General features: G+C 42.1%; 4 protein-coding genes across 8 annotated transcripts; 3 read left to right on the top strand and 1 right to left on the bottom strand.

Annotated features, from left to right (window-relative positions):
* Window positions 1-77457: 77457 nt before the first annotated feature.
* Window positions 77458-192805, top strand: FNDC3A (fibronectin type III domain containing 3A). Of its 4 annotated transcripts, none has more exons than XM_084297986.1 (26): window positions 77458-77598; window positions 93465-93593; window positions 117259-117334; window positions 142746-142822; window positions 147063-147300; window positions 149856-150128; window positions 151487-151545; window positions 158584-158741; window positions 159985-160044; window positions 162195-162333; window positions 162932-162985; window positions 163604-163728; window positions 167622-167796; window positions 168477-168563; window positions 171409-171547; window positions 173259-173327; window positions 174663-174781; window positions 176394-176499; window positions 176587-176762; window positions 177830-177943; window positions 180294-180443; window positions 180539-180822; window positions 182799-183008; window positions 183920-184086; window positions 184713-184840; window positions 190173-192805. In XM_084297986.1, exons 2-26 carry the CDS (start codon window positions 93492-93494, stop codon window positions 190485-190487), a joined length of 3600 nt encoding a protein of 1199 aa, XP_084154112.1. In that variant the 5' UTR covers window positions 77458-77598; window positions 93465-93491; the 3' UTR covers window positions 190488-192805. The 4 variants fall into 4 exon arrangements, with proteins under 4 accessions (XP_084154112.1, XP_084154111.1, XP_084154113.1 ...); XM_084297985.1 differs by having other exon boundaries at window positions 77461-77636; XM_084297987.1 differs by lacking the exon at window positions 77458-77598 and adding an exon at window positions 77740-77773.
* An 89-nt stretch (window positions 192806-192894) lies between these two features.
* Window positions 192895-195949, top strand: MLNR (motilin receptor; the record flags this gene model as incomplete). The annotated part of the gene is made up of 2 exons (XM_084284539.1): window positions 192895-193672; window positions 195651-195949. The coding sequence occupies 2 exons, from the start codon at window positions 192895-192897 to the stop codon at window positions 195947-195949; spliced, it is 1077 nt and encodes a 358-aa protein (XP_084140665.1).
* A 10723-nt stretch (window positions 195950-206672) lies between these two features.
* On the top strand, window positions 206673-222245 carry CDADC1 (cytidine and dCMP deaminase domain containing 1; the record flags this gene model as incomplete). 2 transcript variants are annotated; one of them, XM_084300782.1, is made up of 9 exons in its annotated part: window positions 206673-206799; window positions 209698-209792; window positions 211338-211515; window positions 212331-212909; window positions 214963-215012; window positions 216101-216270; window positions 216818-217007; window positions 217634-217694; window positions 218951-222245. In XM_084300782.1, 9 exons carry the CDS (start codon window positions 206673-206675, stop codon window positions 219022-219024), a joined length of 1524 nt encoding a protein of 507 aa, XP_084156908.1. In that variant the 3' UTR covers window positions 219025-222245. The 2 variants fall into 2 exon arrangements, with proteins under 2 accessions (XP_084156908.1, XP_084156909.1); XM_084300783.1 differs by lacking the exon at window positions 206673-206799 and having other exon boundaries at window positions 209691-209792.
* Window positions 222246-226028: 3783 nt separating this feature from the next.
* Window positions 226029-272957, bottom strand: CAB39L (calcium binding protein 39 like). Its single transcript, XM_084281608.1, has 9 exons — window positions 272615-272957; window positions 263775-263923; window positions 252182-252346; window positions 247356-247474; window positions 241806-241974; window positions 237485-237544; window positions 235957-236022; window positions 235145-235288; window positions 226029-227918 (listed from the first exon to the last, which is right to left on the bottom strand). The coding sequence occupies exons 2-9, from the start codon at window positions 263874-263876 to the stop codon at window positions 227739-227741; spliced, it is 1005 nt and encodes a 334-aa protein (XP_084137734.1). The 5' UTR covers window positions 263877-263923; window positions 272615-272957; the 3' UTR covers window positions 226029-227738.
* Window positions 272958-288358: the final 15401 nt, after the last annotated feature.

Below are 288358 nucleotides of genomic sequence, written 5' to 3'. Positions count from 1 at the left end.
TGACCACGTTGACTTTAATAGCAGCTCAGGGTGATTCTCTCAGCCTTTTTTTTTTTTTTTTCTTCTATTTTATAGATTGGTATTCTTGAGCAAGACAAATCCCATCTTAAATCTCTCAGTTCTTGCTCATGAAAACCACAGGGACGCAGCACTGGAAGAGATCTCCTGGGAAATGGTGCTGCTCTGCTGCCAGCAACAACAACACCATATGTCCAGGTACACAAAGCAATCAGAGGCACCTGAAAAGCACTTAAACGACCAAAATAAAACGTTTCTTTGAAAACCTTTTTCCAGATGATGGCATGAAACACATTTCCAGTTTCCTTTCTAAATGCAATCATAGAGGCTTTGTTCAAGCATTGACACTCTCCTGTATCTTCCACAGTTGTTTTTTTTTTTTTTTTTTTTTTTTTTTTTAAATTATTTTTTCCCACCTGGGATTTATTTGCAAGGCATATTATTGAGGGGAGACATTTTTGTTTTGGTTTATTGGTAAGATAAGCATGTCACATACTCTATGTCACATACTCATGCCATTCTTCTGTGCACCCACTTGAGGCTGAATGCTTCTTCCTGCACATACCTGTTCAGGACTGCACACAGTGTTTCAGCCCAAGCAAAATAATTTGTTGTTTCCAACAGAGGAGGGCCACATATCTGCTGTTGTTATGAATGTTTACAGCAGTGCCTATGCTGATGGATAAAAGAGGCCAAGCAGTCTGGATGAGCTCACACCCATGTTAACATTCAGAACAACCTGGAGAGAGCCAGCTGGAGCCCTCCAAAATGGAGCTGGGACTGATATAACAGACTCTCTGAGAAGCAGATAATCAACTTTTTGGCTTGGCCTGGCTCCCTTTTATCTAGCACTACTCAAAGATTCAATGGTCTCACATTTTGCACTTCTGATGTTGCTCCTGTTATAGACTTCCCACGGGCTTTTCAACATGATGCAGGAGTCCTTTGCTTTTAATTTGTTACCACATGCTCACTTTTGGTGGCAGTATTGTCAATAATAAGGTAAAAGGGGATGGGTTTCAGGTCTGATTATGGAGGACCCACAATATAAAGTTCCCTAAAGCTTCCAGCTCCTTCTTCCTGAACTACCTGCTGTGATCTTTTTTTAGAGAAGGATAACTGACGTGTTATCCTCATGTATGTGCATCTCTTTTTCTTCCTCTTCAATAGCAGTACTAACCAAGAGCTGGTCAGTCCGCGACCCCCAGCTTGAAGGACTTACTAAAAATGTTTGCTCTTCAGTCTGCAACACCATTTACTCTAGATTTCTCTCAGTTTGGAGAAAGAGGCTGAGTATTGTGATGCAAGGACTGGACCAGAGCAAATCACGGTTCCTATAAATGAGTCATCTCTGAATCTACTGACTATCCAAAGACTGCTGTTTTATATTAACTTGGTGAATTGCTGAAACTGTAAGAAACAATGTCATGAGAGAGAAGCAGGGAAAGGAAGCAAGACTGGGAAAACCAGTAGTAAGAAAAAGGGGAAATAGGGAAGAAATTAGAAACAGAAACTTTTTTATGGGATAACTCATCGCAGCATGAGCCAGCTTTTGACGCCAATCTGAGACTTCTCCTGTGGGACAACTTTCTTTTCACATTTCTGACTGATGAGAAAGTGGAGGTCACTGATCCCACTGCTGAACACCACAGCTTGCAAATGGCCTGACCTACCATGGAAAGGGACATGGAGTTGGCCAGGCAGACCCTGGTTCTTCACGGCTACCATTGGGAGCAAAGATCCAGCCTGGGTGAGGAGGACCAGGGCAGGGTGACGTTGATAAAATTATGACCTTGGTGAGTAACATCTTTGTATGGGAATGGATGCTGAAAGCTGGATGCTCTTTCTAGGGATATGGTTATAATCGTGTTTTGGTGCTGATTGCTGGCTTCATGTATACTTCTCACTTCTCCAGTCACAGAAAACTGGGGAGAGAGCATAGATCCAAGGAATGAAGGAGGGGAACAAAGTTAAGGGAAAAAAACAAAACAAAACAAAACAAAACACACACACACACACATACTGGAGTGGAAAAAAAAAAGAGAGAAAGAGAAAGAGAGAGAGAAACGGGAGTTGGCAAAGTCTTGAGCACAAGGAAAGAAAGGGGACGAGAGAGAGAGAGAAAGGGAGACAGAGAAAAGAACTTATTGCAGAAATCCAGGAATCAGAGCCATGCAGTGGCAGAGAGGAAGATGCATGCTACATTTAGAGAAGCTGTATAGAAAGTTTAATTTATGTCAGTCTCACTATGACTGGCTTACACTCAAGGGGAAGTGTTGCATGTTAAAGAGGTAGAGAGGGCAGCAGAGTCCAAGAGACACTAGTCTAAAAGTTTTGCCCAAATATTAGTTCTTGTCATGATGCTTTGTTTAGAGCTGTGGGATGTTAACAATTTAAAGAGTCATCAGCACCGAGCCCGTCTGAATATTTTCCCAAGGCATATTGTGCATATGACACAGTAAGACAAATGAGTAATAGCTGACAAGAAGACTGAAACGAGTGATATGAAGCAGCTCCTTCTACAGTTGATATTCTGCAGATATTAGTGGGGGTCCTGCACTGAGGTCTCAACAACCCCCTGATTTAACCCAAATGTCCAGAAGCCTCCTGTTTCTGCTTTCAGTAGGGTAAAACCTACATGCAGCCTAGTAAAGGGAAATGCAGGTTCCAGAATGACAGAAACTGTTGTTTTTCTCCCTTGTTCTCCATCACTCAGAAATGAATCAACAGTAGCATGTATGATTCATGAGGAAAACTCTGAGGAAAACGCCGAGACAAAGGATCACTTTTGTCCTTTTTACAGACAGATTGCTTTTATGTTCCTAACTCTCTAGCATGGGAACCCTGCTCCTTCTCTGCTTGAGGTACAAGGAGTCATACACTTTGCGGGTGGGGACTCCCTTATCCCAAGTATTTTCTGCTTCTCTCCCTTAAGCTAAAAAGATTTGGGGAAATCTAAGAAGAGAGGAAAATAGGCTTTGAACTTCCTGGCTTTGTCTGTTCTGACAGCTAAAGGTGGTGAGGCTGAGGACACCAGCACATTCATACTGCCAGACTGCTGCTTCCTGGCAGGTTTTGGTCCATGTTGACAATTTCAGGCAACACCCAAGTTCAGGGCACTGCATGGGCTGGCCAGGAGGGGGTTTGGCTGCAACCACATGGACTTGTAGCAGGAATCATAGAATAGATTGGGTTGGAAGGGACCTTATAGATCATCTTCTTCCAAGCCCCTGCCGTGGGCAAGGAAACCTTCCACCAGATGAGGTTGTTCAAAGCCCCATCCAGCCTGGCCTTGAACATCTTCAGGGGTGGGGCATCCACAGCTTCTCTGGGCAGCCTGTGCCAGGGCCTCACCACCCTCTGAATTTCTTCCTAAACTCTAACCTAAATCTCCCCTCTTTTAGTGCTTAATCACTCCTTGTGGAAGAGTGATTAAACATGAACCATGTTGCACCACTTGGTCTCAGCGTGAAGTAAGAGGCCCCGAATAGTTGTAGCCAGTGACATCTAGGGAAGGTTTGGGTTAAAGTACTGATTACAACGTAAATGTCTAAAGGAGAGGTGAGGATGCCCTGGTGTACTCTCAGCCTACTTTGGACAATCCTTGTTGCTATTCTGCGCTGTGAAAACTCTCCACCACCTCTCTTGTGCAACTCTGAGCCACAATGAATAGCTGTATTACTTACAGCAGCAGCAGTAACAGTAATAGCCACATTCCTAATCTGCTGGTGTCTTTTATTAGTCTTTGGAGGCTTCCAGCTCGAAGAAAGGTCCTGCAAGTATGAATAATTTTGCCTCGGTGCACCTATATAAACTCAGCGTAGCTCCACAGAGGTCAATGACTGCTTCAGATATTTACAGGTGGAACTGAACATGAAATATGAGAAGCTTTGCAGAATTGCAAAGAAAAATGAAGCAAATCCTGCTTCATCACTTAGGCATTTAAATAGCCTTTATACAGTTAACCACAGTATGCAGTTTGGTGTTTCTAAATATGATATTTCAATAAAGCAATGCAAGTTTTAAAATGCAGCTGTCACACAGCAGCAGACAGAGTGAGCTCATAAAAGTAAATCCCTCAGTACAGATGACATCACCGAGCTCTTTAAATGATAAACTTTCACCTCCCTGAGCCAATACAAAAGAAGCCTATCTTCTTGCTAAAAATACAGCGTACCAGCAAATCGCATACACTCAAACTGCACATTAAAATGCAGAGAGAGCCCTCTGGGATTTGTGAACAAATATGGTCCTGTGCCAGCTCTGTCTGATTTAAGGCTGTTAAAGCGATGCTCTCAAACAATTAAAACTATCTGCCAGTCTTGTCAGAAGGCTGCCGGGCTCTTGCAGCTCCTGCAGTGTTAGAGTAATTCCATGGTGATGGGATGATGTTGATGCATAGTGACATCTGAGAGTGGAGGTCTGAGCTCTTACATTTCTACTCCCTGGCACTCCAGTGAAAGGATAAGTGGAGAGGTGGTTGCTGTCAATCAGAGACCTTGCACAATGCAAGGCTTGGAAATGTCAATGCACCCAGAAAGATAAAGAGAAATTAAATTCTCAGCAAGGACTCAAAACTCACACCACTTTTCAAGAAGGTTGGTCCGTCAGGATGACCATCAGTGTCGAGTATCACACTCTCCCGGGACAGCATTAGCAGGTATTGGCCTGGCTTTATAAGCGCCTTCTTTCAGAAAATTATCCCAGATAAGTTCTCAGTGAATGGGGACTCTGTCCAGAGATGCCCTGAAAAAAGCTTTTGTGCAACAACAGATAGGTGGGAAGGTATGATATCAACCAGCCAAAACAGTCAGAGCTTACCCTGCTGTGTCTGCCACGTGCTACAGGTTTTGGACCCAAGGTCTAAATTTCCAGCAGTGATGATTCAAGGCTCAATTTAGCCACCCCCACATGGCTCCCTAATGCCATTTAGAGGCCCTTCAACATTGGCATGAGGCCGATAGACATGGCCATGGGATACACAAGGGCATCCCAATTGTCACTAGGTATGTTGGATACAAGGAGAGGCCTCCATCTGTATCAACATGGAGCTGGTTTTGGTTGTCCCTACATCCCTATCGAGTCATTTGTGGTGTCAACCTGGTGTCATTTTAGATGGTGGGGGATATTATGCCCAGTTTACCAGGATATGTGTCTGTGTAATTTCTGTGTCATAGCTGCATAGGTGTCACAGTCTGCATAGGTGTTGTGGGACCAAATGGCACGAGGTAACTCCTGCACAGGGCTGTCTATGTAGAGGAGTCCTAAGCTAAATCTGGACCCCAACATAAATGTTTAAATCACAAAGAAATTTGTAAACTATGACTTCTGCCTCTCAGTTTCCAGTAGAGTTTAACAGATATCAGCAGGACCTCAAATCAACCCAGAAGACACTTGGTCATGTGCTTTTTTACTTGCTTTCTTCTTAAATTGAAATCTACCAGATTGGTAAATTAAGCTATTACCCCATAAAATGAAGACCAAATGGAGTTTTGGCACCCTACTATCCATGATCTTTCCCTAGTCATTTTATAAGATGAGCATGTAACAGCAATATTGTCATAGTTTAGATACCAGTCACTGAAACAAATCACTGATATTATGTCTTTATAGGTAATTGCTTACTTTAATATTGATGAGTACAACTTATACCTTTCTGCCTGTACAAAGCTCTTTTGATGTTTACCCATATTTTGTTCCAGGTAATCAAATAAATAAATCTTAAAAATCCAAATTAATTTTTGCAATGCTAGCCCTGTCATCCTGGAGGTTGCTGCTAACTCTGCAATATTTGTTATTAAGCCTAATATTGGCTGCACAGTAATACGTTGTTAAGGTTTTATGCCGTTAAGAGCCTTAAGCTTTGTGCTGACATTTAGTCCCAGCTCTTTGTGCTAGTTACCTTGCTCCACAATTACCACCCAACATCTGGGATTAGTTCAGTATTTCAGCTTCTGACACATGCCCATCGGGCATCTTTGCTCCTCTCTGTGTTCAGCACAGTCAAAATCTGGTGGGAGATCTTTACGCATACCTCAGTTCCTGGCAAAATAGCTTTTCTACAGTGACTTTCCATATGGCTGAGATACGACTGACAACCTTACATGGCAAATCCATTCCTGTCCTGTCAGGAAGCCTGTAAGTCCTTAGGAGCCCCCAAGCACTGGAGAGACCACTTGGAACAGGCCTCAGTGGCCAAGCAAAACTCCCTAAATGTGTCTTTTATATGAGATATGACTAAAGTCTGGGGGGGGGCAAGAAGTACCACAGGCTGATTTGTGTAAGGGCAAACAAAAGCTTGCCTATAGCTGCCTCTGTGACCATTCCTCAGAGCCCTTCAAAGTCCTTTGGATGGGCTAAAGAATTAACATAGGAATTTGAAGCAGTGGGATAATTAAAATGTGTTTTTTTTTTTCCCTTTGGATAAATAAAGAATAAATTAAAACAATACAAAGGTTGTTTTTTATTATTTTTTTTAATATGAACTTATATAAAATATAAGTTTAGATGTGAAAACTGGGGTTTACACTATCCTGCCACATGGACATAGAGCCATGTCACCAACCAGGAGGTGACAGTGAGAATCATAGACTCATAGAATGTCTTGGATTGGAAGGGACCTTAGAGATCACCTAACTCAAAGCCCCCTGTCATAGACAGGGATGCCACCCACCAGCCCAGGTTGCCCAAAGCCCCATTCAGCCTGGCCTTGAACACCTCCAGGGATGGGGCATCCACAGCTTCTCTGGGCAACGTGTTCCAGTGCCTCACCACCCTCTGAATTTCCTCCTAACCTCTAACCTAAATCTCCTCTCTTTTAGTTTAAGACCATTCCCCCTTGCCCTATTATTATTTAACCACCTAGAGAGTCCTTCTCCATCCTTTCTATAAGGTAACTTTAAGTACTGAAAGGCCGAAATGAGGTGTCCCCAGAGCCTTCTCTTCTCCGGGCTGAACATCCCCAGCTCTCTCAGCCTTTCTTCTTAGGAAAGGTGCTCCAGCCCTCTGATCATCCTCATGACCTTCCTCTGGACCCACTCTAACAGGCCCACATCTTCCTTGTGCTGGGGGCCCTTGCAGTGATTGCTGCCCATTGCAGGCTCCAAGACGATGGCTTCCCATTGCGTCTTCCTTGTCAAAAGCTGAGCTGCTTTAAAACAGGAAACAACCATGCAGCCCACAGGAAGCAGAAATAACCAACTACCTTTTCTCACTACACAGCACAGAGGAGGATGTGGTTTTCGTTTTTCACATGGGACTTGCCACAGTTATCTTTTCCATTGCCTCCCAGTGTGTGGGTGCGATCTCATGACAATTTCTGTTAGCCCAGGATTTATCTCCATGGCTGAGTAGTACTGTTTCCCAACTGATGCCTTCACATTTGTTGCCTAAAAAGGGGCCTAATTCCTGCTGGACTGAGAGGTACATTTTAACTAGCTGTATTGTTGTTCTTGTTTGTTTGTTTGTTTGTTTGTTTGTTTATTTATTTATTTATTGTTTTTAACTCTGGCCCTTTATTATTGTTCTTTGTTTCTCATAGCTTCCCTAGTTGAGTTACATCTCCACAGCTAAGAAACATTCAAAGTGAAGACATTGTCAAATCTTCCAAATTTCTAGTGTAGAAAAGAAAACACCACATTCTTTCTTCTCCTCCTTTAATGGCTGTACTATCCTGTCTCCACCCATGTTTACACATTTTTCTTACCTCCCGATTTCCCTCTCGTATTTTCTCCTCTCATATATTATCTAATTCTCTAGTGGCAACTATACATCATCCCAGAGTTTGAACCATAGAATCACAGAATGGTTTTGACTGGAAGGGACCTTAAAGATTACCTAGTTCCAATCCCCTGCCATGGGCAGGGACACCTCCCACTAGATCAGGTTGCTTGAACACCTCCAGGGATGAGACATCCACAGCTTCTCTGGGCAACCTGTTCCACTGCCTCACCACCCTCATGGTAAATAATTTCTTCTTTATAACTAACATAAATCTCCCCTCTTTTAGTTTAAAGCCATTCCCCCTTGTCCTATCCCTACACCCCCTGACAAAGAGTCCCTCCCCAGCTTTCCTGTAGGCCCCTTTAGGCACTGGAAGGCCACTGCAAGGTCTCCCCAGAGCCTTCTCTTCTCCAGACTGAACAACCCCAACTCCCTCAGCCTGTTTTGTAGGAGAAGTGCTCCAGCCCTCTGATCATCCTCATGGCCTTCCCCTGGACTTGCTCGAATATGTCCATGTCCTCCTTGTGCTGGGACCACCAGAGCTGATAGCAGCACTCCAGGTGGGGTCTCACAAGAGTAGAGCAGAGGGGGACAATCACCTCCCTCACCCTGCTGGCCACACTTCTTTTCATGCAGCCCAGGATATGGTTGGTTTCTGGGCTGCAGGCACACACTGTCTGCTCATGTTGAGTTTCTCATCAACCCACACCCCCAGATCCTTCTCCTCAGGGCTGCTCTCAATCGTTCTCTGCCCAGCCTGTGTTTGTGTTTGGGATTGCTCCAACCAAGACGCAGGACCTTGCACTTGGCCTTGTTGAATCTCATGGGGTTCACACAGGCCCAGGTCCCTCTGGATGGCATCCCTTCCCTCCAGTGTGCCAACCGCACCACTCAGCTTGGTGTCATCAGCAACTCGGTGAGGGTACACACATGTCACCAACAAAGATGTCAACTAGTGCCAGCCCCAATACTGACCCCTGGGGAACACCACTCATCACGGCTGGACAGATGCCCAGGTGGAGATCAGAAAAAATCTGCAAGAAAAGAAAAAACAGTGATGAAGACCTCGATACCCTGAGAATCATTCCTCTGCTCCTCAGAGGACATCACTGTGGAAATGGCAATGCTGATTGCAGTTCAGAGGAAAGTAATAATTATATCCTGTGTTTTCATGCTAGCAGGTATCACAACGATGAAATGTAAGCTCATTGATTCCTGCTACACTGATGGTGTGAGATACCATCTTATCTTTTATACGCGTTAGTAAACATGGTTAAAAAACATTGTATCTTCAAAACATCCTTTCTGTCAGGTTATTATTCAGTTCCAGCAAAGCCAAGAGCAAATCATGCTAACATGACCAGATTACTAGGAGTCTTAAATCTTTTCTTTGGTGTAGCAGCTCATCCTTAGGGTGTATGAGCCAGCAGCAGATCTACTGTCCTGCCAGGAGTGGGTTTGATCTTTTTATTTGATTAAGGATCTTCTAGCTACACTGAAATATATACATATAAAATAAAATAAATAAATATTGTACATTCTTGTATCTACCCTGTGTGTTCTTTGCAATATATTAATTGTGAGCATATATTAGTATTCAGAAGTGTCTTAACTGGGCCATATAAGATCTAGAAAGTGACCATTTCTATAACTTTTTGAGAGATTCTGACAAATGTGTGTTAACTACTGTCATGGGGAAATTTGAAACCCCCTTTTCTCATTGCTTGGGGAATGTGTATGCCTGGTCAAAGGGACATCCCCAGCTAGAGGTTTCGACGAGATATCAGCTCTTCAATGGTTCTCATAGGTCTTCTAGATACAGCATCCTTACCTGGGTGTGAGCAACTCATGTCATCCACCTGGACTTGGGCAAAGCATTTGGTACTGTCCTGCACTACATCTCTGTTTCTAAAGGGGAGAGACATGGACCGGACAGACAGACCACTCAGTGGGTAAGGAATTGGCAGGATGGTCTTATATAAAGCCCTGCAGTCGACAGCTCAGTGTCCAATATTCTGGGCTGCAAGTGCACCTGCAACAGAGATGCTGTTTGTCTGGCTGAGCCACAAACCCAGCTCATCTTCTCCTTCTCAGCTTTGCATTTCATTACTTTGACATTGGCTTATGCATGCCATCCGCTACCCCAATGCAAGCTCTTTAAGATGAAACCCAGATCTTTTCCCTTTGGCCTTTTCTGCATCATCTATCACTGTGGACAACCCCATTTTCTTTCCTCTGCCTTGTAGTCTGGACTCTTTTCTCTCCTTCAGCCACACTAAATCTTGTCTCATTAAATCTTGTCATTTCTTCTTTAATATAATCAAGATCGGTCTTTTCATTGCTATCTTCAGTCTTAAAACCTGATTCATCTTCTGTTCTCATGGCAATAAATTCCTGCAAGAGATGGATAGCTGGAATGCCACTAGAATATTTCAATAAGGGAATAAATCCTGTTTGTCTGCATTCTTTGTTCAATCTCAATGATTTGTTGCTCCACTATAAACTGACTTCACTTCACGGACAAAGCAAAGTCCAGGTGTAGGCCTGTTCTGCGTGCTGTTAATTGTCTGGCCAGTACCACTTTTGATCCGAGCTTTTACTGACCAGAATTTCACATGGCATCTTGAACTTCCCTTGCTACTCCACTGCAGGTTCATCTGATCTGTTTTCCACTCTACAGTAATTATTTAATGCCACTCATTATAAGTGAACAAATTAATTCAGTTTATAAGTTCTGACTCTTCCCCTCTAAATACTTTCTCCAATGGACTGCTTTCAGCTTGTCTTCTTCTCTGAGCCACCAATGGGACATGCCTACACTGGATGTCATGGAGAGAAAGGTCTTCTTTCTTTAGTTACACGAAGATTTGGTGCTGGCCTCACTCAAACAGGAAAGATGGAAAATCCTCTCTGTGAGTTTTTTCTTTGAATTCTTTTGTTTGCACTGCTTTCTTTCCTCTCTCTCTTTCTCATGTACTTTGTGCATTGCTAGTTTAAACCTTTACTTATCTGAAACTGTACTGCTCATGCTCGGAGCATGTGCAACCTGTTCATTAAAAGCCACCTGGAAGATGCACCAGTCATCACAAGCATCCTTACTTCTCAGTCACATCAGTCACAACCCACATTTTTAGAACCCTTCAGCTCTTAGGAACCCAAAGATATCCGAATATCGTACGTTTACATGCATGTGATGTTATATTCTATAGGAAACTGGTAGGGATCTTTCTCTGTAGGTGGTTTAGGTCCTCCTCATTGCAAAGAAAATTCCTTTTTAGAAGTACTGGGATGGATTTACTCTTTCATACAGCTTGGTCATGTGGGAAATTCCAGTGTCAACAAGGATGGAAGATGCATGCTCCTGCACATAGGCATGCATAAATTATTTATATGTACGAGTATATATACACACGTTTACCATTGCCAGAGGCATCTCCATCACATGTCAGCAACACAGGACCCGTGACACAAAGCTGAATGTACGTGATTCCTCCCAGCAGAGGTCAGTGGTAACTTAGTCACCAAAACTGCTCCGTGCCTAAGGCTCAGTGTGCACACACCATGGGGAAACGCGCACTGCAGAGGGTTAACTCGGGCAAGTTTCTATACCCAGAGTAGGGAAATTTCATAGTGATTTCTCAGTTTAGGGTTATAGGTACGTTGCAGATCCAGTGCTGCATTGGCTTTTTCCTGAGAGGTGTATTGGACTTCTCATTTTGATAAACAACATTAGTGGCTCACAGCAGAACTACTTCTTCTTGTTCTTTCTCTCTTTTTCTTTTTCTTTTTCTTTTTCTTTTTCTTTTTCTTTTTCTTTTTCTTTTTCTTTTTCTTTTTCTTTTTCTTTTTCTTTTTCTTTTTCTTTCAGTTTCTTTTTCATTTTTTTCTGTTTCTCTTTCTTTCATTTTCTTTTTCCTTTTTTTCTGTTTGTTTCTGTTTCTTTGACTTTTTGTTTTTGTTTCCGTTTCTGTTTCTTTTTTGTTTTGTTTTGTTTTTCTTTTTGTTTCCCCTTCCCTTCCCTTCCCTTCCCTTCCCTTCCCTTCCCTTCCCTTCCCTTCCCTTCCCTTCCCTTCCCTTCCCTTCCCTTCCCTTCCCTTCCCTTCCCTTCCCTTCCCTTCCCTTCCCTTCCCTTCCCTTCCCTTCCCTTCCCTTCCCTTCCCTTCCCTTCTCTTCCCTTCCTTTTTTTCCTGTTTAGTTTTGTTTCATTTTTCACCTTTGAATCTTTCTGTAAATGATACTTTGGCTATTATTTTAAAATAAAGTTAAGAATTCTCAGAACAGTTTGCCTTGCCATTTACAGTGTATAATCTATTAAAACCTAATTCATTTCATGTTTTATTTTCTCTCTTGCTGGAAATGAGAACTATGTAAAAATACACTCCCTTTCACTGTTTTTCTCCTATTTTTATGCCTCACCCCCCTTCATGCTGCCAATATGAAGCATATCTCAGATATAAGAGGCTACAGACCATGTTTAATAAATTGCACTGCAGAAAATAATTGTGTATTGTATTTTCCAGCACCTCTTCCCTAACTATAAAAAGCAATGCAAACTTTCTTTCATGATTGCTTTCAAGTCAGCCCAGCCTCCAGCTTTGCAACAGAAACAGCAAAGTACAGGTGAAGAGGAACAAACTTGTAATTAGTGCTCCACTTGCCTCCATTAATTTATTTCAGATTTACCAACCTTATGCTGCTTGATATATAGCAATGCCACTCTTGTAATTCACGGTTGCTCATCATTTAAACAGCAATAAAAGAGACATGGAGCATTTCATAGAGATGAATGACCTCCTAGAGACCTGCTGACCTAAGGCCAAGGCCCGATAACCCCGATTGACCGTAAATTCCCAAACTACTTTGGCCACAGTTCATCATTGCTATTGCAAGCTGAAAGGCATGGAATGAAATGCAAAATGTCTGTTGTTTCCTGACTACCAGGTTTCGTGATGTGTATGCCGTAGGTTACCCTGGAAATGCTGGGAATTGCCAGGGAACTAACTTTCTTTGTCTTAGCTCCCTGTATTCCTTTTCTATATCCTATCTTCCCTTTTCTCCTAATTTAGAGAATAAATTGCAGTCCCCTGTAAGATTATTTCATCCACAGTGGCAACATAAGTCACATGTCTTGAAATGTGCTACGATCTTAATATTATAACCAAAGAGACTGAAGTCTATTCACATATGGGTTTTTCTTCTTTCCTTCCTGTGTATATTCATGTGGTGTCAGAGCTTCGATATATGAGCTGTCCTCCCTAAACTAGTGAGAAGGCCCAAGCCAGAGCATCCCAAGAAATATAACGCTTCCTTGTAATGGAGATGTCAATAACTCAATGGCTTTGTTTTATCAGGAATAAATCATGGAAATTATCCCAGGTCACCATTAGGACAAGGGAGCAGCACAAGCCCAGGGTTTTATTGTGGCTTGTCCCCATGTTGATTTTGGTCCCCATTAGGTCTGATTGAAAAAGGTAGAAGATCCTACCTATTGGGGCTTACACCTGAAAATGTTTCTGTGCTTGGAAGGGCCAAGAACCTTCCAGCAGAGGTTTCAGAGAAACTGATGAAAGCAAATTCCCAGCAGCAAGCCCCCTCACCTGCTGTTTATTGCACACCTCCTCTCAGTTTCTGCTGGATCCCAGGCAGAAGCAGCAACAACCCAACGGAAAGAGGCTTCCAGCACTGCGTGAAGGAACTGGAGAGATGCTGGAACTGCAGGGAGGTGGCAAAAGGTGCAAAGTCCTGATGAGGGTATTTAATGCCATTACATTTTAGTCATAATTTTGGAGGAAGTCAGCTTAAGAAATGATGCACACAGGAAGGTAGGGAAGACAGTGAAAAATGCTGCAAGAACAGACTGTTTATTTATTTACTGTGATAATCAATTATTAGATATCAAGCATTCTTGGAGTATCCTTTATTTTATTGCAACCAGACAAGCAAAAGTAAATGTGGCTCAAGCAGCAAGAAGAGATGTATCTTTAATATCTTCACAGCAAGATCTACTGAACTGTGGTGTCAACACCACATGAAGTAGTCAGTGGACAGAGTCTTATTTAAAAGCTCCTCCTTGGATATATTCATTTGCCAGACTTAGATCACTGAAGCTGCAGCTGGAAGATTTAACCAGATAATCCACCTGAGCATTAATGCAGAGATCTTCCCTCCAGTATTTGCTCACACAATATTTATCCTAATGACACAAATCCTGAGGAAAATACATCCCAAGTGATAGATCTTATCTTCAGGATACTCTTTTCTATCACTCAGGCCACATTTTCATCTTCTTCACTGTTACAAGCTTGAATAAAATAAAAAATCAGTAAAAATATTTGAGAACCCAACAAATTTCAGTAACAATGGAAGAGCCTAGACTGCTGGACAGAGCCATCTCCTTTCCAAACTGTATGCTTCAAGGTGGTCCAGTGGTACCAAAGGGAAGATAAGGCCACGAGCTGAATGGAGAAGAAGAACACTTCTCCAAAAAAGATGGGCTGAGGGAGTTGTGTTTTTTTCAGCCAAGAGAAGAGAAGACTCTGGGGAGATCTTACAGTGGCCTTCCAGTGCCTAAAGGAGGCCTTCAAGAAAGCTGGGGAGGGGCTCTTTGTCAGGGAGTGGGGTGGTAGGACAAGGGGTAGCAATTTTAAACTGAAAGAGGATAGATTGAGATTAGATATAAGGAAGAGATTCTTTACTCTGAGGGTGGTGAGGCACTGGAACAGATTGTCCAGAGAAGCTGTGGATGCCCCATCCCTGGAGGTGCTCAAGGCCAGGCTGGATGGGGCTTTGGGCAACCTGGGCTGGTGGGAGGTGTCCCTGTGTATGGCAGGGGGGAGGGAACTGGATGGTCTTTAAGGTCCCTTCCAACCCAAACCATTCTGTGATTCTGTGATTCTAAGGTTCAAAAGACAATCTATATATACATCTTCCCCATATACTGAATTAGTGTCCTACACATACAAGCCTAAAAGTGGAATAGTCTTCCTGGGGAAAGTTCAGGCTCTTTCAGCTGCAGTCACCAGGCTGTAAGAGCACTGAAAAGACTACTCGTTTATTCATGGACAATAACTTTATCTTAAAGCACTTAGGTTTCTTAGCTGCATGACTTATGTTAGAAAGCTGTTGCTGAACTCTCTTCCTGTCATTTAATACACCTGCTTGGAAAAGTACACCAGATGAAAGATTTCAGCAGAAGTCCTCTCCAAGTTATTCTTTTTGACTGTTTCTTAATATTTCAGAAGGTAAACAGCAGCACCAAGACAAACTGCATTCTGTAAACTACTCAGCCAACAACAGTTTTCTACATATAGTTCTCCTATCATAAACACACTGGCAGTACAGCATAAATCAGAGAGTGATATGTTGTCAAAAAATCTAAAAATAGTGTTCTCTATTACTTAGAGTTTATTACAGTTGAAACTGTGCCCCATTTTGTTTGGCTTTTTTTTTTTTTTTTTTTTCCTTTTCAAATATTGTTATGGGGTTTTCTACTTGTGTGGATGGGTGAGTAGTTGGATGGATCAGTAGACAGATGTCTGGAGAGGAAATTTTATTCAGGCAAATGGGAATCAGCATGTGAACAAGTATATTCATGCCAGAATTGCTTTCTCATCTGTCATGGATAGAGATAGAAATAAATATAGGTATATATGCTGTTATTGGCAGAAATGAGAGAGAAAAGTGAAGGGAGTGTCTTTCAGAAAACTAAATGACTGATAGCATTTCTCCTCTGTTGGAGGGAAAACAGCTATTTAAAAACTGGGATCCACATGCCAGGGTAACATAATAGCCTTTATTGTGGGAAAAAAAAAAAAAAAAAGAAAAGTATAAAACCAAAACAGCAAACAAACCCATGATGAAAACATTGTTAAATGCTTTGATTTTCCCTAGGTTTATTTTTCAGCACTTTTTGCTTTTTCCATGGTCTGTGTCCAAAGTGGTGGTTGTAAGTGCTTGCCCAGCAAACAAAATATACATGGCGATACAGATACATCTAAAGCCATGTATTTTGTGGTAAGGGAGTTTGGATTTGCCGTGCTTAGCCATCTCCTGACCTCAAATCTAGGGAAAGCAGGCCTGGGGCTGGTCCCTACTGAAGCCGGGTACAGCCAGAGCATGCCTTAGGGATGTGGGGCTGTGGGGGCTCTGCTGCTGCTGTGGGACAGCCGGTGGGGCTGGGTGTGCCTTGGGACTACAACTACAGCCACAGCAGCTTGGCCCCATCAGCTCTTTGCTGCGGGGTTCACACCTTGATGGGATGCCCACCAGAGATGGCACCAGGGTTGATCCCGATGGAAAGACCTTGCATGTGGAGGAGTTGGTGATGCAAATAAGGATGTGCCTATGTATATGGTTTGTCTTCAGGGCTGTGCCATGCTGCACATCTCCCACAGCTTCAGGACAGCTGGGTCATTGCATCACAGGAACCTGTGAGCAGCTCCCACACGGTACCAGTGTTTGCACTATCCCTGTCACCTTGCCTTTATCTTACAGGACAGCAACAAACTCTCATGTGAACACCCTAGAAATGATGAACAGAGATGTTTTCCTGTAAGAAAATCCTCTAATAGCTTGAAAAACAGATATGGGGTAAACCTTTCTGGAAGGGGCGTGCAGGCTGATGGGAGGCCAGTTTGATGCTGCACAACTTGGAGTTCCCTTCATCTAAAGGGACGTTAGATTACCTGACATCTCTTCATGACTCATCTTTCTAGTAATCTCTCTTTCTTTACAGTATTAGGCATAATAAATAGCACTTTAAAACCAGGGCTGTGATGATTGCTTTGCCAGTGCTGGTAAGGCCTTGTCTCACTTTTTTTTTTTTTTTTCTTTTCTTCTCATCTATTCCATAGGACATACTTTTTAGATTGGTTCACATTTGCTTCATCTCCATGGGATGCCTCCTCAAGGGTTGGAGCCAGAGAGCACGTGATGCTCACTCAGCAGGGAACATGGGCTGTGTTGGGAATTTCGATCTAAGGTGCTATTCCCTTTCCCCGTTGTGATAAGCATGGTAATGATAACCACAAAAACAGCCTGAGGATTTACGGAGGGAGGGGATGCAAGCAGATCAAGGAGATCAGGGAATTTTAGAAAAATGTAAACCTTTCCTTCACTATGTCTAGCAGACCTTTACTGCATTTCATCAAAAAATTGTGTTTTTTTTTTTTTTTTTTTTTTTTTTTTTTATCTCTTCAATGAATTTCTCTTAGTTTGAACCACAGCTTTATCCAGCCCCATTCCCCTATGGTAAATCTTTGGCTGCAGGCATGCATCAGAAGCAATGGTGAAACAGTCAGACATCGTCTGGCTTTTGCTGCTATTTTTTATATTGTTCTGTCATACCTTGTTGGAAATATTCTGAGATCGCTGTCTTGGCTGCACCCAGCAAAGTCCGAGACCGTCAGCGCAGCTGGGGGTGATACCAGCACATCCACCTTAACTCCATCCCTTGAAATGTTCATGGATGCAGAATAGATAAGGATCGAAAACACATTTTGACTGTAGAGGTATACAATTGCATTATTCCCTCAGCTTCCATACACAACCTGAGCACAGTGAAGAGCTCCTCAACATACAGATTTCATGAGCAGAGACCCAACAACAAAGAAACAACTACAAAGTACAAGCGCATTGGGCCCAACTCAAAGTGCAAATGTAGCAGCGACCGTGAAGCATTTTAAACAAGTTGTTCTGGCCTGGGGGGATTCACAGCTTGACAAAACAGGCAAATGTACAAAATCTTCAGTAAATAAGGAGAAAAGGGAGGAATGAAAGGGCACACTGCAGCTCAGGACCAGCACTTTTCCTCCGTGCTCATATACTATGAAAACACCTATTCCTACCCTTTTTCTTCTACTGGGGAATGCATTTTCACAGCAGCAAAACTGCCTGCACACTCTCAAAGCCCAGAGTGATAGTGGGGTTCAATTTTTCTTAACCTGCCACGAGTTTTTCCTCAAACCCAGGCAGAGGCCATCCTGGACAGATAAAAGAGCAGCTGCTGATGCAGTCTCTGTCCAAGCTCATGTCAAATCTGTTTCTTTTGATCGCAGGGTTTAAACACCGTGGGTACTAGAGCAAGCCAAGATCTGAGAATTGCTGCAATTATTCTTTTTTTCTTTAACATCACATGAAGACCAGCAAGGAGACATTTCGGGTTTTGGGATCATTTGGAAAGCATACTGAGGCTAAGTGGCACAGTGTAATTATTGGTAACAATGCTGCTGGCTTTGGAGGGGGCTCTGTTGGGTTTTGGAGGATACATCCAACGCTGCACATTTATTAAAAACAAACAATAACAGCAAAAAAAAATGAATCCCAGGACATCTTATTCTGCATACTGATCTTAAAATTGTTCCTAAACAATACACAGATTTGCTCAATGAGGTCTTGCACTTGCCTTGCGAGTGCATATTTCAGGTCTATTGGGACAGCCCCACTCACAGCCTTCATGCTGGACTTGCCAGGTAAAGACGTTTGGGGTCTCTGTTGTGTTACCCTGCTAAGCCTGGAGGTGCAGCCTGGTATGGCAGTCGTAATTCCTCTAGCTCTGCTGGAAAAAAAACACAACAACAACAACACCACCACCACCAACAACAAAACAGCTTCATAAAGCCAGCTGATGCCCACAGGGCTGTGGTTCCCAAGGTATTTGGTGCTGGGGTGTTTTGCTACACAATGCAGTGCAGCACAGGAGCAGAGAGGGGGTGCTTTGCTCCAGGGAAAATAATAACACTAATTAATTTCATACAATCTTTTTGTGTCCAAGTGCCCCTTCCATATATCTCATAGTGCTTTACACATACAGGGAGACAACATCTAATAATTTCTCTGCCAGGAAAGGCCTTTTTATTCTTGTTTTACAAGCTGGGGCTCAATATGTTTGAGATGCCCCAATGAACCAGATCTACCTCTAGTTGCTGCCTTATCTGCCATCCCAAGCAAACGTCTCAGGCACTTTGGGCATTGAAAATGGGACTGAGTGTCTGTGCTTAAATACTGAGGCACTGATCTTTGGGCATCCTAAAAAGCAGAGCTCCTCAGACTGCTGATCCCAAAGGAGGCAGGGGCTATGCTGGGGCACCAGGCGATCTCCAACAGAGACAAATCTTCTCCCAAGCCATGGCAGCAAGGATATCACACCTGCCTCCCCAGGCAAGCTCACTTCATCTGCCTCCTTTGGACAGCAAAATTCAATTTTGTGCAGACGGCCACAAAGCCTGGAGCCAGCTCTGGAAGACGACCCTAGATGTACCATGTGAAGGAACAAGAGCTCACAGCAACCAGCAGCTTTGGCCTTCCATCTGCTCTGATTAAACATGGTTGTGACAAACTGGCTGCATGGTCCTCCAGGAAAAAAAGAAAAAAGAAAAAAAAAAGTCTAGAATTGAAATAAAACCAGAAATGACTTGTCAAAGCTGTTTGAGAAGTTTTGAAGCTGGGAGTTCAAAGCCCCATCTTTCTGAGGACGAAGTCCTTTTCCTCCCCAGTTTCTCCCCTCTCCCCTCTGTTACATTTTATGTGAGGGCGAAATTATCATGGGAAATGAAACTGTCCTGTTCCTTTTCAAATAGACCCAGGGTATGGTGATATTCTAATCTTTAAAGGAGTGCATTTTGATGGCAAGGCAGGCAGATCCTGCCAGAAAGGTACAAAAAGGGACAGCCATGCTGTTGCTCTGCAAGGGCTCAGGCTTATGAGGAGGAACAGCATTACCCACGGCAAACCCTCTGAACCTTAGGGACACCATATATGAGGCACCAGGTAGGAAATGAACATTATTGATTGTTTCTAAACCAGGCCTCCCCTGGGAGCGCTGCTCACCCGCTGCGATATCCCAGCCCCGATGTGGCACCAGCCTACATCCACCCCAGGGGCTGCTGGATGCCACCGGGCTTCGTTATGAGCTCCGGGCCCCCCTTTGGTGATCGAAAGCTGCCTGGAAATTGCTAGTCAAGGTCTCTGCCACGGAGGAGAGGCTGCTCCTCCAGCTTTCCTCTGTGGTTTCCAGCAGCCTCTGGTTCTGAATGTCAAATCGGCGTGTTTCACATGAAAAGAGCTAACAAAGCCTTCACGAGGGCTGTTTGTTATTCAGCTGATTTTTACAAGATTTTCTGCTGCCCTTTTGAACAGATTAAGAAGCCCTCGGATGCTGGTACCTGAGGGACAGCCCGGAGGCTCAGCCTACATGCGAATCTGGGATGTTTGTAATTCAGGCTGTGTTGATTAGGTACAGTAAATAAGTATTGATTCTGACTAGATGGTTTATGTAACTAAGCAGCGCAGCAGGAATGAAACATTACAACTATTACAGCTGCATGTGCAAATTACAGAGCCCTCATTTATTGGAATAGTCGAAACGAACCGCTCCTGCTGTGCTGATTAGTTAAATAAGCCATCAAATCAGTGAACATAGCCATGTGCCACAGCACCGTACGATCTGGAATTATGTATTGGACTGTAACATTTGTGATTCATCCCAGCTAGTCATCTGTCTCACCAACTCAAGGCAAGGAGCGATTTTTCTTATCCAAAACACATAATGTGATATTTGCTCTCCCCAAATATTTAAATGCAGTGTTAGCCTATGGTGACTGGCAAGGGCTTCCATGTGTTTGTGAGCATGAGCTGTACGGACATTAAACTTTAGCAGAGAGCACACAGGAAAGATCTGTGAGCAGGAGCCACATCTAAATTCCATGCAGGATGGGCTGTGACCCTCATCAGAGCTGAGCACCGTCTACCAGCTCATTGGCAAAGCCGCTCACATTCACCAGGTGTGGCTTGTCCCCTCGCCCAGCTGCTCCCCCAGGGGAGAATTACATTAACAACACAATATTTATATATATTTTTTTCTCTTTTCTTTCTTTCTTTTTCTTCTTTTTTTTTCAAAGGGTTTACTTTCAGCATTTTTTTCAGCTTTAGTGTTTACACCTACATGGTGGCATGTTAGAAAAATTCAGGAGTGCAATTGGCACACAGGGGAATGATGACTTGTGATTATTCTTATTTTTTTTGTTGTTGTTCTTATTTGCCTATTAAATGCAATAGGCTAGCTGTGGCCTCCAGCCAAGCTGCTTCTGCTTTTTGGAATCTGCATGAGGGCCAGGGGTGCTTTCATCCCACTCGTGTTTTACACTTTTTCCTATGTGTCAGGAGATCATTGGAAGTCCTGCTTGGATGGACCTTTGCCCTGCTATGGCTGTCTTCATTTTCTTATCTCTTGGACTATCCCCTCTTAAATCAGTCCTCCACCTCTCACAAAATGTCCAAATAAGAAAATGTGGAGAAAAGATACAGGGTGCTGTAGAGCTTTGAGTGGTCTTTTTGGGTGGAGCTGTGCTGAGGACTGTGGGCTACCTGAGGAACCAGGAATGAGTGTGAGTTGATATTCTAGTGAAAGTTGATGTAAAAGAAAAAAAAAAAAAAAAAAAAGAAGAAAAAAAAAGAGAAAGAGAGAGACCTCAAGGGCTGTGCAGCAGTCCTAAGAGATGCTGTGGGGTTTGAGTGGAAGTCTGGTGCACCGAAGGCTTCCAGGTGTGTTGCAGTAGGGTCTCAGCACTGTAGGCTTTTCAGCACTGACTTAGCTGTTTACATTAAAGTCTACAGAAAAACTCCCATCAATGGGCTGCCCAGGGAAGTGGTTGAGTCACCATCCCTGGAGGTCTTTAAAAGACGTTTAGATGTAGAGCTGAGTGATATGGTTTAATGGAGGACTTGTTAGTGTTAGGTCAGGGGTTGGACTCGGTGATCTTGGAGGTCTCTTCCAACCTAGAAATTCTGTGATTCTGTGATCTACACAGAGGTGGCTCACCCTCAGGAGATTTCTCTTCCTCTTCATTTTCAGTCCTTGCAGGGTGTATGTGAAGAAGGGGTGGTGATGCAGAGCTGGGTAGCACCACACAGTCAGCCCCAACAGTGAAACCAGGAGGCACCCTTTAACAGGCTGGGTCTGATTTTGCAAAATCTGCCCAGACCTTTGGCTGAAGCCTTGCAGAGGTGTGATGCGGGCTGAATATCAAGTGGAGCCGAGTTTTGTAATGTTTTACAGTGACTGGTGAGATAGATGGCCTGGAAAATGGGATTTGGCACCACTGCCTGTGATGGATGAGCGTGCTGCCACGGTGTGCAGGTATCGGGACATCACTTGGCCGGGATGGGTCCTGGCTGGGGTTTGCTCCTTCCTTACACTGATGTACCTCCAAATGTCAAAATCACCTCCTGACCGTGCTTGGGTGTTTTCCCACTTACTTTCTGTAACCATCCTCCTTGGTATCTCCCAGTGGCCTGGGGAAGGGGATGGTCTGCACCCACACCGAGTCTGTGGGTGGCTCTGAACCTGGTACGGGGATGCGCTTCCCAGCCCCAGTGCTTCTTCATGTCAGTAATGTTGTGCTTGCTGTGCAAAATCAGAGTTCAGGTTTTGCAAGGCAAATCACTCCTGTCCTAATTGGAAGTCCAGATTACCACAGTGTAGGTGAAGCTTTGCTTCTGAGAGTCCCTGGGCAATTCTCGCTTTTGCCTCCTGATCCAAGGAAACAAATTAATGCAGCGCTACCATGGGCCTGCATCTTGGAGCTGATGAGGATGTTACCTCCTGATTTGCACTGCCAGAAGCAGAAGCAGCATCACACTCTTGGTCAAACTTCATGGACTATGTCTGAGTAATTGTATTTATTTAGCTTTCTCTCAGATAAAACACTCGTACAATGCTTTGAAACAACACTCCAGTGCAAATACCAACTCTTGGATTAAAAAACAGAAGAACAAATAAATGACAGAAGAGACCAAGATGGGCGGAAGGGCTTGTAAAGGGCTCAGCACTTTTCTCCTTGGTAGATGTTGAAATGACAGTGAATTTCTGTTGTTTGCCCGCAGTTCACCTGAGCAACTTGAAAACGCACACAAAAATCCTAAAATGACACATTTTGCAGTACCCTTCAGGGTGAGCTTTGACATGATCCCATCTGTACAAGGAAGCTGTTACAGGAGCACGGAAAGTTGGAAGCAGACAGGCCATCATAATTAACATGTAATTATTGCAATAAGTAAATAAATGTTACAAAAAAAAAAAAAAAGTTAAAAGTTTTCAACCTAAAAACATCCTTCATTTCCTTTTGGCTGCCAAAGTGTATTACAATCAAGAAAATAAGGATGTAAAGGAGGAAAGCCAAATTGGACCCTACGGAGAGCTCCCTCTCCTTGGGATGCTCTGTCGAGGCAACCGCAGAGCCTGTTTGAGCTGAACCAAAGCCAACATTTCCCAGAAAGCGTGCACAAGGGTCCAGTCATGTTTACTTCTAGGAAAAAATAATAAAAAAAAGAGTGGTTTTAGGAGTGAACTCTTCACTGCAGCTAAAAGTAGAAGCAGCAGCTTGCTGAGGGGGGTTACACAAGGGCAGAGGTACTGAGCTGGGCCAGGAGAGGCGAGGAAGACCCTTACAGCTCTCTCTGTTTTGGGGAGATTTGCACTGAACTGCTTCTTGTGCCTAGGCTGCTTCCCACTTGGGGGAGCACAGAGGGAAGATGTGATTCAGCTGCCCTCCTGTCACACATCAGGACATCCATGTTATCCCCCAAGGATGGCCCTAGGGGACAGTAGTTTCAGAAATACATCCGGAGCAAACCCCAGCAACCTGCTTACGACTCAATGCACACCCACCCAGTACCGTGGTTCCTGCTCAGCTCTGCCAAAACATGCCACGGAGTCTCTGGGTGATGTCTACAAAAAAAGGGAGCATGAGGCTGTGGAACAGCCAGGGATGTGATGCGAGAGGAACACGGAAAGGAAAGGGGGCTCTAGAAGCATTAAACTCTGGTCCCTATGTCCTGTTGTAACAGCGTGTTACAAGACACTGCATTTAACCCCCACAAAAAGAAAATGAAATAGAAAACTGAGCCTAATGTAAGTGCATGAATTCCTCCAGAGGAGGGTGATGATCATTTTAGCTTTACTAGCATTGGAGTCACTTGCTGGCTCTATTCAGAAAGTGGTGGGGGGTTCCCTTCCCTCCTTCGCTATTCATATTACCTGAGCATTTCCCACAGAGCAGACGCAGCTTTGCAATTTCATTTTACTTTTCATTTTTCTCCCTCGGCCCACTGGGAAATCACTGCAGAGTGCACATGGCTGCCCATGTGCACACCCCAGAGCAGATCATGGCAGAGGGTTGGTGCCAGCCTTGCCCCGGGGCTGGGGACACGAGCATCACAGCACCCAGGGCACTGCATCCCCTAATGAACCTGGGCACAGGGGTTTGCACCAGAGGCTCTGTCTTCCCCCAAAACAAAAAGGCTCGGAAGCAAATTAAATTTTAAGCCAGGATGTGTTGCTTAAGACCTCAAACTGTGTCCAGATCTCTGTGCCTTTTGGAGGAGATTTGTGGATCATCCTCCCCAAAGAGAAGGAGGAACGGTGTCTCTTGGCTTCACAGGCCAGCTGTGATCTCCAGAAAGAGCAGCTCATCCTGGATCGTGGCATCACTCGCAGGACCATCCATCCTGCAACACGTTTTCACCTGCCCTGAGCATGGCAGTGCAGCCCAGCTTGGCCACAGCACCAGAAATCCCTGGTTCTGATGGCCTGCCTACAGCATGGCTCTGGGGAGATGAGAAGGATTTGTGGGTTGCTGTGGGATCCTCTGAACATTGGAGAGGGTCTGGAGAGCCACCAGGTAGCAGGGCAGTGAGGGCACTATCAGCAGGTCCACATCCAGCCAGGTCCCTCAGGTATTTTTCCACGGTATTTTTGGACATTACCTCCAACATTTTTGGTGGAGCACACAGCGTCCGTGTTTTCCAGCCTGACACCGTGCACACAGCTGCAAGCGAGTCTGGTTTTGCACAGCTCCATATGGACACCAAAGCCCCAAAAGCCAGGGCTGGCAGCTCCTGACAACACCTCACACTCCAGATCCATATCTGCTGGCTTTTATTGACTCTTCCAGCACTGTTTATGGGGCCCAAGGAACAATAACCAGAAGTTGTCTGTGAGCAGACATCAGCATGTGGACCTATGAAGAAAAACATTAAAAACGCAGGCCAAAAATAACAAGTCCAGGATATTTCTCCCAGCATGTAGGAAGGAGCCAGATCTGTGTGGAGGCTCATGGAAATTCGTGGTGGAAACACGCAGCTGGCAGAGGTGGCCTTGCTGCAGGCAGCATTGGGTGGAACAGGGTCCCAGAGCCACCAGCATGCCTGAGGTGACTCCTCTGGTGAGGAAGGTCTGTGTGACACATGGGCAGCAGGTAACTGGGCTCAAACACTGGGGTTGCAGCCTGCAAAGGGACTTAAAGTGATGAGGGTAGGCATGGAGGAGGCAGGAGATATCCTTACTGGGGGATGACTGGATCCCCATCCCCTGGGCTGTCACCCACCAAGGCTGAGAAGCCTTAAGGAAGGAAATGAATGCAATTTTCATTTTTACCTTGCTAGAGAGGCATTTCAGTCTTCCACCTTGCTATTTACAGCCCACTCCTTGGTTGGGAGCAGTGCGAGCAATGTCAACTTCAGTATATGTACTTTGGGGGACTTCAGGCAAAGTCTGACCCTGGTACTGTGAGGACCCAACCAGGTACATGGAGTGAAGCCAACGCTGCATGCTTGTCGTGGCTCCAGGGGTTTCTGCGGCTGTTGAACAGTCTGGGTGAAGGACATGTGGGTGGGTGGAGGAGGACAAAGCTGATGGTTTCTCCAGGGACAGCATTTTCTAACTGCCGGCAGCCATCGTGCTGGGCAAGAAGATGTGGGGACATGTTATCACCAGCCTACACAAGTGCCCTGTGGAAGCACGGGAGCACATCGGGCTTCCCTTGGTACCTCCAGGTGGCTTTTGAACCATGATGGACACGGCACCCGTTCCAGCTGCTGGGTACTGAGGTGGCTCTTGAAAACAAAGTTAGCCCAAGTGAACCACTTTGTAGAGCCACAGTCCTTGCTCCAGTGTCATCTGTGCCCTTGCATGTAGGTACCACATTCAGGTACAAAACCACGCACCTTTGCTGCTCTGATTTTTCTTATTTATAATTAATTATAATTGCAAGTGGATGTCTAGTTAATTACTCTCATTACATGATTGCCTTTTTCCCACAGACTGCAGGACATCTACTGAGTTGCCCTCTCCCCATTCCTGCCTGCATGAAGTGATGAGATTTTCCCTCCATGCACTTTCCAGGATTTCACTGGCTTCTGGCACATGGTTTATTCTCAAGGCAAGTCTTCTTTAGGGCCATGCTGCCTTTAAGTGGGTAACTGTTACCAAAACTTTCCTTCTCCCCTTTGGTGGAAGCTGATTGCAATGCAGGGCACCCTGACTTTCAAATAATAAGGTAACTTGCATCATCACCTAATCAGTTGCCTTAGTAACAGATTTCCTAAATTTCCCTGTTGCATTTGCATGTTCATAAGTATGAAAATAAGAAATTGAAGAAGGGAAGAAAACAAAAGAAAACCCAAAGCTTTGTAGGATCTGCTCTGCGAGCATATGGCACCCGTAACAGCATTTGTTGATCAGCCTGGGCGTTGTTTGCTTACCTTTATTATTTCAGTGGCCCCCTCAGTGACACAGCAGCAGTCGTTGTAGGCTGAATGTGTGGGGGCAAGCCTGGAAAATTACTGGCATCCTCCCTGCAGGGGTTGGTAGCACAGAGAGAAATAGATCAGGGACAAATCTTTGTGTTGGTAACTGTCGGGAGAGAGCTAAGGCAGGGCTGGAAACCCAACAGATACCGAATGAAATACAAGTTTAGAGCTTTGAGAAAGTTTGGGGTAAGTTAATCATACGCAGGATGTGGGGATGCTGCTTATTCAATGATGCTGAGCAGAGGTAATTTCCCTGAAATTTGCAGCAAACTTTCCAGGTCACCTCCCTGGCCAGCCCAGATGCAGCTGGCCCCTCTTGTGCCATCAGAGGAGGCTCTGGGGGTGATGCTGCTTTTTTTTTCAAGGGGTTTTCCCCTAGCAGATCCACTGCAACCTGGTAAATAGCAGCCTCAGATCTACCACTGAGCCTCAACAAGTAGCTTCAGCACTGGGTGCGCACAGCACCAGCATCCTGACCATCCATGGCCATCCTGTCATGGGGAGGGGGTGGCAGGCTTCGTCCTGACCTGGTCACCCACAGATCCTGCTGGGAAAACCCAGCAGACAGCTGGCTGGAGTGATTTGGCTGCTGTACCAGGAGTCGTGTTTTCAATTTCCACGTTCAGTCTCAGATTGAGTAATGTGCATGTGAAAATTAAAGCCCGTCTCGCTAAAAGGTGAATGTTGAATACAATGAATTAAGAAAACACGGTATACGGAGAGCGCTGTAATTATACAATCAGGGAATATCATGTACACTGTGCAGCACCGTGATTCATGTTGTTGCAAGTAAATAACAGGAGATTAAAAAGTGTTCTTGGGTTCTCATCTGTAACGTAGCCCAGTTTAAGGTTATACTTATCAAAATTATCAGTGGAAAAATACTGTCTTTCAGAGCTGAGTCACAGGCGGCTGTACTGAGTCAGAGAGGAGGGTCCTGCTGAGCACTGAGACCAAGAGCAAAGTTCTGGGTATTCCCAGGGACTTCCAGGGATGAAAATGTGGGGGAAAGCATTACCAGGTCTTTCAGATGCACAGGCTCGCTGTGCCCAGCTGGGAGGTACCACCGCGTGACTGGTGTTCCTGCAAACATTAAAAGCATTCACCTCTTGCTCTCTACCATCACCAGGAGGCGAGATTATCCCCATTTTACAGATCACTTGCTTGAGAAGCAATTTGTCAAGGGAATGTTGCAAGAGAAAAGAGCCAGGCGGGGCAAATCCCCGGCCCCCTGCTCGGGGTGGCACCGCGCGATGCCTTTGGCATGGTCCCACGCGCTTGAGAGTGCAGCCCCATCTCTCACAGCACTGCTAATCCAACGCGATTCTCTTTTTACAGCAGGCAGGAGAGAGTTTTCTGTGTGCTGTGGTGTTAAGAGAGGCTGCAGCAAACATTCAGTGTCAAGTAGCAGGAGCCGTCAGCCCCCGGAGTTGCTTTGGTAACTCGGGCTTGTGCGCGGGGAGGGTGCGTTGCGAAAGGGCAGGGGTGGGAGGCAGAGCCCTGAACCTGCTCACCTGCTTCAGCTCCCATCGCTGGAAATTGGAAGAGCTCATTTCGGTGATACAGCCACAGACTTGCCGTGTAAAAAAGGCAAAGTGCAGATGTAGGAAGCTTTGGTGGTATGGGACAGGATTTCCCTGTGTATGAAGCTGGAGGAGAAGGATGCTGTGTGTGCGGTGATTAATTTCTGAAATAAGGCCAGGAATAGATCCGAGTGTAAACAAAGGGAATATTAGTACTGGATGTTTAAAGAACTAAATGTTCATATGAATTTTCACAGCTAATTTGAGATGGGAAAAAGAAAAAAACAGATCCCTGTTGTCTTCCATTATAACAGGGCACGCTATTGAGCAGGGGAGGCAGGGAGCTGGCACACAGGTGGGCTGCTGATCTCTGGAGCACCTGCAAGGAGCCTGACGAGGAGCAGTACCAGCAGGAATGCAAGTACAACTGAGCTCTTTGAAGAAATATTTACAGGGATTAGAGACCACCATGCGTGCTGTGGCACCATCCCTGTGGTCACTGCAGGGTGGCATTGCCCTACAGCAGCCATGCAGTAGGGCAGACATGGTGAAAGAGGACCTGTTTCCAGGGCTGCCAACATGCAGATTTAGACATCTGGTTAAGAGTTTTCTTACTGCCAGAGGTGCTGGCTGCCTACCAATACCCATCAGGCCATTTAATAGCACCTTTAATAAACCCAAACCCTTGTATGGATGCATGGTGCTTAGTGGCACTGCTGGGCCACTAAAGTGATCTCCCTCAGCTGCAAATCTGGCCATGGATCGCTGGATCCCTGCCCACTTGGGCTGAGGTCTAGTGGAGGTGAACAAGAAATTCAGGAGGGTTTTGAGCAGGTCCCATCATTGCTCTTGCGAACACGAGGGGCAGATATTAAGCCAGCGAGGTGAGATGGGGAAGACGGTGCCCTTCCAGCCAGCAGGTCTGGGGCCAGGCAAGCGGGGAGGAGGGGACAAAAGCATTTTTGGTTCCTTCCAGATCTGTAGGAGGAAGTTCCCCAGTGCCACTGGCTTCGTGATCAAACAAGGATGGGGGATGCTGCCCCAGCAGTACTGGTAGAGGTGCACGGCTGGGAGCATGTGGCCAGAGAGCAGAGCAGTGTGGTCCGAGGAAAACCTCCCTGCCTTCCCCCTTGCTCCCTGCTCCCACCCTCACCTACCTGTGGGATTGTGCAGGTATCAGGTATGAAGCCCAGTAAGGCCCCTGGTATTATACTGGAATCCAGGTGAGCTAATGGCATGGCACAGAGGTCAGTAGAGGTGGCTTTTAATTCAGGTTTTGCCTTCAGACACTTCTCAAAGTCTTGCTCCAGCTCTCTCTGTTGATAAGAAAGGACTCGGGGCCAGCCAGCGCTGCCAAGTGAGCTCTGAAAGACGTCGTTATTTGGCTGCCGCCGACCCGAGGCTCTGCTCCAGCTCTGTATTATCTCACCACAACCCAGTCATGCATCTGAGGCAAATCCTACTCACCAGAAACCCACCAAATAATGCACTGAAAACATAAAAGTGTTTGTGCTTCATGCTATTGCACAGTTTGGGAAAAATCTTTTTCTTTTTTTTGGACTCAAAGCAATTCATAGCTGCTACATTAAATCTGAAAATGAAACAAGAGCTTGGTTACTGAAGTCATTTCCAAAGCCTTTTATTGTTTTATATGCAACAAAGAGATTACCGTAAAACCAATGCTAATGTGGAAGCAAAACCAGAAAGGAATGTCTCCCTCTCAGTTGTTGAGGAATGGCAGGGGTGAATGGGCTGTTTGGAGGTGTCCCACACCTTCACCATCACCCAGATGTGGTTTTGGGGAAGAGACACTGGGAAGTGTCATAAGTGACATATGCTCCTTGCTAGACCCCAGTAATCCAAAGTGATTTCTGGCCAATCATCCCCTGCCCCACTCCCCCCAGGCCCATCACCAGAGCCATCAGCGGTGGCCGTCAGAGCCATCAAAGGGCCATCTCTACTCACAAAGGGAGCCCAGAGGCACCACAGCAGTTGGGGGAGCCCCAGGAACCCCTGGGAGACACCAACCCTAAAACAGCCCCCCAAGGTGAACCTCATCCCCATGGGCTAGGTGAAGGATGCCCATCATCAGCAGTCCATGGGAGAAGCTCTCTGTGTCACCCCAGGCCATGGGGCACACTGTGGGGTGCAGGGGAAGGGTGTTTGGGGACTGCATGACACTTATTTTGGGATGTTTATGAGAAGAATCAAAGGTGGGGATAGCGGGATCAAGGTCACCTGGGGAGGAACAAGCATGGGAAAATAGATGGATAAGGGGATAAAAGGGTCTGTGTGCACACAAACCAGGGCTGGTCACTATGTCTGGCCATTCCCTGCCCTGATCAGCATGAACTGTCCTATTTCTTCATTAAAAGCCATTTTTAATTATTCTCCCAGTTGATGGACCCTGTTCATGGTCCATGGATGTGTGTGCGGCGTCTGAGTGCAGCAGCTGGAGCAGGATTAGGGGCAGAGGGACGTGTCCCTGGGGTGCCACCACAGGAGGGACCCAAGCATGCAGGTCAGTGGGCAGGCTGGGACACAGGGAAACTGCAAAACAGCTTCTCAATTCCACGCCACACAGACACGAAGGGACTCTTGAGCAAAGGGTCCTTCCACTTTCCCCTGACTTTCCAGTGCTTTCTCCTCATTTTTATTACCTAAAATAAAACTCCTCTTGGGGAGGAAAACAGTGCATGTACTATGCCTCATAAACCAGGCCTCCTGCGCTGTTCTGAGCCGTGATTAAAGCTGGGCTGGGTATTTTATTCATAACAAGCACGTCAGGCTTGCTTTTTCTGCGGTGTTTGTGCTGCTCCCTCCTGAGGCCCTCCCCTCGCAGGGAACTGATGTCGGTAATGATTCCCTCCCTGCAGGAGCAGAGTTCACAGCTGGAATAAACACGCGATTTAGCCAAGGGTGAATTCATGGCTGCAATTCGTATTCTGACACGGGGGAAGCCTTTTGCTCATGGACGAACAGATCGTGTGGCTGCAATTGAAATTTAGGCAACAAAACGCTGTGCGTGGTATTTGCAGAGCAGGATCCTGATAGAAGTGGAGAAAACCTTGAAAATGAGGAGAGGGGCTCCTTCAGCAGCTGCCAGTCACTGAAGGGGTGTCTTGGGAGCACCTGGGTGGGATTACATCCTTTTGTACCTACAAAACGGTGTGTGTGATGCGGTGCGGAGAGACCTGGGAGGGAAGGAAATGCCCTGCAGGAAAGGAAATGTATCTGTGTCCTGATCATTCAGCTCACAGGTAAGGCAGCCTTGGAAGCATTCAGAGCTGTGAGACCATGGCACGGAGCAGGTTCATGCCTGCAAAGCAGAATTTCTCATTCCTGTTACAGGCTGGGCAGCCCCAGCAGACAAACCTAAGCACGCGTTTCTATTCCTGGCCAGGCTGCAGCGTTTGCCTGCATGCTCCAGCACTGCCTCGGCAGTGTGGGAAGGTGGCCAAAGGATCAAACCATGAAATCTGAGGTTGGGACTGATCACTCAGTGCTCCTGGGCTGGTCCCCAAAGACCTTGCTGTCCTTTCATGCATGGGTAGGAGTGCGGTATACATACGGACACGCACAGCTCCAGTAGCCACATCAAACCCACGTCTGAAGCAGCTCACATCAGGAGGCAGCTAACTGGCAAAATGCCGACAAAATCCTTCACTGGGAGAGCTACCTAGGATTATGAATGCAGATGATGCTCGCTGAGCTGCAGAGCTGGAGTTTGCAGAGTTGGTTTTCCACAGAAACATCCCCTTACCATTGCATGGCAATACCCCAGCCACCCCATGTCTTTTGGGGCATTCTCTTGCAGGTGAGAACACTTTCTGCTTCAGGTTTCACATTTCCCATGTCCCCAGGAACATCTCCATGGTGTGTGTAGGATCGCTCACCAGACTGGGCTGAAAGAGGCCAGAAAGTTTTGGGAGGAGGGACAACAAGCAGACAGGCAGCCTCATCACATCAGCCTTGTTTCTTCAGCAAAGCAAGCTAAAAATAATAACAGCAGAATTACAGACGTTTGAGAAGCTGAAAATAAGGAACAAATGTTATGTGAATCACAGGGCCTCAAAGGACGTCTGGGCTATCTCAGGCAACCACGTTATTTTATTCCTTCCATGCACTGTCCTCGAGGGTGGTTTGCTCTTTCGCACCACCTCCTCAGTGGAAAGCCTGAGTTATTCTTTGTTCACCTGGTCACCAAACACCTCCTCCTAACTTCCAGCCTTGGCTTGTGTTATTTCTTAGATGACTACACTGAAACCAGAATTGAGACAGAGAGCAATGAACTTTAAGTTAAAAGCAAAAGTATGAAGTCAGGAAAAAATATGCCAGACAGAGAAGAGCTGAGACTGAAGTGGGGGAAATGCCTGATGGTCTACCTGTGTGTGAGTGATGCTCCTCGTGTTTGTGTAACACCTCTTGGGTCATGAGCTGAGAAAATCATGGCTGGACTCTCACCACCCTTTTGAACAACACGGCTGATGTGTTAGTGCTGCATAATGGTCCCGATATCACTGTCCAGAGGAGGAATCCCCATAATAAGACCACATGCAGTGAGAAGATGCCTACTGCTGCATTTCAGATGTTCACACAGTAAGAGGAGCTCACAAGCTGCACCAGACAGTGTTTTGGTGTGCATCAAGTAAGGCACCTCTGGGCCACATGGACCTTGCTGTCCCCTTTCAGCTCAGCAGCAGCTTGCTTTGTAGCAGCCCCCAGGGTCAGCATCAGGCTGAAGTAGCTTCTGTAGAGGCTGCTTTGAAAACACAAATAAAAATAAAGTCTGTAGTGGGAAACACTCAGCAGTTAGCATGTCAGGACACTACAAATGGATGATGTATATACCAAGGAGATGGTATAGGAACAGGAGCAGAGGGATAAATTTACTCTATTTAAAGCATCTGGAGGTTGGATGTCTGAGCTGGTCACCATAAATTCAACTTATAATCAATGAGGCGAAATACATCCCTCCGGAGTACAGCCTTAAGGTATGACATACAACATGTCACATTAAACACTCTCTAGACAGACCTGTTGATACCAGCCAGCTCTAAAAGGCAGACTCTCAGCTGCCTGAATTGGGTGTGATGAACTGCATCTGAGAAGCCAGACATATTAGTGGAGGGCACAGTGTGGTGGTTTTGGCCTTCTGGGATTTGGGGTGCATCACTTTTTAAACAAATGCACGAACAAAGGACCTCATGGTCCCATGACATATTCCTGGTCTGGTGTTTAGGCCTGATGAGTAGGTGCTCTATTAGTCAAGGACTTTCCCAGGGTGGAGCAGATCCACCTGAGGAGATGAACAGAAGAGGATGTGCCATGAAGGAGAACATGGTGGGGGGAAGCATCTTGAACTCATGCCCACATCAGCAATAAAGGACCTGCCACCTTTATATATGGCAGTGGACAAAAACCCAGATTTGTCCAAAGTCTGAAATTTTGACCTAAATTCTCTTCTAGTTAATAAAGTATCCAGGACTGAAGAACAAATCCCTCCTAAACCCACAAAGAGTATTTGCAGTCAGGAAGCTGCCAAGAATTTCCACACGTTTTCCAGAAATCAGTGGTCCCCATCAGAAACAAAGACACACTATTTTGTTTCAACATCTCCGAGGTGTGTGTGGGGAGCAGTGGTGGTGGCAGGAGGCTGGGCAGAGAGGGCAGCCAAGCACAGTTCCTATGGAGAAACCCAAGAAACTTGTGACCTTTCCCAGACTGACTTTTGTTTGCATACTGGGATGGAGGCCACAGGGAGAGGCCACAGTGACGTGTGGGTTTATTGCCTCCTGGGTGTGAAGGGCCCTTGGAGTGGTCAACAAGGTGCTTTGCCAGTAAAGGCAGGTTAATATCTGGGTTGAATGATGTTTTGTAGCCCATTGGCACTGTTGTCCTTCTTTTGCTAGGCAATATGCAAGGGAAAGGCTGCTTCACCCCAAATCAGCACACAACCCAATGGGCAGGACCTGGTTCTCTCCCTGAGCAAACAGGGCATAGGGTGGTCGCCTCCAGCTCTCCTGAGAGCCAGGCAGCACTTTTGGGAGGGAATGGTTCTGAAATTATTTAGCTGGTTACCTTAGGATGAGAGGACCCATGGCCTACAAGTGCATTTTTGCTGAATATGAAGGGAGCTGATGGGCAGATCCTACCCAGGGTGGGTGCAAGGATAGAGGAGGCCCCATCCGTGGGCATCAGCAGTGTCCCCTGCCACCACCCACCCTCACCACACCATCCCCAGCAGCTGTGCTGCCCCAGTGATGCCCCATGACCCCCACACTTCTTCTCCCAGATCTGCACAAACCACAAACACTTACACTCAAGGAGCCCAGAGAGCCTTCAGCTGGGATCTTTCATTTCAGCATCATCCGATTGAGGGATGGGAGCATGGAGTGACCTACGCTGCACAGTTCAGTAAGGGAAGGGGAAAAAATGTTCTCTGTGTTAGAGAGACTCCATTCTTCTGTGAACAGAAAAATGCAAATGTCTCCCAAAGGCCTTTCTTTGGTCAAAAGGCTGCCATTCCAATAAAAGTTGATACTGCAAGTTCCCGAGTTTCTCCTTTTTTTTCTATATTATTATTTTAAGACATATAGTCAGTTCACTTAGATGTAAATTGGATTTACAGAGGAGCAAGAGAAAGCTTTTTCTTTTTTTTTTTTTCTTTCTTGATGGTTCCTGCATATTTTTATGTCTCATTGTACGGATGCTTCTGCTCCAGCAGCAGCTATCAAAGGAGATGAAGCCAGAAGTACAGCAGCATGGTGCTTTGTCAGTTCTGTAACTCTAGTTAACCTCAGACGAGAAGGACACTATTGCTGAAATATAATAACAAACCACTGGGCAACACGATCCTCTGCTTCTCAAGTGATCAAACAAATTATTCATCTTTCTAGCCTGAACGTAAACTGACAGCAACCTTTTCATTTAAAGTAAATTAAGGACCTTAGACTATCTAACATGAATGATAATTTTTTGTTGTGTCCCCCTCTCCCTTAATTAAATGAAAGCAAGTTTTGTAATTTAAACATTCCTACACTCTGTTGAAGGAATGCAAATTTTTCCCCATGATTATTCATGCGGCAGAGCAGCAGAGTGAAACCAGCAGTGTTAATTCCCTGCTGAGGTTGATTCCTTCTGAATGTATAAGGTGCAGAGGGTTACAGGAGCTCCTGGGAACCCACCAGGGAGGACCCCACTGTGGGACCTCATTGTCACACACAGAGTAATAGGAAGTGGCAGTGTTTGCTCCAGAGTTTCCACTCTAAACCTGAGGTTTAATGTGATGGAGGCTCTGGGAGTGACAAGCGTCCTTCCCCTGCAGTGTGTGCCTGGTAGCATTTGGTCACAGCCTCGGTGGACATGGCCACCTCCCAGGTAGCCCCAAGGTGTCTCCCACCTTGAGTTTACCACAATGCCACACCAGATTTTCAGATCCTAGCATTTCCGTCTCTGCCCATGCAGAAACAACCTGCTTTGTCTTTGCTTATGGCTCTGGAGCATCCCAGCCAGGGTTCCTCTGCCAGCAAGGACAGCCAGCATCTCCCTGCTCTGCCCACCAGCTCCTCTTCCCTGTGCGTTACAGGCAATGCCCAGCTCAGCCCCCAGTTGTCTTACTAATGCTGCCAGGAGCCCACTCTCCAAAGTCCATCACTGTGGGAAGCAGAGATCCCAAAACACAAGCAAAAATGCATAACTCTGCCTTCCTCAAAGGCAGGTGCCCCAAGAATGACAGTGGTAAGCAGGGAAGAGACAGGAAGAACAGCAGGTGCGGTGCATTTACAAGTGACCTTCTTGGTGCCTTCTGCTAGAAGAGGGGGACTTGGCAAGCAAGAGATTGTATCTCCAATACCTTGCTTAATGATCAGTCAGATCTGATTTGTTCAGTCTGGCTTCAATCTCCCTAGGGTTTCCACCTTCACAATTACCACAGCAACCAGTTCCAAAATTTTAAGTACTCTGTGAAAAAATAATGATAAAAAAAATAATAATAATATTTTGTTTGTGCCAAACCTGCTGATTACTGGAGCTCCTCTAGCTCTTGTAATGTGAGAAATAGTGAATAACTTCTACTTTACTGACCTTCTTTATGGCACTCCAAACTCAGCAGACCCCAGTGGGATATACAGGTCTCTACAGACTTTCTACTGGCTATTTTCCTAAATGAAGACTCCTGGTCCACTTTGTTTCTCTTAGTCATTAAACCAGTTTACGCTCCTGGTTGTCCTTTCCACCCTTCTCTGTTTGTCTTCTTCCTCTGAGATGGGGGGACCATTACTCCATCCTGCATTCACAGTTACGCTACCCATTACTTAGTCACATAACGTCATTTTCTGTCCTCCTCTTGATTCATTTCCTAACATTTACCTTTAAAAATCTTAAAGACGTTTTGCAATAGCATTGCCTTATTTCTTCTCAACCAGTTTCCAACTGCATTGGCTAATATTAAACCTCTTAATCCACAAGAAACTGAGTAACCTGACTGTTCAGTGCTTCCCACAATTCCCATTGAAGTTGTTCCACTCAAATTACCCCTGAAGTGCAATCAGATAAAGATACATCCATTCCCTTATGGAATTAACCTACATATTTCTTGTGAGCAAACAAACATCTGTCTCTATTTGATTCATGCACATTCCAGAACATGCTTGACTAAACCCTGGGGATGCCCACATCTCCCCTGTGAAGGTCCTGAACACTGAGTATCACCACATTGAAGATGGAGCACTATGTTACCCCACAGACCCCTGTTGACTTCAATAAACATAATTCAGACTCTAGGAGTCCAATACATTCTAAAGCATTAATGTAATTAGATAAATGTATTGATTTATTAAGAAAAAGGTAGATGTTCAAGTAAATGCATCACAAGTTAGAAATGGGCTTAACTGTAGTTGTAACCCCAGGTGACTGACACATCTGACATCCCTGGACCCTTCAGGGCCAGAGCTTTCTGTGTCCATGTCCATCCCTGAGTGCTCTGATAAGCCTTCAGAAAAGATAAATCCTATGTTTCTCTGGACTTCAGTAGCTGAACACTTCTGATTCTTCCCTATCCAACTGCAGGAAACCTTGTTTCTGCCTTCCTGGGTAGAGAACAGAGTCACGGGGATGCACTGGAAGGCTCTCGGTGTTCTCTGGTGAAATATTTCTTTTTCAGCACTAGAAATCTTGGATCTTTCCAGTATGAGGTCAATGTCTTGTCTCTGGGAAGGGCTGTCATGGACTTCAGATGAAGGAACATGAAATTGCATCAGGCAGTTGTGGAAATACTCCATCTAACAGAAACGGCTCCTCCACTCCTGTTTATTTGGAGCACAAACATACCTCTTATTAAGGAACCTCAACCTTTCCAGAATGCACAAAGTCTTTATTTATCTTGTAGTCCTTGCTACTAAAACAAGATTTTCCCATTATTATGAAAAATATTGAGTCTTTTTCTGATTCATACTAAGCTTTTGACCAGGGTGATGTATTGTAATAGAAAGTTTCTAGAATAATGCAGCACAAATGTTGAAATTTGCTTTGGGGCAGAGTTTTGTACCAGGGACCTGCTTCACACAAACATTCACGGAAAGCTTATGTAAAACAACATCTGACTCTTATGCAGCACTCGCCCATAGATCTCAAAAGCATTTGCAAAGAGCATCCATCTCAATTCACTTTTCTTTAAAACTGAAGTGACTCGGTCTCCCCTCATAAATAAGGAACTTTTGGTCTTACTCCGGGGATCTATGATAACCTACGCAGTCTTCCACAAACTGGATGAAATTATGGACTGTGTGAACATATACAGAAGTCCTAATATGTCTCCAGGTCACCTTAGCACTATGCAGCCATGCTATGCATTTACAGTACCCATGTCACGTCATTGCTCATAGGTAGCATCTGTCCGTGTGGCAAAGCCCAAACGAACACTGGGCCGAGTTAGCAAGTGTCACCTGCACATCAAGGGAACTGATCACTGTCCTCTACTCAACACTTGTGGTACCACCTCTGGACCATATGCTGTGTCTGATTTTGGGTTCCCCTATACAGAAGGGCATGGGCATACTGGAGCAATCCCAGTGGAGGGCCTCCACTGTGCTCCAGGGACTGAAGCACATCATGGACCAGGAGAAGCTGAGAAAGCTGGGCTCATTCAGCTTGGACAAGACTCATTTCTTTTCCTACAGCTCCACGATTTTGAGCACTGAAGACCCTAGGAACCGCACCAGTTCAGCAGTCGGTAAGAAACCCCTGGGGATGTGCTCTGTTTAACAGTCAGACAAACATCTGAGAAGCCTTTAAGATGAGAGTCGCAACATAAATTTAAGACAGTTATCAAGAACTATTGAAGTCAGCTGCAATGAGAGTTTCACGATTTTCCCAGGTCCTCTCTGTTAAAGATAATAACTTCCATGCTGAACTGAGGGGCACGCAAAATACTTCATAATTTAGGCAAGGTGCCTGATGCCAGATATAGTTCATCACTTTAAAGGGAACTTGAGCCCAATCTATCTTTTATATAACCCAGCATACTAACTTGCAGCTCCCAAAAGGTGGAATAAGGCTACTAGAATCAGCTGATACTAAGTGAAAATGTGAGTAATGCTTGAATGTTTCAGAAAATATATATTTTTTTCTCCATAGTTGGCAGTGTATGAGTCATTCAGGCTCCCTAGCTACTGCACTGCATGAATGACTCAAAACTCCACCGAGAATGGAGGCACAAGCAGTTCTCTCTTTGTGCCAGATTTTCTCCTTTTAAATCACCCTTGCTGTATCTCACCCACTTCAAAAAGGAGAATCTCTTTCCCTATTACTTCCTTTTCCCCATCCCCATGCAAGCCCAGATAAGACATCGTGCGCAAGGATGGTCAGTGCTCATTGTGACTGAAAAAAAGTAGAGGATATGATGCATTAAATTGAGATCAGGGAACCATTTTTTTAAAAGTGACAACGTATGTAAACTAGTTGCTTTTCTGAGTTCCTCTGAAATTCTCTGAAGAGCAAGGACACTGCACCTCTAAACAGATTGGGCCACAATGCCCTCTATGGAATTTTCCTGTGCAGCAAAGGAAATTTCCTGGAAATTTTAGTCAATCATTTGTTCGGGGGAAAGTTTTGAATTGAGTTCATTGTGGATCCTGAAACATCTCAGTCCCTGGTCATCTGTATTGTACAAACTAGTAATCCCTGCCTATCTCAAATATGATAAATCACTGCTGAGAGGATCCACGTTAATTTGTACCAGGTATCTGCATGTGAACAACTTGCACACAACCCTGTCTTGAGTGATTCCTGGCCATCTGCCTGAACCCAGGTTCCTCCTGCAGAGCTCTGAGCCACCCTTTGGAGTCCCAGGTAAATCTGTCTTTGGTGCCACATTCCCACCATCCTGTGTTATCACATATGTCACTTTCCAGGGACTGAAAGATCAAGAGGGAGAAACCATAGTCTGTATATTAGTTGTCCCTTTAAGAAAATACCCTGCATAGTCTGGCTATTGCCTAACCCCATTACCTCACCTCTAGGCGGATCACCATCCCCTTGTTCCTTGGATCTGCAGCAGCTCTGTTGCAATGACCATGGGGTATTTTGTTCAGTGACCATTTCCTCATTTCAAAATCCTTCTACCATAAAAGCAGTCTGGTCACATAACAGAAAAAAAGTGTACATAGTCATTAGTTAGAACAGATCTCTGTAAGGCAAGCCACTGATTTCAGTTCTGCAGTTTGTTTTCTATTTATGAGAAAATTATCATGTTCAAAAGGAATTACTGTGATTTGTTTTCCTATTCCATTCTTCCCATTACATATTTTTATTCAGCTTTTTCAGAAGTTACTTGAGTTTAATTCTCTTTGATGCCACTAGTCGTCAACCATCACATACCTTGTGGTCCCTTCCTACCAAAAGCTGCTTAGTACCTCACCATAGTCCAAGGAACTTGTGTTGTCATTGGAAAAGAAAGGTCCTTAGGGTTGAAGGTGCAGCTTTCTGAGTACAACATCTGTAGATGGAAAAAACAGCTGTCCAAGAGTCACAAACTTAGTGCTATTAGCACAAAGCCTCTTTCCTAGAATTTCTTTTTCAGGTTAACCATTGCACCACTGGCTATCTCGACTCTCTGGAACCAACCAAATGATCCAAGAGTGTGGAATTACACTAGAGACTAGGCAGAAGCCTTCTATGCCAGACAAATCTAGTTTGAATGAATCCCTTCAGAGTGATCAAAGTTGTCTCTTCTGTTGCTACCATGAAGCATAGCATACTTCTGGGTCAGTTTTTGTTGTTGTTGTTGTTGTTGTTAATGTTTTATTTTTTACCATAGGACTTATGAAACTCTTTTTGATCAGAAGCCTCAAATTATGGACAAAGACCATCAACCTTCTCCTCTCTTTGGGTGACTTGGAATCAGAAGGATTCCCTCTCTCTTGGATGACTCAGATTCACTCCAGCTGAGTTTATACAGTGCAAGTTATGTTATAGTCAACTGAGAAAGCAAACATTCAAAAGAAGCACACAGACACAAGGATAGTGGCAGGGAAAGCCAGATTTGTTCTGTCTGAAGAAAGGAAGACTTGGAGGATCTCACTGCTGACCACAGATACGTAATGGTAAGATGCAGAGAAGACAGCCAAACTCTTCTCAGAGGGGTATAGCAATAGGACAAGAGGCTATGGACACAAATTGCAAAAATAGAAATTCCAGACAGGTTTAGGAAACATTCCTTTCACCATGAGGATGGTCAAATACTGGAACAGCTATCGGAGAGGTAGTGACATCAGGATTTCTGGAGATACTCAAAACTCAGCTTGACAAGGCCCTGAACAACAAGCTATAATTGTATGTGCTTTGAGTGAAGAGTTGGACAAGAGGACTTCCAGAGACGCCCTTCCAACCCAAATTACCCTATGGCTCAATAGTTCTATGGTTTTTCAGGACATGTTAAATATTGACCCAAAAGTCAAAACACCCTCTTATGCTGTCTTTCACTGTGTAGTTTAAGCAGATTTCACAGAATCACAGAATTGCAGAATCATCTAGGTTGGAAGAGACCTCCAAGATCATCAAGTCCAACCTCTGACCTAACACTAACAAGTCCTCCACTAAACTGCATCACTCAGCTCTACATCTAAACATCTTTTAAAGACCTCCAGGGATGGTGACTCCACCACTTCCATGGGCAGCCCATTCCAATGCCTGAAAATCCTTTCGATAAAGTTTTTCCTAATATCCAACCTAAACCTCCCCTGGCACAACTTTAGCCCATTTCCCCCTTGTCCTCTCACCAGGCACATGGGAGAATAGACCAACCTCAACCTCGCTACAGCCTCCTTCAAGGTACCTTTAGAGTGTGATCAAGTCACCTTTGAGCCTCCTTTTCTTCAGGCTGAACAATCCCAGCTCCCTCATCCACTCCTCATAAGACTTGTTCTCCAGACCCCTCACAAATTTCATGATGGTAGTTTCCATAACACTAATAAGAAGTCCTTCTGTATTAATTAACTGAAGTTTAATTTTGCTTCAGGTGAGGACCTATTCAGAGTATAATAAAAGTACTTTAGTCATGACTTCAACAGAAGTCTTTTGGACATCATCTAAACCTACTAATTTCTTTATTTCTTTTTAGCTCCATTTAGTCGGTCTCATTTTTCCTTGCTCATCATTTTACCAGCTGAATTATTTCCATATATAATCTCTTCCATTCATTAACTTCTTCTTGCCTGTTGGCAGCAAAGATATTTGGCATTGAAAATTGACAGAATATATCAGCATGTGTGGCCTTTTAACGTGATTAATTAGTATATGGAAAGAACTTTGTAATCAGTCAAGGAAAAAAACTGCAAAGCTGTGAGGGTTAACAAAGAGGTCCTTTACTTTTTGCTTGATTTGTTTTATAAACAGTGATACAAGCAAATATATCAGGGCCCAAATTGGAAAGCCACTTCTCACTGTGTTGAATTAAAGGAACAGAAGACCAGTGGAATGATTTTCCTTGCTTTTTGTGAGAGACTACAGCTCTGGCTTGCTCTATACATTTGCAGGCAGCTTTGCTCTCCATCAGCCTGTATTTAGTCAGTTAAATGCTTATCTGGAAACCTTGCCCAGTAATCTTACCAAATGATGGCTTTCTCACTACTGTCGCTTTCAAAGCAAAAAACTCACACAACCTTGTTTGGCATGTTATCTCCTATCAGCTCTTATTCAATTGTGAAAAATGGCTTGAAAAACAACAGGAAACCCAAGAAAATGTGATAACAAACAGCAGTGTGTCAGGATTTAGGAAAGTGTGATTACAAGCACCATGGAGACCATTGTCAGGTCAGATCTGTCTTTTTTAATTAACTGAAATAGAGGGAAAATAGCATGCTAACAAGATTAACAAATGAAATTACAAAATTGTAGGTGTTAATACCAGTAGGTATCATACACCATGTTATCTCAGAAGATGTCAGCCCAGGAAATAATTCTCTTTTCATTTTTAATATCTATGTTTCTCACTTTGTTCCCCCCATTTCATCTCACTGAGGTTTGAAAACATTCTCTGAGAGCCTCCCGAGGACTAGACTGGAATTGGCCTTCTTGTACACTAACTCGGAGATCAAACTCTTTTGCAGGGAAGAAAAGCAGTGCTTTTGGCTATTCCCTTTTATTTCTAATGTACAAACTTAAGATGTCCATACTAATTTATTTAGGTCTCTGGAGGAAAATTCTAGGCCATGACATGAAGCTTCTCTTTTTCCTTTTGATGTTTTCAGAATCAGATCCTCAATAATTAAGTTAAGGCTAGGATTAATAAGTATGTTTGTATCCCATTGTAAAGCTCCTTAGGATCTTCCCCCAGAAAGACAGAAAAGAAACAATATTGGAGAGAGAGCACAGATGCACATTACTCTGAAAAGAGCAAGGATTCTTGCAGAATCTTTACCAGCAATTTGGAGATACCTAAAATCAATGTTGGCAAAAATCGTGACTAAATCAAGCACTGACTAACAGGTAAGTAATGAGGAAGAGAAAGCTTGCCATAGAGACCAATCTGGATATGTCAGGACCATTAAAACACAGTTTGTAATACACCACAATGAAACCAAATGTAAGTGTTTATAATTCAGGAAGAAGACAGATAAATCTCTGTATACTGAAAAGTTCTTCAGTCACTACATATTAACTGGAAAATGTCATGCTTGTAATGAAAAGAAAATCTAAAAGATGCCACTTGTAACACTGTCAAAGACTTGTTCCCACTGCAGTCCTGCCAACATTTATATGAGACAGTGCTGAAACACCAAAAACCAAAGAGAAGGAAAGTCTCCTGCCCCTTTGATGTCTGTGCAGCCTCGGCCACTTCCTTCACCACATGTTTTCATGGGACTCTGTAGTCACAAGCAGCAATTCTTCTATAGTCTCCCCCACCCGGCTGATTCCTTTATCCCAAATAGAAATGACTGGAAATTCATAACATCCTAGAAAACTTTGGCCATGTCCATGCAGATGTTAGTAACTGCTCCTTCCCACATACAGTCCTCTTCCAAATACTCTCCGATAAAAATTGCCTTTCCCTGCGCTTTTTATAGTGCACCTCAAGAGGGCTTATGCAAAGAAAAAGGAAACAACTACGACTATAAATCACACAATTCCCCTAAACCAAACCTCTTTTCTTCTATCTGGTTTCCTAGGACAAAGGTATGTAGCAAGCTGTTCTCAATAACAACAAGTTAAATGCCTCCCTCCATCATGCCACTCTCCCAGACCTCTGTGTAAGAGAGACCTGCCTTGTAGAGACACATGATGAATACAAATCCAGCACTCAGACCATTTCTCTTGAAGTCACTGTTAATATAGGGAGTGCATATTCCCTCCTAGTGTTCCAATATTTTTCAGAGTGCTTGCAAATGCTACAGCAACAGCAATGCCTGCCCGGTGCCAAAAGATTACAGAAGTGTTCTCGTAGCTGGAGGAGCAATAAAAGGCACCTCCTTCAGACAGATTCAGTGGCTAGCAAATGCAACTCCGAGCCTTTTCCAAGCACTAAACCTCAGCATAAACAATGCAAAACACATTTTCACACTATCTTCCGTGACACGAGTGGGCTTAGAGTAGGGTTCCCATGCCAGGAAGAAGATCCAGACGCATTCATCTTGCTGGACCAACAGAAATTAAGAAGCCTTCAGTACAATCTCAGCTTTACTCTCCATATCACATGACAACTTACGCAAACAGAGAACACCGCACACAAAGCTTCATCTCTTCCACTTCCACACATGGCTGAAATTTCTATTTACATTCCTGACAATTTACTTTTCATCCTACTTATTGTGTTTTCCTTTTTAATTCCAGCTCTGCAGCCACTTGGCATGGGAGTTCCCTCTTCATCCTTAGTTTCACAGTAAATATGAGTTGCAGATGTTCACCAGATTGCCTGGGGAGACCACATGCTCCGGGGGTAATTCAGGGCATTGGGTCCATGCCAGGGTCACTCTATACCATATGAAAGAGATATAACACAAGAAATACAAGAGCGTGGAGTGTATGGAAACTTCAGGAGCAGTGCGTACAAGTTATGTCAATAACTGTGAGTGCAGTCATCTCTTTCAGGGTACCAGCACTACAACCATGAACAAGCACACCCAGCTGGCTCCCGGGTGCTGCTGAAAGAGTTTTCCATACTGGAACTACCCAAGACATAAGAAGTTTAGGCGGGGATTCACAGAAAATCCAGGAGGGCAATGCACTCAGCTCCACACCGCCCTGCAAACCATTGGCTTGGTGCAAGGCACTTACATGTGGACACATGCAAAGCATTTGAACGAGCTGAGAAGACACTCCCAACAAAGTTTTCAAGCTCAAGCTCACAGCATCCAGGGGAATGGCAGAGGAAGAAGACGTCTCCCAGCAGTCCAGCTACCCAAACAGCAAGTTGCTTTTCACATGTGCATGATTTTAAGATAGCAGATGAAGCTTGCCATTCAATTTTTTTCTAGATGAGTCTTGTCTGCTACTTAATCTGACTCTTCACAGACTCCCACAGCATCTCTTCTACAATTTGATCTGAGTTTGTCAGCAGTATGTTTTTTCTTAGTTTCAATCCATTGTCCTCATCTTCTCAGTTATTGTTGCCCTGGGACTGTCACTGGCTTAACTCTCATCCAGCGCTACAAAGGCACCAGCTCTTGTTGTGGTTCTGTGGAAACGAAAATGACCTACAGCTGCTTCCTTTGAGGCATTTTTGCTTTATGCAGGCTGGGAAAAATATCTGAGACAAGTGCTCATTTCTTTAGTAATAAGTCAGCCTGTAAGTGAAATGCTCCCACCAGAAGTTGTCTTCTCGTTTCATAAAAGAGGTTTTTAACTTTGAGAATAAAAACCCATGAACAAAGCACTATTTTGGAAGCCTCATCTAGACACAGTCATCTCACAGTATAGCTTCATTAAAAAATAAAAATAAAAAAATTAAATAGGACCATGTTGTTCTCAGTTCCATGCTTTACCACTGCCATTAAAACTAATGAGAATTATGCATATACATACCTGAGGAAAAAATGTGACTGGTAGGTCTTAGAAATGAAAGAGGAATGAATTAAAAATGGATTTGGATTAAAAATATCAGAGGGATCAGCTGACTCTGTGCTATAGAAAGGAAAAGAGCTGACTTAGCCTTAGGAATCAGGGTTATCACAGGATTTCTGCCAAGACATTTATCTATAGTGGTAGATTCTGCTATTTTGACTTGCAAACTGTTAGAGAAATATAAACTGCTTTATTCCCTTGTCCCAGTTAGATTAGTCAAGTACTTAAGCACTTTATCTTTTAATTAATTGTATCAGCTAAGTGTGTACTTAAAAATTGAATTTCTGCACAGAAATCCCCAACATGTTCATCATTTCTCGTATACCCCCCTTATCCACAGCCTGCCAAGCTCTGAGTCATATTTCCATTTTACTCTATTCTTTCTACTGCTGCACAGCAATTATACAATGTATGAGAGAATGATATTTGTTGTTTAATCATCAGGGGGATTGGCCATTCATGAGAGAAGACGACAGCAGCCCGTGCAGAAAGAGGATGACTTAAGTGGGGGAGCTGGAGGACGTGATCTCGTTAAAAGTCAACTGAAGTTAGTAAATGGAAGCTTTGGAAGAGGTGGTGGAAGGTCATCCCTTCTGGCAGTCCATTTTAAAACAAAAATCATAAAGAAATAAAACAGCGCTCGGTTTCATGCTCATCGTGCCAACCTGTAAATTTTTTATCTTTCAAAACTTTACTAATCTGGAAGAAACAGAAACTGCACATGACCATTATTGTGGGCTTGGATTGTAAAACAAAGCTCAAAGTAAGGCTGTCCTAACTTCTTTTCAGCTTATGGGTCCATCGTGGATAGGGCCATACCACTTGTTAAACACGGGGACCATTCCAGTTGAGTGACTTCTCAGCCTCATCCATGCCAGTGTTGGTTTGTAGCAGCTGTGCTTTTCCATGTAACCCTGAACTTATCCCTAGTTAGTACTGCAAGGCAATCCCTCTTTCCTGAGGGCTTGCACAGAAACAAAAAGGGTCATGGGAAAAGGTTGGCTGTGCAAGTTTCTCCAAATGCTGGAAACAAAAAGCCCAATTTCAAAAGCTCCAAGCTTGGACAAATGATATCACAACGCTTGTCTACCTCAAAATTGTGGGTTGCCTTGATGAAAGCATGGGGTTTCAGGTTAAATATCACAGACATAAACATCAACTTGTCCTGAAATGGTTCGTGACTATAGAATTCAAATGTCCTCAGGTAATGACCCAAAGCAACAGCCATTCTGCCAGGCTGTGCGAACAAGTGTTGTGTCTCTCAGGGCATGTGGGGTTGTGCTAAGGGAATACCTGGTCCATCGTGAAGCGTAGTAGGAGGACTGTAAAAGAAAAATAGGTAAAATCTTAATCTGGAAATTCCAGTGAATGTAGTATTTGGGATGGGGCTGCTCTCCTCACACCAGCACTTGCAGTTGGCAGTGAGTTTGCCAGGCCTTCACTTCTACAGTCTTGTCATCCAGGAATGCCCTGGGATCATGCTGGTCTATTATATTAGAGGTCACAGTGTTATGGTTGGTTTCTGAAAGCACCAGATCAGGACCGGGGTCAGTTCAAACCAAAAAGGAGGCATCAGGTCATAGAGTAAAGGTCTTGCAGCCAGGATCTTGCAGTCACAGTGTTAAGCCAAGCTCCTGACTCATGCTGGATGTGTGAACATGAGCAATGCAGCTGGCTTCTTGCTACCTACATCAGCTAAGCTGGAAGATTGAGTCATGCCTGGACCTCCCAGAACCCAGATACGACGTCTGAAGTGACCTTTCTAGAATAAATAAGTACAAGGCACAGCATGTAAGTGTTAGACTGTGCTAGAGAGCCGACAGCAACGAGGCTGTGGATGGGGGAGAGGATGACATAAGCTCCCTCTTCTTCGGCACACTGAGGAGCTTCTTATGGAAATGAATGGGACCTATTCTCTCTTATGCTCTGGGAATGCTACTTTCCAAGGCCTTTGCACTCAGCTTGCCTGAATATACACTGATCCATAACACAGAGTACATGAGTGAGTCCAAAATATTTGAAAGAGGAAAAAAAATCATATACTCATAGAAGAACTTGGTCTGAAAGGGCCTCCTGAGGTCAGCTAGGCTAACCTCTTCTCTTCTCAACCCCAGAGCTCTCTTCAAAGTTGGATCAGCTTGCTCAGGACCTCACCTAGTCAAGTTTTGAGTGTCTCCAGACACAGAGATTTTGTGAGCTTTCTGAGTAACCCGGTTTAGTGTTTGACCATCCTCACTGATTATTTTTCCTTAAGCCTAATCAGAATTTCCTTTGCATCATCTCATCATTTTCCATCCATCTCCATGTACCCAGGGAACTGTCTGGCTCCATCTTCTGTGTAATTCCTTCCGGATTAGGAAAAAAGCAACTAGATCCTGCCTTATCCTCCTCTTGTCCTGTTTAATCCCATCCTGCTCCTATGCACTGTGCTCCAGCCTGCTGCCTCTCTTAATGGCACTCAGCAGGACTTGCTCCAGCTTTTCAATGTCTTTCTTGCCCTGGGGGCCCTTAAATTGGATACAGTAATCAATAAGCAATGTCACCAGTGCCAAGTAGAGGGGACCGGTCTCTGTGCAGGCTATGCTCTTCTGCTATGCAGTTCAACGAGCTGCCCTGCAAAGGGATCCCAGTGACATATTCCACTTGAAGTCCCCTAGGACCCCAGCTCCTCTTCTGAAGAGCTGCTATCTAGCCAGTCAACCCTCATTTTGAACAGTCACATGAGTTATTCCGTCCAGGTGCAAACACATGTGGAGTAAATCCATGCGAATCAATACACCTATTGCATTGGTCAGGGGTGGGCCACAGAGCAAGCTTTTGAAGAGCCAAAAAAAACAACTGTCCAGGGCAGCAAACTGCAGGGAGTAGCAAACAGTCATAATCCTGCTGTCCTTTTTGCTTTTACTAGTAAAGCACTGGAAAAACAGACTTGCTGTTCCTGAAGTGTAAAGAGGTATGTGCAGGTGTGAGGTTATTGCTAGGTGATATGGGATGCCTACAGAGCTATCACTGCTACCTCTTCTCCCATATGGCTGGTGGTAGCAGAAAGAATAAATCCAGTTCTCCAGTTCCTCAGAGTCCATCCCAGCTCAGCCTCTCCCCCCTGACAAGGGGGACTCATTCTCCCCTAGGGTTAGACAACCCCAGGCAAGTTCCCTCTACTTTTTCCAGTTGCATTACTGAGGTTTTTCGCATGTAAAAGCTGTTCAGCAAACTATCGTGAATTAAATTATTATCATCAAGCATCACAATAACACACATGGATTCAGAGGAAATATATAATCCAGGTTTAAAGGCAGTTCTTCTATATGTGTATTAAACAGCCATCTCAGAAGTGCTGAACTTTGTAAGCCTGATAACCTTTAAACTGATAACCTTTAGAAGTGCTGCATATGCTCAGCTCTCTAGCTAAGCTGTGATATTTGCTGAACTGTATATAGAGCAAAGCACATCATGATGGGGCCTGGATCTGCACATGGAAGGTGGAGATGCTCAGGGATGCTCCTCTCTGCCATTAGTAGGCAGGACACGGGGACTGGCATACAAGGCTTGGTCTGGAAAGTCTGGAAGACATATTTGAGCCATAAGCTGTCACAGTCCTTCCAAGAAAAGGAACAACAGGTCAGCTGGATGAAAGATTTTCTGTTTTACTGGTCCTGATGACTCCTCACTCTGGGTGGTTTCCTGGGAACTGTTCTGTGACCAAGTGTGGCTGAAGCTGCTCCTGGACAGTGGGAGGGAAAGTCTGGGTACCAATGTCTACCTGCTCCCCCGCAAGCTGAGATCCATGGTGGTTGTTTTATCCATCCAAAAATGAAACAGCAAGTGTGTTGGAAGTGGAAGAAATTTCTAATTACTTCTGTGACATATTACAAACCTCTGACTATGTGTCCTATAATGATTCAGCTGTAGAGGCGGAACAGAGGTTTGACACCTCGCCTGTGGGCATCCTAAGTGGCTACAGATCTCAGGATATGGCTTCTGCTGAAGGATATGCAGGAAACAAGTGGGCATTCAAAGACCCAGTGCTACCACGCATTTCTCTCCGAATTATAGCTGGCTTTCAGCACCCTGGTGACCTTTAAAATAGAAAGGGAAGTTGTAGCTGGAGCAACACAGGAATTAATTTCTGCTGCAAAACCTGGTGAACACCAGGTCAGAGACAACTTGAAAAGAGGGCTCTGCGCTGCCCATGGAGTGTGAGGTAATGTGAAGAAGCTGCTTCTCCCTGCTGCACACTGTGAAGGAAGCAGTATGCTATATTCTACCACAGCAAATTCATCCCCAGATTGCTGCATTTGACTCTGTGTTACAAAATCAGTGACTTTACATACGTGTGCCTCAATGTACAGTGGCTTGTGCATGGAGCCCTTTCCTTCTCTTCCTGCATGCTCAGCTCAGTGCCAGTGGCCATGCTACCCAGATAGCTGGCACACTTTGTTTCTTACACTATAATGGCCTCCTGTCACCTCCTTGACATCTTCCCCTGAGTATCTAGTGGAAATCAATGTTATTCTCCTGCCACGTCCTTTGAGGGTCACAGCAATTATACCCAAGCTAGATTATGAGAGCCTGGGGCAAATTCATGAGCCATGTTACTGATGTGAAGTCAATTAAAATCAAGTAACACAAGGAACACATCTGGTCCTAGGTGGTCATGATAATAAAGAAACCCCATTATGCTACTTATTACAATTTCTAAATTAGCCATACAATTACTAAATAGCGATTCTTGAGATCACAATGTCAGAAAGTAGCCCGAACCACAAAACTGAGACATTTGTTTAAAGGTGGATATCAAGCCTTTAGGGTGTGTAGACAAATAGTCTCCATTTTCTGTTCAGCTTATTAAAAAAAACAAAACAGGATCTCAAACACAGCATTAAGCCTCACAGTCATTTCCACACTTTCAACATCTTCTGCCCACCAACTCTCCAACTCTACCAGAAACCAACACAAAAAAAAAAAAAAAAAAAAGGCATCTATGGTTCTGGTTTGGAAGAAGGACATCATTAGGAGCATGCAGAAGGCTTAATAATGGGATACACCAATTCAGAAACATGGAGCAAAACATCAACATCTTAGTGATATGGAGTAGCTAGCTGGGTCTGGTTCTTGTGAATTTAACTTAATTTGCTCACTTTAGGCCTTTTTTTTTTTTCTCTCTCTTTTTCTTTTTTTTTCCCCTGTAGCACCTATGAATCATTGTGCTGTCCAGAATGCTTCCTTGGCTCAGAGATAACAGAGCCCCATGCTTAGTCAGAAAAATGACTGAGGAAAATCAATACCTTTGTTTTGGTTACAAAATAAATTTAAAAATAACAATGGGAGTGCTAAACATTTAGGATGCCAGCAAAGGGGAGTTTCAGGTCTCTGCCCCTTCATACCAAGGGTCCGCCTGACAGCAATTAGATAAACGTTCTTCTCAGCAACAACAAATCTCAAAATAAATCCTATAGTCACCATTTTATCACTAATGTCCAAACCCATTAAGAAGTTCCTGTGTCAAAAAAGTGTCCCACGTACCCTTGCCTTGAACACCCTAATTCAGGGCTGTAGCTGGGCTTGGCCTAGATCTCCAGACCAGAAGATCTCAATAGAAAAAAAGTCGTTAACTTCCAAAACTCAGACATCTAAAGAGTTGAATGTAAGCGGTGATAATGTTTTAGGCTGAGGCACAGCTCAGATATACTGAGAAATATTTCCCAGCGTCAAAGCATTGTGAGATCAAGGTGGTGAGCTAAGTCTCAATGAAGCTTTGGAAAATACTTGCTGTGGACAGAAGCTGCAGAAGCACCCATGACAGAGCAAATCATGAAGCATTCAACAAAGACATAAGTTTTCCCACAGGTTAAAGCAAAATCTATCATTTTAAAGTTGGTTATATTTCTAAGGAAAGACAAATTCCAAACTTACGCAACAAAATACGTCTCTCTGTGGTCTGAGTCATCTGGTACAGTGCTGGTACAGATGCTGGAAAGGCCTGTGTTTCCCAGTGCTTCACATCTCTGATGCAAGAGTCCAAATGGCCCACTCAATCCTGAATGGGGCAGAAGCAGGACACAAACTCATCCTTGTGCAGTCGCTGGTCCTTCCCTGCCCAATGTAAGCCATTCAGAAGTGGCTTTTTCTTCTCATTGCTTTGCCTGAGTGCAGCACGCACAGAAGGCACTGGATACCATCATCTCCTGGTCTTGTTTTAATATTGGCAGCAAATATTTCCATCAGGTTGCTCTGGCAGGCTACCTGCAGCTCTTACTTGGAGGACTCACTCCAGAAGATACATCCACCTCCACTGTAGCTCACTTTATCGAGGCCAACTGTGGCATTGCCTTTAGCCGCGAGGTCGCTAGCATTTCAACTGAATCACCTACGCTCTTTTAACACAAGTCACTGAGCAACCATGGCTTGGTAAAACGTTCAGTCACAACAGATGTAGGCAGGGTTTGGATTAGTCACGTAGGTTGAAAAGGCTTTGTCAGCCGCTCACCCTTAGAAATGGCACTTCAATACAAAGTAAATCCAATTTAAAAAGCAATTGATTTGCTATATATGAAGGAAAGCCTCCTTCTAACTCAACCTCTTTTCAATGTGTGTGTCAGTGAAGCCTTTATTGAAAAACAGAGTGCTTCACTACCAGAGCAGCAAACACCTATCTTTGAGAAGCCTTCTGACACCATGTAGACATCTTCTTCCACTGGGAAACACATGGGAGAGGTGAAGGAAGAAGAACAGCTTCATTTCTCTGACCATAACCCCCCAAAACCTGCCACCTCAGGGAAGCAACAGCTGGATTAGTGGAGGTATGTAATGTTATGTTATGCACTCATTGCTCTGGAGGAAGGTCAGTATAACATGCTGAGGCTTCCTGAGGACACAAGGTTTCTTTGGAGGAAAGGTAGGACCCAAGTAAAACAGAAACAAGCCCGAACAATCAACCAAACACCCTTACACCTTGATGTCCAGGTTCGTGCATGACTGGAAATGGACAACAGCACCATTGGGTTCAGAAATGGGTGAAATAACAAAATGAAGAAACAAAACAAACAAACAAACAAAAACCCCACAAAGCAAAACAAAATAAATACAATTAACAAACAAAAATAGTAATAATTAAAAACAAACAAACAAACAAACAAACCCAAGAAGTTCCAGATGAAGTCTTTATTGAAGTAGTGGCCATCTGCTCACCAAATTCTGGAATAATTGCTCCTTGCGGGAGTTGGTCACCAAGCTCCATCTGCATGACTTTTCTAGGTGATGACCATGAGCTGGATAGTGCAAAGTATTTACTGGGCACAGGTGGACATCTTTGAAGAAGAGTCCTGGCTGGGCCCTCGTTCTCAGTGACCCAAATATTCAGCTAAAATGTTTCAGCTGAAAAAAGTTAGCTGTCTTGTAGTCATTGGTCCGCTGTGGATTGAGCAGAATTTCCAGTGGGAAAAAGAAGCTTATTAAACAGATGTTATAGAATCCAGCAATATGGGGCAGAAAGGGAAAATGTTATTATGAAATTACTTCTGTCTCAGATACCCCGTACGTTTTTCATTAAAGTCAACAGAAATTGGGCACACAGCTCCCGGAGCAGGCACGGCTCATCAACAGAGCATTAAAGCACAAGCTATGGGGAAAATTGAAAGGCTTGAACTCTGTGATAGCTAAATAACCATGGGCCTCGCTGCTTTTTACGAACAGTAAGACTCACAGAAATTATGTGTGCAAAAACATGAGTTAGAAATCACATCAGAAGATGAATTTTGCACCATTTCCTATGTAGAGAGGGGCTGCAAACACATGCCAGGCAGCATCAGGCTGAGGAAGTAGTTTGGCACTTCCTCCCCTGATGGAGAAGCAGAAGTGACCATGTAGATGCAGGAAAGCAATAAATAAAGCTTGATGAGATTTTTGCACCCCAAACAGGGAGGATTTATGCTTCACGTAGTGGTATTAGATTGTTTTATGGGCTTTCTTGTGTGCGTGGTGTTTTTTTTCCCAGACCAGGTGAAATATGAAGGGTGCTTTTGAATTTAAGCACCCATTGACCATGCCAGATGACTGGTTTGCAGTACGTAGCCATCACGCATGGTAAAAAACTCCATAGTGCTTCGTAAGCTGGCAGATAAGCTGCACAAAGAGACCCTCTCACTCACCGCCGAAACGCAGAGCCCTCTTGAATTTCAGCTGGTGAAGAGTGCGAGCAACATTTCACTGCCATCTCGGGCAAGAAACGAAGCACACTTCTGTAAATCTGACAGAGCCCAGCACGCAGCAGAGCTGCCTGCAGCTCCCCACGCCACGGCGCAGCGGGTGAGCCCTCAGACCGCTGCATGCCCCTCGCCCACCCCCATGGCAAGTAATGCCACCTAGCTGCCTTCTTCCCAAAGGCTGCCACATTAAGTCATAAAACATCATAGTTCAGGCTGACAGACTAAAATCACACATATAGCTATGCATATAGAGGACATCAGTGAAGTCATCGTACATCAGCCAGGTGCCTGGTGGCTAGCCTACCTCCAGGTGCCTGCAGAGGAGCATGAGGAGGAGTAATACACGCTGCTCCATCCCTTTCCTCTGCCCCAGATAACTATTCAGGATCTGCTGGTGAGGAACAGCAGCCAAAGGTCCCATCCCAGTGAAAATGGTTGGGGGTGAGCAGTGCTGCCTCTCAGCCAGAGGAGCTAAGGCGACCCATGGCAGAGGTGTAGGACTTCAGCAGGTGTCTTCCCTTTCTGCAGCATGTAGGGAGGGAGCCTTGATTCGGGGTCTTGGTTAGATAACTGAAGACCCACATTTCAGCTCTGCAGTGAAACACTGGCACAGTGAAAGGCCTGGGAAAGAGGCAGGTAGTGAGATGCCTCTCCTCCACACCAAAATCTGGAGCAGTCCTAAGCTTTCCACACTGCCAAGTGACTCCATGAGTCACTCAGTGCTCCCTTTCAGGGACTCTCACCTATTTATGCAATGAAAATCAAACAGAAATTCTCGTTATTGGTTTAATGATGTCATTGCACAGCTAATTTGTTTGCTGCAAATCCTTGCAGGCTTTAAATTTGCAGTCTAGAGTTCATACAAGGTTTGTAATTTATGCTGTTGAAAGGCAGCACCAACTCACACTGGTCAGCTGAGTGTTTCCCAGATGGAGGTCACCAGACATTTAACAAAGAAAAAAATGTCATTAAAACAAGAAACCAATTGCTATGGGATTTCTTGACTTTGGCCTAAAAAGCTTCTGCATTGGAAGGGTGGTGCAGCACTGGAGTAAGGACTTAGAGATACTAGGGCATCTCCAGCATTGAAGATTTTCAGGGCTGTGCTGTACAAAGCCATGGGTGATGTGACCCAGCATTGATGATATCCCTGTTTCAAGTGGGAGGTCAAACTAGAGCCCTTTGCAACCAACATTCCTATGATCCCGTGAGCTCTTCTTCAACCTCAGGATATTTCTGATACAAAGAATTTTCCACACTAAAAAAAATAAATATGAGAGGGTAAGCAGATTTGCATGGGTTGAAAGTATACTTGATCTTTAAATGGTCTTTAAATGAAAACGATGGACATTTGAGAGGCACGCGTTAATGGACTCGTGCAGCTGTGCACAATACCGAGGGCTGTTTAGGAGAAGACCCCGAGCAGACCCTGACTGCTCCCACATGCAGTGATGCCAGCTCTCCTACTAAAGAAGGGAATGTCGGAGAGGGACAGTTGACCTTTAAGACGCCAGCACAGTTGTGTTAAATTTCCCTTCACAGTGAGGAGCCAGTCAAATGTCACCATTCATTGCAGAACTGGTCAAAGCACAGGGCAAAGCTGCTGCATTTTTCTCGCTACAGTTTTGAAACAAGACATTTTTATTTTTCATCTCTCATTCAGGGTAGCAATTTTAGCATTAAGCCTTCCTCTGCAAAGCAAATTGATCTGTAGAGTCTTTTATTCATCTTTCCAAAACTTCTTATGCTTTCAGATTTCTGTAAAGCAGAAAACGTCTGTATGAAGACTCTGTCCATGACCGAGGTGACTGCCAACACTGAGTCACAAGTTATTTCACATGATGACAGGCACTGTCATCTCAATTCATTTCCATGTACTGCAAAAGGATTTCTTTGCAGGAGAGGAACAGCTGTTAAGTGTTGTGGACTCTTTCATGTTAGAGCTTTCCCTTTTACTCTCCCATTGAAAAGTATCTTCTGTTCACCCAGATTATGAATCAAGTCTCATATTTATCTCACCGCACTGCTCTGCACCAATGTGACTAATGCTTGCCCTTTAAACATCCTGTGACACTTTTAACAAACTTGTCTAGTGCTGGATCAATTTTAGTTCAGGAAAGGCAAGCCTCATTCACCCTCACAACATAAAGCACTTGAGTATTTGCTTGTTTCCCTCCTCATTCAGTTCCAGGGGTATTTAGATCTGGCAGCTCCCCAGAAGACTGATGGAGGGGGGCTCTGTCTGGTGCCACCCAGAAGCCAAGGCAGCTGCCCCAAGGCCCTGAAAGGCACAGGGAGCTCTCCCCAGGTTGCACAGAGGCAGCTCCTGCTCAGCTGAAATGTTATTTTTGCTCTAGGGAAGCACAACAGGACATCTAGACAAACAGAAAAGGACCTGGTTGCTGATAAATCCTATAGCCATTCTCTAGCCCCTACGGTTTTACTTCGGAAAGACTTTAAAGTATGAAATGTGAGTGCCTATTGCAAACTGTTGGGATTTGCAAAGCACCTGAAACCCACAGTTCAGTGGGTTTCAAGTCTGACTTCTGTGATAATGATTTGATTGTTGGCTTTTCTCAATTGTCAACAATTTCACAGCTCAGAGAAAAGATAAGAATTATAGCATTGAATATGTATGTGTGTTGCACGTGTGAAGGGATAGAAGCAGAGAGGAAAAGGAAATAAAACATACAGGCCACTGCCATACCTAAGGTAAGTTCAAAGGGTGATGGGTTTACTTTTCTACAAGGAATGTTGTACAAAGAAAAGGCTCAACATTAAAAAACCTGACTTTTAGGCAGCTTTGCCATTCACAAAATCTGGCTTGAAGGGAAGAGTCTCAGCAAACGTTCTGAGCCAACAGCTTCAGAGTGGGTGGTAAAATTAGACAAAATCAATCTTTCCATCCCTCAGAGCAGACACAGCAGCAGGTGTAGGTGGGGAGTGAAGGTGTACCACAAGGGAACACAAACAGCCTTAAAAAAATACCTTCCAAGGAATAATGATATGATCTCTTGTTGCCAACACTGACATAATGCTCATGCTGTCTGCAAAATCATTATATTCCAAGAAACCCATCCTGAAGCCTGGAAAAAAATAGGCATTGAGAAAATAGACAAACTTTTATCTGAAATTTCCTTCAGTGTGGAATCAACTTGGTTATGAATTAAACACTGTGGAAATAGCACAGCCCCACTGGATATTTCTAAAAAGGAAAAAAGTCACCTCCAGTTACTTTGCCACTTCCTGAAAATATCTTGATCTTAAAATGTTTTGAGGAAGACCCTGAGACTAAAAAAATAATACTTTTGCTATCTCCTTATGTTGGTGGTGCTTCTTGTCCCTTACTTCCTGAGCTCCAAATTCAAATAATTATAGAATGGTTTGTGTTGGAAAGGACCTTAATGACCATCTAATTCCACCCCCTTGCCATGGGCATGGACACCTATTGTTCTATGGTCTACAATTCCATATAATATCCTCCTAAAACTTAACTACTTTTTCCTTGGCCAGATAGAGCTTTTGCTCCTATTTTAAGAATAGTGAACCAAAGTACAGAGAAACTACAGCAAAAAGTCATGGGGGAAGTCAGAGGGAAGGGGAACTGATCACGACTAAATGAGCCCAGCATCTGTATCATGAGGCACAGCCCTAACGAGCCTGCAAAGCTCATAGCAAAACAAGCAAGGATGACAAATATTTATGTAATGGGTATTTGGAATGCAAATGGTATGCATTTGGTAATGCAGTGCAAAAGTTCCCGGTGATAATAGCAGGGATAACATGGCTGTTTCCTTAAGGGTACACAGATACGACTTCTATAATGCAACATGTACCACGATTTTATCTGATGTGCATTCCTCCCTCCCTGAGGTCCTCCCCACCAGTAAATCTGGCTGTCACTGTATAGCTAGTAGGCAAAATAAAAGCTCAGCCTCTCAATGCAGCTTGAAGGAAATTGTTTGGATTTGGTCGTTGGGTTTGCTTGTTTTTCAAAATGATGATGTGAATGTTATCGGAAAGATGAGTCAGGGAAATGAGTTTTGTAGTTCTGGAAGCGAGGGTTATTGGCTGTTTTCTAAAAAAATGTAACCCCAAGGGGCCTCAGGGCAGCCTCTGAACCAAGTTTTGGCTCCTCACTCTAACATTATCCTAGAAAAAGACAAATATCCTGAGCCATCTGGTGTCTGTGTCTGTGTTTAATAGACCTTTCTTTTGCCTCAAGTAAGAGGGCTTCGTTTGATCGAAGGCGGGTGAACCATAAATATCTGACACTAAGCTGTATTATTTCATAGTAAAAGAGTAAATAAGTGGCAGCATATCTGAATGCAAAGCTATGCTAATTTTGGCTGGTGTACTTTGCTATTTCAATCTCCACAGTATCACCCATGTGATATAGCAAAACTTCCTTTTCTTCAGAACAGCTCTGTGGATTAAAAAAAAAAAAAAGGAAGCAGTTTAATATCAAATGAGAGAAATTACTTCGTATATGGGCATCATTTTTAAACTGCATGCTTTCAGACTATAAGAAAAGTGTTTTTCTTGGATATGAGCTACCACACTCAATGCAATTATGCTAAAATGGAAATGCCAAATCTTGAAAGCTTAATAACTGTGTAGCTACTGAGTTTTTTGAATATTTGCACTGTGTGAATATTTTGTGAATATTTGCACCTTCAGATTTGTGTTGTTCTTACACACGTAAGTCCCCAATCCTGTGTCTTTGCTGCAAAACCACATATAGAATACTGTGTGTGATTGCAGGGTCCCCAGCACAAGAAAGACTTGTATACTGGAGTGAGTCCTGTGGAGCATCACCAAGGTGCTTGGGGCTAGAGAAATGTTGGTATTATAGAAGTGTGTAGACATCCCTTTCAGTGTAAGTTATTCTGTTATTGTGCCCTTTCTCCCTTCTTTCTCCCTCTCTGTGGCCCATGCAGTACCACTCTGGTAAGCCTATGTGCTTTATCCCTCTTTCATGAGCAAGAACATGTACCCATGAAATACCAGGCAGAATGACTTGACTTCACTGGGTTTCTAAAAATGCTTTGAGACTGTTTTTGCACCTGAAAACCAAAACCTGGGCCCTGTATTGCTAGATGGGGCTTGTAAAAGGCCCTGCAAAAACTTGCCAAGGTCACAGATACTCACTGGCTGGGACTGCCTATCCATAGCCAACATCTTCCCTTCCCATCGTGGAGCTTCATCCAGCACCACTGTCTTCCACTGTCTTCCACCACTGCAGACTGGTTTCCTCAGTCCTCAGTCCTCCCTGAGTTCCCCCACTACTGTCTGTCCAATACATAGTAAGGGTATTTTATACCAAAATAGGTCAGAACAAAGCTTTCTAAAGCATTAAAAATTATCTTCCTTGACTTTGTTCTCCTTTTCTCTTTTACCTTCCTTTGCTTATTAATTTTTCTTTCTGTAACTTCCTATTTTCCTCTCCCATTTTTCTGTTTAAAACTTCACTAAATTTACTAACTCTTTGACCTCCAAGAACATTCTTCTTTAACCCTACTTTTCTGATAAAATCCCTTTTCTTCTGCTAGCTCTGTTTCTGAATTTAGCCTCTTTCTTCACTGCTACCAATTTTGCTCTTATTCTTTCTACTCTTTTCCCTTTTTGAAAATAAATAACTGTCTCTTAAGTCCCTTTTTGTTCCCTCTTATATTCACCCCTCCTCTTATATTCTCTCACCTGTGTCTTCGTACCCCTTCTGTGCTCTAACCCTTTTTTCTTTCACGTGGCTTCCCCATCGCTCCATGCTCCAGGCTGTTTCTCCACAATCGTCTCCCAGTTGTCTTTCCCCTTTAGCTCACTATCCCTGGCATTCAACCTATCACTGAATAACTGACCAAGAGTTTGAAGCTTTTTCCTCTTTCCTCCTTTATGGAAAAGGGCACAGGGCAAAACCTGTCCCTTGCCTCATCTCTTGGTGCTGGCTGCATGACATTATTCTTTTGTTCGCCAAGTATTTCCAAATTGTGAGTGAAGTTGCTAAGAAACCCCAGAGGTTCCTTCCCTTCAGGGGACTCTGCTGTGTCTCCACTCCAACTTTATTTCTCTCTTTCTACCTACACTGGTCTTGCCAGATGACCTAATAAGATCATGTCTCTGTCTGTCTCCTCCTTTTACAAGCTGCTGCTCACCGTGTTCCCAGTGGCTACCCTGCCTCTAATTTTGAGCAGTATATTCTGATGACCCTTTCAAAGACTCCTGAGCAAACCACATGGTCCCCACTCCCTAGAATACGGTAACAGCATCTTGAGGTAGGTTCTCCCCAGCCATTTTCATTAAAATATTTTCTTCTTTTCCCTTCAGGACAAGCCAAAAATGACAAACTTCTGTGCGCTGTGCTCTGAGGGAATGGCTCAAACCATCCTCTCTGAATAAATCACATCACAAATGTTTGTTGTTTTTTTGTTTTGTTTTGTTTTGTTTTTGTGTTTTGTTTTTTTTTTTTGTAGCCAGTCACTTAACTATATTTCCAGAAAAATGCCTCAGAAGATGAAAGAAAAGAGACCAGGAAACTGTAGTACCTTTAAGAGCAGTGCTTTGTTTCCTGTCCAAGGTTAATTTCTGGATTCTCTGAAACTACAGATGAATGACAAGAAACACAGAATATTGAGAGAGTGTAATAATCTTGTGTAAACCTCTCACACCCACACACTCTTCCTTTTCTGGGCCTGGCTGAGTCATACAAGTCACCTTCAGGGAAAAGGGACTTTAAAAAAGAACCCCTCAGCAGCCAGCCTCCTGGGGACAGAGGGAAGGTGCTGCTTTGATCTCGCCTCGCTAGCACAACCAAAACAGCCCTGACAGGTACAGATGTCAAGTGAGGGAAAGAAAGCCTCACTCAGTAGCTGATCCCTCTTACTCGGATATATTTGCTTTAACACAGCAGGCAGGGCTTCGGTGGCTTCAGTAGGATTAAAGGGTGACTCAAGTGTAAAGGTTCAGAGGAGTGTGGAGACCATCTGCTGTGTACCCTTTCGTGCCAGCTGTCTTATTCTTTCTTTACTCATTTTGGCAAGATCTGCGAGCAAGTTCCCGTATGATAAATGCAAATGCATGTTACTGAATAACTCTGTTAAAGATTGTTTTCATCGAGAAGGAACAAGCCATCACTTTGATCTTGATGCACCATTTCCTCTTAGCTCCTACACAACAGTTTTACATTAAAATCCCAGGGAAAATAATTCTGGACAATGTGGGTACAAACACAGAAGATTCTGGTACTGGGATTACCAAACCAACACTAAAAATACCAGATCTGGGCCCAGAAACAGGGCAGCTGCACCAGCAATGTAGCTTCCAAGAATAAGGGCAAGATACCCTGGAGGTAGCACCACACAGCTGCAGGTGCTCTGCTGCTGGGACTCAAGCTTGTGTCTCCTCACGGCATTACGCTGGTCCCTACACATGTATCCATCCAGGCAGGCCTAAGGCAGGGATTTTGAACATTATGCACAGCCCAGACATGTCCTCAGGTTTACTCAAACCACTTGGAAAGCTCTCTTCTTCTGAGTTGAAAATTCTGGTAAATCCCCGCGTGTGCCCTCTGGTCTTCATGAAAATATCAGGACATGTCCAGGTAACAGCTAGCAGTAATCAATTACACAGACCAGCATTTAATTATATCGTGAGAGATTCAGGGGAAACTACCAGCAAGAATAGTATATTCACTGAAGTCTCTTCAAAGTGTGTTTTCTCTAGCAACCATAATGAACTTTGCTGGGTAGAAAAGACAGACTTTCTTTTTTCTTTTGCAGGAGAACACAGCTTTCAATTAAGAGAGTATCATTGTCATACAGATTTTGACATGAAAAAGACAAATTGCTTTCCATGTTCATTTCTTAGTAACATCTTTCATCCACGTCTGTGTTTCTCTGCAATAATGGAGGTAATTGAATTCCTTCTGTGTGAGCTGGGTAAACTAAAACCGTGGATCTGAGCATGTTTTCTGCATGTGGTCTGAAGTGCTGGCTGAGAGCACCCTGTCAGGAAGGATGGGATGGGATGGGATGGGATGGGATGGGATGGGATGGGATGGGATGGGATGGGATGGGTGTGTGTCTTGCTGCACTTCACCCTCTGGGCTGCTGAAATAACAATTCCAGTGAATTCAGTATCCAATAATTGGTGGCATCAAGACGTCAGCTCTGATTTCCTGCTCTAAACTTGACAATTCCTTATCAACACTACTGTCAGTAGTTACTGGCCAGCACGTCTCACAGGCAAATTCACAAGAACAAATCCATTATTGTGTCACCATTCCTGTCTTAGCAATTTTCAGTACCTGACTTAGGTGGCTAAATTAGACAACCAGCCTTCCAGGCTCCCTCAGAAGTCAGTGGAAAGGAGAAAACCATACATGAGGGCAATTTAGAGTAAGAAACTAGTACTGGGGCCTGTTTTCCATTAATTGTACAGGAAGCCTAAACTGTTGTCTACATGTCCACACTTCAAAGGATCAAAAAACTGCTGAGGCTGTCAGGGAGCTCTGGAGGCCCCATCCTCAAGCTCTGCTCCAGCAGGGCCCCCAGCGCACGGTGCCCAGGGCCCCGTGCAGGCGCCTTGTGCCGCTCTGCCAGGAGGAGCCCCCACAGCCTCTCTGGGCAGCCTGGGTCAGTGCTCAGCCGCCCGCCCAGCACAGAAGTGCTGCCTGGTGCTCAGAGGGAGCCTCCTGCCTGCCCCTTGGTGCCCACTGCCCCTGGCCTGGCGCTGGGCACCTCTGAACACAGCCTGGCTGCGGCCTCTTTGCCCCCTCCCTGCGGGGATTCCCAGCCCTGGGGGAGATCCCCCTGAGCCTCCTCTTCTCCAGGCTGAGCAGTCCCAGCTCTCCCAGCCTCTGTTCACAGGAGAGGTGCTGCAGGCCCTTCGTCATCTTTGTGGCCCTCTGCTGGGCTCTCTCCAGTGTGTCCATGTCTCTCTGGTAGTGGAGGGCCCAGAAGTGGACCCAGCACTCCAGGTGTGGCCTTACTGGTGCTGAGCGGAAGGATCACCTCTCTTGACCTTCTGGTGATGATTTTCCTAATGCAGCCCAGTATATTATTATTTGCAGCAATGGCACGTAGCTGTCTCACGTTCAGCTTGGTGTCTACCAGCGTCCACCTGGGTTCTCTAACACTATCCCCTCTGCTTCCAATTTCTTATCTGAAAGTCTCTGCAACAAGAATACAAACTGACTGCTCTAAACTACCAGGGATGAAAATAATTTTAAAGAGGTTAGACTATTTTATAGCTAAAGCCAAAGCTGCTGTCAATATTGATGCTGCTGTTCACTTCTTGAGCAGCTCTCCTGCAGACTAGCAAAGCACAAGGTCGGAAAAATCTCCAAACCTTTCTCTCTGCAGCAAGACGGGAGAATCACCGGGGAGTCTTGACCACGCTCTGTGCAATCCACGTGGTGCAGCTGAGCTTAGCTTGCACTCCTGCATTGCTCATAACTTGTCTTTATCTCCCGTTTATACTCAAACCAGACTGCTTTAATTAAATTTTAGATAGAACAAGGAAAAGACAAATTAGAAAATTCAGAGTTTATAGTAAAACGTATGAATTAGCTAGTGGACAATAATATTTAATTAACCAGTTGCTAAATCTTAGGAATACCATCTTGCCCGTTAATTACTATGCTTCAGCCAAATAGCCCTGTCAAGTGTATTTATCACTAAGAGAGCTTGGACTGTAAAATCAATATGTGGGGAGACTATGAGTGGAAGCAGTCCTTCAGAAAGTGTAGAAGGGGCATCAAATCTTGATTTTTTGTTTTCTGCTGGAACAAAATTTTCCTCTATAAGAACTGTGAAAGAAAAAGAAAAATATCACTGTCCTATTTTAGAAATTCATGGGAACAAAAACTACTATTTTACCTATGATTGTTTCTGTCAGCAAAAAATTGCTGGGAGGACTATATTCACACTAGAACTATATTCACACTAGAGCAACTGGAGACTAGCTATTTTGTCTGTAAAAGAGAAAATAGTTCTCTGTTTAGGATATAGCTTTCTGTGGAGGTTAAATACTATTTTCTGGATACTCTCTTTAAAAGACAAATGGAGAAAACCGTAATGATTTACATCTAAAGTAAGATGAATAAAGTATGGTGGATTTAATTCAGGCTGGGAGTATATCAGAGATTAAAGGCAAATAAGAAAAAAAAAACACTAATGGTTTTACAAAACACAAGTAATAGAAATCAAAGCAACACAGTTAAAGTTAAAACAAGGACATGCATTTAAAATATTCTCTGCTGGCCTCCCAGCAAACATGATGAAGGAAACAAAATTTCAGTTGCAACTTAATTTGCCACAACCAACCATGTCAATACATCACTGACCACAAGAGAAGAGAACATTTTCCTTTCAATTACGTGGTCATCTCAAATGACTTTGGTCTTCATTAAATCTCTACGAGAAGATACACTTGACAAGTTTGCACTAAATAGCACTCTACAAATCAGTATTCTTATTTCTCTTTACTCCATTACTTCTTATTCTTCACATACTTCTGCTGCTTACAGTTTTATAAGATTGACTACACCCAGGGGAAGAGTTTTTACAAATGCAAATCTCTGAAGACCAAAAGATCATGAAATAGTACTAACATGGAAAAGTACTGGCAGGTGGGCCAAACAACACTGTACCTCCAACCAGTTTAATGCATGCAAATGTTTGCAAAAAGTCTAAGTACAAGGCCATCTGTATGTTTGAGCTGGTAGCAAAGCTGGTGGTGAAAGAGGAAACCACGAAACCAGTCAGTGCAGCCTTGTAACAATTCCTTGCAAGGTGAACAACACCTCCTCCTTGGTAGGACATCTGGATATTGCACTATGACTTCTTGGTACTGTACCAAAGTCTCAGAGCTGTGGGTAGGCACTGCAGCTCTGAGAAGTTTTGAGCTATGCCAAGAACCAGACAGAGACTAATGTCAGGACGAGGGAATGAAATAAATTCCCATGTGGAGGACTCTTGACTTTCCATTTACAGACAGAATTCAACCCATCAACTTTTTATAAACTTTTATCTCCCAGGTGGATGAAATGTGCCCAGGAAGTGCCCATTCCTCTCCACTGACCACAGAGGGAACCTAGACTAGCTGGCTGGTAGACAGAAGATACACAGCATTGCTAAAGGGAGACCTACCAAAATGTCCACAACGACATGACCTTCACAGGCTTGCAGACATTCCTATTCATTATTCAAAGGAACTACCCACTGTCTGCCAGACTGGGGAGCTACTTTAGTGTTTATAGTTTTTTGGTGGATTTTTTTTGTTTGTTTTGTTTTTTTTTTTAAGGTGGAGAATCTACAAGAAACAGAACTTTTTCAGGAACAAGTGGGAGGATAAGTATACGTTTAAAATAGTAACAAATGAGGAAATGAGTCTCATATGTCATGCTAACTGTGAACTCACTCATTCAAGAATTCTAAAAAAAAAAAGTCACTTCTCTTCCTAACAATAAAAATAGTCTCAAAAGCACTTTGAAATACCAAATCCAGGTATAACAAAGACAAAGAAGCATGGAGTTAGCTCACATACTCAAGTTAAATTGATCAGAACTTACTTAACCCTATTGCACTATAGGAAGTAATTAATCTAGCAACTTCAAAACTGAACATAGAGGATCGTTTCTATTAGTTTTATGTATCTTTTCACAGAATTCTAACAGAAGATAAAACAAGTAATGGCTTTTCTATTTTTGCAGACCAAACAAAGTACAAAAAACACTAGCAAAGTGTGGAGACATAGAAATGCTGTGAGCAGCTGCATTACATCATCTCAGAATGTTGTCTGAGGGTGACAGGCTGGAGCCATAAATAATATGTTTCGAAACCTTCTGTGGCAAATGACTTCAATAAGTTGGCTGCCAAGTGAAGACAATATTACAGCTGAAAGACAATATAGCAGAGATGGAAATTATCACTATATAAACAGATATTAAGCTGAAAGCCAGATTAAATCATTTCTCCTCTGAAAAATCTCTTTTTTTTTTTTTTTTTTCTTTTTCCTTATAGCAAGGAATACCTAATATATGAAATCAAAAGTCTTTTGGTCTCCTACAATATTCATGAGTGTTTATAGGCTCTGAAGAGGAGGCAGAAGAGCACCAGATGCAGGCAGGCTTTGTGGTCCCTGTGTGAAAGCCTTCACGGGGTCCAGTTATGTATCTGTTGCCATTTCAACTGTAATTCATCTGAGTGCCGACCGTCCGACTGCTCTTCTACAAATCAGCTACTTGGTCTAAGTCCCCTGTAAAGTCAGGGAGAATAGAGGCATTTTTAGGTGTATTTCATCTTGATGAAACTGCATTCACATAGTAAATGCTGGGATAGAAGCAGGCAGCACCCCATGACAAATGTCATGTTAGCATGTGGGCAAGGGACCCAAAAAATGTTTAATTATGTCTATGCTCTTCTCAGAAATTACAGATCTCATGTAGCCCTAAGTATGCATCATTGAGGTAAAGTCTGGGCAGTCCTGCTCCAGGGGTCTGAAGATTAGTGGCACCTCTACTAATAAATTACAGCTGGAGCAGTGAGCACATCTACTGAGAAATGAAGGTTTTTTTATGGCTAATGAGCTGGTTCAGCACTTTTTGGAAAAATGGTACTCTATTGAAGTGATAGTGCTTGGAACTGAGAGGGAACCCAATGCGTACAAACAGGGTAAGAAGCTTTTCTTTTGAGTGTAAAACAAAGCATCTTTATTCAGCAGACAGAGTACCAGGAATAAACAGATTGGACCCAATGAAGCAGCGTGAAGATGCGTCAGGGAAGGTTCAGCTTGGATATTAGGAAAAGGTTCTTCAGCAAGAGGGTGGTCGGGCACTGGGACAGGCTCCCCAGGGCAGTGGTCACGGCACTGAGCCTGCTGGAGTTTAAGAAGTGTTTGGACAGTGCTCTCAGACACAGGGTCTGATTTTTGAGTGGTCCCGTGTGGAGCCAGGAGCTGGACTCGAAGATCCTTGTGGGTCCATTCCAATGAAGGATATTCTATGGTTCTGTGATTCCATGACTCTATGAACACAAATACATATATGCATGTGTGTATTTGCATATATATGCGTATGCAAATCGTGATATAGCCAGACACCTCAAGGAAACAGTCAACCAGATATAACAAGGAGATGAGGTAAAGTTAAGAATTTAAAGCAACGGCACTACCAGGAAAATCTAGCTCAAGTATTTCATAAAAGACCCATAGACAATGGGGTGGTGCCATCCAACAGGGCTCTGCTGCGTCAGTGCCAGAAAAGGGTCATACGCTGTGGGAAGTCTGAGCAGGGCAATGCTGTTAAAGTCTCATGCCTCAGCACTGGAGACTAGGAGGTCTGTGCAATGTCTTTTGCAACCACTATAAGGCCTCTTGGCACAATCGTGCAAATAAGAACCAGATCCTTTGATTTCAAAATTGGTATTTTTCAAGCATAACAAAGACCCTCTGTGGGAATGACTAAGTTCACGATAGCTGTGCTGTGGTAGGCACAAGCTATTTTGAGTTATTGACTGCATAAAACCATAGGAATGTATCTATATTTTTTAATAGATGCTACTCTCCAAGTAGCATAATGGTTCAGGAGAGTTCATTTTAAAGTTGCACATGAAAAATAAATTCTCTCTAAGAGTGAGATTTAACTATGGAGAGTACTGAGAGAGTGAAAAATAAGTAAGACTCCTGTGGTTTAACTGCGGGACTATAGCTACAACCCTGTAATTAATCTACCTAATAAACTAAAAGGTAACATCCCATATACTTTTACCAGCCAGAGAAACAGCTTTACTGGTGTACAAAAGACTTTTTCTATGCCACAGACCTCAACTTTCATGATTCAAGCTTTGTGATGCAGCCTAAAATACATGTGTGTTAACATAGTGATGGCAGCTACAGGTAGTCTGGTGCAGAGGATCAAGGAGAAGGGGATGCTTTCCTTTCTGAACAGGAATCTTCCAAGTATTTCAGTACGCAAAACATAGCTTTCATGTTTCTTCATCCTTTTGAGCAGATCAGAAATTGGTATCTGTGAAAGACTGATCACATTTAATATTTTACTGCTTAAAAAATGGCTGAAGCAACTTTGAGTTGATTGAGGTGATGTTGAGTAAAATGAGAGCAGACTTTCTCCTATTTTGGAGAATTAATTGCATTTTTCGGCTTTCTGCACTGACTGTTTGATGCTCTCTGCTAATGGCTTATCAGGGTGTGTTCACTTGCTGCTGTCCCTTCTGTCAGCGTCACATCCACTGTCCATCTTCCCAAGGCAGAGTGGACAGGAAGGTGAGTCAGTGAGCATCATTAACGAGCAGCTTGCTCACTCATGATAAGCACCATGGCAAAAATATAGGAGCATTTTATAGCCCTGAAATGTACAGAGATTCCGATACTAAATTAGGGACTGTTGTTTCAATTTGGCTTTTCTTACCCATGGTAAGCAGAATTTTTCTTGCCGTATTTCAGGGAAAAGAAAACCACCCCCTCCAAACATGAAATTCAAATTAAACAAGATCGTAGCTAGATCAGCAGGGAAATGATTTCCTCTTATTTCTGATGTTCCGTCATGAGAAAAAAAAAAAAAAAGGAAAAAAAAAAATAGGGCAGCACAGTCTGAGACATATGAAAATGGGTGTTAAATTCAGAATAGAGTAGACCAGCAGTTACCAAACAGTGGTTCATCTAGTCTGACACTGCTGCTGATAGTACTTGGATTGAGATCTAAAACTAAAAACCCTGTAATGGACAATCCTTAATAGCATACCTCCAGGGGAAGTGTCTTCCTGACCTGAAATAGGAAGTGGCTGACTTTCATCCTGGAACATGAAGTTTTATAACCTCCTGCATGTGATCGTCTATTTGTGGCAGCGGCAGATTTATTATTATTTTTTATTATTATTATTTGACTTCTCCTAAACCTTCTGCCTGAATAATGAGTTCTGAAAGTCTGTGTGCTTTTTGGAGAGAAACATCTCATCAGTTTTAAATGTACTGCCATATTAACCTCTCTAGGAACTCCCTTGAGCTCACAGATTTGGAGAACCTAAGGAAAATTTTGCATATACCTGCTGTATCATCCCTTGTGTGTTTCTTCACAACATCTAGTGACCTGGCCTTTCGTCTCATATAGCATATTTTTGTTGCTTCCTCTAAATGTTTTTCTGCTGTATTCTTACCTCAGACAGGATCACAATTCAATGCAGTGACTCTATCCATATCGCTTTCCAACAAGGTTTTCTAAAATGCTTCTGGAAATAGTCGTCCCATCAGCTAATGTAAGATTCTTTGGCAGACTGTCTGCAGGCAACAAAAAGATGCCTGGAAAAGTGAAAAAGGCACTTGTCAGCCTATATTGTGAGCACTCTGTTTAACAGCCCACAAGTCTAGTCTTGCAGGTATTTGGGGGCTACCCCTGTGGTATGTGTAAATCTGACCCAAGAAAGTCACTGATTGATTCTGCAACCATGCAGTATCACAATATCGTCCACATTAGCCTTTAGCATTCCAGGTGTAGCCCCACATCTTTTTGACATGCACCATGCTTTAAAAGCCCCCGCAGCTTGAAATGTCAAAACACATGATACTGGAATGAAGGTAAATTCTTCAGCTATTGCACATTAAAATTCTCTAACAGGAATATGAGTTTTTTTCATCCACCTAAAGAAAACATCTTTAGTGAAGCTAGCACCTCTGAACACAAGACCTAAACTCCCAGGCAAACTATGATTTGTAGGAGGTTGTGAGGCTAGACAAGTCTGATTACTTCTCATAAAAAATCCTTGAAGGAATAGGATGTCATCACCAAAAATATAAACATGCACTAAACAATTAGAACAGAACTTCAGATAGGCAAAATAATCTCATCCTGTGTGCTGAGACAGATCTGTCTAGACTGCTTTCCTTATCTTGCAGCCAAACTGTTCTCCCTGTAGCAGTCAGTTATACCTTTCAGTGGGCTTTCTTTCCAGACACACAAAAATATCCCAGGAGGAGCTCTGGAAAAGCACACGTTCTGTTAGGCAAAAGCTGTTGGAACTGTGTCACCAGATAAAGACCATTTCTTTCGAGCACCTTGGGTCTGAGTGATTAATGAACATGCTGTTGTGCCAGCAGCAAAAAGAAATTAAAAAAAAATAATCTTAAATTGAAGAGTGAATCAAGTAAAAGTTCCAGAGGAGCTGAATCCCTACAGATACACAGAAGGCATCAAGAAGAGATTTATGTATCACATACTTCTGTGTCTTCAGTCAGCAAGTGCCAGCTGAAAGAAAGATGGTAAAAGACCTTTATCTCTGACTCCAGCCTACTTGGGTAGACTCAATCTCTACCCATTTTCATTTAATGCCAGAAGGAAGAAAAAACATGGAACAGGAAAAAAAAAATAAAAAATAAAAAATGAGGAGAGCTGCACTGCATTGAAAGTAAAATAAAGGAATAGCATCTAAACCAAAGGTACAACAAGGATACAAAAAGGGAAAACTCTGTGGTAGATCTGAGACTGAAGAGCCAATTCTGCAATATCTTGGAGGAAAAGAGGAGCAAGACTCAACCATGTCTTTGATGACAGGCCACAATGTGACTAGAATCTGAAGAAAAAAAAAAAAAAAAAAAGCATATTTCATGCCATGTACCAGAAAAAAAAAAAAAAAAAATAACATTTCACCAGACAGATAAAATTCTGCAAATACACACAAGTACTGTTTGCACAATCCAGGGTGAGACAGTGGTGGATCTTCTCACCCTGACACTGAGCTGAGGACAGTGGGTCATGCTGACTGTGTCGATTCTGTCCCCAGACCCTTCTCAATTGCCAGGGCCTTTGGAGTGGTGCTCATCTACCCTGGAATAGACAAGAAGTGATTCCTACCAGACCAAACACCATGAAGAAGAAATATTATCCTCTTTTTTCATGCCGCCAGCAATGTTTCAAGCTGTGTGATCCTCCCTTCCAAAGAGAGGTCCTTCCCAAAGAAAAAAAAAAAAAAAAAAAGACAAAAAGCAAGACTAATCGTTTGGAAGGTCAGTGTACAAGAAATCTGCTTGAGTTATGATCTCTGAACGTACTCATTGCTTGGATTCAGGGAGCTCAAGCTGAAAAATATCAAATAGAAGCTCAGACTACTTATTTTTGTTTCTTTCCATTCTTATTGTTATTACTTTATAGGGAGCATTTGTCAGCTGTATATTTGCTTGTAGGAATGTGCTAACTTCTACAGTCAATAGTTTTCTGGGCTGAAAAGAGGTATCTGCAGTAGTATTCCGAATCAGCCACGCAACAAGGTTTAACTACTGTCTCTGCTTGAAGTGCCTGGAAAGATCACAGGTTACTTTGGAGAAAATTAAAGCAGAATTAAACAGTTTACAGCATTAAAGCAGAATCAGCCAGAACCACAGAGATGCTTCAAGGAGAACAAAAGGATTTGACTTCATTGAGCAATTTTTTCTTGCCAAGAATCTAAGACCTTAGCAGGTACTTATGTTTTCTACTCATGTCTCACATATACTAATGTTCATCACCAACTATATCAACACACAGAACTGTACAAAACGCCGTCTGGGGACTTTGATTTCAAGTGGGTAGTTTTTCCTTACAGACTAACACAAAATAATTTAATTTATTGCGTAGTCTTTGTTAAAAACATTGTGCACAGAGAAAATATTAAAGCAGACAGACGAAACCAGGCATAGTGGGGCAGACCAAAGCCCGGCATCCTGTCTCCAGCAATGGCCAGAAGCAATGCAATGGGCAACTGCACAGTGAGACTTCTCCCCAATATTTTCCCAGTCCCTAGCAATTTGTGGCTCTGAGACTCTCTCAGCCAGAGGTGGTGTCTTTGTTTTTAATAGTCCTTCACGGCGTAGGCTATTCCTCATCTTCGTCCCGCTATGTTCCAAGCTTTTCTGCAACAAATGCAGTTGCATAAACCAAGCGACCAGCGAAGTGTTTTAGCTTGCCCAAGAGCTGTGTGTGCGTTAGCCAGTACCATTCCTACCAGAGGAGCAGAGACCACGCAAAAGCAGAATACATATTCTCCGGGGGCTGAAGCAAACTCACTTACAACACAGACTATTAAAAAAAAGGAGGAAACTACAATTCCAACAACAATGAGGCCAGCTTCTACTGCTCGTAGCGCTGAGCTGCCTTTGCTATTTCCTGCCACAGGAACCAATTGCCAGTTGCTTGACACTGTTAACATTTCTGAGACACCTCATCAGCCACGGCCTGAGCTTTTTCCTGCACATAACTTCAGAAAACAAGACTGTTCTTTGTGCTCATCCTGGTCTGAAGATTTTCAATGGCTCCATTATTCTGAACCTGGTGAAGTACACTCGATTTCCACCGTTGCAGAGTTTGGAGGTGCAAACAGTGTTTGTCTAAACACACGGACGATGCTTTCACACCATCTGGATACTTCATTTGGAAGAAACAGACTTGAAAAAAAAAATAATACGAGAGGAACCAGCTTTCTCCTAGCCACCATGAAGCAGTTAAATTCTTCCAGAAAACCACAGAGAATGTTGGCGACATGCTAAATATTCAGTCTTCTCGGAAAAAAAAAATAAGGAAAAAAAAAAAAAGAAAGAAAGAAAGAAAGAAAGAAAAAAAAAAAAAAAAGAAAAGAAAACAGGAAAATCTGAATGAAGAGACTAATTAGTATTCCATGAGCACACTGAACTCAGGCTGTTATCTTGCCAGACAAGGACTTGCACTGCGAGGCCTTTTTACTGAACAAGTTTGAAATACACCCTTCTGTGAAAAGGTTGATGAAAACTTTCTTCAACTTCTTTGTCTGCAAGCACAACATGGGCCTGGTATTTCAAAAGGCTGGAAAAAAAGAGTCACAGCAAAAACTCCAAAGCCAGCATTTCAGAATGAGATAATGGAAATCTTGTGTGTCTCAAACCTCCTCGACTTAGACGCAGAGCTGCTTAAATCAGAAAGGTAACCTCCTTGCTACTGGACTAGATCAAAAAGTCCTAAACACAGTCAACCCATCCGAAATGCTGCCAGGTATAGGTGTTTCACCGAAAGAAAAACAATCTTCCAGACAGTCCATGCTTGGCTCTCAGTGGTCCATCTGGTCAGATGAAAGCTACAGTTTATCCTGAGAGCAAATCTGCTAGAAAAAATTAAACCCAGGTATGAAATTCCTGAATATTCAAGAAGGAAAAAGATCCTATATAAATAAAGACTAGTAACCTAGGCAGTAAAAATTTAGCACATGAATTGTGTAAGTCTTTCTGTTTTCATCCAGTTGATTTTTTGATGCTTAACTTTTAATCATGATCTGAAAAGGAAGGCCAGAAAATAATTTCAAATCCATTCCAAGCAGAGTGGAAGCACAAATTCAAAGTATGCTTCTGGTGAACATTTTCATTACAACCAGGACTGGCTGATTATTCAGCTTTATCTATCGCCAACCATCTGTTAGTTTACTAAGAGATCACTAAAGGCAGCTCAGAAATATCTCAGTGCACAAAGCCAAAACAAACATCAGCGGTTTTTAAAAGTGACGAAGCCAATAAAAAGCACTTTGTTGGTGCCTACAACCACTGCTTTAAGTATAGTTTCAAGGATTTCTGTAATATGAAATGAAAGCTTCAATTCACGATGGGAAAATCACAGTTCAACTCGTGGCCCATCTCAATATGTTTATGCAGAAACAACTGATGACTTACAAGAATCGACTTCAAGAATCCCAAGGTGAATATCGCTGTTTGGAGTATATCACCATTTGTATGTAGGGTTCTTGTCTAGAGCTTAAAAAGTAATATTATAACCAGTAGTTCTGTGCCGTATATATTCCTCTGTGTTAATAAAGTGAGATAAATGAACTTGAGGTCTAAACCATGTAGTTCCTCTTCCTGTGCTTGTAATCCCTGACTTCATTTTGCTTTTCCAGTTGGCAAATACACCCAATGAAATCCCACACAATTAAACTACTCTGTCAGCTGGGCTCCAACTAATGTTTTTGAACTCTTAATCTTGGCACAAAGTTTGAAAATTTTTTGACTAATTAATTCTTTCTCATAGAGTTGGGTTTGTTTTTGCACCTGAACATCTTAAGGAAGCAATCTGCCATGCTTGTTCTTGTTGAACAACAAACTATTTTGTAAGTAATCCTGTTAAAATCAGTGGCTCCTCTTCCAGAAAAGGAGATGAATCAGTAATGGGGAAATGGCATATTCCACCCACCCTCTGAATTAAACAAACTACAGTTTCCTGAAAATTCTCGATACTGTGTTAGAGCTACTCCTGCAATGCCAGAGTTGAATGGTTGAATTTTCTTGTCTGTGACTGGATTAGCATTTTTATCCATTTAATCCTCCCATTCATTTTGGTATCATAATTCTAACATTTCAGCTGGTTTAATCCTGTCAGAGAATGATTGTTTTTATCATCTTTGTCATGAAAAGTAGGTAAAGAAGCCAAAGATGTGTGGATTTGTGTCTTTTTCCTATTTTGATAAAAGTCAGAAAAACAGTTACAGACATGATAAACATTTTATTATACGCTATTGCTCAATGTGTTTTCATTCTACTAGTTTGCCAAATTATGTAAAAACCCAGCTGATCATATCAATTAAATCTCAGGCTCTTTTTTTTTCCTCTTTTTTCCCACAAACATGTATTTTACTATTGAAATGAATCATGCTTAGCATTAAACATCAATATTTTATTTCCATACATCATTGCAACATTAAAGAGGGATTTTTACAGTTCAACTCCTTTCAGACAAATCAGAGACCAACAAATAATTCATACATCATAATAATTCATCAGCCTCTTTGGAAGAGACCTGGTCGAATAGGATGACTATTATGCAGCTCAGGTGAAGATATAGGATACCTGAAAGGACACAAAGTGGTAATGCAATGTTGTAATAATTACATTTCCTGTATTATTTTTTTTTTTTGTTTTACCAATATGTAAAAATTAAACTTCTCTCACCTCATAAAGCTGCTCAGAACTTACAGTTCATTTATTTTGGTGGAGTTATATTCATGTATTAGTTACCCATGCTTGAAAATAAACACTGGCGGTACTTCTTTAGTAGTTTTGCATTATATACATGCTCCTTGTCTGGTAGAAGATAGCAAAGCTACTGACCTCATGCTTTTCACATTCTGTAGTCCAAACTGCCATCTTCGTGGTCCATGAGACAGTAGTAAATGTTCTTAGTACAGTTTTCAACTGAACTTTGTATGATCTCCATTTTTCAGCTACCACCTTCACAGACTGGAGGATCTCCATTTGGCAACAGCAGAGCTGCTGTCACCAAAGCGGGTCCCAGCTATTATTCCTGACATAGGAACTACAGGTCACCTGAGGTGTAAAGACAGGCCTGCCACTAGGGACTGGGGTGCTGTGTTGAGGAGATGTGGCAACCCCTCCAGCCTCAGCCACAATATTTTAATTTCAGAATTTGAAGTCTTCCCCATTCCCTGCAAGAATGGAGAGAATTGGAAAACTGGTTCAAGTGACTTAGATTTTAAAATAAGCATGAGTTGCCCAATCCTGATCACAAACACTGAACTGTTACTTATTTTTCTGAGTCGACACAATTATGAAAATGAAATGATTACACCAATTCTTCAGAAGTCCCTAGAGATAGTACTGTTGTTTGACGGAAGAAATGACAGCCACAGAAGGGGGTCATTACTATACAAAGAATATATCTTAAGGGAGTACATTGCAAAATGTTCCTCTGATGGATTTGCCTTCTCCCCTCTCCTCTTCTGTTTTTCAATATCAATTTCAGAAAAGTTCACCATTAGCACTTGGATGTCTATCTGGTGCTACACTATAAAGAAATTAGGTCTCCATGGCTTTTTCTGGGAAGTTCTGCATTGAATGAAAGCAAGGGAGTTTGGTCAATCCTCTGGAAGTAGCTGAGATCTGTATATGCAATTTGGACTAGCAAATAATTCCAGTCTAATTTAGTTCTGATTTAGAAAAATCCATTTATTCACATAAGTCCATAAAAAGAGATAGGGAAGGCCCTATATTAGTTCCCCCATTCCTTCCACCTACTTTTAATATTATTTGGAATGATTTTCGGGTGACTTTAATTGTTCTTCCAGCAGAAAATGGAATTTTACATACAGGTATTTAAATATCTATGACCTAAAAAGGAAGGAAGCAGACTGTGTTATGCAATGCAAACTTACACACCATCTGGACCAGTGTCTGGATAAGGAGAAGAGCCCAAAACACTCTCAGCTTTTCTCTTTCCCTACTGTAAATTCCCTATGACCCATACACCTAAAACATTGCATGGATTACTTAATTTCACCTGTGAGGGAGGTGAGGGAGCAGCATCCTAGGGAAGCCAGGAGAAGTAGCGAGGGATGCTTTGTCCCAGGGTGCTCAGGCAGTGGTGCACATGCAGTTGGTGCTGCATTGCCCCCATTCAAAACCATGTGGCACAAAGCCAGGAGCTGTGGCTGTGTACAGTAATGCTCAGGACCACGATGCTGCTGTTCCTGGCTCCCCCACCACTGATGAGCAATGCCAGGCGATCGGTGCCTGCCTACGAGCGGTCCACCGAAACCGCTGGCTAATTCGGGAAACCTGCATTGAAACCAGGGTAGGATAGGAAACTGAGCGATCTCCCAGCAGCTACAATTGGCAAAGATCTCCAGCTCTGTGCAGCTGGACAACACAACCCGCAAACACTGTGCAGTGGCATTTGTTCAGCCCTGACTCATAGACAGACGGATGCCACTGGATGAATCACCAGCAGCGCTTTCTGCAGCACCTAACGAGGTAGCTCATCCAAACGCTGATCAGGCCCAAGTCTCTCTAGTTTCGGAGATTCGACGAGGCACTGCCTCGGCTGCTGTTTCACGGGTGAAATTATGAGTTTTGGAAGAGGGGCCTGCAGCGAGCAACCAGGATTTTGCTCGCAGCAGCAAACTTCAGTTGGCGCACCCTTGGGCTATCTTGTGTGTGCCGTTAAGCTATAAAAGCCATTAAGCTATAAAATTTCAGCACTGATGAAATGCAAGAGAAATAACAACTTATTAACTTAATAACAGAGAACTTTAAGGCAAATTAACAAAACCACTTTATAAAGCAACTCATTCTGTTCAGTCCACTGCTGCAGAAGGTCATTAAGCCCAACACTGTAGGAAAATCATTTCAATCTATAATGGTTGAAAGGACAAACGTTAAGCGAAAGATAATCACAAATTAGCATTCAGGACATCGGCTGAGCATTGCAGGTGTCGAAGGAAGGTGGGTCCTCCCTGCAAAGTGACTGGAAAAAATGTGTTTTTTCCTGGCAGAGGGGATGGTGGATATGGGGTGGGTATGGGCAGAGATACTTGTCCTTTCCCCTCGCTGAGAAGGAAAGGCTGAAAGTGAACTTGAATAACTAGTGATAGGACCAGAGGGAATGGCCTCAAGTTGTGCGGGGGGAGGTTCAGGCTGGCAATGAGGAGCCATTTCTGCTCAGAAAGAGCAGTCAGGCACTGGGACGGGTTGCCCAGGGAGGTGGTGGAGTCACCGTCCCTGGTGGTGTTCGAGGAAAGGTTGGACGTGGTGCTTGGGGACACGGTTCAGTGGGTGGTGGTGGTGGTAGGGGATGGTTGGACCAGGTGATCTTGAAGCTCTTCCCCAACCCTGAAGGTTTCCTGGCTCTGTGTGGAGCCCACCTCAGGGCCAGCCCCCAGCCCCACCCCATGACGAGGCCCCGCCCCCATCGCGATTCAAGCCCCGCCCCTCACGGCCCCGCCCCTCCCTCATCCCCACCCCAGCGGTCCCTCCCTCCCCCCCCCCCCGCCTCCCCGCGCAGGCGCAGTGCGCTCCGCAGCCAAGTGCCCCCTCGCGGCCCCTCCCCGCCCTCCACCAAGATGGCGGCCGCGCTCCGCCGGGCGAGGCGGCGGCGAGCGCGGAGCCCGCGGGGAAGCGGCGGCGGCGGCGGCGGCACCGGCACCACCCCCGGCGGCCACAACCGCAGCCACGGCCGCGGCGGGAGGCGCTGACAGGTGCGGGTGCCCCGGCGGGTGCTCGGGCTGAGCCGCAGGTACCCCGGAGTGGGCGGGCGGAGGGGTGGGGGAAGCTTCCACGGGCTGAGCGGCGCCGCCCCTGCCCGAGCTGCGCCATCGGGAGCTGCCCTCCGACAGCGAGCCGTTAGCCGGGGCAGCCGGCGGGGCCATGGCGGTGAGTGCCGACGACCCCTCGGGGGACAAACTTTCCGCTCGCCTCCCCTCCCACCACCCCCTTTTTCCATCGCCCGGAGGGAGGCGGCGGCTGCCGGCAGCGCGGTGCTGTGGGGAGGGGGGGGGGTGCCGGGAGTTGCGGGTTTTTTTGCCCCAAAATGTGTGGGGTGCTCCCCGGGGTGGGTCCCCGCACACCCCCGAGCTCCTTCCTTCCCCCGAGGGTGGTGGTGAAACCCCACGGAAAGTTGGCGTTGTCTCGCCGGCAGCCGGGCGGCGAAAGCAAAATCGAAACTTTGCGGCGGGTTTCGGGCTGCGCGGAGAAATAGGGAAAAACAACACGGGGGGGGGGGGGGGGCTCGGAAATTGCCTTAACCTCCTCAAAACATCTTCGTGAGGCGGTTTGTTCGCTGCCCGGCACGGCAGGTGTTGCTCCCGAGCATCTCGCGTCGCCGCCTCATTCCTGCAAAACCATCTTCGCTTTGACAATTTACCTCTAATTAACCAAACGCGCACCTGGCCATATAGCTCATAAATCGCCACCCAGCCTCGGGGATTTCTCGCCGTCGAGGATTTGGTAGCGTTGCTCCCAGCCTCGAGCTTCTGAGCTCTCAGCCGGGAAGAAGCTGTTGTGTTGTTATGGCAATGGGCAACTTTGGCTTCGTGCAGCCTTGGCTATTACACAGAAACGTCGCCGTGGCCATGATGTGGATCCAGACACATCTATGTGCCCTGTCGTGAAGTAGCATGGACCACAGCCCTCAGAACTGACACGCTGTAATCAATTAAATGTGTTTTTCCACCTTTCTTCCTAAGGAGCTAGGCTTAAGCAGTCGTGAAGTTGGACCACGTGAGGAATGGAGAAGTAGTGAGCTTTCAGGTGGGCAGAAGGCTGGGCACGCTGGAGGTAGCTGAGTGTGTATGGTACTCGAGGTTGCACATTGGGGAGGGTTCTTCATAGCTGGCATTCCTACTAAGTGTTGGAATTGAGTTTGGAAAGAATCGGTTACATGGGGACCATCAGGCACCGATTTTGGGTGATGAAGCCTCAGTTGAGAGAGTTTTGTCCTCAGAAAGGCCAGTGCTCAGCAGTGAGTTGCTCGGGTCACTTGGTCAGGATGAGAGCGTCCTGCTTCGAGCAGACTCCTGCACTGACTCCTCTAGGTGATCGTGTTAACCCAAATCGGCTGAGTGCCTCAGGATTTTCAAAGCAGGTGGAGACCTGAGGCTTTTTTGCTGTATGACAAACTCTAGGTGTAAGAGTTGCTTGAAGCTCTGGTCACTTTGTACAGTGCTGAAGTTACCAGATTTCAATCTTAGTGGTGTTTCTACCATTTTCAGACTTGGAGTTTCCACTGCTTTGTGGACTTAACTCAAAGGCTTTTTATTTTTATAGGTAATAATGTAATGGAGCTGCAGAAACTTGAGTTATGATTCAGACTAATAACTCATTTGCTTTGGGCTGTGAGTTCTGTGGATCTTGGTGCTTCTGTTTGTTATTCTTTGCCTTGTGGCCATTTAATTTAGCTTGAATTTGGACCTACATCAGCTAACTCAGTGTTATGATGATGATTGTTCTGGCTCAGGATACCTAATGGAGATCCTTCCTAATTGTTATTGCAACTTTAACTACTTCACCAAACGTGCTTCTGCAGTTTTCTGTGTTAGCACTTATTGGGAAGCAAAACCCTTCAGGCCTGACTTCAGGAGAGGTACAATTTTTCAGCTCAGTCGATACTTTTTCCTAAATGGTTATACCATCTAAATGCTCTTAGGCAACTAGCTCATTTAACTTGCTGGCAGGTCACTTCTGAAATAGTGCATGCTATTGTAAATGTCTTGGTCTGGAGAAATATTGAGCGCTTGGAGGTACGAGGTGCTGGTGTTCTGCTTGTCCGTTGATACCTCTGTCAAAGTGGCAGATCCTATAATCTAACCCCATTCCCCATCCCAATGTGGGTGGGTGGAACTGGCAAAGATGCAGCCTGCTCATTCCCCAGCAGACAGGTGCTGGAGAGGACAGTTTTTGTGATGCTGCAGGCCTGCTTCCTAGGCAGCCAGTGATGTTTGGCGGTGGTGCCTTGTGGAACCTGAGGGATTCTCATCTCCCCTCCAGCATCTCTGTACCTTTTATTGACCTCCAGCCTCTAATCGTTCTGAGATTTCCAGTTCAATCTCTGCTGAAATGTCTACAGGTAACGTGTCATGTTTCATTGGTGTATTTCCATGATCTAAAATACAAATTGGATTTTCTCAGTTATATCTGTCAATAACACCTCTATATTTTATCATCCACTTCTTTAAGACTATTGACCTGGGGAAATTCCCAGGCAATTTGTAGCAAGATTCAACTCATGTGCAGTTTATGGTGCAGGAGTTGAACTGAGCCTTTGCTTTTCCTGTAAGACCATATCTAGCAAAAATAGATTTGACTTGGACTGTGTCAACTCTTTAGCTTAACTAAAAGATAGTGCTTGTATCTCAGGGAAGAGATAATAGTTTGGAATGCGTACACTGCTGCTTTTTCTGTACAGTAAACACAAACAATGTTTATTTTGCTTGTGGGGCCAATGTTTCCTGAGCTACAGAGACGAGCATTTTTGCTTGTATTTTGCCATCATACAGTAAACTTTCAGCTTCCTTAATGCCCGTGTTCACTGGATGTTAGTACAGAAACACTACTAACATTTTTCTGGTCTACCCTTAAAGTTTCATGGTTTTGTTTATGTTCGGTGGTATTTTGGATTGTCATCCTGGGGGGCCGCATTTTGTAAGGCTGACGGGGTAGAAGGATGCTTAGAAAGTGCCTGTAACACCTAATAGCACCGCATGTTTCTGGCAGGTTGTCATCTTTAATTGTTCCAGTCAATCTACGTTTAGTTTCAGGTTGGACAAATATTTTTCAAGTCTGACCCACGCCCCCAAGATCTGGTCCTGTTCCAGCTGTGCTTCCTTCGTGTACTCTTGAGCCTGTAACCAGCGAAAAGCTGAAGACTTTTTTGATAAGCTGTCATAGATGGCTTTAACAAAATGTAAATGGAAATAGAATTTGCTATGACGTTTTGTCAATAGTGAAATATTATTTGTAGCTAGTGTTTTCATGCTGGATGACTGAGTAAAGGATTGTGTTATTACTTCTCATGGATAAATTGGTATAGAATGTTTTTCTGTTTACTGTTACAGAACTTCAGGAATGGAATATCCATGTGCTTTCCAAACCCTCTACTAAAATTTTAATGGCACATTCCTTGGCAGTGTCTTCACAGTGCCTCTCAAATGGAGTCAGACTGGACAAACTTCACCCTCTTTGTTTGTGGTCCCCAAGAAACGTTGGCTTTTTTGGGATGCTTGGGCCCTAAAATTGTTCTACTCCACAGTCAGAACATCACCAAAGTTAACACTGGTACTTTGGCTTTCAGTTTGGTATCTTGTGTGCCAAACACAGTCCCAGCAGGAGCTGGGGCAGTAGTTAAACAGGAGTGCAGGGTATGTTGATATTTTTACCCTGCCCCTGCTCAACTTTCCTTCCAGAACTGTTTTGAAGCACTTAAGACAAAATTAAAGAGTTGAAAACCATCATTTATAGGTAATGGAAAAATTATTTAACTTGATTACTTTGGGCATAAAGAACTGTCAAAACATCTTCAAGTTTTCAATCCCAGTTTAACCAGTAAACATCATTCTTACAGGCCATTAGTAAGAGAGAAGACAGGCACTTTCTAAGATATGATAGATCTCTTCTGCTTTCCAAAAACACTAAAACAAGTCCTTCTACTTCCTGGCAGCATATGGGCTTCTGTAATGTAGTGTCAAAAAAAAAACAACAACTGTTTCACAGCTGTGAAAAATCACAAAACTGAACCGATACACTCCATGATTGCAAATAACTACGTATCAAAGCCTGGGAAATGCTGTCTGCAGGGCAAGTGACAAGGTCCAGAAAGATTTATGCTGTGGATGGTAACTTGCTTCAGTTACAGGGGGGAAAAGGAGTGTGTGGCACAGGAATGCTAACTTTACCTTCTGCGTGACAGTTCTTTTTGAATGCGCTTTGATTTTTATCCATTGGTTGCATTTAGAACCATGAAGCTCAATTCTTAATGCTGTTTGATCCTGAATAACTCCAGATGAAAATGAACTTCACGGATCCAGAACTTATTTTTGTTTGCTTTACTTTACAGTAGATGTAAAAGGTATGATTTATGTATGTAAATACTTCTGTGTAAATGCTATCGAGTTTCCCCCAAAGTGCAAATCCAGTTTCTGTGGTAATTAAAGCCCAAGCTGTACTTAATATAAGATCCTACAAGCGTGAGCTACTGCCAAGCTCCTGTTTTCCTCTAGCTGATGTAGTATACTCAATACTGTATCTTACTCTACGGATTACAAAATAAATCCCTGTTCTCCAACTTGCAGACTGTAAGGTTTTGTTGTTCAGTGTTTGTTGTTCCTTTAACTGGAGAAACTGCATCCACTAGGTGACCTGACTGAAGGAAACTGAGACACAAGCCACAGAAACATCAGGGAGATAAGCCTTGTTTTGGAGCTGCGGGCACCTTGTAGGTGGTGGCAGTGAATCAAGTTGTAATGCACGTGCAAAAAAAGTTTGCCTGTAGCTGAAAACTAAACTGTAAGCAGAAATTGAACGTCTGTACCAGCATAAGGCAACCCAAAACAAAACCAGGTGACTTGCAAGGTCTTGGCAATGGGAGAGGGATGGGCTGGTAACGATTCATTGATATTTTAGTGTATCTGTTTAGGGGACTTCCTGCACTAGGAGTAAATACAAGCTGCAAGAGTTACCCAATCCTATAGAATCTGTTGAAAAGTAAACAGAGAAGACCATGCTTTCAGAGCACTCTCTCTTCACCCACTTAGTCTGGTGCGAAGACATTGAAACAAAGTCCTGAGGAGTGAGGACTGAAAGAAGCTGCAGAAGTGAGTAGTGACAGCTGACAGCACTTAGTCCTAGATGCGGCTGGAATAATGTCTAGTTTTGTGGGTTTGTTTTTGTTAATGGATTGTCAGCCATTCAGTGTTGCAACTCCACATGGACAGTAGGAAGCCAAGAACTGCTTTGTCCTCTGAATGGTTGGGCAATCAAACTGGTTGGGCCCATGGGGTTTTGGGGGGCTAAACTTTCCTCGGAGGGTGAGGTGGAGCTTGGGAGCAGGGAGTGCTGGCATCATCTGAGAAACAAGCTCTTCTTTTGGTGGTCTTCATCTTCAGTAGTTGCACACAGTTCTCTATTGGAGAACTTTTCATGAATTGCACATTTAATTGTCAAGAGTCGCATTCAGCTTGAGGTGTATTGAGCTTGGAGCACCCTGCTTTAGTTTTGTGGCATGCAAGTAGCTGTCTCAGCACTGTTGTGGCTGAGTTTAATCCTGGGGAAGTGAAGCACCTGCCAGGGTGGCTGCCCATGGACTTTCTCATATCGTTGCCAGTAGCTTCACAAGTGCTATATATTGATGCTGCAACAAGCAGTTCCTCTCTGCCTGCTTATTCCTGTGCTCGGCATGCATTTGCATCTATTTGTAGTGAAATGGATCAGGCAACTGACCTACCTTAAAACAGAGCCACTTCTTGAAGAGTAACAAACCGGAGGATAGCTTTGATTCACTGTACTCTTGGCCAGTTGCTTGTAGCGGTGCAAGTGGGAGCTGCTGGTGTTATTGAGCAGAACCAACTTAGAGGGGTCAGTCCTCATAAAAGAACATCTTTCAGATGCACTTGTTAAGGCTCAACACCCTTTTTTGATGTATTCTTACTTTTAAGAAGTAGTTTCCACGTGCCTGACTTGGCTTGTTGTGCCCTGTGTTATTATCCTGTTCCTTACGGAAGCAGAGACCTGCAGGTTTTCCAAAAAAAAAAAAATCAGTGCACGCTTATTTTAAATTATTAAAGCTGTGGCCTCTGATCCCATGTCATCTTGTGTTTGGATAGCATAGTTTTCATTTTTTCAGAACAAGCAGGAAAAAGCTGTTTCGTAAGAGTTCTTTAAAAACTGCTGCTTGTTGTTCTTGAGTTGTGCCCTCGTTGCAGCTCCAAGACTGGCAGCTGTCTCTGCAATCAATTCATCTCACTGACCACTCACCTCGCCTTAGCGAAAGGAAACGCGTGATTTTAGTTTGCCTTAAAGGAACTATATGAAAACTTATTTGAAAACTTGGCCTCGCTGCTCATAGCTACCAGAAAAAGGGAGTCGATAACAAATGAGGAAGTAGCTTGGTTCTTGGCATGGAGCACGCTTGTTTTCTCAAAAAATAAGCATGTACTTAACCATTACTTTTGCCTTCGTTTCTGTTTAACTGGGAAAGGCCGAGATGTTTTTGAACCCATCTGATCTTCAGAAAATAAACCGAAGGAAATCCAGTCCTGGCAGAATCGTAGGAGAACCTAATTTAGCTGCTTTAGAAGTAAAACTAGGAGAGTTCAAAGAAGTTTTTGAGAAGAGTAGTGTAAAGCTAAAAAAAAAAAACAGCCACGTAGTTTAGACCGGCGTACCATAAGTAAAGTTGAACTGCATTCGATTTCTTTGAACTGTGTAGTATATTTTCTGCACAGCTTACAGCCTCGTTCCTTTTTGAGAATCCTTCCCAAGAATATCTGAGAGGCAGCTGATCCTGCAAGACAGAGGAGGCCATGCTCCAGCTCACAAGCGAGGTGCAACAGGGAATCCGGTAAAGCCAAGTCTGCACTCTGGTGCTGACAATTCACTCGTTGATTTAAAATGCGTGCTATCAAATTAGCTCTGAGTATAAGGAACAGATTAATTTCCTGATTTGTGATACAGCTGTGCTTATCCCTTCCCAGAAGTTACACAACCAGTTTCAGCTTCTTTTTCTTTTGAGAAAGGAGGGACAAATTGTTGGAAAGTACTGAATTCTCCTTCTGCAGTAACTTCGTGTCATGTGTAGTTCGTCCAGATACCGGCTGTGGATGGTTTAATAAGAATGTAATAATTGTAACATTTGAACCCAGAATGTGGTGCTTTTGGGTAGTCTCCGTTGCATTGCTTTTGATACATCCAATCAAGCATTTCATAATCCAAGTGCCAGACTAAGTGAGAAGTGGTAAGTGTTCACGAACATCTTGTCCCTTTCCAGGTGACTGATTTATCAGTGTCTAGCTCTTCCCTAGGTAGTCCTCACCTTCAAAAGTTTAGTTTTCTACATTAGCTGCTAATAAGAGCTGAGCCTGTTTGGCTCAGGTTCAAAAGCTGCTAGCTCATAAATAGAAATGCATTAAACTTGAACAGCTGGAGTGTTTCCAAGTATCTACCGTGCGTTCTCATATAGGTTATGGAACACATGACATGAATGCATGAACTGCACCTGAAGCTGCTCCTAAATCATTGCAGTTCACAACCTGGAGCATGAAGGTAACCTGAAGTAGGTGTTGATTTATGATAATATGTTTAACTCCTGCAGCACTGAGGTTTATACCTGTTCTGCGTGGCTTTGCCCTTCCTGCTTTGATGAGAACAGGCAGTAACTGTTGGGAGGGAGTTGGAGCCAGTGGCTGTTTTGGCTATTCAAGTACAACTGGCATTTGCTTATAAATCAGTATTTTCCCCGTAATTGTATTGTGTTCATTGTACAACTTTGTGTTTGCCTTCCAGCAACAACAGTATGAGCGGAGATATGTATTTGATTTCTGGGATTTCTTTGGGAATTGCCTTTAGTGATTGTATGTGACACCACTTGTAAGCTATGGGTGGAGTATTCCCATAGATTTCTTTTTCCTTTGGGGTATTCCATTGCTTATTAAAACACTTGGCAGTGTATTTTCATTTTCAGCTGTTCAGATTTGCAGTTTCCAGTGATTGTCAGTTTGACATTGTTGATTGACTTTACAAAACTACACCTTTTATAATTGTGATGTATCTGCCTGTTTGCAGCTGTGTTATTTTAAACACTGAAGGGAATAGCCATTCAAGTTTCACATCTCTTCAAAGAAGGTAGACGTGTTTCACAAAATGGTTTTCTTCTGACAATTTCACTATAATTTAACCAAAAAATGCAACTCTCTCTGTTCTGCTACAAAATGTTTTATCAAGTTTTTCAGAAATTGCTTTCCTAAAACAGGAAAAAATGAAAAGCAAAGCACATATTTTTAAATAAATTGAGTATTAATTAAATTATCAATTCAAAACTGGAAAAAAAAAAAAAAAAAGGTATACCCTGGTATACCACAATTGCCATGTCTGGAGACATGTGACTAGAAAATATTGCAGATCTACCGGACAGAAGAAATTAAAGCGATTCTGCTAGCTTCTGATTCTCAGAAACAAACTATTCAGTTTGTTTCATAACTTTAATAGCTCAGGTGCAACTTTATGGATCACTGGGTAATTTTATTCTAATACGTTTCTATACCAGCAACATCCCCGTATCTGAGCTTTTTCCAGCCGTGCATTCAGTGACATGACTAACATCTGTCACATACACTTTGTTCTTTCCTCTTCACCCCAGGGATGTATTGGTGTACTTTGTTTTCAGAATTTCCCCCATTTTAGCATGTTTGTACATCTTAGGCTCTTGTATTTGTTAACCCTGTCTGACGACTTCTGAAGTGGTTGGCTGGTTGGAAAGATGGGGAGGACAGCAATTCTTACAGGTTTCAAATTGGCAGGCAGGTGAAATCTTTTAATGACTGTAGGAAATGATAAAGAATGAACCTATCTCCCAGTAGGCACTAAAGAATGGGTATGGTGAGTACTTAGAAATGCATAAAGCACTGGAAGAGTTTAAACAGTAGCTTGCATCTTGAGCAGTCACTCGGATGTGAGGCTCTAACCTAAATATCAGCTTTATTACTTCAGCTTTTTTCCAAGATACTTATTTCTAAAGTGCCCTGCTGTCTTCATGTTGGAGAAGGCAAGATCGCTGCGCTTCTTTCACTGGGCTGGGGGAAGTTTTTGTGGCCTTTATGGTTCTGGAAGTTCAGTCTTTGGTCTCTGACAAAGCCTAGCAAGCGTTGTCTCCCCTGTGCAGAGCGGCTTTTCCTCCTTACTGGAAGTTCTCCGTGCCTGTGGCTGCTGGGGGAGCGTAGCTGCAGAAGAACCCAGGTGAGGAAGGAATGCACACCTGCTCTGCCGAAGCCCACTGGGAAAACACACCTCATGGCAACCTCGAATTGGCAGCTGTAACGTGAAGCAGGCCGAAGCACGTATGAAACTGTTCCGACAACAAAGTCTTGGAATTGGCCCTGGTTTTGTCGCTTCTCATTTAAAATCAACATCTGATTTGGAAACATTTAGTGTTGATTTCGTTGAGCCTGTTCCTTCTGCTCTGCCTTTTTGTGTTAGGCACTTCAGTCTTTTCCCTGCTTACCTTCTGTCCTCACGCTCTATAGGATCGTGGCCCTCGTGTGCAGTCCTCTGCAATAATAACTGTATCCGTTGGTCACTAAATTTGACAGAATTAGGATGTCAAAGGGCATAAAGTTGCTGTGATTGTTGTGGTAGCAAGCAGGTAGGTAGGGAAGAAGCACTCTGTAATCACAAAAACTGAGGAAAATTGCAGGAATGCAAATTTCCCTATCAGTAGGCAGCAGAGAAACCACTGGAGAGTGGCTCTCTGGGTTCTGATCTACCGAAAACCATGTAACTTTTGCATTTCGTGCCATATTTTGATTGACTAATACGTTGATATTTGTAGAAAAATAGGACTCTAGAAAGGGCCTTCAGAGATTGTGTGCTTCAGCTCCTGATCAGGACCTTGTGTGGTCTGGTTTTGATTTGCTGCAGCAGTGGTTGCTTCTTGATTGTGCACCCATCAAGTTTTTTGGAACATGCACCCTGAATGGATGTTACAGCTATTCATAAGTGATATACATGTACTGCTGTACTAATATGTACATTATAAAACAACTAGAATGAAATAAAGATGAAAAACTATTTAAACATCTTTTTATTAATGGTAAAAATCTACTTTCTTCTTGTGCACCCCATTTCTGAGTCAGCTGGTCTACAGGATTAATATTTTGCCCCATCTAAGGGCAATCTGTGCCAGCACTGCACAGGTCTCCCCGTGACTGTGCCTTTTTACCTTACGGCCAGATACAATTTCCAAGTGCTGCAGTTCTTCATCACTTCTTTAACTTCTGTCATGCACCTTCAGGAAGAGTTTGATTTGGGCTTTGAGTAACCACCCCTCAGGTAGTGGAATCCAACAGGTAGGTGACCCCTTGTCTTCTTCTCCAGTTCTTGTAGCTTCTCGTGGTCTGTCATTTGCTTTTTCTCTTGAGGAGTTAATTGGGAAAAGCACAACTGGACATGGTGTTCCAGCTGCCACCTTGTAAGTGCTGAGTGGTTGGGAACCGCCACCTCGCTCAGCCCACCAGCCGTGCTCCTGCTATCGCAGCCCAGCGTGCCGTGAGGATGCGTGCTGCTGACTCATGTTCTTTTACCTTGGTGATCCAGCTGATTGAATGCTGATGTGCTTTCAGAGGCTGTTGTTAAGATCAGCTGCTAGACTCTTGGAGATGGAAATGCTGATCTTTTTCAAGAGCAGAGGAAATGCGCTGCCTGGTGATCTCAGCCGTGCAATATTCCTTAACCCTTAATGAATGAGTGAGAAATAAGCAGAGATGTGTACATCTTCAGAACATAAAAGTAATGCCACAGAAACATTAATGGACCAAATCTGAAGGTATTTAAGGACTGAGTTAAATTGCGATTACAGTTCAGGAAGGCATACTTTGCCTACTGAACTATTGAGTGGAACTGAAGTCTTTGAGCCTTAATGTTATTTTGGCTTGTTAGTGCAATCAGTTCCATAATGGTTCCTCAGGTATCACCCCAGAGTCTCTACAAGAGTCAGTATAGATGCCTTCCGTTGTTTCAGCTCTGGTAGCCTTCAGAAAAATCTCCTTCACAGTTGTCAAATTTGTGAGATAGGGAAAATAAACGTGCCCAACGTGGTTGAGAACTCAGGCCTTGCACCTTCCTTGAATCCTACAACAGCCTCAGCACAGATTCTGCAAGAAGAGTGTCAGCTGAATTAGCAATCCTGTGTTACCCTTTGAATGCCTACCACTAATTCAGTATATTCAGTACCAAGACAAAAAGGGAGATAGCTATTCATGCAGCAGTTGTTGCTGTGCATGAGTCAGTATGGGTTTCTAAATAGCTGTGCCTTTAATGCACTACTGACAGAAAATTGCCTCAGCTTTTTCTGTGCATAGCATCAGTATTACCTGTTCATCTAAGGTGTCACCTTCCTGGTCGGGTCCCTTTTTAATATTTCCTCAAGTATGGTGCAGTCAGTTTGCCTTATGTCCTTAGACTTACCTTATTTCATGATTTTACCCCTTCCCTACTATCCATTAGTGGTGCAGGAAAGCTTGACAAGACCAGTGAGCTGTTTGTAGTGGCTCTGCAGACTGTAGGATGCAGCCTTACCTTGTCTGAATGCAGGCTGCTTTTCGTGTGTCTTCCTCAAGACCTCATTGCTAAATGAGGTTAACCTGTTGATATAACTCATGTTAATAGCCTTTTGGGGAGCTTTTGTTTTTCTAGCTGCCTACTTTTAATTATCCTGTCCTTTTTAGAATCAACCCTTCACAGGATTGAGTTACTTTTTTTTTTTTTTTTTTTTTTTAGAAAGAATGGCTTTACCTTTATGTATTAAAACCTTTTGTTTTGTCTAGCTTTTTCGCGTATTCATGCCATTTTAGTGTAGTAAAATGACTTAGTCTCTTATCAGTGTTATGGTTTGTCATTTCCAGACTTCCTTCTGACTTTTTTTTTCCTGAGAGCTGAGTTGAAGACACATTCTACAATGACAAGCCAAGAACAAATACCTTCCCTTCCTATCTGAAACTCACCCACTCTATAATTCTGCATTTACCAATAATATTCGAGGGCTCTCATTCCAGTTTTAATCCATGTAGTGATTTTGTTCAAGAAAAACGCATAAATGCCAGAAAAGGTCTGATTGTTATAGCAGTGCTCTTATCAGTCCCTTTGTCAGCCACACTTCACCAGAAGATTCTCATCAAGTTAATTGGATAAGATTTATTTCATCAATCATACTTGTCTTTTAATTCTTTACAAATAATATCCAGTCTTGACTGTGAACTTGTTTGGTCTTGGATCACTATTGCCTAACGTGAATATATTGTCCCATTTGCCCTCCCTCAGTAGAGTATTTAATGTAAGGCTCCTGGTTTTCTTCCAGACCTCTGAGACTTTCCCAAGACTAGCGTTATCTGGAAGTCTGTTTCAAAGATCTAGTTAGATATTTTTCCTCTTCCAGAGGTTGTGAATGCCAGCTAGTTGGTTTGGTTGATTTAAAAGCTCTGATTTGATACCCTTACATCAAAGGTGATACGATTGCCTTTATATCTGAGATATGTTTGTTGAGCATTTCTGCTTATTTTGATACTAACCTGTGGTTTCTTTTATGACATCTCCTTCCTCTGCTACACAACACTTCTTTTTCAAATTCCTGTCTGTTCTCATTTGTCCTCATAGCAAAAGAAAAAACACCTGCAAGTGGTGTGCACACCACATCTGACTGACTGACAAGGTTGTGCACACTGACTTGTACAGATTGCTGCCTCTTGACCGCTGATGGAGAGAAGACTTTTAATGGTACATGTAGCATGGGCCCACATTGGTGTTGGTTTTTTCTGCAGTCTTCAAGGCTAGTTCAGAGGCATTGCAGAGAAAAACTAATATTGTATTGTCAAGAAAGCATTGATTTACTTCTTTTTCAAGATGGATTGCACAGCCTGACAGGTAGTACTTTTATTATAGTTGTAGAGGGTGTCAGGAATAACATTACCTGGTACCTCCTGTCAGGGCTTATCAATGAGCAGCAGTGCTTCATCTCCAGAATAAATCCAACGCTTGGATCCAGACATGGAACTTACCCATGTCCCAGGTAAAGCACTGAAGTCTGTGTGCTACCATCCCAAGCACTCAGTGCCTGTAGGAACTTGTTTTGTGTGAATCAAATTGTTGAGCACCCGTGAGGACGTGAATCAATGAATCTGAGACCAAATCTTAACATATGTCCAGAAGTGGTCATTAGCTGTCATATCTGAGTTGGTCTGGGTTAATTCTTACTGATGTCCAATTTGATAGATATGTTTTGATTTTTTGCTCAATAAATGGTGCTTGCACTGAGTGTATAAGTTGTGAAATCAGTCAAAAAATCATTGTGTGTGTGATGAAGGAGGCCAGTGCTCTCTTATCTAAGAGGCATTTGCAAAGTAGTTTGGAAAAAATGAACTTAATTCAATTTAGACTCAGGGAAATTCAAGCTTGGGTAAGTCTAGAAGCATGTTCTCTTAGTTTGGAGTGTTTTAATTACTTTTGTCTGTGACACTATGGATAGGTATTTCCATGTATTTTGCACTCCTGTAAGATTAAGAGATGGCACAAGAGCAAGCCTGTTTATAGCTATAATCGTAGGAGAAGGGATGCCTTGATTCTAACCCTGCTTCCAGGCTGTGTTCACTTTACATTAAATGGTCATTGGATAATATCCTGGGAAGCGCACCGTCAAACTTGCCAGCTTGAAAGATGATCCAAATAACTTCCATCAGCCTTCTGCCACCTGCAGAAGTGGTGGGGACTGACTGTAGCCTGGAGGATTTTTTGATGAGTGGGAAAGCCTTTAAAGCAAAGTAGGAATATAAAACTGTCCTCATTGCTTGGGAGACTAATTAGTCTGGCTGAGCAGCTATAAATGACTTGATATAAATGGTGATGAATTCTTAAGTAATCACAGTTTCGAAGTCTTTTAACCTATAGGGTTGTTTTTTTTGGTAACTTTAATCTTTGCAGACTAGACCTGGAAAGTAAATTTTATATGTATATATAAAAAACAATTTCAGAATGCTTTCTTTCCAAATTCATAACTTTATAGCAGGACAACCTTCAGCATGGGGACAGCTTATTCGCAGTGTGTGTGCATAGCTGTATGAGAAGTTTATCGTGCTTTGTTAATGCATTTTCCAGAAAACACAAACTCTGATTTGCATCGGTATTCTTGTACTGACAGTGCAGTATCACAGATTTCAGCCCATGGCAAGTGTATAACATCATCTGCCTTAGAGGAGCAAACATGTAAAAGCAGTAAAAAGGCTGGGGTAGAGACAGTTTTAGAGATGCCTTCTGCGTAGTAAGCTGTAGCAGCAGCTCTTCAATCAAAGAACTTAGTGCTGGAGTCATTATGCTGGTATTATCCCTTGAATTTTATCGGGTATCTCTTCGTTTAAAGTAAGTTACATACTGTAACTAGCAAGCATCTGTGTTTATGAACAGATGGTATATTTGTGTTAGAGACTTAGAAGTGTTTGTGGAGAGTTTCATTAGGCAGATAATCTCAAGGCAGAACTCTGAAAGCCAGCAGCATTACTGACTCTCAGACTGTTTAACTTCAAGATTGTACCTACCTCTTTTCACCAGAGAACTGAAGGTACTTGCTAAGGGAGGCAGTTCTACTCCAGAAATAGTGCAAGCTTTTTCTCAGCTTAATCATTATGTATATATTTGATGTTAAACACTGTTTTCAGATGCAAAATGTAATTAACATGGGAATTCTGAATGTATCATTCACCTCTAGTGAATTCTTTCCATCTGTCTTTGTTTTGCTGAGAAATATCAGTTTCTTAATTCTTGTTGATCTAATTATTTTTTTTCCCTTTCAATAGCTAGGTGTACTGCATCTGGTTGGGGCAGAGTTAAGACCAGTACACTAAATCAGTGTAAATCTGATTTTTTTTTTAAATTAACTTTAAAATTAAATAGAATTTCAGAAGCAGTTTATTAGTTTCATCGTACATACTTCTGCATGAAAAAAAAATATGTAACTTTTAGCTTTTCGGGTCTTAATTCTTCGTACTACACCGACACATAATATATATTATGGCTGGTTCATGTCACGGATACTAACAGAAAGCAAAATTCAGCTGTTTCTCTGTTACTTGACATTCATCAGAGTTGAAGTGGATCACTGCTTTCATGGACCTCTTGTTTGCGTTTGTTTTTTCTTGCAAGTTTTAATTACCGGTAAAGCTATTAAAAGGTTGCCCACTGTTTATCAAAACAACATTGCTTTAATTCCAGGTGGTTTTTTTTTTTTTTTTTTTTTTTTTTTTTTTAAGTACAGATGGTAAGATTGTGCAGGAAACTTTTTAATTAATTTTTCTCACTTGGACATACCAGTTGTCCCTTAAAGAAGCATCTTGTTTGATGTAATACTAGAAAAAGTAGGTTGGTGATTTAAAAAATAGTGCTGCTGTCCCTGTTCTTAGATCTGTTTATACCATTTTCACATAAACAAGAACACTATATATCTAATTTCCAAGGCAACTGCTTTGTTTTCATATCTTTCCAACAGTCATTTTGTAACCAGTGACGGTCAAACTTGGACAAAAATCTTCCTTTATAATCTTAAATTTAAAAAAGTTTCTTGACTGAAAAGGCTGTGATGGCTCTTCTAAGGTCCAGCCACTAGAGGGGGTCTAAACCTACCCTCTGTAAGCACGGTTTATTCTAGTTCATGAAACATCTTCCAGTTTGTGTAATTGCTGGAATATTGTGGAAACATATTTTTTAAAGGTGTGTGTACCTTAAATTTAAAAAAAAAAAAAAAAAAAAAGACTATTTTTGAAGGATAACTATTCAGAAATATGTATATAGTATAACCATTTGAATAACTTTTTCTTTGCAGGTGATCTTGTGATTTTGTGTACCATCAATGATGGCAGAACACCCACCGTTACTGGATACCACTTCGATTATAAGTAGTGAAATCCCTCTTCTAACTTCCCCAATTGTTAGTGGGGATGGAGCACAACAGGTAAGGAAACTTCAGTATATTTTTTTCCTTCTTCCAGCAGCGTCATTGTCACTGTAAAAGATAGCCTCCTATTTTTGTGCAACTCTGGTCATGCATGTATTCTAGAGGTTGAGGTGAAGATAGAGCTAGTGCAGGGAAGAGTTTTGGTAGGAGCATGAAGCAGAAAACCTGTCTTCTGAAAGAACATTTTCATAGAAAGATGGGACTAGACAGCTGCCAAGCTGTCCAGCAATGCCTGAGTCTTAATTTAGAAGCTATATATTTACATTGTCACGTGACATTGTTGAGCTTAATAAGCCCCCCCTTATGACAGAGCTTATTAGCTCAGACACATATGCTAACAACTTTGGCCTCTAGACTGACTTTCGTCCTTACAACCGAGTGTTTTGAATGCTGGGACTTGCTTTTGTTTGTTTGTGTCTGCCTGGACACTTCTTATACATTGATAGGCAGAAGCAGTCAAGCTGATGGCTAAGGAAAAAATTAACAAATGTGGTTTTGGAATACTTGAGAAGTGTCAGCTCCAGAGGGAGATAAAAAAAAGTGTTGGAAAAAAACATATATTTTCTATATCTTTAACTTGAGAACATTTTAGGCCCAAGAGAAGCATAATTCTGGAACAGCTTCTAAGGGGAGAAAAGGGATAAAGCAAACAAACAAACCTTAAGTGTCTTGGAGTATCTGAACAGATTGAAATCACTGCCTGTTATAGCAGGAGACTGGATTTGATGATACAGGGAATGCTCTTGGTCTGCTGTTCCTGTGTTTGATCCTTATGCAGAAGAAGAAATTACAAGGGGAATTGTTTTGTAGGGTAAATATACAGAACAGATCTAATATGAGACTGGAGCAGGGATTGCAGCAGTTCCCAAAACTGGGTTTGGTCTGTGGTGAGATCTTTGTATTGTAGAAGCTTAAATAGATAGAAAACTAATAAGTCCCTTTTAATAAATGCACAAACAAAAAACTCCAGAACAAAGGGAAGAGACAATACTCAGTCTTGCTTTCTCTCCCAATTCAGCTTTCAAATACTGGATTTTAGAAGCAGTAATGCAAGGAAAGAACTGTTAGTGTTTTCTTGCACGATCTGCCTTGAAAAGTTCAATTTTAAAGCCTTGCAAACAAGAGAGTAAAGCATGTCTAAATAAAGTTAAGCATTCAACTAACCGTTTATTTTCTTTATCCGTATGTAAATAGTCTTTATACAGTTGTTTAAAACTTCTCATAAATGTATAGCAGATTACTTGAGGCTGCAAGGAAACCCCCCTCTCAGGTACATATCATAGAATCATAGAATGGCTTGGGTTGGAAGGGACATTGAAGATCAACTAACTCCAACCCCCTTGCTATAGGCAGGGATGCCACCCACTAGATCAGGTTGGCCAAGACCCCATCCAGCCTGGTGTTGAACACTTCCAGGCATGGGGAATCCACAACTTCTCTGGGCAACCTGCGCCAGTGCCTCACCACTCTTACAGTGAAAAATTTCCTCCTAATGTCTAGTCTAAATCTATCTACTGAAACTAAAAGAGGATAGATTTAGAAGTTAGATTTCACTCTTGAGAAGAATGTTTTGTTTATTACCCCTCTCAGGTATTCATACATATTGATAACAGGATCCTCCCCTGAGCCTCCTCTTCTCCTGGCTGAACAGTCCTATCTCTCTCAGCCTGTTCTCACACGTCAGATGCTTCAGTCCTTTCATCATCTTTGTAGCCTTTGCTGGACTCTCCAGTACATTCGTCTCACTCGTACTGGGGAGCCTAGGACTGGGTCTAGTACTACAGATGTTTCACCACGTCTGACTGGGTAAGGATCACCTTCCTTGACCCGTTGGCGGTGTTCTACCTTGTGCAGCTCAGCAAACTGTTGGCATCATTTGCCATGAGGGTGCATTGCTGGCTCGCATTCAACCTGTCCATTGGGAACCTCAAGTCCTTTTCTGCAAAGCTACTTTCCAGTCAGTAAGCTGATGGTGTGTACTGTTGCATGGGATTGTTCTTCTCCAGGGGCAGGACTTTGCATTTCCCACTGTTGAACTTTAGGATGCCTGCTGGTCCATTTCTTCTGCTTGTCAAGGTCTCTCTGGATGTCAGTACAGCCATCTGGTGCACCAACCATTCCTCCTGACTTTGTACTGCTAGGAAACTTGCTATGGTGTACTTTAGTCTTCAGTGAAGATAGGAAGCAGTATCTGCCTTGGTACCAGCTGCTGAGGTAGACAACTAACAAAAGGCCTGCTGCTGGACTTTGCACTGCTGTTCTACAACCCTTTGAGGCTGGCAGTGCAGCCTGTTCTCAATCCACCTCACTGCCTGTTTAATCTGTAATTCATCAGCTTCTGTATGAGGAAGTTACACGAGACAGTGTCAAAAACCATGCTGAAATCATGATAAACAGTATCTACTGCTTTCCATTCATCTACCAAGCTAGTAATTTCATTGTAGAAGACTATACAGATTTGTCAAGCTTGACTTCCCCTTTGTGAGTCAATGCTGACTACCCCCAATCACCTTTTTTAATCCATGATGTGTTTAGAAATGGCTCCTAGGAAGACTTGCTCCCTCATCTCTCCAGGGATTAAAGTGATGTTGACCAGCCCCTGTAGCTCCCCGGATCCTCCTCCTTGCCCTTTTTTTTTTTTTTTTTTTTTTTTTTTTTTAGGATTGCAGTGACATTTGTTTCTTCCAGTCCTTTGGAACCTCCCCTAATCACCATGACCTTTCAAAGATAATAGTGACTGAGGTGATTGTTCTGCCTTCTCCAAAAATAAGGCTAGCAAGCTGTGCTGTCAGACTTCCTCTGTAATGGGGTAGAATTTCGAGTCATATGTGCCTCAATGTTCTTTTGGGGATACTTTTTCATTAAAATGCTGCTTCTTTTTCTCCTACTAAGCAAGATTAAAAGTGGAAAACAAGCAAAAAATTTCTTCAAAGAATGAAGTTGGGGGGATTCTGTTAATCTTACAGGAAAAACATACATGCTGTAGGTGGTTTTTGTTTTAAAAAAAGTTGTTCATTAAGAATACTGTTTGTGGAACTGATAGTGCTAGTGCTTTGGGTTTTCTTGTTTTTTAAAAGATTTTCAGAAGGTATTGGGCAGAATTCCTATGATCAATAAAGTCATTTTTTTCTTTTCATAACCAACAGTTATACCACAATGTTGCCTACTGTCTTTGTTCCACAATGACTAGTGAAAGTTATGACTCGTTTTCTGGCCTTCCTTTGCATCTGATACATGACTCATGAAGAATTTGCAGATGCATTTATTCAGTGGCAGGAAACTTTACTGGAAACCCTTTTTACATCTGGTGATGTAAAAGTCATCACTAAGTAGAAAATGGTTTCTGTATCTAAAACACAGGCAGTCCAGAATTAAAGGTACTGCTTCCTCTGTCAAGGTTGCCCAATTAAGACTTATTTCAGAGGAGTGGCAGCCAGACCATTATGTAATTACAAGCATCTTATAATACATGCATAACAAATAACTTTATTATACTCTAGTGAAAGCAGTATGTATACAGTTTCATATGAAGTATGTATTGAAGTACAAAACAGTACAATTCTGAGTTTTGAAAAGTATTTCAACCTAGATATTTTTCTTTTTTTGTTGTTCTTTCTACATGGAGGTTACAAGAAGTTTGAAGGCTTTAGTCTTCACAATGGAGTTGCTCATCTTTTTGAAAATGTCTTTTTTACTTCCTTAGCTATAATACAAATACTCAGTAGGTGTTACTTGCTTAAACTACAAAAACTGCATCTCCAGTTCCTTTTGTAACAACATTGTGATGTCGGATTGCGTAACCTACAACATGACTACACTGCTGGTGGAACTTAATTGTGCTCCCACAATTAAAATTCAGAGCTTTACCTTCTGTATATAAATGTATGTTTTTCAGTTTCCATGGGATGTAGTTGCCTGCAGTGTTCCTAATTAGTAGTAGTCACTTCTGGCTGAAAAAGTACTGAAAGTCTAGTAGAGAAATCTTAATTGAAATAATTTTGTTTATATGTTGGTATTTTCTATATTAAACATTGGCTGTATCTTAGAACTTAAAACTTCTTGTTCAGCTGTGAAACAGTGAACCCCCCACTGTCCTTGCATCATACATAAAGTTAAATCTTACAGTAATTAATTATGCAGTATATGCAACTTAAAACACAGTTGAACTGTAGAATCTTGAAGTTGGAAAAGACCTTCAAGACAACCAAGTCCAACCATCAGCCTGATCTACTGAGTGCTGTCATGAAAGAGCATCCTTTAGTACCATGTCCTCACATCTCCTAAACAACTCCAGGGATGGAGACTCTACTGCTTCGCAAGGCAGCCTTTTCCAATGCTTGACCTCTCCCTTCATGAAGAAATTCTTCCTAATATCCAATCTAAACCTCCCTGTGCACAAGCTGAGGCCGATTCCTCGCATCCTATCATGTGTCACCTAAGAAAAGAGACCAACAATCTTCCCTCAGGTAGTTGTAGGGAGCGATGGGTTTTCCCCTCAGCCTCCTCTTCTCCAGACTAAACTGCCACACTTCCCTCAGCCACTTCTTGTAACTCTTGTTTTCTAGTCCCTTCACCAGCTATTCTGTGAACACATTCCAGCAGCTCGATACTGTTCTTGTGAGGGACCCAAAACTGACCAGAGTACTCAAGTGCTGTCCCACCAGTGCTCTGTACAAGGGGACAGTCACTTCCCTGGTCCTGCAGGCCACACTGCTGATGCAGGCCAGGGTGCCATTGGCCCTCTTGGCCACCTGAGCACACTGCTGGCTCATGTTCAGCCAGCTGTCAACCAACACCCCCAAGTCCTTTTTTGCTGGACGGCTTTCCAGCTACCCTTCCCCAGGCCTTTACCATCGTGTGGGGTTGTTATGACCCAAGTGCAGGACCCAGCACTGAATGGTGTTGAATGTCATGCGACTGGATGCAGCAGTAACTGTAACTGAGTTACCAAAAAGGCACAGGCTGTTAGGTACTTTTCTAGAACAGTTCATATCTTCAAGATCTATTTCAAATACTTAAGTTTAAACTGCTAGCAGAACTTTGAAATAGCAGCACAAATATTTGAACATGTTAAGCTGAAAGGTCATATGCTTCAAATAGTAGAAAGTGTTTGATCAGGTTGAAGCTGTAACTTTCCACCACATTTTAAAACGAAACAATTCACAAGGTTGGAGTAATGTGCATGTACAGGCAGAAAACGTGGGGAGTTTAAGTTGGGTATTACAGCTTCTGTTTTGGCATTCACATGCTACGCTGTGCTGCGGTGGGAGACCACCTCTTTTTGTGTCCCACAGAAGCTGCTACTAGTTTCACAGGACAAAACTGGGAAAAGGGAAGAGTGGAGACTGAGCCCATTAGCTCCTTCCTCTCTATTACACGCTGATTTTTGCACCTTCTCACTGCTGTGTTTAACATGTAATGCACTCCTTAAATCTTGGTGATGAGTAAGGATGGGGATGAAGTATGGGGAAGACCCATAAGGAGTTGAGAAAATCCAAGTGATGCTGAGAAAGCACAGTATGAGGACAGAAGTGCTTAGGGATTTTTCATGTTAAGGTAACTACTGCATTGAGGTTTACTGTGTATTGAGGTTGGACAGGAAAGATACAGGCAGTCCTGGTTCGTTGGGGGAGGTAAATTAATTACAGAGGATAACAGGGAGAAAAGAGTTCAAACTTTCTTTAACAGCTGTTGTTTTCTTAATATGAGATTGAAGTAAAATTGTTCTGGAAAGTTTCTACTGCACCCAGTGCACTTCCAAGGCAAAGCAGTAAATTGCTGACACAAGTTTGCAGCAACCCTGGAGTTCTGGGCCCTCTTTGCATCTTCCCACTAAAGCTAATAGTTGCAGTGAGACATCCCTATATAGATTTGATGTCCTTTATTACCAAAACCACAGATAGTTAACAGGTAATGGGCTACGCAGGGTGCTGTTGCCTTTTCTTTGGGGAATGGGACACAAAGTGCTTCACCTTCAGTCAGCTTTATTTCTCAGCAAGACATAGTCATAAAGTAGTACTTCCAGCCTGTGAAACTGGTCACTTACCTTCCAAACTTTATTCAGGTGTTTAGATGCCTAGTAGGATTTCGAAAAATCCCACTGTGTTTATGTGTGATATATATGTTGTGTGCGTATATACACAGCATGCGAGTTGAAGTGCAAATTCTTTGAACTGAAATAGGTATTTAGCATTAAATCTACAAGTTACTTCTAAAATGAATTTCTTCAAGTGTTAAGACTTTTGATCTTGAAGTTACATTAACCTTTTAACACGGTCTTCAGCAGAGTAATAGCTATAAGAACAAGTAATTCAAAAAAGAATCCTCTTTTTTGGCTTATTAATTACTTGTTTGCGTATGTGGAGTTACAGAAGAAATATAACGAAGATCTGAACTAGGTTACTAAATGCTTTTCTTCAGTTTTAGGTCTGACGCTTCTGTTTCTGAAAAGCATATGGTACATTATCAAGTTCCAGCTTGCTTTGTTTTTGCCTTGCTGCTGAAAATCAAGCCTAGAACTGCATATGTTCCATGATCTTTTTCCTCTATAAGAAAAAATCTGTGTTAAAAGTTGTTTAACAACATACAATGTTATAACTGTTTTCGCAGCTTTCCATATTGTTCTGTTTTCCTTTCCTTTATCTTTGTTTTGATTTCACAGAGAACATGCATGGCTGCTTCTGTCATCTTTTTTTTTTTTTTTTACATCCTCTTTGTCTCCATTGAGTTGGCAGATAAGTCTAACTTAGAGGGGGAGTTCATTAAAGCTTGTTTTAGTTAACAATTATTCTTCCATCCTTCAGTGACTTCACAGCATTGAAATGCAACAGAATTATGTTCACTGGAATCATTGGAACTCTTCTGCATATAATGCTGCAGCTCCAGCATATGGAAGCTGATTATCAGACTTCATTTTTTTTCCAGTGTTGATTCGTACTTTTGTGTAGCAAATATCACTGGAAAATACGTAATCAAACTTGTATGGGGCATTCCATACACAAAATAGAATTTTCTGTAAAAGTTGTTGGTTATTATTTAAAAAAAAAAAAAAAAAAAAAGGCTGTGAGGATGTAAGTTTCGGTGCCTCAAGGTTACTATATCCTTGCTGTGTCTGAGTTGTTCATATTCTTCTGGTCAGGAAGAGTGAAGTTTTGTCTCAGTTAAGTGTAGACTTCTTGTTGCCTTTGAGAACAGATTTTTCTCTTGTGTATTTAAGCTTCAGCTTTGATTGCAAATGTGCTAAAATTTTGCTTTATATTTCCAAGAAGAGGCTGTCATTCTCAGGAGCAAGTGAAAGGATTCAAAACTCTTTTGGGTTTAGTTATGTATGAATACTGTGCTGCTCTTGGGTAGCAAGCAAAAAGTAGCATTTGATTTAGTACACGATTTAAATTTGCATCCAAATATATTTATTTTAGTATTTACTGCAAAAAAAAAGTAGGAACAAGGGTGGAGGCTATGTAGTCCAAGTCTTCTTATTTGTGTTCAGCATGAAAATTCATGGAATGAAATAACCTCATAAAACTTCTTTGAATAGTCCTCCTCTTACTCTCTAAATGTCTGATTTAATTTGCATGCTGTGAGTCCTGAATCAGTTTTGGTCTCTGATATGGTTAGATTCCTCCCAAGGTACTTGGGGCAGGGGTTCCCCTTGTGGAATGAATCTCTTCCAGAAGCTGACATCTGGGAGATTTGGATGACACGGGAAAATCAGACTCAAAGTCAGCGTTAGTCATTCTTTTTTGCTAATACAGCCAACAGGGAGTAATAAGCGTGTCTGGAAGATGATCTCTTCCTTATTTTAGGAAGGTGACTAAAGATCTGTGTGCTTCTCTTAATGAGATGAGAAGGTGCATGTTGCCCAGAGCTGCAAGCGTTGAGGTAGGCCAGTTCCTCTCTGAGGTCTGTTGCAAGTGGGTTCCTGAGTCTGTGCTCCTCTGTCAGTAAGATTTGTATTCCTCTCCTGGACTTGGGCATGTTGATGGCTCCTCTTTGTGCAACAGGACACTTGGTGTCAGGTAAACCAGAGTCAAACCTGCATCCTACAGAGTTGCCCTTACTGTTTACATCGGGTTCCATTGGGTTCTTCAGGTTCCCTCTCAGAAGATGGATATTGTAATCTCTCCGTAAATTGTAGAAAAAAATGCAACTGCTTTGCAAAGTTATTTTTAACTACAGAAACTCAACTCTTCAAATATGTCAGAATTAGACTCTTTGCAAACAAGTCATCTGAAGTAGATCCATTGCTAGCTAAAGCCTGTTTTTCCTGGTGATTAAGGCATTTCTCAATTTTTAACTGGGCAAAGTCCATCTACCCTTCTTCATATTCCAGAATTATACATTTTATAGAGCAGACAGAATTACATCCTTCGGGAAGAAGTGGAAGGAAGTAGATTGGGGTTTATGCACCACAATAAAAATGGCCTTTGGCTCTAATTTCTCTTCCTTCCTTTTTGAAAGTAGAGGAGAAAAGACACAGGAAAGGACTATGGGCTGTGGTGATTCCTCCCACTGACCCCTTGGTCCAGGACTGACCAAGCCTTCCCAACCTGAGAACTGAAGGCCAGAGCCTTCAATTTATTTTCTGACTGTGGTTGCTGTTGTCACACAGTGTTGTGATACACAGATCTACACAAAACTGTATGTATGGGGAGCACTTTTAGAAGAGGGAAATTTTAAAAAGCTATTTCAGAAGCTAGATATAGAAACTCATACTTGTTTTTTTGATGAAATCCTATTTTGAATAACTTTAGAACGTAGCTCTTCTTTTGACGCTTCGTTTTGTGGTCTGGATTTAACATTTCTACCTTAAATAGCAGTCCTTAATCCTGTTGTCTTTCACCTTATTGCTGTACCACCAAATAGGAATCTGAGCTGTCATCAGTAGTGTTGGGAAATAGAGAATTCTCTTCTAGTCCATATACTTGATTAACCAATGACTTACGTAATTTTCAAATGTTGCAAACTCCTTAGAAAACAAATGTCCGTACTCTGTTTCATCTTGTTTATGTATTTTTTTCCCTTAATTTTACAGTTGCATTGCGGGAGAGGAATCGTTTTTTAAAGGATATTTATACTTTAATTCAAATTCTTAGTTGTTGTTGAGTTCTGTAACCTAAAATGTCTTTGTCAAGATATAGAGAAAAGAAGAAGGTGGTATCTTCTCTCCCATCATTTAATAATGATTGAAATAACTCTGATATAATTTAGAGAAAATAGGTTTCACAGCCAGAATCAGTGCTGCTTCTGTGTAATTGGTGAGGATCTCCACCAGAGTAACCCAATGGTGATTTAACTTCTTGGTTGCAAGGGGGAGAAATAGCCTGAAAGGGGTCAGGATACGTGCTGAAAGGGCTCTGCCTCAGCCTACGTAGGGAGAATCAATTGTAGCTTTATGACCTTTCTGAAATAATGTGTTCAGCTGTTAGGCCAAAGGTTGATTATGACTGCTTTATAATCTTGTATATTGTTTCTCATAAATGCCAAACCGGTTGCACGTCTTCAGCCATGTCAGTAATATCTGGACAAAGAAATTCTTGCAGGTGAAGAATGCCATTGACTTGCATCATCGCTTGAAGAGTTTTTAACTGTTTACCTCCATTTCTTAATCTCTGCTAGCTTTTATAATGTTTGCAAGATTTTTTTTTATTGTTAGGTATTGTATGGAGGCAAAATACTAGCAACTCTATAAAGATGTCACAACAGTTCAGCTTTTTTCAAATGTGTGCTAACCAGCAAATAAGATCTTCCCAGCATTAAGATCTTCAGAACAAATTCAGAAAGACTGAGGGTTTTAAAAAAAGTAGGTTTTTGCCTGCCAAAGTAGGTTTTTGAACACCGAATAAATAATACGTATTTTGCGGAGTACTTTACGTGGCAACTGCTGGTACAGCTTGCAGTCAAAGTACAGGAATTATAACACGATTTTTTGATTTATCTAAGCATTTAAACATCTTTCTATATATCTGTAGCTTCTTGAGCAACAGGAAGATGGTTATTTTTTTTGTCACTTTCACTTAAAACAAAAATCTCTGTTAAATTAGTTTTCCAAAATGAAATTGGCAGTCTTCTACCTTTTTAATCCACCTGGGTACAACTTAAATGGAAGTTTGTTCCCTGATTCTGCTTCAGCTTGTTGCAAATAAAGCAGATTTATGGAAAGTGCCTATTGAGGAGACTGTCTATCCCCAGTACATTAAGTATTAGCTGGAAGCTTAGCCCTTACCACTTTGTATAGTATGAGCTCTGTCCCTCATCCAGTTTTGCTTAGCATTGTGAAGATCTAGTCCAGTGGACTTCAACAAACCACGGTGAAATAAAAATAATCTGCTTCAAGTCTTCTAGTTTTTATTTACAGAGGCTGGTATTTCTAACCGCTGGCCAGGACCAGATGCCTCAGAAATTTCCAGAGTTCAGAGACTGCCCCTTACACAGTTTCTTTCTACTTCCCTGTAAGCAAGGATTAGCTTAAAACTTTGAAACACAAAATGTGTGTTGGTTTCATTATCCGGATCCTTTGAAACACTTCTGTTACCATTACATTTTTATTTTTTCATGATTTAAAGATATTACAGTTGGATTATTTTAAGTAGCAAATCTTCTGTGCGCTATCCACTAACCACAGCCTGTTTCTATGCTAATGAAACAGATTGGGTTTGCTGTAAATGAGACAAATAAAACTTTGCTTAGCCAAGCTTTGAGAATCGCGGAATGCAGAAGAGAAGAGACAAAATAGAGACAAAGTACATAAAAAATGTAAATATTTTTCATCAATAAAGCAAGAGACAAAGGCACTTGTAGAACATACACTGACACTGTTATACATAGGCACTAACAAGTCTTGGACATGTTTGTCAGTGACATAAGATGCAGATTTTAACATTTATCTTTTTACTGGTTCTTCTCAGAAGACTTTCTATTTTTACAGAAGAAGGCTTCAGCTCTCCAAACCATCTATTTTTTTTTTAATCCTGTGATCAGTTTTCAGCTCATCTTTCACATGGAGAAGGCTCTGCTTTTCATGTGGAAGAGGTGAGGGGGAATGTATGAGTTCAATAATAATTTTAAAAACTTTTCCATAAAAAATTGCCATATTCTTAGAAAAAATTATCACCAATTCTCAGATCTTTCCAACCAGCTTTACTATATAAAGGAGCAAAAACTTACCAAAATCTGTAGTTTTCAAATGTCAGTGCTGTTGAACAGTGGTTCATCTTTCCAACCTCTTCTTCTTCTAGTTGCTTCTAGGGATGTTTGATGGTCTTAGTGCATGTAGTTGTGCTGACAGCATTTTGTAGCAGTGGTTAAAGATTAAATGTTTGCTAATTTTGTTGCATCAAATTCTTTTTAGAAATAGGAAACAGAGTCGCTTGCTGGCACCCCTGAGGCCTTAGCAGTTGACAAGATGTCCTCAAGAAAGTGAGGAAGAAGCCATGAAGTAGTCTGGTTCTCCTTTTGTTTTAGTTTTAAATCCCAAACGCGTGAATCATTACTACAACTTAATTATGTGGACATTTACATAATTCTTTATGGATTTCCCCCATAGTCACCAAAATCAAGATTTGTTAACAACCTTTACGTTCCTGTTTGTCTTTAGGAAGTGTTAACCTCAGTAGAGCAGCTAGATTTCTCTAGGTTCTCAGTCAGTCCTAGCAAATGCTAGGGTAGAAAAATGTTCAGTTGTGTGAAATCCATAAATTGAAATTTGTTCAAATAAGCTTGATGGAATACAGTAAGATTTTAGAACTTTATTTTTAAGAGCATTGAATAATGTCATTTGGGTAGTGAAAAGTATCTGTAGGACATCTGTAAATAAGCTTGAGAAGCCTGTTTTCTTCTATCATTCATAACAAAAACAGAAGAGGACTGAAGACAAAATTCTACTGTTACTTTTCCTTATAAATACCACAGAAATGTTGTGTCTTTAGCTATGAATTGAAATGATAGAACTCAACCTTAAGTTTCCAGAACTCCTTACTGGTTATTAGCCGACATAAATGGGAAAGGAGAAAGTCTAAAAGAGGATAGAGCTAGAGAAATTTATGAAAGATGACTTTTAGAGAGAATTAGATATTCCTGACAAACATGAAATTCTTGGAATTGTTTTGAATTGCCGAAGGCTTAAGACGCTGTTTTAATCCAGCTTTTCATCAGTTGTTGGTGTTTTTTCTTAATTTATATTCTTATGCTGTCTGTAGTACCTATTAAATAGCTCTTTTGCATTTTTCCATTTAATCAGTTTTCTAAACGTTAGTGGGTTTCATTCTGGAAAAGTGTTGTCCTTAGCCTCATTAGCATCGTAATAGGGACAGCATATTTTGAACATAATCAATGGAAAAGTGACTTGTGCAATGTTTGTAGCTGACATCACCTTGGCTGGACCACAGATGTGGTTCCATCTGTCAATTCCTGTGCTGCTAATGAGTAACAACCCTGAAGTATCGCAGTGTTCTTTGATCAGTAGCTTTTAGGGACATGCAGACATGGCACAGAGGAGGCCACAAACCCACAGATCACAAGAAGTCAACATCAGAACTGTCATAGAGTTACCCTGACCTGATGTTCAGTTTTCCCTTTTTTTTGGACCATGCTCTGAGGAACCAAGGGAGACGTAATTTTCCTTGTAACAAAATTTTCCTTGTACTTAGAATGAAAACAGCCCCTTTTGAAACAAAAAATAAATATTTTCTGTAATGAAATGATGTTGGATGTGAAACTTCTTTTGAGCCTGAAAACTTTTACTTGTTAAAGAATATTTTGTTGATGAAACGTTGGGAATGTGACTTGAACTTGGAGTACTGGAAAGTTACGTCTTTGTTTTAACTGGGCTGTAGGCTTGAGCCCCTTTATATAAAGTTTGGACATTACTGTCCAAATATTTTTTTAATTTTCTACACCTCAGGCAACATCCAGTTGGTAATCTAACCTTCTCACGTTCCAAGTACCAGGCTGCTTACGTCTTTCACATCTGCTTATGGACTAGGACTTTGGTATGAGGTTATGCTTAAAGTTTTATCTAGTATTTGAAGTAATTTCTCACATTACAGGGAGGGAGGGTTGAGCGTTTCCCCCTACCTAGCTGTCTTCCTACAGGTGAGAGCACGCCAGTGGACCCCTGCTATGGTTGGGATTACAGACAGCAGATGCTAAATGGTCAGAAATGTGATGAAAATGTCAGATATGGATGTTTTCAGTTCAGTTCCACTCTTTAGGGGAGACTAATGGGGGGGAACATCTCTGTCAGCACCTGCAACGCCTTAAATATTAATACCTAATAAAAGGTATTTCTGGTGACAGTATTACTCGAGGCAGATATATGTAAATAGGAGATTTTAAAGCCAAATTGGGAAACGTGGGTTTTTTTTTCTCTTTTCACGCCTCCTAATGTAGCAAATAAATGCACAGCATGGAGTAACAGAGTATTACAGACCAAGCACGATAAAATCTGGTTGATTACTTCTTTGCTGTATTTTTCACTCTCTTCTGAAGTGCTCCTCACCCGCCTCCTTTCAGGCTTCTTCCCTCACGAGCTGCAGCACGTATCCAAGTATAAAGTCAGAAGCGGGCTCCTTCCTAGCTGGGAATCGGGAGGATAGCCCGAAAAGGCGCTTCTGAGAGGGAATATATTCGGGAGCTTTGTTCTCTTAAGCCCGAGCCTTCTGTTGACTGACGTGAGATGATCCCGAAGCAGATGCTGCAGCAGCTATTTGTTGATTTAGTTGCTATAGTGACATGATACATTCGTGTCGAGCAGGAAGCTCACTGTACGTTGGCTAATTTGATAGGAAGGAAGGCTTGAGGTAGGTATCGCTGACTACACCGTTAATTGATCCTACCTTTCGCATCCTGCCTCCGCATGCTCCGTGGATGCCGGAGAGCAAGGTAAAGGGAGATCCTCGGTGGCGCTCAGGGTAAGGTGCCCTGCTAAGGGGGGGCAGCGCCCAGCACATCACCGAAGATCGCCTCCGCGTGTAGTGAATGGACCGGGCTGGAGCATCCGGAGTGGTGACTTGAACCTTCCTTCGTCCTTTGGCACTGGGGTAGCACCAGTTGAATGAGAGAAATAAAAAGGATGCGAGCAACAGTAAGTCCAAGTGCTAAGGCTTTTGAAACGGGATGCTGGATTGAAGCGTGGCGCTAATTAACGTCTTGATTGGAGCGGTTAGCGGAGAAAATTGTGATCGTGTGCTAATGACAGAGCATAAATGTGGCTCTGCCTGGAAGTTGGGGATTGTGTTATGTTTTCCTTTTCCAGAAATACACCCTTTTATAATCTGGTTGCAGGCAGGCTGTTAAAGGTACAGCATACATCTCACAAAAGGCGAGACTGTACCACCCTTTAAACAGCTTTAGTTAGGGATTTAAAAAAAATTGAAGTCAGAATTAGCTACAGTTTTTTCCTAAATCTGCGAAATGTTCAGAAATGAATAAACCTTTGTCCTTGTGGCTGAAAATACTGCTCATCAGTACTGCTGAGCTAATTTCAGTTGCAGTATTTTTTTTTTTAGACAAACCACTGCTGTCATTTTTAACATTGCTGTATTCTACTACTGTGTTTAAAGATACAATTTTAGTACGTTCTTTGTGATTTTTGCTGACAAACATTTGCTACTGACTCAGCACCTCTAACCATAATAATGCTAAATACAGATGTTTTCAGATTAAAAAGAAACCAAGCCAAAAAATCATCCCTGAGGCTCTTGCAGCTTTCCTAATAAACCCCCTTCAGAAAAGAACATTATTTCTGCTCATATAGAAGCAGATCGTGATTGCTTTTAGGTTACGTTATCAGGGGTCCAGTGAAATGCTTTGAGACACTTTACCTTCTTGGTTTCCAGGATGGTTTTTTGTTTGTTGTGGGGGGACATCCAAAAAGACGCAAACAAGCCTCAAAAACAGAGAAAACCAGAGCTCTGCTTTTCAGTAGTACCACTTTGCTCCAATTTGTAACCCTTCTCATTGTACAGGAGCACTCTCACTACATATTCCATTGAAATATGCCTTAACCACAGCTGTAATCTGGCATACTCTTGGCTCTTCGTATTGATTTTAGGTTTTTAGATTTTAGATTTTTGTGGATAAAATTAATATATTATATCCTGGCTTTTTCCCTGCTTTCTCCTTGCATTTGTAACTTCCCCATGTTTTTCATTGTTTTAGTTTGCGTGCCAGAGTATGAATTGGTTTTGCTGCTGAAGGATTGCATTTTTGGTTGGGATCTATAGCTGTAGATCTGTAGCTGTAGATCTTTTAGCATTTTTCTTAAATGTATTCAGAGGCTTTTAACTTGGTTGGAAAACTTGTCCCAGATCTCTCTCATTCTGTAAAAATATGTAAATTCATGAAGCACAACTAACTCCTTTGGACAGAGACACCAGGGAACTCATTCAGTTCCCCTCCCCTTTAGTGAGAGGTGTGAGTGGCTGGGGAAAGGGAAGGACTCCAAATATTTCTTTACACTGATAGTCAGCCTGATTCCTTTGGTTTTCTTGTCTTTGTGGCAGTGGTAGCCTGCAGAGAGAAAAGAGCTCTGGTTCTCATGTGTGCTTATCCCTCAACTTCATATTACATTAAGTATTTAGTGTATATTTAGTGTATATTGATTTCTTTAGCCTCAGTCAGTATTAAAAAACTTAGCAAACTTAACGTTTTTCTTTTTCCTTTCAAAAGACTGATACTCTTTGATACTGAAGGATGCATTTGAGAACAAATGTATCTTTGAGAGATGTAAAGAGCTTGACATCTATAGATTTTTCTTTAATGCAAATATGAAAGGACTTGTCTTGTATCCCAGTAACTCTAAAATGATAGTTTTGATCTTCCAGGTAAGACTTTGCTGGTTAGAGATAAATCAGCAGGTATTCAGAAAACTAAATATATATATTTAAATGGTGTTATATATTCAGTAGCTAATAACTTTTCATACAGACAGTGAAGCTTGTAAGTATAGAAGCGCTCATTTGGGCAACATAATTTAATACAACAAATTTGAAGTGTGGCTGCGAGTATTGAACTTGTAACCAAAACTGGACTGTCTGTATTGAATCTCTTAATGTTTGTGTGGGTTCATAAGAGTTATGACTGTATTTCAGTCCTGTCCTTTTACAAATACAGGTATTTAAACTGTGGCCTTATAATTTGTAATAGTGAGAATTGTCCTCAAGTAGTAAGGATAAACTAGATGCTCTTTCATAAATCTTGTTCAAATCTGATCTGCAAGCATCTCCACAAATTAGGTAGGTCTTTGTATATTTATGCAGCAGGGTTGAGGAGAAGATTAGCAAATGTCTTAATTTTGGATTTTCTTTACTTTTATACCTGCGTGAAAGACTATCAGTATACTTCTAGACACAGACAGGTGTGTTTTTTAACTTCCACCAAAGTTTAGACTTATAGAATCTAAACAGTAAATTAAAAATATTACCTCTGGATATATATTAGCAATAACGTTTTGTACATATAGTTGTTTAAAATAAATTCTATCTCCTTCCACAAATGAACTACATATATGTATTTGGTAGAAGCCGCGGAATATTTGTGAGGATTATTTTGCCTGTGACTGTTGATTTCATTTGAGCAACATCCCTCTGGCTGGCTGTATCATGCACATGTGTATATTTGTGGAGGGAGCCATGCCTTTTTAGACAGTTCTATAGAGAGCTGCCTTTAAATGTCTATAATGGTGAGCAAAAGAAGAAAAATGTGTAAAACTTGCAATTAGGCATCTTTTACTAAGTAGTTTTTAGGTAAGTTTTTACCTAATAAGCCAATTTACCATTGACTTATTTCACATTTTACCTATTGGAATGTGTGATTGACTTCTTTTCTCCTCCATAGGGACAGAAACAATTTGGACTTCTAATTGTGTTTATGGTTTCTGCTATGGAAAGGTGTTACCTTAAAACAGTGGAGTAACACACCTGTAAATTAAGGGTCTTTTGTCTTCCTGCTCTGCAAGTATTTCACATTATGTAGGTCCTTCATCAAGGTTTAATCCTAGTTTGCTACTGATGCTTCACAATGACTTCTATAGGATTTATTTCAGTCTTGCTTGCTAACCCTCTGGTGGAAGACAGACATGTCCTCTTCTCAGTGACCAGCCACTAACTGGGCCTATGGTTTGTCACGTTTTCTTTGTGGCTGAAAGCATGGGGAAAACTTCTCCCTGCATGCTGTAATGTAAATACACGTTTGCGATGCCACAAGTCTTGGGCTGCCTTTCCTTCCTGTCAGCTCACTGAACCTACCTGGAAATTTGGCAAACTGCTAACACAGCACTGCTTCAGTCAGCAGGATGGAAGGGAAAGTAGAGAGGCATGAAGAAGTGTCCATCTTATTGATGGAAGGAAGGGTCATTTTAAATTGCTGTTTCAGTGGATTAATGGGCTTTTGGGCCATATTTAATTAGTCTGCAAACAAACATATTCCAAACAGCTCTGTATTAAAAATTCATGTCTGCCCCCCACTCTGCTCCAATAAAGAAATAACGTTAACCTGCATATTTGTCTGCCATGAGCAAAACATGAGGTTTTTAAGAAGGTATTTGGCATCCATAAATACAAAGTCTAGTAAGGTATGAACTGGTTACATTTTGTATGATTACCATTCTGCTTTTAGAAGCCATTGCTGTGATCATGTTGGTGGTGAGAATACCTCCAAGAAGCTTATTTTGACTTCTTCAGCCTCCAGGTTGTGCTGACAAAAGTTACTTGTAGATCTTTCTGGAGATGAGCATTAATGTTTGGCCTTAAATTGGAGCAGTTCAGAGCCCAGGTAGCTGCAGCTCTGCCTGCACTAGTCTCCCACCCATCTTTTGTTGTTTGTATCCTTAGTCTTTTTTTTTTTTTTTCTGACTTCAGCCATTTTTATCAGAAGTATTTCTTCGGTGTTAAAAATAAGCTAACGACTTGAAAAAGCATTCAGCTGCCTTTCTAGTGCAGTCTGCAAAAGCATCCGAAGTTTCTCCCGCGGATAGTTAAAAGCTAACTGAATAAAAAATAGGGAACTTTGAGCATGCTGCTCTTTGAGCATTCGTACTGCCTTTGATTCTTTAGATAGAAGATCTGAATACTTTCTCATCCCATCTCACACTGGTGTAGTAAAGCTAAATCATATATGAGATCTTCAGATGAAATTATTGTTAAATTATTGGTACATCTGTTGGTAGTATGTCAAACTCGATGTTGCATGTCTCTGTAGGGCTGGATCGTACTAGTTGTGCTACAATAAAATTATATTTTAATTTGGGTTTCTTTGGGGAGATAAAAATTATTAAAAAATATATAGAATTATTGTATTATAAGAGTGGATTTGTCAAATAAGGCAGCTCAAATTGATTTAGATGAGGAATAGATTGATCAGAGCTGATAAAGAGGATGTCCCTTAACTAGTCCTCCAAATAAGCAAGCATTGTAATGCTTCTCCAGGCTCCTGTCAGGCAGTGTTTGCGTATTAGTAATTCAAGTGTGCTCAGGAATGTTCCCAGAAACTGAGGCTAAATGTCATGGAATGAGTCTGTTCCAGTAAACTGTTTTTTTTCCTCCAGAAGGAGTATCTGTCTGCAAACTGCCTGGTGAAAGTGGTCCCTGGAACGGTTTATAGCATCATCTAGGAGAGTGCTTGCTGGCGTCAACCCAAATGGTGATCAGGACTTACTATAACGTAGTTCATCTTTGCAGGTGCCTGTTCCAGCACCTGGGAATGTTCCTGAGCACTGCTCACTTTGCTAGTACAGATGTGGTTTTTAGGTACCATCGATGTGGTCAAGAGGATGAAGCAGCTGTCTTAGAGATGACAAATACTGGGATCCCTCAGTTTACAGAGACGGGGTAAAAGGAGGGGAAATTGCTAAATCTAAAAATAATGAAGGAGGTAGGTGAAATGAACTGTTCAGCAAATCCCATAGTACAGGAACTAGAGATGCTTAAGTAGTTGAAGACTGGTTTAAAACGGTTAAAAGGTGAATTTCAGGAATTCGGTGCTGTAGGAGGTTATCGAGACAGACAGTGTAAGCAGATTCCAAAAGTTTAGGCAAACTCATGGACAGTGAGTAAGAAGGACTGCAGAAACTGCCCAGGCTCCTTTGCCCTTCCTAAACAGCGCCTATAATTGATATGTTGGAGATAAAGTGCTAGAATGGACTGCTGACCTGGGCCACCAACCCAGACCATGAGGACATTTCTTCTGCTCTTATTTGGCTTGGGCAGCAGCCTGAGCTTAAGCAGTGATTTCAGGAAAACCATATTGAGCTCTCTAATATGTGGCACAATTGAGTTCTGTTGGGAAGCTGGTCTGTGCCAGTCCAGGCTACGTATCTTGAACTGACAGAGGATGGATGGGCAGTGAAGTGAATTTTTAAACTCCAGGGGGAAAAAAGTCAAATATTCCATGCTAAAAGAGGGGGTTTTAATAGATACTCTTTCTTTTTGCAATACCTTTCTGTGTTTTCAGGATGGATTTTGCTTTTAATATCGCATTAAGAAGAAACCTCTGTAATCCATACCAATTTAATTAAACCACTAAAAAGCTTAGTATGTTGTTCATTTGATTTGAGTTTATCTTCTAAAATGTCCTTTGTAGAAGGAATTAAGTACCATTGAAAAGTATGAAATTTCACTGCTTAAACTCTGTGATAGACTTCGGCCACTGATCCTACAGATATTTCAAGCTTTAGCCATGTGAGCTGACCATTTTGTTTTATGTATGCAATAACAGTTTTGAGAATAAATGTGTAGCTCCACTTGAGTATTTTCAACCTGTATGCTAATCTCCCCAGTACTGTTTTTTTTTTGTCAGGAACTGTACTGAGGTCATGTAGATCATTATTAAATAGCTGCTTAATGGAAACAATTTAGAGTCCTAGTGAAAATGACACAAAATTAGTTGACCTAATACTCCATTTCTTAGTAGCAATACCTTAACGTATTCTCAACTTGAGTCAAAAATATGTTGAGTCAAAGTTGTGTTAGCTTTGAGAAATTACATTTCTAAATTTCATCTTTTTTTTATAGTTGGTGGTGCTTTAAATGTGTTTGTAGGATTATAGAGCCTGTATCAGGGACTCAGTGTCTTAAGCTCCCATTATTCTTTTAAGCTTGTGAAGTCCTTAATTAGTGTTTTGTTGATTTAGTAAGAGAAATGGCATTTGAAGGCTGTGTAGAACGTGCCTCCCACTGAGACTGGCACATGACAAGTTTTTTCAGATTATTGTAGTTACTTGAGAAGAGCAGGCAGCAGAAATGTGGATAGAATAATGCATGTTGGCTTGGGGATAGCGGGGTTTTAGATTTTGATAGAAAGTTTAGCCTTTCAGATAGCAGAGTTTTCAAGAAAAGCAACAGGATTTGTCACGAAAAGAATGAGGCACAGGAAAAGATACTCAACCATTAAAGTTTTCCAAAGCATTTCATTAAGTCCCAGCCAATAACGATATTGAAGAAGAAGGAGATTGAGATCGAGAACATTCACTGTGAAAGACGAGAGCCTCAATTTTCTTAACACCACTGGGTTGATGAGGTAGCACATTGGGCAATGAGATGTGCAAGCCTCTGCAAAGTCTCCTAGAATGAGGTGGAAGACCTATAAATACTAGAAACCTTTAAGTTTTATTTGCCTACCGTGATGCTATGAAAGAGCCGTGTTACCTTTTCCATTAGAGAGATTTTCTTGCATCTCTGATTATGTGCAGTAGACTTTTATTACCTAAGAGTGAATCCCTAGGAGTGATTGTCTCTCTTTGGTGGTATCTCCTCTGACAAGAAGCATACCACTCTCTCTGTAAATAGGAATAGCTTTAATTTTTCTTCTTACAAGTTGTATCTACTCAGGAGGTGTGAGAGTGTCAAAAATACCCTTCTTAAAGCAGTGATGACCCCTGGGCTTCAGCAGCAATGAGGCATAGAAGTAGGACTGGTCACATTGACACGCTTTACTCCAGAACAAAGGCTTTTGAAACCAATGGGTTTTGAAACTTCTGAAATTACTACAGCCCTGATTCAGACTCTTATGGCATACTTAGCAACAAATACAGCCTATAGTGGAACAGTTGTAAAATATAAATGGGAACGTACAACATAAAAGCAAGGCTGGAAGTGGGAGCCAGTGAAATAAGTACAGGCAGATTAATAGTCCATTGGAAAAAATAAAAATAATAATAATAATAAAAAAGCTTTATTTCCTCTTCCTGAGATCTGAGCATCTATTTAATGTGCATTAAATCAGCCAATCTCCCCACCCAGTTGTTTGGGATTCAGATGCCCTCAGAGGCATGGAAAACCCACAGACAACCTGAAAACGATGCTGGACTTCATCACTAGACCCACTGCAACATGGCACAGCCCGTGCTGACCAGTGCTCCCTCTCCCTGCGTTATGCCACAGCTGGAGTGTTGAGACTTTATCTTCTGAGGTGCTGTGAAGCCAACAACAAAGGTTTTCACACAGGAGAAAAGGCTCTAAAAGAATATTGGGAGGCGCGTGGCCTACTTGCTGCAGTTGGGGCAGGTGTCTGGAGGAGGAGGACTAGCAGGTTCCCAAAGCAACATCATTACCTAGGCCACTGACCTCAGGAGCCAGGCATCAGCACTGAAGAAGTGGAAACAGTGGAGTCATTTTATTCATCCCCTCTTCCATCTTACTTCAAAGTATATTTAGTAATTCCAGCTGTTGCCCTAAAACTTGAAACCTTTACAACTTTCCCACTTCTCAGAGTTCACGCTGTGGACACCAAGCACAATGAGGTGAAACTTGTAGATTGCCACATCGCTTGCCAACTGCAGCCAGGATGGCTCCTTCCAGAAGTCAGGACATATTAAATCAGCCAAAACACTTGTGGAAATCTGGCTACTTTTCTGTACATGTGGATGGACAGGGATTTGTATATGCCCCCGCAAAGCTTTAAGTACTTCCAGGCTAAATTTCAAGCTAAAAGTTTAAATTGCAGCAAAGAGAGGGGAAAGTAAGTCAATGAAATATGTGTCTTCCAAAAGTTACGTCTGTTTGGGAGGTCTGAAGAAGAAATTAGAGCTCATCACTCACATTTCCCTCCATCCTGGTCTGAAGGTGGTACCACTTGCTAAAATGCTAACTACAAACCCTTTCAATAAACTCTGCAGTAGAATATTTTTGGAAGAGATACGAGCTTCACTTGAAGCTCACTTCTAAAATCTTGTTGGTAAATTAAGTGTGAACTCTTACTGCGTGTTATATGCTGACACAGTTTAGATGATCAGGAAAATTTATCAACATGATAAAATGTAAGTAGTGATACAGTTCATTGTTGTTTTCCCTCACAGAGCCTAAAGTTTCTGAAAAGGTATATTTTTGTAGTAACAGAACTGCACCACATAAAACAATTCAAGGTAGGATTTCCAAAGTGCATGGCCAAAACTGAGCTAAACTGGTCTTGAACCCCATAGACCGAAATTTGCAACTATGTTTGGGTAAAAAGCATCATCTTTCAATGAATTTATAAAGTTCTAACAGAGGAGGAGGAATTTTTGTGATTCCTGCCTTTTCCTCGCTATTTTGGGCACAAAAAAAAAAGGAGCCTGAACATGTAAAGACATAGCAAAAGACAAAATTAAACAAAAGAGGAAGATCTGGTATTCCTAAAATGAGTAACAATTAAGTTTCCTGTTTTCTTTGTGAAGAAGAAGCAACAAGCCCAATATACTTGAGCAGACTAACAGAGTAAATTTTTTGGCCAAAATTTTGAAGAGTTGTGTATAGAGATATCTGTCTCTGATTCACATCAGGAGGGAGACACCTACTGTATTTAGGCACATGCAAGTGAGACTGAAGATGTACCCAGAAAGGAAATAATGAAATGCACCTGCTCTTCTTTATTTTCCCTTGTTTATAATTTTAGCTGGGTTCTTCATAGTTACAGACTTTTCATTTCAGGAAGGTAGGTTTCAAAGGAGAATGCAGAAGTCTAAAATGGTAATGGGCTTCTGCTTTGGTTTAGGTCAACTTCTTTTTGCAGTTTTTCAGCTGAATGTGCTTTTCTATCAATTCTACTTTGCTTGGTCCAAAAACAAAACAACAACAAAACTACAAGAAAAAACACTGAACACAAAAAGACAACTAGGATAAACAGTTTTCTGTGGATTAAACTATACATATTCTTTCATGCTGTGCATCTGGTGCACTTCCTTATTACTTCTAATAATGTTTTATAATTAGTGAATGTGCAAACATGCTTGGATCATGAAAAGAAGGAAATTGCACAATATTTCCCTTGTGTTGAGAACTGTTTGCCAAGCAGTTATGTTTAAAATACAAACACTGGGTTCTAGGCTTCCTCTGAAACTTTATGTAATGGTTTGATTTATGTTGCAGTTAATGTGTTTTGTTGAAATAATTTAAGCTGTAGAAACAGTATTTTAACTATACTAAGCAGTCCAGGAAATGAAATTTGTATAGGTACTGTTTTACCCATTTTTATTCTCTCCTAGGTTCTTTGGAAAAGTATGTTTAAAAATATCTATACCTGTACTTTTCGGTGGGGATGAAGGCAGCAAACAATGTGAAGTGGAAAATGTATTTAACAACCAGAAAAAAAAAAAAGTGTTGTTTTTCCCAGTAAAACTTTTTTTTTGCACATACCACATTTCTGTAACATATTCCTGTGTAATGGTTGTGAACACTCTTTTATTTTTAAGGTTATTCTTGTGCAAGTTAATCCAGGGGAAGCATTTACAATAAGAAGAGAAGATGGACAGTTTCAGTGCATTACAGGTAAAATGGATCATTTATTTTTTTTTTAATATTTCCTGATTCTGCATCAGGATAAATAAACGGTAATTTCTGGTGTTGAAGGTAAAAGACTGAGAGAAAATAATTTTAAATACAAAAGCTGTTTAAAGACCTAAAGGTTATGTGCCTAGGCATCATTCGATTTACATTTCGGTACCATAAGGAACATGCTTTTTTATCTGTATTAGTTAAAATTAAATTCCCTCGTTGAGGTGGGCAGAGAGAGCAGGAACCAGAACATTATACAGTCTGCAGACCAAACAGGCAAGTACTATTCTAGCAACTTTTGAGTAAGCTCATTTATTGCACAGACCTCAAATCAAAAGTCACAGTTGTTGATTTGGTTTCAGTTTGTATTTTCAATTGTTGCTATCATATGGACATTGTTTGGCCCATCCCAGCAGTAACTGTCTGTTATCCCATTACTAGTTTTCTAGGACACCTGGGGATCTCTAGGGACATCACCTGGTGTCCTTCCTGAGTTCTGCCAAGATCCAGCTGCAAAATACAAACACTTATCTAAGCATAGTGTCCCCATACGCAATGGTCAGTTTGGATGCTATTTTCTGTTCTGAATGAAAATAGCTACAAGTTGAGCCCATCTGCAGCTGCAAGAAAAGAGGATTCAGATATTGCTTTTGTTTAGAATACCATTTTACTCTGTTATAAAAGAGTATCCACAGATTCAGATAGTGGATTTTTTTTTTTTATTGGTTGTTTTTTTGTTTTTGTTTTTATTTACTGTGCCAATGAATCCTACCTTTTTTTTTTTTCCTGAACGTTGGCTCAGCTCCAACAGATACTGTCCTGGGAAGTTGAAGCAAGTGGCTTCCAGCTCCTTTTCCCCATCTTTTCAGTCTGAGATAGAAGATCTATTTCCAGTGTCATAGGCACATCCTTGGGCTACAAGAGAACTGATTAAAAGGAGGCCTTGAACTGTAATTAAGTTTACACTGACAGTTCTTAAAGTTTACGTGTTCATTAGTGCCATTTTTCTGAACTCTGTGCCAGTTGCACATTCTTGTTGCTTCATTTCAGCCACAAGTCAGTCAGTATTGCAGCTCACAGTTCTTTACTTCATTATTTGAAATGTATCTGTAATAGTTGCTTTGCAATATCTATGGGGAACATAGTAATTTTGTCCTGCAATTTAAGTTTTATTTAAAAAAAAAAAAAAGAGAGAGATAAAAATTGTATTTAACTTCTATTGCACACAATATTGAGGAGTGGCATACCTTGCATTTTTGTGGGTTTAATTTTGATTTATCAGATGGGCTTATTGAGGAGAAAAATTGATTTGACATTTTCCTTGCATGGTAATTTTGAAAGTAGAAAGTGTGTGTGATGAACTGCAAAAATACTGATATCATATCTTTACAAATAGAGTTCTAACCTTTCATGATACCGCTTTTATCTTTGCCTGGTCCCTCTTGCTTTCTAAATAGGCAGCTCGCTATTGTGATTTTATTCAACTGTTGATTTATTCGTGCTTTAAATGTGAGAGTGAGTATTTATTAGATAGACAATTGTTCCTGGTACTCATTAAGAGTAAACTCAGATATGGTTTTTACAACTTTACTGGAAAATTCTGCAACTTTTGCAAACCACTTGTTTTATGGGCATTCTCCTTGTCCTTCTGCTTTCCAGGACATGAAAACATGGCTTATAGTTGGTAATAAAAGAGAGATCATAACTTAGAGGTTTTTTTGTGTTCGTATGTTCCCTAATCATAGAACAGCATCAGGTGGACATGTTCGCTTGAATGTAGCTTTTGTGGTCTGTTCTTGCCACTCTGAGATGTTCCTGTGTTATGAGGGCTATGTCAATAGATCTTTCCTACATTTATAACATGTTGGGTCTCCAGCTTAAAGAAGAAACTCCTTTAGAAAGTGATGCTGTACTTTTTCATGGTATGTATTGCACTAATGAGGAACGCCTACTTTCCCAACAGCTTCTGTGCACAGATAAAGTGAATGATTTCATGTAGTGCACACTGTAGAGAGTAATTTGGTATTGCTAGTCCTTCTTGCTCTGACACAGCTTCTCAAACATAGTTTGCCCTTGACTTTGCTGCAAAATGGATGCCCAGTCTGCAAAATGGGTTACAGCTACAAGAGAATATTGTGCTGACTCTAAAGAAGGAAACCTCACATCAGTTCCCTGTTCTTATTTTCTTCGCTGTATGCACTAAGTTATTAGGTCAAATCAAAGTTAAAGTTGCAGAAATCCATAATGAGCACAATTTGGGGAAGCATTATAAACATGCAGCAATGCTTATTTAAGAAAAAGGCATGGAGAAGCAAAGATGTCTGAAATTCAGTGGAGAAGCTATTAGTAGCAAGTTGATTTGGTCATCAGAATGTGAAATAATACTGTTTTCCAGTTTGTTTCCCTGTCAGTCCTTGCCCATCTTTATTCTCTTGTCTGACTGTATTGACTTCAGTCTCAACAAACAGCACATTTTCTGCTTTCTGTGATGTGCCATGTAAAAAGACGTACTACATACATTAAAAATGTGTATCTGCGTATTACTTTGCAAAGACAGCACACTGCTTACGGAAATACTGTGATTACGTGTAACAAGTGCATTGCATATTGATGTAATTAATGTTGTTGTCTTGTATCACGCTCAGAATCTGCCTGAAGAAAAACATTATTAGTGCAAGCATAGGGCTTTTTTCATGAAATTAACTTAATATTTTGTTAAAAGTATTCCCTTATCCCCTTCAAAATGATACTTGTAAAGCTACATGAGTAATTTCCAACACTTACTTCTTTGCAGTAGAATGGTAAGTGACCACCAAACAAATCTCTCTTAGTTTCTGATGTTTGCTTTCTAGAATGAACTGGTTTGGGAGCTTCATTTACTTAGTATTTTGTAGGATGTTCGATATCCTACAGGTAACAAGGACTTCAGTTTAATGTTGAACATTAACTTCTTTTTTTAAGGAATGGAAAATTTTCAAGTACTACTTTTCAAAGTCTAAACTATATTTAGCAAAGTGCTGCTGTACAAATATGTGGTTAGGTTCTCTTCAGAGTAAAATCTTAAAAGTTCCAAAGGAAAAGGAGAAAAAATGTGAGATTACAAAGAATAATGACTTTAGCGTGCTATGCATTGAGCAAAGATTGAAATGGTAACAGTTTCAGGTTCTGTCAAGGCAATTTGCATCATCATATGCTTACATTGAGATTATGTAAGTATAGTACAAAAACATAAGAAAGGAGGTTGAGAAGTTGAGATCTGCTTCTGGATGGATCCCCAGTAGAAGTACAGATCCACAGATGGCAGTAGTGTGGGTAATTTGGTAAGTCACGATTCCTTCAGCGATTCTAGATCTCTGTCCCTTGTGCTTTATTGCTGGTCAGTTCACATTGAGGTTGCAAGATCTGCTGAAGCCAGTGTGGGTTGTTTATAAATCTAACCATTTTATATAATTCTTGCGCCATATCTCTGTCTGATGGAAAAAATGAGGTGCTCCATCCATCAGTCTTTGTGCTGTTCCTGTCATTATTCTTTTGTTTCTAAAGAGTACTAGCCTTACTTTGGATGCTCTGTACATAGGGTAAAAGTACTCAGCCTGAAAACAGCAAGAGTCACTGTCTTTCCAGGAGAAAGGAGAGGTGTGAATAAGTGTGAATAAAGTGAGTATTTTGGAGCTGTCCTTGAATCAATGAAGTAATGAAAACTTAAAGTACCAATTAATAGAGGAGCACACTGTGCTTTTTCTGAGAGCTAAGCTTCTGGAGAAAAAAGTGCATTTATACTCAGGTCTCTGTACTGACTTGCTGGCATAACTCACATAGATGATCTATAAAGCCTTGAATGTTTTGGAACTGTAGGTGAGAAGTGGCATCTAAGCGTGTGCCTCTTCCATGGCGGTTAAGATGGGATGGAAAGGACATTTTATTTCCTAGTTTAAAATCTGTAGGTTTGACAAAAGAGCAGTGGTTGCTGAGGGACCTTTCCTCCTTGGCTAATCTCTTTCCTTCACTCTGACAAAGTTTTGATGACTATGTATCTTTTCTTGATGTATTGCATGCATATTTTTATAAAGTAACAAGCATGCTTATTTTGTATTTCTGTAGTTGACAGCTTAGGTTTTAGTTGTTTTTCCATTGTGTATATTTTGACTTAATTATAACTTTAAATGAGCATTTCTCTGTACAAAGGGCCAACTTGTGATTTTATAAAATATTGTTTGGCTGCCTAGTGGTTTGTCTGATAGCAATGACTTCTGCCCACTCTTTTAACACAACTTCAATTTAAACCATTTGTCAGGCTTGCTTTCCAAAGACAGTGCGATTTTCTTGCTAGACAGACAGGAAGATATCTGCCTGTGTATCCATATGTTAAACCAAAGTGCTTATTTTCAGAAGAGCTCTTTTAGATCTGTGAAACTGTTCTCACGTACTGGAAACGTTCAGACTTCTGTGGAAACTTTCCTTAAGCAAAATTTTGTCTTGTGTTAAAGTGAAATAATCAGCTACATTGCAGTGATTCAGAAAGCCAGGTTTGAAATAAATGAATGGGCTGTCTTTGTAGAAGTGAATTACTGCAGATCATTCATTCATGAATTCTTCCTATTGCAGAATAAATGAATGAAGATGACTCATCTTGAGCACATTTTATAACAGTCCCAAGTTGCAGCTAAGGGCTATTAAATGTTACTTGACATAATGAGAGACCATGTTATATATGTCTCTGCAAAGGAAAATTGGCATTTTCATAATAGAATAAGAAAATGTATGTAAATTAGTGTGAGTCATAAATACTTCATGTTTTGAAATGAAGTATCAGTTTTAAGGTTGGTCTCTGGGATAGAAGTTAAGCAATCTTAACCTCTTTTCTTTTTCCCCCTTAAAGAATAAAATGCTTGTTAAAAGTGTTTTAAACTAAGTCAAGAGGGAAAGAGGAAAATCATATCAATTCTAAGATTACAGTATTAAAACATAAACTTTATTTCATTCTAAAATTTACTTTACATTTTAAAATTTACTTTGGAAGAGCATACCTGCCCATTATCCAGAATGCTACATGAGTAAAGTTGTTACCTGCTGCCAGGTCTCATATGTGGTTTTGGTTGTTTTCAGATAGCATTAAAGCAACCAAGGCAAACATTTTAAAATAAATGCAACTCCTGTCTAAGTACATTTGAACAATGACAACAAAAAAATAGACTTTTTTGTTCTCGGTAACACCTGGTGCTTTGGTGTTGAGTTTTATGTAAGAGTAATTTATTAGTTGAAGTGGTTAAACACCAGTGTTGGTCTGGTCATAAATTCTGTACAAGTTGTCACAAACCCCTCAGAAGGGACTTTCCTAGTTGCTAGTGGTTATTGGAAGTTGCTGCTGTCACAAGAAGACCAGAGCTTATTACGAAACCCTAAACCCACTGTGTGGGTTGGAGGAAGTATGTGCTGTCATTCTGTGGTGATGTGAGAATGCACGAGGTTACCTGGCACTGCAGTAGTGCCAGGTAACCCTACGTTGTCTTTAAGGGTGATATCACCTCTAGATATATTGTTTGATATCTAGATATCTTGTTTGTTAAATTACTCAATGTCAGCTTTAGTAGTGGACAAAGTTGAGGAATAGGATAACATTTATTTAAATCCATAGATCTGTATTAATGGAGCAAACTAGCAAAAGCTATTAAGAAATCTCTTCTTGAGCATCTCAAATGTTCTGGATAACTTGTGAGCCTGGGTGACCCCGTACAAGTTAACCCATATGAGTATTTCTTGGTTTTTAGTGCTCAGTGTTTCTGCTCCCATTAAGAATGGTTACTGGAGCCACCCAAGGAATCTGCTCTGGGTGATACCTCCTTTCTGTAGACCAAGAGGGAAGTAATTTTTCATCAGTTTCCATTTACCTAGCCCTCATTTCTTGATACTGGGGTATTACCTGATGACACAGGTAACTATATTTGCTGTGCTTTTCCTCTTCAAAGATGTGTTCCTGCTTTCCTGCATTGTATCCTTCTGAAGGCTACAGATGCAAGGTTATATACATCAATTCATTTCAACAACAACAAAAAAAAGGTGAATCATCTCAAGTTGATTCCTATCCATTGCTTCCTTGTGGGTGCCTTGCAGAAGACTGAACATGATATGCAAGGCTGAAACTGGATATAGATACTTAGATCACATCCTCTTGTACATGTTAATCTCGGACACAAATATATAGAGGGCTTTATAAAAGCATTGAAAAAAAGCTAAAACAAGTCATCTGACAGTATGAGGTCACAGCAAGCTACAGTGACTTAGTCATCTAACTCTTGGCTGAAGATTGTCAAAGCTGAGTCTAGGAGTAGCTTAAATTTAAAGCATCTTTGTTTGGAAATGGCCTTAAATATGAAACAGTTTCTAAAATTTGTGTAGGTAATTGCATTTCCAGGTGCCTACAGTCAAACTAAAAATAATATTGGTACCAGTCAGTCATGCACGAGCATGACTGCAGAGGAGACTTCATACTCTTCTGTGTTATAAGAAGACGCTAAGGAAAGAAAATGGCCATGAAGCATGGTTGTAGTTCCTTGACTTAGAGCTATCTCATGCCACAATAATTGTAAGTAGGGAGCTGCCCTTCTTATATTCCAAAATTATTGTAAGTAGGGAACTGGCTTTTTTATAGCTTAGAGTGATAATCTGAGTGCATGAATGCCCATGCAAATTTTGAGGAACAGATGCTCTCTTCTGCCTTGTACAGGTAGATTAGCATGGAGGTTGGATGGAGATAGGGGAAATCTCCTTCTGATAAAATACACACAAAAATGAATTCACGTCCTTGCTCTAGTGCATGTCAAATGCTCAGGTACTGGCTTTGGCACACAGGAGAAATCTGCTTCTTCATTTGACTATCACTGGCAAAGGGAAAATTTGCCCTGACACCGTGCTGTTGTAGCTTTTTTCTTACTAGTACTAGGATGAATTAAAACTAACTCAGGTGTCTACTTGATTCAGTAGTCCCTTTTTGCAATAGGGCAAAATTGAGAGAGAACCATCTCTCAAATTCAGTGTAACTCAACAAAACTGGCAAAGAAGCATATACCAAGGTCAGAATAAGCCATAGCAATTCGGAAGTCTGTTATTTCGATCGGCTCTAAGAGCAGCCCCAAGAACTAACCTCGAAACAGTTTGCACTCCCCCTTCTCTGGGAACTTCCTGACCTTCTCCTCCACTAAGGCTGATAAGGGAGCAGGACTTGGTGGCCCCAGCCTTCCCCAGCTCTTAAAGAGGCAGTCAGGGATACTCCAAGAAGCTGTTGCTGGAAAAACTTTCTTGAGCATACTGCTTTTCCACCTAGCATTACTGTTGCAGCTAGCATTACTGTTGTGCCCATTTCATTAGGTTTACATATATACAAAATTTCTAAAGGGTGCCATTCGCGGGATAAACTAAACTCGGCAAAAGTTTGATCAAAAGCAAATCAGACTTGCTTTTATCACCTTCTGCAGTAGGAAATGAAAAACCAGGTTAAAATGGGAAAGCATTAATGCGGATGTTTAATCATGTTTGTTGCACGGTGTTTCAGGAAAACTTAATTTTTCTGTCATTGATTTCCATTTGAAATGTTCAAATAGATCTAATATCTTTATACAGATAAAACACGCTTATAATGCTTTCTAATGCTTTGGTTTTTTCAATGCTTTGTTACTTTCTCATTCTTCTGTTAGGCATTATTCTATATTGTCTTACTTCACACATTTTGAAATGCGAATGAGTTTGTGATTTGCTATATTCATCATAAGGACTTCAGTCTGTTTGTCCTTCTCATGTCCCATTTTCCTATCTATTCCGATCAGTTAAACTTCCCTTGTATCTCTCCAATTTCTTCCTTTGTTCCCTCCTTTCAGTAAGCTAAACCCAGCCTGACTACAGGAAGGTTCTGGAGACATTTGTTGGAAATATCAGTGCTTCAGCTGCTTTCTTAAGACATCTAATTTTAGGTGTCTAAATGTGTTTCTATATGTGGCCTTGGATCTAAGCTCCCATTATAAGTAGTGAAGGTTTAGTCACTAGCTACAGTGCAGTCAGTGCTTTTCAGCTGACATCAGTTTGAACTGAATAGCTCTCCAGGCTCCGCTGTCTGTACTAAGTAGATCTCCACTTGCTATTATAGGAGAGTAAGGTCCTAACTTGCATGCAGACACAGTTCCAGATACTTAAATGACATGTCTCCATCCTGGGGCCTAAAGCCTGGCTGTTCGAAACTGAAAAAAGGCAGGCTACATCCTGAAAGCATCTCATTTGAGTGCATTGTTTCAAAGTTGTACCCACAATGAATGTCTTTGCCCTGAACTTTTTGCTTTTCGGTTGTTCAGACTCATCCATTTCCATGAGCATCTAACATCTCACATCTTACATGGAGGTACACGTTGGGATGGGGTTGAGGCCTTTGGTTGCAACTGGAGAATGCACCTAAAAGTCGGTTCCCATGACTGCAGTCAGCAATGTCTTGCCCACAGGCTTGTAAATCATTAACTCATGCTGCTGAGATTTAGCTGCTAGTGTGGGCAGTCTGAGTCTGGAACCACTTGGATGAGTCCTCTGTAGAGGATGTTAAGCTTGATGGGTCTGTGTCTGAGAAGATTAAGTCCCCTGGCATTGTAAGCAGGTCATCAGCTTTCTTCCCTGACTGTTCTACTGATGGAAAAGAAGTGGCCTTGTGCTTCATGAAGCAAAAGGAGGGGTAAATCAATACAGGAACTCTTGTTAGTTTCTAACATAAGAAGAAAGTTGATTAGCTGTTGGAACTGAATCAGAGATACAGGCAAAGAAGTTTGAAAAAAAAAAAAAAAAAACAACAACAAAAAACATTTTACTTATTAGGATCTTAATTGAAGATGCTATTTAGAGTAACTTATGCTCATAACATTGAATCTTAATTGGATGAAATCTTGTTGAATAAAATCATAATAATTCATGAAAATAGCTTTTTGTTTTTTTTTTTTTTTTTTTTCCTTTATCACAGCATGTCAGAATAGTTGTGGCTAGAGAGGGACTTGTGTAAGTCACCTCTCCCAAGCCCTGCTCCAGCAGGGCCCCCAGCGCAGGGTGCCCAGGGCCCCGTGCAGGCGCCTTGTGCCGCTCTGCCAGGAGGAGCCCCCACAGCCTCTCTGGGCAGCCTGGGCCAGTGCTCAGCCGCCCGCCCAGCACAGAAGTGCTGCCTGGTGCTCAGAGGGAGCCTCCTGCCTGCCCCTTGGTGCCCACTGCCCCTGGCCTGGCGCTGGGCACCCCTGAACAGAGCCTGGCTGCGGCCTCTTTGCCCCCTCCCTGCGGGGATTCCCAGCCCTGGGGGAGATCCCCCTGAGCCTCCTCTTCTCCAGGCTGAGCAGTCCCAGCTCTCCCGGCCTCTGCTCACAGGAGAGGTGCTCCAGGCCCTCCATTGAACTCCTTCCATCACATCCACATCTCTCTTGTACGGGAGGCCCAGAATTGGACCCAGCACTCCAGGTGTGGCCTCACTGGTGCTGAGCAGAGGGGAAGGATCGCCTCTCTTGATGGGCTTGATGTCCCTCGTGATGGCAGTGCAGCCCTCTGGTGAATCAGCCACTGTCCCCAGATAGAAAAGCATTACTCAATTTCCTTATCTGATTAATTCTTGAAAAATGGTCTGTGCTTTATAGAAACTAAGAAACAATGTATTTAAACTGTCTTTTTACTGGGCTCCATAAAAATGAAAAGGCTACAACTTTGTGTCGAAGCACTGTGTTTGTTAGATCTTCTTTAACCATATGTACAGTAGGAATACAGCCTGGTGTCTCATCTGTTTGAAATGCTACAAATTGTTAGATGAGCCCCCAGGGTGTTCCTTTATAGTTCCACCCTTTGAGATCCAAGCTGTTTTGCTACATCCTTGAAGTATAGCTGCAGCTGTGAAAGTGCTCAGGCTTCTATCAGAGGCCTCAAGTTAACGAAGAAATAACTTCCAATTAAGTTTGATTTACTGTTATTCTATTTGTACTCCAAAGAGCAGCCTCGGCCGCCTTATCTCCTGGGCAGGCACACGGTAGCTGTGAAGGGTGGCAGGCTGTGAAGGAAAGCAACATCTCCAGGGCTGGGGAGCTGCTCTCCCAGCTGCTATTTTTCCAGACCTCCTCAAGGCCGAGCAGGCTCCCACTGATGCCTGCAAGATGCCAGCATTGTCCTGCCTCTATGCTTCCTCTTTCTCCTTTGATGCTAAAAGTTGTTCTCTACAGAGTTTACCTGTATAAGGAGACCTGGAGGTTGGTTTCCCATTATTTCCCTTTATTTTCACCTGTGCAACTGCTTTGTCTGCTTGGGTCCACATACTGTTCTGTTGCCAGAATGTAATACCCATCTGAATGTTGCAACTCTGAATCCAGGGATTTTTTATTATTATTATTCTGTTCATAGTTTTGCTTTTTTTTTTTTTTTTTTTCCCCTAATGGATGAATCAGCAGCACATGGCCCGAAAGATACGGCAGTGCATGCGTTATTAATAGTTAGATGATGACAGTTGCAGTCTTTTTTGACTGTTGAGACGACCGAGGTTTTGTCAGCTCGCATGGCTTACATGATCGTGACACGTTTGAACCTCATTGAAATCCTGGTGATACAACTTCCCTTTGCTTTCTTCCTTTTGTAGACATTCGTGCAGCAATCTGTTTCACATCCGAAGCAGTTTGTTATCCAAATGAGGGGAAGGAAGAAAGGGAGGAAGGTAACAAGGCCATTACGAGCACATAGGCTAGCTGTGCACAAATATAAATAGCTACTGTGTACCCTGAATTAAAGACCAATTACAAGTGTGTCTATTCAGCCACTTAAAGCCATTAAGAAACAGTGTAATTACATGGGTCTTCAAATAAAGTTTGAAAGGCCAGATTCACTGGTAGTAAATACAGCTACCCAAAGTGCTGTTGTTTTTTCTTTTTTTTTTTTTTTTTTTTTTTTTCAAAGAAAAGGCCTTTGTCACACCACGACTTGAAAAAATGCAGTTTTCTGGAGCAGGTGCTCTAGGACACACCATCCAAACTGCCTGAGATTTTTTCAAGTGACTGTGCAGCGCCCGGTAACTTACAGAAGTTTCTCAAGTTAATGGTGTTTGAGCTACTGGAGTGACAGATTACAGCCTCCTTCCTTTTTGATTAATCAACTGTTCTGTGAGTGAATGGTTTACTTTCTGCGCCTGCTCTCAGTTTGTTTTTCCAGTAGCCTTTTCGCTGGCTGTTTTACCCTTGCTTCCCCTTTGGTGCTGGACATACGGCCCATCTTCATGCAGTGTATGTTGGATTTCCCTTGGATAATCTTGACTGTTTTACTCACAGCTGGGATGGATGTACCTTCTGAAGTAGCTGAGGAAAGAACTTTCTTATAGCCCAATGTTTTGTTGAGAAAAGATGGCTTATTACATATATTACATTCTTCAGTGATTCAAAACACCATTTTCAAATTTCCTATGGGCTTCGTAAAACTTTTAGTTATTACATTGTTATATCTCAGTTGCAATGACTTAGGAAACTTGTATTCTGTCTGTTCCCCACCCTCTTTAAAAAAGAAAAAAGATAGATCCTACCCAAGCAGGACAGCCTGTACTTCTTAACAAGAATTTTATTGCTATGTTTCCTCCAGATCTTTCAGGTCAAGGAAGTATGGCTAGATGTAAATATTTCAGAAGTACCTAAATGGAGAGGATTCAGGTATAGCAGCTTTTCTGCCTGCAGGAAGATTCTGTCTGCTTGTGCCTCCAAAATAAGGAAATAGAGGCTGGGGGAAGAGAGCTGGAATAAGAAATATAAATGCCAAACCTATAGGTTGTATTAGTACTTCATAGATGATTCATAGAAGGATTTAATATGGAGTTGTAGTTTCAATAACATACAAATACGTTACTATAAATAAGATAGCGAAGGTTGTCGTCATGACCATTTCATAACAATGCATTGCAACAGTTGTAGAAAAATCTTACGAAATACAGACAGGTCACTTGAAGTGGAAAGAATGTGCTGAATAAAAACCACAACAGGACCATGGGCGAGAGAAAGTCCCAAAATAGAGAAAGAACTGTTAGGTCAGGGAGCTGTACTTTATTGATACTGAATTCCTCCCTTCTCAGAATCAGAATTAAAGTTGGAGACAACAACAAAGGGAAGGAGAAAGATGTGTCTCCAAAGAATTGTCAGCCTTTTGCTTTTTCTCTGTTTTCTTAGAAGTTGTGCTGAATGCTGTCTTTCAAGAGACTGTCTTAAAGTGAAGTGCTCTACTGTGTTACACCCTCAGGCATTTTGACAGAGCCGGGCTTTTTGGTTTCTGCAGGGAAGAGGCATCTCAGTAAAACTCCTAAGTAACAGGTGAATTTAGAAAATAACAGACGTACTTCAGTCGGCATTATTCTCACTTTTTCTTAAACCTGCCATTTATTGTTTCCTGTTTGGTGATCAAGCACAGAACCGTTGTGTTGGATAAAAGCAGTTTAAGCTTATCGATCATTTAAGCTCAGTTAAAACTGGAAAGTCATCTAACTCATCAGCTGCTAACAAAGGCTGAACAAAGATGCAGAAGACTGCCTAGTGTGAGCTTAACTTCCACTCCCATATTTGTACTGCAAATAGATACAGATACAGCAGTACTTGCAAGCAAAGAGGTTTTGAGATTGATTGATGGTTTGATTGCTTTTTACTATGGACTGCTAGCCCATGTGCGTTAGATCAGTGCTTTTCTACTCTGTAAATCTGACATCATATATGTGTAGCCTTTTCAATAGCATGTTTGTGTTTTTATGTTCGCTGCACCTTTCCAATTCTTAATAAAAATATTGCATAAGAAAGGAAGAAAAGGTACCTTGGAAATACCCCATCTTTTTTCTTAGTTATAGCTAAATACACTCTCAAATTTTCTTGCGTTCCTTTCAAGCAGAATATATGACATATATTAGACCAGGAATCTTACTCATATACCCACACAGTTTTATCTGTAGGTTTTTTCCGTTTCATCTTCTGACATTGAACATACCTTCCAGAGCACTGATTTGGCCGTAATAGCCTTCCAAGTGTGCATTATGTTCATAAAGTTTCAATATGCTATCGTTGCTTTCCAGTTGCTGAGCCTCAACCTCTTATCTGAAAAGCAGGTCTGTTATTTATTTCTTATGGGAAAGAATCTAGTCTCATCTTGGTGACAGCATAAGTGGAAGGGTGCTGGGTTCTGGGTTTTCTCAGGAGCATATAAATGCAGGTTTCTGGATCTTCCCGTTGTATGGTGGTGGTGTGCTGCTGTGTCTGGACAAGTAGCAGATGGGCAGGTAAACATTTCTGTGCAGCTTCACAGAACTAGACGAAGCTCTGAAGTGCCTGGGAAGATGCCATATGGAAAAAGAGGCTGAATGCCAGGTACGGCTGTGTCTGTGTAAGACGTGGCTTTTGGAGATGTGAAGGTCAGTAGAAAGCAAATAAAAGGAGTAGAAAACACAGGTGTGAAGAACGACAGACTTGAGACCAGATGCCTGTGTGTTTCCCATCTCCATACAGCAAAATTCAAAGCATCATACAGAATGGTTTTGACCTGTCGCTCTACAGAGCTTCAGCAGATTCAATATAACCTTAGTCATGTAGTGTCTTTTTTTTTAAGGTTCTAAATTGTGGAGGAAATAGGAAAGGATCGAATGCTGAAGCATGATGTACAGCTAGAGTATAATGCAAATATATCCCTTCTTAGCCACTCAGTAACTAAGGCACTCAGGTATCTTTCAGCTATCAAGATAATTCCAGAAATACTTGGTATTTCAGCTAAGCTGATGAACCAGGGAACTCCAGTGGCCTAGGGAATCTGTGTTTCAGAAGTGGTAAAAGATCAAGAATATGCATCAACTGCTTAAAGGAGCGCTGTTTGAATGGCACCCCTGAACTGGATGAAATGCAGTTATATACAGTATAAGGTCTTGCATAAGATTAATAAATTATAAATGGGGATCTCATCATTTGCAACTTTATAAGGAGGAGGAGGAAGCAGGCAAGCTATTTGGTTCACAAGATAAGTATTATCTCCAGTGTAATGTATCTGTAAAGGTTACTGTGATCATAAAATGCATCAGAGCAGACATTGCAAGTACAGCTTGGGATGTTCTGTTGGATTTTACAGGATTCTGCTGAGACCTTAACTGTATTTTGATCATTCGTGTTTACTAAAGATGAAATGAAACTGATTCCAGCTGTTGTGGAAAAGAGAGATTAAGATATTCAGAAGAATGAGGAGTCTGTTTTATGAAAGGACCCTGGAAGAGGTTGGCTTGTTGGGCTAAAAATGAGTTTTGTTAGGAACAGATAGGTAAACGCGAGGGGTTTAAAAAGTAATAATAAAATTAATGCTAGAGCTTATTGAGAGCCAAGTGGATGTCAAATGGCTATGAATGCATTTTATCTAATTACAAGAAACCTCCTGGCTACATAGGGGAGCGATGCTCTAGAATAGTGTCCCAGTGGGAGACATATGGGGTGAAAGAACTGACTTTTTATAAGATTGGTGTTAATGCTTTTATGTACAGTCCGTCTGTGATGGATCCTGATGCATGAGAATAGGGAAGAGGAATGAAGCTGTGATTGCAGGTGAATGGACTTGATTCATGAAGTCTTTTTCAGTCCTTTAGCCCTGATGGTCCAGCAACAGAAAAAGTAGATCTACACTCAGACGGTAGGGAAGCAATAAAAAGGTTTTGGCACAAAGGACACGTTTACTTTCCAGCTATCAAGCAATTTTCTTGTCTCCTCTCCTTAGAAGAGGGATATATTGATCCATACATAACGTTTGGTCAGGAGCTCCACTGTACGAGCGTGTCCTTTTTCCCTTTCATCTGGCTTGGCATGACAATTTTTGGTATGTCTGAGCCAACTTAGTTGCTCCATCCCTTACCTCTTGTTTGGCACAGGTAAGTAGATTCCTTACATAGTTCCTTCTGGCTCTGAGTTCAGTTTGGCTGCCAAAGCAGTAGGTATTTTACTTTCTAAAAAGTATTTGGTTACAGAGCAAATTGAGTTTGAAGAGAACACTGCAACAGCACAAGCTTATCTTTGTCTGGTCCCTGCTTACTGCTCTAGCAGATGTTTTCTTTCTGATAATACATATTTATTAACCTTGATGAAAGCTTTCTATCAACAACAACCTTTGTCATGGACACTTTTAATGTTTGTGCTTACATGCTTTCCCTGTCTGGTAACTTGTTTGAGATACGGAGAAAATAATTCCTTGTTGAAGGGATCTGTGGAGAGTTCATTGTGCAGAATGAAGGGGCCTTTGTCACATTGTAGTTTCAAATGCTAGAACAAGTTTAAAGGATAAAAATGACTTCATTAGTTAGCCTGTGATGATTTTTTATTAACTAAACCAGACCCTATATACACTTCATTGTCACTATCAACAGTAAAATGTAAGGTTTGCAGTGGCAACTAGTTGAGGTATGCTGTGATCTTAAGAAATAACAGGAACATTTCGTTGCAGTAGAGGCCACAGGTGCTGGTAGTAAGCATAGTGCCATTCTGTGTTACCAAGTCTAACTTGAGAACATCAGTGGTTTTTTAATACGTACCCTGAATTGGGGTTATTTAATTGGGGACCGAATTTCTGCAAAGCCTTTTGAACATGGAAGTTCTTGCCTGTTGACCTTAAGTCATCGGCAAAATCAGAAGTCTTAATCTGAATGTTTAAATACTATGCCACCTACTGTGTTATAAAGAATTATCAAGATCTGTAGTTTTTGAGTTATTTCCACTCTTTTCAGAGCATCCCCCATTGTATCTGTATTCATAGCTTTGTCTTTTTATTGTTGAATAGATGGACAAAAGTATGAGTGACTATTATCATAAGAGGATATGTTCAGGGTCTTTGTGTTCTGTATTAGTATTAATTTAAGAAGTTTTTCACTGCAGAGGTCCCAGGGCAACACAGGTCACCCACTGAATCACAACCTAATCCCAGCAAGCACGTGGAGTCCGTTGCTTCTGTTTTGACCACGGAATTCCCTATGGCCTTGTAATTGTACAAAACGTGAGGCCGCAGGGGGACAGGCAGAAACCAGATATCAAAGACCTACTGGAGCAGAGACAATATACAGACAGTATGTAAAGGTTGCCTCTCTCCAAAAGGCAAGATAGGTTAGTTGTTTACTCAAGCTGTATCTCGAAGTATCCACTGTATTTTGGTTTGTCCTAAAATGCAAACAGTACAAGCATTAAATTGGTTAAAGCACGCACGCAGAATAGAGATCTGAGGTTTTTATCGTCCTGAGTTTAGGCTTCTCTCCGTGTCTTTTGGAAATGGGCATCTTCACCCCCACCCCCCCCAAAAAAAGGGTTCTAGAGGGAAACCACTTATGAAGGCAGTCTGCCTTTCTAGATCGGTGTAATGGGGATTCCATAGGGATTTCCTGTACATTCTGGTGAAGTTCTGGGCTCTTGTTCCCCTTCCAAAGGCTGGCTTTGTATTTTCCATCTAGCAACTTGATCAGAGGAATTCACTATGCCTGTAGCATGGACGGGAGCTGTGTGTGCTGCACTTTGGTTTCCTAGTGGCCCATCTTCTGCAGAGGTGACAGTGTTTGCAAGGCAGGTTATTCTGTGGTCTGGTGTCCTTGGCACTCTCCCAGTCTGGGACAAGCTGGGGGTTAGCACACAGCACAGAAATCAGTTCACTAACTGAGCAGGAAGACCTTTTTTTTTTTTTTTCTTTTTTTTCCTGGCAGTAGGAATCTCCTCTCAGAAAACTTGATAGACTCTGCTGAACCAAGTATCTGCTCCGTGCTTAATGATTTGTGTCGTTTGCTATGAGGTGGCTCCCTGAGAAATGTGCAAAACACAGAGTTGTCCTCCAAGGCAGCCAGTGAATCACCCTGCTGAAGCCAAATGTTTGCTGTAAATGTTGCAAAGTGTAAGGTGTGTAACATCAGATGTTTTCAGCTCGGTCTTATGTCTCTTTTTTTTTTTTGTCATATGCCATTATTGTGCAATTTGTCTGCTCGAGGCTTGTTCCCTACAGTTTGTACCATGACAGAAGGACTTTGCATTACCAAATGTCTCCTTTCAAATTGTCAGCTTCAGGGAGTGTTTTCTTCCCTCATGGTTTGAGACAGAACTATGTAATAAAATGTTATTTCAGAATTTATTTCAGAGTTCAGAAGCCTGTATCTGAATGTTTTCTTCTGGAACTGGATTATTGGTAGAATCGTTATGTTGGTGGAGTCACGTAAGCACCTCTGATTTAGGCATAAAAATAATTTTATGTGGTGAGTATGAGGAGAAAAGAAGCCTTTGTAGGACTGAACCCAATTTACATTTTTTTGCATTGTTTTACAGAAGACCTTTTCATCCGACCAGAGCAGCAAACTCACTTAGTTAATGCAACATTTACATTCGAGAACAAAATTTCAGTGGGAGCTGTTGTTTCGTTCTGTTTTTCAAATCAGCGTAGTTACCATCAACTTCTTACCTTTGGTAAGAACTGTAGCTGTGAAGCCAATGTCATTCTGGATTTCCCTGGTTTGCCCTCTTTCTGCTAAATCCTGCAGAATAATGGATCACTGGATTGTCTCTTCTTTGCCCTGATGGGAAGCTGAGATATCTCATGTCCTGCTAACTTAGTTTTAGTCTGTTTCAGTTAGGAATGAACACTCCCAAACTGGTCCCTTTACAGAAAGGCGTGTGTGGGATTTGGTTTTGATACTAGAAGAATTTCAGATGTTAGAAGTGTGTTATCATCACAGTTTTTGTTCTGCTGGGTTTTGTTTTAAATAGAACACCTAAACATCCACTGTGTTCGTCTAGTAATTTCCTTGAAGCCTAAACAATTCAGAGGTTCTCAAATGAAAGTGCACAGTATTAGTAGATTCCAGAGACTCCAAAAGTATGTCTTTAGAGTTGTCTGTCTTGGATAGAAATCGAAGTTTGAGCTGGGCACTGAATATTCTTTTGGCAGCCTTTTCTGGTGTTGATTTCTTGCTTAAGTTTCTGTCAGCGTATGTATTCTAGTAAGCACAGGTTGCACAAACAATTTGATCATATCTGCAGATTCTTTCGTATATTTGCATCCATTGTTTTGAAATACTCTACTCTGGAATTTGGTAAAAATGGTTCAGCATTTGTACGTATGCTGTTGATTTTCTTAGGCACTATCTATATGCAGAGACATCTTGTAAATATATATACACACATGATATGCACGTATATACACACATGTAACTTGGTGGTGGGAATATTAAGAACTTCATGCAAAGGAGAAGGGGCTTCTCCGAGTGCCCCTTCTGAAACAGCAGAACATGCCAGATAATTTTGCCCTCTAGTTTGAAATCAGCGTAGCCAGGTAAGTATGTAGAGAAAAAATAACCCATTAGTGTAATAACTTGAATATAATGGTGCCAAAAAGGCCTTTACAAGTAATTACACTACATAATTTAATTTTTGGCACAACCAGCCTGAGAGGAAAAGAAGTTGAAGTCAATGCCTGTGCCTTCCACAATCTCTCTTCTGCAAACCAAAGTGCTCTTTTCTAGAAGCTGCTGTCTGCAAGCCAGCAACTGCTGGCTGTTGAGACTCGCTTGTGCTGTTCACGTCTTAGCTACAACCAGTTATCAATAGTAGAGCTTAACTTTGTTGTTACTTACTGGTCAGCAGTGCAAACAGCTTAAAAATGATCAAAAATGCACAAATTCTAGCGGTAACTACTGTTAGATGATTAAATTGTAGTTTATCCTGAGTCATGTGAATCAAATGGAAAATGACTAAGCATTATGTACAGATATTAAATATTAGTCTGCAGAAGTTGCAGATCAATATTGCTCAGCAGCATAAATGCTAGGAAATTACTCTCTTTGAGAAAAAGCTGAGCAAATACGCCGTGCAGTTCGTGCAAATTATTCTTACTGCTAAGAATAAAAACATTTTCATCAAAGCTTCTGTGTGTTAAGGATGGTGTATCGCATTTGACTCCCTTTGAAATGCAATGACTTACGGTTCACCTGATATTTAAATTGGAAGACTACAAGGGAGAGAGAACATAATTTTTTGACATAACTCTTCCACAGTTATTAAGTAATTGCCCTTAGTCTAAACCTAAAACAGCAAAGCAAGCTGAACAATTTAATAATCTAGGCTGCACAGTAAAAATCTGTATTGTATTTCCACTTTAGCATCTTTGATTTATTGCTACTTATTTCTTGAACAGAAGTAGGATGGAGTTGGTTGCTGTGCTCCTCCATAGCTTCACAAAGCACATATAAAAACTTTCTATTATTGGAGTATCTAGAAAGACTAAAATCATCCTTCTGCAAGCTCCCACGTGTCAGTTCCTGATGAGAAGTTTGCACCATTCAAAGGCATGAGTTTGCAATCTTTTTCTTTTTTTTTAATCACAAAATTGCACAGCGGTCATTGTTTAGATACAGCTGGAATGAAGGCACGTTTAATATGTGAACACAGAAACCATTGTTACCTTTGTCCTTTGAATATATGTGAGGCCATTATAGAAGAAAACTGATAGCTGTATTAATGATGAAGTGCTATGGGAATCTGTCATCTCCGCACGTTTGCCTGTGAGAAGGGATTTTGTGTCCTTTTTTTCTGAATACATATGTATGGTTTCATGGGAAAGCTCAAGATCTCATTAGGATGGAATCTGTCGAAATACTGTAGTTAGGCTTTATGGCTTTCAGCTCTTATCCATTATTCCAAAGTCTGCATTCATGAAACTGATGTTTTTTCCCCTGCTTTTAAACAAAATGACATGAACGTTTCACCTTGTTTTTCCACGCGTTTTCCAGCCCACTGATAGAGTTTAGTAGCCAATTAATATATTTAAATCGCTGTTCCTGCTTTGTCAGCGGCTGTTCCCCAGCCTTGATGACAAAAGTAGACAGATGGGTGGGGGAAGGGACTGTTTGGTCAGGATGAATTTAGAGCATAAGGAATGTGTTAAATTGAAAACTTAAGTCTTCTGGCCGCCCCTATCCTTGTGGTGCTCCCAGTTCCTTCTTGCACCTCTTCCCCAGCCCAGGCCTAGCAGTAAGCTTTGGGTTTGCTTTTCTCTTTTGTTATTACTTGCTTTGATTGCACTGCACCTACTAAAACCAAAGCACCCAATTCCTTGTGACACTTGAAGTAACCTGAAGTACCAATCCGGACCTGCTTTCCCTGCACAGCTCCCAAGCCAAACAGAGACCACTCGTTTGTTGTCGATAACCGGCTTTATTCTTGTCATTATCTAGCTGCTGGGAGCCCAAAATAAAACTCTGAAGCCTTGGCCGTTAAGTCAGAGCGAGAGCGGCGCAACTCTTGGTGGCATCTGGGACTATTGATTGAGCGCAGCGTGGCCGGCCGTGCCGCGACGTCAGCTTGCTGCAGCTGCCCTGGCCTTTGTATTCCAGCCTGGCAGCGCTTGCGTCAGCGATGCCTATCGTCGGCGGCGTGATGTCAAAGTGTGGGTGTTGGGTTGTGGAGACACCGTTAACCTAATGTGCCGCAGTCAATCCTCAACGCCGCTCGCCTCCCTGGGGCCGGCGGTGATTCATCGCCGCTCGCGCTAAGTATAGCCGCCTTGGCGAGCTGCGCTACCCGCACGGATCGGTCTCGAAGCACAAATCGGTACCAGAAAGCTGCGGCTTTCTGAGGAAAAAGCATTTATTTGGAATATTTGTTCGGGGCGCCCTTTTTGCGCCCCCTTTCCTGAGGTGACAGGTAAACCCCACAGAAGGCTTTTAGCCCGAGCAGTGACCCTGACTGCTCGTTAAGGTGACAGGGGTCGGCCAGGTGGCTGCTACAACCCTGAAGTAAACCCGGGAGGGGACAAAAATCCCTTCCCCGGGCTGCCGCAGGCCGCGGCGCACCTGAGCCGAGCCGAGCCGTGCCGAGCCGCCCCGCCCGCCGCCCCGCCCGCCCGCCGCGGCGCGCCGGGGAGCAGCCGCCAGCCCGGCCCGGCTCGGCTCGGCTCGGCTCGGCTTGGCTTGGCCCGAAATGAGCGGTAAGGGGTGACCCGAGGGAAGGGGGAGGCGGTGCGGGGCCGTGCTGGGCTCGCCTCGCCGCTCAGGGCGGCCGGGGAGGGGGGGGGGCTCCAGGCGGCGGCGGCCATTCCGAGCGCCGTGCCCCGGAAGGGCACCGCCGGCTGCGGCCCTGCAAATGTCGCCGGGCTCCCGGGCCGGGCGCTGAGGGGAGCCCCGAGCCATGGGGCCGGCCCCGAGCGGCTCCACGCAGCCCGGGGCGGGGGGAGCCCTCGGTGTCCCTCTGCTTTCCACCCCTCCCCGAGGGTTTGCGGGGTCTGTGTGAGGGGTCTCGGTTCTTATCGTGGGGTTTTTAAAAAAATCGTAACGCAAAAAGGTCGTTAAAACACACGTATTGACGGCTTTTGCTTATCCCACCCCTGTTCGCTTTTACCTTTCGTAGCAGTGAGATGGCAGATTTCAGGCAGGTGAGGTGGAAGTACGCTGAAACGTCTCGGGTTAAATAAAGCTTTGTGGTATTTGCTAAGTCGTTTCTCAGGAATAAAGCATAAAACACCTGTGTGGCGCGTTGTTGGTGTTTTTCTTTTCCTCCCACTATTGGTATTTTTCCTTTCTGTACCGAGAGGATTTGTTTACCTGAAGTAAGTTAGAAGATGTGAGACCTCCCCTTAAAAGCATCAGCGTTTCCAACGTAGGGGCTTGGCGGAAGAAAATTCCCTTTAGGTGCGGTGGAGAAAAGGAGATATTTGTCTAGCAGGACTTCAAGAGGCTGCTCCCCACTGGTGCTTTTTAACCAGCCACCTCTCATGGTAAAACACTGGCCTTGTCTTGTTTCGGTCCAATCAATACCTGAGAGCTTGAGAATCCTGCTTTAAAGCCAAGATCTTCACATTTTTTTGTTTTCAAATAGAGGAACGGGGAAAAATGTATTTCTACTCATATATAGTGTTAACATTTTATCCTTAAAGACATGGAAGTTTGCTTCGTGGTTTCACAGCTGCCAATGTGCTTTCCGCAAAGAAACCAATAACTTTGCTGCAAACACCCGGTATCCATTAAAATTTTTCATAAACTTTGTCAACTTCTGTTCCTGTGCTTTCTGTTCTCTTAAATATTCCTGTTCAGTCTAACCTCATTCTGCAGTCACTCGTAAATCTTATCAAAAATGTATCAGACGTAATCTTGAATATTAAAAATATTTTCATTTTTTTCTGGAACCATGAAAGGCTAAAGCTAGGATGCAAGTTTTCAAACTGCTCACTTGACTCCATTCGAAGTTGATACATTCATTTAGGTTCGTATATTGCCTTCATGTGACTGCTAGATTAGGAATCTATCCTGAGAATGACTTTGAGGATCAACCTTTGCACTGGATTGGAGATAGCTGCTTTTTCGTTAGTTCAGACAGAAAGTTAAAGCACTCAATGAGTGCTCTTTGGAAAGAAGGATGGTTCACTCACCTGGACCCGATTTTTTGTTTTAAGCACCCAAATAATGTTGTCTAAATTTAACAGTCTAAAACACCACCAGCAACAAAGCACAGAAATACCCACCAGCTCACAAAGAAGCAGGCTATTCGTGTCAGAGTTCCTTCATCCTCCCAGCATCATGAGCTTGATATGAAAGTTGAAGGAATTGTGGGCTTGATTCTCAATTTACCTGAAACTTACATAACTGAAAACACTGAGTTTAATGACAGCTTCGGTTTCTTGTATTCATTATGAAAACCACAAGTACGCTATATGAGATACAAGCTGTGTAAAAACCATCCTCTTATTTAAGAATTAATTTAAACCATTATTTGGTTGAAGGACATCTTGTAATAAATACGCTTCCGTTGCCGTTGACCTTTTGGAATTTATTTTAAGATAATGCTCTAAAGCACTTCTTAGCTTGTTTGACCACTTTTCATTTGATTCAGCACTGTGTACTTGGGGAAACTTCAACTGAAACATTTTTGAGTTTCACCTGAGCAAAAAGCCGAGGAAGGTTCAGTTCTCAATGTAAAGCTTACTGTAGACCTCTTATTATTTGCTTTTTACATGGCTCAGTTAATCTTTCGATTAAGACCTCCTTCTTAAAAATTCTCCTTTCTCCCCACTGTTGAGGGTTAACACTTCATCAAGAACAAGGCTGTGATTCTTTTTAGGTAACACGTTCCAAAACTTTTTTATCCTATTGTGAAGGAGTCCCCATAGCACATGGAGTCAAGCTTGATTACATGCCTCATTTTTTATAGAATGCTTTTTGTTCCTTTTTTTCCCACTCTTGGCGTTTGGGAATAGTTACCTTTATTTTGCTGTCAAGTTCACACTTATCAGAACGAGATGTGCTAGTACGATAAAATGCACCTTGCATTTGCTTTGTACTTTTCTTTTGCAGACCTTAGCACAGTGTATCGAATGTTAAAGTGGAACTATGGACACCCTTTCAGAAGAAGTATTGTTGAAAGTTCACTAAGAGCTGGGGTGATGCTTTTGGTAGAGTCTAAACTGAGTTAGAAATTTAGAGAATGCAGCCAAGGGTGTTTGTATTCCAATCTCATCATCATGCCACAGAACCTAGTTAGATTACATCCTGTTTCATTTTCTCATTAACAATTAAACTCCAGGAATTGTTCCTGTTTTGGATAAATGTGGGGATATAAGGACATCTGTATGCAGTCCCTCTTGTAGCCTATGCAAATGCTCTGGCTCTGATAGAGACCAGTACCAAATACTAAAGGGGAGAGCGTAAGGACCGGTCAAATGCACAGAAATAACTTTTCTTTCAAGCCTCCTGAACCAAAAGTAATTTTTTATTATTTTTTTACAGCTCCTAGTGAATGACTTACTTCAATTTGTTGAATAGCTTGGGAACCTAACCTTTCATTTCTGCAGTGTTCTTAAAGCAGTGAGTTACAAAACTTAGCTGTGCGTTTCCTCAGAAATTCCTTTTTCCGCTTTAAACCTTTTCTTCGATGATCTAATTTAGTACCTCTGGTTCTTGTACGTGAGAAAGTGTAAATGATCCATCCTCCTATTTTGGGGCAGGTTGTGATTTTTGTAGGTCTCTTACTATTTCTCTCCTCCTTGCCCTTTTACCTTTCCTCCATCTTCAGGTGGAAGAATCCTGGCCTCCTGATTCTTCCCTGATAAACACTGTTACGAGGGCCAGCATAAAGTTAGACCCTAGGGTAACGCGTTCTGCCTGTACTCAGTTCTGTGAGTGATGATCTTGTGTTCTCTTTCCCTCTGCAAATCCCACCGAACAGCTCAGTTGGCTTTTCCTTAGAAATACACACAGTAAATCCATAATCTGTTTCCAGCTAATGTGTGGCTTAACTCTGTAAATAAATAGTTCTGTTGGTTTTGTCCAGGTGCGGTGCTTTGCACATAGCAGCACGATTTCTTCTTCATTTTTATCATCCAGTCATTAAGTGCTCTGAGATCCTTTGCAGCTCTCTGAGTGCATACCAAGAATTTGTCACCTCGGCATTCATTTCCTTTTCCAGCAATGTTAATGCATCAAACAGATTTATTTTTGCGTGCCCGTGGTACTCCTTTGGTCACTCCAGCCACTTTGAAAGCTGATCACTTACTTTTCATCTTTGTTTCCTGTCCTTGGTCCAGTTAGTTGTTACTCATGAGAAGCCTTCTTCTCTTTTAAACTCAAGGCAGCATTACTTCTTAAAGAGTCTTTGAGAAAGATTGTCAAAAGTTTTTTGAAAACCCAAGCATGTAACACTGTCCCTGCACTCTTTGAAGGTACCAGATTTTCCAGGCAGTGCTTTATCTACAAATGCCACCTTAACACATCTCCACTGTGTCGTATTTATCCAAGAATCTGTGAATTCTGTTCTTTCTGGCTTGCTTGGTACAAAGATCACTGTGGTATCACAACTCCTTACCATTTGTAGGAGTAGACTCACTGGCTTGTAAAAAAACACTGGCTTTCTTTCCCCTGAGATTTGAAGTTGGTGCCCTGTTTGCCACCTCCCATTCCCATGGTACTGAGGCCATTTTAGGTGTTGAGCCCATAGTAACAGAGCAGCAATTTAGTAAATAACTTTATTTACAACTTTTAACTGCATACTATGTGATTTTAGCATTTTGTTTCTAATTTTTTGTTTGCTTGGTTGTTTCTGTAGTAAAGTTGCCTCTTCATTTGGGGACACTTCTTTTGATTTGTCACATGCCAAGAAGTTTTGCCAAAAGTTCTTCAGTGAGCTGACAGAGAAGGAAGGAGAAATAGCTACTGGAGAATTACTTTTTACTTTGTTCCTGTTTTTATTAAATGTCTCATGTTTCTAAGAGTGCCCTTTGCTATAATTTTATCTGTACAGTTCATTGCCTTTGTTTATCCATGTTATCTTGTATATTTTTCACAGAGACTTTGCAGTTCAGTATGTTCTTTGAACTTCCAGTACCGCACCATTTAATAATTTGAGACTATTTTTTTTAACCCATTTAGGTCCTGCTCAGGTTCCAATGATGTCCCCAAATGGTTCAGTGCCTACTATTTATGTGCCTCCTGGATATGCCCCACAGGTATGGCCCTTTGATTCTTTCTTCAGTTGTGTGCATGCAGATTGTGGGAGTAAAACCAAAATAGCTAATTCAGTAAATGAATCTGTCAAACCAGAGTCACTGCGATCAAGCAGGTAAATAATGGGACATGTCCAATAACATCTCTGTGATGGGAGCCAGTGTGTGTGCCCATTTAGTTATACATTAACTACTTGCATGACAATAACAGGTACACTTCCTTATTTAGTTCAGGATCCTAATGTACTAGATGCCCTCTGTACAGAAAAAAGCCCATGACCCAGATAGTTCATTGTGCTGAATTCTCGGTTAGCGAGTATTTTCTCCTGGCACCAATGTAATTTTATGTACGTACATAGCTCGTGTCTAGGAAGCTCCCTGCAGATAAGGAGTAAAACAGATCAGTTGGAAAAAGTGTAGCAAACAACATGAAAAAACATCAGCTGTCCACCGGGGATAAGTTACCATACAACACACATATCCATGCCTTATCTTGAAGTAGGGCTGTGCTTTTGTTGCTGCTCAGGGATTCCTAATTTAGATGCCTGAAAATTAAATGTGAGCTAGATAACCTGGACATCCTTTAGAGTACATTAAAAGAACAATTCCTCTCACCTCTACTTGTTATTATGCTGGGATATATGGCCTCCTAGATGATGTCTCTCTCTCTCTTCCCCAGCTGTAGAATGAGCAGAGGGGTTAGTAGCTCAGACCTGGAAACCAGAGCAGATGAATGCCACTTCCATAATGTAAATCTTCCTCATGATATTGTGTTATTGAGACCAGCCTACATCTGATTCACTGTGTATACATCAGAAGAGAATACAATGCACAAAATGCAACCAAAAAATCCTCAGTGTCCAGGAGATGTAGCACAAATTATCTGAACTGCATGGAAAAATTGCCCTCTAGTAGCAGAAAAGGCTGTGAGGGCAGGCAGGCTGATCCATGGCGTCTCCGTGGTTTTACCTTTGATCTGCTGAAGGTTGGCTCATGTATCTCTCATAGCTGAGTTCTGGAACAGGAAAATAAATTAAAAATCGTGAGAGTCCATTTATCTTTAAATCATAGCAAAACGCCTTGATTCCTGTTAGAATTCATTTTTAAGGATCTGAAAGTATTTTTGAATTGAAGTTTGAAATTTTACTCTATTTCCTCAGTAGTTCGTTTCAGCTGATGAAGCACTTAGCATTCAAAAAGTCGTGTGACCTGTGACAGTCTGAATCATTTTTCTGAAATTACTTTACCCTCCCTCTGAGGAGAGCCTGCAGCAGGCAGGCTGAAGGACCGAGTTTTGCTGGGGCAGGCTTGTTAGCCTCTCATTGGAGCTTGTTAGTCCAGGCAAGTGTTGTGCTGGCACAGCTCTCTGACTTTTGAACCGAAGGTGCCTCACCTCTCTCCAGCTGAGAGTACAGGTGGAGTGAGCTCATGTCTGCTGTTTTCATCTGAGTGGGAATGTCATAGTCTAGGAAAACCTGTAGTTTATAAGGCTTCTGCAGTATTTACTGCTGACAAAACATACCAGCTGTTGTGGTTTATGTTGGAAGTTCCTGTTACAAGCTCGAGGATATGATAGCGGTCATGCAAACAGGAAAAAAATGCCGATGTTGCTAAGAGTTATCACTGCAGTCCCACCGATGTAACCTCCGTGATTTCTTCATATCTTTAAGACAGTAACTCGGATATATTTTCAGGGCAATTGGAAGCCACTTAAACACCTAAAGCCATCAGTCTGGAAGAACAGCTTCAGCATCTTCATTTTGCTTGTCCATTTTCATTTAGTTCTGTTATACCTCTGCTTGCTTCAACTTCTGTTTGGCGTTGACACAGCATACTGTCCCCTGTTGGACATCGGGGGGAGCTACAGAACAAAGCATGTAGATTCTTCTTATATCACATACATAAAAAGCAATTCACACATTGATTTACTTCTCCCTTCCTTTTCTTTTGGCACTGTAATTCTAGAGCTGTGAAAGCAAGCACAGACATCTTCATTCATCCTTTCCAAGCTGACTGCATTCAGTGCCTGTAGTGAATTTTCCAGTGATGTGTGGTTGATTCACACAACCAAAGAGGCCTGTGCCAGAACTACACGTTTTGCTAGTACAATTAGCATAATAGCTTGGTTTTGTTTTGTTTTTAACTTAAGGTGGCATGCTTGACATGATGCACATAGTGCTTTTTCCTAGCCCCCCCCCGCTATGATCACACAGTTGAGCTGGTGTTTGATTTAGAGGCACAGTCACAGACTTAGCTTAAGGTCCCTGCTGCTTGAATGGGGTATCTATTTCTGAGTTACTTAGTTTATGATTTATTTGTTTTCTTGGGTTTGCTGATAATCTAAGGAACGTTTTTAAGGAATTTGCTTCCTATATAAACTTATCTGCAAATAAATTTGTAATAAATTGCAATTTCCTTGTCTAAACAAAAGGGATTTCGGTGATGAAAACTACATTTGGAGAATTTCCTTGAATAAGAGAAGTTCTCCTCGGCTTTACTGCTGTTAATATATGCCACCTTTAGGTACTACACAGCTATAGCTGCACAGATATGCAACTTTGCAAAATCACTCTTCCCCAGTAAGAGACAATTTCTGTATACTGAAAATAGTGATTTTTTTTTTTAAGTCACATGGTAAGTGTGTGTGTATATATATATAATTTTTTTTGAAGCTGTGTTCACTTAAGTAATTTACATTGAATTCTAGCTTTCTATTCACGTAAGTAGGGTGGGATCAGCTCCTTTTTGTACATACTTTTGTCTTCTGAAAGTTATTGCTTATCTGTAAAGATCTTTGTTCTACATAACACCAGAAGCATACAACTGTGCCTACATAATTTTCTTTTTTACTACAGTAGGGAAGTTTTGAAACGATTTCCTAGACCATCCTCGCTTACCCTGCAGTGGTTCAGCGAGCAGGATGATCTGGGGACTAAACTAGAAATTCCATTCCAGACGCACACCAACCCCAGTGGTAACGCGGTAAAGCCACCGTTTGATCCTTCAGGCAGCTTTCTGTCAGACACGGTGGAAGTGTTCACACCAGGACGTGGGACTAAATCTAGCCAAGCATTACACTGTTAATCCCTAACAGTGGAGGTCAGAGCAGCTTGGCACCCAGTGCTTTGATCTCCCGATCTGTTCCTGTTGCCCCAGTTTACCCACTGGTTTATGTGAGCATGTCCCACCTGATTCCAAATACCAGTCTTAGAGTTGCCTTCTTCCCTGTTTTCAAATATGGTCCTGATATTCCAGATTCCTGTCTTGCTCTTTTCCTTTTCTGGGTAAAAAATCCAGAAACTTGCATTACAGCCCTCGTTGTGGCATCATTTGGGGGCATTTTATTAGGATGTGGAGAACAATGTATTCATTGGCATTCCAGGTGCTATGGTTATTAATCCTACAGTAAATCTGACTCAAATCATGCCAAGATCACCTTTAGGTACACAGCAAACCTCTTTGCATGCCTCAGTCTGGCAGAGGCTGTCACAAAGGCCCTTGTTTTCTCAGTAGTAAGTGGCTTCTTTCAGGCTGCAGAGTATCTTAACAGAGGAAAAACAAACAAAAAAAGTTATTTTAAAGTATGCTGAGTTGTACAGGAGTACTGAGAGGGCTGACTACCATCCTGGTAGGGTTTTTTTGCTTCAACAGCTTGATGCAGACAGTGGCTGCTGGTGCTGACAGGGGCCTCCTGGGTTATCACTGGAGGACTGACTTGAGCATGTTGGGAGCACCAGGCACTCTTACACCTTTTTTCTCTCCATTTATGTGGTGTGAGGTCCACCTGCCCATCAAATCACTTCCAGGGAGCCATCTAGTTGTTATACTGCAGAAGAAATCTGAGGAGCAGTAGAGCATGCAAGTGGTATGAATGAGGATGGAAAGAGAGCCCTGCTGACAAGCTCAGGTTAATGGCATAAATAGACCTAGTTGTTTAGAAGACGTTGTTGCACTCAGATTTTGCAACAATATTTTTCCCCATCACATTGAGAAATTAAGCACATTATTGCAATTAATACACTTAACAGCAAGGTAGATAGCCCTTATATTGTCCTTTTTTTGTCCTTTTTTTTTTTTCTTACCCTTTTGTGTTTTCCTTTTCTCAAACTCAAGGGTTTTGCCATTGCTGGTTTTGTTTAAGTACATACAGAAGCATACCTTCCAGACTGTCACTCCCAACATTTTTGTTCTCTTGCTTATTACTAAGCCTTTCTTTTTTGGTGCATGGTCTCTCACAATGCAGGTTATTGAGGACAACGGTGTTCGAAGGGTTGTGGTGGTTCCCCAGGCTCCAGAATTTCATCCTGGCGGTCACGCAGTGATACACAGGCCACCTCATCCCCCACTGCCTGGCTTCCTTCCTCTTCCAGCCATGATACCCCCTCCACCACGTCACATGTACTCACCAGTGACCGGAGCCGGTGACATAGCGACGCAGTACATTCCACAGTATCACACCTCCCAAATGTATGGTGATCTGGGTAAGTAGTTCAGTAAGTATTGCAGGTGCCACCAAAGGAATGCTGAACTGGTTTCCAGAATCCGTGATGCTGATACACTTCCTTTATCACGCACAGCTATGGTTTGAATGGGAGCTGTACAAAAATGTTTTGAGGATGCCAGTCTTTTTGCTGAAGCTTGGTATTTCAGAAGTTATTTTCATTAATTGGGCTTCTCTATTTGGTTATCCTTTAAATATACAGGTTATTTTTTATGTCTATCAGTTAAGGATTTGCCCACGAAAGCAGTGCAGAAAGTGTTTGTGGTAGTTCAACTGATGGTTTTCACTCTGATTCAGTGTTTAGATCCGTACTTGAGCACTGTTCTGAGATAACTATCTGCAAGTATCCTGTTTGAGGCCTGAAACAGGAGTTCTCTATATTGCATATGGAAAAATGGTGCTATTTTCCTAAAACTGCAAGTTTGGGCTAATGTCTGTATTGAATTCATAGAATCATAAATTCCAACAGGTGCTACCCACTTAAACTGTAGTTGAAGCTGTCTTTGGAAGTACCATTGCTATCTGCCTTTAATGCTGTTTAGTGACACAGTGTATGCATGTACTTACAGGGGTGGGGTTATTTGATAAATATTTACTTTTCTGGTAGACCTGCTTTTCTTTGCATAAACTCCTGCTTTAAAGCAGGTGCTGACCTCAAAAGACTTTTAGAGAACAATACCAGGTTGCAGTTCTCACAGAAAGAAGGCGGAAGCCATGGAAGGGAAACTAGAGCACTGTCATGTCACTGTAGATGGGTAGATTCTCAGTGTTCTATGATACTACTAAAATCTTCTAAAATGACCTCCATGTAGTCACTGTGCTTAAATAGTCATGATGTACAACGTGGTCAGATAAAAAATATATCAGTGTCTTGATCTTGCTGGATTTCTTAGTATTTCTGTATCGAGTTATACGTTTTTTCTTGCTTGCACTACTTGGATAATAGTATGTTATTATATGCTTTTTGGGTACTTATTATAATCTCATTAATTTCTTAGTTGACAGTAAGTGGGAGGCTTTTGCTTTTAGTTTCCTAAATGAAGAGATTGGAACATGATAATTAAACGCATAAGGTAAAAAGGATACTTCTTAATGGAATAAAGTTTTAGACTTCAGTAGGTTTCTGCTGCTAGATTATATCCCTTTACATATGAGTTCAGTGATAATCTGCTAAACTACCAGACTAATAATAATAATAATAACAACAGTAAAAGAATGGGTGATAATGTGGGATTCTTTCATTTTCTTTTATTTTAAGTACATATTTAATATGCTCTTAAGTTTAGGGAAGTAGAGGACTAGGAACACATTAGTTTGTTTGATACTTGCTTCAGGTTTCATATTTAATTGTGGACACACCTTAGCTATGTCTGTCAGATGTCGAACCCTACAGCTCCCATACGAAAAATCTGAATTTAAGGGGAAAAAATGAAAAAAGTGCTTACAGTGTGGTAGTTCTCTAACAAAAGCTCCTAACTTTCTAATAGTAGTGAAAATCAAAATTTTAAATACAGCTTTTCTAATAATAATCTGTCAAAGTTTCCAGACTTAAACTGATTTAAAAAGTCAGAGACTGAAAAGCTCTGCAGTTTTTTGATTGTGTCCTTCTTGCAAGGAAGTTTTTATTTCATCTTGCTTTCTGTAAATTCCTGGCGCAGAAGGAATAACAAATAATTTTGTTCTTCAGACTGAGTGATACAGTTTCAAATTCTCAAACTCCAGTCAAATTCTATGTTGGTTTTGAAAGATGTGTTTTGGGGGAAGTTTTCATTAGGTATGCAGGTAGGAATACACTGAGGAAAGAGTTGGTGCCATGTGGTATAAAATGTTTAAATCTTGAGTCTTTAAACCGTGCTTAAACATAAAGATGAAATGGATAAAAATGTTTTAATTAGACAGAAGAACTCTGCAGTTTAATTTTTTTCATTAGTCTTGTACTGACATTTTTTCCTAAAACCATGTTCTGACGTAGAGGTGGGCCCTCAGTGATGCTGCAGCAATGCTTTGGCTTGCCATGTACAGGTCTAGTGCACTTATAAGACCTCGCCATATACTATCTCGTGTCTTCTAGTGTCTTTCAGTTGCCCTTTGCTTTTGTTTTTTGTTTGTCTGTTTGCTTTTTTTTTCTGTTGATTTCTGCAGAAATCCCATTAAAGTAATAGTGTTCCAAAAACTTAAAACTTCTCTATTTTTTGTATTCAGCATCAGAGCAGAATTCTCCTATGTAATGAAGTAGTGTGATAACTTTATTCTGCACCTCACAGCTTAGGGAAGAATATAGAAACCTTTTAAAAATAATTTTGTAAGCGGAAAAAGGATGTGGGAAGGAAAGATTACACTTTCTCCTCTAACAGGTTGTTAATGTCCAATTACTGTATGTAAGTTCACTTTCTGGATGGTTCAGTTTTATAATAGGAATGTAGATGTAGTTTTGCACAGAAGCACACACTTAACTCACATGACATTTTTAAATAGATCTTTAATTACATTCCGTTCTTTGTGATTTATTTATTTTTCTTTTTTACTTTCATTTAGATACTCTGCCTGCTCATGGAAGAGCCAACTTTAGAGATGAAAGGTCTAGTAAAACATATGAAAGGTTACAAAAAAAATTAAAAGATCGACATGGAACTCAGAAGGATAAATTAAACAGTCCTCCATCATCTCCTCAGAAATGTCCTTCTCCTACAAGTGAACCTAATGGACTTTCAAAAGGACAGGACACAGCTGGCATAAGCACAGGTTCTACCAAAAGCAAGTCTGTGTGTAAAGGAAAAAGTAATTCTCAGACAGACACGGAAGTAGAAGGTAAGTGTTAACAAAAATTGTGTGTGTATATAAAATATGCAAGTCCAGTATCTGGCTGAGCACAGCCTTTGTAGATAGCACACCATCCTTTGGCAGTCTTGAAGTTGGGTGATAGACGTGGAATGGTGTTCAGGCAAGCAGCCTGCTCCTCATGTTGGAACAATGGCTCTAAGAGAAAAAAACTAGGAAAACCCCCTGAAAGTTTAGTAGCAAGGGACACCTTTATAATACAACCTGAATTCAGCAACTGGGAACATTCGTTGACCTGTTGCTCCAAATTTGGATGAATACATGTCACTAGTTCCACTCTGACATCTGTCTTGCATTCAGTTTACTTTCTGACATCTGGTATTTATCTATAAGCAGACTTCACCAAGGCACAGGTGACAAAATGTGCTGTTTACATACATTGCAAAAATTATGTTAGCAGTTCTTCATAACTATTTATACAAAAAATGGAGAAATACACCTTTTTTATTATTATTATTATTTTATTTTAGAAAATGATGTACTGATGTACATTTTGGAAAATGATGTACTGTGACTTGTGCTAACAAGCAGAAATTAGAAACACATTTTAGTTAGTTTCAATGGCATGGACACTCTTAGAAATATAAAACTGTAAATAGATTTTACCTTAGAAATCTTTTTTTAATTTTTTTAGGGAGGTTGTTTCCATCTTATACATTTTAGTTTAAGGAAGGTTTTTAAGTGAATTAAAAATGCCCGTCTGCAACTACAAAACTGAGTAGCCTGTGCACTTAATACTACTGAGATGATCAAATTCATGTATTGTGTGAGAGAAACCACATAAAAACATTTTCTGTAAAATTACTCTGTAAAATTTGGGCGTACCTTCAGCTGAAGCAGAGCACATGAAATCCTTTCCCTGAGATAAAACTGAAGGTTAAGCTCAGGCTTGCCACCCTGTAATTGATGGAGGCCACCAGTGTCACCAGTAGTCAGTCCTTCCTCCAGCTGATGTGCAGTAAGGTCTTTTAAACTATTGTAACTTGGCTGTGACTCCATCCAAAGAGAAATCTATAGGAAATATCTCGGCCAAGAGGTTAACTTCTCCAGAGCAGTAGTTTGTTTAAAATTACACATTAATAGAAGATAACCACGCTTTTTGTATTCTATTAAATCACAGAACAGATTTACAACTAGTTTAAAGTGAAAAACAACTCTGAGAGGTTTTGGGTTTTATGTTGCCCTAGCTGAATACAAGCTGGCCTGGTGTTGTGTTTTATACATGCTGTAATCTATATGCAATTGTTGAATTTGAAGAGCTATTTCAATGTAAAGTCACTGAACAGTGATTCATGGGCACTTTGTTTGCTTTGATTTTGTTTTTTAAGAAAAGGATGAAGAAACAAAAGCACTTGAAGCACTTCTTTCTAATATAGCCAAGCCAGTGGTAAGTGATTGCAGCTTTCTATAAAAGCAGTGTATCTGTTGCTATTTTATACGTTTATACCTCCTTTTCTCTAAGTTCAATTCTTCAATTTCCAGCAGTAATGAAAACTCACTTAACTTTCATTCACTGAAATGCAAATGACCAAAGTCATTTTTAATTTATTAACATTTATGAAGCTAAAATTGTCCTAATACTTACTGTGTGGAATTCTTTTCATTGCATTCATTCCTCAGGTATTTATATTCATGGATTAGATCTGCCACGAGCCTTGTCTTCTCCAGGCTGAACAATCCCAGCTCTTGCAGTCAGGCTCTTTTCAGTGGTGACCAGTGACAGAATAAAAGGCAGTGGTCACAAACTGAGGCACGGAAAGCTCCCTGTGAACATCAGCAAGCACTTAGGATCATAGAAACCTTTATGTTGGAAAAGACCTCTAAGATCATCAAGTCCAACCCTTAACCTAGCCAAATCTGCCACTAAACTAATTCTGTTCTGTGAGACTGATAAAGCACCAGCCCAGGCTGCCCAGAGAGGATGTGGAGTCTCCCTCCTTGGAGATCTTCTCAAGCTGCCTGGACGCAGTCTTGTGCACCCTGCTCTGGGGGGCCCTGCTGGAGCAGGAGGGTCGGCCCAGGTGGCCTCCAGAGGTCCCTTCCCACCTCTGCCGTTCTGTGATTCTGTGGTGCTGAGCAGGCAGACCTAACTGCTTGGGATCCCGCTGTGTCCAAGCACCAGAACGTGATAACGTATCGTCAGTGCCCCTGTCGTGGAGGTAGAAATTGTCTGAATCAAATCTCATAAGAAAGGGTTGAGAGAAATGAAATGAAGAAATAGAGAGGAGTACCCTAGGTGCTGCTGGGGTGCAGGTGGTAGCTGTGATGGTAAACTTCAGCAGCTCTGAATGGGATGTTCCTGGAGACCAGAGCTGGTGAACAGGCCATAAAAAGATTTTTAGGTGAAGAAAGTGGGACTGGAAAGAAAGCTTATGAAGATTAAGGTGTGGTGGAGAAAAGAAGTGAAGAGCAGAGACAGTTCCCGGCAAGGAGCACAGGTCCAAAGATAACCAAGACTGAGGGATCCTGAAATAGATGAGGAGTCTGAGATGGGAAAATGAGACCAGGAGCAAATAGAGCAGTGTATGAACTACTGGGAGAACAACTGTCTGTTCTGTTTGTTATTTTTGCTCCTAGTAAGACTGAGAGTGGTGGGTGTAATGGGCAGTAGTAGCAAGAGGCTGAAACTGCCTGAGAAAGATGATTTGTGAGGTAAGGGCACCAGAACTTCAGTGGGAGATAAAGGGGAGAAATTGGGTATGGAGTAAATGAGTACAGACTGGAATGAAGAACCAGTGGTTAGGGCCAAACTTCAAGAAGCGGGAGAAAAAAGGGTCAGGAAGGATTACAGCTGTGAGAAGTGAACCTAAGGCTGTATCTGACACCATCAAGCCTTACCCAGGAGCTTGGGTGTAATCCAGCTTTCCTAAATCTCATCAGCCTTTTGACAGCAAGTACTCGTGAGACCTGCCAGCAGAGGTTTTGTTTTGCAGCCTGTTATTTCACTGCCCAGCTGTGCATTTCATCTCCATGGATGGTACTAAACTCTTACAGCTATCGCGGTGTTAGATCGAGCATCAGGGATTGTGCAGGGTTCCCGGGTTGCTGTTGGACATTGCACTGTAGGAAGACAGGCATCAAAATAGCATTAGAAAAATTAGATTCCATTTTCAAAGTGAAGCAGTGAAGATTTAGTGCTAATGCTGGCCCATTGTGTGCGAGATGAAAATAGCCTTTTTTTTCTTTTTCTTTTTTTTAAACACAACGACATGGTGTTTTTTCTGTATGGTGCGTTTTCTCTACGGTGAAGATTACTTCCCTGCACGAAGTAATCTGCTTTGTGAATGGATCAGTCCTTTGCCCCTGGTCAGGGCATCCAAGTCTGGGATGTCAGCAGTGACTACATTGGCACGGGGAGTGGCAACTGAGCATCCTAGGTGGTCAGGGAGACTGTGAGAAGTAGAATCAACAGATGGTGACTTCTACTGTGTTGTAGAGGACATGCAAAAAAGCAATAGGGTTCCAGTACATCCCTGTCTTTTTTTCCCTTGCTTCCTTCTGCTTGCAGCACTCAACCAACCTATGCTCATAGGCAAGTCTAAGTTTCACCATTTGCCCTCCTCACCATGACCTGTCTCGAATTTCACTGCTTGTAGCTGAGTGCCTGCAAGTGCTGTCTTTGCAGCCCTCAGAAAGGCCTAACAGGCCTAGGTAGTAGTAGTTTGCCACAGAGCAAACAGTGCAGAAGGCAAAAAGCCAGGCTTCCAGCACTTGGAGAGGCTTACAGGGAGCATCAGGGCTGCAGGTGAGTGGAAGACTAGCTGATGGTGCAGCTTTGGGGAGTGGGATCTGAGGAGAGCAAGGGAGACTGGATAGTTTGCTGAGGCTTTGCATGATCAGAAGCAAGCCTCACACCGTTTCTCCAAGGAAATATTATCCTCACCCGCCCACAAGTGAACCAGGAGATCATTTTTTCACACCTTTTTGTAGGTCTCATCAGAAATATTTCTACAGGGTTTGGGTTAATACTTGGCTTGAAGCACTGTATTTAGGGACTCTTGGTGGATCATCAGCTCCTGTTTTCTGGATGAACTGCAGTGCCAGCACAGGGAGTACTGGCTGTTGGACCAGCCAGTACAAGAAGTACAGTTTGCTGCACCAGCCATCACATCTGCCTCCTTTGCTGTTTGGTTAATAGAAGAGGAGACAAGGGGACCTGAAAAGGCAAAAAGCAAAGTGAAGAATGGAGCTGAAGGCTGGGGATTTAAGGACAAGAAGGGACAGGGACTCAGAGTTCTCAGAGTTTGAGGACTGGTTGTATGGCATTGTAAGGCCCTGGGGAGTACATCATGTTTTGTAGCTCATGCATGTTGTGTATGCTTCAGGGCTTTTAGAACATGATGCAGCTTACTCACCAGTTAAGTACCTTATGTCACTGAATGCAATCCAGCTTGCACATATTAAAACTGCCTTTTTTTTTTTTTTTTGACCCAAATGGCACGTGGTTATTAAGGAGATTATTTTTGTAAGGTGCACTGCTAGTGGAGACATGCCACCTCTTAATTTCCTCAGCGCCTAGGGCCCAAGTCAAGTGGTGTAATCTGCTTTGAAGAAGCGCAGTGCTCAGAGCTGCAACCACAATCAACTGCAGCTGCTGAATAAGTGCACGAAGTAATAAGTAATGCCAAGTTTTCTGAAAAAATCCCTCCTCGGTGTCTCAGATCGGTCACAGTGGATTCTTCTGATCTTAATCTTTGTTCTTCAAAAATATTTTTTTCCTCCTCATATCACTGTGATATTTGAAAATACACTGGTGTTTTGTACTGGAGAACTGATGGGGATTTCTGAAACTTGAGTGATTCCTCAGTAAAGCTCTGGCTACTGTTCAGAAAGTCAAGTATTGGGATATTACTGATATTGATCATCGAGGATAAACAATACCAAATAATTATTTGTTCAGTAATGACTGTCATATGCATACTTAACTTGAAGGTGGAGTAATTGTCTGTGCTGATGTAATCTAAGACTACCATAGTGGATATACACAATAGGGAATTCTTTTTCATAGGATATCTTCATTTTAGCCATTACTAATCTTTTGATATTTTGCTTTTGTCCCTTATTGATATTCTTGAGCAAAATGTATATGACGTAATCTGGACCTAGTCTTGTCTTTGTCTTTAAAAATCATTCTCCCAGCTACAAGTTGAACCTGAAAAGAATCTAATGTTTTGTAAATCAGTTGTAAAGGACTTAAGTTATATTCTGTTATATGTGCTTGCAACTGTGATTTATCTATTTTTTAGCAACTGAGTGGTTGAAAATACTCACACACCTATATGAGTTGACTGAAAAGCTCCAGAACTTATGAATTATTTAGCATCAAAAAGCGTATGGTCCAGAAGAAAAACCTCATTGTTCCTCAGCCCTACTCGTACTGCTTTTCTCTTTGTCTGATCAGTGACCCCTCACGCACAAGCTATATTTCAGGGGACTTTACACTCCACCACCCTGATTCTTTGGGGTTGCAGGAAAGAAAAGAGCAGCTTCCGTGGGATTCAGGTGTTGGATAGGGTTGGAAGTTACTTCCAGTATTTGTCCCTGGCAAAGTGTTGCTCCTTGTGTTTCATTTCTCTGCCTTAGAGGTGCTCAGGTACGTACTTCTTACACTTGTTCCATGAGAAGTTCACTCCCCGGTGCTCCCCAGTGCTTATTAGTTTAGGCTTGGCTTCTTGCCACTGCTTGGTTTGACACAAGTGTGTGTCACTGAAGGGGAACCACTGGTTTAACGTGACCACCTGGTTTGTTGTAGGCCATTTGGTTTCACTGGGCACCATCTGCTGGACCCAGAGCTTTTGCTGCAGGGTGTTAATTTTCTAGTCCAGCTACAGTGGTACATAGGGTGGAAAGGGATTTCTGCTGCATTGCAAGTACAGGGCAGAAATAACTGCTAAATGCTTCTTGCTTTCCTGCATTGTGCTTTATAGTTTGAACTTCTGCATCCAGCAGTAGTAGTAGTGCCTGACTTGGAGTTTTCCTCATATTTTTTCTAATATCTTTTGTCTTTAATCGTGTTAGCTCTTTTTTTGCTTCATTTGGAATTTTTTTATAGCTTTTTTTATTACACTGCAGCTTTCCATGCATCTTTAGGATGTCCTTAATTCCCAGCTTCTGCAAATACCTTTCACTTTGCATTTCTGCATGTTGAATCACACTAACTCTTGCTTTTTAAGCTTTGGCAAATTGGCCACAGCAAAGCTTCAGATCTTTGTAATACTGTTTAGTCACATATGCTGTTTACACAGAGTAAAACAACCAGAACAACCTACGTAGTCACTGATTTTTAGCTGGGTACATAACACAGTAACTCTAACACAATGAAACAATATTAACAGTTGTCATCTATTATATTAGAAGTCTTATGGAAGTTCTTGCTTACATGAGTTCACCAGCAAACATTGTCCTGGGGGAATAACTAAAGATAATTCTTCCAGCCAGACACTTAAAGAACATTTCATCCTGTTCTCTGTTGACTTTTGTTGCTATATAACAGATTTCCACTCTGCTCTAGGTTTAATTTTACTATTCAAAGTTCTGTCAGTTGTCTATTACGCTGCAGTGTTGTTTTTGATGTCCCACCCTTCCTGTTCTCTCTGTAGTGAACAGCTGAAACCTCTAATGTTTAAATGTTCCAATAAGATGTAACACCAGCCCTCATTTATACCAACCATTTTGACTTGTCCTGTGTAAAAGAAGACAGATACACTGAGGTGTTTGAAGAGAAATGTAATCTGAAGTGTGTAAGGCACTGCTAAAGCATCAGATGAAGTGTTACATACTGTTCTGGGCAATGCACTGAAGATAAGGGAGCAGGAGGAGGTAATCAACAAGGAGAGTGAAAATGATCAGATTTAGGCAAGTGAGGGGAGACGCATCATAAGTCTTCAAATACATAAGAAACAATTGCTGAAAAGAGGAGATCTCCTGTTCAAATCCATGGTGGCTAGGGCAAGTAGGCTTAATTGGTAAAAAGAAAGACAATGCCTGGACATCAGGAAAAAAAATTGTTACCAATAAGCCATTTCCTCTGCTTCGTTCTTGAAGTTGACCCAGTCAGGTTAAGAGCACCAGTGGTGAAAATAGCATTTTGATTCTCATACTCTAGTAATAGATTTCCAAAAGCAATTATTCAAAAAAAAAATAAATCTATATATCACAGTGATACTGTGAAACTAGTCATTTCACATAATGTGTTGTCAGTTCTTTTGAAATGATTGGAAACAGTAGGCAGACACAACACACAAACCACAGCAGTAGATGTGCAATATTAATACACACAAATTTCTAAGCATCTTTCAGTAAAAAATCCTAAGAAATTGTAATCACATGCACATACCCGTGCATTCACGTATAGATTTATGAGCATTCCCCAGCCCCTTGCAGCATATGTGGGTTTCAAGCAGACCCTGTTCTTTGAGGAATATGGGGTGATATGGGGTGACCCTAATTGCATGTCTGTGTAACTGTGGTGTTCCCTACAACCTCTGTACTCCTTTCTATCACACCATAGAACATCATAGCTGTTCTGATGCAGGCCTTTCTGCAAAGGGTGGGCTGTGCAGGCACTGCCATGGGAATTTGAAGTACATATCTGCATTTAGTGAGCCTGCCTTCTGTGTGAGCACCCAAACCCAATGCACATTATGAGATGCATTCTAGTATTCCCTTTACTAACAGAGTACACAATATTATCCCTGTTCATATCATGATCAATAAATACTTGCTGGGGTAGTTGACCAAAGAGATTGTAATCTAAGGATAAGGTTGTTGAGAGTTTACCTGTTACAGTAACGCCCATCATTTTGGAGAAATTCTTGAGCTTTTGTATATGTCATATGAAAACTGAGTCAGCGTGAAGGTATTAAAATCACAGTGCTGGTCATGTCAAAATATTTAAACAACAACAACAACAAAAAACCACACCTGAAATCTTATCATTAAGGGAAATAACTGATATCACGATATATGCTTTGCCATCATCTCGTGTTTCATAGATTATAAAATCATTTAGGTTGGAAAAGACCCATAAGATCATCAAGTCCAACCACCACCTAACAGTACCACGTCCACCACTAAACCATGTTCCTCAGCACCTCTCTTACGTACCTCCAGGGATAGTGACTCCACCACTTCCCTTGGCAGCCTGTCCCAGTGCCTAACCTCTGGAGCCCACTAGATGGCATTCGTTGCTTAGAAGTTTTTAGCAGTCAGCCCTGGGCCCTAGGATAGCAGCTTTCTCCTGATGTTCATTCCCAGCTTGATTTCATCTGTGAAAAGTAATGAGTAGATCATGTACCAGTATAAATACTCCGATCTGTTAATGGTGTGTGATTTTCTTCTCTTTTATTTGGCCCTGCGTGGCAAAGCAGTGTTTATCTGCAATGGCATTTAAATGGCACAAGTCTCAAAAGTTATGTTTCTACAGGTATCAGACATTCAGGCAAGAACAGCACTGCTTATGTGGTCACCGCCATCCAGTGATGTCGGAGAAGACACCGACAAGAATAACACACCAGAGGTTTATACTTACGAAGTGATGATTTCAAATACTGGAAAAGATGGAAAATACAAAACTGTATATATGTAGGTGTTTGTTTTCTTGTATTTATTCGGTGCTGCATTTAATTGTGTGGCTAAAAACCTCATAAAAATCTGCCCAGTGTTTGGAGATTTAAATAATTAGCAATCTTGTGCAACTTCTCTTCCTGAAACAAGTTACTTTTTCAGTAGAAGTGGTTCTGTTTTATTATTGAGGTATCTGTTTTATTATTTATTATATGCTTTAATACCATTTAGCTGTACTTCAGTCAGCTGCACTAGAAATTACGGGTTCTCAAGAAGTAAGATGTGTACAAGTAGCAACAAATACAAATTGTGCATGTGTTTATTTACTTCAGGACACGCTGCTCCTCCCAGTAAGGGTATTCTTCCCTTCTCTGGAAATGCTCTTGGCAAGAGACAGTGGTACACTGTGAAACAGATTCCCACAACTCGAGCAGCAGCAAAACAAGCTAAACTCTCAAACTGTGTAATTCCTAACACAATGTTTTTTTTTAATGTTCTTTTTTTTTTTTCAACTTTAGCAGTATTTTACATTTAACAGTAAAATTTACCGTAAAAAGCACAGAGCTCCCTAATAACTATAAATCCTTTAGTATTTAGCTAGCAGTTGTTAGTCTCCTTCCGTGGATTTCTTCGGAGCAGTTCATGAATCACAAGTTGGATATCCCTGACCTAGAGCTAGAGGAAAAGAGCTTTGCTAATATAAGCTGATTCACTAACACCAGAGTAATAGGTGTCACTTAGGTGTCTTTTCTGCTTACTGGGCTAGAAGTTTGAAGGAAAGAGTTTTTCTAACATAAGCTGATTTACTAAAAGCAGAGTAATAGATGTCACTTCGGTGTTTTTTCTGCTTTACTAAGCTCTAAAAAGTAGGTGTATGCAGTCGTTTACAGCTTTATATAATCATTTTTATAAGGCTGAAGAATTATAAATGTCAGTGCTTCTACAGGATCTGGTAATTGAGTACTTTTTTTTTTGTAATAATGTACATGCACGTTCTCCAGTATATGGAGCTGGTATTACTGAGTAAAGAAGATAATTTTTCTTAAAAAAAACAAAAGAGACAAAACAACAGAAACCAAATGAGGGAAGCCCATAAAATCCAAAGATAAAAGCATCTGCATTTTAGCATACTTAGCAACAGAAGCAAACTATTAACAGATGTTTCTTACAAGGAGTGTTAGGTGGATAGGTTAGATGTGTGCCTTTTTATAAGTATGTGATTCTGAAACAATAACTTTAACAAAATCCTATCTCTTTCCAGTGGAGAAGAAAACAAAGTTACTGTAAATGATCTCAGGCCAGCAACTGACTACCATGCAAAGTGAGTATCTTCCTTTTCTGTTCACTAAATTCAGTGAGAATGTTTTCAAAGTTTCATTCTGGCTGTATATTTGATTGAAGAATTCTTCAGAAACTGTCTTTACCCTGTGACATCCTTCTTTAAGTCACAATGATAGTTGAAATATTGCCATTCTCAAGTCAATGTTGTTGGCTTAGTTGACCACACAATCCATTTTGGAAAGCATAAGAGATCGTTGCTGCCTCACCCAGCTCCTGTGGTCTTTACTTGTTTACTTGGTCTTTACTTTACATGCCAACACGGTGACCATTTTTTTTTGTTTAAGCCAGGCACAGATAATGCTTCCCTTATGCCATTTTCCCACAAATACAAGAAGGAGGTACCTTGCACAATAACTTTTTTTTACTGTTCACTTCATCACACTGCTTTCGCTTTGCTTCAGCAGACCAGTAAATCCGATACAATACAGCAATTTATAAATATGTAATTTATATAAGTATAAAGTTGTGAAGGCAGAAGTTAGGGTTTCCTTAAAAGTATTGCTTTTTCAAGAAATAATTGCAAGCAGAGAGAAACTTCTTAGAATCGGTTATCCATCATTTGAGGGATTTGCTTCTCTTTGTGTGGAAAACCCCAAGACTTCTGTGTACTGATCAGGAGCCACTTCTTGACAGCTCGCCAGAAGGCAAGGGAACAGAAGTAAGGATCTGAGTCAAAAATGTTGTGCCTCTTACCACATGAAGCAAGGCAGGAGAAGATTTCTGTAGTGCAATAGTCTCATGATTTCCATTTGCTCAAGTGGAAGTGCTAAGTTCTAGGTCCTCAGTGTGAGGGAGCCTACAATTCCTAGTGCTGTTTTCCACGATATTGTCACAGTTGCCAAAGTGAAAGCCCAGCAGGGTTCTTCATTACACATTTGCATTTATGCTATGGGCTGCAGCACAGGTTCAGGAGAAGGATGAGTAGTAAATTGACTTGAAGCTCTTTCATATGCAAGTGTTTCCCTCTGATTTTGTTCTTACTTTCAGTAGTGTTTGTGAACTTTATCCAATGATGTCAAAAATGTGTGGAGCATAGAGGTCAGCGCCTAGGTCTTTTTGCCATGTATAATTTGTTTTCTACCAGGCTACGTTCAGATTCTTTTTTACTTACATGTATTTCTGGTCTTTATAGAGGAAGCATGTGAGTAGGTGATTGAGCTATATAAGCTTTTCCTGAACTAAGAATTAAACAGAATTTTGCCAGTCTAATCATTGCCCAAAAGGAAGACAAGAAAGGCTAAACCCTGAAGATAAACCTGACAGATTATATATCTGCAACTATATGCAAGGACAAACAATTGTATGCAGCACCAGTGACTATTTAAATGTTCTGCTCTCCCTGTTGATGGAATCTGCAAAGCCAGTTTTCCTATGAGTGTTCATGCAACCAGTGTACAAGGCCTTCTGCAACCAGTGATCAGAGAAAAGGGTGTTCTGTGGTTTGTTTTCTTCTTTCAAAGGAACAGGCAAATCAGAAGAAACTAAGTAAGAAGAAAGTAATAGATGGTTTCACCCAAGAGGGAGATGAGGTTACACAGCTCGGGGGGAGGGAGGAGGGCAGAGGAGACCAGAAAATAATCTTTTACTTTGTTTTGGAGAAAAGCTATGAGAAAAGCAAACCGTTTCTCTTTGAGACAGAAGAAACAAATCATTCTTCTGAAGTACACAGAGAGCTAGTGCCCAGCCTTTCTAAAAGGTGAACAGGGTGAACAGACTCAGCGAGCTGGATGCAAAAGATTCTCTGAAAATACATCAACAGCTTCATTGTGCTTATCTGAAGAAAGCACTTGGAGAAGAATTACTTGTATTATCAACTTACACATCTACAACAAATAATGAGCCTGCAAGATGTTATCATTATTTCCCAAAAGTACAGCAAACAGTGGTCGTATTTCAAATGTAATTGTGAGAATAAAGCTGATTGCTGGTGATGATGTATATCCAAAGTAAAGGACTCTACTTTTGCATTGCTTCCGTTGACCAAGAAGCTTTCACCAGCTATGGATTTGTAACAGTAACATATTAATAATGAGATAGCAAGGCAGTAACTTAATTCTGAATACTCGGTTTTCTTTGGAAATTGCATATAGAGATTTTGAGGTAAATGTTACTGACGGTTTTCCGTTCTAGAGTCCAAGTGGAATGCAATTGTGTACGGGGAAATCCTTCAGAAGCAGAGAGTTTTACCACAATGAGTTGTGAGCCTGATACTCCAAATCTGCCCAGGATAACTAATCGGACCAAAAATTCTCTTACTTTGCAGTGGAAGGTAAGAATTACTTAAAAATCTGTAAAGCTCTTTAGCAGTTTCAGATCTGTGAATAAATGCCAGTTCATTGAAGTTTTGTCAAACAGTAATGTCAACCACACTTCCGTGACTGAAGTATGTGTATTGTATTAAATGGGGACTTCAGCGAAGAGAAAAAGATTCCCAGAAAAGCCAGGAGCCTTTGTAAATAAAGCTAATGAACTTGAACAGAGACACTGGTTTGAGTTCTGGTCCGCTCCTGTACTGTAGAACCAATTTCTTTCTCCCTTATTGAACATAGGCTTATTTGTGCAAAGAAACTAAGTGGTCTGGAAAGACAGATTTGAACAGATCTGCAATCTTAGTGCTGAGAACAAATCTGTCATATTTTACATTGCTGCCAGAATACTTTCTCAAGGTCTAAATGAAAACAAAAATAGACACAAACATTCACTGGATAGAAACAGAATTAGGACTGTCTTGGCAAGTGCAACAGTCATATAAGGGCAGCACCATTTGCCCTCCACTGGTCTTGTCATGACTTGATCCATGCATGCATCTTTCCTTAACTGATCTTGTATCTAGTTAGGGCTCTAATATCTCTTTTTTCTTGTTGCAGGCATCGTGCGATAATGGTTCTAAAATCCACAGTTACCTATTAGAGTGGGATGAAGTAAGCAAGTTATTCTCTTCTATTTTTTATTTTGTGGTTTTCAAAAGTAGTTGTGTGTGACTATACACATCGAGTTGTATCAAAATCATGACTTTTGTAGAGAGAGGCAAGGGACAAGTGCATAATTTCTGAAAGCAAGTGTGAAAACATGATTATTGCCCTAATTTTTTCTTAGGGTGTATAACGTATCAAATATTTCTTAAGGAGTTACGTGATTCTGCCACCCATAATAGTGGCTTTTTCACCAATACTTCTCTCAAGAGCATTGAGATAGATCATTTTCCTATAACAGTGTTTCTTTTGTATAAAAGGGGTGCGCCAGCAATGTTCCCATAAACGTGTTCCAATCCTAGCCAGACAGCTATTCCAAGAGGGAGATGGCAGAGCTGTAGAAACTGTACTGCTTTCTCCTTCTAGCCCTTTGGAGATGGGAAATAGAAAGGAATTTTAAAAGCCTCTAATTCAATACAAGTATGTTTATGTAAAACCTCACTACGGGAGGGTTTCTTGAGTTATGTTACACTTCAAAAATGAATTTACTTCACATTTGTGTGTTACTTTAATTGATGGACACATATTTAATAGGGTGAATAATGTGATTAATTTATTCCTTTTTAGGGAAAAGGAAATGGAGAGTTTTGCCAGTGTTATTATGGCCAACAGAAGCAGTATAGAATTACTAAACTATCACCAGCAATGGGGTACACCTTTAGGCTAGCAGCCAAAAATGACATGGGGATGAGGTAAATATTACTGTTGTATCCATAACTATGGAATGCATTTGCATGCATATGTGTGCTTGCTTAGGGAAAGCATATGATGGCATTTAAAGAAACAAGACTTCTGACCATTTACATAGTTAATGTACCATATGTGATTGGATTATTCATGTTGCAGATCACATTTGCACTGCGAATCACTTGACCCTGCTTGAGCAAGAGAGGCTGGACAAGGAGACCTCCAGAGATCCTTTCTAACCTCAGCTGTTCAATGAGTCCTGGCACAATCAGTTTTGTTCAGGGATTATTATGGCTATAGCCACTACACGTGTAAATACTTGGCAGATAAATGCTACACATCTCAGCCCCTCTTATGAGCAGCTGTCACCTGCAGATAGCACAGCTGCTTCCGCAAATTTAGCCTAATTTCCCAAACAGCCTGCTCTAACCTGTGTACACGATGCCCCTTTGTACCTAAAGGGGGAGTGCGAGCGTGGCACAGGCAGCCCAGCTGCTCTCACATGAAATCAGCTCAGGCCGTGCTGATTTTTAGCTTCAGCCTTCGTAGCCTCACGCTGAGCTCCACTGAAGGTTGCTACCTTGGGCTGGCTTCCTACTGCTCTGAGCTGTAATGGAAGTTCTGGCGAAGCGTTGTGGCTTTTGTGTCTGATGTAATAAGCACTTCTGCTAACACGCAGAATGGGGGTCATGCTGAAAGACAAGCAACCCTGCCAGTGGGCCAGAATTGAATGGTTTGGTAAATGCTGCGGGGGTGCTGCTGTTGTTTGGCCAGAGGGTAACTTGGACCACGCTGGCTGCTGCTCTGGCTGCCAGTGAGGTCTAACATGGTGCCAGACCTAAGGCAGTTCTTGCAGCCAGTGTAGCAGTTTACCAGGGCTTGATCCTTAAATTTAGACTTGTGGTAACGACAGCATAAAGAGAACGCAGTAACTCTGCTGGAGCAGGAGGTAGGTGCAGCAGAACCCACTCTGCATCCTGTAGTTATATCTATGTTGTGCTCTTTGCCATGTCCATTTTCTGCATATGTCCTTTTACCTGAAAGATATGTTAGTCTCATGTTACCATGGGTAATGGACAGAATATGACACAATACCATTGATATTTTTTTTCTGAGCACGTAGAACTTATCATGAATGTTTAGGACATGTGGTCATAATTTTTAGAAGTTTAGAAGTGCTGCTTTTCAGGAGTTACAAAGCACCAAACTTTGGTTTTAATTTGTGAATGAATGGCATCTGTTGTCAGTAGAGGATATAATTAAAACTCAAAAAAAAATTAAAAATAAAAATAAAAATAAAAATGAACAGTTTCTCAGGTTGGGCTTACACTACTGGATGCGTTAGCTCTTGGGAGTGCTTCTTGGTCTTCAGGTGAAGCAATAAAGCTGGCTAATATTCTTACTGCTAGGGCTCAGTACCTCTAGAATAGACTGCCTGTGTCCACGCTGTTGGACATTTACGTCCTATGTGGCATAAAAGCAAGGCTTCTTTAGCCATGAGCATAAAATTGCTATTTTTTGTTTGTGTTTGAGATATTTTGAGCGTTGTGCTGCAGCTCAGTGGAGTGGTGTTTTTATAGCATGAAATGTGTGTTGTCTGTCCTTCAGCTAGCACAAAGGAGTGTTTGAGGGAACAATGCCTGCCTCGACAGTGCTGAAGGACAGTTTAAAAATAGGGAGCCAGACCTGAGGATGTAATTCATGCTGGATAGAAGAAGTCGTCTGCAGGCTAAGTACATGAAAACTACAGCTGGCTCAGGAGGTCTCTGAGACATGTTGGGAGGCTTTGGAGAGCACCCAGGGCATGTGTTGCACGTAGTACCTGTTCTTTGTGTCTTCCCTTAGGCTCCTGCTTTGGGTCACTGGCTGAGGACACTGTAGCAAGCTAGGCTGACTTTCAGAGTGCTCCAACACAGTCTTTCTTATGTTGCTGCCTTCTGGAAGATGTTTCTGGAATGAACCGTTCTCTGAGTTACTCCTGGACTTGTCTTGATGAGATGTAATTGGACAAAAGCAGGCAGGGAGTGAGCTGAGAGTTAAGCAGGGGCCAGTGTTCAAGTTCTCTTCCTGTTCCCTGGTTACTTCTGAGTGTAAATGTACCCCCTAGGAGTATCCACACGTATTACACACCTCTGTGGTGTAAGCTGGTGGAAGACAGTCATCAGTTAAGTACCCTTTTTAAAATAATTGTGCTGAATAGATTTTTAAATCTGTATTTCATAGCTGTATCACAACGCATTATGTTGTCTCTATGGTATTACTTAAGTCTCCTGAAATAATATTTACTAGGATAGGGTGACAATTTATTCCTTATGAAATATGTTGAGAAACTTACGTATCTGCAGACTGAATTTTGCCTAAATGATTTTGCCAGGAAGAATGGATATTCTCTCTTAGAGTTACTCCCATTTTTAAATTTGGTTCTAACCAAACATGAAACCGTGGCTAAACAAATCTGGAAAAATAAAATCTATTGAAAAGATAGAGGATTGTTGTACTCCAAAGTGAAATGTTAAGAGAGGTTCAAAGGTGGGAATTACTGGAGCTCTTTTAGTTGGTTTCAGTGTGTTTTGGAGTGATTCAATCAAGTAAAGAGATTAAGGCTTTTCAAGGTGTTTTTCTCCACCCCTTCCCTTGCATCTGCACCTGAGTTGGCTGCTTCAGTAGTTGGTTGTGAGTAGACAGCTTTAGTATGTCTAGCTTCTCTTCATGCTTTCTTAGCCTAACTGTAACGCTGGATTTTTTTATTTTTTTTTAAGTAGATACAGCATATGTATCATACTGTCTTAATTTCAGAGATTTTCTCGCTTGTGATTTTTGGCAAAAAAAGTGTTATTCCTGCTTCTCAGGAGAAATGGGTTAGAGAGAAAGGGACGGCAAGGTATCTTCATACTGTGATTTTTCAGGGAAGTCAGATTTGGACACACAAGATATTTGACTGGTTCTGTTGTTCGAGACACATGAGGAATTTTGTTTTCAAGACTTCCTGGTGCTCACTTAGATAATGTCTTGCTTTTAAAGTTGCATCTTTGACATTAGTTTCATACAGTTAAAAAAAAAAAAACTAGCTCAAGCCTGCATTTCTTCAGATCTGATGTAGAAACAGCAAATTTCTAAATAAATGCCAGCTGAGAACAGTTTTTTAGAGTCTAGATGGATACATGTCACACCATCTGTGCGTTGTACCCATTTACTGACTTTGGCATCGCTCTGTTTCTCGGTAGATCTTTTGCTGTAACTTGTTACAGAAGGTTTATCGCTTGGAGGTTTATCTGAGAGTCATCAGATCAGGTTGAAAGTTCAGGGACTGACTGGTGTACAGTCTGCTGCATTTGTTCTGTGATAAGACTTTGGTATTGCCGACTCTTAAAGTAACTTAATAACTTCATATTGAATTAAACTAATATTGAATAAGACTATTATTCTGTTATTTTCTGAATCACTATAGGAACTGGTACTTCAGAGCATACCTGAAGCACATAACAATTTGCATAGATTGCTGCCAGGGAAGTGAAGTGTATTTTGGGATCTTCCCACATACACTTTCACGTCTTCGTGGTTTGATGTTGAATAGGTATTAGTATATCGCTGCTGCACATAGAGCTCTACTAATTTAGAATAATGACTTATTATGATAAACCAAAACAAATTTAATTAGCGAAACACTGTAATTATGTCCTGCACGGGAATCTTTCAATTATGAATGCTAACCTTGTTCAAATGGCTTATAACTGACAGATTCATGGGCAAGTTAAGTCATCTGCACGTTCAAGCTTGGAATTTCCAGTTGTGCACATATTCAAGAAATTATCATAGCTTTGTTTAGTAAGAATGATGTTTTTCTAGTTATCAATTGCTGTGTCTGGTTAGTTTACATACTCTCTGTTTTTACATACAGTGGTTTTAGTGAAGAAGTCCTGTATCATACCTCAGGCACTGCCCCAACCACACCAGCAAGTCCTTTGCTGATTAATGCTGGAGTTACTTGGTTATCCCTACAGTGGACAAAACCCTCAGGAACACCATCAGATGAAGGAATCTCGTATATACTAGAGATGGAGGATGAGAACTCAGTAAGTTCAGAATACGTACTCTTAATAAGAAAAGAGACTACGATGTGTTTGATATGTTGTTGTACTTAAGTGTAACAGTGATTATTTTTGCTAGAATATTCTACCAGGAACTGTATTTTCTGAAGCAAAACTAAAGACCTGTCCTTGCAGTGACCAAGCCACGTAACTTTCTTTTTATTGCAACAATAATAGTTATTAGTGTGATTAAACTCTAATCCTGCAAAGATGTCTAGGCTACTTTTAACTTTGTAACTCTGGATGTGAATTTAAGCCTTACAAGAGTGGATCAAAGTAATTGCATCATGAAATGTGGCCTCCCCTAGATGTTACTTCAGCACAAGCACCTGTGTTTTACCCCTTCAAAGTGTTAGGTATAGTATCTCATGGCACTATATGTTTTTCTTTGCTGGTTTTTCTCCTCTTCAGAACTGGAGAATGGTTAATTCATTTCCTCACTCGCCCTCACCACCGCCACCTTATTTTTATCTTTGGCTTCCATGTGGACTCGCATGGTAGAAATAAAATATCCTGTGTTTACACAATGAAGTTACATTTAATTACTTTGTCAGAGAGCCATAACAATTATAGTCTGAAACACAGTAATTTGTTTATATTGAATGATGTTACAGAATCTAGTTGACAAATATACATGTTTCAAGTAATCCTGTTTAATTCTGCAGGGATATGGTTTCAAGCCAAAATATGATGGTGAAGATCTTACCTACACGGTGAAGAATTTGAGGCGCAGTACAAAATACAAATTTAGGGTAAGATTTTTCACATAGTTGTTTTGGGGGGTTGGTTGGTTGTTGTTTGTACCAGAGTACTTTGAAATTTGATTTACTGACTTATTTAAAGGAAAACCAGATTTGATGCCAGTCTCTCTTAAAATTTCAATCTCTTAAAGCTAAGAGTTCAAAGCCTGCTTCATAAGTCATCTCTGTAGAAGAAGTAGGGACCTCTAAAAGGGCATAACCCAGTTGCAGCTATCTTGAAATTTGTAATTAATAACAAGTCAATGTTATTAACAGTTTGTTTTTTTTTGTCTGGCTTTTGTATTGCATATAGACACTAAACACAACTCGAAGTGTTGGGATAAAGAGCAACTTTAATCAAAAAAAAATGATCAGTGCTAGCATAGCACTGAACCCAATCTAGTTTAAAAAAAAATCATATTACAATGGTGCTGAACCCATTCTTATACATTGTGAGGGTCTGAACATATTAGCTCAGGATCCAGTCACTCTTGAATAGTAGCATGGCTTTTGCAATAAGGCTTATGTGTGTCCCAACGTGTGAAGCAGAGTCAGAATGATCTCATTTCTAGTCTATAAGGAAAAAAAAATGTCTATAGTTGTTGTCTTGCATACACCTAAAATATTATTTCATAAGAAGAACTGGGAGCTGCTTAAGAACAGCATCTCTTTGCAATATGAAAGGTAGCAGATCGGGGGTTGGTTTGTTGTGAGCTAACACTTAAACATACACATACTCTTTCTGAAAGGATAGCAAATGTTTTGCACTTCTGAATAAGAGTTTTTCTTTTCAGAAGCAGAAAAGGTTCTGATAGGCGTTAATCTTAGAGTACTTGGATTTTATTCATAACTTATATAATAATTCAAATCATGCAGTGTATTTTCAGGACTGCACCAAGCTAGGACTGTTACGGCTACATATGTATTTCAAATAAAAATCAGCTAAATAATTTGGAACTTGCTTTTGCAGGACTTGATGATAGTTTTCCTTTGGAAGTAATCCTACGTGTTAATAATATACATCACTGGTAAATGCTCAGTTAACTTTAGCATCCTAAGTTTGTCATTAAAATAAAATATGAATGTTTATACTATATTTTTCTTAACAAAACCGTAAACAGAAGTCTCTGTTCACTCGTTCATAGGGCATAAAGGAGAAACAAATTCTGTGTTAATCAGGTCTTTAATTTTTATTATACAGGAGAAAGACTTAATTAGTAGTAATATTCCTTAAGGCTTTTGAAAGAAACTTTGTAACCATTGGAAACCTTATTATAATACGTAAATGCCAACTGCCTTTTTAACTTCATTTGTAAGGGCACAAAAACAACCAGATGATTGTTAATCTTGTAAACCGTATCAGGAGAATGTCTGAGGAGCATGTTAGCTCACATTTCCTCTTCTCAAACTACTGGCATTACTCCTACCATTTGGATTCTATTCAATTTTTACATAAATATAAAAGCAAAAATACCTTTTAGGTTGCTTAGGTTTTTTCTCTTAACAAATGGAGATACACAATAAATTAACTGCACAACTAAGGTGTAAAGAATAGCAGCGTTTTGTTTTCCTAGAAACACAGTTTCTAGACTTTTTTGTCTAGGTTGGAAGGGACTTTAAGAGATGGTCTGGACCAAATTCGTCTAGGGAGCAGAGCCTTAGATCTGGCTATTCAACCCTGTACTAGCCCTGTTGAGCTGAGACTTTGATGTTTCCAGTAAGGGAAATTCCATTGCTTTGCTGGACAGCCTGTTCTCATGGTGATTAATTTACATGTATTTCCTTATATCTAGATGGAATTTTCTCTGACACACTTGTGCCCATGGTCTTTTGTTTTGTTATCACATATCCTTGCAAAACGAGTATTTCCATATTTTCTTTAACTACCTTTTAAATATTGGAAGGCTGTGATTAGATCCCCCTCACTGAAACTTCTATTTTCTAGGCAAAGTAAACCCACGTTCTTCAGCCTTTTCCTCCTACATCAGGTTCAACATCTTATGTGCTCTTTCCAATTTCTCAGCATCTCAAGCTGGGAGGACCAAAACTAGGCAGAGTGTTCCAGGTTTAGCCTGAAAAGTGCTGAGTAAAGTGGCAAAATCACACCCTTCCTTCTACTGGCTCAATTCTTGCTGATGCAGCCCATGAAACAATTTACCTTTGCTGCTGCCAACGTGCATTGCTAGTTTGCTCTCACCAGGATCCCCAGGTCCTGCACAACTCCACTAAAAAGGAGTAGTTCTTAAACATAGCTAGTTTCTGAGTATCTTGAGCTGTTTAAAAAAAAATAAAGTCCTCAAGTCCTTCACTTTGGAATGAAGTGTTTTGTGCTATATCGAGCACCCACAGATTCCATTAGTGTCACAGAGGGCTGCGTGTCCTGATTACCTTATACAGTCAGGCTGGTCTTATGTGCCCTAAGTAGAAGCCTAACTTTATGTACCAACATTCGAAATGTGGAAGATATTTGGGGGGTATTTGATTTTATTTTTGTTTTTTGATTTGATTTTTAAGGGTATCTGATTTTTTTTTAAGGGTATTTGATTTTTAAGGGTTTTTGATTTTTTTTCTTCCAGCTTCACAATTATTATTTTTGTTTGTTTGTTTTAATATTTTTTTTTCTGGCAATTTACGGGTGTTTTTAATTTCAGCATTGACTGATTATAAGACTATCAAAAACTATAAAATGAAGGTGCATAATAGATCTGTTTCTTCTAATGGTTCTCCTAATGGTTTATTGTCTAGCTATTTGTCTACACATACATATAAATTAATTTGCTCTTACTGTTACACTGAACAGCATACCACTAGCCATTACATTTGTTCTGTGTTTATAATAATTTTTATGTGTTTACAGGTCATTGCCTATAATTCAGAAGGGAAAAGCAGTCCAAGTGAAACAGTAGACTATGCTACTTGCCCAGACAAGCCCGGGGTACCTTCAAAACCATCAGTGAAAGGAAAAATTCATGCACAGAGTTTTAAAATAGTCTGGGGTAAGAATGTTGTCCAGCTCTTTAGAGTTTGTCCTCTGTTTTGTTTTTTTTTGTTTTATGTTCGTATGTAAAAGGCCAGATTTTACTTCAATATACTTCAGTCAGCTGAGCCATCATGGAAAAATACTGATCCAAAATACCTAGGGTGGCAGTGTAATAGCGTGATTTTATGGGAAGAATAATATATGAATTGTAATAGGGACTGTTACAGCAAAGGACTACAGTAGTTAAAACATTGTAGTATTAATTTGTGTACTAAGAAGTTAATGTTACTCTGGCACAAAAAGCAGATGCCATGAATTTTATTTTATTTTTTCATCAAAAGAAAAGGTCCAAGTTTAACTTCTCTCTTCAAAGTGTTTACTTTTGATAGATAAATACTTTTATTCATTAGAGATCTTGAGAAACTTCCTTAAGCTTGGGGGTTTTTCTTACCCTGATGTTGTGAAATAGGAGAAGGAGAAGCAGTGCTGTGATGTACTTTAGCTGAAAACCACATGGGTGAGGGTTTTACTTACTGTCACAAATAATTAAACTTCTTACTTAGTTCTGTATAATAGTGTGTTTTAATCTCATGTTCTTTCACAGTAATAATATGAAAGCTCCTTGTAGAATAGTACACAGCGAATTCAGTCTTGCATCTTTCCAGAGTGCTTTGCTATATCAGGCTGAAAATTTCGGGTGTGAAATTTGTTCCATTATGGATAACATACAATGTATGAAGTATTACAAATAATCTGATCTGCAAATAGAAAACTACCTAAAATATCTATTTATATAAAGAACTTGTAATAGTCATTATTTTGAACTATAATATTCCTTTTTTTTTCATGAGTGATAATTATGTGAGAAAAAAGCCTTTCATTTGGGGTAAGTTGACTGCTGCCTTCCATCCAAAAAAGTGCTGCGTGCTATACAAGAAGTCTCATTTTATTTGGCAGCTGTGATGTGATATGTAACACTTGCCTAAGAGCCAACACCATTTCATCGAGCACATGCGTAATATGATGTTATAGCAGCAGTGCCCTTCTGTTTTAAAGTATTAAGCTGCCTTTATATTTGTCAAAAATGTTGTTTTTCCACAGTATTTTAATTTTTCTATTCCCTGAATCAGCTCTGAGAAAGAGTAGTAGAACTATGTGTCAAAGATAGTTCTATAGTTTCCTGTCTTGTCCTTCAATATTGTACCAAGGAGGACAGGTAACTCAATTTCTACTGCTAGACTAAAAATTTACGAGATTAAGTGTTCAGTATAGAACTCCTCACTTCTGTTCTCTCCCAAAATACTTTGCTTTTTCAAATGCTGTCCTTAAAAGATGAAATATTCTTACTTCAAAATCAATATGCCAGTCTTTTTCCTATCTGCAGTCCAGATTGCAGGGCCATTAGGATCTGTGTCTCTGAAACCATAATTGGGCTCCCTTCAGACTAACTGAAACGTTTGCTGTGGCATCTCCCAGGTGCCCGATTCACTCGTCACACGTCGTCTGTAGACTGTAGTAGGGTTGTGATCTGGCAGCTTTGGATAGTGGAGGATTTGAATGATTTGCAGCTGTCTGAACTAGGATGCAGGATGCTATGGCTACCTGTCCAAAAGAGCACTCATTTCCAGTTGGCTGTCAATTTTACCTTTTTTTTAATCCCCCCCCCCAAAAGCTACAAAACAGTTTGATTTACCATGTGTTGTTGGAATATTGTTATTTTTTGACAGATCCACCAAAAGACAACGGAGGAGCAGCAATAAATACATACGTTGTGGAGATGTCTGAAGGCTTAAATGGTAAGTATTAGGAGTATATGTTGGCATTCAACTGTGCTCTTTTTTGTGTGGACACCTCCAGTTATAAATTGTGGGAAGAGTAAAATAGGTATTATAATAGGGAATGTTATTTCAAGAAACTGTATTTTTAAAAAATAGGGATGTTGAATCCTGCACACAGGAAATTCTGTTTCTCTGGATTAGAAAGATGTCATAAAGCTGTGGCAAAAGAGATGCTCTGAGCTTCACCTATCACATAGGTGTGTTCTGTTTTGGAAGTCAAGTGATTCATGCCAGTTATTTAAGGGTAAGAAAGGGCTACTTAGCTTTGTTGGATGTGTGAGATGAATGAAACATTCATGTTCCATTTACTGCTACTAAATGAGAATAGTGATGGAGCTGGCATAAGCGTTTCTGCTGCTTGCTTTTCTGTCCTTTCATACAGAAGGGAAATAAAAAAAAATAAATCTAAATTTGGCATAGAAATATCCAGCTAAATTATTTGAAAATCTAGACCTATTAAGTAACCCTACCTGTACTCAGCAGCACAGTCTGAGAATGAAAGTTCATACCTCTCTTGCTGTGTCAGGCTAAGAGTGCACCGTCCCCAAATTGTAATGGTAGTCCTGCCAAAGGTATCACTTGTGGTTCTTTCAATACTTCATTTGTCACTTTCCTTAGCCTACAGCATGTCCACATTAAGTAACTCTTGGAAAGAGTTTGCCTGAGCCTTCATGCAGATGAAGTGAGCTGTGCACTAAGTTTCATTTGTAGCCCTCTAAATTCTGCGATGTATGAAACTGTTGGAGATTTGGTTTAAAGTCCCCAGGTTCCCAGCTTCATCTCTTGAGAGAAAGAGGATGCTGAAGAATTTCTCATTTAAGAATCTGACCGAAAAGCAAAGAATGAAAGCAGTGTTCCAGATGGTGCTGGGCCATTCCAAAATACAGGAACACACTTTATCAATTGTAAGCAGTAGCAACAATGTGCAAAATGAATAGACATGGTGTAACTGAAAGGTTTTTTCTGTGGGAATTTTTGCTTTTCTGTCTTTACAATTTTATTTGGTTATGCTGTTTACATGTGCTTGCTGGCCCAGTAACAATATCCTTATTAAGAGTAAATTCTCTCATATTTAACGTGAATACCAAATAAGGAAGAGATTCTACTTAGCAGATCTACACAAATTTGTATAAGAAACCATCTGCAAAATAATTTGATCTTTTTCAAGGAAACCCAAAGCAAGCCTTTATTTTTTTCTGACAAGCACACACTTGGTGAAGCAAGGATACCTGCTGTGGCTGCTACTGAAGTGTGGTAAATGACACGTTGGCTCATTGCACGCTTACCTTTCAGGAAACAAGTGGGACACTATATACAGCGGAGCTGCTAGGGAACATCTGTGTGACCGATTAAACCCTGGTTGTTCCTATCGCTTACGAGTATATTGCATTGGGGAAGGAGGACAGAGCACGGTAATTTTAGCTAACGTTTTTCTTAAATGCAATTCTTTACGAAAATCGGATCCAACAGTTAATAAATATTGTTACAGCAGTAATTGTACAGAACTGCCTAGCAATGTAGCCATTTAGAACCTCAAAGAAGTCCCAGTATTGATGTGCAGCAGTTCAAATTTCTGCCTGCTTCTTACAGAAATAAATAAGAAAATTCTCTTCTGTTGATATATTTTGCTTCAAGTGATTTTTCTTATTTACTGAAACAGATTGTCTGTCTTTTTCTGTGCAACATGTTGATAAAAATGTCTTTTCTCAAGGCCTAACCCAAGACAGCAGTGTAAATTTAATGTTTTCGGTGCTGTCATTGTAGTCACCTAAACAGCTTAGTCAGACCATAGGAAATTCATGTGTTCTTCATCCATATAGAAGTCTCCTGTAAAGATATCCTTGTCCATAGCCACCTTGTCTTAAGGAAAAATCCACATTCCTTCAGAGCTGGCACAGCTTTGATGCTTTCCCTCTTGCCATAGCTCAGCATGCTTTTTTTGTACAGGGGAAGGAGGAAGGCAGTACACTTCTCAGTTACCTAGCCACAAGTGCACATTCGTCCTTGGAGACTTTCAGTATGCCAACCTCTTTCCCCACATGAGTTTAGAATAAGTATTATTTGAATACCAAGGAGATGGTAACTTTCAGGAAGTCCTAATGCTTTTTGAAGGTGTCAGAATTCAGCAGAAGAATAGTAAATAACGCTGTAATGAAGCCTTTTCTGCAGCTTGCCATGGTTATATGCCTCCTGAGAAACATTCTGCTTTTTATCTAGCATCTGTTGCTCAGTGCAATAATACATATCAAAGGAACTGAAAAGCATCAGATTTTCCAGTCTACTCTTACTGGAACATATGTACACAGCAATTGTGAGATGAGACTCTGAGATACATCCCTGTTGTAAACTAAAAGGCTTATCAGCTCCAGTCCAGAAACAGGAATATTTGTTCTGTATCACACTGAAGCTAATAACCTGTGATCAGGTCTGACTCATTTCTGTCTGTATCCAAAACAGACAGTGCTATCTGTTGCATGTTGCTATGTATTTTTGTGCACACTTCAAATACTTGCACAGTACATATTACTAAGTAATTGAAAAAGTTGAAATCTTAATTATATTTTATGGCATCTGATCATCATTTGTGCCTACTTTGCTTTCTGACAGGTTCTTGCACAGAAAGAAGTGTACAACCCTTAGAGTGAGGTTTCAGAAACCATTAAACTACAGTTTAATGAAAAAGAAAATGAGTTAACCCTAAAGAATTCATGTTACAGGCTTCTGTAGTAGGTTTGAGGTGATACATAACTTTTTTTTTTCTTTTAATTTAACCTTTTTCATGCGTAGAAATACACCAAGGCAAAGGTTAATTTTGCCTGTTGTGTGATCACTGCAGAATGTTCTATGTAAGTATTACAATAAACACATACCAGGTCAGTTAAGCATCTTCATGCATTTGAGGATACAGTTCAAGAAATGGAAGGTCCTGTTTCTGATTTGAGGACGTGCTTTTTATTTGTTACAATAATTGCTAGTGCTTGTTTTGGCCTAGGTGGCTTCATTAATCTCCCTTTTCCTTTGTAGGCATCTGATTCTTTGCTGGTACAGACACCAGCCGTCGTTCCAGGTCCGTGCCAGCCTCCAAGGCTACAGGGCAGACCAAGAGCAAGAGAAATTCAGCTGCGCTGGGGTAATTCAATTACAACTGTTCCTGAGTGTAAGGGATCAAGACGTGTTGTGTGTTAAAATTAAACAAGTTTTTCTTTCTTATTTTTAGGACCACCTCAGGTAGATGGTGGTTCACCCATCACCTGTTATGGTCTGGAAATGTTTCAGACAGAAACTGATGAACACAGAGAGGTTTACCAAGGCTCTGATGTTGAATGCACAGTAGGCAGCCTTCTTCCAGGGAGGATATACAACTTCAGACTGCGAGCAGCTAACAAGGCTGGGGTAAGGAGGTAGTGTGAAATGAAATCAGTTGCAGAGAGTGCAATTGCTGTTGAACATCTTCTTTGTTAAAAGAAGCATTTTAGAAGTGATTTTAAAATGAGGATTTCCTAATGTAGATTAATTCGGTTCACAGAGCTTATTGCTGGGTGGAAACAGTTAAACATCAGTTTATAACAAAGGGATTTGTAGATGCTGGGAAGAGAAAACAGCTAATTATGTCTTATACCTGAATTATAGTGTTGTGAAAACGTTAGAAAATGCTAAGTACTTTATCAAAGGATCGTTGCCACTTGAATATTCTCATGTGAAGCGAGGCAGAAAGCTGTTTTCTGTATGCATCTCTGTAAATGGATTGTTCTTTATATCTGTTCATGTTCTAGAACATAATTGGCATTTTCTGTTTTGTTTTGTTTTTTAATATTTAGTTTAACTTTTGAGTATGTTCTGTCAGATAGACCGATATTTTCTCTTGTTGAGGTATTGAATGTGTTGAAATCAATTGTTGCTGTAGCACAGGCTTTGTTTCATGATGTGTCCAAAATCCTGATTTAAAAACATTGCAAGGCAGCTTGCATTTGTTTGATAACATTTGCTTCATAGAAACTGTCATCACCAGTTGACATTGTGGAGAGGCCTGCAGCTCAAGGCTTTAAAGCACTGACCTAATTTTTAAATCCCCCAAAGAGCAGTTTATAGATAGAGCATTTTTGGAGTCCTTTTTTTTTTTCTTTTAGACAAATACAAATAGGCAGTTACAAATAGTGTTCTGCTGTGGTGTAGCAAACACAGAACTTCAAAAGAAGAGGAAAATGCTTCCGAATCCTTTCGCCTGAGAGTTTGAAGTGCTAAATTTATTCTGATTGCATTTGCTGTAGAAACAAGCATTGCAGCTATTCTGGAGCCTAGTCAGATACTGAAATAAATCCACAGTCCACAAAGATTTATTTTATAAGCAAGTAATACAGAGTTTCAGACTGCTATTACATGCTTGTGTTATGAAAAACTGTTATTTTAAAAGCAATAATATTATTATTACCAGTTAGTTATATCAACTCTCTTTTTAATAGTTTGGACCTTACTCGGAAAAATGTGAAATTATTACAGCGCCTGGACCACCAGATCAGTGCAAGCCCCCACAAGTGGCATGCAGATCTGCTGCATGTGCCCAGGTGTCTTGGGAGGTAAGAATGCGATGTTACACATACTGTGTTAACACGATTGTCCTCTACATTTTTAAGTCCAACTTCAAAAGCTTAAGACTATTTCAGTCGCATTTTTAAACGTGCTTACCCAATTATGCAATACTTGGTGGGTAAAACTTCAAAGTAATTCATCATATCATTATACAATAGTTGTAAAACAGCAGTCTGTGAGATCTCTTCTTGAGATCTTACTTTATTCTTTTGTTTAAGAGTTTTGCCACAACTGCTGCACTACATTTCTGAGTGATGCAGGCTCTTCTTAAATTTTTTTCTTTAATGTAGTTATGTTTCCTCAGAGCGAATACATCCATGGATTATTGTACATATGTTGTTTTTATAAGCTGATCTAATTTTATATAATTGCATCAGTAGTAATGTAGCAAAAGCCTCACAGACTTCCTATAAACCCATAGTATTTAGATGGCTGATTAAAAAAAATGCTATAGATAAAAAATTAAGCTTGTAAAAAGGAGGATTCTATCTGGGAATACTGTTTAAATGCAGCTTTTCAATAGCTTGAGACAGAATCAATCATCTGAGTTACAGAACTGTACAGAAAAAAAAAGATTAAACTATTGAACTATTGTTCGTGCTTCCTACTGGGCATCTCAAAGCCCTGCTGGGCTTTCCTTAATTGTCTACAAGGCAAACCCTTTTGAAGAAATGTTCAGGTAAGATTAATTGGACCAATTTTTGATGTTGACTTTATAGAATCACAGAGTAATTAATGTAGGACTGGACCTCTGGATGTTATTTGATTCAACCCTCTTTTCAAAACAGAGATAACTTCAAATTTGGCTCGGGTTTCTCAGAGCCTTGTCCAGTCACATTTTGCATATCTCTAAGGATGAAGATTCTGCAGCCTCACAAAAATGCCTCTGGGCAGACTATTATGCTGTAGATTTTTTTCCCTTTATGTCCAGTCAAAATATGCTTTAGTGCAAGATGTGACTGTTGTCCTGTTACTGTACATCTTTAAGAAGTATTTGGCAGCATCTTCTTCGTATCCTCCCAGTAAGTAATTTAAGTAAGATCTTAACAGTAAGATCTTCCCTTAGCTTAATCATCTTAAGATAAATAAACCTTATCTTTTTTGCACTGCCCTTATGGTGACCCTCCACTGGGCTTTTTCAAGTATTTCAAAGTCTGTCTTAAGTTGGGGAGCATAAGATAGGACACAGTACTGGAGATGCAGCCTCACAGGTGCTGAGCAAAGGGGAATGATTGCTCCTTTTAGCTTTCTTGCTGCTCTTCTGCTAATACAGACAGTATGTATCTGTCCCAGGTCCAGGACTATAAATTTGCCTTTGCTTTAGTTGAACTTCGTGAGGTTTGTATCAGATCCTGCTTGCTGAAATTGCCCTGATAGCTGTACCCTTCAGCATATCAAACACTTCCCACACAGTTTATTGTCATCCCTGAGCTTGTTGGCTTCGATTCCTTGATTTCTGTTAGGGTGAACTCCTCTACAGCTACAACAGATAGTGGTAACATTGAGAAATGTCTCCATCTTCACTGTCATATTGCACAACCATCTACAGCTGCATCAGTTCTCTGACCAAACACTTCTCATTGTGAATTAGAGAACGGAAGGGGGGTCTCTGTCAATCACATCAAATGTTATCCTTTGAAATGCCGTTTATACTGAGTCAATTATTTTCAACTAGCCCAATGCTGAAAGTAGGGAATATTCCTCTTTCAAAGGAAGGGGAAAGCAAAAGACATGCTTTGGAGTAATTATTCCTTATCTTGCACCTCAGTGGGATGGCTGTCTTGGAATAGTTAGCCCAAAACAGCAACAGCATTTTCTTTCAGTTTTCTTCATGATCTAGGTTTTGGGTTTTTTTGTTAATATGGGGGTGGTTTTTGGCTTTTTTTTTCTTTATTACTTCATTGACTACTGATATCTTCCTGTAATCTCATGTCTTAGTCTGACATGTCTGGTATACGTGATTTGAACTGTATCCTCTCAAGACCACCATCTTGTGCCATCGGCTGTTTAGGTCTCTAAGCTAAATGCTGCATGCTAGATGATGTCTGCATTAACACAACTAAAATCGCAATTACTTTGTGTACATTAGTCAGCAATAATAAGTAGTGTTTTTAACGTATAGATGACTCAAGGCTGGTAATGTGGTCTGATTTATTTGTATTGTATTAAATTAAAAATGAGGAAGGAAATCAGAGGGTAACATTCCTGTGAAGTTCAGACCTTTCTGCCTCACTGTTGTTTAAAAAGCAAAACCAAAACTTTACCTGCAATCCTGTTGATTTATAGAAAAAATAATACAGATGTGGTGAATTTAACTTCTTTTTGTCCATTTTAAAGGTTCCAGTGAGTAACGGAGCTGATGTAACAGAATACCGACTGGAATGGGGCGGTGTGGAAGGATGCATGCAGATCTCTTACTGCGGGCCTGGGCTCAACTGTGAAATGAAAGGACTTTCGCCTGCCACTATATACTATTGCAGGGTTCAGGTAAAAATGTAAAACTAACGTAAAACTCTCATTAGTGAAATGTGGAAGCGGAGATCACCCCTGCTGTAAAAACATGGCCTACTTTGCATTTGCAGGCAGTGAATGTTGCGGGTGCAGGCCCTTTCAGTGAAGTAGTGGCGTGTATGACTCCAGCATCTGTACCTGCAGTTGTGACTTGTCTTCGGGGACTAAGCGAAGACGAAGTGGAAAGTCCACACTATTATCCTTCCACATGCCTTGCTATAAGCTGGGAGAAACCTTGCGACCATGGATCTGAGATCACTGGCTACAGCATAGACTTTGGAGATAAGCAACCAATAACTGTCGGGAAGGTTCTCAGCTATTTTATAGATGGCTTACAGCCAGATACAACCTACAGGTATGTTGTGCAAAGCTACTTGAAAGCCTGCTGTTTCTCCCACAAGAGCAGATTGTTTGTTTGTTTGTTTCTGTGTAGTTTTTCATTCTCCACATTACTCCTGGAGTAGCATTAGTAGCTAACCATGGAGCAAAAGGAAGCTTTGTAATGATGACTTTCATAAAAAGATGAGCTATGTTGTTTTTATTTTCTTTCAAGAATGTTTTTATTTTAATCTGGTTATTGTGGTAGATTTGTTGCATCTGTTAATGCATCAGCTTAATTGAATTCAGGTTACAGGTTCAGATTCATAACCATTTTTGGGCAGGTTCCTTTGTAGATAGATGGTTTCTAATCTGTTTGTGAAGGTAAAACCCATCCAAGGAAGGACCATGTGCAGTCTTTGTTGACTGGATTGTCTGATCTAATAACAGCTCATCAAATCTTGCAATGTCATTTCTGCAGAAATACCATGTATTTGAGTTGCAGTCAGCATAAAGAACATTGGTTTGAAAATCTAACAATCAATTTTAAATCTAATTGAAGAATTTCAGTTACCAAAATCATCCCTTACGTTTGACGTAAGAGATACTGAAAGATATGAATGTAGAAATCTGTAATTCTGCCTGAAGGGATGCTCCATTCCTGTTAGAAACATGCATCCTCTGTGTTAAAACTTAAAGTCAGGCTTACTGAAGTCAGAATTTAAGCTCACACTGATTTCAGTGTGATGAGGGTATCATCTGGGTACGTAATTTTATGAATCCTTAATGTTAAATATTTTTTGCTTCTTTTTAATGCTGAATGAAAGACTAAAATCTTCTTGTGTGCCTCGTAATTACTTAGCAATAATGCTGGCAAATTGAAGAGCTGTTGCTCTCAGTGTCAACAAACTGAGAAATGAGAAGCTTCCACTGCAGAGGTACTTCTGTGCTTCTCCCCATAAAAGTGCTTCTACAGAATACATCTTGGACTGTGATCTCTTTGTCCAAATAAAAAACTGCAGATATTAACCTTGGTTCTCTGCTATAATAAATTAATATGATGTTAAATATTACTATAGTGAAGGAGAAATATTTATCCACAACCTACACACACATTTCTGTCCCAGTGTTTTGACATTGTGTGGTTGATTGTTTCAGAATAGAATTACCGTGATTACTTTTTCTCAGTTACCTAGATACTACCTGATACTAGACATGCAAACCTTAGCCTTCGAAAACTGAGATGAGACACACTTTCCTATCTATGGCTACCTGTGAGATCTGTAGAGAAGCATTGTTTCCCATTGAGTACCCCAAAAAAGTAAAATTTATCCTCGAATCTCAAGGTCTACAAACCCCTCAGCCATGTGTCCTTCGACTTCTCATTACCCCTCTCCATTTCCAAGCAGACCCAAGGTGGCGTGTGTTTGCAGACACGTGGAGGCATGTTACCAGTGAAAACAGCATTTTGTAAGAGAGGTGGCTGTACAGCATCCCTTTATGTTCACATAAATCTGCTCAGTTCTAAAAAGCCCTTAAATTTTCCTGTAGCCATCCTCAAACTCACCTGATATAATAGCCAAAGCTGTGGATTTGCGTATTTTGGAGGTGGGCTTTCTTTTCTTCCCCTCATCTCTCCATGGTGAGAAGTACCAATCCTGTAGCTCTTAGCAATCAAAAATTTTGGTACAAGGCTTTGCATGGTCAGGAAGATGGACCGTTACTGAAATAGCTGATAGAGCTTTTGTATCTTTGCCCAAACGTGGATGATGCAAATATGCTAATACATTTTATTTTGAATCAGTCCAGCTCCTTAAGATGCGGCAAGTAAAACGACACTCCTGCATATTCATGAGAGTTTTTCAGAGCATAATATTGAGAAAATTCTTCTTCATAGAAAGTAACGTCTGTACAGTACCATTATTCTCTCCTGAATGCGAATGGTGGAAATAACCAGTTACTTTCTAAGATCTAATTTCTAGCTGATTTATTCTCTTTCTCTTTGAATACTAGAATACGAATTCAAGCCCTAAACAGTCTTGGAGCAGGTCCTTTCAGCCACACCATTAAGCTGAAAACAAAGCCTCTTCCCCCGGATCCACCTCGCCTGGAGTGTGCCGCATACAGTTCTCAGACTCTCAAGCTGAAGTGGGGAGAGGGAACTGCAAAAGCATTAACTGACTCCATTCAGTACCACCTTCAGATGGAGGATAAGAATGGAAGGTTGGTTTTGGCATCACCTTAATCTGCTCAGTATTATTGGCACCTGGTGCTTGGAAATTGTATTACAGGGCAAAATTCCATATGCTTTGCTTGATTTGGAAGAGAGGTAAGAGCTGTTCTCATCTGGCAAGGCAGAAGGGCTCTACTGTTCGGTGCTGCGAAGTACAAGATTAAAAACTTCATAGCTTTTTATTTACAGTTCAGTATGGAGAGTATAATTAAATGTTTCATAGCGGCATACTCTTCTCTTACATTTCATTAAGTATTTTGTCATAGTATTTAGTCTGTCTTGTGAATTTGATATATTTGATATTGGAAGGAGTGAATTCTTTTTCTGCTGTCTTTACATGCAGTTATTTCTAGTAGAAAATAAAGCCATGATATAGTACAAATTATCATTTTAAGGGATCTTTTCTTTCATGTTAAATCAGGATGTAAGCTGAGATGGTTGGACCCATGACCGTTTAAGTGTAGTAAGGGAAAGTTGCTGAAGTGTAGATAGCTAAAATCTAGTCTGCCTAATTTTGAAAAGCTAAGGACATTGGGAGAGTAGATGGCAGAAGGAAAGTAGTACACACAGTTCATTGGGAGGGAGAGAACTACTATCTCCTTTCTCATTTCAAGCAGAAAAGGGTGCCTGAAAGTGCTTAGGATCATTTTGCCAAGAGGCAGCCTGTAGTACTTGGTGGTAAAAAGAGGTTTTATTTCTGGGTCATGAGAAACAAAAGCCTAATGCTGGAAAATAAGCTCATTGTTTTATAGTGTCAGAATCACAGAATACTGTTGAAGCCTGAAATATTTCGGGGGTTCTCATTAGGTTCTGGGAAATGATGGGCATAAATTACAAGACAATCTGACTACTTCAGAGGTCATTTTCTATATTTACTATAAGCCACCCTTTCCATTTTCAGGTTTGTATCCTTATACAGAGGACCATGTCATACATACAAAGTACAAAGACTCAGTGAGTCAACGTCATACAAATTTTGTATTCAGGCATGCAATGAAGCTGGTGAAGGTCCCCTTTCTCAAGAATATATTTTCACTACTCCCAAATCTGTTCCAGCTGCCTTGAAAGGTAAAGATGTTTTGTTTTGTTTTGTTTTTGATTTTGTTGTTGTTTTGGTTTGGTTTGTTTTTTTGAAGGTGGGTGGAATGGGGTGGGGATTAGAAAGATGGACATTTGGTGGTGGTATTATGTTACCTGTAGAATGCTAAGCTGTTTTCACAGTGTGGGTAGAGACTTTGAGGTGATGCACCTTTAATGTAATTGCCTAAAGCCTAAAATATTAGCTCCAGAAATGAGGGACTTGGGATTTATAAGTACTTTGACATAACAAGGTTTATAATTAGAATCCTTGTTTACCAAGAGAGAGTGACCAAGCTGTTGGTGTAATTCAAGGTCACAATTCTCTTTGACACGTTTAGAATAATTTTAAGCATAGCAGCTCATTTTCTAGCATGAGATACACATTTGTGGTGACCAAATTTTACTTGCTTTCTGTCAGAGGTTACTTAAACTAGCAAGAGATCAATGTATCACTTGTCTGTTCCAGAAAACATTGGAAAAATACATTTGAATATGAATCTCTTGCTTCTCTAAGACAAAAAAAAACAGCACTTTTTTTTTGTAGTAATCATGATAATGTGATGTTAAGTGACAAAAAACAGAGCTTAGCTGTTCCTTTTGTGATCTTCCTTCAGCACCAAGGATAGAGAGAATAAACGATCATACGTGTGAAATCACATGGGAGGTTCTGCAGCCCATGAAGGGTGATCCAGTTATTTACTGCCTTCAGGTCATGGTGGGAAAAGACTCAGAATTCAAACAGGTAGGCTATGTTTAAGTTACGATATGTTTCTTCAATTACTGTTTTCAATAAATAGTTTAGATTTAAGATTATTGTGTTAGTCACCATGTGTGGTGTTTTTACCCTGCTGGGCAGCTGCACTCTACCATAACTGAACTTTTACACCCCTTCCTCACAGGAAAAAGGGAGAAAATACAACAGCAGGGGCTCAAGGGTGGAGAGGAGGACAGGGAGATCACTCAACAGTTATAATCACAGACAAAACAGATTCAACGTTGGGAGATTAATATAATTTATTGCCTATCTCTAACAGACCAGAGCAGTGTGAGACTAAAACCAAGCTAAAAACACCCCATCCACCCTCTTCCACCTCCTCCCACCAAGCAGCTCAGGGGGACAGTGGGCAATGGGGGCTGTGGTCAGTCCCTGACGCTTCATCTCTGCTGCTCCTTCACGGTCCCTCCCTGCCTCTGCTCCCCATGGGGTCCCTCCCACGGGATTCTGGCACCCCCAGCCCCCTGCTCCTGCGTGGGCTCCTCTCCACAGGCTGCAGCGTGGAGATCTGCTCCATGTGGGACCCATGGGCTGCAGGGGGACAGCCTGCTCCACCAGGGGCCTCTCCCTGCACAGGCCGCAGGGGAACTGCTGCTGCCTGCCTGGAGCACCTCCTGCCCTCCTGCTGCACTGGCCTAGGGGTCTGTCTGCAGGGCTGGGTTTCACTCCTCTCTCCAAGCTGATGTCACGTTGTTTTTTTCTTTTCTTCCTTCACTCTGCTCTCCCAGAGGCCCACCCAGTGTTGCTCCCTGGCTCAGCTCTGGCCAGCAGCAGGTCCCTTTGGAGCCATCTGGAGCTGGCTCTGATCTGACATGGGGCAGCTGCTGGGCTCTGCTCACAGAGGCCACCCCTGCAGCCCCCTGCTACCAACCTCTTGCCACATCGCTTTTTTTTTTTAGTAAATAATATAAGGTAGTGTCTCCTAAAACTGTTCTCATACACTAAAGGGATATGAGTAATATAAATATGGCAGGAAGTTGCAGCCTCTCTGGGTAATACTGATGTTTGCTAAATACAGCTTGACACCTCAAGTGGTGAGGAAGTTGTCTGCTAATGGGAAGAACAGGCAAAAAGAAAAAACAGCAAACCATACAGAATTGAGAGAAAAAAAAAAAAGTTATAATTGCACTAAGAACTCTTTGAAAATGCTAAGCAGTATTTTGAAAGGTCTGATTTTGTAAATCCCACTTCTCTGTAGAGAACTGCAGATGGGAAAGACCCCTAGTTATGCAGAGTAAACATTCAGGTGTAGAAATGCTTGGTTTTTTGTATAACTCAGTTATTAATTTCTTACCAGCAGATTTCAGTAGTAGGGCATGCTGTAACTTCCAGGGTCAAGCAGTTGAGAGTGTGTGTTGATTTCAGTTTTCAGACTATCCAAAGATGCAGTCTGAAATACCAAATTACAAATTAGTCTGCATTTAAAAGGGGTTGTGCGGTGCTTATTTAGCTTCCTTATAAACTGCCTGATAATTGACATGGAATTAGGCTTCTAAATTCTGTTTCACACTATTAAGCAAGCAGGTTTCCTTCCAGAAAGGAAGCACAATTAGTTCTGATATGTTATAATTTTATTATAGGCCAATATTAAATAAGTGTTGCCTGTGCTTTGGTAGATTATAGGCCTTAATATTTTCATATATCATAACTTCTGGGGAAGAGGACACTGAGGGGAGACCTTATCTCTCTCTACAACTACTTGAAAGGAGGTTGCAGTGAGGAGAGTGTCAGTCTCTTTTCTCAGGTGACAAGTGATAGGATGTGAGGAGACAGTTTCAAAGTTGTGCCAGGAGAGATTTAGATGGGATATTAGGAAAAATTTCTTCACAGAGAGGGTGGTCAAGCATTGGAACGGGCTGCCCAGGGAAGTGGTGGAGTCCCCAGCCCTGGAGGTTTTTGAGAGATGTGTGATGAGACATGGTAGGTCAGGCTGATGTTTGGACTTGATCTTGAAGGTCTTTTCCAACCTAGATGATTGTGTGATTGTAGTGTAGTGCTGTGTTTGTTGTGTCCATTTGTTAAGTTTTTCAGTCTAAGCTGAACTGTAATCCAAGGTGTTTGTTATCTTGCCATGTAAATATTCTTTACTGGAACTTGAAAATTGCAACTGCAACATTACATATATAAGCAGGGTGCAGTCGGCATGCTTGCTTCTAGAAATGGATTCAAATCATGCTTTGATGAGCTCCTTGCATTGGCAAATGAGATGGACAAAAAGCTAAAGGTTACAGTTGAAGTCTGGAAATAAAATAGAATGAGGTGTGTGATTCCTTTTGGCTCTCCAGAAGAGGTTAGCACAATAAATTGCAGTAAAATGAGAAGAGCAGCTTGCAGAAATTTATATTGAAGCAGTCAAGAAGTAAACACCACACAAACAGCCCTTAAGGTACTTAAACATGGCGGTGAGAGTTTTCTCTGACATGGACCAAAACTAATCTGCCTTGTGAAGGGACATCAATTTTATGGTGCTTACTACCATTTCCCTGCAAAAATGTAACTCTCTTCTCCCCCCCCCCCCCAATCAGGCAGCTGAGTTCCTTGTGTCATTGCTCCCTACATGTTTCAGACAAAAAGCATTAACAATCCACTATTTGAGCTGTATACATCCATCAGGCCCTTAAAGGGGTTATGAAACAATCCTGTAAATACCCCAGCAAACTAATTTGAGGTAGAATTAGAATAGAATGCTATACGTTCATGGAATTATAGAATGGTTTGAGTTGGAGGGGATCCTAAAGGCCATCTAGTTCCAGCACCCCTGCCAAGGGGTGGTAACTTGAGGCAAAACACGGGAGACACTGTGCTGAGGGTAGTACCCCATGCCAGCTGGTGTAGCTGTAGCTAGGGTAAAACAGAGATTCATTAGAAAGTCTTGAATTGGAAGGGACCCATGTGGATCAGAGTCCAACTCCACACAGGGCAACTTAAATTAAACCATCACCAGGCACCAGAGAGAGGAGATCAGCACCTCCCTCTCTGCTCCCCCTCATGAGGAGCCCTCTCTCTGTAGGGCCTCCCTACCCTCAGGGGAATCAGCAACTCCTCCCAATTTCATATCAGCCCCAAACTTGCCTAGCGTGTATTCAAATCCTGTGTCCAGGTCATTCCTGAAAACACTGAGGAGAACTGGCCCCAAAATAGGGCCCTGGGAACCCCAGCAGTGGCTGGCCGCCAGCCTGACGTTACCCCCATTTACTACAACTTTTTGAGACAAATAGAAAAAAACAACTCTGCTGCTTTCCATCCATCCATCCAGTAGGTGGGTAACTCCCAGAATAATCTCCATAATTTTACCGGGTTCCAAAGTGAGACCGAGAGGCCTGTGATTAGCAGGGTCCTCTTTCTTCCAGTCAGCCAGGGCCTCTCCAGATTCCCACAGCCCTCGATAAATACCTGAGAGAGGTCTCACAGTAACACCAGGCAACTCTTTCAGTACCTGGCATGAATCCCATCAGGCCCATAGGCTGTGGGCATTCAGCTGGAGCAGCAAATCCCAAACAGGTTCAACATCAGCCGGGAGCTTCCCACTCCCCAGGTCGCAGTCCTCCAACCCAGAGGCTCCAGAGGTCTCGGGGCCCATCATTGGTGTTACAGAGGCAAAGAAGGCATTAAATGACTTTACTGTACATTCATCCCTATTTGGGAGTTGACCAACCTCATCAGGCAACAGAGCAATGTGCTCTTTAGCCCTCCTGTTGCAGTTAGCATTGTCAAAGCCCTTTTTGTTACCCACCACAATGCTGGCCAGCTTCGGCTCAGAGTAGGATGTGTACATGTGGTCTCATTGCTCACTGCCAAATACACTACATAAATTAGCAAAATCTTGAAGCCACATTTCCAGTGACCTGTCCTGTCTCCGTGCCAGCGATTTCTTGAGATAAGGAAAGCTTTTTTCCAAGAATCCCCAGTTGTAGAGTCCAGTAATGCTCAGCTGCCAGCCTGTCGGAGGGCTGAGTCCACGAGTAGCCACAGGCACAGCAATAAGTCCTCACACAACAAAATCAGAACAGATTTCCTGCTCCTTTCATTGAATTGTTGGCGGTTTGCACTTGTGAAATGCTGTCTAACAATAAAATAACTGTGGGCAAAACAACTGATGTGATATTTCCGTATCCTGCTACCAATTAAATAAATCCAGATAATGGAAAGAAAAAAAGATGAAGGGTTTTGAAGAGGGAAATCAAACTCTACCAGGCTACCCACATAATAGCTTAGTTCCTGTTGATACATCTACTAACAGAAATTGCGCCTGCATGGGATTTTATTAGCTTTTACGGGGCCTTTGCATAGCTGAAAATTAATTAAAATCAGAAACCAGCATTTAGATTTAACTGCATTAGGCACTCCGTGCTGAAGAGTTGTGAACTGAACCTGAACTGAACCCACGGAGAACACCCCAACAAAAGTCATCTGTGTCTTGGGGTCTGACGAAATTAAGAATCACGGGAAGGGCTCCTTGCAGCTTTCCCAATGTAGGGCTTACTGGGCTAAATTACAGTAAATTACACGCAGTAACTCAACTACAGCGAAGTACGTTGGATTGGTTAGACTTAATAAATGAAGCAGCTTGATGTAGTTAATTACCTGAAATCCTGTGATATGATAGCAGATATTAGAGCCACTGGTGTGGTATTTACATTGTAAGTGGTCACTAAAAATACCTTTTAATATTACAGCTTCTGAAAGAGTTTAGTTAGCGTGTCCTCATCATGCAGTAAGAGAACTTGTGGTTCTTTTCCTGTGCATCACAAAAAAGACTGGAGACTTTCTAGTATTTAAGCTGTGAGCTTTTCTGTACATTTTTATTTGCATGGGTGAAAACACAATTACCGTTACCATGGAATCACAGAATGGCTTGGATTGGAAAGGGCCTTACAGATCACCTGGTTCCAGCCCACCTCCCACCAGCCCAGGTTGCCCAAAGCCCCATCCAGCCTGGCCTTGAGCACCTCCAGGGATGGGGCACCCACAGCTTCTCTGGGCAGCCTGTGCCAGGGCCTCACCACTCTCTGAGTGAAGAATTTATTCTTTATAACTGATCTAAATCTCCTCTCTCTTAGTTTAAAGCCATTCCTCCTCATCCTATCACTCCTCTCCCTGACAAAGAGTCCCTCCCCAGCTTCCCTGTAGCGCCCTGTAGGTACTGGAAGGCCACTATGAGGTCTCCCTGGAGCCTTTTCTTCTCCAGGCTGAACAAACCCAGCTCTCTCAGCCTGTCTCCCTAAAGAAAAGCATACTGAGGTATGTATGTGTACATATGGCATTTTTACTTGATGTATCCCTTTTTCTCTGTCGACAGATTTACAAGGGTCCGGACTGGTCGTTCCGATACACAGGCCTCCAGCTGAACTGTGAATATCGTTTTCGTGCATGTGCCATTCGCCAGTGCCAGGAGGCAGCAGGTCATCAGGACCTGGTAGGCCCCTACAGCGCACCAGTGCTATTCATCTCTCAGAGGACTGAACCACCGGCCAGCACCAACAAGGACACTGTGCAAACCACAAGGACACAATGGTCACAGAGCGACCAAGTGTGTGCTGCTGTCATTCTTGCACTTTTTGCTATCTTTTCCATTCTGATCGCTGTTATCATCCAGTACTTTGTAATAAAGTGAAGAAAACAGATTTATTTTAGAATGCTGCCCATTACATTTTACTTTCTCATAATCTAAAAAATAATTCTGTTCTCTTGCTTTTACAAAAGAAAAACAGGCATTTAGCACCGGCATTGGGACTGATGCAAACCTTTTCAGCCACTTTAAAAAGCTTACTGGTAGGTATAGGCTGACACGTGTTAGTAGAATGCAAGCCACAGAAATACAATCTTTTTTTAATATGCCTTCTTGCAGTACAAACTTCATATGGGGCGAGCAGTGTTTAAATGAAAAGGGTTTGATCAGTAAACTCAAGTGTAAAAACCTGGCCCACACTTTTAAGGGTTACTACCATAACAGGGAAGAATGTGTAGAACGCATTTAAAACTTACACTTAACAAACTTGTGCTGTATACAATATTAATCTGATGCTGTGAAAGCAATTTAGCGCTGTATTTCTACCTCCTCATTTGTCTTAATTATTTGGGAAGCAGGATTCATGATGAAAAACAGAAGGGGCTTTTCTCAGGCAGCAAATAATAAACTGGATGGAAGAGTGTGCACGAAGGAAGCTTCTTACCTGATAAATGTGGAGTTCTTCACTGCAAGTAGATGTTTTTGGAAGACTACAAGGGGATGGCACAAGTGGTTTATCTTGCCCCCAGGATTTGATGTTTACTCATAAAAAAAAATGCCTCTTTTACTTCTTACGAATACAGAAGGGAGAGCGAGAGAGAACTTTTTAGATTTGTTACGTAAATTTAAAAATGCATTTCTGAAGTTGACCTTTGATCGGATGCAGTTTATACAGGTGTCTGTGCCCTCTGATTTTGGCTAGTTAATAGATCTTTGAGATAAAATTCATTACTGAATTTTTGCTGTTACCCCTGACATTCACTTGCCATATCCACCAGAATCGAGCACTGCCTTCTTTTTTTTTTCTTCTTTTTTCTTTTTTTTCTATCTATCTTTCTTTCTTTGGGGCACCAAATCAGAGACGAAGTGTAGTAATTTGCACCAGAAAACTTAAAGCTGCTTTTTCTTGAGATCCTAATGTTTAATGTAATGTCTCTTTGGATACTGTACCAAATTGTTGATTGCATGTAGTTAATGTTGCATTAGAGCACTTTGCAATTGCATAACTCATCAATGTTTTGTGAGCTTGCATTTGTGAGTTCTTGAATGACCAGACTGAATTTTATCAAGTATCCCATTGAACATCTTGCTAGATGTCAATGATTGCCAGTGACACAAAGCTTGTAGTGAACCTATCTTTAAACAAATTCTTGTCTCATCACACTTACGTTATTTGTTATACACTTTGTAATTAGCTATTTTTAATTTATTTGAGTTACGAGATAGTGGATCATTAATGACTTCTAGTTGTGTTCAGTTTAGCATTTTTAATGGTATTAAACACTTCTGTCGGTCTTAATAATAATAAAAAAGGAACCTCTGTCTTGTGCTTTGAAGATCTCTGAAGAATTTCTCCTATAACGGGCATGTATTGTAATTGTTTATACGTCCAATGATCTGTGCTGTAGAAAAAAAAAAAATGTTGCTGAGTTTTGTTTTTTAAAAAAAAAAAAAAAAAAGAAATGGCAAAGAACTTGGCCTCCAAGTGGCGAGGATGATCTGTCTTTGTACTGTATGTTTACATTTCCTTTCCGATTTGTCATTTTTCTGTATGGGCCGATTCCTTCCCACAGGCTACAGTGCTAACAGGTGTTTTCTAGAAAACCTTGGTAAAAGTGCCATGTTTGGCAGTACAAATGAGGTTTGAGTGTAATAAGCCCAGAGATTTCTTAACGGTTGAATGTCTCAAAAGCGGTAAGATTTGTCGCCGCAGGTCGCCTGCGGTGGCTTTGTGTTTTTCATAGTAAAATTCAAATGAGCTCCTATTTTTGATAGTCATTTACTAGCGTATTTGCCATTTTGAGCCTCAGTGCGCATTACTGCACTGAAGACAGGTTTTTAATGTAATCTTAATTTTACCTCATATACTGTACATTCCAAAAAAAAAAAAATGAAAAAAGAAAAAAAAATGAACTTTTTAAGACGTTATAGATACACTACCAAACATATCACTTTGCAACTGTAAAGCGTCGGGCTCCACGAGGCCGAAAACTGTCTAGCCTCCTAGGAAATGCATTAAAAATAAAAAATAAAACGATGTAGCAGAGTTATCTTTCAAATCTGTGGAAAAAAAAAATATTAATAATAATAAAAGAAAAGCCTCATTCTTTGTCGTTGTCCCCGAGTCCCCTTCCAACCACGCCGCGGCGGCTGCCGCCCGCCCTCAGCCGCCTCCCTGCGGGGCGGGGGCCGGGGCGGGCCCGGCTCCGAGAGGCGGCGGAGGAGAAGGAGAAGGAGGAGAAGGAGAAGAAGGAGAACGAGGAGGAGGAGGGGGAGGAGGAGAGGGGCTGAGATGGCGGCAGCCCCCGTGTGGGGTGGCGAGGGGAATGGCAGCCATGGCGAGGCGCCGTGGCCAGGGCAGCCGTGCGACGAGCGGCTGTGCTCAGCGCTGCCGGTGAGGGCACTGATCCCGGTGACGGCCGTGTGTGCCGGGCTCTTCGCCCTCGGCGTGGTGGGCAACGTGCTGACGGTGCTGGTGGTGTGCGGGCAGCGCGCCATGAAGACCACCACCAACCTGTACCTGAGCAGCATGGCCGTGTCCGACCTGCTCATCCTGCTGGGGCTGCCCTTGGACCTGTACCGCCTGTGGCGCTCGCGGCCCTGGATCTTCGGGCAGCTGCTGTGCCGCCTCTCGCACTACCTGAGCGAGGGCTGCACCTACTGCACCATCCTGCACATCACCGCCCTGACGGTGGAGCGCTACCTCGCCGTCTGCTTCCCCCTCAAGGCCAAGGTGGTGGTGACCAAGCGCCGCGTCAAGGCCGTCATCAGCGCCCTCTGGGCCTTCGCCCTGCTCTCGGCCGGACCCTTCTTCTTCCTGGTGGGCGTCGAGCAGCCCGACAACCACACCGACTTCGGCCGCGAGTGCAAGCCCACCCCGCAGGCCCTCGAGTCCGGCCTGCTGGCCACCATGTTCTGGGTCACCACCTCCTACTTCGTCCTGCCCGTCCTCTGCCTCAACGTCCTCTACGGCTTCATCGGCCGGGAGCTGTGGCGCAGCAAGGGGCGCCTGCGGGGCCCCAGCGCAGCCCTCAGGGAGCGGGGACACCGCCAGACCGTCAAGATCCTGGGTGAGTCCCGCAGACCCTCTATGGCACGCAGGAGCTGTCTCTGGCAGCCTCTTCCCTGATTTTTTGCCATAAATTGCCCATTTCGGGGCTGCTCGGCTTCAGAGGGCCCCCACGCACCTCACCAGCGGCATCTGGGCACCGCAGCAGGTGGGGAGGCAGGGGGAAGAATTTGGGGCCATGCTCATCTTTTAGGGACAGGATGTTTTAGGGACAGGGCTAAAACATCCACAGGACCCCATGCAGGGCAGAGGGAATGCAGGAGAACAGCCCAGGTGCCCAGCCGTTCACTCCAGGGGTGCCACTCTCCGACACCACACAGCCAGCAGCTACGCTGGCTCCACACAAATACCCCTTTTTTTTAAAAATATTACCTTTTGGGGGGGGGGGGTTTACTGCATACGAGGCTCTTGGTGGTCTGCCACTTCAGAAAACCCAGCATCCCAGCAGTCCCAGCCACCTCCTGCTGGCAAATTTCTGCCTCTGAAAAAAAAAAAATAAAAAATCAGTGGGATTTTCTACTCAGTGGGATTTTCAGGCAGGCTGCAGACTGGCATTAAACCCTTCGGGGCTGTTTCCAAACAGGTGGCACTGCACCAAAGCTCTTCCTGCTGATGCACAGCACTCAGCTCTTCATTCATTTTCTTGCTCGTGTTCGTTGAATGAGTGTTAGGCGCTGGGAAGCTGGGGGTCCCGATCCGGTCAGGGACTGCAAAGTTTGTAGATAGTGACTGATCTCACACACACACACAAAATTAACCTAATTGTTGATTAACGAGCTTGAAATAAAATGCCCTGCTTGCTCACTCACCGGTGGGAAGGGTTTTGTGATCTCCTTGGGAGCTTTCTTGTACCGAGGATGTGATCAGCTGGGCAGAAATAGAGTAGCAGAAAGTACAGAAACACACACGTCCAAATCCAAAGACTCATAATTGGACTTGATGCCATTCCCATTTTCAGCAAAAGAAAGGCATTTATTTCTATATGTCTGTATATCCTATATATACATATTGATATGAAGATAGTTACTTTTCTCAAAGGAGCAGGTACCATTGATGTATTATTCCAGGCATAAACTCGCTTTGCCTATATTGCTTTTTCTAAGCTCTGAAAAAGATGAAGGATCCTCCACGAATGCTTATTTGTTTTACTTATGTGCACTTATAAGCAAAAATAATTTAAAATGTGGACGCACTACTTTATTTTGTAAGAATCAGTGCTGAGAAACAGGTTACCTCACAGGTGACTCTTTAAACCTTAGGCTTATTTGGTTCTTCCCCCATCTGCTCCAGCTACGTGGCCATGGCAAGATTTGTAGGTGCTGAAGCACCTTTTAAAGGTGTTGTGTTAGGAAGCTTCGCAAGACCACGGGAATACCTGGAGTGCCTCAAGCTAGAGACACACCTGGGCAGTATCTGCAGCTGTAACTGTCCAGGGCTACACGTAGGAGTTTTAGGGGGAAAATGAGTCAGATTAACACAGTAGGGTCTTCACACAGTGGGAGCTGGGATGTCTGAGCTTCCTCCGTAACAGCTCTGACCGTGCAGCATTTTACACCAACATAGGTGCAAAAGGAGCAGCCTCTGTACGGGGCAGTCTGCTCGGTGCTTCCTCAAAGGCACCTCTCCTTGCTCAGGCTTTCTTTTTCCCTTTCCTACCACACACATGGCAGTGCAGTCGGTGCCGAGGGGAATCTTTGCTGTGCTGGCTGTGCCGCCCAGATGTTACAGTGCTCTTACAGCTGTTTACATTCCTCTCGGCAAACTCAGCTGTCGGAGTTCAGCTGTCGGATCTTGCCAGTTGCCTTTTAATCCAAAGGCTCACTGCTGGACCCGATGCTGTTCCCATTCTCAGCTCGGGGCTATTTATTTCTCTATTTCATTCGTACCCGCTTGAAAAACCTCCAAAAGCAGCCGCGTGACGTAGAGCTTGATAAGTTAACTCGCTCCTTAACTCTTGCACGTGTTGTTTTGTCTTGTAGCTGTGGTGATTCTGGCCTTTATAATTTGCTGGTTGCCTTTCCACATTGGCAGGATCATTTTCATAAACACCCAGGACACCAGGATGATGCTCTTCTCCCAGTACTTCAACATCTTCGCCCTGCAGCTCTTCTACCTGAGCGCCTCCATCAACCCCATCCTCTACAACCTCATTTCCAAGAAGTACCGGGCGGCGGTCTACAAGCTGCTGCTGCCGCACCGCTCCGCCGAAAGGGCCTTCACCATCACCAAGGAGGCCGGAGGCTACACCGAATCCAGCACGAGCACGAGAAACAAGTGAAGGGCCGGCCCCTGGGGCTGCACCCCGGACACCCGGCTTTTGGAGACGTTCCCTGCGAAGGAAAGGCGCTTCCTTTTCACAGCGGGGCCAGGAAGGGTGGACGGCTGGCAGGGCTTGCGGTGTTTTATAGCGCTTTGTGTTCTGAAATGCGTGCGTTTCTTGCTAACGCAGCGAGCGTGGACCGTGAGGTGGTGAGAGCGACGTGCGGCGCGTGGAAGGGAGCACGGGAGGGGACGCTGGAGTGTGTTACCCCTAAAGCTGAGCTTTATGTTTGCTCCGTGTTGTTCAACCCGTGTGTTCTCTACGATTTGTGTTATGCCGTAAATATCCTGACATGGAGGACTGCAAGGCAAGGAGCAACTCCCGGAGAGCCTTTGCTATTTTAAAGTGGTTTTTTTTTTCGTAAGGAGAGGGACACAAAAGGAGCTGCGCACCACCTGCTGGACTGCACCCAGGCTGTGCTGCAGGTCGTAAAACAGCTCGCTAGCTTTGCCCCAAAGGGTTGAAAATACCCCAGAGGGCTGAAATACGAAGTTAAACTGCACACCGTAAGGGCCAGCGCTCACTAGGAGGGGTTCTAAAGGAGTTACGGTGCCGTTTGCTCCGGGGTTTGACCCGTGACCAGTTGTCTTCCAGGCTATCATGAGATAAGTCTGGAATAAAAATCGGTGAAGTCAGACTGTGCTCACATGAGCATCGCTGGTGGTACGGCCACACTCGCCTCTGCTAACTCGTTAAGCTGTGTTAATTAGCGTGGCTGTGGCGCAAACACGCGACGTGTTCAGTGTATGCTGGAGTTCACCGAAACGCTGAGGGAACTCAACATCCAGCTCGGGGATCTCAAAACAGCAGAGCTGGATCCAAGCCGTCTCCGGTCTCAAAAATACGGCCAAACTGTTTCGTTAGCAGTTCACAGCTCTGAGGCACTGAATAAAACATCGGAAGGCAGAGAAGCGCCCAGCTCGCTGCGCACACACGCGGCATTCCCCTCCTGTCAGCCTGCAGGGGTTGGGTTGGGTTGGTTTGCTCTTGCCGGGCAGTGCTCCTCATTAAAACCTTACGTTAAAATAAACCAACAGCTGGCATTTTGTGCGTGCAGATGGAGGGGGGAAAACAAAAAAAAAAAAGAAAAACAAACCTTTGTCACGCCGATACGTGGCCACGCTGCCTCTCTGCGTGCCCATGGCCTGCTGGCAGGGCCTTTTCCCTTTTATTTTTCTGTCTAACAAGGATGGAAACGTTCCCCTGACACCAGTTTCAGCACAAGCCATTGTGCAAGATGGCCAGCACGAGGGGTGAGCAGAGAGAGGGAAGCTGAACCCGATGGAAGTGGGGCTGGTCCCTCTGCCCCCTTGTTTTGGGGTGCGCTGGCACCTCCCCACCTTCATCTGGGACCCCCCAACTGCCCCTGCTGCCCCGTGGAGCTTCAGCCCAAGCTGCTGAAGGTCCTGCTCAGTCTCAGAGGCGCAGCAGAAGCCTCCTGCTTCCTGCGGCAGGCTCCGCGGAGATGGTCTGGTTTGCTGGGGAAATCATTTGTGTCCTCGTTATAAATACCCTGGTAAGATTAGTGGAAGAACACACGCAGCAGGCCGCGTTTGTGAGCTTATAATGCCTTTTAATTAATGCTCTGTCCCCACCAGGACAAATTCTGCAGAAATCAATGCAGTTTGGTGAGTTTCCCCAGAATTACCAGGCCTGGCAGTGCCGTCTGCGACGGTCAGCACTGGCTCGAGTAAGGAGGGATGCTCTGAGTAAACCAGAAGCGCTGCGTTATTTCAACTCCGTGCTCAGGTGCAGCTGTGCTGTCCTGAAATATTTCGGTGATAGTTTCCCCTACAGGCCATAAAATAAAAGAGGAAGGTGGGACAGAGGTGCAGAACCACCTTCCCATGCAGATGATGATGATGAACGGCTTTTAAAAGAGAGAAGAAGGGGAATGTGAAAACAAAGCATGAAGATGGATGAGAAGAGAAAGCACGTCAAGGTGCTCCGCTTCTCAGGAACCTTCAAGGAGCTGAGATGTGTGCGTGGGGGGGGAATGAGTGATCCTACACAGCCCACAGGCACCCCTGGGGACTTGTTGCAGAGCACGGTCGTACTTACAAAGACCTTCAGCCAAAACTAACTACCTGGACGGCAATTCTTAATTTTTAAACACACAAACAGCTTTTCTCACAGCACACCGAAACGCAACTCCTCCTGTCAACGGCCAGCCCGGAATTGCTGCAGCCTAAAGCAAAGTCTCAGCCCCGCTCATAAAGGTGTTATGTCACCTTTTCTTGACTCTAAAATAAAATACACCTCTCCTTGGGAATCCCTACAAGGGAGTCCCCTTTCACTTCTAGGACGTTGACACTTGAAGGTTTATTGCTCATTTATTTCCCACTCAGCAAAGCAAAGTTACGAGGCACTCGGGTTTAACTCAAGCTCTTCTGGTCCACGAGGAAATTCTGCATTTATTTCTGGTTTATGACCAAAAGATAAACACTCCCGAATTTCCTTTCTCACGCCTCTTTGGAAGTCATGTGAAGATTTGTTCCAAGCACATCTTCTGCAAGGAATCACAACCTTTCGACGTCGGTTTCCAAATGGCACCACTCCAAAAAGCCAGAACCAGAGCAGGCAGCACTGGGTTCCCCAGATCCTTCCAGGAAAAAAGCACGGTGCTGTGAAGGGCCTGGGGAGCAGCACGGATCTACCTGGAGAAGCTCCGCAGGGCCAGGAGCTGCCTGGTTTTTTTTTTTTCCTTTTTTCTCTTTAATGTATCAAAACAACCAAAAAAAGAGAACTAGCCAGAGGGGCACCAGAGCCTAAGCACTATCACTCTTTTACATAGATGTTTGGTGTGCTCAGAGCAATCGATCCCAATAGAACCCTCCAAAGTTGCTCTGATATTCCCAAAACGCTGCTGTCTCCAAAGGCAATTTGCAGCTGGCCCAGCGAATCACAGAGGTGCAGGGACATGTGTTTTGTCCCTCCAGCTGTCCCCTTCAAATTGGATTTGGTGCTGTTGCGGCCTTGCTCCCACAGGAAACATAAAGCCTAAGGACATGTCTGCAATTCAAAAAAAAAAAAAAAAAAAGAGATTATGCAGAGTAAGTGGAAAAAGAGCTGGCTATACAGACGTGCAGGCGTGACCCAAACTGCTCTGAATTAGCTAAATTGATCGAGCATCACCCTGGCAAGCCCCTGAAGACCCTGCTGCAGCACCTTGGGTTTGCTTTAGGGACAGCAAATTCACCAAAAGAAGCCGGTTTTGTGTTAAAACGAGTTATCTGCAGATCACTCCCAGTGTTTTACGGCACAATTTGCAATCTGATTTTCTGCTACAGTGTGCTGCTGGGCACCTGTGCCGCTGTGCTCAGGCTTGGGGGAGGATTTCCTGCAGCACAGGAGAGAAGCAGCAGAGAGCACGGCGGCTGGGCGAGGTTTGCCTTTGAGCAGCTGGCAGGCAGAGATGAAGTTAAGCCTCGTGGGCACTTGGTACCAGCAGATCCCAAAGCATTTGGGGATCTCCCAGGCCCGCTCCCAGATGTTGTGCGTGATTTCTGAGTGGCCTCCCTGCCAGGTTCAGCCCAGAGCGGCACATCTTGACTCCTTAACCCCCTTTGCTTTTCCTTTCTGTGAAAAGAAGAAGATGGAAAGAAAACAGACGTCGCTCTAGGAGCTCCCTGGTGGACAACCAGCTGCGGGTCACCTCCTGCAGCCGTCGGTGAGAAACAGCCCTGCAGCCCCAGCACAAAGATGGATTAAAACACAGAAATCTAGGGATTTAGGCAGATGTGGAGGCAGTTGAAAGCCGTTTTCAATCACCAGGGGAATTTGAAGTCGAGGACTTCAAATGCAAAGCCTGAGTGACAAAACTGAAAGATGGACAACAGCACCTGATGTTGGTAGGTTTCAACCAAGGTGTTTCATTTACAGGGATGCCTGAGGAGAGGAGTGTAATCCATAAGCTTCATTAAATTAATTATGATTAAATCGGTTCAGAAATCAATGTCTTCTGACCATCAGCTTAAGTGCCTTGAAGCCCCCAGAGGTTTGCATCCCTCTTACCACCTCCAGCATCTCCTAAGCAGCTGCACAGCTCCAGACCTTACAAGGCTCTTTCAGGCTACGGCTTGCTTCCAGGTGTGTCCTTTTCCTCTGGATGAATGCAACCCATCCAGAAAATTTCTGTAAAGACCATTTTATCAACCTGTACCTGAGATTATTTTAATAATCTACCTGAGATTACTTTACCCTTCTCTTTGCATTCTTCCACTGGATTCTTCCTCCAAGGTGCAAACCTTTTCTCTGCAACTTTCAGGCACTTCACAGCTTTGCTCCCTCCTTGACAATCAGCTCCCTTTGCTCTCCAGAGAGCTGACGCTGCTTCCAAGCAGCCCGTGATGCCCATCCCCGTGTCCATATTTACTGGGGGCTGAGGGAGTGTCCAGATGAGAGTGCCTCAGCCCACTTGTATGGTTGGGAAGAGGTCATGGATGTGTGTCCACCCCCCAATAAATGCCTTCATAGAACCATAGGACAGCTTGGGTTGGAAGGGACCTTAAAGCCCACCCAGTCCCAGCCCCCTGCCATAGGCAGGGACACCTCCCACCAGCCCAGGTTGCCCAAAGCCCCATCCAGCCTGGCCTTGAGCACCTCCAGGGATGGGGCAGCCACAGCTTCTCTGGGCAGCCTGTGCCAGGGCCGCACCACCCTCTGAGGGAAGAATTTCCTCCTAACATCTAAAATCTCCCTTCTTTTAGTTTGAAACCACTCCCCCTTGTCCTGCCATTATCTGATTGAGCAAAGAGTCGCTCTCCACCTTTTTATAAGCCTCCTTCGAGCATTGAAAGGCCGCTGTGAGGTCTCCCAGAGCCTTCTGTTCCCCAGGCCGCACACCCCCAGCCCCCTCAGCCTTCCCAGGAGAGCTGCTCCAGCCCCTGCCCACCCTCATGGCCCTCCTCTGGCCCCGCTCTCCCAGCCCCACACCCTCCCTGGACGCAGCACTCCAGGTGGGGCCTCAGGAGGGCAGAGCAGAGGGGCACAATCCCCTCCCTGCCCTGCTGCCCACACTGCTGGCTGCTGCCCGGCTTTTTGGCCACCACAGCCCCAGATCCCTCTCCTCAGGGCTGCTCTCAGTGAGCTCTTCTCCCAGTCTGTGCTCATGGCTAGGATTGCCCCGGCCCAGGTGCAGCACCTTGCACTTGGCCTTGTTGAGCCTCACTGGGTTCACGTGGGGCCACTTCTCCAGCCTGCCCAGGTCCCTCTTTGCTGTAGTGCCAGGTAACTTGTGCTGGGCTTACTTGGCAAAGGTTTGGTAGCAGGGGGCTGCAGGGGTGGCCTCTGTGAGCAGAGCCCAGCAGCTGCCCCATGTCAGATCAGAGCCAGCTCCAGATGGCTCCAAAGGGACCTGCTGCTGGCCAGAGCTGAGCCAGGGAGCAACACTGGGTGGGCATCTGGGAGAGCAGAGTGAAGAAAGGGAGAAAAAAAAAACACGGGCAGTGCAGCAGGAGGGCAGGAGGTGCTCCAGGCAGGCAGCAGCAGTTCCCCTGTGGCCTGTGGAGAGGCCCCTGGTGGAGCAGGCTGTCCCCCTGCAGCCCATGGGTCCCACATGGAGCAGATCTCCACCCTGCAGCCCCCCCATGGGTGGAGGAGCCCCCGGTGGAGCAGGTGGATGTGGCCTGGAGGAGGCTGCAGCCCATGGAGAGCCCCTGCAGGAGCAGGGGGCTGGGGGTGCCAGGAGGTGGTTTTAGTCTCTCACTGCTCTGGTCTGTTAACAATAGGCAATAAATTACATTAATCTCCCTATGCTGAGTTTCTGTTTTGCCTGTGACAGTAATTGGTGAGCGATCTCCCTGCCCTTATCTCCAGCAACAAGCTTTTTCCATCATATTTTCTCCCCGTTCTGTCAAGAAGCGGGAGTGAGAGAGCGGTGAAGCGGTGCCGCGCTGCCCATCGGTGTGAAAGCACCACGACTGCAAATGCTTACGTTGCTGCTAAGTGGGTTTGGGGAAGCTCCACAAGCAGCACCTGCCTGCTCTGCAACGTTTCCATGCTCTGAAGCTCTGCAGAGGCTGCAGGCAATCCCAGGATGTCCCTGAAAGCAACAGAAAATGCCCTAGCTTCTGCCTCTGCCATAAAACCAAGGACGCTGAGGACCCTCCCAAGCCCTTTCTTCCCCTAATGCTCTGTTCCCTCTATGTATTTTCTCTTCACTGAGTTGGTCTGAATCCCTTTTGCAGCTGTTGGTGAGAAACAAGAGCTCTTCTCAGGAGCTCGTGACAGCCAGACTCCATTTTCTTTTCATTTCCTTCTTTTCAGATGCTTCCTGCCCCACGAAATGCGTATGCGTGCAAGGAGCCGGCTGTCTCCAGCTGGAAATGTCAAATGCAGTTCACCTGAGTTGGGGCTCTGGGAATGCTGCATTTGTTTCTAAAGAGGAGAACAAAACCGAGTTCTTTCCTCCTTGTCACTGAAGCACGGGGCCAAACGGCCAAAGGAATCACATAAGAAGGAAAAATGATGCTATGTATTGGGGAAAAATTCAAGCCACCACACGCTCCAGATGCCTCCCTCTCCCGTGCCCACACTCCAGCATCTGCTCTATCAAAGTAGCAGGCACTTGTCTTTTCCAAGCTATTTCTACAGGTTCTGTTTGTGCAGTAGCCAGGCCGTTATCTGTACCGGAGTTAGACAAATATCGCCTTAAAATAAAACACCTGGCCAATGTTTGCCATTATCCCAGCCGTTTCTCTTGCCATGCCACTGTGGGAGACGTATTCATACCCTTTCCTGAGCCGTAGTTTGTAAGGTGAAATCCCATCCTGACATTTTAATAGGATATCACTGAGTGTTTGCGATTTAAAAGTGGGTTTGTGTTCGTCAGCATCACAGATTCAAGGCACCGTAGCAATGCCCCAGTGGATTCTTGTGCTCTTTTCACTGCACATGTGCACACGTCTGTATGCACACGCAAAAATTTGAAGGAACCTTAGGCCTTCAAATGCTTAAATGCATGCTTAAACGAGATGCAGAAGGTTAGTATGGCTTGGTGAAACAAGCGTTCATTCCTCAGCTCCTGAATAAATACGTTCTGGTCAACTAAATCTCCGGCTACTGCAGACAGCCAGTGCATGGGCATGTGGGATTAGCTCACATAAGTCTGGGACTCAGCTCCATACATCTGGAGAGCCAGAGCTCCCAGGCTCACATCCCATCGGGGTTCCAAGCCGTGGCTGAGCTGGTTTGCAGTGGGTGTCTCTGCCCATAAGCAAGACCCTATCCCCTAAGAGATGTGTGCAGCTCCTTCTTAAAGCAAAGCTTTGGCATGAAGAGACTGCCATCTTGCTAGATGGCATCAGCTTCCTCTTGTTTTAATTAATGGCATTAATTCCTGGTCGTTTGCTTACTTGATGTAATTTTAATGATGAGATTAACAGATATTTCTTCATCCCCAGCAGACTGATGAGGCTGCAGGGTGCGTCCGGTTTTGCCCCACAGCAGCGCAAAAGCTTTCTCCTAATGAGCTGTCAAAATCTGTATCACCAGCAGAAACTCCTTCCCCACGGCTTGCAGAGATGAAAGAGAAGCTTGTTCTATTTGCACGATGCAAACAAACAGCAGGCATCTCCTATAGGAACTGAAGGGCCTGTCTGTGTTCCTGTGATGTTCAACAGCTCACTTTGATAAAACTTTCCAAGAAGAGGGCTTGGTGGTGGTGGTGGTTTGATTGCTTTTTATTTTTAAATCCAGAAGGCCAATCAAGGGTCCTGAGGGAGCTACCGGAGATAAACAGACCCCAAATGGCACAAATTGAACACAGGATGCTCTTCTGAGGGACTCCCTTCTTACTAATCCTGAAACAGATGATCATCTTCCCTGTAGATAATTACACCACAGCTAAGACTCTGGGGTTGGTGCAACGTCACCTGCATTAAGAGAGTTAATAGCAGTGCAAGAAACCACGCTTAAGAATCTAAAACCTGTAATGCAGAGATGCAGAGATGCTGCAAAGCAGGTGACTGGGAGGCAGGAATAACTTTTCTCTCCAAATCAACCCCAAAATGTATGTAAGCGGGTGGCAACGAGGAGCCTGGAAACTTTCACAATGAGGGTGTCAAAATATTTTGGTGGTGATACAAGAAGCAACAGAAAAGGCCAGGAAAAGAGCTCAGGAAATGCCAAGGAAACACAGAAAACATTGTCACATTGCATGGCTATTACACAGAAGGACAGAAGAATAAAATCCTTAAGCTAGTGAAACAAGACAATCACATGCTCTTGTAGCACTGAAGACATGGCGTGATTCATTCACAGGCAGAAACATGTCAGAGGTCCAAGAACCCAAGTGACATGACAATCAGAAGTGACAGCTTCCAAAGGATGTTTTGAAAGACAAAGCTTTAGGAGCAGGCTCTCTGTCACCCACCAGATCTAAACACAAAGTAGTGGCATTTTCTTTGAGTCCAGTGACGGGAGAGCATCGCCAGATGCCCGCAGAGCAGGCTGCGTGGTGCCTCTCACACACTGCATCTGGAGAAGGCCGACTGCTGGCGCCTCGCTGCGACTCGGGGCCAGGCCATGCAGCACACACGGCCGGGGAGCTCCCGGGAGCTCCTTCCAGCCTGGCTGACCCACCCGAGCACGCAGCGAGCGGCAGCCTCCTGCGAAGCTAAACAAACACCACTGAACTCTGAAACTCTACTTTTGGCCGCTGGATGAGGCAGCCAGGATTGTTATTTTTGCAGAGGCATGAAGCATTATGGCAGGCTTTGGCTTCTTCTCGCTTCCCCTCTCCTGCTTCCATAGCAGCGCACAAACACTTAAGAGGGTGAAGTACCACATACAACTAAGCCACATTTGAGCTAAGTACAAAGGAACTAAACATGGCCCTTGCTCAAGGACCCACAAACATAACTTTGAGGGGGAGAAGACTTCCGCAACCATTTTTTAGCTGTAGTTTTCCTGGTAGAGTCCAAAAATTGAGGCAAGAACTTCTGAGACAGGGTGATACTGTTTCTCCGCTGAGGCCCAGCATCTTCAGTGTGGGGAAGGACCTCCATGAAATGCTTCCATATTTAACTTTCCTGGAAAGGTCAAAATTAGCTGTATTTTCAGATTTTCCAGAGGAAAAAAAAAAAAAAATATATATATATATATATATATATATATTTTAAACAGAGTTCCCAGGGATTAAAACAAACAAACAAACAACTCTCCACCCTTGAATCCCGTGTGCTTTGCCAGAGAAAAAGAATGGAAAACCCAAGTAGTAAACTAATTAAGGGGCATTAAAATCACCTCAGCCATGCATTAGATTTGCTTTCCAATACCTTATCTGCTCTTCGCCTCTCCACATCATTGTCAAAAAAAATTTAACTCAAAGAAATGAGACAAAAAGTCTGGGTGGGCATCTTTTGTGGATACTGAAAGCCTGCACAGAAAGTCCTTCTGAACAACCTCTCTTTGAGAGTTGTTTCCTGGAAAATGGTTTTATTATTTAATTTTTAATGACTGCAATGTATAAATGATTCTCTGCATTTTCTTCCCTCCAGACTCTGTCCACATCCCTTCTGGGACCATAAGACTTTATGTACTTTTAACTGGTATCTCAACCACTTTCAGGGATGCACTCACATTTCCTTCACAAACCAATGACCGTTTCTTTATAACTGTATATTTTTGGAATGAAGTAACTCCCTTGTATTAAGTTACAAAATTTCAAAGCTACTACATACTGTTGCCCCTTTTGGAATCAATAAGGATTATCCAGCTAATTACAAGTCATTTTCCCTATAATAGAAAAGATGCTAAATATGAAGTCTGGGTTGATTCTAATTTAATTTCCACTAATGTGTTAGCCCATGAACAAAGGCAGGCAGCTCCTGTAAAAGCAGCTCGTCCTCTGGGAGCCCAATACCACCAGTACCTGATATCCAAGAAGGATATATTCTCTCAAATCAATGTTGCAACCCTCTTGGGTTTCTCTTTGCACCCTTCTCTCTCTGGGGCCTTGGTTAGTCCAAGTAACAACCCCAGATTGTTCCCCTGTGCTCAGCTCTGGTGAGGCTGCACCTGGAGTGCTGGGTTTAGCTTTGGGCCCCTCACTACAAGAAGGACATCAAGGTCCTGGAGCATGTCCAGAGCAGGGCTACGAAGCTGGTGAAGGGCCTGGAGCACAAGTCCTGTGAGGAGCAGCTGAGGAAGCTGGGGGGGGTTGGTCTGGGGAAGAGGAGGCTCAGAGGAGACCTCATTGCTCTCTGCAGCTGCCTGAAAGGAAGGGGTGGGGAGCTGGGGGTCGGCCTCTGCTCACAGGTAACCAGTGACAGGACCAGAGGGAATGGCCTCAAGTTGCACCAGGGGAGGTTCAGGCTGGCGATGAGGAGACATTTCTGCTCAGAAAGAGCAGTCAGGCACTGGGACGGGTTGCCCAGGGAGGTGGTGGAGTCACCGTCCCTGGGGGTGTTCGAGGCTGGACGTGGTGCTTGGGGACGCGGCACTGCTGAGGAACGAGCGACAAAAACAGACGCGATTTTCCACCAACACCTTTATTAGGGTGCAAGAGGCTCCCCATTCGCACCCCAAGCCCCTTTCGGACGTTAAAACCCCTCCGGGTGCCATCACCGCCCTTTCCACCACACTCCTCCCCTCCGCCTCCACCCCGCCCCCGGCTCGCCATTAGCCGCGGTGCCCGCCCGTCAGCCGCGGTTGCCATGGCGGCCCCGAGGGAGGGGCCATGGCGGCCGGCCGGGGGGGCACGGAGCGGGCGGCACCGGCACCGATGCACGGAGCGGAGGAGGCGGCGGGGGCGGCCGGGGGGCCGCGGGCGAGGGCGGCGAGCACACAGACCGACAGCATGGCCGGTGAGCGGGGCTGCACGGCGGCACGGCCGGTGTGGAGGCTCAGCCCGGGGTGTGTGTGTGTGTGTGGAGGGGGCGTGCGCTGCGGGCGGCGAGGGGGGGCTCGCAAAATGGCTGCCCGCGCTGTGGGGCTGCGGGGTGAGCCCTACAGCCGGCACCAAGCCCTACAGCCCGGCTACATCCCGCGGGAGAGGCCTTTCCGCCTCCCCTGTAGGAGCTGTGGGGTTCCTGGTGCTGCCCTTCCCGGTTTGCTAACCCCTCTTGGGGGTGCTGTGTGTGGCTCCAGGGAGCGGGACCCCAAATCTGTGGGGGTAAAGTCGCACCCCTGAGGGGTGAGAGGGGCTCGGTGGGGGGCTGAGGGCTTGGGGCACCTCCAGGAAGCACACCCTGCCCGCCTGGCTTTGTGCTCAGCAGCAAAGAGCCTCACTGTAGTTGCTTTAAATTCTTCTATCTTCAAAAGTCCCCTGCTACCTCCTTCAAAAGGTCCCCAAGGTACCTGCCACCTCCCTCAGAAGTCCCCCATGACACCTGCTCCCTTCTTCAAAAGTCCCCAAAGGTCCCTGCTACCTTCTTCAGAAGTCCCCTGAGGTCCCTGCTACCTCCTTCAGCAGTCCCAAAAGTTTCCAGGCCGCTTTAATCAACCTTCTCTTCACTCTGTTGAACTTCAGGGAACCTTTAGGCATGTAGATGAATAAAGATGTGGAGACATTTCCGTCATACCTCGGACCACAGTTCTTTGCTTTTCCATCCCGATATCTTCCTGCTTCTCATTATACGTTTATGTCATTTCACAACAGGGAGGTGAACCAGCACATTCCTTGGTTTGTTTCCCTTGTGTACAACATGTCACACTCAGACTAGGTCCAAAAAACACCAAACAATAGTTCGGACTTGTTTCCATTGTATTTTATTTAAAATCTACTCTGTCTGGAAAATTGCAATCCAATTTAGTAGACATGGGTTGACGCGAATTGTGCTCCTTGCTGTAGCTTGCAACAAGAATGAACCCAAATACCCATTTAAGAAAGCAAAACCTGCTTGTTTAAATGCAAGTTGGCAGACCTACCTTTAGCGTTTGTAGTACGAGTGAAGACAAATCTTCACGTGCACCTCACTAGCAAGCATGCCTGATGGGGATGGCCAGGCGCCCCTTGCAGTGTTTGTGGGGTAGCAGAGCCAGGCAGCCTAAGGAGGCAGCGTGGCATCGGATGGTGCTGCTGACAGGATTAGATCTGCTTTTCAAAATCCCCAGTCATTTTGTTTTTCCTCCTGAGTGAGAAAATGCTGCGGAAATATCATCTGAAAGTGGTGTGCCTGCCACGGGTTGCATATGTTTGTCTGCCGTCCTAAATGTTTGGGTTCACAGCCATATCGTTAAACTAACCCTCTCCACCAAAGCAGTCTTAGTATCTGATTATTATCTCTTCCATGCTAAAAGTACTTCAATAAATGCTTTTCCTTCATTCTGTTCTTGCATCTGCCTTCTCCTCTTTTGCAAAAACGCCATCAGCATTTGTGGGAAAGGGTAAAAATGAAAATGATACCGTTATCAGGCAGCACTCATGAGACCTGCGGAGGAATGTGTGCTCATTACAGCTCTGCACGCACCCCTGGCATAGGCACTGGAGCTTTTTCCATGACTTAATGAACTTCTTGCCAAGCGTGAGGCACGGCAGCTTTCTGGTGCAAGTGTTAGTGAGCCCTGCAGCGCTTCCTCCTCTGTTTGTGGGACGCTCGGTGGTGCTGAGTGCTGGGCCTCGCAGGGCACTGTCCCCGTTTTGAGTAGGTGCGACCCCAAATAGCACAACGTGGTCAGTTAGGAAGGGTTCTCTGCTGCCTCTCCGGTTATTCAGTTGGAACTGACAGCCTGAGTAAGAGGCTTTTTTAATTTATTTTTTTTTGGTGAAAATCTAACCCAAATTTAAGCAGACCATAAGAATTGAGAAGTGGGTTTCTCCCTAGCTGGTATAGCTGAACGATTACACAGTGCCTCATCCGCCCTGGCAGAGGGTGTCAGTGTAAGCCCGTGATGGTGCTCGGATGGTTTTGCTCTCTGTGTGCCGAGCCCGAAGTTGAATCACAAGATCAGTCTCAGATTTCTGTCAGCATGTGTGATTCACTTGGGCACACACAGTTCTGTGGGATCTGATCTTTGGTTTTTGCCCTTTGCTTGCAAGTAGGATTAACTCACTGAATTACTGTGAAAGTTTCTTTACGTCCTCATCATACAAATCCAATCTCTGCATCCAGGTGCAAGCATCCTGGATTGACATCAACCCTCCCGAAGAGGACAGCGTGGATTCAGGTGTTGTAACAGCAGAAGCAGCTGATACAATAGCTTCTGTAGTAGCCAAGGTGGAAAATACTGTTCAAAACTTTTATTTGTGTCCGTGGAAAGGTTTTGGTTTACCTTCCAGCTCAGTTAGAACATGCTGGTGGTTGTGAGAAGTGTATATTAAGCCCCTGAAGATGATGAGAGTCCTCATGTAAACAAAGTCTTGCTGCATGTTGGCTTACAACACTTCCATATCATTACACAGAAAGGAAACGTGAAAGCTTAGGTTATGAAAAGTGAGGGGATTTTTAAAACGCAGAACTTGTGCCGGTTTTGTTTTTCCTTTCTAGAAGCTTGGACGTTTCTGAAAGAACTAGGATCTCAGAACTTAAAGGTAAAGAGAGGCAAGATACTGCTCAGCTGCCTGGTCACATCTTGCCTCTTCTAGCTCTGGCTGTATTCTTCCAGGCATACCCTAATTTAGGAAGGAAACGTGGAGTCCGGTGTGCCACCTTGGAAGGGTTGCTGACATCTCTTCAGCATCCCTTGTGTATCTTAGTCATTAAAACAATGTCAATTTTCTTTATGCTCTTTAATAAATATTATTTTTTTTCTTCTAATGACAGGTCAAATACCAAGGCTTTCCAAGGTCAATCTTTTTACTTTGTTCAGTCTCTGGATGGAGCTCTTTCCTTCAGCCGAACAACAGAAGAAGTCGCAGGTAAAAATGTCAAGGCTTACTGTTAATTGGTCTTTCTGAACAGATGCTAATAGCTCCTGCAGTGAGTTAACTAAATTGTTCTTTATATTATCGATGAAAGGAGGAAAAAAAAAAAGAGCTGATAGTTTTCTTCAAATATTTCTCAGAATTAGAAGAAAACCCAGTGTAGGGAGAAAAATAGCAAAACAGTTAAATAACGTTTTGTTTTTGAAAAATAAATTGAAAGGCAAGATCTATCCCCAACAGGTGAAACAAGCAGTAAAAGCTGCTGGAGAACTTTGAAAAGCATTACACCAGAAGTATGGCATACACTGTCCATTTCCTACTTTATACTAATTTATTTCTTTAAGATCAGTGTGGCTGCTGATGTAGAGAGAATCTTTAAAATGACCATGGTGATGATTGTAGAAGAGTTTTCTTATGCAGTGGAGGTGCACAGAACTATTTAAAACAGTTGCTGATAAGAACTTTTAGGTGACTACATTAGTGACAAAAGAAATCATCCTTGAGAATGGGTCTCATACCTAGCTGCCAGTTGCGTGTCAAAGTACAGGGGTATTTTCAGGGTGTCCTGGAACAGGGGGTCTTCATTTGTAACCAGAGTTCTTATGATGTTCCTTAAAATGATTACTGCTTCGTGCAGAGCAGACCCATGTGCTAAGATCATGTATCAACCAGGACAAGAAAAGACAGGAAAATAATCTGAGTGACAATTAGACCTAATTTTCAGAGTTTAGTATTGCATGTCCCAGACTAGATTGCTGTCTTTGTGAAAGAGGGAGAGACGAACACTATACAGACTTCAAATGCAGTTTCAGATTTAGTAACGCAGTTAGGAATGGCACATGGGTTATATGTAGGGCTTTGGTACAGCCTCATCTCTGTAACTGCAAAGAAATTGAATAATTTACAGACAAGTGTTCTGGTAGCAGCTGGACTGCATAATGAGATCTGTTTCACCAGCTTCATCAAAATAGCCAGCGTTCAGTTTCCTCACAGCACATGGGAATCCAGATGTAAGAGCTCTTGTCTGTGATATGCAGACGTTTTCCATGGAAACTTCTTTAGAACCATGATTTATTTCTATAAATGGAGACTGAAATAAAACTAGAGAAGCAACTGGATCCCAGGATGATCAAGGTTAAGAACGAATTTAAACTCATCAACCCTTTTAGATGCTGAATGATTCAGAGGGGATTTCGGTTATAGTTGACTGAATTCTCTGTGCATCTCCTGGGTTTTGTAGTGAGCAAAACAACAACCAACAGATTCAGAAATTTACAACAGGCCTTGATATGAAGTTTGGCAGGGGCACAGCACTCAGATATTAAAAGACACATGTAGGAACCACCACTGTTTAGTGAAAATATAACAGATTTATTTAATGGTTGATATCAAATTTGTACTGAGGAGGAGTATACTTTGTTCCTGGATGATTAGAGTCACCCAAGGAAGAGCTGTAATGTCTCAGTGGGCTTGATGGTAAAAATAATTATTATAATAACGATGATAATAATAATAATGCTTTTTTTTTTTTTTCTGTAGGTAAAGAAGAGCGGGCTAGTTGTGGTGAAAAACATGACGATTATTGGTCTTCATTGTTCCAGTACAGACTTGCACGCTGGCCAGATTGCACTCATTAAACACGGATCAAGACTTAAAAACTGTGATCTGTATTTTTCCAGAAAACCGTGTTCGACTTGTTTAAAAATGATTGTAAACGGTAAGCAACGACTGCATGATAGCAGGGGGAAGAGTTACCCTTGCGATTGGTGGTATCAGAAAGCCTGTTTTCTCTTTGGATTGTCACAGATGTGAGTGCTGGTTGCTAACTTGTGTAAGCCTGCGCTGAAATTTGCCACAATCTGCAAACGGTATTGAATGTGCATTCCCTGAAGGTCAAGGTACTAAGTGTTTGCTAATGAGACCCCGTTTGTTTGTGCAACTAACACTGGTGATGGTTCTCTCTCCTGTGGGATGCAGCATGGAGATTCTCACATACCTGGTGTACTTCCCAAGAACGACCCGAAGTCTGATGGCTAGGGTCAATTGCTGTATTATTTCCTTGCCCTCTCATTGCTTGTCAGTGGCAATGCTGTATTTTTGAGCAGAAATCACGGGGAGTACTTTAAGGCTTCTTTTTTTCCAAGTGAGATAAAAGCAGGTCAGATAATTCTCTTCCTGCAATGGGATCTGCTGGTACAGCCCATCTGTAAGTTTTGGGTTTGGATCTCAGGAGCAGCTTCTCTTAGTGCTAACTTTTTGTGTGTGGTGGTAACGTATCTCTCGTAGGCAAGATGTAAACTTAGGCTGCCACGAAGAGCTTAGGAAATTCCAATTTTTGTCTGTGTCCTGATTATCAAGTTGGATAAGCTCTTGATGCTGACATCTGGTAGCATTCTTACTGCCCAGACACCTTAAGCACCACTTGGGGTCTTGAAGGAGTAAAAACAGGGTTAGGCAATAGTGTGTTGACTATAAGGTTTGTGTTGCACTCTACTTAAGTGGCTCCTTTTGCTGCATTATCTTCTCTTGCAGCTGGGGTGAACAGGATTTCCTACTGGCCTGCCGATCCTGAAATCAGCTTGCAGAACGAGGCTTCCAATCCCATGACGACTGACGATGCAAAGCTAGATGCCAAAGCGGTGGAACGCCTCAAGTCAAATAGTCGTGCTCGGGTGTGCGTGCTGCTTCAGCCCTTAGTATGCTACATGGTGCAGTTCATTGAAGAAACTTCCACCAAGTTGGATTTTATTCAGAAAATAGCAAAATCGCAGCCCGACTTTAATACCGACTTTTACACTGCGTGTAGGCAAGAGAAAATAAAGGAGTACGAAAGCTTATTCCTGATTTCAAATGAGGAAACGCACAAGCAAATACTGATGACAATAGGGCTGGAGAACCTCTGTGAAAATCCCTACTTCAGCAACCTCAGGCAAAACATGAAGGATCTCGTCTTGGTCTTGGCCACAGTGGCTGCCAGCGTCCCTGTCTTTGGTTGCTTTGGGTTTTACAGCACGGACTCGCAGCCAGCAAATGAAACTCACCATCAGGGTTTGCCCCAAGAAATTGCGAGGCACTGCATGATACAAGCCCGGCTACTCGCGTACCGCACAGGTGAGTTGTCGCAGTAGTGGCAGAGGAACGGGTCTCGTGAGCAGAGTGAGTTCCTGATTTCAGTCTTGTTTCCTCCAAATACTTCCTTGAGCAAGCTGCTGAATTGGCGCCTGCTTCCGTTCCTACACCTGTGAGGCAGGAGCAGCAGCAGCCGTAGAAACTCCACGGGGGAACATAGTACTAGGTGTGAAAGCACTGAGCTTTTCCAAGAGAAAAATCAATGCAGGGATCTCACATGCCCACTAGCAAAGCCTGCCAACACCTATCTGAAAATGCAGCACAGTAACTTTTAAATTCTTCTTAAGTAGTTCTTTTTACAGACATTTCACAAGACTGTCCCCAAAGTTTAAGCATATTGCATACACTTCTTCAGAAAAGAGCAATGGAATAATACATCCTTGAGTAGGGCATTAAATACTAAATGTTAAATTTCCTAGTTTAGTTTTATTAATGAATTTGGTTATATATCTGACAGGGTTTTTCTCTGCAAAGCTTCTGGGGTTTTGTTACACAGGCTTTTGGGGTGAGGCATAGTTTGGGACTGCCTTGTGATGCATATTAATTTTGTTGGGTACTTTATTCTGTCTGTGTAGCAAGGCAGCAAACTGGAAAGTTCTTCCAGAGACTTCTTAATATGAAGACTTAAATTTTGATGAAACTCTTTAGTGATTTTTTTAATCCAGAAAGAGTAGTTACCTTTTTAAATCCTTGTGAAAAATAAATAGTACATACTTAAAGCAAAACTAATTCCCCATCAGGTTAGATGCTGAATAATGTGCCTCTTGACTTTTTCAAATCTTTTATTTTCAAATCTTGTTATTTTTATCAAGGGTGAGTTTTCACATTTTGGAACCTTACTAGGGTGGTTTTTTTGTTTGTTTGGTGGTTTTTGTTTGTGTTTTTTTTGGTTACTGCTCACAGCTGTAGTTACCAGAAGTTGCAGAGGAGATTGGGTTTTTAGAAGTAATTCAGAGGTTGCATGGAACCAGCTGTGAGGTTTTTGTACAGTTGCTTAGAGACCAAGATAGACTGACCAAGCTTGACTACCTGTTGAGTACCTTGGTGCAGCAAACTTCAGTTTTATCTCTGCTTTTCATCCTGAACTCATGTTTGTTTTTAGAGCAAACACTTATTCCACATTAATCCCATAATGAAACACTAATTCTCTATGAAATTAAAATCAGTAGCAACCCTCCTGCTTGACATTACCATGCAGATGCATATAACAAAAGCAAGATCAAAAGATATTTTCTATGCTGGGTTACTATGTATCAATAACTAATAAATGTGTAGAATATAAATAAAGTCAGCCCTCATAAAACCTATATTTGGCAGGAGAAAACCCTTTTTGAGTGATTGTGTGTGGTAGTGATACCAAGGATGATGGAAAATTGTTAATTGAAACAGTGTAATCTACAGTATTCATCACGAAAAGCCTGAAATATATATTTTTTTGACCTTGATACGTTGTTTTAAATGGTCAAGACTCTCCTTAATACCGACTGGGGAAGGTTTAAAAGATCCATAAAAGTCTTCCAAGTCACGTAATGGAAAGTTCTGTTCCAGTTTTCCCATGGTAGTGATAGGAAACATCCCCCAAAAATCTGAGTGTTAACATTTTGCCTCTCAATTGGGTATAAAATAAAGCTCATTTTGATAGGAGTTGAGACTACAGAACCGTAAATGTAGGGAGTGGCAGCAGGTAAGTAATAAATATGAGAAGTGGTTTTATTGGGTTTCTATCTAAGATCATTGTGCCTGTCTGCATGGATTCTTGGCACATTTTTTTACTGATACACATATATTGGTTGCTACTCAGCATTTGTGGACAGATGTACTTGGCAAAGCCTTAGAAAGGCTGGCCTTGCACTTCGAGCACACCCAGCATTGCCAGTAGACTCGTGTGACTTTGCAGCTCTCACTCTTTCCGCATTCTTTTCTCCTGTCCACAAAACAATGAAGGTAATTCCTTACTCTAGGACATCATATATTAATGTGTACGTAACGTAGAAGTACCTTATTTGTTACTCACTGCTAAAATGTTGTGTTTTAGAGGATCATAAGACAGGAGTTGGAGCTATTATTTGGGCAGAAGAAAAATCAGTAAGTATTGCACAAGCTGCCTCTTCTTGCACTCATCATTCATACGCTTGTATCTGCCTTGAGCTTGTTATTTTACTTTGAAAAATGCAGCTGTGTATAAACACACGTACATGTAGGGTGCTATAGAAAGCTTGCCCTTCTCGTTGTTTGGTAACTAAGCTAAAGATTTTTCACTGCTATCCTGTCAAGATGAAGGAAAGTGATAAAGCACCACAGAAAGAAAACCCTGCCACAATGTTTCTGCCTGACTTTTTAGTGTGCTTGCTTCCCTAGTTGTTGTCAAATACTCCAGGTGTTCCAGCTATGAAGCTTTTTCCCAGCTGTCTGCTCTCCTCTGTTGGAGAGGTCTCACAGCAATCATAGCCTGGGGATATTTGATACAGTTGAACTGCTGTACTGACTTCAGCAGGTTCCCTTTTGAATCAAAGTGATATTTTTCTGCAAATACCATTAGAGTGCTTTTTCCCATCTAAATGTATCGATTTTATTTCTTTTTGTCTCTCATTACACATGTTACCAGTCCAGAAAGCCTTGTTCTTCATGGAACTGCAACATATTCTTCTAACATCTTTTTGTTTGTTTGTTTGTTTGTTTTTTGTTTTGTTTTTGTTTTGTTATGTTTTTTACCACTTCAGTCATCAAGTGCTTACTGCAGTTTTGTTTCTTGTTCTTATTTCAATCACTGATTGCTACCTTGCTACTTTGTCCACCCACTGGTCGATGCATCAGTTCACAGGCAGGTGAAACGGTCCCTGGCACATCAGGGACTGGCTCCACCTTTCTTTAATTTTGCACATTGCAGAATCTTAATGACTAAATCCTTCGGACTCCTTGTTCCTTGATAAAAGGAACACCTGGTGCAGTGTGTTGTCTGTGGTGTTGCAGTTTGCCTGTGTGGCTCCCATGGAGCTTAATGGAAAAGCTCCATGCAGCTAGCAGGAGCTGAGTTTTCTTTTATCAGCTGTAACTTGGCATGAGCTGATAATATTTGTATACTAAACAAAATGGGAAAGCATATATTGCACAACTATTTGACTGAGTACTGGGTCGAAACGTCACCAAATGTGATGATTTGCTTGCTGTTGCAGAGAAGCTGTGACGGAACAGGAGCAATGTATTTTGTAGGCTGTGGTTACAACGCCTTTCCCGTTGGGTCCGAATATGCCGATTTTCCACACATGGACGACAAACAAAAGGATCGGGAGATCAGAAAGTTCAGATACATTATACACGCTGAGCAGAACGCCTTGACGTTCAGGTAACGGGTTTGATTTTACAACAGGAAAGAAAGGAAGAGTTCAGAAACAATTCCATGACAAAAGCAGGATGTCATTGTGATAAAGTGTGGGTTGTGGTCACAGTCTTGTCGTATGCCTATGATGCAGAACTTGGGTGTGCACAGGCACAGCTCTGGGGTTGCTGCAGACAGAATCCAAGTGGACTTTGTTTCAAAAGGATATTCACCACGATGATTCACAGAAGGATAATCACATGTTCAGTATGTGGCAGATACAAGTCACTGTCTCTGGTTCCTGCCAGGACCATGCTATAAACTGAACTATGGAAGCGTGGCAATTGTTGAGGCTTCCAACATGATATGAAATACACATGGAAATGCAGGAGGGGTGTTTCATTCACTGGTAGTAAAAACGAACCAGATGTCACTGTGTACCCATGCACACGACCACAAATTAGCTGCTTCTGTGTGTAGATACTAACACAACCCTTCTTTACTTGTTCCTGTTGTCACCATCCAAAACTCTCAAGCTGTAAATTCTGAAATTCTGTTCTCTGCCTCTTTGTAGGTGCCGAGAAATAAAGCCAGATGAGAGAAGCATGATATTTGTGACCAAATGTCCTTGCGATGAATGTGTCCCGTTAATCAAAGGGGCTGGTATCAAGCAAATCTATGCAGGAGATGTTGATGCTGGCAAAAAGAAAGCAGACATATCGTATATGAAGTTTGGTGAGCTTGAGGGTGTAACCAAATTTACCGTAAGTGTCTCGACGTACTGCATGCTAAAAATACAGGGAGGGAGGGCAGCGGGAGCGGTCAGCTGCAGCCAGGGTGGAGGAGTGTTTCCTTGTGCTGCTGAATCATGTGCGAGTGCAGTCGAGAGGTTGCTGTGGCAGGCCTCCTGGGAGGAGCGCTGTGCCATCTGCCAGATGGCGAGGCCAAGGGCGCCTGTTTTCTGGGAGGTAATTTCCTTCCAGATCGCCCTCTGACTTGTTGCTGCTGATCGATGTGGTGTCTTAACGCTCTGAAGTCCTCCTCGAGCCCTGTCACAGGCGGGCAGCTGGTGTGGGAGATGGCTGTGTGCCTTGATAGGCCCTGCCAGCAGCTCCTGGAAGAGCTGTGCTGGGTTTTGGAGGTGGATAATGCACCTGTGCTCAGGGTGCTCACCGTGCCAAGCTGCAGCACTGGTGGCTTGCTTCCCCTTCTCAAGGGAATAAATGGCCACACGGCCCTTAACACCTCTTCCTCCTCAAAGGAGGCATGTGTTTGAGGGGGAACCCTTCTTTCCTCACCTCACAGTGGAGGGCTGGAGGGTACTTCTTCCTCCCCTTGCTCTTTCATCTGTCTTCTGGAATAAGTAAACTTTTTCTTCTTCTTTTACCAGTGGCAACTAAATCCATTTCACGCTAATGCCCTTGAATTCCACGATCCCATGACCAGGGAAAGTAAGTGGGTTTTTATTTTCATTAATGTGTTTTATGACTGAAATAGTAAGCGAGATCAAGTTTTAAACAAACCTGAATTCCTCTGGGGATTGATTTCAGTTAGTTAAATTTTGCTGCGAACACTGCTCTGACCTTCTTGAGTAGATGAACTAATGGTAAGTTAAAAATATGAGCTGGTTTTAGCAAATGCTTGGCACTCGCATGCGGTACAAAATCTCGTAATGCTATTATTAGGAACAGCAATATGCTCTTCTGCACTGAGATCATTTCAGACTACTTTATCATGTTTTATATTGTTTTCTATGAAGACTTTAAGGGACCTGGTGTGCCTTTCTTTTTTTTTTTTTTTTAAAGAGAAGTTTGACTCTTCCAAGTCATTTAAATATGCTGTGCGAGACATTCCAGTGCTTATCTTACTATGAAGCAGAATCTACATCAGTGTTTTCCAATGAATATTTATTTATATGCTTTTTCTTCCTCCAGTTTTTGTTAGTTTTGATGGTAGCTGGGGCACAGGTCACAAAATCCTCGTCTACCTGCACCCCTTTAGAACTGGAGCTGACACCTTCTGAAAACAGAGTTTAGATGAGAGGTACACTGAGGCCTTGTTGTGCCGCAGCAGGGGCCTACCTCTTGCACCTACTGCCAGCCATCAGTCCTTAAAATGTTTCTCAGTCGGAGGGGACAATAATGTGGAAAAATAAGCTAAATAATTTGTGTGCCTCAAGCAGAAAGATGTGGAGCATAAAGATAGGGAGCTGGCAGTTGCTGAAAGCGTTGAGTACCATGCTGGGAGCATAAACAAGACTGCAGGTGGTTTTTGTAGCACATGAATAGCCACCACCTAGAAGCTAATTCCTAACATAGTGAGCTAGGTTAGTGAAGTCTTTCTGGTAGCTATTTCCTTATGGGTCACGGCAAGGAATGGGGAGGGAAGGTTCAGGGTGGTGTTTATGGCATTAGTAATAACTGCCTAATGTCAGGGCGTGTTTGTCCCTCTCTCTGCTAATGGTTTTCAGCTGGAGATTCATCCTGTGGTACTTCTGTTTGACAACCTTTAGCAGGCTTCATTTTTCTAACAATGTTTTCTTTAGGATGTTTGAATTTGCTCTCTTTCCGTAATAGGTTTCTCTTGCTATGATTATTGCATGATCCCTATATGGGACCCAGTGTCATTCCAGTGTGCCTGTACCTGTTGAGTATTTAGACTATGCTTACTATTGTATTAACATATTTACCTTTTCTTTTTCCTTTAGATGGAGTCCAGAAAACAAAATCAGTAGATGACCAGCAGCACCAAAACAAGAAACTGTGTCTTGGTCACTATTGAATAATTCAGCACTTCTGCAGTCTTGCTCTTTATTTTTTATAATGCAGCCTGTTTGCACTTTCAAATAACAAAGAGTTTTATTTATTGTTTGGAAGGTGATTTTTAGAATAAGTTTATTTATGATGTCTTAAATGTTTTACAGAATTACCTGAAGGTCTTTTTAATTTACAAGTTCCTGGGGGAAAAAAAATGCTGCTTGTATTTTCTATGAAAGTAATCGGGTGGCAAATCATTGTCAATGCATAAAAAAATACTGAAGGTTCGTTGGTGGTAGGTTGGAGGAGTAATAAAAGAGTTATCTCCTTGCTTGGTGTATGGATTGAGGGGATGAATTTCTACATGCTGGGTTATCAGAATGCAGAAATAAGTAGAATACTCAAGGGAATCTCCTAGAAAATTGTAGATGAATCATCGCTAGTAATTATTCCTAGTCCCTGAAAGTGGCTTTTGCCTCTCAGTCAGCTTGTGTGGTGGAGACACTGCCACTGGGATGGAAATGGTTGCTAGATGAGTGATTTGGAGATGAAGCTTGTCTCTCAAACATAACTTCTTCCAGCTACCATAGCAGCACGGCTGGTTTGTTCTGTGGTACTTGCGCTGCTGCTGTGTGTTCTGCGTGCTTCCTCAAGTGCATCCCATCTGAATTAATCTAGACCTAGACTAGGTTTGCTTTTTCTCAGCTTCTGGATACAGGCCTGAAAAATTTTGGCTGTACGTGTATCGCTGGCCCCGGCGTACTATGTGAAGATTGCTGGTGTTTAGTTTTTGTTAAGTTTCTCTAACGGGCATCTAGGACTCAAGGAACAGATAAAGAGCCAGAGGTCCTGTTGTTTCTTAGACAGGATGATCTGTACCAGTGGAACAGGCCAAATCTTTTCAGGTGCCAGTCTCTTCACTGTCTACATGAGGAGGTGATGTTAAAATAGCTGGTTTCATGCAGCCTCGTGTTGTTGCTACCTTTGAGGGGTGCTGCGTAGGGAACAGATAACTGGAATAGGGAGTTTTTAACCCTAGAACCTTTTGAGAGGTCGCTCTCCCTACTCTCAGCTGTTTGCTGCTATGAATGTGACCTCTAGCTGCTGTAGCAGATGTCCCAGGACTTTCTGTTCACTCCTCTGCTGAGCTCTCAAGTACAAATGCCTTAAACCTTTTTCATGCTGCTACTGGTAAGACGTGCAAACAGCCTCATCCCAGTTCTTCCACGCATCTTGTCTGTCTTTGTTGCCCTCCTCGAAACCCTGAAAGGGGAATCACGTTCTAAGATGCTGCTGCAGTTTCTGGTTTTACTTGTAGGCTTTGGATAGCAAAGCTGTGATTAGACAGTGCGCAAAGTGGCATTAACGTGGCATTAATAAGAGGTAGTTTGCTCACACCCAGTCTGGCTACGGCTCCCATATTTTAAGGTTCAGTTCTTGGTGCTCGGAACTGCACTGAGGAGCTGTGATTCCTCACAGCCCACATTGTAACTCCATACCAGAACAGGGCAGTGCTTATATCCTCTTACTGCCATGACAATTTGCTCTCACTGAAGCTGGAGAAGCTGCTGTTTCCTTCAGTCTGGTTAAACTGAAGACCACTCTGCGGCTGCTGGAGGAGTGAGGTGCGTGCTGTTAGCAGCAGAAATCTCACCAGGCAAGTGTTTGACCTGCACCACTGCTGCCCTGCTGAGCAGGGTGTGTACAGCTTCATTTCCCAGGAGCAGATAGCGCTACTGAAAGAGGAAAATACAACCCTGTTTGTCAACTGAAGGAAGGAAGGAAGGTGAAATCCATTTTTTTGCATCATACTGAAAAGAAGTGTGTTTGCACTTGCTCATGAGGAAGTAACTGAACTGCTGCTTCACTAGAACTGAATTACCACCAGGTCTTCTGGTCTAAAATGCAGAACTGGGATCCTGACCTTAGTTTAGGGCCAGCAGATCTCGCTGCAAGAGGTCTGTGCCTCACCTATCAGATGCAGAGTGCAGTGTAGATCCAGTTTTCAGACTGGGGATTAAGTTACTGTTCTGGGTGTTGTACAAACCTCAGAAATAGTTCTAGTTTGTTTTTTTTTCCTCTCATCAAGGAATACAGTTCCATTGCTTGCAACTTCCATATGAGGTTAAAATTGGGTAATGTTGGTGTTTCATAAGCAAGATTGTCTTTATAGTCAGTTTTAAATCATGAATATTTTTACTTTGGCATATTTTTTCTTTCCACTTCTTGTAAGCATCTTGTGTTAGAGTAATTACTCTTGGCTTTTCCTACAGGTTGGAAGAACACTGTCCAGATTAAAGTAAAAAAAATCCACCCTATTCCCTGAAACTTTGTTTCTATAATCCATTGGGAGTGCTTTTCTACTTGAGGTAGAGGCAGGGAAAAAAACAGGTGCAGATTTAAGGCCCCTTCATGTTTATACTGATCAGTCAACTGGTATCAAAGTAGGTAAAGAAGTCTGTATCTGTGCAGGAAAAGCTGAAATTGAGAAGTCCCCAAAAGGTTGTAGGTGGCCTGGGTGCAAGGAGAGGTAAATCAAGATACCCATCAAATATCCTACATCGCATTAAATAACTACACTGCGGTGAATGCTGCTGGTAGCCTGTACTTCATGAGGAGTTAAGATTTTACCTTTACTTTTTATTGATTTTTTTAAAAAAGTTATTTTTGTACAAAGCTTTCCGTGAAACTTGGAGCTGCTTTTAAGGCTGAAGGCTTGGAAGTCGGACTGTCTGTCATGCCGTCTTTCTGCAAATCCCTCCAGAGGTTCACAGATTTCTCTGATTATCGGTGTAACACTACTTCTTTACTTCTTGCTGGGATTGCAAAGTAGTGTCTTTATCCTGACCACTAGGAAGAATGTGAGCGGGGTTTCTCTCAGCCCCCAGACCCTGTAGGCGCTGCCGTGCACATCATCTGCTTACCTGAGAGAGGCATGGGAGGACTGGGCATCTCCTGCAGTGCTTGTTTTGCAAATGAACTCTAGGGTGTTTGTTTCTTACTTAAAAAGAAAACTGTATTTAAAATTACCAAATCTAGAAGTTATATATTTTATATATGTATGAAATTTCCATTATGCATTTTGGGTCTATTCCGTCCATGCCGGAGCAGTCGTTTCAATTGCAGGTATTAACTACCAGTAGCAATTTGGCTTCTTGACTGAGAATTACAGAGCTCCTCTGTTAATTATTTGCCTTACAGCAAAACGTGTTTTCGGCTAATAAATTCAGTAAGTACTGAAGTGTATTTTTAAGTGCTTTGGTTTATTAGAAACACTACAGAGTGCTTTGAAATGCTCGTGCCCTTTACTGGCCGGGTGCTGTGCTTGCTCCTGCAGTCACAGCTCTTTGTGGAGCTGCATCGCCACCCTCTGCTCTGCCTGCAGACCTCGTCCCAGCCTCAGCCTGCCTCCTGCCAGCATTAAAGGACATTAGTCCCATCCTTGGGAGAGTAAGAGCTGCCTCAGGGAGTTGCTTGGCTGGCAGGGATGGAAGAGGGCATAGCTCTGAGCATCCAGAAGCACAGTGGGTCCCGTGACAGTGGGAGCGTGACAAAACGCTCCCTAGAAACTCAGAGCACCTCTGTCTGCCTCTGGGGCGTGTTGGAGACAAACCCTGTGGCAGCAAGGAGCAGCTCCACCAAATTTTCTGCAGCCAGCAGAGGGCGGCGCCCGCGGGGCCTCGGAGCGCGGTGAGGCCGGGCCCGGAGCCCGCCCAGGGCCGCGGCTCTGCGGGCACCGCCAGCGGCCCGGCCCGGTAGGGGGGCGGGCGGGGCTCTGCCGTGCACGGTGTTGCAGACACCCCAAATAAATCCCCACGGCTCCCCATTCAGGCAGCGAAAGGCGAAGGTGTGCTGGGACTCGTCACAAAAGCCGTAGATGTGCTGAGGGAAGAAGTGAGGCTGGCGCGGCCGCCACACAGGCTGAGCCGTGTTTGGGCTAGGGAGAGACACGCAGAGGGAAGGGCTGAGCACGGCTCTTCCCTGCGGTGTTTTGTGGCGTGGCATTTATCTCCTGCACACCGACAAGGATGGGTTTGTACCTGAAATTTTCGGCTTCGTTTTGCCGAGGAACTGGACTCCTCCTCATCGCGGGATGGTGACCTGCAGGTCCCAGGACCACTGAACTCCCACCACCATTGAAGGGATCATTTCTGTCTGTTCCAGCCATAACACAGCCGGTTACGTCTGCACCATGCCGCTCACTGCAGCTAGAGAGGCTCACTGACACAGACAAAGCCTTCATGGTCTGCCTGTGTTTTTCCTTCACCTTCATTGCTCAATTATCTTTCCTTTAGCTCTGGTGAGGTCACCTCACTCCTTTGCCAGTAAGCTTTCCCCCAGGGCAGCTAAATTTCTAACTTGGCGAAAAAAAAAAAAAAATAAAAGGTTAAAGAAGCCTGGAGGAACCATGAAGTATTTCAAAAGCTTTAGCAAAAGCCAGGCCTTGGGGATGTGTCTCATGAAGGCCAGCATTGATACATTTTCCTCCTTCCCAGTGGCCTTTCAGAAAGGCCTGAAAGGTGTCTTTAAAACAGCACGCGTGCCAGGACATTCACCTGCCCACAGCCAAGCGTGGGGCAAGGCAGATTTATCAGGAGGAAGCAAAAACCAGCAGAAGCTCCTGGCTGCGTGGCTGGAAGGGGCACTACCCAGAGAGCTGGGCTTGTTGAACAGACTGATGTCTCCCTCCCTTGCCTGACATCCCCTGGGAAGCGTGGCTTTCAGTCCTTTCCCCTTTTGACAGGCAGCACGAGCCACTGCGGCCAGCCCACGACACGAACGTGCTCTGTCCCATGAGCTAGTTGCAGCTCTGCCCTTGACACTCCTTGGGACGCAAGGCGAGGCCCTCTGCGAATATCATTTTTCCCCACGCCCAGCTTTAAAGCAGGGAGGCTCCTGCTTGCCCTACACGCAGAGCCGGCGGGCATCTGACCGCCTCCCTGACGTTTTGTTTGCTCCCTGCCCGGGCAGGGCCGTGCTCACCCTGGCTGCGTGTTTGCGCAGGGCTCCGAGTAGATGCAACGGGCTCGGCTTTGACGAGGGCATTTATTTTTTTTAATCCCTTCCAAGCCCTTGTCAAGCCAGCTGCGCCACGGAGCGCAGTGCTGTGTGTTAGTGGAGGTACCCAGCAATTCGGAAATAAAGGGCCTCTGTTGGGAAGAGTTGAGCAAGGCGCTTTCGTGGCCCGCAGGACGTGTTCCTGTCATCTGTGTGCCCTCAGAAGAAACACGCCATTCATCGGCAGCCTGCTGGCTCTCCCCAGGAGAGCTGCACTGGCCAGTTGGTGTTTTTTTGTTTCTTTAACTACAAGGAGCTGGGCGATGGTGCTGATTAAACTGGCTCCTGTCATACTGCCTGCAGCCAAAGGGCTTTGCTCCTATCTGTAAGCTTAGTGGTGAGGTGCTGGTTCTGCTTCTAAAACCTCAACGTGTTGGGGGTGCCTGGCCCCAGCACACGGCTCAGGGGGTGTTAGCACCAGGGCAACCCCCTCTGGGTGATCTTGAAGATGGAAGAGGTGATTTTTGTCGTGGCTTTGCAAAACCACTCACAGTGTGTGCCACAGGGAAGGGTTTTGGTGGTTTCCTTGGTTTTCCTCCTGTCACATTCCTGGAAAGAGGAGCCAGCGGGAGGCAGGCCTGAGGCGCAGGACCACGAGTCAGGAGGGCTGGCTGACACAGATACCAACTGGCCAGTTCAGGTCCGTCACAGCTACAAAACAGGCCTCGGCCGCTGCCCATCCCTATCAGATTTTTCTTTGCAGCACAAGCTGCCTGAATCCTGGGACAGAAAATGATGCTTCAAAGATTCCTGGCACCCTGCTGTGTCAAGGAAGGCTTCGCGTGCAGGAGTGTATGGGGCCTGTTGGCAGGGATTCACTCGTAAAACCCAACCCCCCCTGGATGCTGGGTGGGGACTGGGTTTGTTTGAGAGGCTGCATCCCACGCTTCCTCCAGCGTCCTTCCCTCCCTGGCCAGCCATCGTCTTCCCCATCCTCACACTGCTGAACGTTGTCCTGCAGCCACGCAGCTCCCCCAGCTGCTAATTTCAGAGAAATCGTCGAGTTCCCGGTGGGAGCAGCTGCTGAGGCAGAAGAGGAGCCTTGGCTGAATGAGCTGAAGGAAATGGGAATTTCTGTCTTTACTTCGGAGTTGTATTAGAAAAGACCTCATTTGCATTTAATTAGGGATGCGTTCCCACCAGCTGTGAAATATTATTGTGGTGCCTCGTTTCATCTTCACCAATTCTTTTTCTTCTTTGAAGGAGCTACGCAAGCTGAGCTTGGGGAAGACTCAATTAACTAGGGCGCGTTGGCAACATTTGCTTCGGGAGCAGCTTTTTTTTTTTTTTATGATAAGCCACACGGAGCCTGACACATCACTTCACTGCAAGCCCACCCCTTTTCCTCTCTCGTTCAGCTGCACGTACAAACACACACACCTTTTCCACAAGCCCTCCTTGCCCCTTACTCCTGGGTAAGGCTGACACTATGGGCACCTCTGCACAGGTCCCACTCACGCTGTCACACGGAGGCATTCCCCACAAACACACCGTTAGGCACTTTTTCCAAGCGCAGGCTGGAAGCCTGATGCTCTGCACCTTCAGAGGCTGAGGCAATGGCCACGTGCCTCTGCGTTAATCCAGCCCTGGAGACGGGTCCCACCCTTCGGCTTCGGGCTCCAGATCTCAGAGGATCAGAGCAGCTAGCTCCGAGGACTGCTGCTCTGGAGATACTCCCTTATCGAGCAGCGAGCATTCCTCTGATAGCACTGGGGGTGAAGGCCACAGGCAGGCGAAGCTGGACGGCAGCCTGGGCTGCCAGGCCCCCTGCCAGCAAGGGCTGCAGTTGCGATGCTCGCAGGGGGGATGGATGAGCTCTGAAGAAAGTGCTCATCTGTCTCTCTCCGTCTGCTGAAACCGCTTGGCAAAGGAGAGAGGGAATTTAGCACCGCACAGTGCCGCTATCCCGAAAGGCAAAAGGGAAAAAAATAACAAATAGAAATAACGGGTAATCAGTAATCATGCCTTTAATAGCTTGTAAATATTTTCTTTTTAAATTCCAGGCAACTAAGATGTACATTTTTTGTGTATATCTGACATCTGAAAAAAATAAAATAAACCGAAAAAGTGACTCTACAATCTGTTCAGTTTCATTTCTTTTCTAAAGCACATAAATTAAAGTATCAGTCACCCCAATATACAACCGCTTTACGAAGGAAAAAGTCTTGTTCTGTTTTTACAGTTCAGTTTCACCTTTTTACCTGAAGCGTTAGCTATAGGTTTAGCTAGATAACTGCCTCACAACAAACAGGAAAACTCAGAACTTAGGCTGTCAAGAAAAACTCAAGAACTTTCCACTCCCTGCTCTCAAACTCCACTTCCCAATAAAGCATCAGAGTAACATTTTCATTTCCCCCACTAGAATACAAAAGACACCCAAAAAACTGTTCAAACACCCCTGGGAAACACTGTTTGGACCGCAGAGCTTATTAAACTTAAAACATGAGCAGTGCAATGATTTCCCTTCTGAAACCTGCCACGGAACCCGAATTCACACCTGAATGAACAAGGACAGAAAACACCAGCCACGAAGCAGCCTGAGGTGCCTAGGGATGCTAAACCTGATTTAGGTTCCCGATAAATGCTCTCACCTTTGAGAGCACGTGCAGCCCCCGAATGGCTCCAGGAGCCACTTGGGTGGCTCAGGCTGAGGCCATTTACAATCGGGAGCCTTCCTTTCAACACCCAGATGTAAAAATCTTGGCCAAAGCACTCCCAGCACCAGGAAGCGCGAAGGACCAGCCCGTGACCCACGGCAGTGCCAGGGCTCAACGCTTGGTGGGGTTCAACCACACAGCTCTGGCCACCACGCACCGAGACTGGGGACAGGCTTCTTGCTGGGTTTTGTAGGAGCAGGAGCATTTTATTAGCAATGCCACATGGGCCCTGACAGAGGGAGGGGATGCTCTTGCCTTCCTCCCACTGGTAACTACGCGGTCCCATCGGTCTGGCCAGAAAACAAAGGGAACAGCCTGTGCCCTAGCACCAGGTAGATCATGTGCAGGAAAACAGGAGGCTGGCAGAAACAGCTCAGCTGGCTGATGTCTTCGTCCACTTCCCTAGCGCAGACTGAATAGAAAACCTCTGATCTAGGGTAAAGAAAAACTTAAAGATGAAAGAACACAAAAATGAAGCGAAAATGTGATCTTCACTGCATTTAATCTCCCGCTGTTTTGACTAAAGAACAGAATCTCTAACTGCAGCTAACTCCAGAGACGAATGTACTCTTTCACAGTCTTGTGTGTGTGCAGCACTAAACCAAAGTCACAACTACAGGTGCAAAGGAAGAGCATTAGTCCTCAGAAGACCTACTTTGTGCACTCACCAACAGCTCAGGTTTGCCGATAAAGTTAAGCAAAAGAGGTTCGTCCTCCTTGAGCACAAACAGAGAAATCTGTCAAACCAGCTTCTATTACAAACAGGTTCTAAACTGACATAAATAATTATAGTCTTGATTAAAAATAATATATTATTCTAGGTTTTGTATTTATTTTTTTTTTAGTTTCCATGTAAAACCCCTATACTCCTGACATCTAGGAACAAAGACAAAATTAAAAAAAAAAAAACAACACAACAAAAACAGGCACTTGTGCCTTCTCAAGCACTATCGTGGTGTTTAAGGGACACAGAGGAACTTAACAGATGAGATTAATGCCTACAGTGGAAAACGAGTGGAGTTCTTCAAGCTGTTGGCTTTTTCAAGTCTCGGATTTGCTTAATCAGGTAGTTCTTCTCATCAGTGAACTGTTCGTCATCCGTCCTTTCTTTCTGGAAATTGCTCAGAAACTCAATTAGCTTGGGTTGGTTTTTCAACAGGATCTCCACGATGGGCTGTGTTTTGTTTGGACTGGCCACAAAAACCTAACATGCAAACAAAACCAGGCACGGCAGAGAGAGAAAAGAGAAACAGAGAGAGGAACAATCAGTCACACACAATATTGCCACAAGTTATTCTCTTGTCCCAGTGCACGGGGAGAGGAGTTACAAACACGTTGGTTCAACAGCAACCTGAGCAAAGCTGTGCCTGCGTGTGGCATCGTTTCCCCTTATTTTTGCTTCTTTGTTGATCAAGTATTTGATTGCAAACGCAGCTGTTGAGAGCGGGCTATCAATTCCCAGCCTCTCCCACACGCAGCACTTACTACGCATAAATTAATTATCAGGAGAACGGAAAGGCTTTGTGTCAGGTCTGATATCATTTCCATACTAAACCAGGCCTAAAATTAGACCTGCCAGCTTTGTTTTGGTTTGGGAGACACGTCAGAGGCTTCGCTTCCCCCGGCCTAATCCATCCACAGGAGCGTGGAAATTTACAGCAGCAGGCGCAGCAGCGCCGGGGCGCATCCAGCTCCGGAGCAGGGAGGTGATGTGAGGCTCAGATGCTCACCAGTCCCTGTGGGCTTACTGGTCTTGTCACACAGCGACTTTAAAGGCTAAGCCTAGCTGTGCCTTGGTTTTTCCTCTTGTAAAACCTAAAACCTCCAGCCCCGGCCTTCCAGCTGGGAACACAACCCCACATGCTGTTTCTTTAACATTTTCTCTGCCTTACGCAGGAAACTCCAAGCCAGCGGTGATGGGCTCTGCCCAGGGAGCTCAGGACACCACAGAGAGTGGGGCTGTGAGGACACCAGGCAGAGGGAACACGTACATTGCACCCCCTGGCCACCACAGGAGGAGTTCCCACATCTGGCTTGGGCCGAGGTTGCCATGGCTGGTCAAACAAAACAGCGCCTGAGCGCTTGTGCAACGACATAAATAACTCGAGTTATTCTCTACCCGACGAGAAGAAATTAAGGATGGACAGGACTGGAAAGCGGCCAGTTTCCCTCCGAGCCTGTTCAAACCAGAGTAAAAACAAACATCTGCTGACAGCACTGAATGGCATTTTGTCCGGCCGAGCGCTCGGCCCAGCCCCGAGGCTGCTGGCTCCAGACCTGGGGCTCCTCTGCAGGTTTCTCCTCCCTGCGATTTTGGCCACGTGAAAAGCTGGGATACATCATGTAATCACGGTGTTACGTGAGGGGGAACACGCACACACCGTGCTCTGTGTGGCCAGGCCACGGTCCCTGTGATGGTGGAACATCCCCAGTTACTCACGCCCCCTGCACAGGCCTCTACATCACCTTTCTTTGATTACCTTGAGCTATCATCTTAAATATATATATATTTACATATATATGTGTATTTATGCCTACATGCCACCCTAAAAATTCACAACAGTAGCACCCATAGCCCGAACTCTTCAAGAGTCCCTTCAGAGCAGCCACCCTACGATAACAGCTTTCCTGCACGATGCTCCAAGCCTTCAAAACGTAACACCTTGCCAGGGACACATATTTGCGAGCCCATGGGGTGTCCAATTCCCAGCTCTCACTACGCTTGATGGACTGTCAGTAGCTAATTATTCTATCACTGCCTGCTACATTTAAAAGCAATACCCCTTCCCTTGCAAATAACTTTGATATTCTGCTACCGCTCCATTGTTTCCCCTCAGTCTGCGAAACAAAGGGTTTGGGCATGTAAATCTGAATGTACTTGACAGCTTTCCACTCTGTGCCTTATCTAGGGAATATGGATCTTGAAGTCTCATGGGTATGAGTGCTTGGCTCTGGCTGAGACTGCGGCAGCTCATGCTCTCAGCTCCAGCAGCCCCACGCACTGACCCACAGGAGGCCATCGTGCTGATCCTTCTAGGGCTTGGGGACGTGGTAAGCCCCAAGTCCTGTGGACAAGCTTCCTTTGAGAAAAGCAGAACATGAGCCTGAAGGCCGGGATGAGGAAAACATCCATTACAAAGCTTTGCTGCAAGGTTTTCATTCTGGAGTTCGGTTCCTCCTCTGTGACCTTTTGGGATTGTCCTGGTTTCAGTTAGCACAGAATTAATTTTCTTCCTAGTAGCTGGTGGAATGCTGTGTTTTGGCTTAAAATGAGAAGAGTGCTGATAACACCCCGATGCTTTAATTGTTGCAGAGCAGTGCTTATACTAAGCCAAGGACATCTCAGCCTTTGCTCTGTCCTGCCAACGGGCAGGCTGGGGGGTGCAGTAAGAGCTGGGAGGGGACAGACCCAGGACAGGTGACCCAAACTAGCCAAAGGGGTATTCCATACCATCTGACGTCATGCTAAACAATATATAGGGGTGGCTAGCCGGGGGGAGGGGGCCGGACTGCTCGGGGTTAGGCTGGGCATCGGTCAGCGGGTGGTGAGCAATTGCATTGTGCATCACTTGTTTGTACATACTATTATTACTTTCGTATTATCCCCATTGTATCATCATTATTATTATTGTTATTATTATTTTTGTTATTTTTTTTTCCTGTCTTATTAAACTGTCTTTATCTCAACTCACGGGCTTCACTTTCCATTTCTCTCCCCCGTCCCAGAGAGGGAGGGGGGAGGGTGAGCGAACGGCTGCGTGGTGTTTAGCTGCCGGTCGGGTTAAACCACGACAGGGATGTATTACAGAAGGCCTGATCCTGAAGGGCATCTCCATGAAGGAAGGTGAAGGACATCTTCCTTCAGCAAGCATTAGGCCTCGTTACAAAGATAACGAAAGGCTGACTCTCAAAAATCAACAAATCTGCATAATTCTTCTCGTAAAAACCCATCTGGTCAGCAAACATAACAAAGGTTTTGGCGATAAACCTAGTAAATGCCAGCATTTCGTGCTGGTTCTGCAACTGGTATTACTGTAGTAAATAATTAAAGGATCTAGTTTAATAGAAGACATCACATCCTGTTTATCTTCCAGCTCGATTATTTATAGATTACTATCATCCCCTTGCAAAACTGTCAGACTGAACATCCAAACAAAGATCATCTTGACTGCCAGTCTTGCTCATTGTCAAAAGGGACTCGTAAAGAGAGAACGTTAAAGGCCCAGAAAATTCCTGAAATGTTATTCAATGCTTCAGCTAAGCAAACAAAATAAGTTCTGCAAGTATCAACTGATCAGATCCACAAAAGGCCAGGATTAGGACCACCAGAACATTTTGTGGTTAAAAAAGAGCGCCCCGTATTCACAACTCTCTTTTGCAGCTCTCTGTAAATAGAAATCATTGCTAATGCTAGCTGGAACATTTTTACTGAAATGAATTTTAACTTCAGCTAAAACACTTCACAGAAAGTCCGTTTCACCCATGGTTTTACTATAAAAGATTGTGTGTCCTAGAGTACACTTAATTCTGATATATGAGAGAGAGAGACCCAAAATAAAGAGAGCACTTGTATTAAAATTCCTACTCTAAAAATAGCCGTTTCAGCACAGTTCCGTTTTGTGAATATTTTTAAAAAGCCTGGAATGAAAATCAACTCAGAAAAAGTTGCCCAAAGTTGCCTCTTGCTCTCTTCTGCATTAAAAGTCATACGCTGTGTTGTTGTTTGTTTTTTTTCCTCCCCAAACAAATACCAAAATTGCTTGATTAGAGAATCTGACCTTGTTTCCTTACAATTAATGACCAGCAACCACCATCTTCTGGGACTCCAGCAGAACAGGGCTTGGATACCCTGAATATTTTAAGACTTCATTTGGGGTCGAGCACAATCTTACCGTGGCAGGAAACTGCAGACAGAAGTGCCTCACGGTTCACGTTGCTTGTACTGTCATGCTTTGCATTTCTTGCCCTACAAACTCTCCAGCTTAATAGGCGGAGAGGACAGACACATCCACACACACTTGGGTTCAGCTTCCTATCAAGAGGAAGCTGTCAGTATGGTCAAATTATCTGAGACCATTTGCAGAGCGAGAGGTTGCTCTGCAATGTGCAGGGAAGAGAACGGAAAAATTAAGCTAAGGTCACAAAACACAGTGTACCCGGTCTATTTTTAGTTTTAAACAGTAAAATATATCTTGCTAAATGTCTGCTTAAGAACAAGAAAGTTACATAATCCTGATTCACCACTCCGGGGTGTTTTCCTCAAAATAAGCTAATTTGTTTACGTGACAGCCAAGAGGGCTCGTTATTAGCTTTTATTTGTAAATGCATTAGGTCAAAGGATGACCTGCACTGCGTTCATGTAAAGCTGTGCTCTCCCCTTCAGGCAAGCTCACAGCAGGCTCCACTAAAAACTGTCACAAATCCACCATGGGAGGATTACATCCCTAACATGTGGTCCTCGAAGTGTGGATGCTCAAGGCTGAGAAATCAGGGCAGAGGAGACTGGTGACTGTCAAAGCCCACAGCTCTGGGTCTCCACTGGAACATCTCTGGGGGAGAAGGGAAGAGGTGGGGTGTGTTAGCTTTTCCTAATGATTAAATATTGGCTAATCTTCATGCATACACTGTGTGGGACACCCAGCTTTACAAAGTGCCCTTAGGGTGATGCTGCAAGGCAGAAACTCCACCTTGTTCAGGCAAAAGGAACAGGAGGAGGAAGCCAGGAGGAAGATCAAGCATCTCCTGGGAGGAAAATGGAAGCAGGTACTACAAGAAGGCACTCTGGTTGGCCTCGATTTCCCATGGAAAGCATTCTGGATGAGCAAATGTTCCCAGAGCTCAAAGGGTGTTGTCAGCCATCAAACACTCCCGCAAAATATTTGTGTACATGAGGTACTCATCATTTTAGTCTCTGTCTTATAGTTTTGGATGCTGAATAATAAGAAATTGCCTCCAGACCCAAGAGTTATATGCCTTTCTGGGGGTTGGCTGGGGCATGGGGAAAGTTGAAACCTGAGCGCTTACAAAACAAGCACTTTTTCATTTCAGATGTGTCTAACTGGTGAAACATCTCACTCAGGTAATTTAAACCCCAATCTTTTGGCAGCTGAGACAGAGCAGCGAGTATCTGCTTCTCAGCAGGCCTTTGATTTCAAGTAACTGTGGTTAGTCTGCTGTAATTTCAACCAGGGTTTTTTCAACCAGAGGTGTTTTGCAAGCTCATTTTAAAAATGCAGACACAGTTTAAAATTTATGAGATTAAAAGCTGAGGACCAGATTCCTCTCCCAGTTACATTAGCACAGCATTATTACAGCTGACAAGAGAATTGGGTTCGGGGACAGTAACCCAGAAAGAGCAGGCAGGGACACACTGCAGAGCAGGGCACAAGAAAGGAGAAATGTTTTTCCCTCTTCTCTTGAATATCTAAGGATTTCCTTTATTAATTCTCCAGAAGTTAGAGTAAAAAGTGAAATCAGAGGAAAACACCCTTCTCTGGCCTTCTCTACCAAGCCGGTTCACAACAGGATTTCCTATAATATATCCTATACCTCCCCTGCCCACCTGGGAGAAGCTGAATGCTTCCAGATCCAGATAACCCATGCCCTCAGTGAGGACCTAGCAGAGGAGCTTTGCTGAGCTTCTAGAGTTGCTCTGGTGTGCTGCTGCTAGGGATAAAGAAGCAATTTCCAGCTGATCAGCTGCTGCTCCAAGCCTGCAGTTCCCACACAACGAAATTTATGGATATGAGACAGAGTAAGGCACCACTTAAATGCTGCTGATGGGTACTACTGAAAAAAACATCAACATCCCATGGAGGATAGCATCTGAGGACAGAGTTTGGTGCTTTGAACTGAAGAGACACAGCTTTATCATCATGCACTGTGTATTTTGCCGGGCACCTGAAGGCCTCAGCATTACATCCACGTGGCAGCAGTTGTGGTTGAGCAAGGCTGAGCCTACAAAACCTGCACTCTAACGGGAAATGGGACACGGCCTGGTGGTAAAGGAAAAGAAGGAAGGAATGGGAAGGAGCAACATCAACACAGTTGCACAATGGAATCCTTACAAATTACTCAAAATCCTTTCAAATGCTTCTTACAGTAAGTAAAATCAGCTGTTCCCAAGGCCCAAGCCATGCCTATCATTAGTACAGGACCAGCAATTCATCTGTTTCATACACAGAAAGCTGGCATTTGTTCACAGAGGGGCAAGCAGACCCCAATCCTCTGATCCCTTCCCTCCACAGGCATCTCAAAGGCTGCAAGTGTTCTGAGCCTGACTGCTCTCTTATCTTGGAGCTACAGACCTCCTGATAAGGAGGAAGAGGAGGAGAAGTTGCTCACAGTGGTTCAGCTGATGACGGAGGAAGTGAGCAAGGGAACAGCTTACCAAGCTGCTTATTTCAGAGAGGGATTTTTTTTTTTTATCTTAATCCTCCTTGAGACTCTTTTTTTTTTTTTTTTTTTTTTGGTAAATGAAAAGCATTTTGGAGAAGCTGTACATCCTCTAAACCTCCATGCCAAAGACCTGAAAGCTTCTTGCTAAATGAGAGATGGCAGAACTACAGAACTCAACCTGAATTTGTGGAGGGTGATCTGTGATCTGGTATCTTCCCTAACCATCTTGGGGAAGACTGTCCTCACACACTCCCCTCTTCTGAAAATTATTAGCAGCTCTATTTGCACAGTTTGAAATGAATACAGTAACTCCAAACTAAAGGTAGCCTTCCACAGTAACAATTCCATTCACCCTCTGATTGAGAGCAGAGCTCTTTTTTTGAGAGGAAAACAGTAAACTATTCACCTGTTAACATTAATCAGTGAAAAAGAGGATGCTAGATGGGTCTTGTAATTGTTTAAGACTGTGCTAACGATCAGTGCAAAAGGAAGGAAGGATTAAACTTATTTCAAGCTCAGATCTATCAAATCTTTTCAATACCTTTAAAAGCAAATTGTGTTCACATTGATGCACAGTGCTAGCACTGCCTACTTTTGGTCTTAATGTAGAGTTGTAAGACACTGTTGTTGTTTCGTGTTTTTTTTTTTTTTGGTTGGTTGGTTGTTTTTGTTTGTTTGTTTTAATATACTTACCCAGAATCACACAGTAAAATACCTAAGAGCTGAGGAAAGGACCCTAGATAATATCTAGGAACTGTGTATTTTGGTATTTTACCACCTCACCCCTGTGTGAGGGACTACCCTCAGCCCAAACTGAAATGGTGCTGCATTAGATCTCACCTGAAAGTGAGACAAAACAGACAGAGGCTGTGTGATAGAGAGGTTTTCAATAAAGATGTTCTCAAACAACTGAGACAACTGTAAACCCTACCCTTTAGCCTTATTTTTGAGGGATTTCTCTTGCCCTCTTTGAAAGATACTTTTCTGAGCAGAAAACAAAGTCTGCCATCTGTACGACTCCCACTAGCTCACCTTGAACACGTGGAATGCTTCAAATTGAATGTTGGGGCTTTTATCTCGCAGCAAGTTCATCATCAGCTTCAGATTCTCTGGTTTGCTGATGTATTTTGTCATGATGGCAAAGTTGTGTCGGTCCAGAATCAGCTCACCCAGAAGCTAGAGAGAAAATTAAAAAACAAAAAACACAAAAACAGTTTATCACTTGATTTTTGAATGCAAAGAAAGCAACAGCATATGTTAATGTTTGTCTTAAGAGATTCTGATGTCACTACATTAAAAAAAATTAACTAGACTTGTGCTCACGTAGTAAGTTACTTAATGCCCATTTTCCAAACATTACAGAAAAGGTTACCACATATGGACTGAATGTAATAGGAGCTGGTGTGAGCCAGCTGGGACAGAAGCAAATGTAGTGCAACTGTCCCACAAAGACACCTTTAATTTCTCTCAGACTTTATGTTAACACATCTATTTGGTCCCATCTGCATTCCATATCAGACATGGTGCTGCGGTGGCCAGAAGCAATGAACAAACAGGGGCCATGATGTTACTCTCAAGTCCATTTTAACTTATGTTCTGAATTGAAGTACAAATTTGAGGTCAGAGGAAAAATGATGGTGCTTGTTGCATAGGAACAGTCCAATGCTTCCATAGAGATCCAGGAAATAAAATTCACAGCAAGCTCTTGTGCGTTGCATGAAAAGCTTCCCCAGACATTCATTTCTTTTTTGTTAGAAATTACGTGATTACATATATGCATTTAGATATTTTTCATAACACGAATTACAAATTTTCAAGGGAAGTGCTGAAAAATGTTGCTTTACCTTCAAAGATTGTCTCTTTGTTACGTAATTCTCAGAATTGATGAGTTTTTCATAATCCTCAAAGATCTAGAGTAAAAAGAAAACAAATGCATTCAATTCATGCCCATCCTTCCTTCTTGTCCTTCCACCCTGGAGGAGCAGCAGAGGCAGCAGCAGTGCCACCCTCTCACACCTCACCACAATGGCAGGCCAAGCTCTTGTGGCCTTTTTTCTCTGCTTGCTAGCACGTAGTGAATTAATGCCCAGTAATACTCATCTGCCAAATGCTACACGGAGCGATACCACATATGGACTGGATGTAACAGAAGGTAGCATGAGCCAGCTCGCACAGAAGTCAGCCAGTGCCTGTGCAGCCTTCTTTTACGAGAGAGTAAATCTGCTGCTGGGACGCGTGGCTGTGTTTTACTTTTACTTGCAATTTAATGCAGCAGCCCAAACTGGTGACAGTGCATCCCATACTGGCATGTGCCAAAAGCTCTTTGTGAGCTGCCCCCTGCCTTCAACACCATCACTCGTTAAAGTGCTTTGCAGAATGAGGATCACCAGAAGCATGTTGGCTTTTTGCAGGCGGTAAAAGAAATTTGGAGGTCAAGAAGATGTTCATCAACCAAACAAGCAAAATAAACCCACCACTGTCCTAGAATCATCAAAAAAAAAAAAAATCCTAATGCCCACTACTTATTCTTCAAATTTTAAACCTTCAGTAAGCGTAGAAGGGAGCCTGTTCCACTGTAGTCCTGCAGTACTAACAGAGGAAAGATGAGCAGAAACACTAAATTTGCTCCAGTTAAGCTGCATGTGTGACTCAGCAATAATCAGCCTGATCTTTATTTAACCTTCTTGGTAACTCTAGAATGAAAGAAATAGTCATTGGCCCTTTTACTTTGGCAATGAAATAAAGAATACCTGAGGTAACACAAGAACATAACCTCTAGCCTCGTTCCATTATCCGTATCAGACCAATTTCAGTTGATTCCAGTGGAATTTTTTTGACTGATATTTGATTCAAAACGGAGTCAAAAAGTCAAAGTGAAAAATGGCAACAAACCAAGGGACTAATTGATTTAGGATGGTAAGAATAGTGGCATCTCTGTCTCCCACTTAGGTGCATATAATTTTCAGCAACACTAAAACTTCTCCTCTGTCCCAGAGTATTGCAAGTTGCACTGCTATGGCCCTACCAATGCTGGAATACCACAAAACTGTTTAGAAATGTAAACACTTTTCCCCACGGTCTACCTAAATACTGTTTGCGGCTCCATTCACCTATGAGGAGATACAGTACGGATATGAATAAAACTTGTTTTTAAACTTTGAGTTCTCCTGAAAACTTGGCACCTGTCCCCTGTGGATGTGAGCAGTGTGGATACCTGTATTTCAAACACCACATTTAGTAAAAGCAATACTTAGTTTTGCAGTCCTGCGTGACTGTTTTATGTGGAGCATGAAATCCTCCACTACGGAAAGCACGCTTCTTCTAGCTAAGCATGATGAGATTTTATAAAGTTCTTCTGTCATTTGTACTTACTGTATCATAGTTTTGTTCCAGAAATTCTGCTACCAGCAACTTGTGTCTTGTTAACAGGTCCTGGAAAAGAGCAGAGAAAGGTTCCCTTAGAGAGTTTGCCCATTCAATTGTCCCTTTATTCTCTAATATGTTTTAGTATTTTTTTTAGCACTTCATCTTTCAGGAGATATTTCCAACATGATTTCCATAAACAAAAAGCATTTAAAAATGATACCGCATGGAATTCAGCTGTGTGTTTATTAGCATTTTACAGAGAATTCATTCAGTGCAAACAGAATCAACATAAAGCCATTCCAAAGCTCTTTATGTTCCTTCTTCCTCCCACCCTTTACCCTTATGTTTTATGGTCATTGTGCACAGTACTTACAATAAACTGGGGTGAGGGAAAGGAGGAAAGCAAAACAACCTTTTATGAAGGGATCAGCTTAGATCCCACAACCAAAAAGGATCTCCATTCTGACCCATAACTGGAAAATTATGAAGTTTTACCGATTGTTATTGCTCATCTCCACTGAATGTAAAAAGGCAATCTCAAATTCAACCACTCCAGGTTCCTTCCACGTCCATTCCATCCCCAAAATGGGAGGTCTCAGGTAGATGGGATGCATTCCTTCTGTTTTTCTGCCTAAGGTGGGCTTCCCAAGACAAGCAGCAGCAGAGACCTTTTAGACAGCCGAAGCTGCACAGCAGGCATCCCGTCCCAAAAGGTGGCTCACCAATTCAAATCAGAGCACCCTCTCTCTCAGAATGGGAATGCTGCTGGTGCTCAGCAGCAGAGATGCAAATGTTCAGCTCCAGATGAAATGAAGTCTCTTTACTGCATGAATAGCTGTAACTGAAGTGGCCAGTTTGAGGCATTTAAGTTTAATTTGTATCTTTTTTTCCTCTTTTAAAACATAACGCTGATGACAATAAATGCCTGATGAGGTCCATTCAAGTTGCTATTTTTTCAGTGAATCACTTTCTGGTATCTTTTTCATCATCTTTTCCTTGGTTTCCTTAACCACCATCAGAAACCTAAACAGCATTGTTGAAGTAGATGCACCGCCACATCCTCTACAGCATCACAAATAAAATGAATTCTTTACATACTAATCCTTTAATTTATTTTTACCATCAATTATAAGAGGAAAGCAGGGTACATTATGCTTTAATACATCCCTTTATTTAGCAGGATTGCAATGATACCAGTTTGAAAGGCTGAGCACAACAAATGTGGCTCACAAGCTTTGATGCAGGGCACTTACTAGGCAAGTACAACATTTTTCAATAGGGGGCACAAACGGAATGTAATCCAAAGTGAGTTTTGCATAGAAAATCACAAGACAGTGTGGAGCAGCAGTATTCAATCAGCACTCTTTCCACCCTCTCCTGGTACCCTCCGCAGCTGACTCTCTAAATACAAGCTGTTTTCCTCTGCATTTTTAGCAGCTCTGTTTCCCCTCTGCTGCGCACCTGGCTGAATTTAATTAAGAAGCACATCTCAAGTTCATCAAAAATTCCAATACTTTCCTACTATAAATATCCTCAGACTTTAATGCACATTTAATTAAACCCTCCTCTGGTGCGTAGACTATCCAAGGCTTCCAGCTCTCAACCAGACACCCTGGTGGCAACACTGCAAACCCAAAACAGGGGAAGCAGAACTGAAAACACTGAGTTCAGTAATCCAGCCAGTAAGCAATCATAGGCAGCACTTATTTATATGGTATTAGAAATGAGTTAGCTCCACATTTCATGATTCAATTGCTTCCATATCACTTCTTGCTGTTCCAGATATTTTAGAGTAATAGTCAGAAGATGAGGTGAACAGCTGGTTTATTTCCAGAACTGGCCATGTCTCAGGTGCTAAAAGGTAATTTTAGAAAAATGCAGTTTTATAGATTGCTCCAAGCACTTTATGAGGTGATTTCTCACCTACGAACTGCCCTCTCACTCCTCTCTTTCCAATGCACGTGAGGATGTAGAATCCTATTTTTAAATCCTGCTAAAAATACGCTTGGATCACAGGGGGCAGAAATAAGCTCCAGAGCTGTAGATCCATGAAGGTCAATCAATTCCTCTTGCCTTGGGAGGGTCACAGCAGTCTGTAGCCCCTGTTGCAGCTGAAGTGACCCATGTCCACATCCTGCCTCCTGGTTGGGGTAAAAACCATCCCCAACACTCAACCACATGTTCTGCTGTCATGCTCAGAGCAGGACGTGGGTAAATGATGCAAATCTCTCCTGTCAGGCTGGGAACAGAGTCCAAGAACACTTTTTCTGACCAGAGACAAAAACTCCTCCAAAGATAGGGTAAAACTCCAGAGATGGAGGATTTAAATAGTGCAGTTGTGGCTCAGTATTTTTCTACAGTCCTATACACATATTTTTATTTGTCTCAATTTCTGTGCTACTTCCACTTTCATAACATTTACCAAATGGACACAAAGGCAGTACAACTTAAAACAACTGAAAGACACTGCTATCAATTAGTGGGTGCTTTGAATTTTTAATCCTGCTCCATTCATTACTTGAGAATGCAACACTTTCCATCCTGCAAATCTCTACCCCACTCAATAGGTAAGTGAAAACTGAGGCCAGGTCTCAGCATGTGTTAACCTGCTGAGCTAAGATTTCTTACAGTTGTTCCCAAGATCTATCTAATCATATTTAGATAGTCCTACGAGGAGCGGCTGAGGGAGCTGGGCTTGTTCAGCCTGGAGAAGAGGAGGCTCAGGGGTGACCTTATCGCTCTCTATAGGTACCTCAAGGGAGGCTGTAGCGAGGTGGGGGTTGGCCTGTTCTCCCACGTGCCTGGTGACAGGACGAGGGGGAATGGGCTTAAGTTGAGCCAGGGGAGTTTTAGGTTAGATGTTAGGAAGAACTTCTTCACTGAAAGGGTTGTGAGGCACTGGAACAGGCTGCCCAGGGAAGTGGTGGAGTCACCATCCCTGGAAGTCTTCAAAAGACGTTTAGATGTAGAGCTTAGGGATATGGTTTAGTGGAGGGCTGTTAGCGTTAGGTTGGAGGTTGGACTCGATGACCTTGAGGTCTCTTCCAACCTAGAAATTCTGTGATTCTGTGATATTTCTAATTAGCTCTGAGAATGAAGAATGAACAAAATGAACTACTCGTTTCTATGACAGCAAAGAACCCAATAATAAAGGGGGAAAAACAAACAAACAAACAAACAAAAAGAGTTTTATCTATATTTAGATGATTCTTTACCTGAAAATAATTTTCTCATTTAATTATTTTTCAGAAATTAACCAGTTTTCCCTGTACATTTTGGCTCAACAAGTATACTAGCATGTTCCACAAAAGATGATAGTCACATACAAATTCAAAGAAATTTGGCAAGCTTCACCCAACTTCATTTTTAGTACAAAACACAGACTCTGTGAAGAGCGTAGGCCACCTGGATCCCAGCACTCAATCCTGCAGCAACAGGCAAATCCCACCTACTGCTTTTGGACCATTTCTGCTGCACTGAAGGGACCAACAGAGCATCACCGACAGCCACAGACTTACCAGGAGGCCAAAGCAGGAAATGGCAGCTGGCTCCTTTTAGCCTTCCCTCATGTTCTCCATAACAAACTTATTTGTCACTTGCAAGTAGGAAGGTGGTAAAGATTTAATTGTGACTAGAAGTGTTTCATGACTTTTTTCCTTTATCTTACCTTTCAAATCGTTCAATGTTACCAGTCTCGAATCAAAAGACAGAAGTCCCTGTACCACCACACAAAACTAGGGCCACTGTAGTGTCAAGGCCTTCTTCAAACACGCACCTTTGCAGTGCTTGTACCTAAGACCTCTCAGCACAATGGTCCTTACACTGAACCATGGGCCACAAGTGTAAGCACACAGACGTGTAAAAATAACCAAGGGCACAGCATTAGTCTAAAGAAACTGCCAAACTCAGAAGGCTCAGCAAAAATTACAGGATTTCAAAAGTGAACTAAATGATTCCTTCTATTCACTGCTTGTGGTTGTGATGGGTAGTGGTTTTACTCAAGGGGAAGGTTAGAAAGAGATGAAAGGTTATGTGGTCTACGATAACTGTACATAATGCATGATTAATTTGAGCTTTAAATGGTTGTATTAAAGGCCTTAGGGTATCAAGATGAAGAACATCAGTGAAATGTAAATCTGTATTGAACTAAAGTCTTTGCAGACTCAATCGCTGCTGTGACTCCTTCTACAAACTGACCAAGGACTAATTATATCTTTTACTGAACAATAAGAAAGCCAGTTTAAAGGCAATATAATATTCAATGATCACTACTGATGCAATGCCATTTTTTGACTCAACACCAATGTGCAGGTATCAAATAACTTACCTTGAATGTAGCAAAGGCATCAGAAGCTATATCAAACGTTGACATTTCCACATATTTGAAGAAGTCTCTGAATTGTTCCGAAAAAAGTATGATTTTGGCTAACGGTTCGTGCCGGATACACTCTCTCAGCATAATTCCACAGCGTAAGGCAATATTTGGGGATTCGTATCTGGAGAATGGAAGGAAACAAAAAAGATCAAACCATAAAAGACCAAAAACAAGCAGGCGATTTTATAGCAATAGGGAAATTTGTAGCACAGGAAATATGTGCCAGAGAGGGTCCAGCACATGCACAGTGTGTCCCTGAACCAGAGCAGCTTCAGGACTGCAGCTCATAATGCCAGAGCTGCCAGTATTTCCCATTCCTCACCTCTGTCTTTACAAGCCAATGCACATTTCAGTGTAAATGTGCATTACACCTCCTCTCTGTGAAGACTGTGGGGAGTGCCTAAGGTTTCAACAGAACTCCTTCACCCTTCTTTCATTTATGAGAAAGCAAAGCCCATAAAATACAATAATCTCCCTTTTCAGATGTAATTCTGAGCTTCGTGGTTTATCCAAGAAAAATACAGCACCTCATGGCCACCCAGCAACTCCCACTCTTCTAGAGAACGTCACTCTCAAATATTAATGCGTAATGAGGAAGGTAGGAAGAGTTTAATCTTTCCTGCAGTTTGGGAGGAATTTTGCTCAATCCCCCCTCTGCAGAGGCAAAGGGTTTGCTCAGGAGTTGAATATTTGTTCCTCAAGCTACAATCCCATTACGGCACAGGCATAGTCACAGAGAGGAGCCAGCACACCTCGCAGTCTTGGGAAGGGAGGCAGAGGGGAGGGAATTCAGATCATCTTCTATTTCTATAAAGTCTTGATGTCTTTAAAGTTGGAGTTAATCCAAAACAAAGCTGTTAGAAACACAATTTGGAGAAAAAAAGAAAAAAGAAAAAAAAAAAAAAAAAAAAAAGCAATCTAACAGTCAGGAAGGAATTGAAGTGAACCTCTTCCAACAATATTTAGTCATGTGAAAGTGATGAAATCCAAGGGGACAGAAAGCACACACTGTTTCAATAAGCTGGTTATACTATATCAGAACTGTGTATTATCACCCAGAGCTTATCAGCATCATTTTTCCTTTTCACAATTAATTCCCAGCACTAGGCCAAAAAAAAAAAAAAAAAAAAAAAAGAAAAGAAAAGAAAAGAAAAGAAAAGACAAAATGCCATCTGTGCTGTGAGTGAGTGAGTGAGTGGGCCCTCAAATTTACCACCAGCATGCAATTTAAAAGAATTGTAGTGTTTTGAGAACATACCAGAGCTGCATACTTCAACCTGATGTCAACAATAGTTGGCTTAATGAAAAATGAACCACTATGCCAAAAAGGCAAATGAAACTTCCCACCCTCACAAGTAAATGCACGTGGTCAAGCCCCTGTTTGTTTCCTTCTGGGGAGCATTTGCAACCATGAACTTGAAAGCCTTTAGACAACAGGCGTACCACTTTCAGTTAAGGCACACCTCTCCTCTACTCCATTAACAAGAACACTAATTTTCAAGCAGAAAGAGGCAGAGCTGCTCCTAGGAGAGCAGCCAGGAAAGTATTTAACACTTGGCTAAGGAATATTTTGTTTGGAATAAAAGCAAATTACATTGTTTCCAGCACAATAACTTCTTAAAACACCAGCATCAACAGAATCATTCTTAGTCAAATGCTCCATTATCTGGAGCTGGGTTATGGACCTTTGACTGTTCACATAAGCGAGGGAAGTTGGGTTTGGCTCCTGGAGTATGCCTGGAAGAAGCTTATAGGCTGCCCAGTCATAACCAACACGTTATCTGCACCCACATTTACATGCAAGCCATCAGGCAGGAATGATGGAGATGTATTTCAAAAAAAAAAATAGAGTTCTGCTATGATTAGCTTATAACCTAAAGAAACGCCCACATACTGACCACTGGGGACAATCAGAAAGGGAAATCATAGACTTGAGATATTTCAAAACATTTATTGTGGAGGCTAAAAGAGGCATGACTGAGAGCAGAGATGCATTGTGGAGCAAAGAGAATTCTTCTTCTGTGGCTAGTGCAGAAGATGGTACAAGATATGGATGCATGGGAAGGAGATTACGAGGACATCAAGCCTGGAAGACAAAAGGTCTTGACAGCCAGGTACACTCTGATCTTCTTTTACACTACCTTCTGTAGCTTGAGTTCATCGTAACTCAAGGAATTGTGCAACTTTAGACAACAAACTATTAAAGCTTTACCTGCGCTATCATATGAAGGGATCAACACAGATCTGGGCAGTGACTGAGCTCTTTAGAGATCACATGCATCGTGATATGTATATTCACAAAAGGTCCTATAAATGTGTAACTTACGAGAAACGATGAAAACAGTGCCACAAACATAAAGTCTGCTATCATCACTGTACTAGAAAGAAAAAATATTTTAAATTATAAAGGACCAAAGGAAAAATATTATAAATTATAAAGGACCAAAGGAAAAATATTATAAATTATAAAGGACCAAAGGACTCTATATACCAAACATTGTATTCATCTAAAATCCTATTCATACACAGAGCCTGCTCATAGAGAAGATACCATAAAGGCAAGTATTCATGCAGAAGCAAAGTCAATTCACTTACAAAAACAAAAACAAAAAACAGTAGTAAGTAGTGAATTATGTGCTACATGTTTTTTCTGAAACCGAGAATCCAGGAGGGAGTAGCCAACAAGTAAAATGAAGCCTAAAAAGTAGGAACAATTATCTCAAACTGGCAGTGCCACTGGAGTATTAGGCAGGAAATACTGGGAGGGAGCCCTGATTCAGGATCCTTCCCACTCAACAGAGCTCACATTATGCAATGAAAAAGCAACCTTTTGTTGATACTGTTGGGAACTGACTGTCAGGGGGCAGAGGAAATTTTGCATCCAATACAAGTAAAACAATGACAAGCCTTCACAATAGTCCCGGGCTGTTTCTTTTAGGGTCATGGTTGAAATATTTTTTTTCTCTCTGAGTAATGTCATATAACAAACACTAAAAGGCACAAGCGTGCCAAATCCACTTTCCTTTAAGCAGATTTCAGTTTCATATATATTCACCTAGTATTAAATAAATACGAAAACATGTCCTCAAGTCACATTTTCAAGTGGGGGTGTTTACCACTAAGTACTCACAATTCACTGGGCACAAGCACCACGCACTGCCTGCACCCAGCAAGCTGCTTGTAAGGGAACCTACCCTTACTTTAGGTATGTATTTGAAGTACTGTTTTTCTAGGCAGCCCTGGCAATGGACCTGTGTGGGTTAGGTAAGGCAGAAGGGTATCAGACATTATTACACAGCAACTTCTCAGATACCATTAGTGCTCAGTGACTGTCTTCTGGAGTACTGCTGAAGAATTTGATAGCACTTTCATAGGAAAAACTTGTAAAATGGCAATTCTGATACACTGCAGTGCTGTAGAGAGATGGCCAAGACATTAAGAAGGAGCCAGAGACACAAACTAACACGGACACACTGCTGCACCCACCTCAGAAAAGGACGTCACTGATGCCACTTAAATACATCCACTGGCTCAGGTCACCCTCAGTGACATGTCCATCAGCAGCACATATGCATAACGTGAAATTTTTACTATCATTTTAATATTCCTGGTTGCTACAGATGCCAAGGAATATCTGGGACGTGGTCCAAAAATATTTTCTAACTTTAAATAAAGCCGAGACATATGGCAGAGATGCACACGCAATGTGCAAAAACAAAACGAGCGAAAAGGAGAGAAGGAAATCTAAAAGTCAGGAAAGGGAAGAAACTGATTGCATCTATGTATGAAATTGAAAACAGTTGTACAACTTAACAATGACTGAGAGAATTATCAACACTGTTCTGAAATAAATAGTTTGAGGTTTATATAAATGTTGAACTTTAATGAACAAATGAAAACAAAATCCATTTAACTAGCTTACTGGCTTCCTTTCCAAAGATGCTGGTGCTTAGTAACACAAAACAAGCCAGAGTTTCAAAATTAAAGCAAAACCACAATGAATCACAATACTTGCAAGAGAAAGACCTAGGTCAGAAGAGCGACCTGCCCTGGTTCCCCACCACCCTGCTGGTGGGAAGAGCAGTGGATCCAGACCAGGACCTCGTGTTATCAGAGCAAACAAGAGTTTTGACACCACATTCAATGACAGGCTCCGACTCCTTTAAATCCCTGGTAGAAATTAGTTCACTCGATTACTTCTCTTTTCCTGCTCAGCTGCGCTGGAACGTCGCCAGTTTTGAGGCAAATAGCTGGTTTAGAGGAATCAGGCTCCAGACGTGCCTATTTCCCCCGACTCCAAGGGAGGCCGGGATCACTCACTCAGGTCTGTCCTTGGCAGAGGGGAAGGCTGGCTGGAAGGGATTTTACCCCTGGGGCTGCATTCCTGTTATGCACAAATCTTAGATAGGGCTTAAGTATTTTCCTAACACCGATTGCAGAGCGAATGGCTAAAACGCCAATCTAAAGCCTCAAGAGCAAGAAACACATGAAAAAAATATACATATTCTTGTAAGTACCATTAGTTTAAAAGGCCTATACCATATTTTTCAAATGGTTGTTACTAGTATAACCAGGTAACTGCTGTGAGAGTCCTCGTTGTTTCATACTGGTCAGCTCATGAATGCACTTATTTCAACATTAGCTCTTTAATCCCAATGACATATATTCTTCTTTCCTTAGAGAAAAAATAAACAAAATCCTAAGGCCAAAAGAAAACCACAGAAAACAGTAGACTAAGTGTTGGAAAAGCAGAGATTCTTGCTAAATGGGAGGCACTTTTGGCCAAGCAAAGGGGACAGAAACCTCAAGACTTTAAGGCCAACATTTGTGCGTTCTTGAATGCAACTACAGCTGATGTCTTCTCCATGCTTCTCCCCCTCCCTGGCCAGCTTACCTTGGGAAACACCAGATGAGCACTTATTCCCTCATAGGTTAAAAAGAAAGAAAAAAAAAGATTTACTACTGAAAGACATGGAGTTCATTAGTGACTTAATTTAAAGTTGAAATTCACATGTGGCTACAAGCATTCGAGAAGTCTGTCCCACAGACACAACTATGCATTTTTGCTTCTCTGTGTTCTGCCACATGGTGGTCCAGCATTTGACTGCAGTTATTTATAGGGAGCAGTGTAACTCCCCTCCTGCAATGCAAAAGGGTCTAAATGAAATTCAGCAGTTGTCAACAATACTACATAAGAGTTCAGGGCAAGAACTGAAGTCACATGTCACATGGTGAGCAGTCAAAAACAAGCAGCACATAATTAGTCCAACATGACGTTTGGTGAAGAAATAATGGCTCAATAAAATAATCCAGTTATTAAAAAGTGTACATTCATGTAGAAAGAAAGTCAATATAAAAGAAACAAAAGAAATCTGGAACAAAGTCTGAAAATCCTTTTTAAAAAAAATAATAAATAAAAGTGAGACAGTAGATCAATTGCAATGCCAGTATGTTCCAGGCAATGCTCTTTAATGAAAATCAAAGTTAAATGAAAGCACCCACCCTTTTAGAAGCATGAATAGGATATGTGGATGGGCGCTAATGTATTCCACAGTAGGGCTGCGTGTGCCAATTTGTCTTCTCAAGATGTTGTTAAATATCTGGGAAACGTCCTTTTTGCCCTGTTAAAGAAGCAAAACATATCTTCAACTGTAAAAGCATGAGTAAATGACCATTCACTATAATATCCATTTAAAGCAGAAATGAAATTTAAAACAAAAACAAGTCTGTCTCCTTTTGGGGCCCCCCATAGTCCCACCACATCACACTTGCACTTTTCTCTATGCCACAAGAAGGTTTCCTCCCTTGGGTGGCTCTGAAGAATACTTAATCCCACACACACCCATTTATACCTTTTTTATTTTTTTCTTCTCTAGATGAAGATGTAGGTCCTTTCCAACCTTATGTTTCTATGATTCTATGAAGATGTGTACCCTCTTTATTCTGTTGAGCAACTCCCTGGCTATTTCATGTAACAACATTAAAAATAATGAAGCAAACAAGTACCCTGAGCCAAATGTGCTTTTGCAGTGTGTATTATTGCTCCCATAGCCTCCAAATATAAGTTGTCAAGCTAGAAGCTGGTACAATGAAACACAGCCTGGCTTTCTAAAGCTGAAGATTTTCATTATTTGGATGTCATCAATGCAAATGCGACTGCAGTCTTGAAAAAATCAGGGTTAAATTTAAAACTGTACCCCTTATTTAACCATGCAGAATGAAATAATTGCTATTGATAAGAAGGCTGTGTCACATACATGTCCCAGCTTCATTCACAGCTAAGATGGGAAGGATCTTTAACTTTGTCCTAAATTTCTCCTCTCTCTAGGCCTACACACATCTGTACAATCATCTTTTGTCTTTGCATACTTCCCCGTGCAGATAACTTTGCGGAAGGCCCTTCCAGATTGTGCTCTATCCAGCTACAGAGCTTGCCAACGCATCTTGCTTTCTAAGTCCTCTTCCTCCCCACCGCTTTCTCTCCCCTGGCCGCAGGAGACAAATTGATGGGTGCAATTAATAGAGGGGAGAGACTGCCGTGCTAATGGCCAGTAACCAAGGCACTGAGCAAACAGCAGGTCACTATGCACAGGGCGAGCTCAAGCAAAAGGTTGCTTATAATCTCGACACGCTCATTGATCTGTCTTGAGAGGACAAACATTCCTTGGCGAAGGAATTATTGAATGTTTTAAGCCAAGGCACAGACAGTTTCACACAGAGAGAAATTCCCTGGTTTCACCTCTGCAAATAAATCACTGCTGAGAAACACAAAATATTCTGCTTCCCTACTCGTTCCAACCCAGCTGGCCTGGGGACTCAGGGACTCGGGGAATTAAATATGAGGATCAAATCAGACCAGGCCAATCCACCTGCCTTTGTCTGCACCACTTCTGACCTCTGGACATTCTCTTAATGAATCTAATTCTTTATAAAGATGCCCCATTCTCCCTATCTTCACAACACCCATAACAGATGTCTGGAATCCTGCGATCCCCAGCGGCTTCAGCAGTTACTCCAACATGAAAGCAATCCAGAAAGAGAAGAGCTGTCGAAAGGGGAGAGATAAAAAATGGCTCCAAATTAAGTGATTCTTTCTGCTATGCCAAATTTTATACTAGTTACTTAATGCTAGGTGTACTACAGCATTATGTCCAACAGCAGCATATTTTCCAGAGACCAGTGATCAGGAAAGAAGCTGGTCTCTCCGAATTCTTCTCAGGAAAACAGAGGCAGATAGAAGGAAACCAAGGCAGACTTCCCTCACCATCAGACATCCATAAAAATTGTAGGAATGCTTTTGCAATGCTTCTCACTTGGATCTGCAATTCCAGTTTGCCTTATAATGAAATACATATGACAACTGAAGCAAAAGATAAGGCAGCATGGAGAGCACGACGGCTAGACAAGAACAAATTAACAAAGAAAAACCTCAGAAGATGCCATCATATGAATAACAAATTGCACAATACTACATCTACTGCAGTTTACCTCCTATCTCAAGATAAAGTGAGAGAAACCATCCAATGTTGCCAGTCCTGGGCTTGTGGCTATTTACTGTCCTTTTTATGGGCTTTACAGCTTGTAAACCATTAGGCTTATATGCAGTTAGTAACATTTTTATTTTTGTTTTTAAATAGACTTCTTTGGAATGCACCTTTGCCTCAACTCTTCAAAGTTCAACAATAAATTTCATGTTCTAAATTTGCAAAAATCTACCCAGTCTGATCTTGATTCTGGGCTCCTGCTCAACCCTAACTTTAGTGCTTCTTAACAGTATTATCAACAAAATTATATAGAACCAAAGAATCATCAAGGTGGGAAAAGCCCTCCAAGGTCATCTGGTCCAACCATCCCCCTACCACCAGTGTCACCCACTAAACCACATCCCCAGGCACCACGTCCAGCCTTTCCTTGAACACCCCCAGGGACGGTGACTCCACGACCTCCCTGGGCAACCCGTCCCAGTGCCTAACTAAAATCGTATTGTTTCTTGAGTGGCAGAAGCAATAAACCTCTGTTTTTTATAGATGTGTGAAGGAGATATGGAAGGACATGACAATGCCCTCCATACACACACATATACCCCTGCCACGTGCTGCAAAGCATACTGGCAGATGAAACACAAATGAGACAGGCAGGACTTCAGTCTGTGCTTCATGCCTTTTGCTAGGTGGGGGCATTAGCTCCCATTTCTCTCTTCTAAACAGCCAGCAAGTTTCACAAAGTCTTTGAAATCACATCTTCAAAGGCTAGTTCAACTACGCAAAAATTAAGTTCAAAGTGGCCAGCAGGTTCAACTATTTTTGGAATGGTGAGGGGTAGTGAGGAGAAGAAAGGGAGTCAGGACAAAATGAAGTAATTTACATAAATATTATCTCCTTCAGCAATCAGATTTTCAGGTATTGGTTATTTTAATTTCTACCATGACATACAGATCAAAAACCTAACTTGCATGTTAAAAAGTGATTACATTGCTTGTTTAATGAAGAAACCTAAATATCAGCTGTGGACAATATAACAAAATAAGCAGAAAAGTTGAAACTAAAAATGTCTATGGGAATTTAAAGACAAGGCAGCATATTCTCTTACTACCCTCTTATTCAATGATATTTCATTTCTACTGGTTTACTAAAGAGTATGTTGAATAGTTTTGCTAAATGACTGAACAGGTTTTATCATGGAAAAATCTGTTTTTCAATAAAAGCTATTTAGGATTTTTTTTACTAACAGATTTCTTTCTTTTTTTTTTTTTTTGCCTGACAAAAAAATGCAGATGATCAGGCAACTGAAAAAAATCCAGTAGTTTCCCTTCTCTGTTGTATTTGCTAACAGTATCTTCTCTTCCCTCCCTCTCATTTTCTTCAAAAATATATAAATATAAAATACATGTATTTTTTTTGGGTTATGGTTTTGCGTGGATTTTTTTTTTGTACTTAAGGCATCTAACAGTTACTGGGGAAAGATGACAGCTGAAAAGATCTGAAGAAATTCTAGCATAAAAAATCTCCTGAACTCAAGACCTTAAGAAGAGTGAGAGAACTTCACTAGCAACCACATTTCAACACCTACTGGAAAATCAATCAGTCCCTTGAACGCTGGCTTTACTGGGGACAGGAGGAAGAGGAGGCAAAAGCAACCATAAAACTCCCATCGTTCCTCCTTTTCATTCATTTTCAAAATGGAAAGCGAAATGAAGTAACAACAAATGACTTCAATAATGGGATAACTCTTACAGAAGAAAGTAAATGTCACAAAAGGTGACTCTGAAAGCATCAGGTGATCTCTCCAAGGAGCTGCTTTTTAAAATTCAAAATCAACCCTGCCCTACACACTGTCCTGGCTTCAGACCTTAGTGGAAGAGGTTTGATTTCTGGGAACCAGGGATTTCGATCTGCTGGGAGATCCTCAGACACTTCTGACAAGTCATCAGTGCCAGTGAACCATAGAAAATGCACAGAAGCCCTCAGAGGCCAGTATCCCAGCTGACCTTGGACCACAGAAATACTGTAATGTCCTGGCAGTGATGAAGTTTCTTCCCTGACCATATTAGCTAAAGGTCAATTAAAAGGGTTTATATTTATTCTGAATTGCTGTAATCTGTTTTTACTAAAACTCTTCTTCTCCTTAATTATACGGAACTTCAGTTATCTTAATTCTATTAAATTCTTAGCTTTAACAACAGAACTGGCCATAAATTCCATGGACTATATAATTATATAATATTTATTTATTTTCTGTTGAAAAATAATATATATATTCTTTTCTTCTTTAATCAAAAAAAAAATGTAAGTGGGGGCAATCCGATTTACCTTGCCACCTGCTGGCAGTTTTCAACACCTTTTTCTACTCTTTTCCTTTCAACTAAACCACCTTAATTTTTTCAGTCTTTTTCATAAGAGACTTTCCCATGCTTACAATTATTTTCACTCCATGTCACTGAAACCCTTCTCAAATCAGACACACTTCAGAGATAGTGATTGACTCCTGCTGCAGTCTCCCAAAGTAAGAGGTTAATAATCACTGCAGCTTGCAAGGTCATAAACAGTATTCTCATCATCATTTCCTATCTAGTTCGGATTCACGTAGTAATATTTCTTTCTTGTTTATAAGAAAACCAAAAAGGTAAAATCAGATGCACTGCATATACTCCTAGTATATGAACACATCTGTCAGTATACTGAACAACCTACAACTACCTTCCTCAGCGTGGGAGAAATGGTGCAACCATGTGTCAAGTGCAATAAAATTATTTAGGCTTCAGAAAAACACAGCTATCATCACAGCCAACACTGAGACCAGGGAGATAAGGTTTATGTACTTTGACCCACCTCAAAATCTATCAGCTGCAGGTTGGCAATGAGCGTCACCAGAAGGCCACTGTTGTACAATTCTTGTGCCAGCTGAGCCACTACTTCTGTAGGCGGCTCCTTGTCCGTGGTCCCACACAGAATTTCCTTCATTGCTTGCAGGGATTTTGACACTTCCTCTGATGCCTGTTGACCAACAGACAAGGGTTTGGTTTGGTTTTGTAAAGAAAGTAAGAAAAACAGGTTGTTTTAAATTTAAAAAGACGAACAGTTCAAAACAAAAGCTTCTAACTGCACCTGTGATGATCACAGCTCTTTAATACTCTATTGTAATTCCCAAGGCTGCAATGCCCACACCAGATCCTGCAGGCCTTACACTACACATAGATATATTCAACTTAAACATGGCATACCGTCACTTCCAGGCCATGGGCATGAAATAGAGTCAGAAATACAGTTACCAACCCATGACATCAAGATCCTTTGTGAGTGCTCCCCCAAAGAAGCGGGGAGCAGCTCCGCTACCACTCCTGCAGTGGGCTCCCTCAAGACTTGTGGGGCAAGAGGCACAAAATTGGGGCAGCCGGCAGCTGCATTGCCCCCATCCAGAACTGCTTGCTGATGGCCTGTCCTGGCTCCTAACAGCCAACCTAAATAACCCCTGTAACCCTGCCAGCCTTGTGTTGCCACCACCTATTTCTCCTCGTCACGTATGCTCCAAGCCAGCATCTTCAGCAAGGGATTTATCTGAAGAGTGCACAGGCACTTCAGGTTCAGGTTGGGAAATTATTTAACAGCTTAACTTGCTTTCAGTAAAGCTCCACAGCTGGCTCCCAACAAACCAAGTCTTTCATTTTTACCCCCACCTAGTGTATACTAATTCAATGCAAAGTTTCAAATATTGAATGTATAAAAAAAATAATCAAGAACTGTTTTATGAAATATTTGGAAGATAAAGCTTACAACAGAGAAAAATGAAGGAGAAAAGCACAAAACCAGGTAACAGCTCAGTGTTGGTGGCAGTCAGCAGGTTTCAATGAGATGTGAATTACAATGTCCCAGTTTCAAAGGGGAAGCAACCATCGGTCGCAGCGAGGTAGCTCTGTCCTCACAGCCTCCTCCTTTCCATCCTGTATAAGTAAAGGCTCCTTGGAGCAAAGGCTTGATTTGTGAGCATGTGTTTGCTTTAAATCCTACCTGCTGTAGCCACTGGGCTGTGCAGGCAATAGCTCCTTCTGGGTCAGGGTATATTTAATACACGCATGACCAGCAGCCAGCACATATATAAGGATGGTTGGATTTATATTTTTTTTTGGCAGGGTGTGGTAAGCAAGTAAAGGAGAGGTTTGAAAACAAATATGGTGAAAGTTTCCGAAGCTAGGACAGCATTTTATGTCTAAATTGCAAAACACTTATTTGAAATGAGTGTTTCAGTAGCTAAGCAGGAAAAAAATACAAAACAATACACAGAGAAAAAAAAAACAAAAACAAAAACAAAAAAACAGTCATTTGTAAAAGCTAATTGGACATTAATGGATGTTCAAAGCCAGATCGATAATTTCAATACGTCTCTCACATAAACTGAAAGGGAAAATGTCATGCTTCCAAATGTCACCACATCAATCTCCATAAAACAACCCCGCAGTGCTCAGGAGAAACATCTCCCAAGTGCTGCTGATCTCCAAACACTTCAATATTGACTTACATCACAGAATTTATTCACGTTAGTATAAACTGAAAAAAAAAGCCACCTTCACGTCACATCTACCTGGATGATTCAAGCATCCATTTTGGACAGCAGAAAGCATCTCCCCCAGTCTGTCTGTACCTATTCACAGTTTTCTAGTTTAGACAGGCCAGCATGAGTGGCATGTAAATGAGTATGACTATGTGGTAACTTTAACCACAGCAGAAGTCTTTTTTGTTCCTTAATGCAGTTCGGTAGAAGAGCCTATTTTTATCACAAACGCTAGTGGTATGTCACTAGAGATATCCCACAGAGTACAGATGGGATTAACAACGGGGGTGCTATCTTGTAAACTAAAGCTCTAAATCTTTATAAGAACTGTGCAAATATTTTCATACCAAAGGAAAACCCATACGTTTTTGGCTTTTCACCCATTCTTCTTGGTAGAGTGTGAATATCTCTGGCATTCTGTGGGTAAAAAAATTAATACCTCTCCTTTAAAGTATAAGTAGTCCTTTCTGATGTGTAGGAAAAGCCTGCAATACTCTGCTTTTTTGTTTTGTTCTCAAAATGAGGCCAAAAAGTAAAGTGCTGGAGGAGAAAGAAACGACAGAACATTGTAGTGTTGATGGGCACAACGGGGCCCAAATGGAGCTGTGTTTCTCTGATCAATCTGCCATCCCATCCGCTCACCTTTTTTGCTTTTGTACGTGCAATTTACATTTCATATTTAACTTCCTCCTTCTTTATATCCTCTGGATATTCTGTGGTTTGACATTCAAGCCTCTACCAAAAGCTATGGTCAAATCGAAGGACTGCTCTTCTACCTCTATCCCTTATAATCTACCTGTAGCAAAATCATAGTCCCAAGCACAGATTTGTGAATTAACAGCCACTTCCACTCTCCACTTTGACATTTCCACTTAATCTTACTATTTTTTTTAGAATAATACCCTAAGTAGATAAGCACTGTGTCTGGGATGGAAACTTGCGCAAGACTCTGAAGAAAAAGTCATTCCAAGATCCAAAGATCCCAGATTTGTCCAAAAGAAACAATAAAGCCAAATATATTCACTCGAATACATTGAACATAAATGACAACAGAAACATTGCTACAGAACTTCTCATACGAAGCCAGACTGGTCCTGACCTTTTTAAAGAAAACATGAAAAAAACACTAACCAGCAAAACCCTCAGCAAGACGTTCTTCCCCCCAGCAATGCCACAAACATAAATTTTGTGACAAAAGGAGAGATTTGATAGAAAAACTGAAGTCTACTATGCCTTATGTACTGCAATTTACCTTACATCAGTGGCAACAACAACAAAAATCAAGTACGGCAGCTGTCACTTCAGAAGTCCCAGAGCAAAAGAAAAGGTTTCATGAAACTTGTAAGGATGTTACCCATTTTCCTCATTCTTGTAACTAAGCACAATCAGTTTTTCAGAACTATTAGATCATTCTCCTCTAGGCATGAGTCCTGTACATCATGATTGAATTTATTTCTTTATATTTTAGAGATGTTGGTGTGGGAGTATAGGAAAGAGAGAGAGACAACTGAACACAAGTCCTAAGCTTATATACTTATTGCATGCAAGTGTCAAAAGTGGCATGTGCTGAACTTTGGACAAATAAGTTGCAGACAGGGACAACAAAGAAAAAATTAAATGCAAGCCGATTCCCAGCATGTGCATCAATTTAATGGTTGTGTTGCTGTCACTGCACAGGCATCAGGATCTCAACCTCCTAAAGCAAATTGAAGGCTTCTAGTCTTCATTTCTGCCATGCAAGCACTACTGTTATCTCAGTTCACAACACCCAAACTTGGGAGGATCCAATGCCACTCCAGAACATTGTAAAATTCAGTGTGGGTACATGGACAAGCCATGAGTGAGTTACAGGACTGATTTGAAATAGCTATGTAAAGGAAATGAAGGAGAGCACAACCTGTACTGACCTGTGCAATGAAGGCAAGTTTTCCAGCAATGGCCATTTCTTCTTTACTTTGGCCCAACACAGGACTAACAAGTTGGTTTTTTTTTCCAGCAAAAAATAACTTATTACTCATAGAGCATAGTTTTCTGTGACCAGCAACTCACAGAAAGTTTGAGAGTCCATTTAGAAATAAAATGTTTTGTGTAAATATTGAAACATAACAGCTCTTGCTTTGATCAGCCTACTAACCTTACTGGGCTGTCTAATGGGCAATAGCCTTAGAGATGGAGAACTGACAGAAGAGATAAGCATACATTAATTCTCTAAGTTAAATTATAAACATGCTCAACCTCTCCTGTTGATAAAGCTGGGGTTTTGTCAGCATTAATGTGTCTTTCCAAACCTATCAACAGCTTCAGCAGTGAGAGCTGGAAACTTATGTGTTGAAGATGCTTGGTCTTAAGCTTGCTTCCCTTGCAAAACGAAGCCTTGTTGCTGTTGACTTAACAGGATCATAACATAAAGAAGTTCCTGAAGAAATGATACCCTGAAATTCTATTTGGGAAAAAAAAATATCTTCCTCTCCTTTCTTCAAGATCTCAAAGACTTTCTCTCCTATCTGCAGCTTAACAGAAGTCTGAAGACCAGGTGACTTTGTTGCAGAGGTTCACTCATTATTTCAGGATGGGTAATGCTATGCCTATAATTAAATATTTCAGCACTCCAGTCTTATGAAACATCTTAATTTTCCTTTGCCACAGAACTAATACTGGGTTCTTCAGTCTAACTTGCTTTGCTATATCTAGAAGACTATTTTTTAGTTTTACCTATTTTGGACTGATCTCTGTGGGAAGGCCAAAGTGCGTAACAATGTTCTTAGGACAGCAGTTTAACAGGCTTGGAAAAGCTGGGAATGCTGCATGAAAAGTTACATTTTTCTCTATATTTTACAGTTATACAAGACACTGCAATAAGGAGCGCCTTGTGTTTTTCATTAAGGGATTATGAAGAAATCCTACAGGTCTTAAAATTTTTCTGTTCTTGTAAAATCTTCCAGGGAGATTTTAAAGGGTAGCGTGAAAGGTTAAAACAAAAGTCTTATCCGTTGTTCATGCAGAAAGCTGAATTTTTATTCCTGTAATCACGTAATTATGTATTTTCCATACTCAAAGGGTAAGCTGTCTTATCTGTAACTGCTTGTGAATAACATAGCGGGAAAAAAAAAAAAAAAAGCAAGCATTCTACTTCAGAAACAAAAACTTCACAAAGGCAGTTTTTGAAAAAACCCAAAGCACATCACAGCAATGCTTTATCAGGAATCCCTAACTTTAACAACTTTAATTTCTAGCCCTTCCAATATGGCTAATAGAAGTTACCTCTGCTTATAAACCTTGCCCTTTGCTTTTTCTTTGCTATTTACACCAATTTCACCTTTATCCTAAACATGTCCTATTACGCATTTGTGATCCAGATCTGTTATGCTTGTCAAAGAGGCAGATGGATCTCCCATTGTGCAATGTGTGCTTGTAGCCCAGAAACCAACCATATCCTGGGCTGCATCAAAAGAAGTATGGCCAGCAGGGCGAGGGAAATGATTCTCCCCCTCTGCTCTGCTCTCATGAGACCACTCCTGGAGTGCTGCATCCAGGTCTGGGCCAAACAGCACAAAAAGAACATAGAAGTATTAGAGAGAGTCCAGAGGAGTGCCACGAAGATCATCAGAGGGCTGGAGCACCTCTCCTATGAAGACAGGCTGAGGGAGTTAGGGTTGTTCAAGCCTGGAGAAGAAAAGGCTCCAGGGAGACCTTACAGTGGCCTTCCAGAACCTAAGGGGCCTCTGCGAGAAAGCTGGGGAGGGACTCTTTGCCAGTGGAGTGACAGGACATGGAGTTATGGCTTTAAACTAAACGAGGGTAGGGTTTAGATTAGATATTTAGAAGAAATCCTTTACTATGAGGGTGGTGAGACCCTGGCACAGGTTGCCCAGAGAAACTGTGGATGCATCCCTGGAAGTGTTCAAGGCCAGGCTGGATGGGGCTTTTGGCAACCTGGTCTGGTGGGAGGTGTCCCTGCCCATGGCAGGGGGTTGGAATAGGTGATCATTACGGTCCCTTCCAACCTAAACCCTTCTGTGAATGTAGATTCACTGCATCTTTTTACTCCTCTTCAAGGAAGAATACAAAAACCACAAGGGGAAAAAGCATCAGGCCTTGAATTAATCATCAGTCTGAGCTGCTCCTCTACCTGAAATGCAACTTTCAATGCTATCAGTGGATTGTCTCTGTGTTACCTGCTTTACAGGCAGGTCAGAGGTTTCACACATATGTACCTATGTTACAGGTCAGAATGGCCTATTCTTACAGGGACTCAACATAACATTCATGACCAACCGTAACAGCATAATGGAGAATTCAGGAACATCTGAACTGACTTACTCTTGATGCAATTTCAAGCTAAAAGGATATACAGGAAGAAACTGTAGACTTCAGCAGAACGTTTTGGATCAGGAAGCTGAATTCTGACATTTAGCAAAACATTATGGCCTATTACTCAAGGAGGCTGGCAAGGACAACCTAGTAAAGCAGGCACAATAATTAAAGTTCTAAGAGGCAATATGATTACATGAAAGAGATAGGGTCGCCCCACCTGGACATAAATTCCTTTCCCATTGTTAATCCTGCACTTAAGGCAGAACTAAAGGTTGTAAGGTGCTTAGAAATGGAAAAGAAAACGGAAGAGACAAGCTTTAAGCTCTCAGCACTAGCGCCTGATAGTATCTAGAGTTTCTCCCACCTCTAAGAGCAACAACAGGCCTTGGCAGAATGGGGAAGCTGAAACAAAACATGCCACAAAGTCCCAGGGCATGTGAATTTTGTGCAGAGTTAGAAGGAAGGGGCGCCAAGCCCTTCTTATCTTATTCGCTTTGTTTCAGTGTACAGCAATGAAGTCAAAGGCAATTTTGCAACTGGCTTTGGCAGCTGCAGAATCGAGTCCACTGGTATTAGCATTTGTGATAGTCATCCAATCGCTTGTCCATGCAAATGCACATCCTGTCCTCTGCATGCACCTCATCTTACACACAGCTTCCCCATTGCCCTATCAGTGCAGGAGGAAGATGAAAATGCTCTGGTAATGGCTTCATTGGTCATACATAAGACAGCAGGATTTATTGATTTAAAAAGAATGTTATGGAAATTTTTTAAGACTCTTAACTGTAGCTGTATTAAAATGCTGCTCTCCTGACCCTTCTGAAGAGCAGTGAATGTGTTACAGTACATGGAGATGAAATGGAGGTCAGATTACACTGACCTGAACAGGCAGTCTTGTTAGAAAAAAATGTAAGTGAAAGGGGAAGAAACTAGATGCTTTGAGTTATTTTACATCTAGCTTTACTACGTTTCCGAATACCAATTAAAAATGCTGCAGCCTGTGGCTCTGCCTGTCAGAAACCACTCAGCGCAGAGCCCTGGATGAGCTCTAACTCATTGGGTTTTTAGGGTCCATGACAAACCCAAGGCTTGAACCAGCTACCAAAAACTGCAAATCTTTCAGGACATCTAGGCCAAGCCCAGACAGCTTAGGGCCAAGCACACAGAAGTCTAGGCCAAGTTTCAACCAACCCCAGATCCGCTTCCCATCCTGAATTAAAAGCATGTGACACTTGGAAGGCTTTTGTTGAAGCGTGGGTTCAGAAAATGTTACCAAACCTGTAGGCACTGCAGATGGCACTGAGTCAGGGCTGCCACACCCCAGCGTGTTTGGTTAGCAGCAAGAGCGGGATGTTTTCAGGGACATGCCTCGGGGACATCTTGTGTGCAACCTGAAGGGCTTTACGGTGACCAGACTTGTGGCTGAACACAAGATTTCAAGGAGATGAGATGTCACCCTCTTTTTTTGTGAGATGGATCAAGCATCTGCTCCATTAATGTCATTTTACAACATCCATCGACAAAACACACAATAGCATTCACAGTAATATATTAACTAGTATGTCACCGGTTGTCTTTCCTCAGGTTCAACAATGTGCTGACCTCTGTGCTGCTATCAGGGTTTCTCTTCCATGCTCCCTGTTTACGCACGTCCTCTGATACAGCAGTCTGTGCCAGAAAGTGAGACGAGGTACAGGGTCTAAAACCCAAAGGCTTCCTTTCCTAGGTTGTTCAATATTTCCTTGCTTTTCTAGTTAATTCCAGAATGGATATTTCTCATTAAATACAAGCAAGTTTGGTTCAACATGACTGAGAATAACTTTTCATGAGATTTATAGAATTCTGTAATAACATATAATTAATTGTTCTTCACTGCATCAAAGTCTGAACATGATGTCAGCAACTGTACGTGTCATAGGAATACCTCATTTATTGCAGATGTTGGAAAAGGAGGATGCTTCACAAGGAAGGCTTTAGTATGCTTTTCAGCTGTCTTAGCCTACTTAATCCTGTAATTGTTACATTTGCTTTTCCATTGCTGCAATAGCTTCTATAAAGTAGATGCTATTAAAAAAATCAAAGAAAAAATAAGGTGTTAGAAAGAGCACTTCACAGAAAGAGGAACCATGCGTGGTAGCACTTCTCGACCTGTGCTGTCAGCTTTCAGAATGCAGCTTAGAAAATGGCAAAAGCTTTAAACACACATGCAAGCAAACAAAAATAAAAGACCCATAAAATAAAAACTAAGGAAGGAACATTCCAACTTGGCCTACTTTTCAGTTGGGAATGTTTAAAGAGCATTATGGCAACACTGCACACATTAATGGATTAAAAAAATATGTGGAAGAACTGGGTCAAACTCAATCCTTATCTAAGGAGACAGATGCTAGTCCAGTCAATAGCTCAGTCAAAGTCTGAATGGGCCCTATTCTACGACTAACAATAAGCATCATTAAGAAAGAGGGCAAACTTCTGTATATTATGTGTGTATGCAGAAATGTATCTCGGAAAAGACATATAATTGCCTTTACACTTCCAAGTAGCCCTATCTATCAAGTTGTGTCTTTGCCCCTCTTCCCATTACTCAAAAAGTCTTCCCCAGTTTGCTGACAGGCTCCTTCTACCTGAGCACTGCATAGCTTGGGAGGAATGATCATTTCTGCATTATTTAAAAATAGCCCCTCCAGAGCACAGATGGCTCCTGCTGAAAGTTGCACGAGGCTTTATTTGAACTGTCAGCCTCGTACAGCCCCAGCCCATGGCATTTTCACCTCATACTTAAGATTCTCAGCTCAGGAAAGGGAATGGGGAAGTTCTCCTCCAGGCTTGCAGTTACTTAGGCCTTGCCACTCTTCTCTGTCAATTTGAAGTTTATTAGCAGCTTTTAGCTGTCTCAGCCCACATGCTACATTTGCTGTACTACAATAACAACTGAACTGTCACAGGATACATCTTGTTTAAGTATCTGAGGCAAGTTCTAGTTGGAAGCAGTTTTGCAAGCAAGCAACGCCAGGGATGCTGTGGAGTGGCATTCCTGCTAGTCCTGGGAACCTCAAATTTATGATGAGGCACCTCTCCAGTTTTCTCAGAAATCTGAAAAAATGGGAGAGCCCTGACCCCCAAAACTTCTTTGTTCATAGGCCCACTGGGTCTAAAAATCCTTGGGCAGCTTTTGGATATCAAGGGTCTGTGGGTCTTGCAGGAAGGAGACAGAACTCTGGGTCCTTTTATCAAAGTTTAAGACTCTTCCTTTGGAACATAAATCGGAGAGAAATTTCAACATCTTACAAGCCTCTGCAGAGCACAGAGTGCAGTATTATACTTTTTCTTTGCTCTTGTTTTCATTAAATTTTCTATAATCATATTTAAGACAAAACAACGTTATCCATTAGTATAGTTTGAGTGAGTAAATTTTGAAAACTTGTGCACCATTAAAAGTGCCACCACCTTTTCTTTCCCAATTCAAAATCCAACCAGTATTCAAACACAGGTCTACTGAGCCCACAAACCCTGTATGTCTAGTAAGAGACATAATAGTGACTGTTTTAGCAAGAATTACTTTCCCTAACATTTTTTAAACTTATCATTGTCACAGCACTGAAAATATTTCCTTATGGTTTACCTTCCTGAACTCAGAACCATTAATCAGGCTACCTTCATTAGCAAGTAGGATGCATTTCAGAGCAGCTCATTGCAATGCTTCGGATGCATGGTAGCATTACTGACGAACCTCTGATCTTCTCCTTCAAAGGGAGAAAGGCCCTTTGTGCTTCCTCTGCATCGGAGCACAAGGTCCTGATCCAACAAGCCATGTAGGCATATGTGTAAATGCCATCCAAAGCAGGGCTGCTTTCTTGACTTAATGTCTTGAAGCTGAACTAACACCTTGTCCCCCCCCTCCTCTCTCAACCTAGAGAAAAATGATGTATGCGTGGCAGGGGGGACATGGACAGAGTCACCAGGCTGAACATTTCCCTGATCCTCACCCCTCTCATGGCCACACGAATGCCAGCCAGGCACAACCAGTAGGTGAGACAAGTGGGCTGTGCAAGGACAGCAGAATGCTCCCCTCAAAGACAGCATGGACTCGTCAGTTAAGCTGGCTGCCAAAGTGTTAATAACACAGGATCATTCAGATGAACACAATTCACAGAATTCACAGTTCAGGTGAGTCTGCCAGATTAGGACTTTTAGATATTTTAAATGGCCTGTTTGCATCCCATTCAATCACATGTAGAATAAGCATCATTAGTAAATTCACAAGCTGTCTCCACCCTAAACAGCTAGGGGAAATCTCCCACATCTTCCACTTTGTGAGGAAAACACACACCAGCTGTTATGAGTTTAATGAAAAAATTACATTCAGTTCTCCATTTTCTAAGAAGTCTGAATTTCTCCTACTTTGTTACTAACATCCAAAATAAAATAAAAAAAACACCACCAAAACCCAGCTCAAAACCACAATTCAGAGGAGTCATACTGCAAAGCAAATCAAAAAAGAAACCTGAGTCTAGAGCTTCTGCTTTGAATGTCGTCTTTAATCAGGTTCTGAAGAATGAATTCAGAAGGGGAGGACAGACGCTGCCGATTTATTTATTTATTTAAGTTTTAGTTCAGAGTCACATTCTCCCAGTGCTTTTTCAGTTAACTGAAGGTATTTCAGCATGAGACATCAAATACCAGAGGCCTCACTGAAATCCACGTGACTGATGTTACATAATTAACATGCTCCGAGCTACTTGCTTTGAACCTAAAAGTTTCCAGCGAATTTCACTTTGGATGCAGAGGCAACTGTGCTTACCTTGTAGTTTTGGCTCATTCTAACACAAACTCCTGCACAAGGTGGGAGGAAGACAACATGCAAACACAAACATCAGCTGCAGAAGAACTGTGCTAATGCAAAATTGTCAGCTACTTCTGCTCCACAGTCACTCAGATCTAATCCAAAAGTAGTTTGTTATTAATTAAAATCATGTTCTATAGTGGGGTGTGCCTTCTTAACTGGTCATTGAGTAGTAGAGTAGTAAAAATAATTCAGGTCTGTATCACAGAGATAAAGGACAGCAGTAATATTATCAAAAACCCAGCACTATAATTAGAATACAAAGAAGCAGAGCACATTTAGGAAGTACTGATACAGTGAGACCTCATACATACAGGTTTGATGCTTTATGTGAACAATGTTCATCAGAAGTAAGTTTTGCTCTGGGGGTACCTACACATTAATTGGCAGTCTCATTCGTTATCCTGCTAGAACAATTAATAGGATAATAACTTTCAAATAGTCCTCCATGCTGCTTTGCTAGATGCATTGCTATTCAAAGTAGTAGATCTTTTTGGATAAGGCTTCTGGATCTCAACATTTTCTTTTTGACCCCCAGATCTGTTGTCCTCTACTTATGCAAGCTCACTGGTTTCAGTAGAACTGTTCAAACATAAAGCTACTTACATGTGGAAGTGCTTGCAGAATCAGGGCAGTGAGCGAACACAATTTCATTCCCTTCATTCTGCAGTTTCCCCAGCATAAAACCCTTATCAGTTGTCTACAACATTACCTCATACCTTGTCTGTTTTTTTTTCTTGTTTTTCCAATATGGCCATGTTTTCTTTCAGAATTTTCACAATCTCAGCAGGATTTTTGTGCGATTTACTAAACAAAGGCATGTTTTTTCTTCACCTGGATTTCTTCTTTCAGTATAGAAGAGGACTGCCTTAAACCAAATGAGAAACAAAAATAGCTTTTAAGGTTTATACAAAAAAAAAAATGCAATAAAAACACACAAACATTATGAACAAGAAAAGGTTATGCCTCAGTCACAATATTTTGCTTCAGCTAAGCAGGTAAAAGTCCTCAGATACAGTCATTGCAGGTTCATTGGGAATTCAACAACCAACATTAGCATGTGGAAAACTACCCAGCACCTGTGCAGGAGCTGGATGCTTCCTAAAGCCTCAGACCTACAGTTCAGTGCTCCACTGAGTCTGTATGCATACATCCAACATATTTTGGACAATGAATATCTGGCAGACTCCTAGATTTCTGATACTGGTTTCTTTCAAGCTTTACCAGTTCCACTGCGATGCACAGTAACTAACTTTAGACCCCAGCACACTAAAAACATCCTTTGTTTAAAACATTGCAAAAAGCTTATCAGCCATCACTCATTCTTCTTCAGCTGCTTTTCTTTTTTGGTCTAAAGGTTCTTGATATAAAGCAGTTTAGGCTACTCCCTAAGTCTGACAGACTTCAAGAATCCATCAGTACCCGTGGGTCAGATCTCACTTATGTAAAGCATTGCCTGAATTAAGTAAGAAATAGAGGATCAGGCCCAAACATGGACACATGTTTTCCTGACATTTAAATTAAAGACTGAGCATTTCAATGAAAATGTTTGCTTGTTTAATTTAAAGCATTCCTCCTCTGGATGGCTGGAAAGGCAAACACTAAACCACTGTATTTATACATGGAAGAAACCAAGTAGCTTAGTTTATGATCCTACAAAGCATTAAGTGGTAAACTCCCATAGCTCTGGCTTAGAGTCTGATACAAAGATCTACTGAAGTCAGCAGACAGACTATGGATGTGCTCTGGTTAGGCCAGTAACACTTTACAGGGAGAGCACAGCCCTGTTCTCCATTTCAGCTTGTACAACATGAAGAGGAGGAAAAAAAAAGGCCAAAATAAGCTCATATTTTCATCTCTTCCCACAACAAAAGACAACCATTGTCATCAACCCTTCTCTCACACATTTGTAAGATTAGCTGTGAAAGCACAAATACATACACAAATCACTTCCATTTCCTTGTTCTTTTTCAACTCTTACGATAAAAAAGCTTTATCCAAGCAGTTTTAAAGGAGAGAATTAAATTAGTACAATACACGACATATATTTTTAAAAAAACAGAACTGTGCAATGACTTCCCAGTAGTCCCAAATGAACGCTATCCTCTTGTGCTCTGTCGTTACTACCAAAAAACTTCAGAGTCTAACATGAAGTATGATCCCACTCGTGCCATATATCCATATTTTATTAATCCCAAAATTCCTATGGAACTAATACTTCGATTACATATACATTCTTTTACAAATATAAATAGCAATCACATAAAACAGTCAAGTATAAAATTCAAACCACAGAGGAGTATTAAAAAAAAAGCTATACAGATTCTGTCCTAACATCTTATTAAAAACATTTCAAAATATTTGCAGATTATCTTTACAAGAACAGTTTCTATGACACAAAGGAAATATTTTTAAATATCATCTTTGAACCAAAAGTTCCTTAATAATGTCAAGAGTACATGAATTTGTATATAGCTTCTCAGTTGTTGCTAGGTTAGTTTCACAGAAATATTTTCATGTTCAAGTTCTGAAAGCTCTCCTCCTTCAGATTTCCATTTTCAAACTCATGGTTTGGTTCAAACTAATTTTTATTTTTGCAGTTTTGGCTACATAACCTTCAATACTTGGCTAAGCTCTCAGCTAAGGAGTCAAAACGAGCGCTTAGCGCTGCTCCCATCGAGCTCAAAACTGTGATTTTTGGCAGCAGCATCCGATTAGCAACAGAGCAGAGTCACACCTCAACTTGCCAACGTGCAAGACTGAAGGCTGGGTATACTCGTGACTAACTCATTTGGGCATGTTCAGCTACACACAAGCACCGGAAAAGACTGGGCCTCTCACCAGTTAGCTTACTTCATACTTGTAGGCAAAGGCAGTATTATACAATAAATTTGTTTGTAAGCTGCTAGCAAGTGCCAAGCACCCTATAACCACCTCACATGTTCTGCAGTCAGATCAGTTCTTCATGACACAGCTACAAAAGGGCCTAAATCTGCGTGTTTTTATTACCCATGAAGACAAGGCACGAGGATATGAAGATGTAAGAGATTTGGAGAGCAGGAGCTTAGCTGGCATGCTGCATTTTAGAGAAAGAAAAAAAAAATAATCACCAAGGTGTGGTAGGTTTATTCAGATTGCTTAAGACATCCTTTCATCTTCCCCTCTGGCAGGTCTCCACATAAGGAAAAGCAAAGGGGAAGATATTTTGAGTTTTTCTTTTTTTTTTTTTTTTTTTTTTTTTTTTAAATTGAGGCAGTCGTAACCTAAATGTTCTGAGATTTAAGAAAACGAAGTCCACATTTCTAACTGATGTTTCTAACTGATGTTGGCTATGAATTACAAGCATGTCCCCCCAAAAAAGTAACTTACATAGCTGTCTAAAGTCCAGTGTATTTAAATAATCACTGATGCTGCCAAAACACCCCAGTAGCCAGGCTAGCACTTTTCCTCTGTATGGTTCATCTAACTATTGAGTAACCACAGCACTGCTCAGTGACAAATGATCATTCCTATTCATCTCATAGCCTACCACTGTCCTAATCACAACAGCAAAATTTCTGATAATATGGCAGGAAGGGACTCAAGAGACTGTTTAGTTCATCCCTCCGCTAAGCAGAGCCAAGTCTCTGCTTCACTTCATTTATCAGTCTTACATACAAAGCAAAACATCCACTGCTTGCAAGTGGAGGAAGATATGGAGAAAAAGGGGGAATTACAGCCATTAAGAGTCCCAGATGCGCAAAGAACTGCCTTGGATTTACCCCTTTTCAGGACATGGGTTTTAATCCATATCAGCATCTGGCAAGAGAGGCTCCATCACTTCAGAGAACACTGGCAGCTGCAGGTTACAGTCAGATTCAAGTCCCTTTGGCTTTTCCATGTAGGAATGTCTTAGGGGCACATGCTGTTCACAATTACAGACAGAAGCAAGTGCTGGTAAAAGTGCTTTGCTGACATCTGGAAGCTGTACAACTTCGTCTTAGGCTGGCTATTCCACAGGGCACATGGCAAAATGAGGGCTCCTTACCTCCAAAATTTGTTTCTCATGACTGGATTCTCCAGCATCTAAGAAAGCATTACATTAGCTCCTGCAGCTGCAGCACTTCTGCCCTGTCCTCTTCTTTATACCAACTCTCTGTTCTCCAAACTTTACCTGGAAGCTTTTCTCTTCAGTAGATGTACTAATCTGGTTTAAATTCCCTATTCCCTTTATTGCTTATTGTCATTTTGGGATTTTTTGCTGGAACTCAGTATTTTCAAGACATCTATCCCTTGGTCAAAGTTACTTGAAATTGGTTCCAAAGTTGCAATGGGAAGAGAAGTAGAAAGAGACAGACACTGTGACCATGCAAAGCTTTGTTTTTTCAAGAAACCAGTCTAAAAATAATTGAAATATGAAGATGAATGAGAACTGAAAAGAAGGTAATACAAGCTTACTAGAAGTAGCTCATACTACAAACCATTATTAATAAAGGATATTTTTAGACAAAGAAAATACAGTAGACCCCATACATCTGACATAGAAATATGCTAAATTGAACATAATAGAAAAACTAGAAAGAAAATTACCATGTAAGTAGAGATTGATCCTCTGAGAAGGCAACAGTAATTTGGGGACTGAACTTTATTTAGAGAGGCATTGCAACTGAGATCCTACCAACAAACTGTGATGACTCAAAATGTGAAGACATCATCAATACTGAAGAAGACTGGAATATCACTGCTTGCAAAACTGGAGAGCCTGACATAATAAATGTCATAAATAATAAATTGATAGACTAACATAATAAAATGGGATAAAAAACAAGAGTAGAAAGTATCAGATAATACAGAACGGGAGAACAGACAGAAGAATATCTGCTTCAAGATGAGGACTACCATAAGAAATGACAGACACCTGGGGACAACACTGGTATTTTACAGACAGAAGAAAGACAAACACAAATCTGCAATGAATTAAGGAAGTAATTTCCAGTAGAAAGACAAAAGACATTCATGTCTGTACAAAGTCTTGATGAAACTTCATATGGAACTTCAACGTACACAAAACCAAACACCCAACGTCAAATAAAATCAACGGGGTAAGCCTAGAAGAAAAATACAGGGAGGCTCAAGAAGTTATTTCAGTTAAAATAATAATAACATGTTATTTGTGCACAAGCAAGTGGCTGTAATCTGCCAACGAATAAACGTAAGCTAAAAATGTAAAGCTTTCTAACCATTGGAGCTCTGAGATTTTGAAATAACTTGCTCCAACAGGCACACCACAGAGCATCTGTTCATAAATTTTTGACACTGTTGTCTGGCAGCAAGGGACAGAGCTGAATGAGCCCCTTTCTTTCCTGCTTTCTAGGAATAACCATTCGATGGAAAACTTCTTCAACAGCATATGTTTTTATAACATCAGAAAAGCATTGTAGTCACTTCTGAATTCCGACCAGGGAACAGCCAACTTCTGAAGCGTTAGTTGGGATGATGTTATTTCACCGGTACTCTTGCAAGAGGCTTATGAGGCAAAGGAAAGAAACAGCTGTATCTCACCGGCCTGACTCTCACAGCCTCCAAAGTTGTCTCTCCCATTCACAGGGGAAATGCCCTGGCAGCACTGAACAAGGATTTGTGGTTTCCAAAGTCTGCTGTTGCCATCAGTATAAGCAGAGCAATTCAGCCTCCAGTGCTGTGGAATCCAACACTTTTTACGAGGTTTACCTTTATAAAAATACTTTCAGAGTATGCTTGTTAGTGGGGAAAAAGAAAAAGGCATCGATTTTATTTCAGATAAGTGGCAGAAACACCAAAGGACGATTTTAAAGCAACACTTCCTAAATGTTTAGCTGTGCCTGTTCAATTCTGATAAAAGAAAAAATGTATTTCACACAGACCAAAGCTGTAAGTTGAATCCAGAGGTATATAAGGCTTACAAGAAGAGAGCTCTAAGATATTCAGCAGCCTGTCACAGATAACATAACATCCCTTTATACTCAGAGCATGCCTGCCCTCAGAGGCCTCCAACTCTGCAAACATTTAATTAAGACTGAAAACACAATTCCAAAACTGCTTTATACATGCTGTTACTCCCTCCCCTCTGCAAAGGGAGAAGCTGAAGCACAGAAAGATCAGAAGATTTACAAAAGGCCACATTTAAAACATAAAAATTAAAAATCAGTGGCTTTGCCAGGAATGAAACCTAGATCATCTGACACCAAAGCCTACCAGTCTTCAAAATCTCTCTTCTGCTAATTTATCTGCCCATAAAGGGAATGCACTGAAAAATAAAATCACTGCAATTTGAGCTTTCTGATACAGCTATAAAGCACACTAATAGATCTAGTTCTGTTTATAGGCCCACTCCCTGAATTCTTTGCTCTTTATCATATGCTTTCTTGAAAGATTACAGCACAGCTGAGCTTGTAAGAGCAATGAGGGGAAAATGCAGCCAGCAACATCACTCTACTCATCAGCCAATCCCACTATAAAGTGACTCAGTTAAGTAGCTCAACAACAAACACTTCCTCCTGCCCACAAAGGCAAGAATGAGAGCATGTGATCCCGTTAGTGCATTCTTCTCAGATGTTCCTCTGGACAAGCAATTTGCTACTCAAAAATGAATGAGAGAATAATTTCCCTTCCCTTAAGTATCAGACATCTGTCTTCTCTTAGTTCCTAACCTTCATCTGCTTATTTATCAGAATAAAAATATTTCAGTAACTCGTACTGAGTGAGACTTTCTTCTGTGGAAAAAGAGGCTTCATTTTCCATTTACTTCAGTGTGCCTAAGCCCCCATGTATTTTGGGCATGAATCAGCAGACTTTCTTCATAATTTTGCCCAATCAGTTTCTATATAGTGAAAGAGATGCTTTATTCCCTCTTCATTTCTCCCTCCCACAATATTTGGGAAGGCTGTGGCAATTACAGAGTCAAGAACTCAACGCAGGAAATAGAAGACTTTTGATCACCTGGACAAGTCTGAGCTGTCCTCCCCGTGCAGTCCCCTCACACAATCCACGTTTCATTTGGCAGGCAGAAGGAATCGGGGCTACACGAGTAACTTCTCTTGAAAACCCTCAACAAGTTGCAGATTTTGAAAGGTGCATTGCAAAGCAGACAAAAGATAAACAGATGAAAGGAGAGGGCAGTTTTGTGTCAGGCTGAATGAGTGCTGTCTCTGCTTGGCAACAAAACGATTCCAAAACCTCAGGAATTTACTCATAATAAGCCTCGCTGTTGGCTACTTGTTGAATTCCCAGTCTTGAAAGCACCTGGCACAAAGATGGATATTGGCTGAAACTTTACCTGGAACCTACAAAACCTTGTGGTAATGCTTTCTGCTTTCCCCACAAACACCTCTTCTAACAGGTGGTAAGCATCCTGAAGATCAGACCGAAAATCACTAGGCAGTTCTGCCCTTAACCTGCCTACCTCTATAGAATACAAATGAGAATAATAATAACACTATTGAGCAACTACATGATATTATTATGAAACTGAAGGCACCCATGGCGATGCTCAACTCAAGCGGTGTGTTAAAGCTCTATAGAAGCACTTGAAGAAATTAATAATTGTATTTTCAGTTGCATGTCCATTCAATAAAGAACAGAACAAAACAAAAAGATATAGTCTTTCAAATGCTGAATAGCTATCAGGTCACTGAGGCCACAGTTTCATGAGCTCTCTGCTCCCTGACAGTGCCATCCTGCTCCAGATCTATTCACACACCTACAGCACAACCTCTGCCAGACTGGTACAGTTGTTGGCTGGGCCATGTGGTAAGCCAGATCAGGGAACAGATGCAGGTGAACAAAAAATAGCCTGGTGGGGAAAAAAAAGAAAAGGTCAGAACTGGTTTCCAATCCAGTTCTCCACATGGTCTTACAAACAGCCCTACTAGCACAAGATGGGAAAGAGGGGATGGAAAGAGGCCAGAGAGGCAGGGCTTCTGCTGAAGTGCTGAAGCAGACACCACAGCTCAGATGCTCATCAACCAAACCCAGAAAGATATGATGGAAAAGGAGGTGTAAATGCCTGATTATATAAATCAAGACTGAAATTTTATGAAAGTATCCTGAGTAGGATAGAGAGAACAGACTACATCGGTACAGAAAAATGCCAGAATTAAAGTTAGGAACTTTTTGAGCATTTGACTTTGCTATCTAGCATCCTTCTAGTGCAGCAAATCCTGTGCTAATACATCTATCATTAGAAAATATTTATTATAAAACAGTGTTTGCACACAGCAATCTTGGGTAACATTCAGATTCTAAAGCCATGCAAAAATTGCATCCTGTAGTACCATACTCATACCTGCATCAATCATTTTTGTATCACACAGACTCTCCCACTGATGCTAACAAACTAGCCAGAAGTAGCATTTATATTAAATAAAACTAGAAAGATAAGAAAGCAGCAGATCTTACAGCCACTAAGTTTGACAGGATTGATGAAAAGAATATTTGCGATCCCTATTGCCATTTATCAACGTGGGAGTCTTTCAAAGCTAAAAAATTAAGAATTCAAGTCTATGCCTAACTGTAGTCCATAGAAAAAAACTCCCACAAGCTCAGATGTGCAGAAAGACATCTCTTAACTAACGTCTCTGAAGTACATACAATCCTAAGATAACAGCCCTTAACAGCTTTACAATTACTTAAGTGAAAGGGAAACCAAGTTACATTTCCATTTCTAGTATTAATAACTGTAGAAATAATGGAAAATGATAATATAATTTAAAGAACATAGGCAGCAGCCAAGAGGGAATATACTTCCTGTAAATCCATTAGTGAGGAACATTAATACCAGTTTTCTTTTTGCTCCATAACTGTGTTACCCCTCTAAACAGCATTAACTTGACCATGACTTGAGCAAGCCCGATCATTAAAATAGTTCTTTGTAGTGGTAATTTCGCCTTACTGCTAAAATTAGTCCAAGAAAGAGTCGTCGTTCAGGAAAACTTCCCTAAAGCTCAGTGAAAGTTCTGCCTGAATAAAGACCTGAGGAACAGCCCCTTTCACAGAGTTAGAGTTTCAGGTTGAGAAGACCCACTGCCGATGAATAGCGAGATGGTTAATTTACATACGCAGTTTCTTGTGACACTTCACACACACGCTCATCTTACATGCATCCCTAGCAGCTCCGGGGTTTCTTATGCAAGTGGCTGTGCTCTCATTCCTCTGCATCTCCAGAGCAAGCCCACAGCTGCAGGCAGTCAGCAGAGAGGAGCAAGAGAAATGATATATTGCAGATATTTTATTTTTGGAAACCGCACTGTAAATAAACCCATTTCCAGAGATATTCCATGGACACGGAGTGTTTGGCCACGGAGCCAGCGCCTTATGTAACAGAAGGCGTATTGTTTAGGATTGCCTTCTTTAAAAAGCCACTCCTGGTAACACAGTTTACAAAGCTATAAAAAGCTAACAGCGTAACTATAGAGAATAAATAAATGAGACGTTTTATTAGGGAAACGCTATTGCTAACTAGAAAAAAAAAAAAAAAAAGAAAGTTCTGTCGAATTACTTAACTTTATGTAATTCCAGCGAGACCATCTCGGCCAATACTTACTGCGTGCAGGCGGCCAGGCGTGCCTAAGCGGCGAAGCGCAGCTCCATGGCGAGGTGCTGAAGACAGCTCTCTGCCAGCGCGGCCAGCCAGAGGTGCTTCTCAGTTATCTCCCATTTAATGGCAGCTTCTCCTTCTTGCTGACACGTGGCGGAGAAAGCAGCTTCCAGAAGCCAGCCTCTCCTGCCGAGCCACCGTTACCCTCTGCAAAAGCGTTAGCAGCAATGAACAGCCAAGCATGCACACGCACACACACACACACGCGCACTCAAAGCAGCTGTAAATTTCCACTCCCCTTTCCCTTTTCAGCCGGGCTCCTTCATGTGCCAGGGGCAGTTCTGCTTCTGGTCCGACTAGCTCCGTGTCCGGGTGTGCATTTTTCCCACCGCCCTCCCCTGCTTCCCACTCCCTGGCTCGCCTTTCTCACGGGCTCACTCCCCTCCTCCGTCCCTTCCCTCTCTCCACGTCAGAGGAATGCGTGTAAAGCAGAAGAACACGTATCTAGCCCCGCCGAGAGATGTCTCTGGGGTTAAAGGAAGAGATGCAACAATTTCACATCGCTCCTGTAAGTTTCCATTCCCCTCCGAAGTCTTTCCGTGGATGGGAGGCATCTTGGACGGGTCCACTCACGTGGCAGGGGCTGCTGGAATTAAATTATTCACCTTGCCTTCCTGCTGAGAATGCAAATAAGGGAGCCCAACAATGGTTTGTTGTTACAAGATAATAACAAAACCAACATGCTAGCGCACGGGATCTTGCAGCAGGAGGAGTCCTGCCCAGAGGAGCCGAAGTTGCTGCTGTTTCCTGCCAGGCTGCGTATTGTAACGCCAGGATCAGAACACTTTTTCACATAACACTGGGTTGGGGGGGTGGAAATCTCCAGTATACTCTAAGCAAAACTTCAGAAAATGCATTAGCCTAAAGCATTTTTTCCAAGGGCTAACTTCATCCAATTAAAATATCCCCAAAGAAGCGCTACCAGCTATTACCAAGCACACAAACGCAGCAAAATGCAATTAAAGGAATTGTTAATGCTTTGCTTTTCGCTCTCAGCAGCTACTCCTCGGTGAGTGCCACATCTATCCAGAGGGAACTGCAAGTGGCTTCCCCCCCCCAGCTGTCTAACACGCATCAAGAAACGAAAGGCAAAAGGCTTTACCAGGCACCATTAGCACTGCAGGATGTTGAAATCCATCCTCACGCAGACCTCAGCCAAGCTCCAGCACGGGTGAGAAGCGAGCGTGTATTTATGCTGAGGTCACCATCTCGGGGTGGGATTTTACCTCCTGCCCCCTCTTTCCTTAGAGTTAAGTCCAGCCAAAGTTATCAAAAATAATTCTGTATATTACAACATTTGCTTGAGGAAGCTAAACTCAGCCCCCACCGTGGGCCAGCGTCACAGAGCTTAATTTAGGGCTCACCTGTGGCAGCTATTCACAGCTCTACATTACAGACAACAACAAAAAAGCATGAGAAACAACTCAGAGAGGTGTTTCGGAGGAGCACAGATGAAACATCAGCCTTTTAAAAGGCTAACATCTTTTCCTATCAATCGTAGTTCCTAACCAAGGCAAACAAGTACCAAAAAGCATCCCTTTGAAGAGGAAAGCATCAGCAACATGCCTGGCTTCAATCCTTCTTCTATTTTAGGCAGAAGCAGTCTCTGCTCCCTGAACCTTGCTGAGCCACCTTCAGATTCATGCCTTCATGTCTCTGTAAAGCATGTTGTGATTTGTGTTTGTGCTTTATAAAATACATCATCGGGACACGTCACCCCCCCTGGTTTTGGGCAGCCCTGAGCAGCACTGGAAATGTATTAGCGCTGCTTTCCCTGCACCCAAAAAAGCTGCTGCAAGTGACACCAAGTGGCAATTTTTGCTCTAAACCAGGACTGAAATATTCCTCCAACGTGGGATTAAAGGCTTTGTGTTAGGGGGTGTGGCGTGGTCAGGCTTCCTCTCGAGGCCACGAGCAGAGAGCTGAGCAAGTGATGCTGCCAACACCAAACTCGAGATGAGATGGAGAGGCCTCTGAAGCACAGAGGGCACGTGAACAACCAGCACAGGCTGTGGTTTGTTGCACTCCTGAACAAAATTGGCCTTAGGCACTACCTGATAGGAGCCTGCCCTCCAGCCAAGCCACCCCACAGCACCAGGCTCTGCTGCCAGCTTGGCGGGGAAGGGAACGGGGCGATGCACCATACAGCACCCCAGCACCTTACATCAACCACGGTGTTGACCCTGTGTGTTTGCTATTTATTTTCAATCGGGATACCACAGCCTTTGAGTAAACAGCACCGCTAAAGTCAAACGATAAGAGCTCTGCCCTTGGGCTACAACAGAAGGTACCGGCTTTTCCTAAGGAAACACACAAACCTAAGCATGTTTTGTCATTAGTTTCCACTGTTTACTTTTCTTTTAAAGGGAATAACCTTTTCTTTTTTTTTTTTTTTTTCTTTTTTTCTCCCCTTTATCTGAACTCTCCCATGGGAAATTATACCATTTATATACTGCATCCACCAACATTTTAACAGGTAAAGATACCTCTGCATCTACCTGAAACTGCTTGAATAATCACCAAAAGGCCATTTTAGTTGCACGCTACAAGGCCCCACTGGATAACCATGCATCACTAAGTTAACAAAAGTATTCACAGCACATTCTGAGTAAGCAGTGATCTATAAGCATAAAAACATTATCTAGAAAACAAACTATTACCTGTTTTTAACTATATATGTCTGTTTTCATGTTTCCAAGGAGTAAATTGAATATGTACTCAATTTACAGATCAGCTTTGTCCGTCTCCCACCTGAGGAAATACTTTTTGACTTGAATAGGAGCTTTCTACAAGCGGGGGAGTAAGACACATGCCTGCCACCACCTTTGCATTGCAGCTGAGGGAGACAATTCAAAGAAAGCTGTCTAAAGGGGCAGGGAAAAAATTCTCTCTGCTTTTCCAATTCTGTTTAATCATCAGTGCACTTAACTCTCGGATGACAGGAAAAGGCCTTGCACCATCCTACGTGAATTAAGCTATAATTACTTAATGCTCTTACCTGATCTTTTTTTTTTTTCCCTCTCCAAGATGTTATTAAATATTTCAAAAGAAATAATGTTTTCTTCAGCTCATGCTTTGTAGCCATCTACATCATCTAGAATGATGTAATTAGTCAACTACTCCTTATAATCTCAAGATACACTAAAAAACAATCTCTGTGCACTGCTAAGGGACTCCAGCCTCCACATATTTAAATTCCATTATATTTGTTTCCTTTAAAGTGAAAAGAGATCTTAGGCAAATTTATGGCTAGAGTACTTTTGAGAAATGCTTGCCCTTGTTTTCTTAAGTTTAAATTATGCCGTCTAATGAAGACCAAAGGGGGAAGAAAAAAAAAAAAACACATTTCATTATTCCTACCCTTTCCATTTATTTTCTAAAATGAAAAAGAGAAGTTATGCAGCTTGAACAATGAGTGTGGTAGCAATAAATTACAGAGGCAGATGATAAACATGTAGTACATGTATATTAATTCTGCTCATTTAATCACCCACTTACAGTCTGTCTACCTCCTCCAAGATTACTTCCAGCATTCCAAAGCCCTAAGCAGCCTCAGATGATGACCAAAAAATCCCTTCCTTCCCCCAAAATTGCTCAGTGCCAAGGCATTGGGTAAACCCAAATGGAATTCTACACAGCAACTGGTTTAGTTGTATAATACCACATATCAAGAAGGGAAACTTTTAAATACTAAAAAAAGATTCCTCCTCCCCCAAACCTAAAAACTAAAGAAACCCACCCACGGGATTTCTTCCTACTCTTACAGATCCCAAGATACTGAAATTGTGGCAGTTTTTTCAGGTGGGTAGGGAGGGAGAGGACTAAAAACAAACCACTTATATTGTTATCTGCCCTATAAAGATGCTACCCTTTAACTCAAGGCATTTAACTTTACAATAAAGCAATGTAAAAAGTGTGTCCAATAACACTTTTAAGACCCCATAAGGGAGATTTTACAGTAACTTCATGCTTATATATTGTTCTAAAAGCCTGCAGATGCTCATTTTTCTTAGATCCCCTGTAATGTGGCCATTCCAAATTAACGCCATGAAAACTCTTCTTCATCTAATCCATCTCAAATACACATGCACACAAACACCCACACTTTGTCTCTCTCCTATAATACTGGGGGGAGAGCAGCTCAGGACTGATCCCCCAAAAACAGACACCTGCACAGAAAGACAAGTTAACATCTGGCTGCTCATCCAGATACAAAACAAGGTAAAAACGGACACTATATGTGGAGACAGATGGTTTTTCTTAAGCCAGTCTATGCCATAGCTGTGTTTTAGCTGAAATAAACAGCAAGGGTTACCTGGGTGCTTTTGTACCAGCTATTTCTGAAAGTGAAAACGTCTTCAACGTTTTGCCCCCTCTTCTTCTTCCTGGCTCCCTCTAGCGACCTTTAGCACATACTGCCTTTTCTTCCTGCTTCGTTTAATGCAAATAAAAACAAATGCTAGAGTGATTTTTGGTTTGTTTCGATTTTGAAATACCTGCACTAAATCTTATAAAGTGCTCATAAGTTTTTACTGAACATATAATTCCCATGTACTTCACTCCAGCATCACACAACCAACACTGGCCTTTCTACCAGGAATGACACCTTTATGTAGGAAACCCTTCATGTGTGTGCCAGCATATTTAAAATTTTACTCCTTCTAAAGCCATCCATCAGCTCCATCCTTTCATCTAACTAGAGAAAAAGAGCTAACATGAATCCCTTTCCTTGTGCATCTTCCCCCCAAACACTTACAAAATGTCACATCCCTTATCTGTTGTGTCCCAATATAAAACATATTTAAGGATCATAATTACACTCCCACTTTTATGAATGGACAACATTACCTTGAGGGACAGTGAGCACACAACAACATCAGGATTTTTACTTGTGGACTTGAACAAAAAGTAGCCCTCCAAAAATCAGTAGCTTCCTGAAGAGCTAAGCAGGTTACTTTTAATGTAATTGCTGCCTTCACCCCTACAAACTGCTTCTATCCCATCATTGTATATTCAGTCACTTCAGCAGCCATTTTTGTTAGTCTTTTAAAGAAGTCAGTGGTTATTCCATTTATAGAACTAAAAATGGGAGGAGGGTAGCCTGAAATGGTGCTTTGCAATGAAAATATTAGACAGATGAACTGATCTTTGATGACAATAATTATACGTAATGTGTGGCTCTGTTTCTAAGAGGAGAAGACAGATTGAGAAAATAAAAAATGGATGAAGACTTTTCCTCTATTGACCACCTCTACAGAAGCCTAAGGCATTTGTCATTAGATGCTCTCAAGATGATTTGCAAACAAACAAAATTAAGGTTATTTTAACCCAAAAGTTAAATGCTCCCATGAGTAATATCCACTTTTGTATGAGGAAACTGAGCTGGCTCTGAGCAAACACAGACAGATGTGCACTCTGAAATATATTTTTAAAGAATGTCAGTAGATAGGAACCGGAGCCATCATTCTGGATCAGACAAAGCTCCATCAACTCCCATGTCGAAGAGCAGCTGAGGCCAAGCACAAAATACAAAAAGAAACATGTACCAAAAGAAATACCATCCTACTCTCCCAGCTTCTGGCAATTAGCACCTTAGAGATTTCCTGAAGCATCATCCAAAATCACCAGGCTAAATAGCTACAAATGGCTCCATAGCCATTCACTTTAGAGTTCAAACCAGCAAGTATTATTCTCGGGAGATTGTGAAATCGTATCTGTAATACTTATATTCCTCAGACTGAGCAGCCAAGAGAGCTGAGACAGCTATTCTCTCTGGATGAGAGATCAAACAAGAAATCAGCAAGATCGGTGATTTACTGCGTTCCACTCAATTATTTCTTTAGGGCAGCAAAGCCAGAATTTACCCACAGAACCACTATTTTTCAAGTGATTGCCTCAAATAAGAGAATAAATACTACCAGAAAGCCCAATACAGAGGCAGGGTGTTGTACCGATGAAGAAATGAGTTCAGACTACAGAAACCAAGAGTCAGTTCCTATTTGTGTCACACATTTCTGTGTGAACTTGGGAAGGCCATTTAGTCTCCCTATGGGAAAACAAATGCATTAAAGAACGTAAGATGCTTTGACACTATAGTGATAGAAACCAAATAAACATACTAGGGAGTACGCGGCTTGCTGTGCCCTTTTCTGACAGATAGGTATGATAGCCCTACATCACTAGAAACTATATCCACAGATGGAACAAACTTCTGAGACTCTTCTCAAACTAAGAATCCTACAAGAGCAGACGGGCTAAACCCAAAACAGAATAATTCTAGGCTGAAAGTCTAAATCCGCTGCTTTCAGATGAAGAATTACTTTTTTCCCCCCCAGTGTCAGACAATAAAATCTAAGCATCACAATAATTCATTAAAAATAAGGCTGCTATTTTTAAGCAAGAATTGATCTGAATTGGCTTGCCCAAAGTCACGCAAGAAAACTTCTGGCAGTCAACAGTTTTTCCCTGGACTAAAGTGAACCTAGGTCTTCTCACATCTTTGCTCATTACCAGATCCTGTCCTGCAATAACGGCAATTTAAAATATTGGATCAGAACAGGAAACCTCAAGAACAATTCACCAAGCTCAAGTTACACACAGAGTCATTGTCCCCACAAGTACCCCAAAGTCCTTCCTCTTGAGAAACAATTAAAGTGTACTCATCACTTAGCAGACTAAATATATTTGCCCCCGTATAACAGATAGACAGTCAGTCATGCAACACTGGATGCTTGCACTTTCTGGCCCACAGGAAGGATCGCAACACAACTATAACGGGATCATCCCCCGTTACGTGATGAATGGTCCCTGTTGTCACAAATCCCCTGACACTGATTTTAGTCACGTATTCTTCTGGTCCCAGGATGGAGCACTCCAATACCTCTCCAGAAAGCTATGTAGACCATTCTGGCAAAAAGTTTACTCTACTGAGCCAATTAACCTTTCGAGTATTCTATGTAATTCAATAACATTAAGCCCCACTGGGGAAAACTTAACCATATACATTCCCACCCTCCAAAAAAGCCATCCGCTGTTCTCCCCGTCTGTGTTGCCCAACAACAGACACTACAAATGAATTATTATGCCAAGCACATACAACCACAAAGCGCCCAATTAAGGCTTGAGTTCCTTTATTTTTAATTAACAAAACAGGGTCATTCCTAGAATTCCTTAAGTGGAAGCAGGCCCAATGAATGTTGGCATTTTTAGTGCAAGAAGCCTGGCCTGAACAAGAGTTGACATGCAGCAGAGTGCTTGTCTTCAGAATAATCCCTGTTTTGGAGGGAGAGCAGCTGAGGCACCTGGGCGTGCTTTGATTCAACTCTGCTCCTGGGCAGCCTTCACAGTGAGGACCCCTGACAGGCTCTGGACACTTGGAAGAAAATAACTCACCACATGACATTAATGGCAATCTCTAGATATGTGCGTTGCATCAGGTCAAATGCAGTGATGGACATCTTCTTGGCAAACATCAGTCGTCTGCATTTCTCTCGATGAAATCTGACAGCTCCTTCTTCCTCAGCATACAAATCTACACTTCCAAGTATTGTTATGCCCTCTGGAAACACTTCAAGCAATGGCAGTTTTCTCATTATAATGGTACTGTACATACCTGCTTTCATCCTACAGAAACAACTTAAACATTTTATACTCTGAATGGTTATTTTCTTTTCAGAATCCAATCACAAAATAATTACCTGCCATGAAAATCTACACTTTGGAAGGGTAAAAGGCTGCTACTGTTCAATACAAATAATAATAATTATGATTAGCACTGAAAGGAATGAGGTGTACCGACTCACAAATAAAAAAGGAGTCTCAAGCTATATCAGCCCAGAAATGAGAAGTTATCCAGCATCTTAGGAAAAAAAAAAAAAAAAAAGACAAAACAAAACCACCACTAAAAAAAAAAAGGCATTATATAACTTATCTGAGCCTGAATATCCACAGAACACATTTTCTAATATCAAACGTGCCTTCAGGAACTCAGTTCTCTCTCACATGACATTCCTCAGTGTCATTTCCAAGCCTAATGTCACAAGGAGACAAAATATTGTCTACTAAATTGAGCAGAGATTCCCAAACTCAAGGAGTTGGAACTGAAAGCTCCAACTGTAGTGAGAGTATGACAGCTAAGTCCTGAAACCAAAGTCCTGAAACCACTTCTTCAAAGGCAGCAGTGCTCGTAAGGACATCAAATTATGTCCTGCATTATGGTCGGGTTTGAAGTTTCCATCTAAGCAGAAGTAAAAAGAAAAGGCTTATTTTCTGGGAGTACAGAATCCCGTGAGAAGGTCATGTAGTGAGAGCCACACCACTTTAACTTTCCATGACCACAGCAAGGCAGTCTCTACAAGCTGTCATCATGGGATGAAATTACTTTCACAAGCACAAGAACTTCCATTGAAAGATTTCAGCACACAAAAGACCTGTATCCAAACAGCTGCATATTAGCCAAGTAACTAAAGACATAGACATAAGCTACTTAATACCTCATTGTTCAACACAGCAACACCACCGTCTATTTCTAAATTCTTCTATTTAAGAAGTAGTAAAGATGACATGGTCAGGAACTTTAAAATTAACATGTAATGATAACCTGGGACAATTTACAGAGAACTGGCTGTCCTTCCAAAATTGCAGAGCTCCAATGCTTCCTAGAGACTTACAAAATAAGACACTATTTGGAGAAAAAAGGAGTTTGAAACAGCGTTTTGGTTCCCCTCTTGTCAAAACAAGAAACAAATAATACTACTAGCAAAAACAAAACAAAACAAAACAAAACAAAAAAAAAACACCCAACAACTGAATATCACAAAATTGTATCTGAATTCCACCATTCTTCATCAAAGTGTAACATTTTCAGGAGTCAATTTCCTAGACAGCAGATCAAACCTTTAACCTTATATACTAGACTTTTTATAATGCCTGTTTTCTATTAATCATATTGAACAGCAGTTGCTACATCTCAATACTTAAGTTCTTGGACAGCTTTACATTTGCCATTTAAAAAAAAAATATTTTCTTCAGTCTCCATAGATTTGTAATAAAAATTTTCAAGTGTTCTTTCAGTCTTTATTACTGTAAGATGAAGGATTTGCTCATTGTTATATGATTATCTCTAATATTCAGTTTCATTTTTCCTACAGATGTACGTAACAGTTCTGCCTTTTCAGCATCACTGTCGACAACTTCAGCACATCCATCAGCCATATGTCACTGCTCTTTTTCTTCCTGGTATTTTTAGAACAGCTCCTTAATTAGCCCCAAGAAGCTCCAAAGAAAATCTAGAGAGTTGTCTTTAATCATTTAAACATGAAAAATAAGTAATTTATACTCTTTCCTACAAACTGGCTGCTGCCCTTGAGCCACTTCTAAATCAAGATGGGACTCCTCCATTTCTTCCACCACCTTTTAGCATTCAGTTTTGCACATTCCAGCTAGCCACGTGTTCTCACACTTTTTCCCCTCCACTTTGAGAAAGCTCTCGCAAGCTCTCTTAGAAATGTATTAGGGATGTAACAGCAGAGCATGCAGAACTGAAGATTTGTTTAGTCCCTCATGTTTTGCAGCTTCAAAGACAGGAATGGCACGTAGCTTAGCAGCCATCTTCTCCCATGACCTTATGAACTGTGACGAGAGAAGACAGTCAGTTCACAGGATGGAGAGTTCAATGACAGGGAGGAAAAACAATGGGCAGAATCTCTGCGCATGTTTTCTTAGCATTTAACTCCTTCCCAAGAAACTAGAATAGCACGAGGGTATCTTGGGAAATCCTCTGGTAATATTTTCCTTTCCCTGAGAAAAGAGGGGTGAACACAGATCAATCGTCGGGGCATGTATCTCCTTATATTAATGCTGGTTTTTTGAAGGGAAAACCTTTTCTAAAAAGAGAATGAACTAGAGACTAGCAAGCCAGTTTGATCTCAGAGTTCATTCAAACATCAGCACCTTTGACCAGAAGCATTTTGCCTTTTACTTTCGTATTTTGCCCAAGGCTGTGTGCAATGCTTGCAGTAGAGGAGTACAAATGTCTCAGGCAGTTACAGACCTAAATACATATTGTGATGTAAAAGACACAAGACCTATAAATGGCTTGCAGATGAAGAGGATTAGGAGCAAAGGTCAACACAATTTCTATGTAATGGGCTTCTATTCAGAAGGTTCAGCCTTACTTAGCTAATTTGCTAAGTTACATGAAACGTTTTGTCAAAAAAAGAAAAGAACAGTTTTCCCAGAGATTTATTATAGGATACACACAACATATTTGCTTTAACAGATATTTACAAGCACCCCACAGCCCTGCCCTTAGCCTATGAAGTTCAATTTGGTGCATTATTTGTAACAATAAATAAACCAGATATTGCAGAGATCTCCTGTATCCAAAAGCAGCAAGTAGTCAATGGCCACTTGGAATTGGTAGCCTTTAGCTTATTTGCAGAAATTAAAGAGCTGTTTGACTGATGCTGATCTGTAGGAAATGAGAGTGCACAATTAAAAAGGTACACCTGATGAGGGAAAGCTGATACAGCCACGCCTCCCAGATGATAAAAGACAAAGGCATAACAAAGAGCTGAATGTTACATGTTGCTACGAACACTACAGCTGCTGGAAGTGAATTCTCATTCCACATTATCTCATTCTCTCCATATTCAGTAATCTCCAGTGCTCTTACTTAAAAAGTCACACAAAATGTCTTTCCAACACTTCAGAGCAAGCAAACTGTATTCTCTGATGCAATAAACAGTTGCATAAAAATTCGCACATCCTTTTTTTTCTCACGTGCTTTTGTGCTGGATTGACAAGGGGGCTTTAACAAAGATCAGCCAACCCAAAAGCTATCATATAACTGGCCCCACATTTCAAAGTCCGGTTTTGCAGCATTGCTTCTTGATTATCTATCAGTGTGCGTGTGGGGGGGGGGAGTGTTAAAAACACAAAACAAAACATACCTGCTTGTTTAACACCTTCTTTCATCTAAATTAGGGCCTCTTGTAACAGGAAGGACAAGGCACAAACATCACTATCAGAGGTTAGTTTGTTAGTTTGTTTTATACTGTAAAATAAACTGAAGATGTAATTTCACAATTATGTTGTTCTAACACCATATGGCTGCCAATCTATTGTCTAGCACCACTCAATTTTTTATTGTTTATTTAAAAAAAATGATGTCATCTTCATGCAGTCCAAGTTTGTTTTGGTACTGTTTCATAACAAATACTATATTTATTCTCTTCTGTGAAAGGAGTGCCAAATTCATACATTACAATTACTTAAGTTCAGCCAGCTGGCACACTGCTGGAAATGTGAAGGACATTTCTTAGGCGAAAGGGTTGTAAAGGTTTGGATCCACAGTTTACTTTGTCTACCCAGGGCTGCTGAAAGAATGCCCTTACACATTTTCACTCCCAAAAGAAGCCCACCCACCTCTGCTGTTCATAAACTGGAGGGATTGGGGCCTGGCACAACCTCGAATGCAGTGAGTTTGAAGATTATGACAGTTCTGCTGTGAAATGAAGACCAACCACAGTAACTTGGATGCAGCACGCTGCTCATACTAAAGTAGTTGCACAAACACTTTAAGCAGGGATAAGTGACAGTGACAATAAAATCAGAAGGCAATCGGTCTATCTCCAGATGCTAATTTTTGCCCCTTGACCATCCGCAATTCCCTAACAGAAGCCAAAATATCAAGTGGCTGCACAGTGAATTAGATGAGGGAAATTTATTCAGATAGAAAGTAGCTGAGACAAGCATGTAACTTCTTCTAAACCCCAACCAGTTCCCTGAGCCTGCTTCACTAAGCAGCCACACAAATTAATAGGGGAAGACTGAGTGGCACAGTGAGAACTGATTATTTATTTTTTTAATAATGCCGAATTTAAGTGTCCGGTGGACTGTGGATTCCCTGACCCTTCTCTATAATGCTTTCTACCACAGAGAAGCACAATATTAATAGGACAATACTGCTTCCCAAGCTTGCTCCTGCTGTTCTCCACACCTTACTGCCACTTTTCACACCTCTACCAGTACAAAATCAGGCCAAAACAGCTGTTGATGCAGCAAAGTTAACTGTATCAGGAAAAAGAAAAACAATAATCAAAGGTTTTCTTCAGCTAAATCAGTTTTCCCACAGGAGGTTGGGACTGAGGACTATTTAGTCCAGAATGTTTTTTTAAGAGCCCCAATGCTGAACCTCTATAGTAGTCTGCACCTTGACGTGTATTTACATCATTTTCTATGGTTGCAGTTAAATTTCTTTTAGCATACTTGAAAATTTGCACATTTCAGTTTTATCTGAAACTGGTTATTCCATCTACACACAATAATTACTTATCTTTTGCTATGTGACTCATTTTGATAAGTTTTGTTATGTCAGGTACAAGTCTATGTCAGGCACTCACTGCTGTGTGTTTGCATAGCTGTTACCAGGATCAAAGCTAACCTATCAATCACTTGGCATCACAAAGACAGCTTACAACTTACTCTTCACTTTGCTTTAAAAAAGCAAAGGCAAAACAAATGTTGTGGTGCACCCTCTAATACATCTTTGAATAGTGTGAACACTGCAAATTCACTATATCTGGAAGACTGCTTAGAAAATTTTGTCTGCTACATCCTAAGGAAAATATTTTGTGCACATACTTTAATTTGCATGCAAACCCACAAAGGCAATTGGTAGGGTCAGAATATTTTACAACCACTAGCTTTACTTTAGAAAATAGCAGTGAAAACTTATTTCAGACAAATATATAGTTATCTTCTCATAAAGAAATGAAGATAAAAAGATTTTGGGGCATCCACTTATTTTAGAATCCTTTCATGTACATCTACAGCCTGGTTTCCAATGACTGCAGGCCCTTTCAATTCAAGCACAACCATAATCACAGGCTCTCAGGGCTCTTCAGTCATCCCAGTCACTGAAAATTGGAGAACACAGTTTTAGACCTCATGTCTTGATTAAGGAATTGTAAGGGAGCTGTGGCACAGCAAAGACAACGCAAGCTGCTTGATTGCATCCAGCATTATCTAATATTTAAACCAGTCCCTTATTACTGCGTTCACACAACTATCTGGAATCAATGCTGGCAGTCAATACTGAGACTGTAAGACAGAAATGTATCTAAAAAAGAACACATTCCTACTACATAAACAGTCCATAAAGATGAAATCCATTACATTACCAGTGTCCAAACGCAGACCTTGAAGGATATGCCAGCTCGTGGATGGTTAAGAGTTTCAGCAGATTGGGCCAGGCTCCAAAATCCTCAAACTAGTTGGTAATTAACAGACATCTAGGTCCTCCACATGAAAGAAGGCTATTGTTTAAATGGTGACACAATTTTTTCCTTTCCGTTTCATAGCCAGTCTCTGTGTTTTAAGATTCCCTTAGGACAGTAACAATCTATGATTTTAGAAGTTCCACTTTTCAAATAGACAGTTTTTCTGACTTTTAATCGTCAAGAATGAGAATATCCTTAGAACACAGGTAGAACAAAATCATTTTACAGGCTTGGTGGCTTCTCTGAGACTCTAATCTGCCTTTTCTTTGGTTAAATAGTTGGAAAAATTAATATCCAGATAACCTAATAATACATAAAACCTAAGGTATCTACAAAAGCAACAGGTACAAAACATAGCCCTATGGGCCTGTAAACAGTCTGCAATAAGTCCAATTAGTAAGCAAAGTACTTGCAAAGAATATTAGTATGCATCTCCATAAATAATGATGTGTTGCAGCCAGACTTCTAGGATAAGCTGAAGGATGCTCCACTGAACATGTTTTGTGAAGAAGCAATGATCTGCATAAAATTATGATCTGCTCTGTGATCCGTTATCTTTGCCAAAATGGATTAGATGGGTGAAAAATAAAGGACTATATATAATCCGGATTTAAACTAATCAATGTAATAGAAGAGAATGCTATGTTAAAGTTACATTTTGAAAGAATGAGGTGTGGTTATCTATGCTTGCTTACTAGGGAGCAAGTTAAATCACAAAGGATAACAGGAGGATGTAGCAGAGGAGCAGGTAATAGCACTCAACTGATATGAAAATACTTTAAGAAGAAAAGCATCATGAAAACAGAGACAATCCAGATGGAAAAGGACAAAAAAAGTAAATGAGAATTATGAAACATAAAACCATCCCCGAAGAACTGGAAGAAATGGTTCATTATGGGCCAACTTCATCTCCTCCCATTCAAAGGAGCCCTTTATGGTCTGCCTGCCTATGCAATCACTCATCTTACTTCCCTAAATATGTCAAGAACTACATAACACAGAAGTGAAATTAAGCAGCTCAACAAATTATACCATTCACTTGCAGAGTCAACCCTTTCATTATCATCTTAACAAAAGCGTTAAGAAGTGCACAAGCACATGGAACAGGCTGTCCTCACCTTTATATGCAGTTAGTCCATCCAGGTGTAGGCTGTAAAAGCTGGTGGCAGAGTCCCCAGAAGCTTATGCTGCTGCTAGAGGAGTGCTGTGGGCAGGTCTCCAGGATGTCAGATCAGCATCACTTGTGAGCTTCTGCCACCTAAAAAGTTTGGGAAGAACTGAGCTTACCTGCTCAGCAGTAGGATTTGCTGCTGTGTTGTAGAGTAACTTACAGCACTAGATGAAAGAGAAAATGAGGGAATTCAGATTACTTCACAAAATTGCCTCCTTATAGTCTTAAAGCCAGGCATATTTCTATTGCCTTTTGCATCAACTAAGATGCATATTGTATGACTAATTTCTCATTTGTCTGAGAAGTATGCAGTCGTGCTTCTGACTTCTGTCACTCCCAATTCCTAGCTAAAAGCTTTTGAGTGCTGCTAGTGCTTTACAGGGAGTAACACCGATAACAGCATTGTATCTTCACACATAACTGACAGGTACTGGGCAAAAGAGCCCATTGTGGCAGATGGAATAACCTCTAGCAGATTGCTCAGAGCAAAGGGAATGCTTTTCTTAGCATTGTGTTATAACTCCATTTTACTTGCTTCCAACTAAAATTATTCCCAGATTTCTAATACTTGCATTTCAATGAGTGATATCTGAATAAACCCTTGAGCTTATCTGCTGCTGGTGACTGTGAAGCATATGGCAACTATGTCATCATAAAAAAAACATTAACTTCCTAAGCACATCAGGCAAGCAGACATATATAGTCCCGCTAGCCAAGCATAAATATGATTATTTAATAACACTCATTGTTTATGAGATTGCTGTACCATCCCCATTTTGCTGATTAATGCTTACCACAGTTTCAAAACATGTATACAAGCATTAGAGGCCATTTCGGAGACACTTATGTAAGGAAGGAAAACTTTATGAGGAAATCATCTTTTAAAATAACTTGTCATTAACACAACTGCTATAATGCTTGGCTTCATATTCTCTGCATTTGGTGTATCCCTCATATACAATTTGTAATGCCGCAAGCGTTTCGTAATGTTCAGTAGTCACTCGGACATGTATGTGCATCAATAATTCAGTAAAATAAAATTAATCTGCAATCATCAGCTTGTAAAGCAGTATACCCCAGAGGCAAGGAAAGCTTGTGCTAAATTTTAGAACAAACTATTACAGGGCAGAAATCTCTCTTTTTAAAATGTCAACGACTATTTTTATTTGGAGATCCATCAGCACACTAGCAATGCTGAGCCACCCTGTTCCCAACGATGTTTTTATTAGTTGTCTC

The sequence above is a fragment of the Netta rufina genome, assembly GCF_964035555.1.
Source record: "Netta rufina genome assembly, chromosome: 1".
NCBI classification, from domain to species: domain Eukaryota; kingdom Metazoa; phylum Chordata; class Aves; order Anseriformes; family Anatidae; genus Netta; species Netta rufina.
The sequence above is the reverse complement of the archived record's forward strand: the minus strand, read 5'-3'. Positions and strand labels throughout refer to the sequence as shown.

What these genes read in the sequence shown, in the direction of transcription:
- CAB39L (XM_084281608.1), bottom strand. Translation starts at nt 263,876, where the DNA reads ATGCCTTTGTTTAGTAAATCGCACAAAAATCCTGCTGAGATTGTGAAA. An exon ending in AAGAAAAAAAAACAGACAAG is followed by an intron (nt 252,347 to 263,774) that starts GTATGAGGTAAT and finishes GTTGGTCAACAG; the next exon opens with GCATCAGAGGAAGTGTCAAA. An exon ending in ATGCCTTTGCTACATTCAAG is followed by an intron (nt 237,545 to 241,805) that starts GTAAGTTATTTG and finishes GCTCTTTTCCAG; the next exon opens with GACCTGTTAACAAGACACAA.
- FNDC3A (XM_084297986.1), top strand. Translation starts at nt 93,492, where the DNA reads ATGATGGCAGAACACCCACCGTTACTGGATACCACTTCGATTATAAGT. An exon ending in CTAATATAGCCAAGCCAGTG is followed by an intron (nt 151,546 to 158,583) that starts GTAAGTGATTGC and finishes ATGTTTCTACAG; the next exon opens with GTATCAGACATTCAGGCAAG. An exon ending in ATGGAGGATAAGAATGGAAG is followed by an intron (nt 183,009 to 183,919) that starts GTTGGTTTTGGC and finishes TTCCATTTTCAG; the next exon opens with GTTTGTATCCTTATACAGAG.